Here is a 287,698-nt window from a genome sequence, read left to right on the forward strand (position 1 = left end):
GGCTGCCACTCACATGCAGGGGTTTTAACTGGATTGCTAACCTGAGGAAGGCGAACAAAGACAAGGTGCAGCAGGACACAGCAGAGAGGGCCGCAGGCTGGGTTGGGCCCTAGGACTCTTCTCCTGTCTCTGAAGCTGGGGCCATGCCAGTTGCTCCCAGCCACTTCTCACATGAAGGCTGGCCTGTTTGTTCTGTGCTCCTTCCATCTCTTGGGTCAGTGTGTCCCTGAGTCTGAGGAACTGCTGTGCCTGTCACGGGGAAAGCCGTGTGGCTAGGGTGGGGCCCAAGCAGTCTGAGATTCCTATTGCCCAGACACCCAAGTGCATACCCTCTGGTGGACGTTTTTCTGAATCTCAGAGAACATCAGCTCTCTGTCCACCTCTTTCATTATTTGAGCTCCTTTTTCTGTGGGTTTTTATTTTTAACAAATGAAAGGAATTTGATTTTGAGAACCTCCTGAAGAATCTTTTAATGATCACTGATGTCTCTTGTGCATTGTAAAACCAGAACTGAAACCCTCAAAGCAGAGGAAATTCCATTCTGAATTAAATACCATAGAGATTCTCTCAATCCACCCCTGAGAGTTCATCCTGTTCTGCTTCTTAGCTGGAAGGAGGGAAGAGGGCAGCTGCAAAGAGAGCTCCCTGCAAGAAGGACTTCTAGATGTAGTCGTGTGAGATGAAGAAAGGGGAAGGACAGTCTGCATTTGGTTCAGAGTTAAGGCAGGAAAGAGGGCAGAGGCTGAGGCTCCTTCCTGGACCCTCATCTTCAGCAACAGCCTGTAATTCCTCACCTCCAGCTTTAATAGAAATCTTGATCCCAGGAAGCTCCGCGGATTTGTCCATTAACTCCCCGTGCAGCTCAGCCCTGTGCTGATAACATCAAGTCAGAGGTGTTTGGGGCACGTACCTTCCTTCTCCAAAGCGTGTAGCTCACGCAGGCCAGCACGGCCCATCCACCAGGCCCACATGAGCACTAGCTCGAGATGTGGATTTCTAGGGCCTAATGCTCTGCAGACTGTGGGAACGATTTTGAAAACAAAACCACTCTATCCATTGTATCCGTTTAGTCAGTCTGGTTGAGAATATCAATTTATTAGGGGAGGAGGGAGAAAAGTGAGAGGGTTTGTGGGCACTTTTTGTAGATGCCGACTCAATTATTATTATTTTTTTTTTTGGTAAATTCTGATTGAAATTTAAATAGGAAAAGGACTAGGACCCTAGCCATAGTCAGAAAAGCCTCTGCCCTCTAGTGGAGAAAGGCTCAAACAAATATTTGTGTTGACTATTTCATTCAGTGTTTGGGCTTGGAACCCTGAACTGGTACCACCCAAGTCGGTGCTCTCTGGGGACATCAGGCGAACCCTTGGCCTTAATTCCTGGGGCCCTGTTCCCAGGGGGTTAAGTGTTCACAGGGCCCCAGAGGCCTCACTTACTTGGGAGCCTGCTCAGCAGAGAAGGAGAGACCAAAAGTACGTCCTGTTCTGGGGGAGACACAGAGCCTGGATGAGACTCAGGTTCCCTCACCCGACCCCGTATGCTGACAACCCGGCCCCAGGGGCCACTGGGGAAGGAGCCTGAGCTGGTGACGTCATCTCCCGGCCAGCACGTCTTCTCCAGCTGCAGCCAATTCTCTCACACCACCTGAAATCACTCATCTTATTCCACCCTGGAGCCCATTAATTAGTTCCCGCCTACCCCCACACCCCCCCCCTCAGCTCTCCACCCTCTGTTCCCAAACATCTCCAGGCTAAGCAGACATCGGCAAGACTTCAGAGGCTTTTGGCTGAAATGAAGTTACCAGGTGCTGTAGGAACAGAGACTCCAAATAGGCCACCTGAGCCTGACCAGCCACAGCTGCCTTGTACAGCATTTGGTGCCAGTTGGGACCCAACACTGTCCTCTGGGGAGACTCAGTTCATAGGCAACTGCCAGGTGGGTTTCCAAAGCCAAACCAGAGTGATCAATATCCAGGGACTCTGGTGCACGTGGTGTTTATTTCAAAGAGCAGAGTGAGGGGAAAAGGCCCCAGAACTGAAGTCTGTGCTCTGAATGGACTCAGGCCAGGAATGAGGAGGGCGGAGGGTAGGAAGAGGTGAGTGAGATCAAGGGAGCATCTTGGGAATTTCTCACTCCTGTCAAACTGTGAAGTTAATGATAAATGAAGAGGTTGGTGACACAGCAGACGGTCTGTGGGCGAGAGGGTACCATAGGTGTTTAGACATAGCACAAGCATTGACATATGACTGTCTTGTTTGTTACCTTCTTGGGGATTCTTCCCCGACTTCCCATTTCTTCACACAGATCTCTAAAGAATTTGAAATGATTTCCCAAATATCTCATTATCCACTAGAAAAAAACCAACCTGCTTCAATAATCTCTTACCCCCAAATTCCCAGAACACTCTTCTTACTGTCTAATTTAAGTCCCTTCTGCAATATGTCTGTTCCTTTTTATTACATCTTGAAATGGCAATTAATTTCTGCAGCCACTTCCTATGGCTTCATTTCCACCTCCTTCCTTTTCACATAATCCAAAGATTTGAAAAGATGAGAAAAGCAAATTAACATGAAAATTAATACATGGAGGAGAAATCACAGAACTTAAGAGAGGAAGAGGCTGTTTCAAGTCACCCAAGCGCATCATATTTACACACAAGGAGAAGACTCTTAAGAGTCCCTTGGACTGCAAGGAGATCCTACCAGTCCATCCCAAAGGAAATCAGTCCTGAATATTCATTGGAAGGACTGATGCTAAAGCTGAAATTCCAATACTTTGGCCACCTGATGTGAAGAATTGACTCATTGGAAAAGACTCTGATGCTGGGAAAGATTGAAGGCAGTCGGAGAAGGGGATGACAGAGGATGAGATGGTTGGATGGCATCACCGACTCAATGGAGATGAGTTTGAGTAAACTCTGGGAGTTGGTGATGGACAGGGAAGCCTGGCATGCTGCAGTCCATGGGGTCTCAAAGAGTTGGACATGACTGAGTGACTGAACTGAAACCCACATCATCAGGCTTACCTGGTGGCCCAGTGGTAAAGAATCTGCCTGCAGAGCAGGAGCCACAGGAGGTGCAGGTTCCATCCCTGGGTCAGGAAAGTCCCCTGGAGTAAGAAATGGCAACCCCCTCCAGTATTCTAGCCTGGAAAATTCCATGGGCAGAGGAGCCTGGCAGGCTACAGTCTGTGGGGCCTCGAAGAGTCAGACACAACTGAGCGACCGAGCCACCAGCCCCCACCTTCACAACTGGATTCTTTTATATTGCTAAGTGGGTGGGTGGGTTGGTTAGTGGGTGTAGGTATGTGTGAGTGCTAGTAAATTATAAGCTCCTTGAGGACAAGGTCATGGCCTCTTACTTTCATAGCACACTGGCGTCAATAAAAGGGATTGGCTTCAGGCAGCCATCCCTTGGCATGCTTATTATAAACTATGCTTAACATTCCTTTTCCTGGAGGAGGAAGTGGCAACCCACTCCAGTATTCCTGCCTGGAAAATTCCATGGACAGAGGAGTCTGGTGGGCTACAGTCCATAGAGTCACAAAGAGTAGGACACGACTGAGCGCCCCCACACACATGCACCGTCCTTTTTTGGCACTAAAGCCAGCTCTTAAGGATTCTAGCTCTGGTTTTCTTACATACTGAAAGGTACTAACCCTGATATTTTTTGACAATATGGTATTTCAGTCCCCCTCTTCATTCAGTCCCCCTCCTCCATCCCAAGTGGTCTGCATTTTCAAGGTTTGACCAGTGTCCTCCAATCATGGAGGCTGAAGGATTCAGATTTACCTTTTGCAGTCTCTCTGAGGGTGGAGCAGAGGGAGAAAGGAAGATGGTTTCATTCTTGACATGTAGAAGACCCTCTGGAGTTTTATGCTCCCTAGTCAGGGAATCCTTTACAGCCCAGTGAGTGAGTGAGAGTCACTCAGTCATGTCCAACTCTTTGCGACCCCATGGACTATAGCCTGCCAGGCTCCTCTGTCCATGGAATTTTCCAGGCTAGAATACTGGAATGGATTGCCATTTAGCCTAAGAGGAAACAAAACAAACTTCAAACCCTGAAAAGTCCTTCCTGATCTTCTCTGCCTGTCGAAACTGGCAGTTTCCTTGGGGCAACTTGGGGCAAAGATTGGTAAGCTGTGCAGATGGTATTGGGGCACCACTTGGAAGACAGTGAGAGAGAACAGAGTGAGATTCCGAAGTCAGCCCATCTGAGCAGGTCCCAGACGACTCTACTGGTGTCACTGAGTGGGGTCCCTCTTACCCACTGCTGCTGCTGCTAAGTCGCTTCAGTCGTGTCCAACTCTGTGCGACCCCATAGACGGCAACCCACCAGGCTCCCCCGTCCCTGGGATCCTCCAGGCAAGAACACTGGAGTGGGTTGCCATTTCCTTCTCCAATGCATGAAAGTGAAAAGTGAAGTCGCTCAGTCGTGTCTGACTCTTAGCGACCCCATGGACTGCAGCCCACCAGTCTCCTCTGTCCATGGGATTTTCCTTACCCACTACTAAGGCATGAACCTAGAGTAAAGATACTAGACGCCAAGATCTAGAAAGGTGCTAAGATTTAAATCAGAATAATGAGCCCCAATCCAGTTCTAGATTCTATACAAGGCAGAGCCAGAAGGAATTATTGAAACAGATCATGAGCCCAGGAGACGGGGAGATGCAGAGCAGCTGAGTAGTACAATTAGGAAGTAGCCTCAAATATTTTGTGAAGCCTGAGCTGAAATAATCCCAGACTATTTCACATGCCTTGAAGGTTGTGTTTAGTCGCTAAGTTGTGTCTGACTCTTTGAGACCCCATGGACTGCTAGGCTCCTCTGTCCTCCACTATCTCCAGGAGTTTGCTCAAATTCATGTTCATTGAGTTGGTGATGCTATCTAACCATGTTATCCTCTGCCATCTTCTTCTCCTTTTGCCTTCAATCTTTCCCAGCATCAGAGTCTTTTCCAATTAATTGGCTCTTTACATCAGGTGGTCAAAGTATTTGAAGGTACCAGCGTGATAATGAGCCAGTTTTTTTCTAAAAGGATTGGGTAAGTCAGAGAAGGAAAGGGAAAAAGTCAGAGAAAATATAAAAAGCAGATCCTAGAACTAAAAATCCCAATTGTCCTTACCCAGTAAGTACCAAAGCAAATGCCTCGACATACCTTAATCTCTGAGAGACCCCGGTACACAGTATGATAGCTAATCTTCATAATGTCACCTATGTCATTAAGAAAATAATAATTGGCTTTTAAAGAAAATAACGAATGGCTATAAATATTTGAAAGATAGTTGGGAAGATTTCCAAGAAAATGTTTAAGGTTCAAAATATTTTTACATTTTCCAAGGAAAGAGAAAATTTGTACCTTCTGAAAACTGGTTTATGAAGAATATCTCATTCTCCAGCAAGGATAGAGAAAGGAGGCTTTGTGTCCTTAGCAATGCATGGCTTGTAAAACTGACACGTCCTAGGATTCAGTCTTCATAGTCTTGTGGGCTCTGTTGAACCACAGTGAAATGGGCTCACATCTGTCCAACTTCCTTCAAAATAAAATAAGATTTTAAGTCAGTGCTAAAATCCACGAAGTGGGCGTGGGTGTCTATAATGGAGCTGATGTTTGTACATCATCCATGTGAATTTCCACGTGTCTTTCAGAGAGCCTGCTAGGTGGTATGTCCTGGCTGCCAGATGGGAGTGAGCATGGTTTAGATAAGGGACCAGTTCTGGAGGCAGTTGTGAGCCCAGCTCAAGAGGAAAGGTGCCTTTCTGTTTTTCAGGAGTTAGTCTAAGCAGGGCTGTACGTCTGCACAAGGCTCTAAGGGCTGAGTGGGAGACCTGCGGCAAGCATAAGCGGAGCAGCAGAAATCGGATCCCAAAGAGGCCTGCTCGAGCCTGAGGCGCGTCTTGCTGGCCAGAGCCACTCTTAAGGGGCTGTCTGCACTCCCGCTACCAGAGGGGCACCTCGCTCACCCCTACTCCTTGGCCTGCTTTCTACTTCAGCTATAGATCTTCATTCAGGGGTAACCTACTTGCAAGGCCTTCCCTGAGCCTGAGGAATTTATTAGGGAGGAATAGGCAGAGAGCCAGGGCTTCAAAACAGCAGAATTACATAATGAGGTTTGCAGACTGTCTCCATCACCCTGTCTGCTGTCTGATTGTTAGACTAGAGGGGTCTGCATGGAGACTATTGAAAACAATGCAGAATCTGGCCATCAGCCTGACTCCCCCCTCTCCTTACCCCTCATTTGGTCAGGAACCAAGTTCTGTTGATTCTATACTCTAAATATTTCTCAAAGACTTCTGCAGTTCTTTGATGTTCTTTGCAATGCATGTTATCTCCCCCATACCACCAATTCTCCAGTATCAGCCGGGTATCCTCCAATTCAATTCTGATACCACCTACCTGGAGGTAGGGTCAAGTCCCATAGGTTCAGGTCTCAGGCCCACAGGACTGTTCCCACTTCAGAGGCCAGGCACAAGTCCAGGTTGTCATGTCACCTGTGCTTCTGACCACCTGGCTATCAATCAGTGGTTCCCACAGTCACCTCCTTGAGTTTGCTTAATTTTCTGGAGCAGCTCACAGAACTCAGAGAAACATTTTACTAGATGACGAGTGTTTTTAAAAAGGATGTAACTCAGGAGCAGTCAGACGGAAGCGATGCAGGGTGCAAGGCATGGGGAAAGGACGTGGCCCTTCCCTGCTCTCTGGGATCAGCCTCTCCTCAATCTCCACATGTTCACCAGCTGGGAAGCTCTCTGAACTCTTTCTCCTTTTAGGATTTCCTGGAGGCCTCATTACAAAGACATGGTTGATTAAATCATTGGCCGTTGGTTGTTATTTTTCAGTGGCTCAGTGTGTGTGAGTCTTCGTGACCCCATGGACTGCAGCACCCCAGGCTTCCCTGTCCTTCACCATCTCCCAGAGCTTGCTCAGACTTATGTCCATTGAGTTGGCGGTGCCATTGGTGACTAATGTCAACTTCCAGCCCCTCTTTCCTCTCCCAGATAAGGGGATGGAAGTGAAAGTTTCAACTCTTTAATCACAAGATTGGCTCCACCGACAACCAGCCCCCATTCTTAGGTGATTTCCAAAGCTACCTCATACATAACAAAAGACCCTTCCATTGCTCTCATTTAAAAAAAAAAAAAAAAAAAAAACCCTCCAAGGATTTTAGGATCTCTGAACCAGGAACAGTGAAGGAAGACCGAATATATGTATTTCTTATCATCAGTCACAATACCACAACATCCATTTGTCTCTCACTCCACTGACACTGCTTTCATTCTGGCCCTCATGATCTCTCCATGAGCCGCTGCAGCCTCCCCATCTCCCACCTTGAATCCAGTCTTGCTGCTTTCACCTAGCCTCCAGAGAGGTCTCTCTGAAATACAGATCTATTTGTATAGCCCACTTCCTTGAAACTCTAATTGTTCTCTCATTCTTCTTCCCATAGCATCTAAAACACCTGGTGTGTATGTCTTACAAACGTGGCAAAGTCTGGCCTCTGCTTATCCTACTGAAGTGGTTTCTATGGCATATTGCTCAAACCTACCCTTCAGGATAAGGACACTCATTCTCTGAGTTGTGTGAGTGTTGCCACTAACAGCTCACAGCTGAGTCCTTCTGCAGGCCTTGTCCTCAGCCAGAGGAAGCTGCTGCACTTGAGGCTGTATATGCTTCCTTCCCAGGAAGAACCCTCACCACTGAGTGCTCAGTGTGGGGCTGCCAAGGCATTGGCCCCTGGCCTCCATGCAGGACACATCTGAAGGACCGGCTAGGGCCAGAACTCCTGGTGGGATCGGCTGGGGCCTGTGCTGCAGCTGCACTGCAGTTTAACTTCTCTCTTTGCCCACTCATGCTCCATTCATCCTCCCTACAGGTATTGCTCTGGAGAATACAGCCCCAGAAATGTCTTGCATCTGTAGGGGAGCAAAATTTGCCACCCTAAACGCTCTTTGGCATTTGGATTATTTCAAGTTAAAAGCAATCAAGGCCCAAGACTCAAGAAGAACCTTTGACCTTGCCCCTAACTACCTCAAAGGATGTACAAAGAGGACCTCTTCCCTTATCAATTAACTTATTGAGAGCATCCTGCAGACCCCCACTGCAATCTCTCTCCTTTCTGTCCTCATATTGCTTCCTCTGCAACTCAATGCATGCTCATTAATTTGCTGGGGCTGCCGTAACAAAGTACCACAAACTGGGGAGCTTAACAAACAGGAAATTACTTCTCACAGTTCCGGGACCAGAAGTTCAGGTTCAAAGCGTCAAGAGGTTTGGTCTCCTCCAAGGAGCCTCTCCTTGGCTTGCAGGTGGCCTCCTTCTTACTGTGTCTTCACAGGGTGTTTCCTTTGGTGTCTCTTTTTAGGTTCAAGTTTCCTCTTTTCATCAGGACACTGTGAGATCAGATTAGGGTCCACCCTAGTGACCTCGGTTCAACCTCATTACCCTCTTAGAGGCTCTGTCTCCCAGTGCAGTCACATTCTCAGGCACTAATCAGTTAGGACTTTACCGTCTGGATGTCACAGGGGGACACAGTTCAGCCCATGACACACCTATGTTTCTTTTCCTCTTCCTTCCTCCCTGCCACCCCAGGGGCAGCCAGCCCACATCTCCCCATCAGGGAACCCATGACCAAATGAACCTTCCTCTCAAACTGCCAAGATTCAGATTTCAACATGCCCCTGGAAACAGATAAATGAGGAGGTTATTCTGCCTGGGGTGGAGGTGAGGAGGTGGTAGGAAAACTAGAAGTCTTAAATTTCATAGAGAATGTCGGGGAAATTAGATGTGGCAATTGTAGAGGTTTAATGTGGGGGATGATAAGAGCTAAATAAGAGGGTATAGAGGAGCAGAATTTGCTGCCCCAAATTGTGTCTCTTTGGCAAGAGGATTAATTTAGGCTGATTGTTTTGATTTTCAGGCTGAACTGCCCAAACTTAGTTCCTTGACTAGGGATGAAACCCATGCCCCTGGCAGTAGAAGCGTGGAGTATTGACCACTGGACCACCAGTGACGTTCCACTTAAGCTGATTGTTTTTAAGGCCCCTAAAGACTCAGAAAGACCATTTCAGCCTCAGTTCAGTCACTCAGTCATGTCCAACTTTTTGTGACCCCATGGACTGCAGCACACCAGGCCTCCCTGTCCATCACCAACTCCTGGAATTTCCTCAAACTCATCTTCATTGAGTCCGTGGTGCCATCCAACCATCTCATCCTTTGTCATTCCCTTCTCCTCCCACCTTCAACCTTTCCCAGCATCAGGTTCTTTTCCAATGACTCAGTTCTTCGCATCAGGTGGCCAGAGTATTCAAGTTTCAGCTTCAGCATCAGTCCTTCCAATGAATATTCTGGACTGATTTCCTTTAGGATGGACTGGTTGGATCTCCTTGCAGTCCAAGGGACTCTCAAGAGTCTTCTCCAACACCACAGTTCAAAAGCATCAATTCTTCGGTGCTCAGCTTTCTTTGTAGTCCAACTCTCACATCCATACATGACTACTGGAAAAACCATAGCTTTGACTAGACGGACCTTTGCTGGTGAAGTAATATCTCTGCCTTTTTATGGAGAAGGAAATGGCAACCCACTCCAGTACTCTTGCCTGGAGAATCCCTTGGATATAGGAGCCTGGTGGGCTATAGTCCATGCAGTCTCAGAGTCGGACACGACTGAGCGACTGACACACAAAATTGAGGAGATACTTGACGGCACAAGGGTACGCTTTATCTGCTCTCCCATCTCCTGCGTGAAGCAGGATAGGGCAGGCAGCACCTGGAAGGCAGGATGGCTCCCCAAACCCCCATCCCTTCTGGAAGTCTTGGGGCCTCAGTGCCTGCAACAGCTGGCCTTGGGCAAATAAAAGACTAAGTTGTTTACTGGCAAAATAAATAAATAAAAAGTAATATCTCTGCTTTTTAATACACTGTCTAGGCTGCTCATAACTTTTCTTCCAAGGAGCAGGCATCTTTTAATTTCATGGCTGCAGTCGCCATCTACAGTGATTTTGGAGCCCCCCCAAAATAAAGTCTGACACTGTTTTCACTGTTCCCCATCTATTTGCCATGGAGGGATGGGACCGGATGCCATGTTCTTAGTTTTCTGAATGCTGAGTTTTAAGACAACTTTCTCACTCTCCTTTCACTTTCATCAAGAGGCTCCTTAGTTCTTCTTCGCTTTCTGCCGTAAGGATGGTGTCATCTGTATATCTGAGGTTATTGATATTTCTTCCACCAGTCTTGATTCCAGCTTGTGCTTCATCCAGCCCAGCGTTTCTCATGATGTGCTGCTGCTGCTGCTAAGTCGCTCAGTCATGTCTGACTCTGTGCAACCCCAGAGACAGCAGCCCACCAGGCTCCCCCATCCCTGGGATTCTCCAGGCAAGAACACTGGAGTGGGTAGTCATTTCCTTCTCCAATGCATGAAAGTGAAAAGTGAAAGTGAAGTCACTCAGTTGTGTCCGACTCTTAGCGACCCCATGGACTGCAGCCTACCATGCTCCTCCGTCCATGGGATTTTCCAGGCAAGAGTACTGGAGTGGGTTGCCATTGCCTTCTCCATCTCATGATGTACTCTGCATATAAGTTAAATAAGCAGGGTGACAATATACAGCCTTGGCGTATGCCTTTTCCTATTTGGAACCAGTCTGTTGTTCCATGTCCAGTTCTAACTGTTGCTTCTTGACCTACATACAGATTTCACAGGATGAAGGTAAGGTGGTCTGGTATTCCCATCTCTTTGAGAATTTTTCAGTTTGTTGTAGTCCACACAGTCAAAGGTTTTGGCATAGTCAAGAAAGCAGAAATAGATGTTTTTCTGGAACTCTCTTGCTTTTTCGATGATCCAGTGGATGTTGACAATTTGATCTCTGGTTCCTCTGCCTTTTCTAAAACCAACTTGAACGTCTGGAAGTTCACAGTTCATGTACTGTTGAAGCCTGCCTTGGAGAATTTTGAGCATTACTTTATTAGCATGTGAGATGAGTGCAATTGTGCAGTAGTTTGAGCATTTTTGGCATTGTCTTTCTTTGGGATTGGAATGAAAACTGACCTTTTCCAGTCCTGTGGCCACTGCTGAATTTTCCAAATTTGCTGGCATATTGAGTGCAGCACTTTCACAGCATCATCTTTTAGGATTTGAAACAGCTCAACTGGAATTCCATCACCTCCACTAGCTTTGTTTGTGTGATGCTTCCTAACACCCACTTGTCTTCACATTTTAGGATGTCTGGCCCTAGGTGAGGGATCGCACCATCATGATTATCTGGGTCATGAAGATCTTTTTTGTATAGTTCTTCTGTGTATTCTTGCCACCTCTTCTTAATATCTTCTGCTTCTGTTAGGTCCATACATTTCTGTCCTTTATTGTGTCCATCTTTGCATGAAATGTTCCCTTGGTATCTCTAATTTTCTTGAAGAGATCTCTAGTCTTTCCCATTCTATTGTTTTCCTCTATTTCTTTGCATTGATCCCTGAGGAAGGCGTTCTTATCTCTCCTTGTTATTCTTTGGAACCCTGCATTCAGATGGGTATGTCTTTCCTTTTCTCCTTTACCTTTCCCTTCTCTTCTTTTCTCAGCTATTTGTAAGGCCTCCTCAGACAACTGTTTTGCCTTTTTGCATTTCATTTTCTTGGGGATGGTCTTGATCCCTGCCTCCTGTACAACGTCACAAACCTCCGTCCATAGTTCTTCAGACACTCTATCAGATCTAATCCCTTGGATCTATTTGTCACTTGCACTGTATAATCATAAGGGATTTGAGGGGTTCCCTGGTGGCTCAGATGGTAAAGCGTCTGCCCGCGATGCAGGAGACCCAGGTTCGATCCCTTGGTCAGGAAGATCCCCTAGAGAAGAAAATGGCAACCCACTCCAGTACTCTTGCCTAGAAAATTCCATGGATGGAGGAGCCTGGTGGGCTACCGTCCATGGGGTCACAAAGAGTCGAACACGACTGAGTGACTTCACTCACTCACATACCTGAATGGTATAGTGGGTTTTCCTACTTTCTTCCATTTAAGTCTGAATTTTGCAGTAAGAAGTTCATGATCCGAGCCCCAGTCAGCTCCTGGTCCTGTTTTTGCTGACTGTAGAGAGCTTCTCCATCTTTGGCTGCAAAGAATGTAATCAGTCTGATTTTGGTGTTGACCATCTGGTGATGTCCATGTGTAGAGTCTACTCTTGTGTTTTTGGAAGAGGGTGTTTACTATGACCAGTGCGTTCTCTTGGCAAAACTATTAGCCTTTGCTCTGCTTCATTCTGTACTCCAAGGCCAAATTTGTCTGTTACTTACTTTTGCACTCCAGTCCCCTATAACAAAAATGACAACTTTTTTGGGTGTTAGTTCTAGAAGGTCTTGTAGGTCTTCATAGAACCATTCAACTTCATCTTCTTTACATTACTGGTTGGAACATAGACTTGGATTACTGCGATATTGAAAAATCATTTGACTTGTCCTAATTGCCTAAATGCATGTAGATAGAGGACCTCTTCCAGGAAGGGAGCTATGGCCATAGATAAGGAAGTATGAATTAGGTGTGTAGATAGGAAGCAATCTAGGAAAATTTGTTAAAATTCCTCTGTGTGGCCCAGTGTCTCTACAAAGCCCAGAAACATTTGTTTACCAAACACTCGCTTGCTCATCTCTATGTAAATTGCCTTCCTCCCTTTTGAAGTCCTAAATCACTACACAACCACTTTTGTCTTTAGCTGAGGATGGTATTTAAGCTGAGAGCTTCAGTCATTTTGGTGAGTTACTCTGTTTTCCTGGGTTTTTCTCCCATATACACATATGTACATATATTTTTAAATTTTTTGTTTGATTTTCTCCTGTTAATCTGTCTCATGTCAATTTAATTCTTAGAACCAGCCAGAGGAACCTAGAAGGATAGAGAAAAATTTCTTCCTCCCCACAAGGGGTTGGCTGAGGTCACATTTTCAAGCACTTTCCTCTTCGTATAAAAGCAGCCAATGTTTTATCTAAAGAGACATAGGTAATTAGAGACCACTCCTCTCACTCAAGCAGGAAACAATGCAGTTAGTTGTAAAAGGCTGGAAGGTTATCTCAATTTACATAGAGATGAACAAGCAAGTGTTTGGTAAACAAATGTTTCTGGGCTTTGTAGAGACACTGGGCCACACAGAGGAAGGAGGATGATTTTAAGGCAAAGAGCTATTAGGGGTGGGGGAACAGGAGTGGTGAATAAAAGATAAAGGGGAAAACCAGGGGTAAAAAGAGAAGAGAGACTTCCTGTTCAGAGCCAAATGATGAATTCTAGTATCCCAGATGGGGTTCTGTTGAATTGGCCTAAGAATACAAGTTCTCCTCCATACAGACTTTCCCAGAGTCAGCCAGCACCTCTCAATAAAGTGGAGAGTGCAGGGAGTAGAGAAAGCTCTAGAAATCAGTAGGGTCAGTTAATATGGAGGCACCAAGCAAAAGGACCACCAGTGATGAAGATGGCAAGGAATTCCAAGAGGACTGGGAAGCTGAGTGAGATCAGCCTCAGTGGGCTGGTTAGGCTGGGCATTGATGTGTCCAGTTCTGACTTGTCACTTAAGGAAAAATAGCAACTCAGGGCTGGGCTTACAGATCAAGGACTAGGGACTCAGATCCAGGCACACTGGAGAGGGACATGGTTGTAGTTGTCAAGGGCTTAAGTTTCCTCTCTCAGGATACCAGGGCAGGAGAGCAGAAGGACCACAAGTGTCACAAACACGAGTGTTAGTCGCTCAGTCCTGCCCGACTTTTGGCGACCCCATGGACTGCAGCCCACCAGGCTCCTCCGTCCATGGGATTTTCCAGGCAAGGATGCTGGAGTGGGTTGCCATTTCCTTCTCCAGGGGATCTTCAGTTGCAAAGGAGGAAAGGGAGACACTGTGCTTGGTCACTGTCATCCTTAAGGAGATTATAGCAGTGGTCAAGGCCAGAGATTAAACGCAAGGGAGGCAGAAGAGCCAAGTGAATGATTTTATCCCAACAGCAGGCTGAGGGCACCAGGCCATCTTTTCTTTCCATTGAGTTAAGGTCTGCTCTGAATAAGAAAGGCCACGGTTGGCCACTGTATATCAGTCAAAGCTGTGACTATCTCCGAAGGAGTTTAATTTTCCTTTGTGAGATTTCTGGTCTTAAGAACATGAGGGTTTCCACTCTGGTTCTGCCTCATGGCTCATCAATCCTAATGGGTTAGGGGATCCAGCTGCAGACTTTACTGCCTTGGGAATCACGAGAGTAAAGGTCACCAAGCAAGACCAGGTGTGGCCAGGCGTGTCTCTATGAAGCAGATGAATGAGGAGAGAGCCTGTAGAGCAGAGTGGGAGTGTCTGCCAGGACTGAACTGAGGGCCTCTGACCAAGCTCTTTGGAGCCCCTTTCAGAGGCATGTGGAGAAGGGCAGCCCTGGAAGTAGCCCAAGGACACATAATACAATAAGGCCTCTTGCTTCGTTCTCACTGAGTCTCCAGTAATCCTCCACGTGCCATTAGTATTTAATGTATGTGTATGCATCCATGCTCAGTTCAGTTCAGTCAGTTCAGTCACTCAGTCGTGTTCGACTCTTTGCGACCTCATGAATCGCAGCACACCAGGCCTCCCTGTCCATCACCAACTCCCAGAGTTCACTCAGACTCACGTCCATCGAGTCAGTGATGCCATCCAGCCATCTCATCCTCTGTTGTCCCCTTCTCCTCCTGCCCCCAATCCCTCCCAGCATCAGAGTCTTTTCCAAGGAGTCAACTCTTTGCATGAGGTGGCCAAAGTACTGGAGTTTCACCTTCAGCATCATTCCTTCCAAAGAAATCCCAGGGCTGATCTCCTTCAGAATGGACTGATTGGATCTCCTTGCAGTCCAAGGGACTCTCAAGAGTCTTCTCCAACACCACAGTTCAAAAGCATCAATTCTTCAGTGCCTAGCTTTCTTCACAGTCCAACTCTCACATCCATACATGACCACTGGAAAAACCATAGCCTTGACTAGACAGACCTTTGTTGGCAAAGTAATGTCTCTGCTTTTCAATATGCTGTCTAGGTTGGTCATAACTTTCCTTCCAAGGAGTAAGTGTCTTTTAATTTCATGGCTGCAATCACCATCCGCAGTGATTTTGGAGCCCAGAAAAATTAAGTCAGCCTCTGTTTCCACTGTTTCCCTATTTGCCGTGAAGTGATGGGACCAGATGCCACGATCTTAGTTTTCTGGATGTTGAGGTTTAAGCCAACTTTTTCACTCTCCTCTTTCACTTTCATCAAGAGGCTTTTTAGTTCCTCTTCACTTTCTGCCATAAGGATGGTGTCATCTGCATATCTGAGGTTATTGATACTTTGCCCAGCAATCTTGATTCCAGCTTGTGTTTCTTCCAGTCCAGCGTTTCTCATGATGTACTCTGCATAGAAGTTAAATAAGCAGGGTAACAATATACAGCCTTGACGTACTCCTTTTCCTAGTTGGAACCAGTCTGTTGTTCCATGTCTAGTTCTAAATGTTACTTCCTGACCTGCATATAGGTTTCTCAAGAGGCAGGTCAGGTGGTCTGGTATTCCCATCTCTTTCAGAATTTTCCACAGTTTGTTGTGATCCACACAGTCAAAGGCTTTGGCATAGTCAATAAAGCAGAAATAGATGTTTTTCTGGAACTCTCTTGCTTTTTCCATGATCCAGCGGATGTTGGCAATTTGATCTCTGGTTCCTCTGCCTTTTCCAAAACCAACTTGAACATCTGGAAGTTCACAGTTCATGTATTGCTGAAGCCTGGCTTGGAGAATTTTGAGCATTACTTTACTAGCTTGTGAGATGAGTGCAATTGTGTGGTAGTTTGAGCATTCTTTTGCATTGCCTGTCTTTGGGATTGGAATGAAAACTAACATTTTCCAGTCCTGTGGTCACTGCTGAATTTTCCAAAGTTGCTGGCATATTGAGTGTAGCCCTTTCACAGCATTGTCTTTCAGGATTTGAAATAGCTCAACTGGAATTCCATCACCTCTACTAGCTTTGTTCATAGTGATGCTTTCTAAGGCCCACTTGACTTCACATTCCAGGATGTCTGGCTCTAGGTGAGTGATCACACCATCATGATTATCTTGGTTGTGAAGTTCTTTTTTGTATAGTTCTTCTGTATTCTTGCCACCTCTTCTTAATATCTTCTGCTTCTGTTAGGTCCATACCATTTCTGTCTTTTATCGAGCCCATCTTTGCATGAAATGTTCCCTTCGTATCTCTAATTTTCTTGAAGAGATCTCTAGTCTTTCCCATTCTGTTCTTTTCTTCTATTTTTTTGCATTGATCGCTGAAGAAGGCTTTCTTATCTCTTCTTGCTATTCTTTGGAACTCTGCATTCAGATGCTGATATCTTTCCTTTTCTCCTTTGCTTTTCACTTCTCTTCTTTTCACAGCTATTTGTAAGGCCTCCTCAGACAGCCATTTTGCTTTTTTGCATTTCTTTTCCATGGGGATGGTCTTGATCCCTGTCTCCTGTACAATGTCACGAACCTCTGTCCATAGTTCATCAGGCACTCTATCTATCAGATCTAGTCCCTTAAATCTATTTCTCACTTCCACTGTATAATCATAAGGGATTTTATTGAGGTCATACCTAAATGGTCTAGTAGTTTTCCCTACTTTCTTCAATTTAAGTGTGAATTTGGCAATAAGGAATTCATGATCTGAGCCACAGTCAGCTCCTGGTCTTGTTTTTGTTGACTGTATAGAGCTTCTCCATCTTTGGCTGCAAAGAATATAATCTATCTGATTCCGGTGTTGACCATCTGGTGATGTCCATGTGTAGAGTCTTCTCTTATGTTGTTGGAAGAGGGTGTTTGCTATGACCAGTGCATTTGATCTCTGTTTGTTTCCAAGGCAAACCATTCAATATCACAGTTATCCAAGTCTATGCCCAAACCAGTAACGCTGAAGAAGCTGAAGTTGAACGGTTCTATGAAGACCTACAAGACCTTTTAGAACTAACACCCAAAAAAGATATCCTTTTCATTATAGCGGACTGGAATGCAAAAGTAGGAAGTCAAGAAACACCTGGAGTAAAAGGTAAATTTGGCCTTGGAATATGGAATGAAGCAGGGCAAAGACTAATAGAGTTTTGCCAAGAAAATGCACTGGTCATAGCGAACACCCTCTTCCATGCTCAGTCTTGTCTAACTCTTTATGGCCCCATGGACTGTAGCCCATCAGGCTCCTCTGTCCATAGAATTTCCCAGGCAAAATTACTGGAGTGAGCTGCCATTTTCTACTCCAGGGGGTCCTCCCAACCAGGGATCAAACCCACATCTCTTTCATTTCCTGCATTGGCAGGCAGATTCTTTACCACTGTGCCATCTGGAAAGCCCCTAGTATTGAATGTATGAAAGTGAAGTTGCTTAGTCGTGTCCGACTCTTTGCGACCCTGTGGACTGTAGCCTACCAGGCTTTTCCGTCCATGGGATTCTCTAGGCAAGAATACTGGAGTAGGTTACCATTTCCTTCTCCAGTTGAATGTATACTTCATGATAAAAATAATGTAACCATGCTATAGAAAACCAAGAAAAAGTGTATCCCAAGAAAATGCCACTTCCTAAAAATTGTGTTTCACCTCCACTGGATCTTATCCATTTTAGTTCACTATCTCCCAGTTAGGAGTTGAGGCATTCATCAAGAAAATCAACCAGAGCACTGTTGGCATAAAACTTTATTTTAAAAAGGCAGGCATGAGAGTTTTCCAAAAGAGCCTTCTTACTTGGGGAAGGAGGCTGAGCCAGCAGTATTTTTATGAGAATTTAAGAGGAAGGGTCAGCAGAGTTTCACCTATTTCAGAGAATTTCTTTGCCTCTTGATGTCCACAGAGAATTTGTTCTAGGACCAGCCCATTCCCCGCCCTGCATCCCAAAGACACCAAAATCCCACAGTACTCACATCCTTTATATGACGTGACTTAGTACCCTTACATCCGCAGTCACAGGGGCCTGAACATCGTCAAAGATAATTCTTAGAAATAGGGATTGTCCTTAAGGATGAGGAACCGTTGTCTGCGATGATACCAAGAGGGTGAGGAGGGACAGTTAGGCGCTAAAGTCACTTGAAGGAGAGGTAGAGGAACAACCAATGGGAACAAGGACATGCAGGGGCCACGCAGGAAAATTCTTTAAGTGTCACTTGCAGGGATCAAATACAAACCCAGGTCTTCTGACTCCTGGTCAGAGTTCTTTTCACTTCTCATAGATGCCCAACCTTCTCCACTTTGGTTGGTGATTGAGAAAGAACCATGAGTATCCTGGACCCAACCACAGAAGGAGAGGTTAAAATAAGTAGGCCTCAACAGAAAAGGCAAAAAATCGGAAGATTTTACTGCTTGGTACTAAGAATGCGAGTTGAATCCTTTGTATGGCTGGCTTGTTCCTTCCGGTGAAGGGAATTCTGCTACTGGAGAGAGAAAAAACTCAAGGACCTCCTCACTAAGGAGTTCCATTCCTGATGGTTTGGCTCTGAAAGTGCCCCTGTATCAGTAACTGTTTGGTTCTTAATGAAAATCTTCTGAGCTTGAGTTTCAGGTTCCTCAGCTATCTCCCTGGGTGCCTAGGCCTGTGGCCCATTGGAGCTCTCTTCCCCAAGGGGTAATGGGGCCTGTGCCCTGTCTGCTTGAAGACAGACGTGTAAGAGAGCTTTCTTTTTTTTCCCTTGCTGTGCCTTTAAGAGCTGCAGGAATGCAAAGAGAGTCTGGAGGCGGGGTGGGGTCTCCCAACAGGATTTCTGGGAAAAGGATCTCGGGAATTTTGGCCAGAAACTAAAATGAGAGTCCAGCTCTGAGAAGTTGGGGGTGGTGTGTATGGGGTCAGGGCTGTGATTGGACTGCACAGTTCTCTAGGGAGGAGGAAAGCAAAAGTAAAAAGAAAAGAGCAGGGGAGAGGGGAGAAATCCTCCCGGCCCCCTCCCCACCCCATGCACACTCACCCATGCCTGAAGAGGGGGCAGCCACTATCTGCAGAGGGTCCCCATGTGTCAAAGGTGATGGCAGCAGATGCTGGACCCAGGGAACCCTCTACCCCGAGTTGGCCTGCAAGGCCTCCGGGGACGGACTTGCCAACAGCTGGACTTGATCACCAGTTTGCAAAGTGAGATCACGCATCAGAGGGAGTAACCAGCAGAGTTTGCTGTCCGCCTGTTTTTGGAGGATTTTCTTAGCAGCGGCTAAAAAGCAGGAGACCACCACCGGGACCCTTGAGTCTCCTTCGGGAAGCAGCAGCAGGGATTCCCACCCTGGGTGGTTTGCAGGATGATGCTGGCTCTTAGGCGAGCTTGCATTTTCAGGGCTGTGGTCTTCATGGCCTTCCTGCCCCCGCCGCCACGCGCCCAGGACCCGGCCATGGTGCACTATATCTATCAGCGCTTTCAAGTCTTAGAGGTAGGTGGCATCCATGCCCCTGACCCAGGGAACCTGCCTCCCAGAAGTCACTTTATCTTACCCACACTTCCCTACCTACTGGGATGTGTTTCTCCAGATAGTGAATGATAAGATTGCTAAGGGTACACTGAATATTTTTCATTGTCTAGTGGTTTCTTGAACAGGGCTTTCCTCTGTTGCCTGATTTGGCAGTTTCTCTCATTTGTAAAATGGGGCCATTAATAGAATTTACCTCTTACTAATATTCAGAAGATTTAATGGATTAATTCCTACTTAGAACCTTGCCTGGCATGATGGTAAATGTCTAAAATGTTATTATTCAATTGCTCAGTTTTTAAATAGGAAAATTAAACATTTTGGTCACTTTTTCTTCATGTTTTACTATATCAGGAGGATAGCACATTTTCGTTTTCTTTGTGTCTTTTAATGGTGAGACTTTAGGTCACTGTAAATAGTCATGATATTGGCTTACTGAGAAGCTTGTGCTTCTTTTGCTGAACTAGATTTGATTTTAGAAATGAGCAGGATTCAGCAGTGTTCAACAGAGAGGAAGTTCCGGGGCCTTTTTCCCAAGCGTTGTAGCTGCCACTTCATTAAAATTTGCAAAACCCAACATTTTTGCAGCAGGGACAGACTCCCTGGGGCAAATGTAACCCACTGTCCTAACCTTTAACACACACGGGCATTGACATCAGCTATTTCTTATGTCCCGCCTTGCTTTTGTACAAGTTACATTTTGATAAATGATTTTCCTTCTCTGAAAGGTATTTAGTTTCTATATTCCTGAAAACTCTTTAAGTCCAAACTATTTGGTTGCAGTCAGGGTAGAACACTTCCTCAGAGCAGGCTGCACTGGGTTTCTGAGGTCCGGTGAGCCGAGGCCTGGGAGCCACAGATGGAATGTTCCCAGGCCAATGGCCTCTTGCTGCTGCCTCACTGGTTCTCTCCTCAGAGACCTTCCCGATCTCACTTTCTCCCGTGTGCGAGAATTATGCTCACCTGTGGTCCCTCTTCATTTACCACAGACCCGCCTTGGGATTCAGGGCGAGTCTCATCCCTGCAAGCTTTCCACAAGACTTGAGTCTGCCTGCAGACGAGGGTATTGAGTACAGATGGATACTTTCATAGCTATGAAGGTGGAGTGAAAAGAAGAGGGTATGATTTATGTAGGTCTTCCCACCCTGACTGTGGTGACCTTAGGAGGAAGCCAAGGCCCAGGTGGCTCCACTGTTGGCCAGGCAAACACGTGCAAAGTGATGCGATCCCACATCCAGGGGTTTGTGTGGGGTGGGGGTGGGGTAAGAATAAAAGAGGATAGATGTAGACAATTTCTCTCTCCTCTCTCTCTTTCCCTCTCATCCTCTCTGTTTCTGTCTCTGTTTCTCTCTCTCTCCCTCTCACACACCTCTCTCTCTCTCAATCTCTCTTTCATTCTTCAGTGAACAGTCTTACATCCTGCTGTTTAAAGTACATATTTTTACAGCTTTTGTGGAGAGCATTTTGGTAAACCACCAAATGGTCTTTAAGTATACATCCTGACCCAGAAACCCATCCCATTTCCATCCTTCATTCACTTATTCCTTTTTTTAAATATATTTTTTAAGTTAATTCTTTTTGGCTGCTGGATCTTTGTTGCTTTGCACGGCTTTTCTCTAGTTGCAGCAAGTGGGGACCACTCTTCATTGCCATGCTCAGGCTTCTCATTGTGGTGGCTTCTCTTGTAGAGCCAGGCTCAAAGAGAGCAGCCCTCAGTACTTGCAGCATGTGGCTCGGTAGTTGCGGCTCCAGGGCCCTGGCGAGCAGGCTCAATAGTTGTGGCACACGGGCGAGGTTGCTCCACGGCATGTGGAATCTTCCTGGATCAAGGATTGAACCTGTGTCCCTGCAATGGCAGGCAGACTCCTAACCACTGGACCACCAGGGAAGGCCCCTTAACTTATTCTTTTATTCAGTAAGTTCATATTAAGTGTGACTATGTGCCAGGTGCTGAGCAGGTGCTGAGGGTGGAGCTCACATCTGGAAATGTATCCTAAGAAAATAATCAGAGAAGCACAAATACGTAAAGACAAAGATTTTCTTCACCATGTTTGAGTGGCGGATCATTGAAAACTATGTAAATGTTCATTATGTTTATGTGTATGTCAGTCGCCCAGTCACGTCTGACTCTGCGACCCCATGGACTGTAGCTCACCAGGCTCCTCTGTCCATGGGATCCTCCAGGCAAGAATACTAGAGTGGGTTGCCATTTCCTTCTCTAGGGGATCTTCCCATCCCAGGGATCAAACCCGGGTCTCCCATATTGCAGGCAGATTCTTTACCATATAAGCCACCAGGGAAGCCCAAAAGTTCATTAGAAAGAGTCTAATGAAATAGATAATGGGATATCAATTAAATGGAATTGTGTTATTAAAATTATGGTATGCTGCTGCTGCTAAGTCGCTTCAGTCTTGGCCGACTCTGTGCGACCCCAGAGACGGCAGCCCACCAGGCTCCCCCATCCCTGGGATTCTCCAGGCAAGAACACTGGAGTGGGTTGCCATTTCCTTCTCCAGTGCATGAAAGTGAAAAGTGAAAGTGAAGTCGCTCAGTCGTGTCCGACTCCTAGTGACCTAAATATATATTAATTGGTTTTGAAATATGTTCACAATATATCAGCAAATTTAAAATGTTATACAACACACATGTAGCAAAATCACATTAACATATGTTTATATGTGTATGACTAAATGCATAGGAAAACCTAAAGATTTGTACACTAAAGTGTCAATAGTTCTTTGAGTTAAGGAATTATGGGTGATTTTTTTTTTAATTTCACCCCCTTTTAACTGTTTGTATTTTATAAGTCTATTTCTATGAATAAGAGCTATTGACATTACTTGGGCAATTTAAATAACTGGAAATAATTTGAGAATTTATTTTCTGACTGAAGCAAGGACTGCAGAAATGTACCCAAGCAACAAGAGCGTACATTCAAGATTTCCAAGAGTTCTCGAAAAACATATCCGTTATGTTGGGACGATGTCACACCTACACAAGTGAGTACAAGAGTGCAGTACACAACCTGGCGCTGAGAGTGGAGCGCGCCCAGCGGGAGCTCGACTACCTGGAGTACCTGCGGGAGGCCGACGTGTGTGCAGAGTCAGAGGACAAGGCGCTGGCAGAGAAGCTGGTCCAAGAAGCCGAGGAAGAGCAGAGGGTCCGGACGCTACTAAACGCAAGTAAGAGAACTCCATCTTTACCACCCCTTCTGGGGACTTTCAGAACACAGACCTCACACAGGTAGGGAGACTGACCAAGTAAGAACTGGGTGTGTGCTCTTGTGGGCACGTGCTGGGAGAGAAATCTTATCAAGGAACAGGTATCCAAAGGAAAATGTATTCTCAGAAAGCAGCTTTCCCGTTTCCAGAGAGTTCCTAAAACCTCCATAGAAGCTCAGGGCGATGGTGTCAGAAGTCAACCCAGGGAAGGGCTTAGTTTGGTAGAGGTGTGTGGTCCCATCCTTCCATGGAGAGTGGCAGGTTGGTGGATTCTCTCAGGGCCCTGGGAGCTGGGAGAGTGTGCCAAGAAGCAAAATAAAATTGGAAATGGCAACAGCCAATCCTCAGGGCCAAGGACTACAGTGAATTATTATTGTTTGTGCTGTTGGGATGCTGATATATTCAAGATATTTGTCTCCAATCTTAGGATCCATCAGAATCACTTCCAGACCATTAAGAATAAGGATTAGGAGCTCAAATGATAATAAAAAGTATCAAGCAACAAAAACATAAATGAGAAGGAAAATTTCCTGTGCATGAGTCCATCTCATTAAAAACAATGAGGGAGACAAGTCCGTGCCTCAGAGGCTGTTTTCTGAGATGTTTTCAATGAAAATAGGAAAACTTTATGTGCTAACTATGCCTGCCCCAAATAGAACATTCCATCAGGTAAACAAGATATAAGCAGCTGAATGCCATCTTTAGGCCAAGCGTTTCATGTATCTTTTCCATGTAATCCTTGTAAAAGCTTCTTTGGTCATTTATAAGAAAGATCTTCCAAAATGAGGTGACTTCTGATCTGAGTTTTGAACACAGTAGTTAGAGAAAGATGAGCAGAGGCCGCGTCAAGCAAGAGTGGCAACAGATCAAAAGCAAGTAGCACTTCCACACATAGATCTGCAGGGACGGCTGAGTGGAAGCTGTGTGGGGCAGGAGAGTGCCGGGGAGCAAGGCTGAAGGGTCAGTAGCACCCAGATAGTGAAAGGCCTTGCTTGCTAAGTCCAGACGGTTGAACGTGACTAAAGAAACTATTGAGAACCATTGAACAATTTTTGAGGGCTGTTTAAGATTTTCTTTTCTTTTTCTAAAAAATTTTATTATTGGAGTTCAATTGCTTTACAATGTTGTCTTGGTTTCTAGTGTACAACATGAAAGAATCAGCTATATGTTCTGTTCAGTTCATTTCAGTCGTGTCCGACTCTTTGAGACCCCATGGACTGAAGCACTCCAGGCCTCCCTGTCCATCACCAACTCCTGGAGTTTACTCAAACTCATCTCCATTGAGTCAGTGATGCCATCCAACCACCTCATCCTCTGTCGTCCCCTTCTCCTCCCAGGTGGAGACTCTTTCCCAGCATCAGAGTCTTTTCAAATGAATCAATTGCATCAGTCCTTCCAATGAATATTCTGGACTGATTTCCTTTAGGATGGACTGGTTGGATCTCCTTTCAGTCCAAGGGACTCTCAAGAGTCTTCTCCAAAACCACAGTTCAAAAGCGTCAATTCTTCGGTGCACAGCTTTCTTTATAGTCCAGCTCTCTCATCCATACATGACCACTGGAAAAACTATAGCCTTGACTAGACGGACCTTTGTTGGCAAAGAAATGTCCCTGCTTTTCAATATGCTATCTAGGTTCGTCATAACTTTCCTTCCAAGGAGTAAGCATCTTTTAATTTCATGGCTGCAGTCACCATCTGCAGTGATTTTGGAACCCTCCCCCCCAAAAAAAATCTGTCACTGTTTCCACTGTTTCCCCATCTATTGCCCATGAAGTGATGGGACCAGATGCCATGATCTTAGTTTTCTGAATGTTGAGCTTTAAGCCAACTTTTTCCACTCTCCACTTTCACACTCATAAAGAGGCTTTTTAGTTCTTTGCTTTCTGCCATAAGGATGGCCATCTGCATATCTGAAGTTATTGGTATTTCTTCCAGCAATCTTGATTCCAGCTTGTGCTTCATCCAGCCTAGTGTTTCTCATGATGTACTCTGCATATAAGTTAAATAAGCAGGGTGACAATATACAGCCTTAATGTGCTCTTTTCCCAATTTGGAACCAGTCTGTTGTTCCATGTCCAGTTCTAACTGTTGCTTCCTGACCTGCACACAGATTTCTCAAGAGGCAGGTCAGGTGGTCTGGTATTCCCATCTCTTTCAGAATTTTCCACAGTTTATTGTGATCCACACAGTCAAAGGCTTTGGCATAGTCAATAAGGCAGAAGTAGATGTTTTTCTGGGACTCTTGGTTTTTCAGTAATCCAATGGATGTTGGCAATTTGATCTCTGGTTCCTCTGCCTTTCCTAAAACCAGCTTGAACATCTCAAAGTTCAAGGTTCACATATTGCTGAAGCCTGGCTTGGAGAATTTTGAGCATTACTATACTAGCGTGTGAGATGAGTGCAATTGTGCGGTAGTTTGAGCATTCTTTGGCATTGTCTTTCTTTGGGATTGGAATGAAAACTGACCTTTTCCAGTCCTGTGGGCACTGCTGAGTTTTCCAAATTTGCTGGCATATTGAGTGCAGCACTTTCACAGCGTCATCTTTCAGGATTTGAAATAGCTCAACTGGTATTCCATCACCTCCACTAGCTTTGTTCGTAGTGATGCTTCCTAAGGCCCACTTGACTTCACATTCCAAGATGTCTGGCTCTAGGTGTGAGTGGTCATACCATCATGATTATCTGGGTCCTGAAGATCTTTTTTGTACAGTTCTTCTGTGTATTCTTGCCACCTCTTCTTAATATCTTCTGCTTCTGCTATGTCCATACCATTTCTGTCCTATATGTATGTGTATGTATTTGTGTATATACATATGTGTTTATATATATATATATACATATACATATATATACCCTCCCTCTTAAGCCTCCCTCCACTATTGAGCAATTGTAAGCAGAGCCATGAGAGGCAGGAACAGGGCAAGACTAGAGAGAGGACACTAATCTGGGCAATGCTGCAGCAAATGGACAACAAGTGATCGTCTCTGCATGAAGTGTCAGTGGGGTGGAGAAGGACAGATGGGTTGGAGCGTCATTGAATGTTGGCATATGCATGGCTTTGTGACTGATAATTGAATGTGAAAAATAAGTGAGAAGGGTAAGTCCAAGATGCTTCCTAGGTTTGGAGCTTAGGCCATTGGGTGGTTGGTCTGAAATATGTTGAGACAGGAAACCCAGGAGACATTTTGGAGCACTTACTACTTCACTCTTTTTTGGGTTTTTTTCCTGGAGCACTTTTTACTCTGAGGTCTTTTGGTTCATTTATTTGCTTGCTGTTCATTTTATGCCTCCCCATCTCATATAAGAGCCTGGATCCTGTGTTTCACGTTCAGTGTTGAGTCCCAGAGCCTAGGGTAGTGTCTATGTTCAACAAATATTTGTCAGTAACGAAGTGAACAAATGAATGAATGGGCAGAGGGACTGTTCGCACGGGCAGAGGAGTTATTAGGTTTTGATAGAAAAAAGAACATCTTATCTGAGAGTCAGAAGACAGAGAGGAGACTGCCTCATCTACAAGAAGAAGCACTTGGTCAAGCTGGTCAAGTGAGTGTCCTTTTCAGCCTTGTCTCGAGATGAACCTCCTCCTTCTGAGAGGAAGCGTGCGTGCATGCTAAGTCACTTCAGTCAGGTCCACTTCTGTGACTCTATGGACTATAGTCCTCCAGGCTCCTCTGTCCATGGGATTCTCCAGGCAAGAATACTGGGGTGGGTTGCCATTTCCTCCTCCAGGGGATCTTCCCAGCTCAGGGATCAAACCTGCGTCTCTTAAATCTCCTGCATTGGCACACAGGTTCTAGCACCATCTGGGAATACTCTGAAAGGGAACAGTTGAGGGTAAACATGGGTTGAGGGATTAGGCGAAAGGGTAAGGATGAGCCAGTGGAAAATGAACAGCTCCCAGAAAGCTGACCAGGAGGGAAGAGTGGCTGCTAATGTAGCCTGAGCTAGAATGTGCCTGAACTTTCATGCCGAGGGTCAGGGAGGACCCCAAGCTGAATCATGGTGCTGGATTGGATCCCTGAGACACTCTAAACCCCTCAGACCTTGAGGTGGCCCCTTTCTACTCCACCTAGAGCTCAACAGAGGTCCTGAGTCTGGACTTTCTGTTTTTATAATCCTTGTCCTTTGCCTCATCCCTCACACCCTGGATGCCTAAAATATCCCCTCTCTCAGCTCCATGGTGAGTGAAAACTCTTTCAACTTTTTAGGAATTGCTGCAGCCATGCCCATTGCCTTGGGAGCCCTCTTTTAATGATCTGTCTGTTTATGATTCAATAAGCACTTTTTGCCCCTACTCTTGGGTGGGCCCTGTGCTCATAGCAGGGACAAAGGAGCAAGCGGAAACACACCCGTGTCCTGCTCTGGCTTTCTCACTGCGTCTCTTGCCTCTGGTCTTACCTCCTGCTGCCGTCTGCTGTTACGTGCATCTTCCCAAAACACACACATGCTCTCACTCCTTGGTGTAGACTGTTTTTGTTGTTTGTTATCAATTATCATCGGCAACAAAAAATCCCCTCAAATGGCAGCATTTTAGATGGGGAAGGCCCATCACAAAGTGGCCTGAGCTGATGCCCCTCTTCTTCCCCATAACTCACCCACATGCAGTAGCAATTTTTGTACATATATATATATAGGGTTGGAGAAGGCAATGGCACCCCACTCCAGTACTCTTGGCTGGAAAATCCCATGGATGGAGGAGCCCGGTAGGCTGCAGTCCATGGGATCGCGAAGAGTCAGACATGACTGAGCAACTTCACTTTGACTTTTCACTTTCATATATAGGATAGCCATTCCCTTCTCAAGGGGATTTCCTCAACCCAGGGATTGAACCTGGGTCTCCTGCAGTGCTGGCAGATTCTTTACTGTCTGAGCCCCCAGGGGAACCCTGGTGGGGAAGCCACTCTAATATATATAATAATTATATATATATATTATACATATAATATATATATAATTTTTTCTGCCCACCCTTCATGACTCAAAATTGCTGTGGATTCTCCAAGAACATTTCTGGGGCCCCCACCAGACGGGTTGGCCCCTAGTGCTCCTAGAGCAGGTCGTTCAGTCTTCTGAGGCAGCACTAACACTCAGCTACACACACCTGTGTGTATTTGACACCTCAACCAGACTGTGCACATACCTGACGTCTTCATTGCTGTACTCACAGATCCAGGGTCAGGACCTGCCAAGGAGCAGTCTGTAAACATTGTCTGTAGAAGAGATGCTGATGGCGGTGCCCCTCAGAGCTTGGTTTAGGGAAAGATGTAAACAATCCCAACTGTGTGGTTAGTGCTCTGGCCTACTGTTTGCAGAGGCTCTGTGCCCAGGGATGGACTTTGGGGTGCCAGCGTATTCCCCTCCCATGCACTGTTTGTGTTTTACATGTTGTCCCCTCCCCCATTGCTTGGGCCGTTTCTCTTAGTAGCTTTGCCTATGTTAGTTATGCTAATACTGTGCAACAAATTACCACGACTTTAGCAGTTTTAAATAGTATACGTTTATTGTCTTCGAGTTTCTGTGGATTCAGGAGTCCAGGTACAGCTTATCTGGACATTTCATTCAACGGTCTCTCGAGGGTACAGTCAAGGTGTTACCTGGCCTACATTCTCACCTTGAGCTCGGGTCCCTCTTCCAAGCTCACTGATGTTGACAGAATTGCCCTTCCTGTAGGATGGAGGCCCTCAGCTTCTAGAAGCCACGCCTCTCCACAGGCAGCGCGCCATGTGGTTATTGCTCCTTCAAGGCCGGGAGGAGAGTGCTTCTCTTTGGGAAGTGCTCAGCCCCTGTTTTTTATCTGCTTTAGGTCAAGCCCACCTATAATCATCTTCCTTTTGATTAACTTGAAGTCAACTGATTTAGGACCTTTAATATTTTTTGGCTGCACTGAGTCTTCGCTGTGGCACTGGGGCTTTTGCTCCAGTTGCAGCGCGTAGGCTTCTGATGTGGGACATGGGCTCTAGAGCATGTGGGCTCAGGAGTCGCGGTGCCTGGGCTCTGCAGTTTGTGGCACACGGGTTCTCTAGTTGCAGCATGCAGGCATGGTTGCCCTGAGACATGTGGGATTTTAGTTCTCTGACCAGGAATCAAATCTACATCCCCTGCAGTGAAAGGCAGATTCTTAACCACAGCACCACCAGGGAAGCCCCTGGGACCTTAATTACATCTACAGAATTTCCTTAGTTTTGTCTAGTCAAGCAGAACTATCATATTCACAGATGCTGCCCTCACTCAAGGGGAGGAAGTTTGTAGGGCATGACCGTGGAGGTGGGAACCTTAGAATTCTGTGAATCCCAGCTGGTGCTGTTTCCTCTACCCACCTTCTTCCCAAAAGGCTCCTATCTTCCTGTCTTCTAACGTTGGCCACTGGAACTGTGCCAACTCTGGAACTTCCACAGGAATTCTTAAGACTCAAGTCAGAACCCTTGTGTAGCCAAATACGGGATTATGGGCTAGGGAGGGTCACTAGAGGTCACATTAAGAGTTTCATTCATACATACGTGCCGTCTCAGAGAGTGTCTTTGAAAACCTTAGAAAGATAGGATATCATAACTTTCTTGGAAAGTTCAACACTGTATCTTAGGAGATTTCCTAAGAAATTTCAACCAACAGTCTAAATGGGATGCTAGGGATAGTAAACAAGGTAGAGTTGCTCTGTAATTAAGCCATTTTTTTTCTAGAGGTGTCCTCCAGTCTTTAGCCTTTATTTAGAAGTAATCCTCAAATGATGTTCATGTGAGGCCCACAATTCCAGGGATGTTTGGGGATAAGGTAAAATTCTTAGAATCTTAACTCTAACCCATATAGACTCTCTTCTTTCTCTTTCTTTTTTTCCTCCTCTTCTTTTCTGTCTAACACACAATTTAGAATGCAGTGAGTGAAAGTTACCTGAATACAATTTAACTTATAAAGTCACTCCAAGTCTTTGGTATTAGAATTGCTATCAGTAAAAAAAGAAATTTTGCTACACTTGGCAACTTATGGCAAAGCACCAGTGGCTCAGATGCCCAGATTAAGAATTTAACTAACAGTCTTTGGCAGATTCCACAGGCTGCATTCTTGTGTGAATCAGAATAATATTAACCTCTTTTTAACTTGTAAACAGCTTATAAAGAAAAATTCTTGAGGCAGTCAAAACAAGTCATTATAGCATTATTTTATTTCCTGTTTTAGTCCAGCTCCTTTATTTGCAAGGGTGCTTGCAAATAACCTCCAATAACTCTCTCCCTACTTAAGTAAATAACTCATATCTTTTGTTAGATCATGTTTCAGAGAAAAAAGTGTATTGCTGCAAATTCACATGCCTCTGGGATCCACTCAGGTAGTATACCTTTGAGTGCCTCCCATTCAAAACTGTTAAAAATCAAACAAAATAAAACAAACAAGCAAAAATCCCACTGGAAGCCAAATAAAACGTATTTGTGAGCCAAATCCCCAGGTCCATTAGTTTGTGATGAGTGGAACAAAACATTAAGAGATGTATAGCTCTTAAATTGTAACAGAGAAGAATATCTCCCACAAAGCTGTATACACAGGTGTAAGCGCAAGAGAGTATGAGAGTACTTGTGTTTGTGTGTATGTGTATGTGCACACATATACACACACAGAGAAGCTGCATTCACAAACCCTGGGCAGCAATACCAAATACCAGCAATGCTCAGTACCTGGGCAGTGTACATCCAGCTTATTCTGTGCTGCCTGCTGGAGAGTCCCATAGGTCACTGTGCTGCGTTCAAAAAGGCCAGTGTATTTCTTGTGTATCCAACTGGAAGGCCTGTGATCTGTGAGGATACCATTAGGACCATCACACAGGTATTAAAAGAAGGTCCCAAAATTGTTTTTTTTTTTTAATACTTACTTATTATTTATTTGGCTGTGCCAGGTCTTAGCTATAGGACACAGCATCTTCAGTCTTCGTTGGGACATGCAGGTTTCTTAGTTTTGCCATGAAAACTCTTAGTTGCAGCACATGGGATCTTAGTTCCCTGACTAGGGGTCAAACCTGGATTTGATCTCACACATGGGATCTTAGCTCCCTGACTAGGAGTTGAACCTGGATTTGATCTCACATTGGAATCACAGAGTCTTGGCCACTAGACCACCTGGGAATCCTTAAGTTGTCTCAGCTGATGGCTTTTGGCTCCAGGTAGAGTGAACCTACCATTCATTCTCTCTATGACTCATTCATTTATTCATTCACTCAACAGAAGTCTAACTGAATTTGAGGAATATGTTGGTATTATGCCAGGCATTTGAGATGGAACTTTGCCTAGGATAACATTCTTGTCCTCAAGAGGCTTGGACCCTAGTAGGGAAACCACCTAAACAAACCCAGAATAAAAGATGGGGTGATGGCTGCTCTGATGGAGGGTGTCACAGAAGCATAGGGCAGGCATTAGTGTGTAGACCCAGCAGTCCCAAGGCAAGGGCTTAGTTGCTCTGCGGCATGTGGGATCTTAATTCCTTGACCAGGGATTGAACTTGCATCCCCTGCATTGCAAGGCAGATTCTTAACCACTGGACCACCAGGGAAGTCTCAAGCTGAGTTTTAATGTTGGAAAAGAACTAATTAAATGGAGAAGAGAGTAGAGGGCACTTCAAGCAAATGACCAGCATATGGAGGTACATAGGCCTAATCGGGCTTAGTGTTCTGCAGACGTCTGGTGTAGGGGGAAGTCATAGAGAAGAGATGAAAGAAACAGACAAAAGCTAAACTCCTTTGTACTGAGCCTCTTCACCTTCTAGCTGTGGAGAATGGAAATACAATGAATAATAGTAGTTAATAGTTATTGAGTGCTTATGATGTACCTTGTAATCTTTAAGTATTTAAAGGAGTCTTATTGGATTACATCAGGTAATTCTCACAACAAACCTATGTGATAAGTATGAGAATTAGTCTTCATTTTATAGATATGGAAATCAGGGCACTGCATAACTAAATCATGTGAACTGTGAGGAGCTAATCCCAGAGGAGGATTCAAACAAAGACAGGCTGACTCCTACACATACTAACCGTTCCCACCGTGCTGTTTTGCTTACTCCTATGTAAGCGTGGGAGTGTCCCGGTTCAGGTAGGTGTTTTTGGAAGATCATTCTGGCCCCAGTGTTCAGAATGGTCTGGCAGTAGGGGAGTTTGGGTGCTTATTAGAGGGAGAGACTGGAGCCAGACAGGCCATCTCCAGGGCTGTCACAGAGGTCCTCAAGTAGAAGCCCTCTGCTCTGAGTCTAAATGCCTTTATTTAGGGGCATTATTAGGGGCATTAACAAGGGGCCTTATTATTGTGGGACATGCATGAACACCAAGTCACACCTCTTGGTCATTATTTGATGATTCCTACTCATAAACAATGGCAATCCACTCCAGTACTCTTGCCTGGAAAATCCCATGGATGGACAATCCTGGTAGGCTACAGTCCATGGGGTCGCAAAGAGTCAGACACGACTGAGCGACTTCACTTCACTCATAAACAAATTGCTTTAAATCATTCTTTCAAATCCTGGCCAAGAAGGGTCAATTTCCCGCTCCCTCTAACCCTTGGTTTTTAATTCCCTGCCTTTCCTTCACTTATTTTTAACCAATAAAATTCCTTTGCTTTCCCCAGTGTTTGCTCAGTTAACAGAAGAGCCCCACCACACACTCCTGTGGTGGAAATCTCAGGTGCATTCCTTTGGGCCTCATCTGATAAGTCACCGTATCCAATAGATTCTTCCTTCTGAATATCCCTCAACTTTATTCTTTACCTCTACCCTGCTCTCTCATCGTCTCTAGTCCTGATTATTGTACAAGACTCCTAACTGATCTTCCTGTTCCAGGATTTCATCTTGTATTGCTACCAGGGTTATCATTGCTTTATCATCGTTCAAGGCAACTACAACCTACAGGGTAAGGCAAACCCCATAAAATAACATTAAGTCCTTTACAACTTACCCCAATCTAACTTTCTTTAAATAATTTGTTTTGTTATTCTCTCTGAAAGTGATATCTGCTGATTAAATAAAAACTACGGACATAGTATATACTGTATCTATCGTATTTACTGGTTTATAAAAGTAGATAACAAGCCAACAATTGAACACAGCACCTTTTTTATTCGTTTTTTTAAAATTATTTTTTTATTGACATATAGGTGATTCACAGTGTTTCAGCAAAGTGATTCAGTTTTATGCATATAAAAATTTGGTTATATGTATATATTCTTTTTCAGATTATTTTTCATTATCGGTTATTACAAGATATAGAATATAGTTCCCTGTGCTATAGAGTAAGTCCTTGTTTTTTATTTAATACATATATTACTGTCATATCTATTAATCCCAAATTCCTAATTCGTCTCACCCTCCCTTCCCCCTTTGGTAACCATAAGTTTTGAACACAGCAGCTTTGAACATTTTCAGCTTAGTCTTGTCCCAGTACTGTCTATCTCCATCTACCTGATTCTCTATGCTATGTTGAACCTGCTATTCTGAAAGCTTACTTTCATATAGTATACTAAAGTATACTCCATGCATCTCTACACTGTTCATGCTCTTTCCCCAAGTCTAACACAGTACCTGGCACAGAGTAGGGTTCAGTATTTTCTGAATAAACTGAGGAGCAGTTTATTGGAAAGTGGAAGCAACTATTTACCAGGGATCCCATGAAGCCTCTTTTGTCTGGTATGTTGTCCCATACCTATGACAACTCAGCTAGGTAGATACTATTATGACTTCTATTCAGATGATGAAACTGTGACTCAGAGTTTCTTGCTATGTTGAAGACTAAGCACCACCCCCTAGATTCATCTCAGTTTCCCTGTCTGCTCACAGTTCCCTTACCCTGGCCCCGCACCAGGTATCTGCCACCACAGTGCTATATGACAAACCACTTTGAAACTTAGTGGATTAAAACAATCATTGATTATTTCCCAGGAGTCCACAGGGTGGCTGGGCAGTTCTGTCAGCCTGGGCCAGTCTTAGCTGTTCTCAGCAGACTCCCTCGTGCATCCACAGTTAGTGGCATGTTCCCCAGGCGGTGACCAGCTAAGGACAGCCTCAGCTGCTGTGGCTTGGCTCTTCTCCATGTGGCATCTGATCTTTTGGAGACGAACCTGGCCTTGTTCTCATGGTTGAGGAAGATGTCTGAGGGAGAGGGCACATGCATACCAAGATCTGGTTGCTTTCACCAAGTTTTTTTTTTGCCAAAGCAAGTTCAAGTCTGGCTCTGGAGCCCATCCTTCCAATAGAACCTCTAATAACATCCGTATGAGACTTTAGGTCTTACTGTTTTGGAAAGAGGCAGTCATCAAGATGAGTTTTTAAGTATGCAAATATCTATATGAAGGCAATGGACGGAGCATTAGTGTGACTGAGAGGAGGCTGAAGAACCTGTCAGAGGGCTGCTGCAAAGTTTAGGATGAGGTCAGCAAGTGCTACACCAGCCTACTTTGAGAAAGGAGAGAACAGCATCAGTATGACTGATTGCATAGGAGGAATTCATGGCAAAATGTCAAAATGATTCTGTTTTCTAGCTAGATAAATGGGAGGATGGCAGTATCACACCTTGACATTGAGAACATTTTCATCCTTTTCAGTTTAAGTAAGAATATTAAAGGGAAAAAAATAAATAACCCACTATGCAGAAACCAAAACTCAGCTTAGTCTTTAAATAAAAATTAAATAAAAGCAAAAAGTTCATAATTATAAACTTGAAATGCTTAAGATGTTGCAACAGTTAGATAACTAATGCAAAACAGAGGCTGTTTGATCAGAAATTCCTTGGAGGACTGCCCAGTTCCGTGCTTCACTTGTGCATGAGTGTTGACCAGCCTGGATCCTCTAGGACAACAGTTCTCAAACTTTTGTCTCAGAAAGTCATTACATTAAAAAAAAAAATTACTCAGGACCCTAGAGAGTTTTTGTTGATCTATGTTAACATCTCTTGATATTTAACATATTCACAGTTAAAATAGAGGAATTGTAGTAAGTGCCAGATGCTAATCTAGGACAGGATATCTAGCAGTAAACACAGCACATTAGGCAAAAAGCCCTGCCCTCACAGAACTAACATTCTATGCCGCTAAGTCACTTCAGTCGTGTCCGACTCTTGCGATCCCATAGACGGCAGCCCACCAGGCTCCCCCGCCTCTGGGATTCTCCAGGCAAGAACACTGGAGTGGGTTGCCATTTCCTTCTCCAACGCATGAAAATGAAAAGTGAAAGTGAAGTCACTCAGTTGTATCCAACTCTTAGCGACCCCATGGACTACAGCCTACCAGGCTCCTCAGTCCATGGGATATTCCAGGCAAGAGTACTGGATTAGGGTGCCATTGCCTTCTCCGTAACATTCTATAAGGGGGGTCAAATGACAAATATGTTAGCATGAAAATTTACCATATGTCAGGTAGAAGTTAAATACTACAGAAGAAAACCAGCTAAGGTAAGGAGGTTATGGAAAGCTGGCCTCTTCTGAAAGGACACACGTGAAGGAGGTTGGCTGTGTTGAACTCCAGCTATAGAGACTCACAGTCGAAGCTGTGCACTCACTCCTATTCACAGGTCTTCCCAGCCTCCTCACACTCCATTCTGTTGAGCAGCACATAGCCATACAAACCAACAGCCAGGCATCCTCTGTTTTCTTTCTCAGACTCAATGGCTAATCACCAATAAAAGGAAGCTGGCAGGGCTCTGTACTGGGTGCCATGAAATACTTTTAGAGTTGGGAACCTAGATAAACCTTTGATGTGGTTTTGTTGGGCTTCCCAGGTGGCGCTAGAAGTTAAGAACCTACCTGCCAATGCACAAGACAGGTTCAATCCTTGGGACAGGAAGATTCCCTAGACAAAGAAATGGCAACCCATTCCAGTATTCTTGCCCGAAAAATCCCGTGGACAGAGGAGCCCGGCGGGCTACAATCCACAGGGTCGCAAACGTAAGACACAACTGAAGGGACTTAGCATATGGTTTTGCTAAAGAGTTCTGTGAAACTCATCAAAATACATAGAGCATGTATTGTACGCCAGGCTCTGTTTAAGCACTCACCCTGGACTCACAGCCCTTCTGCAGAGCCAGATCTTCCCATGGCTCACTGAGTACCATTCCATATAAGCTGGTCCTCCTGCCCTCCTGCCTTCCATCTAATCAGGCTTTCTAGACAGTGAAATAGCACTTGCTATTGTCCACGTGTACCTCTTGTTATCTGAATCTACTTGATTTCTAGCATGCATTGGGGTAGCAACTGACTAATACTACATTATCTGAATCTAACTGATTCCTGAGTTTGGACAGTAAGCAATAAAAATTTCAATAGCGAATGGAGCTTCCCTGGTGGCTCAGAGGTTAAAACGTCTGCCTGCAGTGCAGGAGACCTGGGTTCGATCCCTGGGTCGGGAAGATCCCCTGGAGAAGGAAATGGCAACCCACTCCAATATTCTTGCCTGGAGAATCCCATGGACAGAGGAGCCTGGTGGGCTACAGTCCACGGGGTCGCAAAGAGTCGGACACAACTGAGCGACTTCACTTTCACTTTCACTTTCCCAGGCCCTGTGGATAAAAAGACAAATAAAGCATAGCTTCTGTCTGAAATGCTTGCAAGGAAACAGTGAGTAGGCAATTTCAATTCAGCCCAAGAGTTGCCCTGGAAGAGGGCTGCACAGAAAGCTCTGGACACACAAGAAACAGCAAGTAGCTGCTCTGCAAGAGTCAGAGATTTTGTTTTAAAGGACAAGAAGATGTATCCCAAGTTAGCGAAGATGAGCTAAGGAAAAGTAGAGGCGAAGTCTCAAACTTGTGAGAGGCCATAGCAAGCTTGGTGATTACTAATTAGTCCAGCGTGGTGGGGAAGTGACAAAAGAGGTCAGCTGAAGGACCCTGGGTCCTATGCTGACATATCAGAAATGTATTCTGTGGGAAACAGACTCACAGAGAATGACCTTATGGTTGCTGGGGGAATGGACGCGGGGAAGGGATAGTTAGGGAGTTTGGGATGAACATGTACACACTGCTATATTTAAAATGGTTAACCAACAAGGACCTACTCTATAGCACAGGGAACTCTCCTTAGTGTTATGTGGCTTCCTGGATGGTAGGGGAGTTTCAAGGGGAATGAATAAATCTATAAGTATAGGTGAGTCCCTTCACTGTTTACCTGAAACTATCACAACATTAACATTGTTAATCAGCTATACCCCAATACAAAATAAAACGTAAAAGATATATATATATATAGGGAAAAAGCATAACTGCCGCTAATTTCCAGGACACACCAAATAGCTCGAAGTTTTATAATTGACTACTCATCTGAAAGCTGTCATTTTTGACATCCCCACGTAACTGTCACTTGCTAGGTACTGACAAATGTTTATTACCATGAGCACAATTCAGGTGGTTGAAGGAGTCCAAATCTATTTGCTTTTGGTTGCACTAGGTCCTCCTTGCTGTGTGAGGGCTTTCTCTAGTTGCGGTGAGCGGGGACCTCTCTTCGTTGTGCTGCGTGGATTTTTCATTGCAGCAGCTTCTCTTGTTGCAAACCCTAGGCTCTGAGCACATGGGCTTCAGTAGCTGGAGCACACAGGCTCAGTACTTGTGACTCGTGGGCTTCAGAGAGCAGGCTTTGCAGTATGTGGCATCTCCCCAGACTAGGCACCGAGCCCTTGTTGCCCACACTGGCAGGCAAATTCTTAACCGCTGGACTGCCAGAGAAGCCCCAGGAAGTCAAAATGTTCCCTTTTGTTGGTTGACCTCAGCCCTGTCATGGCACAGGTGGGAGTGCCATTTAGCTTGCTGATGTATTATAAGGAGGGTCAAGGCCTAGTGGATGTCAAATCTTACACCATATGGGGCTGGTCAGCTCTGATCAGTTTTTGTCATGTCCTCACTGTCATTCTTTTAAAGGTTGTGCTCTGTCCCCTTCCCTCCTGTCTCACAAACCTGAGTCTGGCTTATCACTCAGTTCCCACAAACTCATCAGTTACCTGACCTCTCTTTTTCTGTTTCTTGAATCTGTGCCCATTTTTTCACTCCCATCACTATTTAGATTTTTCTCATCTGGATTATGCTTTCAAACTCTCCACCTGTCTCTCTGTATCCCCTCTCCTCCACCTCTACCCCCAGTTAATTCTCTACTAATAACCAGCAGTTTTTATTTTTAAATACTTATTTGGCTGTGCCAGGTCTTTGTTGCAGCATGTAGGATCTTTAGTTATAGCGTGTAGGATCTAGTTCCCTGACCAGGGATCAAACCCCGGCCCCCTGTATTAGGAGTACCAAGTCTTAGCTACTGGACCACCAGAAAGTCCCATATCACTGTTTTTAAAATATAACTCTGATTGAGTCACTCCTTATGGAGGGAAAAGTCTCACCAAGTCTGGAGAGTATTACTATTAAATAAGGGGAAAAATATTAAGAATTTTCAAATAAGTGATATTTATAAATGAATTCACTCTGAGGCCTTGGGCCAAATTCTACCCTAATTGCTTGTCTACAATTCTGCCTGAGGGGTAAATCACAGATTTTCATTCTCTGGTTTGCAAAATGTCAGTATCTCTGTTAAATAATTTGCATCTTGGCTGGACTCAAAGGTTTTCAATTTATTTCGTATCCTTCCTCAACCTTTTACTCCCGCTAATTATCTCTTCTAAGAGAGGCACAGCAGGGAGTTTTAACTTTCCCTGTTACTCAAACATTGGAAGTATATTCTCCCCAAATGCCGAAAGAAGAGAAATTGATGAAAAAAATTATAGAATATTCACCTGAATAAACTGTACAACATCCAGGTTAAACCTCTCATTTGGAAAAGCTAAGGCTAGACTGACCAAGGGACTTTTAGGGAGTCACATAGAGAACCAAATGGAGTTCAGACCACTGAGATCTCTGACCCCCAGTCCCAGGTTCCAGCTACAAGGGACAGGAGAAAGCTGAAGGGAGCACACAGAGGAAAATTCTGTGCTTTCTTCCCCAGAACTGTGTTTCCATGATCAAAACCATCTAGCACTCTCTTGTTTTGCTCTTTCTTCAAAGAGGAGTAGAAGGAGGAAGAAGAATATTTGTGTTAATTACTGCTGTATTATATCATTTTAAAAAATATTCATTATTTGGCTGTGCCAGGTCTTAGTTGTGGGACGCAGGTTTAGCTGGGCATGTGGGATCTAGTTCCCTGATCAGGGATCGAACCCTGGCCCCCTGCATAGAGTGTGGAGCTTAACCAGTGGACCACCAGGAAAGTCCCATTTCTGCTGTATTTTATATGAATATTTTATCACTGATGAGACATGGATTGTGTCTTGTTCTTAGCCATAGTCCCTCATAGCTGGCTGCAAGTCCAAGAGGAATGGGCAGGCTGGGAGCTCCCTCGTCAGGACAGATATCTTATCACCCTGCTAATAGGCCCCAGGGAGTCCATTGCCTTCATCTCTCCCTCTCTAGGCATACTCAGGCTCACTCATTCTCCACCCCTTCCCACCATGTCCACAAGCCCATCCACCATGTCCCTTGAGCTGGCGGGGGGCGGTCCTGGCTAGTGGTGTCCTGGCTGGCCCTGCCTTCCAGCTCAGATTGAGCTCAGAGGCTCCCTTAATTGGGTGATCTATCAGATTACTTATCCAAACCTTTGCTTTTTTAATTTGGAAGATAGAGATTAAAATATCTACCACTTAGAGGAACTGTAAGATCTAGATAAGCAAAGAAGTACCTAATCACAGTACCAAGCATATTACATGTATTTGTAGGTATTTATCAATTTTATTAATTTATTAATTTTGTACTTGTTCCACAATAGGGAACAGCTTCTGAGCTTCTCTCATGGCCCATGGGACCACCCCTTTCTCATTAAATGTATCTGTGATCACGTATAGTCCTAAATCCCTGTTTGTTCATCATCTGTCATCACAGAGCTTGTGGGAAGAGGAGAGCATTCACATGAGACAGATTCAGCTGGTGAAACTGAGAAAAGGTATACTTTGCTCCGGCAGAGATAGGTTCTGGTAAACAGGACAGCCCACCCTTCTCTCTTCCACATCACAGCTCATAGCCCTCAGAGTTCAGCATGGAGGGGGATCCTTCTGTTAGCTGCTCCTGCAATGCAGACAAAGGACCCTGAGTGCCATGTTGAGATATTTGAAACTTATTCTAAGGTTCCCAGCTGTCCCAGGCGTCTCTACCTTTTCTAGGGATTTGGTCTCTATAACCTAGGCCAACCAGGATGAAGCTGACCCAGAGGCCATAGGGAAACAATCCCCTAGTCTGGTAAAGCAGGTCAGTAATGCCACATGGTGGAAACTGTTGGCTGAGAGACTTCCATAATGATGCTGAAAAGTCAGCCTCTGTGTACCAGTGTAGAATTGAATCTCAGAGACAGAGTTTTGGGTAGAGTAGAAAAGAATAGCTTTATTGGTTTGCCAGGCAAAGGGGACACAACTGACTGGTCCCCTGAAAACCTGTAGTCCTAACCTGGGAGGATTTGGTGGTTCTTGGGTGGTAGCTGATAAGGATCAAGGTATGTGCAGGACCTGCCCTCCTTTAATACGGCCTCAGGTGGTTTCTTGATGAGCTTCTCAAGGTTATCAAACTGTGACCTTCTCTTGAATGGAGAATGCTAACATCTTCCAACCTGACCAAGCTAAACAGCATGTTAAAAAGCAGAGACATTACTTTGCCAACAAAGGTCCATCTAGTCCAAGCTATGGTTTTTCCAGTAGTCATGTATGGATGTGAGAGTTGGACTATAAAGAAAGCTGAGCACTGAAGAATTGATGCTTTTGAACTGTGGTGTTGGGGAAGACTCTTGAGAGTCCCCTGGACTGCAAGAAGATCCAACCAGTCCATCCTAAATGAAATCAGTCCTGAATAATCATTGGAAGGACTGATGTTGAAGGTGAAACTCCAATACTTTGGCCACCTGATGCAAAGAGCTGACTTATTTGAAAAGACTCTGATGCTGGGAAAGATTGAAGGCAGGAGGAGAAGGGGACGACAGAGGATGAGATGGCTGGATGGCATCACGAACTCGATGGACATGAGTTTGAGTGAACTCTGGGAGTTGGTGATGGACAGGGAGGCCTGGCATGCTGCGGTCCATGGGGTTGCAAAGAGTCTGGACACAACTGAGCGATTGAACTGAACTGAACTGAGTGTCTTCCATTTGCTAGGGATTTTAGTTTTTCAGAAGAGCTCAAAGATACTATTATCTGTATCTCTTGAAGTCAACCAAGACCCTGCCCCAAGGCTGCACTACTGTTTCTTGACTTTGCCTCCCTCTTCCCTGATTACTGTTCCAATCTGCCCTTTGAAACTCAGGGAAGGTCATGGAAGCTGGAGTCTATTCTCTAGAAACAGGGGACACAGAAAGTCTTCTGAGCCTAGGAGCTCCACAGGGTTCTATTCAGTTTCAATAGCTTGCCCCAAAATTTGGTCCTGGCCATGCTGTGAGCCGCGCAAGTCCTCTGGGAGCAGCCACAGATGGCATGACTGTTGGAAGGACTGACTCTCTAGGACTTGGTTCTCCCTAACCATACCCCTGCCATATGCTGCCTTGGTGACAATATTGTGTCACATTTTTAGATAAAATAATGCATTTGAAAGTATTGTAAAAACCGTAAAGTATTTTACAAGTTGTTATTACTTATGACAGATCTGCAGTCAGAACTCTGGGTGTGCAGCACTATTTAAACCCAAGAAAAACATCTGCTTGAATGAACCTACCTTCCTTACTAATTCAATAGATGTTTATTGAACCCACAGAGCTCTCAGGCAGTAGAGTACAATAGTAAACATGAACACAAAGGCCTTGCTTTTGTGGATCTTATAGTCTAGTGGAGGAGAAGGACAGTGCACCAGTAAATAAAACAGATAACATAATTACAAAACTCAATAAATGATCTCAAGGAAATAAGAGAGATGCTACAGTAGATCATTTTAAATTTAGATACAGCAGTCACAGGAAGCCTCTTAAGGAGATGAAATTGAAACAGGTTTGAAGGATGAGTAGGAGCAGACTGTGGAGGATCAAAGTAAAGAACACTCCCGGCAGAGAGAATTTCAAGTGCAAGAGCCCTGAGGCAGAAACAAACTTAACAGCTCCCAGAATAGCCGGAAAGCCGCTATAATCTTCACACAGTGAGGCAAGTTGGGAGTATAAGGAGGAAGTGGAGGATCAAGCCCCAGAGACAGGGAGAAACCAAATCAGACAGATGTTTTAGGCCAAGTTGGGGGGCTCCAGTACTCTTGCCTGGCAAATCCCATGGATGGAGGAGCCTGGTGGGCTGCAGTCCATGGGGTCGCTAGGAGTCGGACACGACTGAGCAACTTCACTTTCATTTTCACTTTCCACTTTCTACTTTCATGCACTGGAGAAGGAAATGGCAACCCACTCCAATGTTCTTGCCTGGAGAATCCCAGGGATGGGGGAGCCTGATGGGCTGCCATCTATGGGGTCAGACAGAGTTAGACACGACTGAAGCGACTTAGCAGGATTTTACTCCAAGAGTGGTAGGGAAAAGTGTTTAGCAAGTCAGTCACATAATTCATGTTTTTATACAGATCACTCCTCCTGCTTTGTGGAGAACATTCTGTAGATAAGCAAATGTAAACTCAGACAAATTAGTGGTAGTGGTCCAGGCAAAAGGTGAGGATTCACAGAGTGCGGGGGAGAGCAGGGGGTGCAAAGAGGAGAATATAGAAATATAGTGAGCATTTTAATTTAAGTATAACATCATAATTTAAAGTATAACATCATAATCTTGCCAGTCTGGAGAGATGGAAAGAAAGGAATCAAAGATGACTTCTGGACAGGTAATTTGATAAATGATTTTTGCTTGAAATGGGAGAGGAAGAGAGTTTGGGGAATAAAAGCAAGAGTTCTGCTTTGTACAGAGGAAGTTTGAAGGTAGCCAAAGTAGGAACATTAAGTAGGCAGTTGGATGAAAAAGTTTGGGGCTAAGTAGACATCTAGATAAGATGTCATTCCAGATAGAAATTTTGATTTATTCATTATTCAGAATTTACAGTGCTATTCAGAGCCATGGGAAAGAATGAAGTTACTTGGAAAGTTATCGTAAATAGAGAAAAGAAAAAGTCTGAGGACAAAACACTCCAAGGTCGATGATAAGGGACCAGCCATGAATGCCAAGAAAAAAAAAATCCAGAAAGATGGGAGCACAAAGAAAAGCAAAGGTGTTCTATAATCAAGAAAGGAAAGAGTTTCAGGGAGAAGTAGCAATCAGGTAATCAAAGTTTACTGAGAAGTTGATTAGGATGAAGACTGGGAATTGACCCTTAGATTTTGTAACACGGAGGTTGTTGGTGACCTTGAGAAAAGCTGATCCAGTGGAGCAGGCAGGGGAATTTAGACTGTGGAGACCTGGAGCTGATCTGAGTAGCTTAGGGCATAAGTGGAGGTGAGGAACCTCCTCTTTTAAGGAGTTTTATTATAAAGTGGAGCAGAGAAATGAGGTCACACTAGAAAGCTTCTAGGATGATCTGACAGCCTGCTTGCTTACAGAGGGGGAGGAAGAGACTGTTGGGCAGGAGAACGGAGGTAATTTCAGGTGCTAAGTCCTTGTGTTGGTGAGAGGAACAAGATTCGCTGCAACAGTAAAGAGAGCAGGAGGGAAGGCAAATAGTATGGGTTCGTGTGCAATTGATTAATAGATTGGTTAGTTGGAAAACTCATTCATCCAGCAAACACTGGCTTCCTATGTGCCAGTTGCTATCCCAGGGGCCAGATACACAGCAGGGAGTGAAACAGAGAAGACAATGCTCATGCCCTCAACGAGTTTATACTCTGTTGAGGGGAGCTGAACAATAAATATGTTAACAGATGAATTTATAATACATCAGATGGAAGATGACAAGCACTGTGGAGAACGATGAGCTAGGGTAAGGGGGTTATGCAGAGCTGGAGAAGGGGGCTGCCATTTTTAATAGGGTGATGAGAGGAGACCTTGATAATGAGGGAACTTTTGTGAGCAGACCTAAATGGAGCGAGGGAGGAAGGCATGTAGTTATCTTCAGGAAGAGGGCTCCAACCAGAGGGAACAAAATGTGCCAATTTCCTGAGGCAGGAGTGTGCTTGGCACAGTCTGAGGCACAGCAGGGAGGCCAGTGTAGCTGAACAAAATGCTCAAAGTAGGGGAGTTTGCAGAAATCAAGGCAGAGAGGCAGTGGGCAGACAGCCCTGGATGGCCGGGAAGGTAGACCTGAGCTTTACTCTGAGTCAGATGGGAAGTCACTGGTGAGTTTTAAGCAGACAGGGAAATGATCTGACTTACATTTTTCAAAGATACCTTCGGCAGCTGTGGAGAATGGCCTCTAAGGTCAAGGATGGAAGTGTGGCCACTAGGTAGGAGGCTATTGCAGTAATTCATGCCAGAGATGATATTGTTCTCTGCATCTGTTTTCTTAGTGAAATCAGAGGTGGGATCTTCCTAGGAGAGTGAGGAGGCTATGATGGAGTCTTGAGGAAAGAAGAGAAGGTACGGTCATTGTGGGTGATGAATTGATTAAAGAACTATGGTAGGGTTCCTCACTTGCAATTATGCCCTAAGCTACTCAGATCAGCTCCAGGTCTCCACAGGTCTAAATTCCCCTGCCTGCTCCACTGGATCAGCTTTTCTCAAGGTCACCAACAATCTCCACGTTGCAAAATCTAAGAGTCAATTCTTGGTCTTCATCCTAATCAACTTCTCAGTAAACTTTGATTACCTGATTGCTACTTCTCCCTGAAACTCTTTCTTCTCTTGATGTAGAACACCTTTGCTTTTCTTTGTCCTCCCATCTTTCTGGGTTTTTTTCTCTTGGCATTCATGACTGCTTCCCAAATAGCTGGCAGTACACGCAGTTTGCTAAATGCTTGCTCACCTCCCCCTCTGGGACTTCTCTGGCCATACATCTTTCCTCCTTATGTCCACTCTCTTTCCTTTCACTGTATTTCTTTTCTTCTGACTCCAGTTGGCCTCTAGTTGGCCTGGAGAACCTATGTATTTATTAAGAACAAAATGACAAGCCACTGGTACATCCAGTTTCTTATACTGAAGCTTTTGGAAGGATTTGCGGAGGCCCTTGGAATGTTCAGTTCTCTTCAAGAGACTGTTATACATTCGACCGTCTCCCCACCGCCTCACCCTATAGCAGGCAGTGAGGGAGACCCAGAGACTTCCTGTGCTTTCCTTAAGACTTTCCTCTCCTGCCTATGATATAGACCTCGGCAGGATTTGAGGGAGGTGTACAGGATTTCTCATGCTTTTAGTTAGGCCACCACACCCTGCCTCTGTGACACTGCTCACCTCACAACAGACTGTCTAAACAGGGCAGTCCCAGCAACAAGCTCATGACTGGAACTGATGACCCACTTTTCCAAAAATGACGAGTGGCATTCATCTAATCTTGATCCACATCTCTCTCTAACTTGTTCACCATGAGAATCCCAAGACCCTGAGGTCTTCTTGAAGATAACATATTTAAGGGCCAGGTGGAAAGGGCTTACACCACTTCTGTCCACATCCCACTGGACAGGACATAGATCAATGGGTGCCGCTTATGTACAAAGGAGGCTGTGAACGCGTACCTGGAGAAGAGGAAACTGAAATGGCCCCTGATGAACACAGACATGTGTCTCTGTGCTGACACAGAGATCAAGGGAGGGCTTCTCTGGCGGTTCAGTGGTAAAAATCTGCCTGGTGTGCAGGAAACAGGGGCTCGATCTCTGATCCAGGAAGATCCCACATGCCAGAAAGCAACTAGGCTTGTTCACCACAGCTATTGAGCCCGTGCTCTGGAGCCCAGGAGCCACAACTGCTGAGCTAATGCGCCACAACGACTGAAGCCTGTGTGCCCCAGAGCTCACACACTGCAACTAGAGAGTAGCCCCGACTTGCTGCCTCTGGAGAAAAGCCCGCACAGCAACAAAGGTCCAGCTCAGCCAAAAAATATACTAGAAATAAGTAGAAAAAAAAAAATATATATATATATTTAAAAGATTGAGGGAGGAAAAAATCTTCAAGAAGGAGGAACTAATCCATATTGCCTTTCTACAGAAAGGTCAGCTAAGATACAGACATAAAAGGTTTAAGTTTTCAGTTAGGAAATCCCTGGTCGTGTTATAAAGGGTCATTTTTGTGAAGTTATAGTGAAGTGAAAGAATGGGAGGTGAAGAAATGGGTGCAGAGAGTACAAACTATAGGAAAATCTAGTTCTATAAAATGGTAGAGTGAAGTAAGTTGGAAAAGGTGTCTAATTGTGAGAGAATTGATATTTACAAGCTAAAGAACTAGTAGGGAAGGAGAAATCTGAGATAGAAAGGGGAATCATTCATGGAGGAAATCTAGAAGACAGGAGCGCAGGTAAACTAATCAGTCTTCACAGGAGGAATGACATGGCCGCGTCTAAGATATGTGGGAGGGGAGCAAGGTTAGGCAGAGAAGACGATGGCACCCCACTCCGGTACTCTTGCCTGGAAAATCCCATAGATGGAGGAGCCTGGTAGGCTGCAGTCCATGGGGTTGTGAAGAGTCGGACATGACTGAGCAACTTCACTTTCACTTTTCACTTTCCTGCATTGGAGAAGGAAATGGCAACCCACTCCAGTGTTCTTACCTGGAGAATCCCAAGGACGGGGGAGCCTGGTGGGCTGCCATCTATGGGGTCATACAGAGTTGGACATGACTGAAGTGACTTTGCAGCAGCAGCAAGGTTAGGAGTTGAAGAAAAAGTCTATAAGTGAGGAGCAGGAAGTCGAGGAAGTTCATGTCTAGCAGTATTTATGTTTGTAAAGCCGTTATTATGAAGCATCAATGGGCTAGTTGTGGGGCAAAGGGAGGGCTTTAAGATAGTTGCCATGTGGAAGATGGGCTGAGCATGGAGAGCAGTATAGTATTTAGGCCTCAGTTGACGTTGGAGACCCCTTAGTGTAATGATACCAGCAGGCACCAATGTGAGATTTTCTTCACCAACACACAGCTCTCAAGGGCAGAGGCGGATCTTTGAACTGATCTAGGATCAAAGAAGGAAGGCTTTTTTGAGAGAGTAATAGTCTGAGTGCCAGTGAGGAGCTAGAGAAATATAGGCCCCCTCATCTTCCTCCACCTAGTTTAGACCCTTTCATCCTGTTTGGATTACAGAAATACCTTCTGCTTGGTTTCCCTCATTTTAGTCTCTTTCCCATGTATCTATTGTACACGTGACTACCAGCTTAGTTAGTCTTGTAGAACAGCTTGGCCATGTTTCATTCTTATTCAAAAGCTTCAGTAGGTCCCTACCTTCCTGGAGAATTAAATCCATATTCCTTAGCTCCACCCTCAAGGTTCTAGGCACAGAGCAGGTTTCAACTAGTTTGTTTTATGCATCTAGTTTTATACACAAAGGATTTAGCTTTTACTGGATGAAACTCCGTACTACTTCACTAAGTTTGAAGGACTTTCCCAAATGCAATTTTGTTAACTTTGGGAAAGTTTCTCCTACCCCGTTCAGAATGTCCTTCAAGGTATCTTTCAAGGGATAACTCAAAGGCAGGTTCTCCCCTGTATCAAATGATATATCTCTTCTCTGTCCTCTTTTTTGAAAAAATTTCATTTTAAGCTTTATATCTAGAGTCATGCACCTATTAAGCAAGAACTGTGCCTAATTTATCATTGTACCCCAGCCCATTGTACCTCCAGCTCATAACACCTAGCTTAGTATCTAGCTTTTTGTTGGTATCTAGAGTCGGCTGTTTAAAGACATGCATGCATTCAAGAGTAAATGAGTAATGACTCAATGGACATGAATTTGAGCAAACTCAAATTTAGGGAGGTAGTGAAGGACAGGGAAGTCTGGCATGCTGCAGTCCGTGGGGTCACAACTGAGCAACTGAACAATAACAACAATGTTCTAGTAGGGTTAAGAACTGGAATCCTTCCTGGAAGGTCATCTTCTCAAGTTGTAGGGTTGATATTATAATTGTTATCCTTACTATTTAGCACTGTTCTAAGACAGTGCTGTAAGCTAAGTATACAGTAGAAACCTAGTAAAATCTTGGCAAACACAATTGAATTAGGTGGTTCCATACTCAGTGGGTCACCTGAAGTACTCTGGAGAGTGAGCAGAGCCTAGAACACAGCAAATAGTTGTTTATATCTTGATTTGATTAACTTAACTAATGAATACTCTTATAACTGGACAGAAACTCCCTTCACAGACTCAGTTATTCTTTAAAATCTTTGATTCATTGAATCCTACAGTCATTGACTGATCTTTGTGTGATAATTTAATATTAGATACTGAAGGAAAAAAAAAAAGCAATCTGTGAGAAAAGCAGACATCTCATATGTTCATAAAGTAACCTCTCCTTTTCCTCCTTTGTGGCCAGGCTGTGACAATATGCTGATGGGCATAAAGTCTCTGAAAATAGTGAAGAAGACGATGGACACAGATGGCTCTTGGATGAAAGATGCTGTCAGTGACTCTCCAAAGGTTTATGTCTTCATTGGGTCCAGAAACAACACTGTCTGGGAATTTGCCAATATACGGGCCTTCATGGAAGATAGCACCAAGCCAGCCCCCCGGAAGCTGATTCTAACACATTCCTGGCAGGGAACAGGCCAAGTGATCTACAAAGGTTTCCTATTTTTTCACAGCCAAGGGACTCCCAATGAGATCATCAAATATAATCTGCAAAAGAGGATTGTAGAAGACCGGATGCTTCTCTTTGGAGGAGCAGGCAGAGCCCTGGCCTACCAGCACTCCCCTTCGACTTACATTGACCTGGCTGTGGATGAGCACGGGCTCTGGGCCATCCACTCAGGGCCAGGCATCCGCAGCCATTTGGTTCTCACGAAAATTGAGCCTGACACTCTGGGAGTAGAACACTCATGGGACACTCCATGCAGAAGCCAGGACGCTGAAGCCTCGTTCCTCTTGTGTGGGGTCCTCTACGTGGTCTACAGTTCTGGAGGCCATGGCCCACATCGCATCACCTGTGTCTATGATCCTCTTGGCACCATCATTGAAGAGAATCTGCCCAACTTGTTCTTTCCCAGGCGGCCGAGAAGTCACTCCATGATCCATTACAACCCCAGAGATAAGCAGCTCTATGCCTGGAATGATGGAAATCAGATCATTTACAAACTCCAGACCAGGAGAAAGCAGCCTCTCCAGTGATACATTACAGTGGGGAGGGAGATGGCCAGGGATGCTGTGCTCCAGGATGGGGGCCAGGGCCCCTCTGCAATATACTGTAGTATTAATATATTAATAGCATCCCACTAATGACACACAGGGAGATGAGGGGCTGCAAGTGGGGATGCACACACATCCTTTTCTAGATGGTACTGCCTTTGGTATCTTCTAAGAGCTTAGATGACAGTCTGTCATTCAGGAATTTTCAGGAACTTCCATTACCCATCCCAATGCCTTGGTGCTCAAGGCCTTCCACATCCTGATCCAGCTTACTTCCAACCTTTTCTTTTTAGTAAAGTATTGTAGCATGTACTTTAATAACTCTCCCCACTCTCACCTTCTCAGCCATTAGAAACGCAGGCCACACCCTCATACTCCTGGCTTTTCTCCCCTCTGGCCTTTGCCCAGGCTCTTTCCTCTTTTATAGTTGCCTGTTGCTATTCTTCTATTATTCACTGCCCAACTGAAGTACTATTTTTTGGATTAATTTTTATTCGAGTATACTTGCTTTCAATGTTGTGTTAGTTTCTACTGTACGGCAAAATGAATCAGCCCTGCATACACACGTATCCCCTCCCTTTTGGGCTTCCTTCCCATTCAGGTCACCGCAGAGCATTAAGCAGAATTCCCTGTACTGCTACACAGTAGGTTCTCATTAGTTATCTATTCTATACATAGTATCAATAGTGTAAAGTAATATTTCTAGTTGATGTTTGATTTTGATTTCCCCTGGTACTGTCCCTACACCAAGCAAGGCGGTCGTAATAAGAAAGTGAAAACATTCCTATTTGCATACCACTTTCCAGTTATAAAGTGTCTGCGCCTGTGTTAGAACTCCTCTCACCCTTATGAGATAAATGGGACAAGCCTTTATAGACAGAGGGTTTCGGTGAGTCATTCAAAGTACCAAAGCTCCAAAAGGAAAGAGCTAGAAAATACCGCAAAGCCCATAATCTTGTCATTGTCCAAGAAAGCATCAAATATATGTTTGTTCACCCAACCTTTTCTCAGAAATTTGTTAATCATTTCAGCCTAAAAATAATAGCCTGCCCCTTTAGCTAGTTTCATGCCTGCACAAGACCCTCCTTTAGGCCTTTGAAAAGCTACTTCCTCCAGAAAACCAGCCTAAGGCTGAGGACCCTTCTGTAGACTCATCTTGCCTTACCTTTCCCTGCTTCTTTCTTCTTGCCTGAAACACAATAAAAGTAACACTAAGCAAATAAACCTCATCAGGTTGTATTTGCCTACATGCCCTCAGCATAAAAGTTTCAGGGAGTGCTGCCTGTGCTGGATGTACTGTGAACAATCCCCAACTCACTGAGGCCTTCAGGAAGTATTCTGGAATCTGGATGGATGCCAGATAGCAGGCGACGGACTCCCTGCCACAGCAGGCGTGCCACGTGGCACAGGGGACAGAGACCACCTGGGCCTGTCTGGAGGGGCTTCTTCAAACTCTTTCCCACACATTTGTTCACTGCAGGCTGGTTCGGGTCACAAGTGCAGGCTGTGGTGCCAGTCTGTGTCATGTGCTGGGGCCTCTGTCTTCCCAGGTTGGTCACATGAGAGGGTTTGCTCTGTGTGTTTGCAGCTGTTTTTGAACTCTGCCAAGCCCAGGCTGGGACCATAGGCAGTGAAGAGAGGGGTGGTTGTTTTTTTCTTTTTCTTTCCCATAGCATTTGAGTAGCTGTTTGGCAGAATGGAATTGCTAACCCCATGGACATAGCACAGTTACCCACAGTTCTAACAGAGTGATACAGAGAGCTGAAATCCATTGTGGAATGAGGCAGGTATGAATAAATAAATGTGGTGATATTACCCATTTCATGGATTGGGGGCCATTTGCTGCCTCATGGGTAAAATAACATTACCTGTTTCACAGGGAAAAGGAATGTGCCTCACAGATGAGGGTAGCAGGGGCATTAATCAGAGTGGGATTACTCATAAATCCTGCATACACGGTTCCTTTGGAGGCGCAGAGAGGCTGCCTGTGATGTGCTGTCTACCATTCATGTGTGATATGCTTTGCTTTGACAGTTATGCAGGGCACACCTGCCACTAACAACCCACTCTCATGCCTTAAATTTCTGTAGCTAGAATCACTTTTTTAGGTTAACACATTTTCTCCTGGAAGCCCCCGTTAACAGGGCACTTTGTTTCCTGGGAGCCAGGGGTAAACATGTAGGTCTGTGGACACTTCTTGGGCTTCTTTCAGATGAGCTTTTCAGTTCTGGTCTCTTGGATTTTACTGAGGATTGAAGCTCCTAAGATCTAGACCAGTGGTTCTTAAACCTGACTGCACCTAAGAATTACCTGAGGAGCTTTTAAAAATCCTGATGCCAAGCCATACCCCCAGATCATTCAATCAGAGCCTCTGGAGGGGGGACCAGACAGTGCTGTAATTTTTAAGTTCCCTCCCCTAAAATGGTTCCAAAGTGTAAGCAGGAAAGTCAATGATTTACACCATTTTTTAAAAATTAAAGTATAATTGATATACAATGTTGTATTAGTTTCAGGTGTACAGCAAAGTGATGCAGTATATTCTTTTTCACATTCTTTTTATTATAGGTTATTACAAAATATTGAATATAGTCCCCTGTGCTATACAGTAAATCCTTGTTTATTATATAAATTAGTGTGTACCTGTGTGTGAAGTTGCTCAGTCATGTCCGACTCTTTGCGACCCCGTGGACTGAAGCCCACCAGGCTCCTCCGTCCATAGGACTCTCCAGGGAAGAATACTGGAGTGGGTTGCTGTTTCCTTCTCCAGGGGATCTTCCCGACCCAGGGATCGAACCCAGGTCTCCTGCATTGCAGGCAGATGCTTTAAACTCTGAGCTACCAGGGAAGCTGCTAATCCCAAACTCCTAGTTTATTCATCACTCCCCTTTCCCTTTCGGTAACCAGAATTTATTTTCAATGTCTGTAACTTACACCATTTTTAAAGATGATTTTTAAAAAGTAATGTATAGTTCTAAAGAACAGACTAACATTTTCTGAGGACTGCGGGTCCACTAGGGCAATAACATGTGGGATCTGGAAACACCCATGAACTCGTGTGAACCATGGCAGCCGCCTCTATAAAAGCCTCTGAGCTGCTATTTTAAGGAAGTGAAAGAGAACTGAAGAGTGTCCTGTTGTAACACAACTCTTGCGGGCCCCAGCCTTCCTCTGCTGGCCCCAGTCTTCCTCTGCTGGCTTTGCCCTTGGCCTGCCTCTGGCCAGGTTCCTGCAGTGACCAGAGTCTCATGTTTGCCAGGGTGGCTTAAGTTTTGTTTGCATGTACAAGTCTGGGCACACTGGTAATTTCAGACCATCAGGATAATATAAAAAATAATGTGTCTTGTGGAGTTGATCAACAACCCAGCCTGTAGAAATGTAGATAAAAACTGAGGTTAGGGAGGTAGTGACTCCTGCCAGAGCTGGGGACTATGCCAGAGTCCTTGGTGTTGATGCCATCTGAGGCCCACAGGGATTTTAATCCGCTGAACTGAGCAACCAAGTCTTGGGCCCAGACAGGGCAACAATCTAGCAGTACCACCAAAGGGGATTCATGCCCTACACCGGGAGAAGGCCTTGGACTAGGTCCCCAAAGGCCCAGTCCTGCCCCGATCCTACAGTCCATTCCTGTGCTCAGCAAAGCTTTTGTTGTGCCTGTGGAACCCCCGCCTAAATGCTGGGCACAGGACAGGACTACTTGTCCCCAGCTGTTCACAAGAACGGGTGCCGGCGCCGTTGACTGACGCTGACCGCTAGAGGGACCTCCACTCCAGGTCGCGGGGTTCGAGAGCGGCCAGATCCTAGGGTGACTCAGTCTCCGAATTGGGGGCGCTCAGAGACAAGAAATGAGACTGCCTTCAGGCCAACCTCAATTTGAACTAGATCGCTTGGGCCCAGAAGTCCGCACACCCAACGGTTGCTGCTCTGGGACTGCTTCTAAAACATTATTTCTATGACAACTCTTTTTGCAATTCTCGACCCAAGTTCCCTTTCTGCTTTTCGCTTTTATTCCCTATGGCCAAGGAACGGTGCTCAAGGTCTGGAGAAGCCCAGGGAACGGGGAGCCGAGGACCGCCAGGCGTCACCCGGGGCTGGAAGGGTGCTGGAGAGGGAGGTGACAAGAGCAGGGGCGGGGCTCCTAGGGGCGTGGCCGCCGGAGAGAGGCGGGGCTTAGGGGAACGGTAAAGTCGGCTTAGGAGGCGGTGCTGGAGCTGGGGCTGGGCGGGGCTGGGGCTGGACCGGCGAGGGCTGAGCAGGTCCGAAGGGGCGGGGTTGACGAGGCAGGTCGCTAAGGAACTAGAACTCGTGGCGGTTGGGTCCCTGCGGGCTGCCACGGAGCCTAGAGGGAGGGGGCGTGGCGGAGGGGCGGTCCCGGGGGAAGGGGGGCGGTCTGGGAGCCGGCGCTCCTGGACTAGCCTCCCGAGTCTCCAGTGGGTCCCCGCCCCCGTCACGTGGGCTCCGGACGCGGCCGCTGCCGGTCGGTCCGCTGGTTGGTCGGTTAGTTGGTCGGTGGGTCAGTGGCCTGCTGTTCGTTTCTCGGCTCTCATGTTTGGAGGTGGGGGGGACAAGTGAAAGGCCCGCACACCTGAGCTGTCCGGAGAGGAGCCCCGCACTCAGGTCAGTGGGTTCTCCCCACGCCCCCCGGGCCCACTGCGCAGGCTGAACTGGGAGCCCCCGCAGGGGAATTGGCTTAGGAACTGAGATCCCCGAGTGTATCCCAGACGCGAGGGCGGGGACCCTCCTCCCCTTCTTTTGCCAGATTGGGAGGAGAATATAACTCCTGGGGATTTGCTTCGCGTCTCCTCCCAGTCCTGTCTGGAGTCTACGGACTGTCCGCGCCCCTACAGGTGCCGGGATGGCCCTGGAGATGCGCAGGGTGACCAGTCATCATAGTTGTGTGTAGTGTGTCAGAGCTCTGCTCAGTCGGTTGGAGCAGCGGCGTAGTCTAGAGAGATAGCCCAAGGTGGTCGGGAAGCTTAAGGTCCGTTTTGCCCAAGCAAGTCGATGTTCCACAGACCGTGCGTCCAGCTACAACGCCTTAGCTGAAATCCACTCTGTATTGTAATTGGAAAAATGCAACAGGCTTTTCCAAACCTCAAGCCACAGCGTCCCAACAGACGGCAAGACGGGGATGGTTCTGTTTGAAAGAGGGTTCCTCTCCTTCATGACATCCTAACTCCAGACCTTCAGTTGTTACTCAGATGAAAATAAGATTATATATTTAAAGACCAGGGCTTCCAAAGTGCGCATAAGATCAAAACAGGCACTCTAGCCAGCATTTAGTAAGTCCTCTTAAAAGACAAATCCAGAGCATTTTTACTTTTAGAGCAGCTGGGTGTTTGTCTCCCTTTGTATATTTTCGTTCACTTCCTGTCTCATATCTTTCTCCCAGTTCTTTAATCAATTATACTACAAATCTGCAATGTTACCAAATTTTATGTTGCATTCTATGAAGTTTAATGCCCAACAAAGGCAGTTGGCTGTACACAGAATTGATCTTCTGTTTGTTCAGTCTTTGTTGTTTGTACTACATGAAAAAATACTTGATTTAGAGGTTTTCTCTTTTACTTGAGGCTTAGGTAGTCTGTATGTAATCTGCTTATATTCATATTTAGATGATTTTGAAGTGGGAGATGAGGGGGAATGGTGAACTTTTACTGCACTCATTCATAATTTTTACTTAATAATACATTATTGTTAGTATTACTTGAGATTCAGTGATGTGCCAGTTATTAGCATATTGCTACTACAGAGATAAACAGCATTATGGTCTCTTTACTGGGTCAGCTATGTGCTACAGGTGCCTGACAAGTAGAATGAAATAAATGGTATGAAGGAGGTAAGAGCAAAGTGTTGTAGGAATTTATCTTTCATCTGACTGTGTAAAACCTGGGATAATTTCAGGAAGGGGGTGACACGTGCATGGTGGACCTTGAAGGATTTCTCTAGGCAGAGGTAGGTAGAGTGTGACCTGCCCTGTGAGAGGCAGGCAAGCACTTCATAGCCTGAGAAGTAGCAAGTGGCTCAGCTTGGCTCCAGTGGCAAGTGAGAGACAATAAAGCTGGTGATGAGGAAGAAACCTGTTCCCAGCGGGCCATGAAGGCCAGGTGGAGAAGTCTGGGCTTTGAAATCATGAGCCTCAATAATGGCTTTTAAGCAGGAGGTTGATTGATGGTTGTCTGAATTTAAAGTCTGGGACCTTGGCCCTTGACCCTTTCAGCCTCCCAAACCTCTAGCCCAGTGGAGAAAATCTAGTAAATATTTGTGGAATGAATGATCTGGCAACACTTAGTAGCAGTGCTTTTCAACCTTTAACAAGCTTAAGAGTCACCTGGGGATCTCATTCAAATGCAAATTCTGATTCCTAGGTCGGGGTGGAATCTGACATTCTGCATTTCTCGGAAGTTCTCAGCAGTATAGCACCTTCACTTATGTATAGCAAGGATTAAAAAAAAAAACAAAAACAGTTTGCAAACCTGGCTGAGACTCAGAATTGCCTAGGGAGCTTTTAAAATTACTCAGATTAAGTAGGTCTGGCATGTTTTTACCAAATTCCTCTGTGATTCTGATGAAGGCCAAGTGGAAACTGCTGGGTAAGAGACCCTCAGGTTGGAGAAGCCCAGTGGAAGATCAATTAAGATAGAAGTGACTAGGGCCTGTGCTGGATCCCAGAGAGGATACAGGTAGGAGAGACTAGAGAGACAGAATCTATGGGCTAGGGGGCCAGATGGAGAAGTGAGGAGGGAGGAACAGTCCTGAAAGAATTGCGCTTTCAACAAGGAATGGCGTACGTAGCCTTAGGCTGTCACATTTGCGGTAATTTTTGGAAGCTGTTTTTCACTTGGCTATCAAAAACATTTCCTTCCTGATACATAGATTTGTTCATGACACTTCTGCTTGAAATCTTCTGGTGGATCCCCTTTTGCAAAACATGGGAAGGAATAGCTAATATGAACAGCGCCGTTGAGGCATTTAAATGTTGAGGCAATAAACTTAAAAGGTTTATTAAGTTCCCAGACTGAGCACCCTCATTCAAGAAGTAATCACTCAAGGAAAAAAAAAAAAAGATGTCACACTGTCATCACTTGGTGTGGGCACAACTAGGCTGACACTCTTGGCAGCTTTGTGTCTTCCTGAGTCGCTATTTTTCCTGCTTCCTCCTTCCTCAGAGCAGTTCCACTTGTTTTCCTAGCATCGTTCTTTGGTTTCAACACTTGATGACACCTGTGTGTCTCAGTTTTTGCAGAATCCAGTGCTGGTCCCAGAAGGGCGGGCTGTATCCTTTATAGACTCTGAAAGCCAGGACTTGCAGATCTTCATGAGGGCCATTCTTATCTCTCATGCAGTGAATGCTCTGCTAGGAGATGCTGTCTTAGAGCATCTGTTTACCTTTAGACCTAGATCTCCTCAAGGCTTTGAGAGCTCCAGGGTGCTGCTCACTCTCAGCTTTATCTTCGGGAAATTTATGATTTCTATTAGTGCTTCTAGGTAGTCCTTACTATGGTGCTTCCTTGTAATTCTTACTTTGATTTCCTCTTTCAGTCACAAACACATTTATGCACACGAGAACCCAGCTTTCACTATGCACAGTGCTTTTAGTCATCATGTTCCATGTTGTATAGTAATCTTGGCTTCTGTAACACATTTGTAGATGGAAGGTATAGACAAGATGGAATAGGCTTGCCTCTGAAAGGGATAAAGTATACCATCCTTATTTGGCATTCAGAGTTCCACAGAGGCTGGCAATAATTTGACTCACTAGCTGCATCTCCACTGTTCCCCAAACCAAGTAGCTTAACAATTTCTACATTTTGTGCCTCTCTGCCTTTACATACACTATTTTCTCTTCCTGGGAAGTCCTTTTGTCCCTGCTCTGCAAGATTCATGCACTCTTGCTAATCCTTCAGGAGGCAGATCAAAGTCTTGAAACACCTCTCCCTCCCCAACCCCCAAGTCATTTTTGCTGTAGCATCCGGTTCGGATCTCTGCTATGGTACTTAATGCACATCATTTGCATGTCTCTCTGTCCACACCCTCTCTAAACTCTGAGCTGCCCTGGGGCTGCGTCAGCCCTTATGTTCCACCCAGCACTCAGCAGATGTTGAGGAAGAGTTTGTGGCAGAGGAGGACCTTGAGCTAGCTGGTGTTACAGTGTTGCCTTCAGTAAAAGAGGGTAAAGGCAGATGGTTTTGTGCTGGAGATAAGGCAAGGAACAAGAGCAGAACCTGAAAGACTAGGACAAGCCTGATGAGTGGCCTGCAGGGCTGGAGTCATAGGGTGGGCTGGGGAGAGGACTCTGGGAGAAGTGAGGCTGGAGTCTTAGGCTGGGGAGAGATCCTGGAAGGTCTTGAAAGCTGAAGTTAAAGAATTTAAATGTAATGTCGATGACCTTGAGACTAGGTGGAGGCTGTGCTTTCAGGAGGATTCCAGGCTAAGAAGGGCAGGTTGGAGAGATAGGGAGGGGTTAATGAGAATGTGCTATTGGAATAACCCATTGCAGTAGATTAGGACCTAAATCAAGTCAATGGGTGGAGAGGAGTGAACAGAGGTGAATGAGCTTGCCAAGAAATCCTGCAGGATTTGGTGACTGATTAGATTTGAGGGAGAGAGAAAAGAGTCAAACTGGACACTGACATTTTGTGCTAGTTTGCTGGGAGAAGAATGAAGCAATTGTTAGCAGCATGAGAGTATGGAGGAGCTCCTTGGAAGGGGGAAGGGAGATGAGGGTGGTTGACTGCCTTTGGAGTCAGGAGGGAGCCTTGGGTAGTTTCTCGCATGCTCCCTATATTTTTACCCATGAGGATGATGACATCCACAGACACCTACCCAGGGTCACCCAGCTGCTGGTGGCAGAAATCAGGCCTTCTGGCCCTGGGTTCTGTCCTATGTAGCTCAGTGGGTTTGAACAGATGAGTGTTGTTGGAAAGTCCAGATGGAGACTCCATTAGGCAATGAAAAATGAGAAAGAGACCAGGTTTGGGGCAAATTCAGCCTGCAGAACAGCTAAGACTGGAGACTTAAAGGTCAAAGACTCAGAGGGAAGTGTCTGTAGCAGCCAAAGCCACTGGCGGTGTGAAGGCTCATGAGATCTTTCTGTTTTGTGGTGATGGGAAGTAGGGAGTGCTTTATGGTATCAGCACTCTTATAGTTGTTAGTGCTTAGTGCAAGTACATGGGTATTAAATGGTTTTTCTGGGAATGCAAGCATCAATCCGTCAGTTCCACAGAAAGATGTATTCTAAGGACCCAAATATCCCCCACCCTGCCCTCTTCTTACCATCAGCAAGTTTTAGGGACACATCCAAAGAGTTTTGAGAAGTTGCCTGTGTAGTATTGGAGTGAGGGTGGTGGGGATGCCTATCTGGGGAAGGCAGTCAACCTTGAGAACCTTTTCTAGGCAAAGACCTGTGTGTAGGGCCAGGGTCAGGGATTTAGATGGTTGAGTGAGGGACAGAGCTGTCCAAAAAGGAGGGAAGGCCTTTTCTAGAATCTACACTGCTGCCAAGAGACTCAGTGGCCCTGAGGTTGGATTTCCTCCCCTCCTTACCTTTCCCTTCCACAACTCTGTACCTGGCCAGGCTCCCCAGCCTTTCAGGATGAGTCCTACCTTTGTCATGACACAGTGGTTACCTCGGTTTGCAGGCAGAGCTGGGTTAACATGTGTGAAGCCTTTAGATGATTGCCTGGCATATGATAATTGCCCAGTAAAAACAAAGACACAAGAAATGCTGGGATTCAACTTTGAGTCAAACTTGCAAGCCTCTTGGTTCTTTTGAGTTATGTAGCTGGGTCTGACAAGTTTCTATTTCATCTTGTTTTGAGTGTGTGTGTATTCTACTGAGACCAAAGTGTGTGCATGAGCCTGCTGACCCATGCTAAAGTATCAGCGACAGCCCTAGATTGCAGACTGGATACTTGAGTTGTCCCTGTCTCTGAAACAGCTTATTCAGAGTCAAGTGGGTGGCAGGCCTACTAACAAACCTCCAGGAAGACGTTGTCAACCCAGGTGAGGCCATGGGGAACTGATCCTGTCACAGCTGCTCCCTCACCTCTCAGGGCTGTGCTCTTGAGCACCTCTGTTTCCTCCCAGGATGAGGACAGGTGTAGGCAAGGAAGTAACCCAAATCCCAGGATTGCTCTGCTGGCTCAGGGACGCCGCCAGTGTCTGCTGGTCGCCAGGCATTTTTGGTGGGCACAGTCAGAGCCATGCCCAGACCCCCAGCTAAAGACATAAATCCACAGTGCCTTGTGAGCATGGTTGGAATGGCCCACTCAGCTGTGGCTGGGCAGGGAGCACTCTGACCAGGAGGACCATTCCTATGACTGCACTGGGGTGTCCTGAGAGGTCTGAGCAAACGTCTCCAAACTGCTCCTGATAGAAAGGTGCAGAGAGCCCACCAGAAGGAACTCCTTGTGTTGACAGTATGTGTGTGTATGTGAGAGAGAGAGTTGTGTAGGAGCCAGGGGATCTGCCACAGGGACCAAGGGAGCAGAGAAGGGCAGAGCCACAGCTCAGGTTCGGAAGACCAAGAACAGGTTGCTCTTGTTCCTTGCATGCACGCGTGACAACTCCTCTCTTCAGGGCAACGGTTTCCTTCCCGCAACAGGCTCTGTTTCCCTAATTCAGAGGTTTCTGCATGAACTGCAGAGGTTTCTAGCTTGACACTGAACTGCTTCCTGGATGAAACAGTTGTATGTAGACTGACCTGGGAAAGCTGCCTCCAGAGGGAAGGCAGAGAGGAACTTCTGGCTTTGGTGGGTTTTACAAAGGGCTAGTCTCCTGAGGTGGGCAGTGTTATTCCCATTTATGCGAGGGGAGCAGGTGCCAGGGAAGGAAAGTGTGTGTGTGTAAGTTTCTAGAATAGTCAATTTAATTTATTGTCCAAACTGGGACACTTCTGAGAGCGAAAGGAGGCAAATGCTGAGCTGGACGGGATCCTGGGATGACTGGACTGTCTCAGGCATCCTGGGATGTGTGGTCTCAAACTGCAAATTCAGTAAATAACTGGGAGAGGGGCTGGGGGAATAAGGGTTAGTGTAGGGCCGGGGGGGGGGGGGGGGGGCGGGGCAGGAAGAAGTTAGAACTCAAATTCGGTTGAGAAAGGATTCTTTTAATTCGACATTTTACCGCAGCACAGGAATAGTTCTTGGCTCTGACACCTGACCTCTGCTGCTTGTCATGAGAAAGTTTTATTACATAAGCTCTTCCTGCAACCAGCCAAGACATCTGGTTCTTTGATGCAATGCCGCTCTCCCGGTAACAGGCACCACTGCCCTGCGTGGCCAGCTAGGTTTTCACTGCGTGGCTCACTGGAGCTGCACAAAGCCTCTGACAGAGGTGTTCCCCTGCTGCTGGAGATGAGAAAACTGACTCCTCACCCACCCCCTTGACAAGGGTATGGCGGGCGGCGGGTGTCTGCCACCCTGGGGACTTTGCTTATCTCGTCTCTGAGGGCTCTGCCAGCTCAGACAGTCCTTCATTTAAATCCTGGCTCTCCTCAGACCTTCTGTTGTTCCTTTGAGCCAGTCTCCCTCTCTGAGCTTGAGATTCCTCACCTGTCATATGGGAACAATGATGGGTCGATTTCATTTGGATGTTGTGGGATGACGACGCGTTATTAAATGTTGGCTGTAGCGTTTGGCTCATCATAAGTACTAAGTGGCATTATTAGCCTCCTTGGCTCAGGAAGCCTGGCAAATAGACTTCGTCAAGAGGAGTGGGGTCCATCACCCAGAGGGTTTATAATGAAATTTCAGGGGGCAAGTAGTATCGTCTGGGCCTCCAGGTGTAACCCCTACAGTGGAAGTGAGCAGGAGGTCCAGGAGGCAAGAGTCCATGGCAGGGTGAGGGGACAGGCTGACTGCTGATGGCCAGTCACCAGCGTGCGGGACAAGGACAACAAACAGAGCTCAGAGCTCGAACCAGCTCGATGGGACGTGGCGGGGTAAAGGCAAAGTCCTGCCCTTAGGCTCCCAAAATCAATTCGTACCTTTTCCACCCAGCCTCGTAGAAAAGCCCACAGAACTTGGCTTTAGCTTGCCTACGTTAATAGAAGTCCTGGCTTTAGACCTTGCTGGGGAGGGGGTTGTCCTATTTTTCCCTGAAGTGGCCAAGGCAGGCCACACCTGAAGGTGGTACCCTGGGCACCACACTTCGGGAGCAGTAGAGGAGAGCCCCTTACTGCATCAAAACTGGAATCCCTGTCTTGTAAGCCTTTTAAGGTCCTGGGACAGATAGCAAATACAATGGTTGTGACTGTGCATTTCAGCTGCCATATTCTGTGTTGCTCAGAGAGCAGGACTGAGGAGTCACGGTGGTGATGGTAGAGAGGATTACAGAAGAGGTAGGTTTCAGTTTGACATGATGTAGGAAATTCCAAATAACTCAAGCTTCTCTCTAGGGCCAGGTGACTGTTTTAGAGCATGTATTGGAATCTACCTGTAGAGGGTATTGTCCAGCCAGCATTGACTAGAGAGGAATTTGTAAAATAACAGAGAAGGCAGACTTTGCTGAAAGGTTGGAGGTCTTACTAAAAGTGCTGTAGGATCTGGAGGGATGAATGGTGTCTTCTGAGCAGAGAAGCAGTGACTTGCAGCTGATGTAGGTGGTGGGGAACCAGGGTGGCAGGCTGGGGAAGGGTGGCAGTGAAGCTGTGAAGAAGCTTCTCCATCCTAGGTCATAGGATGAAGTCCCACCCAGTGCAGGAGTTGGGAGACTGGAAGGGCTCTGAGGATGTGCCTTTGTGGGATGAACTTTTGAGGCCATGATCCCAATGTGATTGCACTACGTGTATTCCCTGCTGATGCCTTGCCCTGACCACCTGACTGGGGCACAAAGGCTCTTACAGGCTCGTGGGCCCTTCCTTGAAGGTTTTACAAACACGGAGTCCTGGTACCTGGAGGACCAGGGCCACGTGGTCTGAGACACTGAGCTCGTTGCATCCTAGAGGGAACGGTGGGTGTAGAAGGGAAAGGTCCAGGAGGGCGGTGGGCACAACACCAGGAATTCTGATCTACTGTCTGCAGCCTGGGACACAGAGCCAGCTCCCAGCCCCGAGAGGAGGCAGGGAAGGGCTGTGGGGAGCAGGGCCTTCTTCATGTAGGCTGAGGTTTTGGGTGGGACATGCGGTGGGATGATAGAGAGTGCTGTGGTTAAGCAACGTGGATGCCTGACGAGCACACAGTCCCAGCCAGGGTGGCAGGGAGGGGAGCCTGGTAAGGCTGGTAGGAGGCCAAGGAAGCCCCCAAATGAGCATTGTCCCACTGGATCTAGGAAAACTCTTTTAGCTGCAGAGATGGAACATAATTCCTAAGTATCCTAGAGTCAGTAGACTTGTTACCTCATTTATCATTTCAGTCATTTTTATGATTTTTTTTTTTTTTTAATCATCTTCCATGTAGAGAACTGTTACGGTGGGAACACAAGATGAGTAAGAACATGTCCCCTGCCTGGATGGAATTTAAGGAATGTACCCCCCACTCCAAGTAGACAGTAATAACCACAGAGAAAGCGCAATGGATGCTCAAGAGGAAAGAGGGGTTGGGGCACCTGGCTTGCCAAGGAGAGGGCATTTGAGGTGTGTCTTGAAGGAAGGTTGGACCAGAGACACCCCTTTCTATGGAGGTAAAGGAGGGCATTTCTAGCAGAGGGAAAGGCGATGTACAAAGCAAGGCATGGATGGTGAGTTAAGGGGCATGTGTGGAAAACAGCCAGTGGTTTGTTTTGGCTAGAGCTGGAGGAGTGAGGGAGGTTAGCGAGGGATCCGGGGACTGGAGACTGTCATTTACTAAGCATGCAGTGTGCATCAGATGTGCTCACTTACATCTCACAGGAGCCTGTCAGGGCTCTAGCTGAGGAGGACCCTGACTCAGGATAAGTGACTTTCCCACGGTTCCCTGGCTGACGAGTGGCCGAAATAAGACTGATGCCCAATCTACCTGATCCTCAAACCCGTGATTTTTCCACTGTATTGTGCCACCGCATTGAGAGTTCAGATTATTCAGAGTCTTTGGTTTATCAGGAAGATCAGCTCTTCATGTTGAGGCAGGAAGGTGGTCAGACGGCATTAGCCTGTTAGAAGCACTTGGCGGACAGGGCCAGGTTGCCGTGATGTATACTGGCCCCAACATAATATATGCACACGCTTGCATGCACACACACATTTATAAATTAAATCTCTAAAACAGGAGGTTGCACAGTTGTACATGGTGTCACAGAAACTCATGTTTCCTAAGTGCTATTGGCACTTGCTGATTTCCTGGCTGAATTCCTCTATTTTCCCTCCCACTCAAAATATAACCCAAGATAAGCCAGAATCATTTCTAATTTATACAAAAAGATTCTTGACTTTAGCTGCCTTATCGTTAGCAACAAGTTCCTTATACCCCACCTGTTAGGACCCCTATGGTGTCAGCTGTCAAGGGGTGTTAAGCAAGATGGTGGGTTGGAAGAGTGGGGTGAGGGTGAGAGAGAAACCTGGGTGGTAGCCTAGGTGGAGGTGTGGAGGTGGAGGGGAGAGGCCGACTATTCTGGAAGCGTTTGCTGGGAGCCTGCCCGTGCAGGGGTGTGGAGTGGGCACTGGGATACCTGCGTGAAAGGAGAGCATTGTTCTCATTGTTCCCAGTGTCGTGTTCAGGGTCTGAGCAGGTGGGTGCTGCTGGTGGCTGCCTGCTGCAGTTGGGAGCTCTTTCTTATCCTGTGTCCTGTGGAGTCTGCCCCTTACCGCTGATCAATCAGGCTTACACGGGGCGCTGCTGTTCAGTTCGGCCTTCCTCCTGGAGCTTAGAACCCAGACCCAGCCCTGGCAGCCACACCCAGCTTTTGTCCTCAGGGCAGTCCTGGAGTCCTTCAGGCTTCTAATTGGAAGGTTTCCCTCAGCCCGGGAGGAAGCCAGAGAAGACTACCTAAGAAGGCTGATGTGCTAAGAAGGCTGATGTGCTAAGGAGGGTGTATGTGGGCTGCAGTGTCTTGGGATCTCACGTTAACAGGGCACTTAAGGGGCGGAGAGCGCTCTACCTTCATGTCCTGTCTGCTCATCCTGAGCACTTGGGAAACTGTTAGGGGCTGCTCCAGGGTCAGAAATCCAGGCCTCATATGTCATGATTACTTACATTTCAAAGAAAAGTTTACTTTTAATTTTTTTGGCCATACCGTGCAGTTTGCAGGGTCTCAGTTCTCAGACCAGGGATTGAACCTGGGTCCCAGCAGTGAAAGCCTGGAATCCTAACCACTAGGCCACCAGGGAACTCTTGAAAGAGAATTTCAAATAAGCCTGGTTACAATCAAGCGAGGAATGACATTCACAGGAGGATTCTACAGGCCATATGAAGCATGCGTCTCATTGCATCCCAGTTACACACGTGTATGGAAACTGTTCCTTAGTGACTTGGGAGTGTTGCCTGTTTGATTCTAGGTGTCTATGAGAGTGCGATGTCCACTGGGAGCAATCGTGGGCCTCTCTGGGACACCAGTACACGTTGGCGGTCTCCTTGCAAGGCCATCTCTGAGTTACTAAGGGCTTGCCTGACATCAGTGCCTGGGGCTGGGGACCTCCAGCTCCATGGATATGGTCAGGATTTGGTCTTTCCTCTCCTCAACCCCTGGAATTTAGCCTCCATGTTTGGGATCCCCCAGGTCCATCTCCCCAGCTGTGACTTCTCTGACAGGTGCCTGCCTCCAGATGGCCCTTGAGCATCATAAACTCTGCCTCTCTCCCTCCCTAAGCTGAGTGCTGGGTGGGACTGGCAGAATGGCTGAGGAAGGCGCATGTCATCAATAGGAACCTTACCTTCTGAAGGCCCTGCAATTAATTAGGGGGACCCTGGGGTCCTCCTAATTAATTGCAGGCTGGCCTCAGGAGATTTGGCAGTTTCTTAAAGAGAGTCAGTGTTGGATATTCAGCATTTAGGCCCTGCTAAGGAGTCTTGGCTAACAGTGCAGTGGGGACACAGTCCCCAAGAGGGGCCAGGCTCTGAGCCAGCTGGTTGACTGCGCCCCCTCCTAACCCTCTGACCAGCCCTGTGTGAGACAGATGGTAATACCTCCAGTACACAGTGACCTAGAGGTTAATCTGTGTTACCCAAGGTCAGAAACTAGCCCAGCTCTAAGTAGTGGAGCCAGGATTTAACCCCAGGTCAGTCTGAGTCCAAAGCCTGGACTCTGTTGTACTGTGCTCTGCTCCTTCAGGTGAAGGAGGAAGGAGCCGCAGAGACCTGGAGCCCGTATTGGGCTGGGCGCTGGGCCTCTGGTGTCAGGACTGCCTTCCCCTTCTGTGGCCACTTTACAACACACGGGCTTCCACACCTTCCACTTTGAGACAGAGGAACTTTTCGGGTGTCTCCCATGGGGAAGTAATGGCCCTGCTTGATGGAAAAGAACGGTTGAGAAAGGTGGAAGAGAGGCCCCCCGGAGCTCTTACAGGTGCTCCCACTCCCCTGCCATCACACTGACAGACTTCCAGGAGCCAGACATCATGGATGCCCAGGGAGGCGACACCTTGTGCAGGGCAGTCCCCAGCCAGCTGGCCTGTGAGTGTGTGTGCAAATGGGGGATTCCTGGATCGCTTTTCTTAGGAAAGTCCCTGAGCCACTCCGGCCTAAGTGCCCTTAAGGGAGGGAAATGATCTGACTGGCAAGTGTCTTGTGACTGGTGAGCTGAGGTTAAGGGGACTGGCTTAGCCCCTCCCTTCACCCATCAAACGCTGGATTGTTGAATTGCCTTGAAGAGAAGAGGGCTGGGCTCAGGGTTCGTGACTCCTTGAATGCAGCTTGACAGCTGGTCAAGCTGTGAGGTCTTTGGGTTTCCTACCTACAACATACCAATGGTCTCACTGAATGGTCTTCGTCCCCAGGCAGGACTTGACTCAGAGCTGATTTACAAAGAAAAGAGAAAGGACTGCTAGAAACTGTCCTTACCTGGATGTTGTTTACGGTCTGGAGATACAAAGCCATCTCTTAGACTGAGAGGGAAGAGAAAACCAGTGGATGAGAACAGATACCCATGTCTCTGGAGAGGAGACTGCCTTCTTCCTGTAGCTTTGCCCAGCATGCTTCCCAGATCAGATGGGGGAGTGTGTCAGTCTGTTAGGGCGGCCTTAACAGAATAACCACAGACTAGGTGGGTTAAGCAAGAGAGCTTTTTCTTCTCATGATTCTGGACGCTAGGAGTCTAAGATCAAGGAGTCGGCAAGATTGGTCTCTTCTGAGGCCCCACTCTTTGGCTTGTGAATAGACATCTCCTCCGTGTGTCTTCACGAGCTCTTCCCTCCGTACCCGTCTGCGTCCTTATAAGGACACCAGTCAGATTGGATTAGGGCTCACCCTAATCATGTCATTTTAACTTAATTACCCCTTTAGAGATCTTATTTCTAAATACAGTCACATTCTGAGATCCTAGGGGTTAGGACTTGAACATCTGAGTTTGGGAGAGGGGGGCACAATCCAGGGTGTCCCCAGTAACAGGGTGTTTCCCAGATTCTCAGTGAACAAGGCCAGGTGTCATGATGAGGGTTGGAGAGGCATCACTGCCAGTCCTGCCAAGGGACCAGGAGAGGCAGGTAGACTCGGCCCAGCTAGTGGAGGAAGTGGGATTGGCTTCGTCCAAAGGCTCAGCCCAGAACAGTCCAGGCCAAACCATTCCCTATATTCTCTCTGGCAGCAGTGGGTTCTGCATGGTGGCTTCACCCAATTTCCATGTCCCCTCAGACCTCCAGGGAAGACAGAGTTGCTAATCTTCCACTAACACTCTCTAGCTGGGCCTATAGAGAGCCCCCTTCTCCGCTGATGGAGGCAGGAGCCAGGCTGTTGCTGGTGCACACATCCTGTCTTTAACTTTAGTTATCTCCTATTGGTTTAAACTTTTTTATATACAAAAGGAAAGCTATTGCATTGTTTCAAAACTAAACTCTTTAACACATGTTGAAATGAATGTTCAAAATACAGAATAAATGTTGATTAATTCAATTAGTATTTACCAGGAGCCTGCCAAAATTCTGGGGCCTGTGCTCCTCCCCAGGCAGCTTGGGAGGCTCGTAGGAGGTAGCTGGCTGAAGGCAAAAGTTATGCATGAGGCCCCGAAACTCTAGATGATAGAGAAAACTTGCCAGTTCAGATCTGTTTATTTCCTTGTTGCTTAGCACTCTCAAATAATAGAATCAAGAGAAATGCCTGGTTTTATCATCCATTAAGGGAAGTTACATCTTCTTCTCCCATTGGTGCTTTGTGACTATAATTGCATCATCAGTTAGCTCACGCCAACACCAACCGTGGCCAGGTTCCTCTTCTGGCAGAGCTGCTTTTGCCTCTGAGTATCAGACCACAAAGAGAGGGGCTTCAGGTGTGGTGAAAGTAAGGAAGTGGATACTGGTTGTGGTTCTCTGAGGAGACAAGTGAATAACACATCCTCCTTGCTCTCAAGCATCTTAATTTGGAAGGGGAGCCAGATATATTGAGAAATCATATAAATAGAGCTGGAAGGGAGATGATAAAGGGGAATGCAAGTGTGTCAGGAGCAGAGTGGAGGCAGTTAGCACCTTGGGGCCCCAAGGGAGGGGTGTCAAGAAAGGCTTCTTCAGGTTGGTGCATTTGTATAAAGACTTAGAATGGGTGAGTTTTGAAAGTACAGATGTAGAAAAGCATCCCAAACAGAGGAAATAGAGAAACAGGAAAACCTTTCTGTATTGAGGGAGTAGGCAGTGACTGAGAGGTGGCTCAGTGGTAAAGAATCCTCCTGCCAATGCAGGAGATGCAGGTTTGATCCCTGGGTCTGGGAGGATCCCCTGGAGAAGGAAATGGCAACCCACTCCAGTATTCTGGTCAGGAAAATCCAATGGACAGAGGAGCTGGTTGGACGGACCACAGTCCATGGGGCCACAAAAGAGCTGGACATGATTGAGTGACTAAACAACAGCAAGTGATGGAGAGCACAGTGAGAAGTGCAGCTGGGGAGGTGGCTCTTTCCGGAGAACTTTGATGGCAGAGCTACAGCATGCAGCTTTGCTCTGAAACAGTGGAGAGCCATGAGGGGCTGAGAGCAGAGGAGGGATGTCAGGAGCTTCGGGAAACTTACCCTGCCTTCTCTGGGAAAGATGAGTTGAAGAAGGGTGAACTAGAAGCAGGAAGTTGAGGGAAACAGCTTTGGAAATCCAGACGAGAAACAGTGAGGGTCTGGACAGAGGTGGTGAGAGTTTGCTCAGATGTGAGGACTTTTAGGGAGGCTGAACGGCCCTGCAGAAGGAACACCGTCTGCATTGTCAGGAACTTAGGTTCATATCTCAGTTCTGTTGGCTCCGAATCTGGTGTCACTCTCTGGAAAAGTCTAGATCCCTAAGTGGTGGATTAAAGAAATAAGCAAACTTGTGTTATTTTTTAAAAAGCCTCAAACATTCATACAAGTGGAAGGAATAGTTTAATGAATCTGCCCACCCAAAACCCAGCTTCAACACTAACTTCTCACTGGTTCTGTTTTTTTATGGGGTGATCTTTGAGATAAGGCTTTTGAAAGTATTCAAGCTGGGGCTGCATTGCAGCATGTCTCTGAATCTGTCTACTATCAGGTCCAGGTGGTGAAATGACTTGATGTCCATTTGTTCTTCCCAGGGCCTAAAGTTGTGTGCACGTGTGTGAGTGTGTGTCCATTTTCTCTGCCATGAGAGGAACCGAGAGGGTAGCTGCCTTTGAAGGGTGTGTGCTGGCCTGAGGAACCCCACCCCCCCTCCCAGAGGCTCCTGTCAGTGAGATAGAGTTCTGTCTGCCCCAGGGACAGGTGGGTGTGGACCGAGGGAGAGGACAGAGGTGAGGATGATGTGCAGGTCCGTGGGCTGGGTCAGACACCCTCATCTTCCATCCGTCGGAGGCTCCTTGTGGCCTGGGGTCTGATTCATGCTGACCAGACTGACAGGCCTGGACTATAAACCAGACACCAACAGACTTATTTGCTTTGGCCGATGTCATCCAGCGGCTACTACGAATGCCTGTTTTCCCACCTTCCTGGCATGACCACAGCTGGGAAAGTGAATTATAAGGCCATCCACAGGTGGCTGGGGAGCCAGGCTCCCAGAGAGAAGGCACCCTGTGGATGGGGGCATGTCACCCCAGGCTGCCATGAGGCTGCCTTGTAGTGATCACTGCTCGTACCCGCAGAGATGGTATATCTGTGCCGCAGACCAACCCTGACCAGTGCTTCTGTTGGTACTGTTGCTTCATCCTTCACTGAAAGTGACCCTGGTTGTCAGGGGGGAGGGGTGTGTGGTAAGTGTACCACTTAAATGCCCTCTGAGTTTGGCATTAATTGAAAAATAAGACCAAGAGTCAGACAAGTGGAGACCAAGATATCAGTTCCAGGGCTAATAAAGGTGTTTAGAGAATGTGGCTAATAGTACTCTCAGTGTATCCTTTTGTTTTTTAATGTAAGTTTATTCATCTGTTAATTTTTGGCTGTGCTGGGTCTTTGTTGCTGTGTGGTGGCAGTGTGGGAGCGACTCTTCATTGCGAAGTGCAGGCTCTAGGGCACATGGGTTTCAGTAGTTGTGGCACACGGGCTTAGTAGCTCCACAGCATGTGGACCACTTCCCTCTGGCAAGGCGGCCCCGGAAACAGAGGGAAGGATAAGGCTGGGCTGCATGGCTCAGTTCCCTCTCGCATTCCCACCAACCAGATGCTCAGTTGCCCTCAGTGAAAATGATCAGGAAAGATAGACTGGCACGGTCCTCCCACTGGCTGTCCCCATGGCAACACGAAATGGAAACTGAATGAAAGTGTGAGCATGTGCTCTGGGTCTCAGCAGAAGTTCTCTTGCACAGGTAGTGGTGGGAATGCTATCTTAGAGGAAGGAGAATCATCTGGACCTTATAAAATTAGTCCTGTTGGACAGACGGGAGAAAGGACCTTTAGCTTGAGGGAACAACATGAAAGGGCATGGCAAAATGAGAGTGCTCTCCTGGGGCTGGAGTGTCAGGAATTCAGAAAGATGTGGTTGGAAGTGACCAGGCTGGAGAGGAAGTGCTGCAGAATGATTAAGAGCATGACCTTGGAGGGAACTCTGGCAGTCCAGTGATAGGACTCTGCGCTTCCACTGCAGGGGGTGCGGGTTCAATCCCTGGCTGGGGAACTGAGATCCTGCATGCCACAGGTCACGGCCAAAAATAAAAAGGAAAATGACCCTGGGACCAGACTGCCTGGGTTCACAGCCCATCTCATCTACTCCTTGGTTGTGTGATTCTACCATGGGTGGTCAGTGTCTCCAAGCTTCAGTTTCCTTGTCTATAAAAATTGGATCATAACAGTTCTGACTATTGAGATAAGAAATAACATATACTTGCTTAAGTCAAAGCAGGGTGAGTGCTCAACAAATGGCAGCCATTATTATTACTGTCCTATGTCTAGGATAATTTGGGATCAGGCTTGGATGCCAGACTTCTGAGCTTGCACTGCCATGGGAGAGGCCATGTACTGCTCAGGTGAGAGGAATCCCTTCAGTGTCTAGTTCTGAATACCTGAACCCCAGCTGGGCCAGCTGGAGTGGAAAGTTTGAGATGGAGAAGCGCACCCTTCAGTGAGCAAGGCCCAGGGATGTGGCCTCTGTTTGAAGGCACGGGAGGTGGAGGGGAGAACCCCAAGAAGTTCGGGGTATGCAGTCCAGGAGGCTTGGAGCTCTCAAATAGGGGCAGGATCATGTTGAGCGTTTCTGATCATGCTGAATCTCAGGGGCTGCTAAGATGTAGCCAGAAAGCTGGTGAGTCTTTGGGTATTTGAGTCTGGAGCTTATAGGAACATTCTAGTGTTATATGAGTTATAACAATGGAGATGGAATATGGTCTGTCCAGGGGGAAGCCATAGAAAGAAACAAGAATCAGCCCTCTCACCCGGGCAGTGAGAGTAGCTGAAGAGCAGGGCATTCAGTGAAGGAAGGACCCCGAGAACACTTGTCCCCAAATGCCAGAGGAGGAGCGTCCCTGGGGTTTGCCAAGGAAGGCGAACCCAGCTGATGCTGACTGATCACTGGTCTCATTTAACCTTCACAACCACCTTTGAGAAAGTACTTTTATTATTCTCATCTTCTGTATGAGGAAGCGGAGGTCCAGAGAGCAGGCGTCCTAGCCTAGGACTTGTGCATAGCCATGAGGGTAGGGAGCCGGTATTCTGACCCAGGCAGTCTGGTTCTCCAGCTTGTGCTTTAACCTCACCCTGCACGTGCTGCCCCTCAGGGAAATAAGAACTGAAAAAGCTCTGATGAGAGAGCCCCTCAGGCGTGAAAGTGGAAATCTCATCAAGGAGGGAGTGGGAGGTGAGCTCTTCGGCAGTGAAGCAGAGGAGGAGGATGAAATGGTAGCTGTGGGATGCGGGCCCGAGGAAGTGTTTTAGGGTGGCAGAGGCTTTGATGTCTGTAGGGTTTAGGAGGAAAGAGCAGAAGTGGGGTAGAGATGAGGATTCAGCCCAGAGAAGGAATAATTAAGAGGTTGGGCCTCAGGGGTGACAGATTAGGGGAGGTTTGAGGTGGAAAGGGACTTGAGGGACCCCGTTTCTAAAGATGCATGGGCATTTGCTCAAGAGGAGTCTGAGAGGAAGGAAGTTTGAGGTTAAAGATTGGGTGCAAGAGTGTCTGATGGAGCTATATGCGTGGTTTCATGTCAGTGAGCGGGAGGAAGGGGAGACACCTGCTCTCCAGCTCACTCTGCCTTTCTGACCATGACTTGTCCTGACTGCCCCACCTCCTCATGTCTGGGAGGCAGAGTGAACAGTGGAGCAGGTTTGGTGCAGCTGGGGGTGTGGGAGGAGAGAGGCAGGCAGAGATTTAGGGGATGGTCCTGTATGCTGACTGCAAACGGCCCGCAGTAAGAGGTCTCCATCCTCACTGTCCAGAATGAGGGTGTGGTGAGAGGGGAAGGCGAGTCAGAGAAGTTGGGGAGAGTGTTGGAGGTGGGGAAGGGGAGGGAACAGGCTGCCATAGGCTGGTTTACTCCAGGTGGAGGCTTTCATGGAGCCCTGAGAGCTTCTCTGAGAAGGATTCTTCCCCCAGGTCCTTGCTTTCGTTGCTGTTGTTCAGTCACTCAGTTGTGTCCGACTCTTTGTTGCTGGGGTCCAGCCCTGGTGGATCCAGGGTAATTTGAAGCAGGGACGGCATGGGCGAGGAAAAACTTATTTATTTATTTAATTAGAAATACAAGATTAGATTAGGAAGAAGTGGTATAGTAGGAAAATTTAGTGGAGAAAAGAGGCTGAATAACTTGGTTTACGTGGAAAGCCAATAAAGTTCCAGACAAGGAGCTTGCACCATCTACGTTAGGCCACTGGCGTCCTCTTGAATAGTTGGGGGTGCCCCACCTTGGGCTCCCTCTCGCGTGGATCTTAGAAGCCAGGGCAAGTAAGTAGACATGGCGAGCCTCCACGCCCCAGATGGGGATTCAGCCAGAAAATAGAGTAAAGAGGAGACACGGGGGAAACCAGTCCAGTGACTGGCCCGGCCTCTATTGTCTAGAAAGGCCTTTTATACCTTTTTGATTGTACATAGAGATCAATGGGTAATACAAAATTATGCAGCATCAGCAGCTCTGACTCATCAAAACCAGGCTTTCTCTCTGCATACCTAATTGTGTACACAGGTCTTAGGTGATTTACATCATCTTCTAGCCAGAGGGCCAATTAACATTTTACAGCCCTTTTCTGATAAGGGTTTGTCAGCCAGAAGACTTATTTGTGTTGTTCTTCCCAAAGTCTGGTGCCACTCTCAGAAAGCACTAAATAAAGTTACATTCTTACATAGCAAAGGTACCACAATTTGTAACAAGTAAAAGGAGTACAGTGATTTATAACAAAGAAAAGTAATTAACTCAAAAGTCTAGTGTTGCTAACATCAGAACTACTACATTCCTATTTCTATATCCCTATTACATTGATTAATATCCTTCAGATGTCTAAAAGATAAAGAATATGGAGGCCTGGCAGCAGTCATTGAGTCAACAGTGAAAACCCATCACCAATATGATTTTTAGCTCTTAGAAAAGGCTCTGTATTTTAAGATGCTTTAAGCTTTGTGCCTCTTGTGGTTGAGGGGCTGTAAACAATCCACACATTGTAAAAGTCTCTAACTGTCAGGCAAGTTATAGAGCCATCAGAGGGGTGTGAGCTGAGACACTCCTTTTGCAGGAGACTGTTAACTACAGCCCCGAGTTAACTCTTTCCAGAGAGTAGTGGTGGTGTGCAGGCAGACTCTGGTTTTTTGGGGGTAGATATTCAGGATAACTCAGGGGGAACCCCTGAAGCTAGATCACGCCTTTGCGTTTTGTCTGGCTTCCTTCCTCATGACCATTGCCTCGGGCGGGATTCCTCACGCTGGCTCCCTGGACTTTGTGACCCCATGGACTGCAGCACACCAGGCTTCCCTGTCCTTCACTATCTCCCGGGGCTTGCTCAAGTTCATATCCATTAAGTCGGTAATGCCATCCAACCATCTCATCCTCTGTCATTTGCTTCTCCTCCTGCCCTCAATCTTTCCCAGCATTAGGGTCTTTTCCAATGAGTTGGCCCTTTGTATCAGGTGGTCAAAGTACTGGAGCTTCAGCTTCAGCGTCAGTCCTTCCAGTGAATATTCAGGGTTGATTTCCTTTAGGATTGACTGCTTTGATGATCTCCTTGCTGCCCAAGGGACTTTCAAGAGTCTTTTCCAGCACCATAATTCGAAAGCATCAGTTCTTCAGTGCTAAGTCTGCTTTATGGTCCAACTCTTACAGCCGTACATGACTACTGGAAAAACCAGAGCTTTGACTACACTCACCTTTGTCAGCAAAATGATTGTCTCTGCTTTTTAATACACTCTCTAGGTTTGTCATAGCTTTTCTCCCAAGGAGCAAGTGTCTTTTAATTTCACGGCTGCAGTTACCATCTGCAGTGATTTTGGAGCCCAAGAAAATAAAATCTGTCACTGTTTCAATTGTTTCCCCATCTATTTGCCATGAAGCGATGGGACCATATGCCATGATCTTCGTTTTTTTAATGTTGAGTTTTAAGCTAGCTTTTTCACTTTCATCAAGAGGCTCTTTAGTTCCTCTTCGCTTTCTGCCGTGTAGGGTGGTGTCATCTGCATATCTGAGGTTATTGATATTTCTCCCAGCATTCTTGATTCCTGCTTGTGCTTCATCCGGCCTGGCATTTTGCATGATGTACTCTGCATATGAGTTAAATAAGCAGGATTGCAATATACAGTCTTGGTGTACTCCTTTCCTTGCTTGCTTCTGCGTTATTGCTGGAGAAGAACAGGCAGCTTCTAGGTAGCTCCCGTCAGTGGTTCCCCGTGTCTGATGGATAAAGGCCAAGTTCTAAGGGTGAGATCCTGTGAGAGGCCCTTCACAGGCTAGTCCTGGGCTCACTTGCTGCCACTCTTTCCCAGTTGTTCTCTGGCCACACGGAGCTCTCTGTATACCCACCCCTCCCCATACCTTGAGGGTATGCTTTTTAGTCTTGCAATGTATTTGCACCAATGCCTGCAGTCCACTTGGAGAAATCTCGCTTCCTCCATGAAGCCTTCTAGGATTTTTCCATGAAGCCTTCTAGGATTTCCCACCTGCACTGGTCCTCCCTTCCTCCTGCTGCTGCCCTGCTCTGAGTCTGCTGAACTTCCCTCTCCCAGGAGCACACCTCCTGCTGTGTTGTTGCTTTGTGTGTGTGTGTGTGTGTGTCTGTCTGTCTGTCTGTCTTTCTCCCTGGAAATCCTCAGGTTCTCCATGGTGCCAGGCACCTAGGAGGTTCCCCTGGGATGTTGATCAGCTTGAGTGAATGGATGAAAAGGTGAACCTCATTGTCCATAAGATGCTCAGGAAATGGCTGATTTTTGCATTTCCACTTGTCTGAAACTAATACAAACTTGCTTGTTGAGCTAGTGACATCGGAGAATTGACATTTCACAGTTAATTGCCATCTGAACTTAATTTTAGAGAGGATGGGAATTTCAGGGAAATGATGTTTTTCTTCTCACAAAAGCATACCATGGCTGCTTTAAAATTAGACCATTAATTTATGAATTTCTGAAGTCTAAGTTGGCAAAAGACAAAATTTGTTAGCTTTGGCTCACAGATCCCAGATAGAGGCCAAATTCTACACGAAGCCTTCATAGTCTAATTGACATGGATGAGAGATGAAAGATTCTTGGTCTGGGGGAGATAAATCACAGAGTCTTAAATTCACTTTTTTTTTTTTTCCTCTCATAGCATCTACCACAGTGTTTCACTGATGAAAGTGGGGGAACTAGTATTCGTTAAATAGATAATCCAAAAGAATATGTTGATTGGGGGGGGGTTCGTACATTTTTATGAGAACTGTTTTCTGTGTGTCTTTTCTCAGGTAAGATACTGAATTGTAACAGAGTTGGAGGGGGGCAGCGGGCAGAGTTCCCGTGAAGAATCTCAGAGCAGTGATTAGTCTCATGTCTGTAGGTGGTTTGAGCTCTTTTCGTTTGGACATGGACACCAACTTTGCCATCTTCCAGCTCTTTACTGCACTGAGCAAATCAGGATAGGGCAGTGTGGCTGGGAGAGCAGGTGCAGACTTAGGTGAGAAACAGGACCTTGTGGGTGAACTTCAGCCGTGTGGCCTTGGCACTATTTTAATATCTTTGTATCTCAGGTGCCTCTTTTGTTCATGGGGCTGATAACTGCACTACATCCCTCACAGGATTCTATATTATTACCACGAAGATTAAATGAGATAATGATGACAAAGTCTATTTACAGGGGCTGTTGCCACTGTAAGAGGGAGGAAGGAAACCCTCTGTGAACTTCCAGACAGGTGGCTTTTACAGCTAGATGGAGACTGCACGAGCGTGGTGGGAACTGCCATCATTTGATGGATGGTGGCTGGCCAGCCGTGGGGCTCACCACGGTTTCAGTTACATCTTCCTGTTGGGGAGATGTTTGTTGTCTGGGCAGGTCCTTCACATCCTAGCCTTGAAGGGGACACCCTCAGACAGGCTCTTCTGAGACTCTCGGCAGGAAGGAGAAGAACCTCCCATCCCGACTTCTCTGGGTGGCTGTAGTGAGGATACGGATGTACTTGTCATAAGCACAGTGTTGAGGAGCAAACTGATGAGGGGGCTTGGTGATGCTCTGCCCCCTGGACAGAGCTCCCCATCCCACTCCTCCCAAAAGCTCAGATTCCTGCCTCATCACCTGGTCTCCCAATCCCTCTCCTTGATGGAGCACCTGTATCCTTTGTCCTTTGAGATCTGCCCAAGCCATTCATTGGCAGGCTCACTTTAAGGCCCATGGCCTTGATCCCTGAGATTGTTGTGACCTCTTTTACACAATAATAAATCTTTGACTTGGGGGAAAAGACCAGCTTGGGGGCGGAAGGTCAAGAGCAGAACATGGTAAGTGAGGACAGTCAGGCAGGTAAAACGAAGCACTGAGGGAAACTCAGTGTCGGCTCTCCCTCCCCTTAGCCCGGACGGTCTGCTGTGCTGTCTGGGTGTGAGCCTGACACCCTCGCGTGTCTCACACCCATTTCCCAGCCAGGCCCTGGCTCCTCCTTGTGGGAGGGGCTTGTGGTGTCTCATGCTCCTGTCTTTGGGGCGGCGCTTCTCTGAAGAAGCCTGCCATTCCAAGGAAGAGAAGCATGCCAGTCCTGCGTCTGGGGAACAGCTAAGCCAAGGGGAGTCAGACCCTGGCGTCTGGAGGTGAGGTTCAGTCCCCGGCGCTGTTCACTCCTTTCTTCAGAGAATAGTGTTTAGCTTTGGGACTGAACCCCTATGGCACACTGGTGGAAGAGCTGTTTGGGATCATGCAACCCTATTTAAAGGGCTGTGGTTTGGTGAGAAGGGTGAGTGCTTTTTGGGTAAATGCTAAGTGGAAGCATCTGGGTCCAGACATGCCAAAGGAGGCTGCTGGAGGAGCAGTGACGTGTGACAGGAGCTGGGCAGGGCTTTAAATGGAAGGGCCAGAAAGCAAAGGGACTCCTTTCTGTGGGTTCAGCAGAGCTGGGCTCCAGTGCAGATATTCTTAGGGATCTTTTGGAACTCACCCAACAGGGAGTGGCTGGGAATGCCCAGTGCACATAACTCACTAACCTGGTACAGCAGGAAAAAGACACCAGGCAAGAAATGTTGCATCCGTCCACTGCTGTCAGCTGGCACCTCCAGCCTGTACCTAGGTTTAGGACCCTTCGGTGAGTCTGATGGATCTTGGCATCCACTGGGCTCAGCTTAACTGTCTCACTAATCCGAAAAGTCTGATCTGGGATGTTTAGGTGGGAATGAGAAGCCTTGTGTGTGAAAAACATTTCTGAAGCCAAAAGCTTTAAACAAATGCTTGTTATTAGAGTGACTGATACCATGATTAGACAAGGACAAGTTAAACGTGCTTGTTCACCTTAAGTGGCATTCTTTTATTTTCTCCTGTGCAGTTTTTCTTAGGCTGTTTAAGCTTCTATTCATTGACAAAGGAAATCAAGGCTCTGCCTCTTCGCTTTTATTAGACTCAAAGGCAGTCACCAATTCTGATGGTAGCTTTTTCAGTATCCTGGTCCCTCTACCCTGCTCTAACTCCCCTGGAGTGTCCTGACAGGATGTCTCTCTGTGTCTGGCTCCTCTGTCCTGGTGGAAAAATAATGGCCGTGGCCTTGTCCTTGGGTCCTGATACTGCGTGGGTGTCTGTGGGCCCTGGCATGGTCCTGCAGCCAGGTGTGATGCTTTCTGCACCATCAGGCCCGTCCCCTTGGGGACAAAGACCTCAAGGCTGGACAGGACCTCAGCCAGCCTCAGGGTCCCGTATGCAGGCTTGCCATCCCTGTAGCCTCTCAGCTTCCAGTCAAGACTGCTGCTGCTGCTGCTGCTAAGTTGCTTCAGTCATGTTCTACTCTTTGTGATCCCATAGGCGGCAGCCCACCAAGCTCCCCCATCCCTGGGATTCTCCAGGCAAGAACACTGGAGTGGGTTGTCATTTCCTTCTCCAATGCATGAAAGTGAAAAGTGAAAATGAAGTTGCTCAGTAGTGTCTGACTCCTAGCGACCCCATGGACTGCAGCCTACCAGGCTCCTCCAACCATGGGATTTTCCAGGCAGGAGTACTGGAGTGAGTTGCCATTGCTTTCTCAGCCAGTCAAAACTAGTGACCTTTATTTTTTCCATTTTCTCCCTTCTGGAATGGGAATGTCTATCCTGTCCCTGTCCAGCTGTATTTTGGAAGGAGACAACTTGTTTCACTGATACACAGACAGAAAGGAATTTTTCTGCTGGTCAGCCTCCAGCTGCCTTCCTCAGACACATGTGTGGTTCTCTTCATCCATCCAACAAGTGTAGCTGACTGGCTGCTATGGGCCAGGTGCTGGGCCCCTCTGGGCCCAGAGACACAGCTCTGCCCACTAGGAGCTGCTGCTCAGACAAAGGACCCCACATGGCTAGTGCTCTAGAGGGTTCTATGAGGGAGTCTGGCATGAGCATGGAGAGAGGGACCGAGCCTGGGCAGTCACTTCTATCTGGGGGAAGGAGAGGATCCTGGAATCAGTGATGCTGGAATTGGGCCTTGAAAGAGGAGAGGGAATGGAGCAGGTGGGAAGGGGATCTTGGCCAAAAACATTGCATCCTGAGCAGGCCTTAGAGTAAAAGCAGTGGGGGCAAAACTAGTTTGGCTGTTGTACCTAAGGAATTTTGCCTGCTGTGGTTGTACACTCTCACTCAGTTATATGCAGAGGGCTTCCACATGCATGGTCTCATGGAATGTCCACAGTCCTACCACATGTATGTTTCCACCTACCTTTTATAATAGGGAAATAAGCTCAGCATGTTAGGAACTTGTCCAGGGTCTGGCCCGTGATGGGAAAAAGTGGCTTCAAATGGAAGCCTGGCTACAGAGCACACACTCTTGACTATCTCCTGGGTCCTTAACTTCCTCTCTGGATGGTTTCCTGGGTGACAGGAAGCAGGTGAATTATTGTACAAGAGCTGAGGTACTATGGTTATATTTGTGCAAGACCCAGTGTGGAGGATGAGTGGGGCGTGGGTTTTCCTGCAGGCAGGAAAAGCAGCCAGGAAGCCAGTGCAGCCATTCTGATGGGAGATGATGTGGCCTGAGGCCAGACAGGTGAGGATGAGAGGACAGACCAGAGAGTGGGTGAGGAAGGAGACTTTGCTGGACATGGTGACCAACCGGATGTGGGTGAGGGGCAGGAAGGCTAGGGATGACCCCCAGGTTTGTGGCTTGGAGACTGTGGTGGCATGACTGAGGCGGTTTGGGGAAGACCCTATGTATTGGGGCCTGCTGAGTGTGAGGCCAAGAAGGGGGGAGGTGGGTGTCAGTGTGGGGAAAGGGGTGGGCCACCTGCTGCCACTCCTCCTCCAAGCCCCCACAACTCCCAGGCTTTAGTTTCCCTCTGTTTTATGTTTGTTGTTCAGTTGCTAAGTTGTGTCCGACTCTTTGCAACCCCATGGACTATAGTCCTCCAGGCTCAGCTGTCCATGGGATTTCCCAGGCCAGGAGGGGGGATGCTCTCAGGGGCCCAGTCACATGTAAGGCTTGTGGGGAGATGGCTGCGCACAGCTGCTCTCAGCCTTTTCCTGCAAGATCAAAGATGGGGTGATCACATTTAGGTGAGCAGGTTAAACATGGTGCATTTTGTAAGCCTCTAAGGCCTGTGCTTGCCCAGCTTCAAGACCGAAGAGCGAGCCCAGAGTCGTCAACAGAGATACAAACATGCGTAGTTTAATGGAGTGGCTTACATGTCTGAAGCAAGGTCCTGGAGCAACTCCCTACCCTGTATAGCAGACAGCAGGCAGGACATGGTGGCAGTATTTGCTCCCCGGAGAAAGAGAGATTACTAATTATAGGAGGAATTGATGTCAGGTGGGCTCATCAGTTACCGGGAAACCACTAGAGGGACACGCCCCTCACCATCCCTTTGATAAGCTGGGGCCTGGGGCAAGTATGCAGGAAGGTCAGTCATGTACTTAAGATAAGGGTGAAGCAGGCACTGGTTGGGCAGAGGATGTACAGAGAGCAAGAGAACAGCCATCTCAAGTGACCTGACTGTACACAGGGTTTTCTGGAAGAGTTGGCTCAAAGAGAAGATGGAAAGTTAGCCAGCATGGGCATAAAAGCTGGAAAGCTCCTGGATTCAGACAGTTAATGCTTAGAATCTGCCTGCTGATAGTAAGACATTGGTTGGGATGGGGTTGAGGTTTGCCATGGTGTAAGATGGACATGGGCTTCCCTGGTGGCTTAGAGGTTAAAGCGTCTGCCTCCAATGTGGGAGACCCGGGTTCAGTCCCTGGGTCGGGAAGATCCCCTGGAGAAGGAAACGGTAACCCACTCCAGTATTCTTGCCTGGAGAATCCCATGGACGGAGAAGCCTGGTAGGCTACAGTCCATTGGGTCGCAAAGAGTCGGACACAACTGAGGGACACGTAGAGTTGCAGCTGATGTAGGTTGAATCAACTTGGTAAGAAGCATAATTCTACCCTGGCTGGTGGTGGGCCCCTGAAACTCTCCACAAGCAGTTGAGTGCCCGGTTGGGAACTGTGTTTGCATTGCATCAACTTTGGTCAGTCTCAGGATCACCTGAGCCTCTTGCCCCATTAACTCTCTAGGTGCTTCTAACAAACACGAAGGTTGGAGGAGCGTTGAGTCAGTGAGCCTTCAGTGCAGGGCGAGTGGAGAGGCTGTCTAGGGGCAGGGCAGTCAGTCAGGCTCTTGCCGTCCAGGGTGCGTGCGGTAAGGCCGGGGCAGGTGAGGTTGTGGAGCAGGTGAGGTCACCCCCAGCGAGTCTCTGGAGAGAAGATGGCCTCTGGGCTGACTCAGCAACATGTGGCACCCCTGGTTTTGTCCTCCACTGGAAACGTTTCACGTGGTTTATAGTGCACCCCTGTCTCAGTTCTCCTGGCTGTTCCTCCTCCGTCCCTTTCACTGATTCTCCTCCCTGACTGCGCATTTGGAGTGTTTCAAAGAGTCCTGGAGCCTCTTTTTTTTTTTTTTTTTTTGTCTTACACTACTTTTTAAGTTACTTCCTGTGGTTGTTTAAATACTGCCTTTATGCAAACGGTTCCCAGAATATCTCCAGTCCAGATTTCTCCAAATATCTTGAATTTCCAAATGGCTACTATACTCAGCATCTCTCTCTAGGTGTCCCTGGGCATCTTAAACTGAATATTTCCAAAACCAACCTCCTAATTTCACACCCTTCCCACCCCACCCTCTCCAGCATTGTTGTTCCCACAGTTCTCCCCACTCTCCCAGAAGCTCAGGGCAAAAGCCTGGGGTTTCACTTTCTCCTGCCCACACCCAGCCTATCAGTAGAGCTTACAAGCTTTGTCCTCAACATGTATTAAGGATCAGAACATCTACCACAAGCATTCTGGTCCAAGCTACCTTTATCTCTTGCCTGGTTTTCTTGTGTTCACTGCTGCACCCCTCCCCACCCCTTCACCCCCCTACCCCCAGTTCAAGTAGCAGCCAAAATAATCCTTTTGAAAGGTAAGTTAGACCCTCCTGTGCTCAAAGCCCTCTACTAGGTGGGTTCCTGCCTCAAAGGAAAAGTTTAAAGAAGGGAGGAAAAACAGGGCGAATCCTCAAGCACTTTGCTTTATCTGTCTGTAAAGGGGGAGAATAATTCCTAAGTGGCACGTGGGGATTAAGTGAGAGAGTGTTGGATAAACACTTAGCAGGCAGCTACTGACACTTGCCTGATATACAGTAGCTACAAGGAGAAATAAGTACCCAGTAATCAAGTCTCGACTCTGCCAGGCACACCACACACATTATCTCTTTTAATTCTTCTGATTTTTTTTAATCACTACTATATATATGCACAATGTGAAGGCTCAAATAATCGTATACGATTTGTTAAAGTGGCTGTCTCCCCATCTACACACCCCTATTGCTCTTTCTGAGATGGAGCCACTTCAGACTCAGTATTTTTATCCATGTTACTAGAAAAAATGCTTGTTCTGCTACTTTATTCTTTTTTCAGTCGTCATTATCTAGTGACTTCTGAATTCCCACCCTGGAAGATGAATCAGCTGTCTCCAACCTTGTTCCCATCACTCACGAGCACTTTTCCATCCCCACATCCTGTCAGTGCCGCTTCTGTTAAATCCGCATGTATGCGGTGTTTTGTTGCAAGGACTAAGATTATTTTTACTTTTTGGTTTTCTTGGAGTTCTTTTGTCATTGCTTGGTTCTCATTTTCTTATCATGGAACTAAATTCTTCAACTTTATAAATTTCTTAAGCTGTTTGGATGCATTAGATATCCCTTTAATTTCATATTACTGAAGAAATCTTTCAGAGCTTTTGGAAGCCCTCCCACGTGGACCAACTGCCCTTCCCTGCTTGCTGCACAGCTATTGCCCTGGCATCTCCCTTGTGTCTCTTATCACATTCTCCATGTCCTTGTGGGCTTATGTCTTTCAAAATAAATTCCTCTACTATTGTTTCAGTGGTAGCTAAATTAGATGTTTGACTTCAATCTCCTATATTTTTCTGAGCTCTGTCTCTTGTTTACTTTTGCCCATAACAATGGTGTCGGTTTTATACTGATTTTATGCATGAGACAGTTGAGGCTCAGAGAAGTAATCTGCCTAAAGGCCCTGTCGACTTGCAGCAGAGCCCAGGTTTTAACTCAAGACTGTCAGGCTATAAACCCTACGTTCTTTCTTATTTGTCCTTTAAAAAGAACGTTAATCTTGGTTGATATGGGATGTGATAGAGAATGTAGGCACTGCCATCAACTGTCTTTGTATATCATCCTCCATCTTTATCGTTATTTTTTCATGCTAAAAATGGCTTCTTGCTCTATTATCCCAAAGATAGAAGTTTCCCATATACTTTTAAGAAGCCGTTTCCTCAGTTTAGGAATAAAAACAGATATTCCTTTAAATGACCATTTGAAGAGCCAGCCACTGTGGTTTATGGATGACCAGTAAATTGTGGGGAAAGTCTCCAGTTTGTGGCGATAAACCACAAAGTATGTGGTGATGCTTCTTTACCACCTGTTGGCCACTGAGGGCTAGAGAGGTCTGAGATGAATCTGAGTTCAGTAGTGGTGGATTCTTGGCTGAGGGTTCCTCCCCGGATCTTTCTTTGTACAGGGATGCTGGGGCGCGTCTGGCTGCCGCTGTGAGGAGTTAGCAGACCCTGGAGAGACCAGGACCTATTCCTGATTCCTCCGTCCGGGACACTCTGAGCCTGCCCAAAACACTTGGCATCTCTAACCACCTTTACTGAGAGAAAAGTGGCTTACTAAATAGAATGGCAGCTTGCATTTCAGCCTGGATGGAGACAAGTTAAGATTTACTTGCTCAAGCCTTACCTTAGTCAGCTGTTCCTGCCTACTTCTGATCCTCCTTTGCTCAACACAAAGGTAGTTAATACCATATCTAAGTAACTGCCTTAGAGGCCACCAGGCATTGGGTGGCTAATTGTGGCTCACCTAACCCTGCCCCTTATTCAAGTTCACAGTGCCACAGGCATCTGTGTGGTGCAGATCACTTGACTCTGGCACCTGTCACAGCTGGACTGACAGCTGCATGGTGGTTTCCTCCCTGGCTGGTAGCAGAGGGGAGGGTCTGTTGAGGGGAGCCCAGCGTTGGGCACCATGACAGGTAAGAGGATGACAGCATCTAGAGAGGCCTGTGGGGGAAGAGAAGGATGCATGAGCAATGGACCACACCTTTCCTTAAACAACATTCCTTACCTTATCTCTGCAGCTCGGTGTGAGCCAGTTTCTTGGTGTGAGAAGACCGCCTGCTCATCAGGGTCAAATGCAGGGCTCTGTTAATAGTCCACGTGTCCAGAGAGAAGAAAACTGCTTTTGGCCGATTTAACTACTGTCACTAGACAGTAGACTGTGTTAAGAGCACCGTGTCCTCCTCTGCCTGCACCTCTCTCTCTTGGGCTTGTGGGGTTGCCTTCGAGTCCTCAGGGCACACCATCAGTTCCTCTGCTGTCCAGCCTCCAACACCTGCTTGGGGGCTGTCCTGGATCCTGCTCTCTTTCCCAGCCCTGGGGTTGCTGCCTCTTCCCGGTACGCCCTCTTCACCTTGCTTCTCTGCGGAGTCCTCCTCGCAGGCAGATGCTGATGCCCTGTGCACTTAACCCCCACATCCCCGACGAACCCAGGTTCCTGGGGAGGCGCTGTGTCACTGTGGGGATGAACAGACACACTGAGTTCAGCTGGATGACACGTTTGCTTCTGAGACCCCCAATTCCGTGAGAGCAGGGACTGTCCCAGGGTGCGTTATTGATGGGGAGCTCCAAACTGGTGAGGGGAGAAAATGGCTGAGGCTGCTAGAGTGGGAATGGTTGGCAAACGGAACCATGGCTTCCCTGTTCAGTCAGAGTGTCCGTGCTCACAGAAGGGCCTGGAGACATCACTCCTGTGGTGTGTTTGGCCCTTCAGCGATTCCCCCAGTACCCAACACCACTGACTTCTCACAGGGGCTGGCAGAGCCTGTTCTCCCTGCATCCTGCCATCACCTTAGACCCAGAACTGAGCTCATCAGTCGCCCAAAGCAGGTTCCGGCTCCTGAGCACTCCCAGTCTTACTGGCCCAGGTTCTGGACCGTAAAGATGATACATCTTTGACTCATGTTTCACATCTTGCCAGCTCCCACGGGTCCACCCAACTTGCCATTTGCCAAGTACAAACATCCTTAGGCAGAGGGCCTGTGAGTTGTTTTTATGGCCTTTCTGTTGCAGGTGTCCTAAAGGGCTCGGCACTTTCTAACTGACCTCTCACCTTGCACCCCAGGACTAAGACCCCCAGTGGAGCCAGTCTGCTGAAATACAAGGTCCTTCTCTTAAAAAATCTCCATCAAGTTTACATCTGAGGCCACTTGAGCTGCCCAGCGTGCACCCAGATCCCTGATGCTGTGGGTGTGATTCCCAAGCTCCTCTTATTGAACTGCCTTAGTCACGCTTACGTAAATCCTGTGGAGGGCTTTGATTCATAGTGAGCAGCTGGGTGCTCCTGTATAATCTCGCCAACCGTTTTGGCATTTGCCACCTACATCTTGTCTTTACACGCTTCCTTCCCTTTCACACTTCCCTGGTGGCTCTGTCTACAATGCGAGAGACCTGGGTTCGATCCCTGGGTTGGAAAGATTCCCTGGAGAAGGAAGTGGCAACCCACTCCAGTACTCTTGCCCTGAAAATCCCGTGGACGGAGGAGCTTGTTGCAGGCTACTGTCCATGGGGTCGCAAAGAGTCGGGCACGACTGAGCGACTTCACTTTCCCTTTCACACACTGCCCCCCTCTGCCTGGAATCACCCTTCTCTGCTGAGAAAGTTCCTCCTCAGCCCTTATGGACCAGGGAAACTGCATACCAGCCTCTATCAGCATACCTCACATTGCATCCTAATTATTCGTAATTCTGTCTTCTCCGCTACACTGCATGGTCTGAGGGAATAGGGTTGAGTTCTGATTCATCAATATCCCCTCCACCCCCAGTGCCCAGCACAGCAGGATTTAGGCAGTGTTGGCCATACGGATCTATCATTTATTCACAACTATTTACTCTTAAGTTTCCTTGGGCCAGTCACTCTGCTGGGCACACAGGGGTGAGCAAAGCAGACAGGCTCGCCAGCTTCCAGGCAGAGGGTTTGCAAGGCCAGTCAGCGAGGAAGCATAGATGGACAAGATACTTTGGAACCGCTGTGCTGCCAAGGGGCTGCTTTAGATGCAGGTGTGCAAGGAAGGCGTCTCTTGAGGCCTGAAGCATGAGGCTGGATCAGCCGTGCAGAGATCCGGGAAGGTGATTTCAGGGCAGAGGAATGGTAGGTGCAGTTTCAGGGGAGGCAGAGGGGCTCAGAGTGCTGGGGGAGTGGACAGTGCCTGAGGCTGCCAAAGCAGGGAGGTCAGGGGGGTGGGCCTTGTGGGGTTGTCCCGGCTGGATCCTGCCAAGCTGCTTCCGCAGGTCACGGTATGGACTTTGGATTTCTTCCTGGGAGCGGCTGGGGAGGCCTTGGAGGGTAGGATGGATTTCACACTTGTACTGTCTGTATGGCTAAGCAGGTGAAGGTGCTGAAACCGGCCCTCTTCTCTCCTCCCCTTTTCCTGCTGCCTCTTCTCCAACCCCCACCTCCCAGCCTCACTTCCACTCAGACCCTGAGACCTACACCCGCGTGTGCTCTGAGCCACCTGGCTGCTCCTTGCTGCAGCCTGCCTGGCGCCTGCCACGGCCCCGAGGTGCCAGGGAGGCTCCCCACCCCTCCACGAGCCCCCATTCTCACTCCCCTGAGCTGACTGCACCCTGGTTCTTACAGTTTCTGACTCTTTTTGGCCTTTGCCCCTGTGACTCAGAGCCCTCCCCCCTCTCTCCTCCCCCCCTCCAACTTGCTTACCTTGCTTTGCTGTGCCTACCTCCCCCACAGGGTCAGCCTCTTGGACATACCTAGGTTCCCCCTCCCTAAACCTGACCCACTTTAAAGTCCCTCATCCTGTGTACTATCCTGGCACAAATACGTCCTGTAAAAATGGCTAATGTTTATTGGAGCTTCCCTGGTGGCTCAGTGTTTACTGAGCCCTTACTACATGCAAGGCCTGCATTTTTAATGAAGTGTTAATTACTCATTTAACTGTGACATCAACCCTGTGAGTTTGGTACTGTCATCCTCCCCACTTTACAGAAGAAGATACTGAGGTTCAGAGATCACAGAGGAAATGGCAGAGCCAGCTTTGAACCCAGGGTATTGAACTGTTCCTGCCTGATAGTGCTGTTCAGCGTGGTTCTTTGTGGTCTTGACATCCTTATCCACACCCTCTCCAAACCACTTTCCTGTGGTTGCTCACGTTCCTCTCTTCACTCTGAAGATATAACTCTGTGGGGGAAAGGAGCAACAGATCTCCTGTTGCCTGACCTGCTCTATCCACCCTCGGATCTGGGAGCCCTGCCTCTCTTCTCTGCAGCACTTATGCCCATTGGGCACACATGTGGACTCTGCTGAATGAGCAGACAAACAATAGCACCTGCCACCAGTTTACAGATGCAAGTTAAGTCTAAGGATTACAACTGCTCCTCTAAGTCTCTGTCTGACACCCAGGGAGAGGGTGGGAAGTGAGAAAAATGAGACGAGGCTGCAGGAAGACAGTTTCGCTTAAAGACCTTGCTGAGTGGCAGAGTTGTCTGGAGATGGAACCAATTGCCACCTCTCTCATTAGAAGGGAGGCTCAGCATCAGAGAAATGGCTAGACAGTGTATTTTTGGAGACATTCTTCCATGCTGAGAAGATGGGATTCTGCGCCTTGAATGGTCCTGGGTGGAGTAGGAAGGACTAAAATGAGAGACTGTGCTCTCCCCGCAACAGTGTGCCTGAAACCTTCCTAGACGGGGCCCACTGGCCCCCATGAGAAGCGAAAGTGGCAGCTGAGGCCTCTCAGGCTGGATCATACCTGCCCTAGGAGAGCACCGCAGGAGTGGGACAGATGCAGGTAGAAGACCGCAAATGCCTGCTGTGGCCCAGGGCTGCAGGGCATGCCCGATGGAGTCCTCGCTGTGTGCCTTCTCGAGCCTTCCCCAGGGTGGCTGCAGCTTCTGGAGCTGGGACTGTGATGATGGTGGTAGTGGCAATCGCTGCCTTGCTGCCACAGGTGACCCTGGAGAGCCCCAGTGGCTTTTCATGACAGAAACAAGTGGGATCACCTGCTAAAGATTCATGGAGTACTTGTGCTGGGACGTGGCAGAAACCCACTGTGGGCCACTCAGATTCCTATGAGAGTGCGGTTACCATGGTGGAATGAGAGGGCTCAGTGGTCTTGGTATGTAACATGAAATACTCTAATTTTTCCTTTGTGCTGTGTTTGAATCTTCAGTAGGAGGAGACGAAGGAGAGAAAAGGACTCATGGCTTCAGAGGCCAGTCATGTGCTAGAAGCTGCCCTGGAGCAGATGGACGGAATCATCGCAGGTATGCTCAGGGGTCCTGGGGACCTCCGCACTGAGAAACCATTTTCCTCTCATTGGACTTCTCCTTTGGGTGCAGAGACAAGGCCCCTGTTGGATTTCTTTTATTTTACTGTGTGTGCACTCTTTTTCAACAGTGTAAACTCAGACTCCGATAGCTGGTCAGGGTCTAGGTCTCTGCTGAGACTGCGGCTGCACCATGTATTAGCACGTGAATAACTGTCCCACCTTGGATCCTGGCTGCAACAGGTGCAGTGGCACTGATTTTATCATGAAGTTTTCAGAGTACAGCATGGTTTCAGTCAAGCTGAAACTTGCAATATTGCGGACTTTGCCCTCTAACACCGGTCTCATTTCCATTCCCTGGCTGGTCTCCAGTATGTCTGTCAGGAAGTGGTTTTGTATTGATTCACTTAATCACCTGAAGAATGTTCTTTATGCCATATTATTGCAACTGTTTGGCTTCATGTTTGTATGAACCAGTTAGGAACATTCTTTTGAAAAGATCCAGCAAAGCTGTTTAATTGGAAAGTCGCCGTGGGCTGTCTGGGCTGATTAACTCCTTGATGGGGGACAACTGAAGCCTGTACTGATTGGAACAAGCTTGTCATTGGAGATTTTTCTCTGCAGGCCGCAGGCCTTACCTGATACAAGTCAGTGACCTTATTTGCCGACTGGGCATTTCTTTGGGACTTTACTCCTCGTTGTGTGGAGCTATAGCTGCAGGAGGCATGTTTGGGTTGAGTGTGACTAGAACCCAGGGCGTGCACAGGGCACCTGACTTTGCCCGGTGTCTGTCCTTCCATCCTGCAGAGAGACACCCGAGGCACTGAGGTTCTGGGTGTTTGCGCCTGGGGCAGAGGAGGTAGGTGTTCCGTGTCTTGAAACTTCTGTGTGTTGTGGTGCACAGATGACATGTTCCAGCTGTCATCTGTCAGGCTCTTCATTTTTCAGTGAACAGAAAGGGTCCTCAGGAGGTCGACCAACGTCCAGGTTTTCAGAGAATCCGAGATTGGGATGTTTTGCTCCGGGTGAGGGTCCCAGAAGCCCTACTGAGAGGAGATGATCAACAGTGTGGGTTTCCTGGCAGTCTTTTCAGAGAGTCTCCCCTAGAAGTTTCCAGGGCCTCCTGTGCATTGAGATCAGAGTCAGGCTCTGAGACTAGCTCAGGTGGTCAGCACTGCCGAGCCCCCAGCCCAGGGGCAAGAAGGAGACTGTGAGAGCCCCTGGAGCAGGCGGAGCTCTTAGACAGCTGGGACAGGTGAGTGGGATACCTCCTTAAAGAGGCAGCCAGTGTGGGGTCACTTCCTCCTGCTGCCTCTGAAGTTCCCCACGCAGACACCCCTGAAATGACAAAGCGCCTGGCATGGTCCCTCTGTCTGTGAGCGAGGATTATGGGTCTGAATACTTGGGGCCTTGGCTTGGCTGGGGACCTGCGGTGGGTGTGGTTCCTGGAGCAGAACCAGGGACTCCCATCCTGTTCCCTTCCAGCATTGCGTGCTCCCCCTTCTCCTGTTTCCTTAGGCCTCCACCCTGGCAGACTCCTTTTGGAAGGGCCCTGGGTGTTTCTGGAACAGATACAAGAGTTGTGCTGAGAAGTGGTCTAAAACATTCCAAGGAGTTCTTTGGTTGGAGGAACACCTGTAGCCAGACTGCTTGTTTCAAATCCTAGCTCTGCATCAAGTTACCTGCATGATATGTGCTTCAGCTTCCTCATATTTAAAATGGGTGTAATAATATAACCCACCTAAGAAGACTGCTGTGCTTATACATGTAGGGGCTTAACACAGAGCCTGCCATATACTACGCACTATAAAGTGTCAGCTCTTGATAAGTTGAGTTCTCGTTTATTCAGGTCCTTGTTTCACCCATTTGTGTGCTGTGGTTTTCATTGTCTAGCTAAGGCTTGTTCATGCCTCTTAGGCTCGCCTGGGGTCTATAAGATTAATGCAGAGTCTCTGAGTGGGCTCTGCTCTGCTCTTGCCCCCTTGTAGACTGTCTTCCACAGAGCAGCGGAGGAATCAGATCACACCACTCTCCCGACAACTCTTCAATGCCTTCGCATTTCAGGATAAACATCTAAAGTCCCCATTATAGGCAGCAATGCTGTATGCGATTTGGCCTGTGGCTGCCTGTGTGGCTGCACCTCCCATACCTTCCATCTGGCGTGTCTTGCTTTAGCATAGGCTGTCTCAGGGCCTGTGTACTTGCTGTCCCTCTGCTGGAATGTTCTCCAAGTACACTGAGGTCAGATCTCTGCTGAAATGTCACCATGTAGAGGCCTTCCCTGACGCTCTCTCATGTAGCATCCTACATCCCCTCCTCCCATCCTCGCATCCCGTTTTTATTTCTTTATAGCACTTACTACCATTTGACCCATTAGGTTCATATTCATCTGTTTATTATCTGCCTCCTGCACCAGGATGTAAGCTCTGTGACAGCAGAGGCTTTGCTGCTGCATCTCCAGTGCAGCACAGAATACTTGTTTAATAGATGTTTGGGTCCCATGTGTATTTGACTGACTTCTGTGAATAAGCTCCCCTTTTCATTTATTAGGTGGCAGTTACTGGTTTCTGTACCTATCCCCTGTCTGTCTGCATGCTGAACTTCATTGATTATTTTCTCTCTTGTGTCTTTGGCTCATTCTTGTGCAATAATAAATCACTAATTTTTTTTTTTTTTTTTAAGACTCTGTGGTTAGCATGTCCTGTGAGCCATCTCTTAAGCAGTAATTGGCTCACCCAGACATTTGACAGGAGCTATTTGGCAGATAATTCAACACTGAGGTTGTTAGCGAGTGTCTGGAGGGCATATGTTCTATGCCATTTGCGATGAAAAGAATAATAATTATTGAATGCTTTTGTGTGGGATACTTTTCCTCAAGATTATTAAAGCCACCCTCATTTTCAAGCTGACTGGGCCAAAGAGCTTAGGGATTTTTGTGGTTATTAATGTAAACTGCAGTTAGACTGTTGGAGTTCGAATCCCAGCTCAGCCACTTGTTACTGGCTGTGGAATCTTTGGGCAAATTGCTTGATCCCCTTGAGCCTCAGTTTCCTCATAGTGTATAGACAGTGGTAATAACAGTGCCATCTCATGTTATTGGGGAGATTAAGGTAAAGAAGGCACTTAGAATAGTGCCTGTTACCTAATAAGTGCTCACTGGCTCTAAATTACCTTGGTTTTGTTGATATTACTATTGACATTATTTTTGCCACTCGAGCTATAGTGCCGGTAAATGACAGAACTAAGATTCGAGTCCCGGCTAGCTGAGATCCAGATGTCTTCCTGGCTCGTTTCACTCCTGGGCTCATCTCATGGTGATGTGCAGCACAGCCCCTGGGGTTGTGCAGGGCTGTCTAGGGAGTTCACTGGGAGGAGGGTCCAGTCCTGTCCTTGTCCCCAGCATGTGGGTCATAGTGGCTTTGCTCTCTTCCCTTCTACATTCAGCTTCCAAGTAAGAGCTCGTTTGCTTGAGCATAGAACAGCTAGAAGGAAGTTGAAGACTGTGGCACCAACATCATGAATCAGATTCTGTGGAGATTACGTCTTTGTGTGAACAGTTATATTGTCCTTTCTTTGTTTCTATTCTCTCACTAATTTGAAGTTGAAGGGTGTCAAGTACTACTTCCTGCTGGTAAAGGACTCAAACCACTACATGCTCTCACTTTACGAAAACACAGTTATGCTTATCTTAGTGAAGAAGTTTTTATGGGCTTCCTACATGCCCCAAATAGCAAGCATTTATGTAGAAACAAATGGATTCCTACTCAAATGGACACAGTTTCCTTCAGTAATGATTATTAATGATTATAACACTGTATAACCAGAACTTTCCCTTATTAATTACTCTACAGTATGACAGGCTACTCTTCACTTTCCAAAACTCTTTCCAAAAGAGTTTCCAGAAGAGCATACTTAGGGCATGTGATATCAATGTGTATATAATTAAGCCTTTAATGCAAAAAAAAGTGCCCTCTTCTTCTGATCAATGTAAACAGTACAGATGGTGCAAGAGATGATCATTCACAGAAGCAACCAGGCCAGGAAAACTCAGAGGACATCCTGATACACAAGTGCCAAATATGCTCCTGCCGAGGCAAGCATGGTGACCCTCATCATCGGCAGGCATTCATCTGCTCTGGAGACATGAGATAAATGCCTTCTAAGCAGAAGTAGGAAATGAAGCAGAAACACGAAGTGAAACTCCTTGTAAAGCTGAATTCTTGAAATCTGAATGGGTGTATCCCAAGTGTGATTGTATTTAAATAGGACCCGAGAATTTCATACCAGAAAGTTAGGACAAGGTGACTTAGAAAACCCAGAGCCTTTGTCCAAATGAGTTGTTTCTAATACAAAAGACCAGTATTATAACTTCCAGTAAGATGTTAACCTTTGATCTGATCTTCCTCTTGATTAGTCCCTGTGATTCAGCCTACAAATAATACCATAATTGAATTACACTGTTGATGATTGAAATTGAACACTATGCTGCTTAATTGCATCCCTGTGGATGACCCTGAGCAATGACCACATACACTAATTTTGCGTAGGGCTTCATCTGTGGGCAAATGGGGTCAGCGGCTGCTCCAGGAAGCTGTGTGTGTGTGTTGTGTGTGTGTATGACCAGAGAACCCCTGGTCAGGACACAGAGGGCCACTTATTTCTCTTCACTGTGCGGGAGGTTACTCATAGGGTTATCTACAAGCTATACCCACTGCTGGAGAACAGTTAAAAGGAATCTGTTTAATGACGGTTGAACAAAGAGGTTGCTCTGTCTGGGCCTTTTTTCCAACTCTTTTTTTATTTTTTAAAGATTTTTTTTTTGATGTGGACCTTTTTATTTTTTTTTAAGTATTATTGAATTTGTGACAATATTGCTTCTGTTTTGGGTTTTGGATTTTTGGCTTCGAGGCATGTGAGGTCTCAGCTCCCCAGGACTGGAAACTGTATCCCTTGCATCGAAAGAAGTCTTAACCACTGGACCAGCGAAATCCCTCTGCCAACCCTAATTAGTGTCCATTTTTTGTTTTTTTTTTGTTTGTTTGCTTTCAAGATTGTGTGAGGGCAGAGAAAGTTCTGATCAAGACTGGAATTACTCCTGTGGGCCCATGAATGATTTCAGCTGTGGCATTCAAGGCACACTCTGAACAGTTAGTTGGCCTTATCTCCAGCCTCTCCAAGGCCAATCAGTGTGGAGCGGTCATCAGTCACAAAGCCACCTGTTTCCCAGTCAGGACTCAGGTTGAGAGTCCTCTACTTTGACACTGACCCAAGGAGAGTTGGCGGAATTTTGGAGGTGTCTAGTGGGCTGAGATGTTAAAGGCTGCCCTTTGTGTAAAGAGGTTGAGATGGCCCACAGTGGGGCTGGGAGCCCTGTTGAACAGCTGCATTCTGATTTTTACCCTTGCTGGCAGAGTCCATATCTCCAACCTCATTTTCTATTCTCTGAAAGTGTGTAGGTAAATTAGGAATTATCATTTGTTCATTAAATATTTGCTTATAGTTAAAATTATAGGAACTGACCTGCAAACCCATCTGGATTTTGTATTTTCTCATGTCTTTTCTTAATGGTTAGGGGTAGTCAGGGTTTAATTTTTCCTCTATTGAGTTCTGGCATGCTGTATTTTTCTAGATATTTGTGTATTTTACCAGTATTTTCCATTTTGTTAGCGTATGCTTGCTTATTATGTTTTATCTTTTTAAGGTTTGCTACACTTGTTATCTCTGTTTTTATTCCTAGTATTGCTTATTTGTTTGCCTTTTCTTTATTTTTTGATCAGTCTTGACAAAGACTATTTTTTAATGACTGTTTTCAAAGAATTATTTTTGCTGATCAGTCCCCATAGTAGGAGTGTATATTATTTATTCTATAATTAGATAAATGTGTGTATGTATTAGCTCAGGTTCTTCAGAGAAACAGAACCAATAGGGTGTGTGTGTGTTTGTATATATGTATGTGGAGAGAGACAGAGAGAAAGAGACATTTATTTTAAGGAATTGGCTCATATGAATGTGGAAGTTGGCAAGTTCAAAATCTGCAGGGTAAGCCAGCAGCCTGGAGGGCCAAGGAAGAGCCAGTTTTGCAGTTCAAATCCAAAGACCATCTGCTGGCAAACCTCCACTTCTTTCAGAGAAGTCAGTTTTTTTTTTTTTTCCTATTAAGATCTTCCACTGATTGGGTAAGGCCCACCCATGTTATGGAGGATAGTCTGCTTTGTCAAAGTCTACTGATTTAAATATTAATTTTATTGAAAAACATATCTTCACAGAAACATCTAGAATAATATTTGACTAAATATCTGAGTATTGTGACCTAGCCAAATAGACACAAACAACTAACCATCCATATATATATATACACATATATACATATACACACACACACATTATGTATTTATGCTTTATATATCTGCCTCTTGAGAAACCTATATGCAGGTCAGGAAGCAACAGTTAGAACTAGGCATGGAACAACAGACTGGTTCCAAATAGGAAAAGGAGTACGTCAAGGCTGTATATTGTCACCCTGCTTATTTAACTTCTATGCAGAGTACATCATGAGAAACGCTGGGCTGGAAGAAGCACAAGCTGGAATCGAGATTGGGAGAAATATCAATAACCTCAGGTATGCAGATGACACCACCCTTATGGCAGAAAGTGAAGAACTAAAAAGCTTCTTGATGAAAGAGGAGAGTGAAAAAGTTGGCCTAAAGCTCAACATTCAGAAAATGAAGATCATGGCATCTGATCCCATCACTTCATGGGAAATAGATGGGGAAACAGTGGAAACAGTGTCAGACTTTATATTTTTGGGCTCCAAAATCACTGCAGATGGTGACTGCAGCCATGAAATTAAAAGACGCTTACTCCTTGGAAGGAAAGTTATGACCAACCTAGATAGCATATTGAAAAGCAGAGACATTTCTTTGCCAACAAAGGTCCGTCTAGTCAAGGCTATGGTTTTTCCAGTAGTCATGTATGGATGTGAGAGCTGGACTGTGAAGAAAGCTGAGTACCGATGAATTGATGTTTTTGAACTGTGGTGAAGACTCTTGAGAGTCCCTTGGACTGCAAGGAGATCCAGCCAATCCATTCTGAAGGAGATCAGTCCTGCGTGTTCATTGGAAGGACTGATGCTAAAGCTGAAACTCCAGTACTTTGGCCACCTCATGCGAAGAGTTGACTGATTGGAAAAGACTCTGATGATGGAAGGGATTGGGGGCAGGAGGAGAAGGGGACAACAGAGGATGAGATGGCTGGATGGCATCACTGATTCGATGGACATGAGTTTGAGTGAACTCCGGGAGTTGGTGATGGACAGGGAGGCCTGGTGTGCTGAAATTCATGGGGTTGCAAAGAGCCTGACTGAGTGACTGAACTGAACCGATGTACATATTTAACTTCTTTGGTTATATATTCTTTATCATTTTCTGTTCTATTTACTTGAATCTATCTGTTCAGCTTAACAAATCAATAATATATAATATTATGTATTTAAAATTGACTAACTTAATTGTAGTGGTTAAAGAGGTTTCTGATCCTTTTTGGAATTTATTGATTCTTGCTTTGTCACTTTGACTAGAACATTGTCTGTTTCTGTTTTGTAAATAAGTTTATTTGTATCATTATTTTAGATTCCACATTTAAGTGCTATCATATGGTTTTTGTCTTTCTCCTTCTGACTTACTTCACTTAGTATGATAATCTTTAAGTTCATCCATGTTGCGGTAAATGGCGTTATTTCATTCTTTTCTGTGACTGAGTGATATTCCATTCTGTGTGTGTGGGTGTAGAAAATCTTTATCCATTCTTTCATCTGATGATGGACACTTAGGTTCCTTCCACGTCTTAGCTATTGCAGATAGTGCTGCTGTGAACATTGGGGTGCCTGTATCTTTTCAAGTTACACTTTTCATCCTTTCCAGATATATGCCCAATAGTGGGATTGCTGGATCATGTGGTAACTCTAATTTTAGTTTCTCCATTCTGTTCTCCATAAGGGCCCCACCAATTTACATTCCTACCAACAGCATAGCAGAATTCTTTTTTCTCCACACCCTCTCCAGAATTTGTATTTGTTGACTTTTGGATGATGGCCATTCTGACAGTTGTGAGATGATATCTCAAGTAGTTTTGATTTGCATTTCTCTAATAATTAGTGATGATATTGAGCATTTTTCATATGCCTGTTGGCCGTCTGTGTGTCTTATGGATAAAAGGCTAGGTCCTTTGCCCTTTTTGAGATGGGTTGTTGCTTTTTTGTTGTTGAGTTGCGTAAGCTGTTTGTATATTTTGAAAATTAATCCATTTCAGCAGTGTCATGTGCAAATATATTCTCCTGTTCCTTAGGTTGTCTTTTTGTTGATGGTTTCCTCTGTTGTGTGAAAGCTTATGTTGACTAGGTCTCATTTGTTTATCAACTTTTTATTTTTTGATTTCTGCACTTATCTTTATTCACTTCTCCTACCCTTCTTTTAATGTTTGAAAACATAGAATTGTTTATGTGTGTTCATATTCCAGCATCAAGGCCAAGTTCAGTGGGTGATTTTTTTCTAGTGACAGGCTGAGGGTATTGCCCTTTGTTTCCTGGCCTTATGCAGAGGTCTTCCATTTGACCTCTTCCTTTGCTCTGGCCTTGAACTTTGTCTCCTGTCCTCAAGCGGCCCATTCAAGCCCAGGTGTGCCAGGAACATGAGCTCAAATGCTCTTTTTCTCCTGAGCTCTGAAATTTCCTTCAGTTCAGTTGCTTTAAAAAGTATATGTATTTGTGTTTTTTAATTTTAGGGTGTCCTTTGGGATTTTTCTGAGTACACCTAGTCTGTCATGACGTGCCCTATTGCAGCTGTAATACCGTCACCTTCCTTGGTTCACAACCCCTTCCTCCATCTTCAAAGCCAGCAGTGGCAGGGCGAGTCCTCATGTCATATCTCTCTGACCCATTCTTCTGCCTCCCTTTTCTAAGAGCTCATGTGATTAAAAATCCAGGATAATATCTCCATCTCATGATTCTTAATCATGTCTGTAGAGTCCCTCCTGCTATATTAGGTAACAAACACACCCGTACTTTCCAGGGGTGGGATGTGGACATCTTTGGGAGGGTCATTATTCTACCACAAAGGTAATAACTGACATCCCTTACAATGTTGTAAATCAACTATACTTAAATAAAAAATTTAAAAAGAATGGCATCCATTTATTCCCCTGCTTATTTGGTTCCGCGGATCAAGATTACCGGGAGAAATATCAATAATCTCAGATATGCAGATGACACCACCCTTATGGCAGAAAGTGAAGAGGAACTAAGAAGCCTCTTGATGAAAGTGAAAGGGGAGAGTGTAAAAGTTGGCTTAAAGCTCAACATTCAGAAAACTAAGATCATGGCATCTGGTCCCATCACTTCATGGGAAATAGATGGGGAAACAGTGGAAACAGTGTCAGACTTTATTTTTTGGGGCTCCAAAATAAAATCACTGCAGATGGTGACTGCAGCCATGAAATTAAAAGACGCTTACTCCTTGGAAGGAAAGTTATGACCAACTTAGATAGCATATTGAAAAGCAGAGACATTACTTTGCCAACAAAGGTCCATCTATTCAAGGCTATGGTTTTTCCAGTGGTCATGTATGGACTTGAGAGTTGGACTGTGAAGAAAGCTGAGCACCGAAGAATTGATGCTTTTGAAGTGGTGTTGGAGAAGACTCCTGAGAGTCCCTTGAACTGCAAGGAGATCCAGCCAGTCCATTCTAAAGGAGATTACCCCTGGGTGTTCTTTGGAGGGAGTGATGCTAAAGCTGAAACTCCAGTACTTTGGCCACCTCATGTGAAGAGTTGACTCATTGGAAAAGACTCTGATGCTGGGAGGGATTGGGGGCAGGAGGAGAAGGGGACGACCGAGGATGAGATGGCTGGATGGCATCACTGACTTGATGAACGTGAGTCTGAGTGAACTCTGGGAGTTGGTGATGGACAGGGAGGCCTGGCGTGCTGTGATTCATGGGGTCGCAAAGAGTCAGACACAGCTGAGCAACTTAACTGAACTGAAGGAACAGACAAAGGAGTCAGATAGAAAGATCAAAGTATCAGCTTTATCATTAGTTTAATTGACTAGGAACCTTAACTGGACCTGAAGCCACAGTCAGGATCTTGAATCCACTCATCCTACACACTTCCTTGAATTGAATGTACTCCCAAACTTCTAGACTTCCATCTTGCTGGGGGTGGAGCTGGTCTCAGAAAGCTTCCTTGGAAGATAATGCCTGCATATGGGGACAGGCATCTCTAGGGAGAATTCCATCTTTTAGTTCTGTCATCAGGGGTATTCCTCTGTTGAGGAAGAGCTGTGTGAGGGGAGATAGGTGGAAACCATTCTCTCCTCCCACAGAAATATGGAGACTGGAATAGTACCCATAATAGCAATTCTTGATTTTTGCTAAGAATTTCTGTATGGCCTAGTCTATGGTCATTTTTGAAAAAAGGCTTTATATGTGCTTGAACACCATGTACTGTCTCTAGTGTTTAGCACATCATTGTTTATATGTCTTTTGGTATATCACCACTGAAGTTTTTATTTTGGGGCCTGCTTGATCTGTCATTTCCCAAGGGAGAGGGTCTTTTTTATACACTGTGTGATTTGGTTTGTAAATTTATATTTATGGTTTGATATATAGGGCTTCCCTGGTGGCTCAGACAGTGAAAAATCTGCCTGCTATGTGGGAGATGCAAGGGAGAGGGTTGTTTTTATACACTATGAGAATTAGTCTGTACATTTCTGTTTAGGATTTGATATGTAAGTTCATCAGTGAGAAGGCTTGTAATTTGCCTTTGTAGTACTCAGAACTGCTAAATTGTTCAGTTACAGGGGTCACCATTCACAGTCTGGTCTATAAGTTGTATTGGCAGCTATCCTTATTGAAGCAGTTTGGAACAATCCTTCTTTTTCTATACTGAACACAAGAGTTAGATGAGACTCATTCACTTCATGAACATTGACTAGAGCTAACTTGTAAAAGTATGTGGCCTGGTATTTTCGGTGTTGAAAAATATCAAATTATGATTCAACTTTTTATAGGTTTGTTCAAATGTTTTTTTAAATCATTTTATGCAGTGATTATGTGTATATGTGATTAGTCTTAATTTTTTTTTGATCAAAATACTTACATCAACGCACTCTCCTCTTTCACCACCATCAAGAGGCTCTTCAGTTCCTCTTCATTTTCTGTCATTAGAGTCTGATCATCTGCATATCGAGGTTGTTGATATTTCTCCTGGCAATCTTGATTCCAACTGGTGATTTATCCAGCTCAGCATTTCACATGATGTATGTATATAAGTTAAATAAGCAGGGTGACAATATAAAGCCTTATCATACTCTTTCCCAATTTTGAACCAGTCTATTGTTCCATATCCAGTTCTAACAGTTGCTTCCTGACTCACATACAGGTTTCTCAGGAGACATGAACGTGGTCTGGTACTCCCATCTCATTAAGAATTTTCATGATTTGAGAGAATAGCATTGAAACATATACATTACCATGTGTAAAACATTACCGTATGTACAACAGTGGGAGTTCATTGTAAGATGCAGGGAACCCAAAGCTGGTGCTTTGTGATAACCTAGAGGGGTGGGATGGGGAGGGAGGTCGGAAGTAGGTTCGAGAGGAAGGGGATATTTGTATACCTATGGCCAATTCATGTTGATGACACAAATGACATGAATGTGATGGTATGACAAAAACCATCATAATATTGTTAAGGCCATTCAGTTCAGTCACTCAGTTGTGTCCAACTCTTTGCAACCCCATGGACTGCAGTATGCCAGGCTTTCCTGTCCATCACCAACTCCTGGAGCCTACTCAAACTCATGTCCATCGCATCGGTGATGCCATCCAACCATCTCATCCTCTGTCGTCCACTTCTCCTCCTGCCTTCAATCTTTCCCAGCATTAGGGTCTTTTCCAATGAGTCAGTTCTTCACATCAGGTGGCCAAAGTATTGGAGTTTCAGCTTCAGCATTAGTCCTTCCAATGAGTATTCAGGACTGATCTCCTTTAGGATTGACTGGTTGGATCTCCTTGCAGTCCAAGGGACTCTCAAGAGTCTTTTCCAACACCAAGTTCAAATGCATTGATTCTTTGGCACTTAGCCTTCTTCATAGCTCAACTCTCACATCCATACATGACTAATGGAAAAACCATAGCTTTGACTAGATAGACCTTCGTTGGTAAAGTAATGTCTCTGCTTTTTAATATGCTATCTAGGTGAGTCATAGCTTTTCTTCCAAGGAGCAAGTGTCTTTTAATTTCATGGCTGCAGTCACCATCTGCAGTGATTTTGGAGCCCCCCAAAATAAAGTCTGTTTGCATTGTCATGTCATGTCACTGCATTAGTCTGCCCATCACTTTGCCATGAAGTGATGGGACCAGATGCCATGATCCTAGTCTTCTGAATGTTGAGTTTTAAGCCAACTTTTTTACTGTCCTCTTTCACTTTCATCAAGAGGCCCCTTAGGTCTTCTTTGCTTTCTGCCATAAGGGTGGTGTCATCTGCATATCTGAGGTTATTGATATGTCTCCCATCAATCTTGATTCCAGCTTGTGCTTCATCAAGCCCAGCATTTTGCATGATGTACTCTGCATAGAAGTTAAATAAACGGAGTGGCAATATACAGCCTTGATGTACTCCTTTCCCGCTTTGGAACCAGTCTGTTGTTTCATGTCCAGTTCTAACTGTTGCTTCTTGACCTGCATACAGATTTCTCAGGAGGCAGGTCAGGTAGTCTAGTATTCCCATCTCTTGAAGAATTTTCCACAGTATGTTGTGATCTACACAATCAAAGGCCTTGGTGTAGTGAATAAAGCAAAAGTAGACTTTTTTTGGAGTTCTATTGCTTTTTCGATAATCCAGCGGATGTTGGCAGTTTGATCTGTTTCTCTGCCTTTTCTAAATCCAACTTGAACATTTGCAAGTTCACGGTTCACATACTGTTGAAGCCTGGCTTGGAGAATTTTGAACATTACTTTGCTAGTGTGTGAGATGAGTGCAATTGTGCGGTAGAATTGAACATTCTTTGGCATTGCCTTTCTTTGGGATTGGAACGAAAACTGACCTTTTCCAATCCTGTGGCCACTGCTGAGTTTTCCAGATTTGCTGGCATATTGAGTACAACGCTTTCACAGCATCATCTTTTAGGATTTTAAATATTTGAGCTGGAATTCTCTCACCTTCACTAGCTTTGTTCATATTAATATTTCCTAAGGCCCACTTTACACTTCAAGATGTCCAGCTCTAGGTGACTGACCATACCATTATGGTAATCAGGGTCATTAAGGCCCTTTTTCTTTCCCTTATCTTCTTTCTTCAGGTGTTTCTAAACCTTCTCAGACAACCACTCTGCCATCTTGAATTTCTTCTTTGGGCTGGTTTTAGTTACTGCCTCCTGTACAATGTTATAAACCTCCATCCATAGTTCTTCAGGCCCTCTGTCTACCAGATCTAACCCCTTGAATCTATTTGTTACTTCCACTGTATAATGATAATGAATTTGATTTGGGTCATACCTGAATGGCCTAGTGGATTTCACTATTGTGTTCAATTTAATCCTGAATTTTTCAATAAGGAGCTCATGGTCTGAGCCAATCAGTTCCAAGTCTTGTTTTTGCTGACTATATCAGCAAAAGATGAGATTCTCCATCTTTGGTTGCAAATTATATAATCAATCTGATTTTGGTGTTGACCATTTGGTGATATGATCATGGTATCTGGTCCCGTCACTTCATGGCAAATAGATGGGGAAACAGTGGAAATAGTGACATACTTTATTTTCTTGGGCTCTAAAATCACTGCAGATGGTGACTGCAGCCATGAAATTAAAAGACACTTGCTCCTTGGAAGAAAAGCTATGACTCACCTATACAGCATATGAAAAAGCAAAGACATTACTTTGCCAACAAAGGTTCATCTAGTCAAAGCTATGGTTTTTCCAGTAGTCCTGTGTGGATGTGAGGGTTGGACCATAAAGAAAGCTGAGTGCTGAAGAACTGATGCTTTTGAACTGTGGTGTTGGAGAAGACTCTTGAGAGTCCCTTGGACTGCAAGGAGATCCAGTTTGTCAGTCCTACAGGATATCAGTCCTGAATACTCATTGTAAGGAGTGATGATGAAGCTAAAGCTCCAATACTTTGGCCACCTGATGTGAAGGACTGACTCACTGGAAAAGACCCTAATGCTGGGAAAGATTTGAAGGTAGGAGGAGAAGGGAATGACAGAGGATGAGATGGTTGGATGGCATCACTGACTAGATGGACATGAGTTTGAGCAAGCTCCACGAGCTGCTGATAGACAGGGAAGCCTGGTTTGCTGCAGTCTAGGTGGTCACAAAGAGTTGGACATGACTGAGTGACTTAACTGAATTGAACTGATTTGGTGATATCCACGTGTAGAGTCATCTCTTGTGTTGTTAGAAGAGGGTGTTTGCTATGACCAGTGTATTCTGTTGACAAAACTCTGTTAGCTTTTGCCCTGTTTTATTTTGTATTCCAAGGCCAAACTTACCTGTTATTCCAGGTATCTCTTGACTTCCTACTTTTGCATTCCAATCCCCTATGACAAAATGGTCATCTTTTTCTTTTTTGGTATTACTTCTAGAAGGTCTTGTAGGTCTTCATACAACCAGTCAGTTTCAGCTTCTTGGGCATCAGTGGTTGGGGCATAGACTTGGATTACTGTGATGTTGGATGGTATACCTTGAAAATGAACCAAGATCATTCTGTTGTTTTTGAGGTTGCATCCAAGTACTGAATTTCAGACTCTTGTTGACTATGAGGGCTATTCCATTTCTTCTAAGGGATTCATATCCACAGTAGTAGATATAATGGTCATCTCAATTAAATTCACCCATTCCTGTCTATTTTAATTCACTGATTCCTAAGATGTTGATGTTCAATGTTGCCATCTCCTGTTTGACCACATCCAATTTACCTTGATTCATGGACCTGACTTTTCAGGTTCCTAAGCAATATTGTCCTTTACAACATTACTTTACTTTCAACATTGTACTCTACTTTCACCTCTAGACATATCCACAGCTGAGCATCGTTTCCACTTTGGCCCAGTGGTTTCATTCTTTCTGGAGCTATTAATAATTGCCCTCCAGTCTTCCCCAGTGTTAACTCTTTGCAACCCCATGGATTATAGCTCGCCAGGCTCCTCTTTCCATGGAATTCTCCAGGCAGGAATACTGGAGTGGATAGCCATTCCCTTCTCCAGGCAATCTTCTTGACTCAAGTATTGAACCTGGGTCTCCTCCATTGCAGGTGGATTCTTTACCATCTGAGCCACCAGGGAATACACTGGACACCTACCAATCTAGGGGATTCATCTCCTGGTGTCATATCTCTTTTCCTTTTCATACTGTCCATGAGATTCTCTAGGCAAGAACACTGGGATGGGTTGCCGTTCCCTCCTCCAGGGGACCATGTTTTGTCAGAACTCTTCACTATGACCCGTCTCTCTTGGGTGGCTGCAAGCATGCTTGTAGCTTCATTCAGTTATCCAAGCCCCTTTGCCATGACAAGACTGTGATCCTTGAAGGGGAGTATATAGATAGGTATGTGCTTATTTCTCCATTTTAGGTTTTTGTTTCTTTTTAACTTTTTTTTTTTTAACTTGTTTTTGGTTTTGCCTTGCTGGCCTCTGTTGTATTGATCAAGTTGTTTTTATATCTCTGTTAGGAAGTCAAACATCTATTTCTGTATTTTTAATGCTCATCCTTACATTTTTAGTATGAATCCTTACCACAAAGGTGAAATACAAATATCTTTATAGAATAATTCTGTCTTCCTCTTCAGTAGTACATGAGTCTTAGAATGCTTTAATTCCCATCAGTGCCCCGTCTTCCATAGTTTTGTATTCTGGTATCATCTTTATTTATAGTCCCCCGAGTATTGTGCTATTTATTATTATTCATTGAACATTTATTTTTTATCAGATATCATAAAGCATTACTTGACCTCATCTTTATGAAAATTGTGAAAGATAAACAGTGTTGCTATCCCTTTTTTACAGACAGAAAATTGAGGCATAGAAAGATTAACTGGAAAGCATAATTAGGAAAAAATACTAAATCCAGTGAATCTCAAAATCCAAGATTTTTTTTATCATCCCGTATTTCATAAACTAGTCTTAGCTCTCAAAGAAAAATGTTGAAATAAAGACCTTAGGTCTAAGTAGTTGTCAGAGAATGTACAGGACATGTGGTCCAGTGGTCTCCATTCTGGGTCTTCAGTGGAGGTGTCTGATGGTGCCCAAGGGGCTGCAGATCTGTGTCTTGAGGGTGAAGCTGCAGCTCCTCTCTATTTCAAAGGCTCCGCCTGAGTAACAGCTGTCTATAAATACTCCTGTCATGTGCATTTTGTCATACTGTATACCACTGAAGAGCATCAAGAAGAAATGGAAAATAGTTCTGGAGGCCGAAAAATCTGAGATCAAGGTGCCAACAGGGTTGATTTCTGGTAAGACCTCTCTAACTGCTTGTGGACTATTTTTTTCTCACTGTGTTCTCACATGGTCTTTCTTCTGCTTGTCTTGGAAGAGAGACAGGGGGTGGCTGCAGCTGGCCCTGGGGAAACAGACCCTGGGTTCAACCACTCTTCAGAGCTGCCCCTCTCCCCTGCCATGTGGGTTTTTTAAACTGACAGTATTTATTTTGTTTAGTGAACAATTTAAACAACTTCTCTGACAGAATTGATTGTTCTATCCCCCTCCTTTTTAGCTGGTGCAGTTTTTCCTGCTTCATGAAGCAGATCTTTTAAAATCCCTTCAGAAATACTCTGCCAGTAATGAATTGCACGCATCACTTATGTGAAAAATGTCCTAATTTTATTCTTAAATCTTGAGTGGTAGTTTATCTTGTACAGATTATAGGTTGGTCGCTACCTGAAGATATTTTGTGGTCATCGGGACTTATTGCTGATGAGAAGTCTTTGACAGTCTAATTGTAGAATATCTTTTATCTCTGGTTGCTTTTAAATTTCTTTTATCTTTGTCTTCAGTTTCACTGTGTTGTTGCTAGGATTTGTTTTAATGTATCCCTTTGGGGACTCAATGTGTGTCTTTAAACTGAGAAGACTGAAGATTTTTTAAAAATTTTATTTATTTATTTTTGGCTGTTCTGGGCCTTTGTTGCAGCGAGGGCTTGTCTCTAGTTATGTTGCACGGGCTTCTCATTGTGGTGGCTTCTCTTGTTGCAGACCACAGGCTCTAGGGCGCTTCAATAATTGCAGCATGTGGGCTCAGCAGTTGTGGCTCCCAGGCTCTCGAGCGCAGGCTCAGTGTTTGTGGCTTAGCTGCTCTGCAGCATGTGGGGTCTTCTGGGATCAGGGATGGAACCTGTGTCTCCTGCTTTCGCAGGCACATTCACTGCCACCGAGCCACCAGGGAAGCCCGAATGAAGATTTTATCGGTGATAAATCCATAACCATTTTCTGTTTCGCCTCTGCTTCAATAGCTTCTTCCACCTTCCATTCCAGTAATTCTCTCATCTGTCTAACCTATGCACTTAATTTTCTAACCTGAGTAACTGTGTTCTTTGTGTTTTGGTTTCCAGTTGGTTCTTTTCCAAATTTCTGTTCTTTTCTCATGCTTTCTTGTCCTTTCATTAAAGTTTCTACATCTTCCTTTTTTACTTCCCTTTAGGTAAAACATATGTCCAAATATATTCCCAAATAGACAAGTACTCATAATATTTAGTCACATGTGTATTTACAGGCACTAATTTGCAGAAAATTACGAATTTTTTGTCTCACCAGCACATTTTAAATAATACTTTTATTCAAGCATTTTACCTTTATCCGAACATACTATTTCTGTCATTATAAGAGCTAGTTTCTGAATAAAAATATAGCATCCCAGAGCAGTTGAAGAGCATTTGGGGATGTCGATAAATGTAGAGGTGGGGCCTGAGAGTCTGCATTTGCACCACACTCCCAGGTAGTGCTGGAGCTACCAACATGTATCACGCTTTTGATGTGCAGAGTTTTAGAGTCCATATTTTAAATTTTAAGTCGTTGTAAACACAGCACTTTGAAAATTCACATACAAGGCTGTCATCAATTATTTCATCTCATGTCGAAGAACCTCATTTGTTTGATAAAGATCATTTTTAAAAAGTTTACCTTGTTTGTATGTATGTATCTCTGAATTGTATAACATATATCATGTAAATGAAGACAGGCTAAGTCGTCACGCTGCAGTAACAAACAGTCCCACAGTATCAGTTGCCTTGAAACAGCTTATACCACAAGTTCCCCCACTGCCCCAGGTCTGCTTAGGGCTCTGGTCTGTGTCATCATCTCTTTGGAACATGGGTCGATTCAGTTCCCACCATTGCCAGAGGCCAGAGCAAGTGAAAGAGATAAAAGGAATTGTGTTCTTGTTCCTAAAGACCTTCTTCTAGAAGTGACAATGTCACTTTTCATGTTTATTGGTCAGAGGAAGTCATGTGGCTGTGAGTAGCTTCAAGGGGCAGAAGGTTGTCCCAGTATAAGCTTAAGTGGAGGAGATCCAAAACATTTCTGAATAATCCTAATAACTGCTACACATACTTAGTTGCTTTTGAACATGACCATTGAAAGGCTTTCGATAAAATCCTATACTTGCATTTTGGGTTGTTTCATCTCCCCCTAACAATTACTGAATCTGTATTAAATTTTGGTTTTAATGTGCTTCAGATAAAAATTCTCAGGAGTGTCCTCTCTAAACCTCAAAACTTGGCATTGATTAATTTGATTTGCTGCTGCTGCTGCTAAGTCGCTTCAGTCGTGTACGACTCTGTGCGACCCCATAGACGGCAGCCTACCAGGCTCCCCTGTCCCTGGGATTCTCCAGGCAAGAACACTGGAGTGGGTTGCCATTTCCTTCTCCAATGCAGGAAAGTGAAAAGTGAAAGTGAAGTCGCTCAGTCCTGTCCGACTCTTAGCGACCCCATGGACTGCAGCCTACCAGGCTCCTCCGTCCATGGGATTTTCAGGCAAGAGTACTGGAGTGGGGTGCCATTGCCCTCTCCGTTTCATTTGCTAGTCAATGGTTTCCACTTAAACTGCACACTGGAATCACCTGGGGAGCTTTTCGTTATCCCAGATCAGCCTCAGACCAATCAAACTAGAACCCTGGAGGCGGGACTCTGGCATCTGTAGAGGATTTCAGTATGTATATAAAACTGAAGCCCTTTGTGTTAATCTGTCTTCTCCAAAGAATGCTTTATTGTTCAAGATAAAGTAATTGAGAGATTGCCCCCAAAGAGAAACCTTATTAGGGCTTGAACAGGAGGTGAGCTGCTGTTTTCTGAGAGGCATTTTAGGGGTCAACATCTTGCCTTCTGTTACTGTCACTTCTGTATTGTTTTGTTAAACCCAGGTATGAGGGTATGCAGTTGCTTAATTGTTGCATCTGATAGTCCTGTTTCCGTGTGTTTCCCTCTGTGACAGTAGTTTTTCCGAAGCAGTCCGTTGGCTGTAGAGAAACTGTGTGGCATGTGGAATTGGGTCTTCTGGGTAATTGTTACCTTTGCTAGTGGTAGGCCTAAGGAGTTTCACCATTTTTGGACCATTTTCTGAGCCTATATATTGATGTAAATTGTAAAGAAATAAAAATTAAAGCCTTTTATGTATGTACACATTACATGCAAAAATGGACACAGATACACACGCACTCATACACCTTTACACACATATACAATAGTTGAATAGTAAGAAAAAAATCCCAAGGCTTTGGGGGCAGGGAGTGGCCCGCAGAATGGAAGGGACTCGTCCAAGGCCTCACTGATAGAAAGTGAATGAAAATCAGTCTTCCCACATACTTCTGGCCTGACTTATCCTACATTTGTAAATGCGTGTGTGTGTGTGTGTAGGAGTGTGTTCAGGATGGAGAGGCATGACTTAGCATTTGTTTAGAGACTGGTGGTCTTGCTCCACTTCTGTCCGTTTTCTTTCCTGAAGTTTTTGACTGTGACCTTTCCTAGGCAACTCTTAATTGGATTTGTAGAAGCCAGAAAGTGGTGAGCACACATCAGAGTTGGGGTAACGGGGCCATCTCCTAGCTCCCCAGAGCCACGGACTTGTTTGTGGATTGTGATCCACAATTCCCTCTAACCTGCACTTTCAGAAAGCAAACCAGCAATCTAAAAGTAATTGTTTCCTTCTGTGTGGATTTCTCATTCCAAAGACTGCCATGGCAAGTAGGAAGTTGGCTTTGAAAAGAGTAGAGGAACCTGGAATTAGACGACAGGCCTGCAGTGTAACCGTGGATGTGGTGGCTCTACAGCCCACATTTTCCAGCAAGAGTCCTGATTTCAAATATTTTATTCTGTTGGCTTTATAAACAATTCAAATGCCCTAGGAATTCCACCATGAACCATATTTTCTAAAATGTTTCTTAACTGATGAAAGAAGCACAGAAATCCTTTGTTAGACTCTGTTGCCCCAGTTTTGGTTTAGAAAATATATCACCATCTATGCAAAGAAGAGGTTTTTTTCTTCTTCTGTTTTAATGGTGGGGTTTAGAAAGGCAAACACAGTCCTATTTGGGACATACCAATTTAGAAAAAGCTGACCCAGTATCCCAGATCTCTGTGGAAATCCAGGCATTCTTGCTCTTAGCTATTCATCCAAGCATATATACAGACATTCAGCCAGTTCCCCTCACAGTCTACTGGGCAGGGGGCATGATAACTGTGTCAGCCAATGATAACAGGGGCTCTGCCCTCAGAGACTTCACAATCCATGAAGGGAGATGAAATATGGATACACACAGTGTTAAATACAAGTCAAAGGTGTGAGTGTATCAGAGGATATAGAATCACCCAACTGGGAAGATCTAGAAAGATTTTGATTGACTCCTCCTCACCAGATCCCACACAGCATCACTTCCTCTGCATCCTGTTGGTCAGAGCAAGTCACTAGACCAGCCCAGAGTGAGGATCCACCTTGGGGTGAGGGGGGTGGAATGGGCATACAAGGATGTGCGGCTCTCTGTGCATACAGTTTACCGCTTTAAGTTCAAAGACATATTTATTCATCTCACAGCTGGGGACTGGCGTCTCACTGTTTTAGCACACAAGTACTTAGTCACAGGTAAGGTCTGGCTGTGCCCTCCCGCTTCTCTGAGCATGTGAGGTTCCCCCAGCCAGTCACAATGGGCGCAGTCATCTCCTCTCTCGTGCCCAACCCAGGATGAAAGATGATTTCTGCAAAGTTCACTTTGTGAGTGATTCTGCGAGATGGAAGTGGCCATCTAGTCTTCTGATCCGTCCCTCTCCCCTCCCTTTTCACCAACTTTGCTCTTTACCAGTTCCTTGCCCATGGCATCCACCATTCTTACCCGGATTCCCACCTCTCTCTTGTTCCAGGAACTAAAACAGGGGCAGATATTAGCGATGGTACCTGTGAGCCTGGACCGGCCTCCCCAGCCTCCTACATGAACCCCTTCCCGGTGCTCCATCTCGTCGAGGACTTGAGGCTGGCCTTGGAGATGCTGGAGCATCCTCAGGAGAGGGCAGCCCTCCTGAGCCAGATCCCGGGCCCCACAGCTGCCTACATAAAGGAGTGGTTCAAGGAGAGCTCGGTGAGTAGGCCCACGGCCTGGGTGGGGGAGCACAGTCATGGGGCCCGTGGAATGCCATCAGGTTTATCCGAGGTGCCCTAGCTCCTCCTCTTCAGGACTCCGTCGATAGTCTCATCCCCATGCCTTCCTCTGAACACTGATGAATTCTTTATCATGTTCATGATATGTGTTGTTCAATATTTTCGTTACGTAGGCTGTCAACCTAGGGTTCTGTAACATGCCCATGCCAGGGTGGTAGGGAGAATAATGATCTTCTGAAGATGCTTACATCCTGATTGCCAGAACCTGTGAATAAGTTTCCATATGTGGTGGAAGGAATCAGGTGGAATTAAGGTTGCTAATCAGCTGAACTTAAAGTGGGAAGAGTGGTCTGAGTTATCCAGGTGGCGTCCTTGTAAAAGGAAGGGGAGGCAGAAGAGTCAGTGTTGGAGTGATGGGATGGGCGAAGGACTCACACCCCCACCCCCAAACCGCTGCTGGCTTTGAAGATGGAAGGGCCAACAACCAGGGGACACAGGCAGCCACCAGGAGCTGGAAAACTGGCCTCTCCTCCAGAAAGGAAAGCAGTCTTACCCACAGCTTGATTTTAGCCCAGTAAGAACCATTTTAGACTTCTGACCTCCAGAACTGTAAGATAATGAATTTGTGTCCTTGCAAGTCGCTGAGTTTGTGGTAATTAGTTACAGCAGCAACCGAGATTGCCCACAGAGGAAGGTGAAGGCTCCTGGGTGGGTCTTGGGTGGGCCTGTTACAGTTCTGGTTTGCAGACCAGCTTCTCATCCCTTCCCTGCATGAAGACGGTTCTTGGTGGTTCTCTCAGACTGATGATAGAAGCCCCCACCTGCTTCTCCACAGGCTCTTTTTATTTATTTGCTGCTTTATTTTTGGCTGTGTGCGGTCCATTGCTGCGTGTGGGCTTTCTCTAGTTGTGGTGATGGGGGCTAGGGCTACCCTCTAATTGTGTGTGGGGGCTTCTCATTGCCGTGGCTTCTCTTGTGGAGCACGGGCTCCAGAGCATGTGGGATCAATAGTTTCGTCTCGAAGGTTCTAGAGGGAGGGCTCAGTAGTTGTGGCTCATGGAATTAGTTGCCCTGCAGCATGAGGGATCTTTCCAGACCAGGGATCAAACCCATGCACTGGACTACTGGGGAAGCCCTCCACATGCTCTTTGAACTAGGTTGGAAATTGCCAGGAAATGGCTTAGGTAGGTTGGTCCTCTTTTTCCCCAGCTAGAGGATCCCCTTTGCCTCCCTAGAGAGGCATGCCCAGGCTGTTACTGTATTTGCTTTATGATGCTGGTCGTGGCTTCTGCCCTGTCCCATCTGACCATCTGCTGCTCACCTCTTTGTGCGGCTGCGACTCTCTAGCTCACTTTACTCCTGGCATGGACATCTATCCCTCCTTGCAATCCTGCTAGCACTGACTCAGGCTGCAGTGTTTACAGAAAATTTTATGAAGCCTCAAGAAAATGATACAGGTTCATAATTCATTGGCCTGAAATCCTTGGGTCTAGATGCATTTTAGAACTCAGAGCTTATTAAACTTTAGAAAGGTGAGACGGTGCACATGTATTGGATAATATGTACCATTTCTAGCCAGTGCAGGGCAGGAAACACTGAACATTTTTTCAGCAAAACTTGTGAATATCTGCATGAAGCAGGATAAAGACAGACTATCAGTACATAATTTGCAGTGACTATGTATATTTACCTTGCACAGATGTGCCTGAATTTATGTAGCCATTCCTCTAATGTTGAATTGAGATGATGTGGCATTGCTTAGAGACTGTCTTTGTCTAGAAATATTTATCTCTAAATATTTTCTTCAGATGGACTCGTGAAAGTAGAATAATAGTTAAAGCAGGCTTAACAGATAAAATGCAGAATGTTCCATTAAGTTGGAATTTTAGATAAATGATATTTTTTAATAAGTGTGTTTCATGCAGTTTGCTAAGTCTGGCAAACTCTGATCAAAGGTATTAATATCTTTAAGCCTTGTGACACATTTTTTCCAAACTGCTTTTCAGAAAGATTTTGCCCATTTATATTTTCTTTGGCAGGGTTTGAGGTACATCCTGATCAACAACAAGCACTAAGATCGAAAAAACAGCTAATTTCATAGGAAAAAGAGTTTCATTTTATCTTTCCATTTCCTTGTTTAGTAGAAAGGCTGAATTTTTAAATAAGCTTATTGATATTTATTCTTCTGTATGGTTTCCAAACTTTTGATCTCATACCCCAATATGAAAAAAGAAATTCATTCTCCAAATGTACATATTCATATATGGAGAATTGTCTTAATATATGTAAGTTATAAAACATAGTCCCAGTAGAAGATCCTTTTTAAAAGACCAGTTAAGAAAATAGTTTTAATATTTTCTTCACATACACAACCCAGCGATTATTTTGAGTCTCTTGGCTGTGCCTGCTGTAGTCTGATCTGTTAGCATCTGTATTCTTGCCTCCCTGACCCTATTTGGGTTTTAGTGCTTTTCTTATATTTAATGACTTTTTACTGGCTCTTTGCTTTGTGGTATTCCTTTTCCTCACTTTCGTTTTTAAATGTTGTTTTTGGTGGGTTTTTTTTTTTTTTATTATAAAAGAATTGTAATTTTATCAGTCTTTCCTATTTGAGCTTCTTTTCTTTCTAGAAAGGCCCTACTTGACCAATAATATTCACATGTATACTCTCCCCAGTAGGTTTATAGTTTGATTTCTATTCATCTGCAGTCTTTTTAGAAATAAGGATCTAACTTTTATAATTTACCAAAAGAGATTCTTAAAAAACTATTTTGGATCTAAAAGTAGTCGTGGTGGTGGTTGGTTTTGCAAGATCCATCCCAGAAAACAGCTTGCGTTCAGATTTGCAGATCTGTTTTGGTGCCTCTTTATAACAGTTGGGGAAATGCTTGCCTTGGGATAGATGTTTCTAAAAGTTGTTGCATTCATAAATCTTTTGGAGTAATTATGGCCATCAGCAACCTATGAGTGGTGTACTTTGGGGGGAGCGGGTCAAAAGTTCATATAAACATTCCAAGATACCAGGGCTGGTTGTTAGGGTTTTGATTCTGGATGGAGACCACCTGTGTGTATTTTCGTTTTCCCAGATTTAAAGTCATTTTACAAGCTGGTGCACACACAGTCCATAGCGGGTCTTATCTGTATGGAAATAGAATTCAAGGCAGTGAACAAACCCACAGCTCCTCTTCAGATTAATTTTAGATTGCCTTAGGTTGGTACTTTCATTTATTTATTTAAAATGTTATTTGTTTACTTTTGGCTGCACTGGGTCTTTGTTGCTGTGTGTAGGCTTTTTCTGTTTGTGGTGAGGGGGGCTACTCTCTAGTTGCCATGCGTGGTCTTCTCATTGCGGTGGCTTCTCTTTGTGGAGCCTGGGCTCAGCAGTTGTGGTGCACGAGCTTAGCTACCCCGTGGCATATGGAATCTTCCCAGTCCAGGGATCAAACCCTTGTCGCCTGCATTGGTGGGCAGATTCTTAACCACTGGACCACCAGGGAAGTCTAGTTTGATACTTTTAATTAGAAGGTATTGCTGTTCAAATTGTAGTTCATGGACCAGCAGCTTTGGCATCCCCTGATAGCTTGTCTTAAAGAAAAAAAAAAAAGCTAGACTTTGCCTCTCCCCTCCCCAATCCACTGTATCATTTCCAGGTGATTCATATTCACTTTAAAGTTTGTAAAGCACTGCCTTAAACCAGAGACTCACCCAAATTATTACCCTCCCCACCCCCACAAAAAAGACACACAAAAACACATGTGACTCAGAAGTGGAACTAATAAGATAGCTTAAAGCCAGGCTCTCATTTCTCATTCATGGTATCTTGGATATTTGCACTGTTCTCCTTCGTCATAAACGTCAGTTGTCATAATCTGGCCTAGCATGACCCAGCCCTGCCTCATGACATCTGTCAGTGGGGATTCTTTCTCAATAAAATATGAACAGTAAGGAGGTTTATATCTCACTAACATTATATGTTATGTTACTAACATATAACTAAGAATACATGTATTAGTTATATGTAACGAATAAATGTCCAGGGGATGGGTGGTCCCAGGGTTAAATCAGTGGCTCTGGGATGACATTATAGACACTGACCTTTCTTATCTTTCTCCCTCCCCATCCTCAGGGGTTGGTTTTTCTTCAGGCATGTCCCCTAACACAGGGGTCCCCAACCTCTAGGCTGCAGACCAGTACTTCCTATCAGATCAGCAGTGGCATTAGGTTAGAAATAAAGGGCACATAAAGGTAATGAGCTCGAATCATTCTGAAACCATTCACCCCACCCTCACCAATGGAAAAATTGTCTTCCATGAAATTGATCCCTGGTGCTAAAAAGGTTGAGGTACTGCTGCCCTAAGAAGTAAGGCAAGCTGCAAGAAGGCTACTTGCATCTCTGGGCAGCCTCCCTTCACACAGATAGTTGTGTCCAGAGGTAGAACATGTCCTCTTCTTATAAACTGGGGAGGAAAACCTCTATGTGAAACCTCCCAGCAGCTTCCCATATGGTCCCAGTGGTCAAGGTTTGTTTGCATGTGCGTACCCTAGCTGCAAGGGAGGCTGCCACTCTCATCACAGCGGAGGGGAACCTCTGTCAGGTAGGAACCAAGAAGTAGGGGAAACGAATGGCCCTTAGGAAGAGAGCTCACGGTGACTGCCACACATCCTTTAGGTTTGATGTTAGTCTTCTTGTTGACTGACAAGTTCATGTTTTCTGTGTATGTGTGTTAACCCCCGAAGGAGAGAATCTCATTGACCTAATTCAGAATTTTTGGACTAAGTCCTCCAAGTATATGAAGAAATATCAAATGCAAAAGAAATAGAAATTAAAGACATTCTCACTTACACTCAGCTATGGACTAGCTGCCTTTGGGTCAGGTGTCTACCCAAAGGCCAGTAATTAGCTGTGGTGAGAGGGGAGAGGATCATATGGTAGGAATCACAGTCTTCTGTTCATCAGTAGCTGCAACGGGGATCTTCAGGCTCAGATGATGGCGACTGTAGTGCACAGAAACAGGGGCTGCTGAAGGGGCCATGGTGGATGTCGGGGAGTGGTTGGTGGTTACAGCAAGCAGCAGACTCGTCCTGGGCCCCTGCCCTTACGTCTTAAGTGGTGAGGGAGCTCTGGTCCTAGTGCACTGTGGTCAGAAAGACTGTCTATGGGCAGCTGTGTTTCTTTACAGTGGGGCTGGTTCCTCCTCTGCTGGGTGCTGGCAGGGGTGGGCACAGTGGCCATCAGCAGCAAGGATCCTTGGCCTGGAAAAAGTTATAAATAGGCCAGACTTGTGGTAAAGATACAAGTGGAACAGAACTGCCCAGGATTCAGGGGTACTGGATTGTGAGCATATTTCCAGAGCTTCGGGGCCTAAAATAGGATCCTCCCTTTCTGGGCAGAAGAGTAGGCTTTAGGTCTGGAAGTGTGTGTGGCGGGGGTGGGGTGGGGGGGCTCTCTATGCTGGAGACCCTCTGGGGCTTCAGTGATAAAAGGAACGAAGGGCCTGGATTCCCTTGTTCTAGGAGCAGTGCATGCTCAGTCGTGTCTGACTTTTTGTGACCACATGGATTCCTCTGTCCATGGAATTCTCCAGGCAAGAATACTGAGGACCTTGCTGACCCAGGGACTGAACCTGTGTCTCTTGCATCTCCTGCATTGGCAGGTGAATTCCTGACCACTGAGCCACCTGGGAAAGGAACAGTACTGTTGCCCAACCAGATCTGTTTGTCTGACACACAGCAAGTCAAACACTGAGGTACCATAGTTTACAGCCAAGAAAGAGTTTATTCTCAAGGTAGCTGAGAAGACAGGAGACTCTGTCTCAGATCTGCCTCACTGAAGGTGAGGGAGCTGGAGTGTTTATGGGATGAGCAGGGTGGTCTTAGGGGAGAGGTAACTGTGAGGAAATCCGTGTTCTGTGCAGGTGTGTCTGGGCTCACGTTTCCGCATGTTGGAGGTGGAGACCCTTAGCATCATCTGAGGGTGGAGTTCTCCAATCCTCTGACGTCAAAAGGCCATTCATTCAGACATCTGCACAGACTCAGCTTTAGGCTGGTGTCAACCAGCCCCTCAGGTAATGATTCCAAGTAATTGGAAAACAGCTGGGCTGCGTGAAGCTGGAAAGATATGCTATTAAAGGGAGGAAAATAGAAGGAAAGGAATAAACCAAGTCAGCTTAATCGAGGAGGGCAGTTTATAAGCAAAAGAGTTTTAACAAGCTATTCCCTTATCTGTTGTTCTATAAGACAAATTCAGGAATTTCTATTATTAGCTTCTGTAAACTCTGTGGGGCACAGTTTCAGTACCTGTGTCTGAACTCTGGGCTTATCCTCAAAGTAGGTGGCATACCACGGAGGTTTGGACAGGGCTTTTGTACAGGAAAGGTTCCTGAAGTCCAAGATAAGCAGGCTTCCTGGAGCCTGGCCTGCAGAGTAGCATCAACGAGGCCAGCCTTTGACAGTATAAGATTGAGCCCCTCTTTCATGGCTGGCAGACCAGGCCAAGCTCAGGGTCAGGACTTTCAGGAGATGAAGCTGAGGCCCATGCCAGAAGGCTACAGCATCTCTGCTGTGACGGGAATGGAGGCGAGTTCCAAAAAGGGGCCGCCTCTTTCCCCTCTGTGCAGGTAAGCTTGTGGTGACCTAGGGGTGAAGCTCTCAGGGAGAGTGGAGCCCGTAAGGAGCTGGAAACAGCCAACTAGTGAGAAGCCAACCAGTAAGACCCTGATGCTATGAAAGATTGAAGGCAGGAGGAGAAGGGGGTGACAGAGGATGAAATGGTTGGACGGCGTCACCAACCTAATGTCCATGAGTTTGAGCAAACTCTGCGAGTTGGTGATGGACAGGGAAGCCTGTGTGCTGCAGTCCATGGGGTTGCAAAGAGTCAGATATGACTGAGCGACTGAACTGAACTGAGTGAGAAAGGGAGGGGTGATTAGACCCAGTGAGCCTGGTTCCTGGGAGATGCCCAAGCAATACCAGAGCCAGCAGAGTCTCCAGATGGAGCATTTCTGGGGGCTTCTCTAATAGCCGGGTACACACATTCTTCATCCACAAGGCACCAGACTGTCCCACTGTTTAATCACTTCAGATGTGGGTCCACGGGATTTTTTGGTGAAGACCTGAGGTTTCAGGGACTAAAGTCTGAGCAAAGACAAACCCAGAAGCAGCAGAGGGGAGGGTGGGTAAGGGGAGAGCTTGGCAGAGACCCTCCAGAGGGACTGTATTCTGTGCTACTTTCTGGAAGCGGGGTTCATGGAACAGTCCTGGCGTCCCAGGTAACCCAGGCTCTCCTTGGCCAGGCTGCAGGTGTCCTGCTCAGCGTGTTCAGGCAGGTGGAAGGGAATGGACCAGGTGAGGCAGTGTGGGAGGGAGGGATGAGCCAAAAGGCCAGCTCTATGCCACCCTCATGTGGATGTGAGTGGACTTCGTTTCCCTCCTCTGGGACTCAGTTTCCCTACCGGAAATGACAGCTGGTTTGACAATACCTCTGAAGGATCTGGCCACGCATTCCAGTTCTGCAGTTTAAGGGCTTTAGAGCAGCCCCCTGGTAGCCATCAGTCCCTGCCTTCCTCAGTCTGGACTTTTGTTAAAAATATATTTATTTGTTTAACTGTGCTGGGTCTTAGTTTCGGCATGCAGGATCTAGTTCCCTGACCAGGGATTGAACCCTGGGCCCCTGCATTGGGAGTGTGGATTCTTAGCCCCTGAACCACCAGAGAAGTCCCTCAGTCTGGACCTTTAAGTTTGCAAAGTAGAGACAGGTTAGGGAACCTCTCTTGGTATAGCTGCTCCATGTCAGGGCTCAGCCGAAGCCGCCATCTCTGGAGCGGTGAAATGGGATGCCCTGACCGGGGAGCCTGCTCAGCTGGTCCAGGGAAGTGAATCCCATCTCGGGTCTCACCTCTGTCCGTCTATATATCAGATATGCATGTGCTCTCAGTTACCTTCTTAACCAGATTCTCCAGAAATAAGGAAATAAACCAGACCCAGGAGGGCACATGGCCACCCCCCACCAGCCCCCATCCGCTCAGCCACCTTGTCACAGATGGCGGCTCCTCAAACAAAGCCCCTGCATTCCTGCCAGAGTCAGCCTGCAGTCTTTCATTCTGGCCAGAGGAGCAAATCTGTTCACCATATTGAAAAGCCAGAGTTTAGGGGGAAAAAAAAAAAGGATGGTAAGAAGCTGTTTTATAAATTATAAGCCGTCAGCTTGCCCTGCAATTCTCTGTATCTCTCTCCTCCACCTAGGGCCTGGAGTGAGAGATGGATGGATGGGGTATTTGTGTGGCAAACACGTTCATTTTGAAAAGTTACAGGCAGGAATTATATAGGAAAATGTTGGCTTTCTGGATGTTAGAAAAGGGGAAATTTGGCGATTGTTTTTCATTAAAAAAAAAAAAAAATGAAGGCTTTGTGAGTCAGTTTCCAGTGTGTGTCCCTCTATAGGTGTGAACTTGAGAGCTCAGATTTGTAGGTACTTTCTCTCCTGTCTCTCCTGATGGCTGGTGTGCGGGTTGGAGGAGGGCCTTTGTCTCTGTGCAGTACTGGAAAAAGCCACTAGGTGGGAGTCAGGGACAAATGCTGGAAAGTCTAAAGCTCAGGAACCCACTTTGTGAGAAAAATAACTGCCTGCTTCCCCTCACCCCCAGCCAGCCACGTTGAAAGAGGACATAAGCTCCTGTCATTAATGAAGTTGCTGGACAGTGTATCTGAGTCAGCTGGCAAAAAGAATTATTTTCCTTGGAAGCCAGTGGACAAAGGATAGGCCTGGGATGCCTCCACTGCTTGTGCCCCCGCCCTTCTCCTTGGGGTAGGAGACCAGAGGGATGACTGCTGGTCCTGGGAGCAGAGATGTCACCTTCCATTATCAAAGCTAAGAAGCTCTCTCCAGATACCTTTAATCCCAGTGCCTTTTACTAGCACACTATTACTTAGGATGGCTCTCCATTTCCTGACCTGTGTTTTTCAGGCTTTGTCCTAGAGAGGTTTCCTATACCTTGGGGATTTTTAAAGTATTTTTTTTTTCCTGGCATAACACCCCAAACTGGGGCCTTCAGCTGTTGCAAACTTAGCAGTTTTAATTTTCCTGAATTTGGGGTTGGTTTTTTTTTTTTTTCCCCCTCTTCCAAGTAATTGCACCTTACTAAAATTCTGGAGATCTGGATTCTTTCAGACCTGACTCGAGACTAGTTCAGCCCCTAAGAACCAATGTTTATAAATGAGCAAGAATGTGCAAACACTGGTGGGAGAGCAAATAAATCCTTCCCCGCTCAATTTCCTGCTCCGGGCCCAGGGGACGTGGTGGGCGATGTTGCCGGGTTAGCATGACCTGAGGTCTGAGCATGTAGACACCCGCCCACCCTCTGCCTGCAAAGAGGGCATGCCAGAGTCACAGCGCTGGGCGTCCTGCCCTTTCAGGCAGGTAGGAAGGCTCAGGAGGAGTCGTACTTCAGGCAAACTGCTCAGTAGCCTGTGCTCCAAGGAACTTCTGAAAATAGTTTCCTTTTACTCCTCAAATATAGTCATTAAGACTGGCAGGATGGGGAGACTGTTAGCGATGCCCAGTCTCGGGCCCAATTCCCAACCTGCTGGGCCTGAATCTGCATTTTTACAAGAGTGCCCTCTGTCCCTGGAGATTCATTATATAGAGAGACATCATCCTCACCCGGGGGTCAGCAATCTAGGGTCTGTATTTGGTCTGCTGCCTATCTGTTATTCCCTGAAAGCCAAGCGTGATTTTTTGTGATTTCCAGTGATTGATGGGAAATCACAAGAAGACTAATTTGTGATGTGAAAATGATGTAAAATTTAAATCTTACTGTTCACACACACACAGAAAGTGTCACTGGAACACAGCCACCCTCACTGGCTTCCACGTTAGCTGTGGCTGCTTTTGTGCTGTAAATGAGAGAGTCGACTGTAACAAACCATATGGCCCGCAAAGCCTGAAACGTTTGCCATCTGGCCCTCTACAGGCAGAGTGTGCCACCCTTTTGTTACCCGTTTTGGAGATGGGTCTTCATGCCTGGACACTGTGGGTACCTGGGCTATGGGGCCAGGATGCTGTTGCACAAGCAGGACCTTGCAGCCCAAAGGACCACGGTCCTCAGGCCATCCCTTCCTCTCCCAGAGGTAGGCTCACGGCGCAGCATGCCTGCTGAAGGACAGAAGCCTGTGTTTGATGTATCAGGGTGTCCCCTGGCACCTATCATCCTGGCCCAGAGGCCAAGGCTCAGCCCTGAGCTGGAGCTCAGGATGCAGGCCAGAGGTCAGCTGACTAGCTCATGACCCTTCTCTGTCCATAGTTGTGCCTGATTCCTGGCCACCAGCAGGAGGAGCAAATCTCAGAACTCCATCCACAGTCATTCCCGCATACGTGGGATTCCAGCCAGATAAGCAGCTCTCCTGAGGTCTCCCCACTGGACCCTGGGATGAATTCACTGACGGCTCCGGCCTCATAGGTGTGTTTTCACTCCCACAAATGATCAGGTGCCTGCTCTTTGCCCTCAGCTGGCTGCCTCATGTTCCAGACAGTAATGAATTGAGTCTCACTGACCTTGACTTGCTTTTGGGAAGGCTCTGAGGGCTATAGGGTTACCGTAATGAATCTTATTGGTGTATCCTGTGTGGCTCCTGAAGACTTCTCTCTTTAGTGATGGATCCAGGGAGTCCCTGAGGCTCTGCCTCGCAGGGCAGTACAGTAGAAGTGGGACCACCCCCACCATGCTTAATAAGGGCAGCCTAATCCTTTCCAAGTAACTACTTAGATGGGCTAAAACCCAGGCTCTCAATCTTTTGGGAGTCATGGATCATTTTGATGATCTGATGAAAACTATTTCAGAGAAATAGTGATTTATACATACTCGTAGTGCTTTGTATACATTTTATGGATGTAGTCAAGAGCCTGTCTGATCCCCCAAAGCTCCTCTGTGACTCACTGTGAGGAGCCCCTGGCTGGGTGGGCTTCTGAGTGAGGGGGCACAGCTATGGGTTTGATCCTACGCCTTTAGAGTGCTATTTGTGGATTGAGTTAATTACAATATAAAATTTAGGGTTTCAAAGGAAAACAAAAAAGAACTGAGGTAAGAATTACTACTTGAGGTACCATAAAAATATGTCAAGAATTTAGCTGCAGTTTATCTGGATTTCCTCCCTCCTCCTCTCTTCCCTACTCTCCTCTCTCTTCCCCTCCTGCCTCCTGTCTGTCTCCTCTCCTCCCGTTCCCTCCTCCCCTCCTGTGCTCCCCTTCTCCCTGTTCCCTCCCATGCCTCTCTTCCCCTCCCTCCCCCTGCCTTCCTCCTCCCCTCCCGCTTCTCTTTCCTCTCTCTCCCCTTTTCCTGCCCCCCAACCTCCAATTCATCACACATGAGTTGAGCTAATAGATGAAGCTGACCCTATGCCTCTTCTCTGAGTCAAGCATCTTTACCTCTGGGGAACTCATTCCCTCCAAGTAGTTTCAGGCTTATCTTGCCAGTTTCACCATTTGAGCCTCATTCTTTCATTCAAAGATCATTGAAGTTGTTACTGTGTGCTAAGAACTGTGCTAGGTGTAGAAACGAGAGATGTGAATCAGAGCTCAGACACACGTCCTCCTGTCTGAAGTGGGAACAGGTGTGATTGAGTACCACAGGGCAGGCAGTGGTGTGGGGAGGGGCATGGGTAGCAGGGAGCCAGCCCACGTGCAGTGGAAGGCAGCTACATTGCTGTCCAGTCCTCTCTTTTCTCCTCTCACACTGGAACCTTCCAAAGGATACCAGTCTTTCTCCAAGGGTGTACAGGCCTTTCTCCATACAGACCCTCAAATTGACTTTGCTTCTTCCTCCCCAGCACCCCAGAGATACCTTTATTACGTGGCACGTGGAAATTCTTCATTTGCTCAGAGCAGGAAGTTGGTTTCAGTTGCTTTGGATGCTGGGCAAATGTGTATTGACCAAAATGAAGACTTTTCCAGGCTTTTAGACAGAAAAAAAAAAAGAAAGGTCTAACTACCCCTGCAACCTTAGGGATCTTGACTAGCATATCCTGCCCTAGTCCAGGTCAGGGGACCTCGGCAAGTAGGGCTCTCACTGCACTCTGGAACTGGGCCAGAGGCCAGAAGGCTTGAGAGCTCAGGGCATGGGCAGCTGAGCCTGCTTTTTCTTTCTGGCCTCTGATCTGGGTGTGTCTCCAGGAATCTACTCCTCCCCCTCGTGCCAGCTGCTGCCCAGAGCCCTCCTCCTGCCGCCTCTGTGTCCTCTGTGGACGGGACCAGCCTGCGGGGGACTGTGTGTGTTTTCTGCTTTGTCCTCAGGCCCTGCTTCTGGGTTGTGGACAGCGAAGATACCATGATAAGCGGCATGCCTTCTCTTCAGGCTGGGAGCTCCAGGAAACTCCCTGCTGACTCCCAAGGTGTGCCGGGAAGGCCCACGCAGTCACAAGATGTGTGTCTGCAAGTCATTTATGGCAGCGGAGCTCAGAGCCCTTGCATGTAACCACAGTTCCCCTTGCACCCACATCAAAGACCGCTTTCATAACCAGTCAGAGCCAACGGCCACACGTTGCGGGCTGGGCAAGGGAGAAAAGCTGTTTTTAAGAGAGCTCTCAAAGGAGGTGGGAATGTGAAGAGGAGGGGGCCAGCATGTGGGGAGTGCTGGGGAGACCACCCTGGAAAGCCAGCATGGGACCTGCCAGTAGGAAGGCAGGCCCAGCTCCCCGTTTCTTCAGGCTGCTGCCTTCCCAGGGCTCCTACCCGGAGCGCTCCCTAGACCTCACGGACACACGTCTGGGGTGGGGACCGCCGGCGAGGCAGGCCTGGGACTCGCTCTTTCCCACCTGTCCCTGTGCAGAATGCGGCCTCAGGGAGCCCCGGAGCGACGGCTGGGAGCAGAGCTCTCCAAGGCGGCAACACTGGATGGTGTCGCCAGCGCCCAGGATGGCAAACCCCCAGCCGGGCCAAGAAGCCGAACTGGAGCTGGTTCTGAATCTGTTCTTTTTTGGAAACAATCAGCTTCCCTCAGGGCACAGCCCGACGCCGGCCTGGAAGAGAAGGGGTAGGCGTGGGCTGCTGGGTGGGGGTCAGGCTGTGTGTGGGAACCAGCAGTCCTCCAAGAGCTGCACTTATTTTTAGTCCTCTCCCCAGTCCCAGATAAACCAAGAGCAGCTGGGAGCCTGTGGGTAAATGCAGAATGGAGCAGAGACAGGAAACCGGGGTCTCTCCCTAATGAGTTCCAGCCACTCCAGAAGGGGGAAGCCAGACGAGGAATTTTCTTCAGGACTGTTTCCCTCTGGCAGCCTCTGGTATTATCACCAAAAAGAATGTTCGTGTGTGTGTGTGTGTGTGTGTGTGTGTGTGTGTGTGTGTGTTTACAACTCTTGTCCAAGTCTGTCTGTCTCCCCCACCTTTGCTAGGTTCCCTCACTCCGCCGGCTCTGCATCCCAGAGCTGGTGCCTGTGTGCGTCTGTGGGGGCGGATACGGGAGCAGCACGGTCTGGTCTGAGCTGCTGTGTCTCTGAAACCTCTCAGGGCAAGACTGAAGGACGCAGGCCAGGGACGTGGGGAAATCTGAACACGGCTTGACGTTCCTGAGGGGGAGGGGGCAGAGGCAAGAAAGAGGAGAGACTTTGGTATCTGGCCAGAAAGAGGGCTTTTTCAACCAAGGAATCTAACTGCTGACATGGGTGCCCAGCATGGATGGGGACATTGATGTTTACAAGCATTTCGCGTGGCTGAAGCGGGTAAGTGACTGACTGCTTTGTGTGGGTCTCCGTCGAGATGAGTGAGGAGAGAGACACTGTGTGTGTGTGTGCGTGTGTGCGTGTGTACGTGTGTGTGTGTGTGTGTGTGTGTGTGTGTATTGAGGGGGGAGGTGTTTGTCCAGCGAAGCCCTGCTGCCGCCAAGTTCTCCATGAGAATCTAATTATAGACACTTGCGGAGAAAACAGTCAGCTGTCTTTGTTTCTCCTCTGACATTCTAGTGAATGAGCCTCTGTGCAGAAAGGCAACAATGAAGTGAGGAAAGTTCCTTATTTTTGACTCTGGCACTTGAACAATTGGAGGGTCCAAACACCGTGACCAGAAAAAAGCATCCACTGCTTTTTGGTGTGAGGACTCAGAGAGGAAGCCGCTGCCTTTCAACCGCACAGGGTTCACAAGTTATCGGGCTTCTCCCCTGCTCGGAAGTTATCCGGCATGGAGATTAGTCAGCTGTCAGCCGAAAGAGCTGCCGCGTTTCCGGGGGAGGCCCTGGGAGTTGTGCATGTTTTCCAGAGGCCAAGGGTTTGGGTTTCAAGTTGCTCCTGTCGACTCTCTATGAGTGTGTGGAGTGAGCGACAGTGGGCGAATGTTGGGGGCTGGAGTCGCATCCACGTTCACAGAAACCATGCTCTTGCTTTTTTTGTCACCATCTCTGAACTGGCAGTGGCAGCCCACTCCAGTGTCCTTGCCTGGAGACCACATGGACAGAGGAGCCTGATGTGGGCTACAGTCCATAGGGCCGCAAAGTGTTGGGCACAACTTAGCGACTGAACAACAACTGAACTGGCAAAGATGGGTATCCATTAATTTTCACATGGAGGCAGGATGTTTCCAGAAGCAGAAAGGGCAAAAGCAGCTGACAGATAAGAGATCTGATATTGTAGAAGAACAGGAGGGACACGAAGTGCCCGGCTTGGAAGGTCCCCAACCCCCACGCCCCAACACTAGGCCTGCTGGCTTCTGTGGGCATCCTCTGCACCTCTCACTCAGCAAATACTTACCCAGTTCTGGGTCCTGGGTGTCCAGTTGTAAGCAACAAAGTAAAACCAGTCTCTGCCCTTGGGGATCTTCCATACATTGCTTGGGAGAGGGCAGTTAAACAGTCCAGAGGAAATAAGCTTGAAATTTACAAGTTGATAGATAACTGCCAAGAAGAGGAACTGTTAAATGGCCATCCCAAAGGACTGTTACTGATTGAGAAAGAGTGGTCAGGACCCTCTTTGTGGAAGTAACACTTCACTGAAAAGTGAAGGAGAAGTAGGAGTGAGTCCCGTGAAAACTGGGGTAAAGAACACATATGTGAACTCAGTGATGGAGGAGACGTGGGCGGGGTCCCGGAGCCCACAGGACAGGGAAGGCGGCGGGCAGGTTGTGCGGGTCAGGGTTTGCACAATGGGAGATGTGCTGCTTGGAAGTGGCATGAGATACATTGAGGGATATAATTTGTATTTTAAGAAAATTACTCTAGCTATGATGTGGTGTATGGTAAGCTGTGCTGCAAAAAGCAAGGCAAATGAACCAAATTAGCTCAAGGGTTTGTTGGGATCAACTAGTACGAACCCCTCATTTAAAAAAGTCCAAGAGGCTAAGAACCTCATGGCCATTAGTGGTGCAACCTGATCTTCGACCCTGTTCTCTGTCTCCCAGTCCAGTTCTCTGCCCTCATTTCTTCAACCAAATATGTAGAAAATTATGGGTTTAGAACCCAGCAGGAATCCTGTTTGTGCTCAGCCTCTGTCCAGCTTTGGAATGGGGTCATTGCAGCCACCAAAGAGTGTGCTAAGGTGACCTGACATTTTAGCAAAGATTCGCGTCATTGTCTTAAGAATTGTAAAAACCTTACTAAAGAGGTTTTGAAGGAGATAAGAGGTGCCCTTCCCATCACTTCTTCTTTATTTTCCTGTATCCAACTGAAGTTCTTTAATCAAGAGGTCTTGGGACCAGGAGCTGTGATGTGCTTGGGATCACTCAGTGTCCCAGCTGCTGGGATAGATGTACCTTGTGCAGAAGTTCTGTCTGCAGAGAAATAAATCCTGCATATGAGGCAATGTAAGAAGGCTCTTCTGTCCTGAGGCCCAGGTTGGAAGCTCTGGCTCCTGTGTAAGGAAGGGAAGCGCTAGGTGAGGAGACTTCAGACCACCCCCCGTAGGTGACTCATAGCAAAACATATTTTTCTTCTAGTTTTAAGGAGCATTAAAAAAAGTACCAAGTATTAGATATGTCATAGGCAGTATAATTGGTATCTTTCCTATTTTCTACCTTAAACACTACTGTCAGATTCTTCTTTTTAAAATCCCCTTAAAAAAAAAAAAAAATTCCCTTTCATCCTGTGACCCTGATCATAAGCCCAGGACTTGCCCTTAGTCTGAATGAGAAAGCTCAGTTTTCTGCCTGGTGGGCTTTAAAACACTTTTTAAACCTGGCCTCAACTTACCTTTCAGTTTCGCCTTTTATATCTACTCTCCTGAGCTCCCAGGCATACTTCTTGCCTTCTGTGTCCTTTGCCGACCTCATCCCTGTACTGCACCTACTGGACTCCAGCCCGAGTCACTAGTACTTTCCATTTGCCTGGCTCACCCACTGCTTCTCATGTGCTTTCTTAAGCCTCTAGTGGCTTAGAGAGCAGGTTTCTCTTAGCCCAGTTTTTTTTTTTTTCTTCCCCTATTTGGCTGCGCTGGGTCTTCATTGCTTTTTTGTTGTTGTTGCGTGGGCTTTCTCTAGTTGCAGTGAGTACGGGCTACTCCTCGTGTGGTTCTCGGGCTTCTCATTGTGGTGGCTTCCCTCGTGGAGCATAGGCTCTAGGTGTGCAGGCATCAGTAGCTGTGGCACGCAGCTTAGTTGCTTTGCAGCACGTGGAATCTTCCCAGACCAGGGATTGAACCTGCATCCCCTGCATTGGCCGGTGGATTCCTATTCCTGCGCCATCAGGGAAGTCCTTAGCCCAGGTTTTTGAAGATGGAAACACGCTCTTTCATGTTCCCATGCAGAGGGGGTGGTTGTGGCAGAATAGGTACCGGGATGAGGTGTGGCCTGGCAGGAGCGCAGGAACACTTGCTCTTGCACCAGTCCTAGAGGGTGATGCCTCGGAGCAAGACAGTCTTTGAATTTGGAAGCTGTAAGGGAGATGTTTCTGGCCAAGAATGCACTGAGATAGAGGAAAGCATTTGTGAGAAAAGAGACATTGTCTTGTGGCCTTTAGGGGACGGGATACTACATATTGTTTTAGTTAAGAACATGCAGTTTGAAGTAAAGCCTAGGTTGGGCTCTTGGCTTTGCTGTGTGATTTTAGGCAGATTACCTCAAATCTTGGATTTCCCCATCTATAAAATAAGGAAGATAAAAGTGCCTGCCACATACAGGTTTTATGAGGGTCAAGTAAGATAACGCATGTCAAATGCTTAGCAGAGTACCATGCATGAGGGAACATTCAATAAAAGTTAACTGCTACTGGCCATAACCAGGAAGGGAGATCTTGAGCGGATGGGATGTTCTCTTCTCTCCTTGGAGTGCATCTTAGGCCATCATTCCTTCCACTTAGGGCCCCTTTCCACATTTTAGGTCAAAGTCTCAAACCAAAGCCCTGTGGGATACAGCTGGGACCTGGCCCTCCGTGAGTAGCCAGAGGCCCCAGTGGCTACTGCTCTGGCCAGCTTGGCTATGGCTACTGAGAGAAGGCTGACCAGGGCTGGTCCTCCAGCTCCTTCCCTAACAGGCAGAGCCCTGGGATAAGGTAATCTGCCATGAGCATCCACAGGGCCTCCGCTTTTCAGCTGTCTGGTTCCTGACTGGCCAGACTCACAAACAGTTCACACCTGCCCCTGCTTTGAGATCCGAGTGGCTCTAACCCACATAGTCCTGAAAGAGCCTCTTAAAATAGCTAGAAGCAGGGTCTGTGGGGTTCACCCACAGCCCCCTGAGCAGGAGCTTTTTCCCAGGAACAGAAACCCCAGCACTTGTCAGCATCTTCATACTGCTGCTGGCTTCTAGAACTCTGTTGAAACTGAATTCCAAACTAAAGTCATAACCCTGTCCACCATCCCTCCCTCACCCCCCCACCAAAAAAAAAAAAAAGTCAAAAATGGAATCACCATGACTCCTCCATGCAATTGGCTTGGGTTCTGTAGTAGAATGTGGAATGAGGTCAGACTGTTAATGTAAGACTTTATTCTGTGTCATCTGGTGCTCAAATGGTTGATCCAGTAGCCTGGCCACTTGGGCCAGAAGAGCTGGGAAGACATCCTGGCCCCAGACATTGACTTGTCTTGCTCTCAAGTCAGACTGCAGTGAAGTTGAGGTTGAAGTAGGCAGCGGCTTCTGTGACAGCTGCTCCTATTGGCTAAGACCACAGATCTCTGCGTCCAACTCCTTGGGTTCATATCTCAGCTCTGTGTGACCTTGGACAGTTGATTAATCTCCCAGATAGTCAGCTCTCTTGTTTGTAAAATATAGATAAGTAATTCAATGTCTGTAAAGTGCTTAGAAAGTGCTTCATAGGTGTTACGATGATGATCACCTTGGCCACAACTGACAGCCTCTGGTTATTGCAGAGTCATGTGCCCAGGCTTGATTCTGGACAGAGGTATTTTCAGACCAGAAGGAGGGTGACTGTCAGTATGGCTACCCAAAGGTTTTTCTGTGCTGTGTTTAGTCCCTCAGTCATTTCCAACTCTTTGTGACCTCATGGACTATAGCCCTCCAGGTTCCTCTGTCCATGGGGATTCTCCAGGGAAGACTACTGGAGTGGGTTGCCATGCCCTCCTCCAGGGAAAGGCATGTCCCCTGTTCTAGCTGTCCCGTTTCTCAAGGGTACATCCCATTTTTAGCCAATGCCCCCAGTGTACCTACCCATCATATTCCCCAGTATAATTTAGGAGCTCAAATGCTGCCATCTCTGACCACCAGCACCTGTGACTCCCGTGTACCAGCTGTTTGAAGAGGGCCTCATGCCTCTTTTCCAGTAGAGTTTAACAAAGTGGCATCATACCAGGGTCATTTGCTGAGCAGCTTGCAGGTTCTCCAGAGCAGTGCAGCCACTGGTAGTTCTGTGAGCTGGCAACAGCACGTGGTGGGTGGGCTGGGCGGGGGGGTGATCACTTGACTCCTCCCTGCATTCTCTGTCTACCTCATCCCAGTATCAGCTCTTTCATACTTTTCCATTGGTCCCCAATCTTGACCCCCTCTCACTTGATGTCACCACCTACTAAGAAATTTGCCACGTATAGATGAGTATCTTATCTTCCCTTCACCACAAAATGTAACAGTGTTCACAACCATTATTTTTTAGCTTCCTTTGATTTCATGGGTCAAGAGTCCCTTCTCTCTGCCAAGGCTATCCTGGTATCCTGTCCTCCTGATCCAAAGCTGTTCTACATCCTCTTGTTCTCTGATTGTTTCTTCTATTTATTTACTCGGCCCTGCCTACTTGTCCCTTGTCCTTGGCAGAAAATTCCTCTGTAATTCTTAGAGAAAAACAAAACTCTCTCTGACTACGTTCTCTCTCTCTGCTGCCTTATAGAACTTAACGTTCCTTTCACCACCGGGAATCTTGAAATTGAAAGCAGGCTAAAAACTCACCGTCTGCACTCCTTCCTGGTTACTTACCCCCAGACCCACTTCACACTGGCTTTGTCCCTAAGAAAGCTTTCAAAGTTCTTCTGTAATGTTATCACCTCTAGTTCCCAAGTAACACTTCTCATTCATTTCCCCTAGAATTCATTCCCGTTTGGGCATCTTGTAGGGCTAATAAAATTCTTGTGACCAAAGGACCAGCCCCTTACTTTGGCTTTTACCTACTCCCATATTTTCCACCTATGGATCTTTCATGCCTGTTTGATGCTTGGATTGTCTGAACCTTCTGTCTGAAGAGCCAAGAAGCATCAGGAAGTTTGCTTCTAATGATTCCAAGTGAATCATTAAAACAGTCACAGTGCCCCTGCTATCCCCAACCCTGATACCTGATGCTGCCCGTCTCTGACAGGGGTTTTTAATAATCATGAATTAGGTTTGGAGTTGGCAAGATGAGGAAAGAGCACTACTCAAAGAGGCTCCTGTTTTTACTCTGCTCCTGGCTTTAATATAATCCCTTTGCAAGATACCAACACACTTATAAATACCACTTGTACAGTCAAGTGTTGTAGGTTCCCTACGCATCCAGCCACGTGATCAAGAGAATTGAGCAGAGACTAAGCTCATGCAAGGCTATTATTTTGGAACAAGATCTTGGTTAATCAAATGCATTCCTCTCTCTTCCTCATTCTACTTTCCAGGATGATCAATTACAAGCCTTCATGTACATCACACCAGCTCCTTGGTTGGAAAGCTTACAGACAGTCTTTAAGACATCCTTTGTTTTCTGTGTTCTTGGAGACCCAGAGTAGCTGAAAGGTGGCGATTGTCATGGTTTCACAGATAGCCTAGCTATATCAGGAAAGACTCTTTCCAAAGGTGCTGGTCTCTCTTCTTCTGGGGGAATTCCTTCATTGTTTTCAAGACAGTCTTTCAAGTGAGGACTCCACTATAAATCCACTCCACTCTCTTGAAGGTATTATTGATTCGTCCATCCCCTGTGCCACTCCTACTGGCCTATGACATCTAACTCTACAGCTACAGAGCTTTTTCAAGGCAGGGACTGCCTAGCACAGAGCGTGGCACCTCATAGGTGTTCAGGAATATTTGAGTCACTGAATAGATAAATGAATGAAACATGATTGCATAAACATTGGTTGCTATTTGTGAACTTTGCTTTGCTCTTCCCTAATGGTGAAATATTTGATAGTGATGACCCCACTGGCAACCCTCAGTCACCTCTTACAAAATTGCAACCAAGGGCATAAGGAGGTCAAAGTCAGGATAAGATCTCTCTTGTTGGAGTCCTGGTAGCTAAGGATTTGATTGTGCTCTGTTCACACTGCATTTCAAAGAAGCTCTGTGCCAAAGATAATGGATTGGCTTAGTTGTTCCTTATCTAGAAAAAGTGGCTTTATAATAACTGCCAGAAGGCCCTTAAACTCCTTAACCAAAATATTGAGGAGAGGCTTTCCTTTTTACAAGCACCCACCTGCATTCATTCCATTTGGCTTCCTTGCCTGTTACACTGGAACCATGTAATAGGAATTGTAGCTTTTATGATCTACTTTTTATTTTTAAATTTTTTGGTTTTCCCCCTTTTAATGTGTGATATTGTTAATTGTTAATTTATTTTTGGCTGCACTGGGCCTTCGTTGCTGCAGGCATGGGCTTTCTCTGGTTGAGGTGAGCGAGAGCTACTCTCCAGTTGTGGTGTGCGGGCTTCTCATTGCGGTGGCTTCTCTCATTGCAGAGCACAGGCTCTAGGGTGCCCAGGTTCAGTAGGTGTGGCACGTGGGCTCTGTAGCTGCAGCTCCCAGGCTCCAGAGCACACGTTCAGTAGTTGTGACATGTGGGTTTAGTGGCCCCGTGGCACATAGGATCTTCCCAGACCAAGGATTGAACCAACGTCCCATGCGTTGTAAGGCAGATTATTATCCACTGGACAAGGGAAGCCCTCTCACCCTTATTTTTTAAGGTCTACATTTTCCAAGTTTCTAAAAAGCTTGATATGTGAGTGGTGGTCCTAAGCTTGAAGTATAGCCTTAGTGACTTTGACATCTCCCTGGGCCTGGCAGCCACGGCTCCCTTGAGATGGGTTTTCTGGATTTGATATGATCCCCTTGACTGGGCAGCCTGGAAACATGACTGGAGCCGTCTCACTGGGGAGCTGACTGCTTTAGTCTTTTCCCGCAGTCCGTGCCCGCATACCGAATGACACCCCCACGCGGCCTCTCCTCCACCCCACTTGACTCTTTTGGAACTAGCTCTTTCCTCATATTCAGTGAGGTGCCATGCCGACAGGAGGACCTCTAGGACATGCCCCCAAAGGAATGCTGCAGAACTGCCCTCACTCAGCACCCCTGAGGACATACCAGAGCACAGGAAGAAGGCGTACCCTCCCGGCAGAGGCCAGCCAGACTCCTGGGGATTCCTCATGGCCTGCATCTGTGGCACTCACCCCCTCTAGAATTCTGCAGAGACCTAATATGTCCATCCCTTGGCCAGGCTACTCAGTACAATGGAGGGACTAGGCCAAGAGTGAGCAAGCACTGGGGAATCTGACTGGCCACTAGAGTCAGAGGGTGATGACTCTGAGGAGGCTGCCAGGGGCTTGGGTGGGGGTTCAGCTGGAAAACTCATGTTTAATTAATTGACCTGAGTTTCAGATTGGAACAGGAAAAAAATTTAAGTACTTATGATCGGCCATTATTAACTGTGGAAATTCTCTTTGTGGTGATCATAAGCATGTATGTAGCACCCAGGACTTATAGTACGGTAGTAGGATGCTCATAGAAAAGAAAGACTGTGGCCATGTAGATATGACTCCGAACGTGGGCACGTTTCAGGGACAATGGAAAGAACAGGTTCTCAGCTGTTGGCACAGGTTCTCAGCTGTTGGCACCGCAGGCATGATTCCAGAGCTCTTAGCTAACAGTGGGTTCTGTGTTGTTCCTTAGGCACTTTGTTTCTTTCCAGCCCCAAAGCATTTGGGTTATTGTTCCTGTGGGTTGTTTGTTCAGATCTTTAGATACTTCATAGGTGTCTATGGGAAATGTTGCCTTTTTTTGTTCTCTTGCGCAAAAAGAATGAGTTAATTAAAGCCGACAGTGCAAGGGATGAGCTGTGTCTAACTATGTTTTGGTCTTTTAGCTTAAACAAAGCCATTTAAATGAGTTCCATGTTTCCACGATCATTCAAAAACTGTTTATATTACACAGAGGAAGCATTAGAGCATCTTGCTCTCAAGAGCACTGTGCACATTTATTCCCACACGTCTTTGTGTTTAATGACCTAATTGACCCTCTGGGTCCCTCTGTGAGGTATGACTTCCTCTATTTAAGCTTGAGATGAGGTGGCCTACCCGAGCTGGTGCATGGTTAGTGCAGCCCCGCCTCCTGATTATTCCCAGCTGTCACTCTGGGCAGGAGGTCCTGCCTTTTGGAGGAGGAGGCTATAGGAATTCTGTACATGAATATGGAAGCCCCCTCTCAAAAATCTCCCCAGGGACCCCCCTGCCTGGAAGTCCAGATGAGCAAAGGGTGGAGCATGGAAGCTGCTGCTTTCAGACCTGGCATTTGTACAGCTATATAGAGCATGTTATTCTTTCAACATAACTTCTTAAACATGTTGTTAGGTATTTTATGTTCTTTTTTTTTTTTTGCTGTGCTGGGTCTTTGTGGTGGTGTGTGGGCTTTTCTAGATGCAGCACATGGGTTCTGCAGTGTGCAGGCTTAGTAGTTGCTCCACCGCACGTGGGATCTTAGTTTCACGACCAGGGATCGAACCCATGTCCCCTGCATTGGAAGGCTGATTCTTAACCACGGGACCACCAGGAAAGTCCCTGTTTTTGTAGCCTGTTGCCCTTCATTTATTCATTTCCCATCCACCCTGTGTCTTTTAGCCCTACTTTCAGATTCCTGTTCATTTTCGTCGTGCTTTAACCTATTTTTCTTTATTTCATCTCTCCTCCACACACATCTAGTTGATGCCCATGGGCCTAATGCATCTTGTATTATTCCCTTCTTAACCTTCTTGCTCTACTGGAGAAGTAAGAATGGAGGCAAACAGTTAGTGGACGTAAAGTCACCTGTTTCACACACGAAGGAGAATGGGTGCCTCTTTCATCCCCATGCATCCCACACAGACACACCCTGTGCCACAAAGCAGATCCCTGTTGGCCCTTGCTGATAGTCCTGGTTTTAACTATAGTTGGCTCCGAACTGACAGTTCTTTCTTAACAATTGCCAGTTCAACCAGTTCAGGAAACAGTAGGCAGAATCCCTTTGTAATTCAGTACTATAGCCAAGTAGCGGGAATACTTTCTAGTAAGTGTGTTTCCACAGGAGTAAATTTCACTTACTGGACTGATCACCATTTGAGACAAAGGCTTTAGCCAGGACTTCGGTTGCATGGAACTGAAACTTGGTTTGAGCCACTAGAGGCCAACAGGGGACCAACAGGAAGGGCAGGGTTGTATCATTGTCTTTGGACAGCAAGAACCAGGGTGAGAATGCCACCAATCTCTTTCTTGGTTTTCATTTGTGTTTCCATGAATGCTGGCTTCATAGCTGACTCATGTCACAAACCAACTTCCTCCATGTGGAAAAAGACTTGGCCACTGACAACCTCAGAACCTTCTAGCACAACTACCATTATCTGTTCCTTAGTTTAAAAATTCAGAGGAAGGATTCAACCATCCAGGCTTTGCATCAGAGGCTGGGAAAGGTGAGGAAACCTCCAAGAAGATGGCAGCCCTCACTTGTGCCAAATAGTTATAGCGAAGGTAATGATCCCAGCCTGTTGTTTTCTCTCAGCAAGAGAGCAAGAGGGAAACTGAGGAAAGAACTAATGATGAGGGTTTGAGGGGGTGGGCATCTTAAATATCCTCGACTTCCCTGGTGGCTCAGACGGTAAAGCGCCTGTCTACAACGTGGGAGACCTGGGTTCGATCCCTGGGTTGGGAAGTTCCCTGGAGAAGGAAATGGCAACCCACTCCAGTACTCTTACCTAGAAAACCCCATGGACAGAGGAGCCTGGTGTCCATGGGGTCGCAAAGAGTCAGACACAACTGAGCGACTTCACTTTCTTTCTTTCACTTTCTTAAATATCCTCTGATAACTTAAATAACTCATCCCTAATAAAAATGCAATACCCCCAAGATATGGAAAACCTGTGTTATTTCTCAAGTCTGCTAATATCCAGCTCTTGGCATGAGGAACTTAACTAATGGTAAACCCCTTATTCACTGACCCATGGAAGAGGTAGGGGGCAGGACTCAGATTAAGCTTTGTGTAGCCCCAAATCCCCTTTCTGTAGAGACTCTGTTCATGCCGGAATCTTCGTGTTCAGTCCTATAATTCCTGGGCCCATACACCTGGGCTCTCTCCACCCTCCCACTTCTCTCCTTATGACTGAAGCTAATGAGCTAGCATGCTCAACTCCATGACCCCCAACCATAGATCACCCTACATGCCTGCTTCCTCATCGTGAAGCTGCTCTCTTCCATTTAGAGATGGCTTAGAACATAACCCCACTATAGGCTGTTGACTGCTGGAGCTGTACATTAGGCCTGCCCAGTCCCAGCATCAATAGCATGTCGGGTCTTCTAGAAAGAGAGCCACAGCCTGTAGGAGTCGAGATGCTGTATTGTCTCTGTTCCTGAGGACTTACCAATATCACTCTCAAGGCCTGGGAAATACTTTTTTTTTTAAAATTGAAGTATAGTTCAATTTATACTTCATTTATAGTTCATTTATAATGTTAGTTTCTGTTATACAGCAAAGTGATTCAGTTATATAGATACAGATATTCTTTTTCAGATTCTTTTATAGTTATTACAAGATTTTGAACATAGTTCCCTGTGCTATACAGTAGGATCTTGCTGTTTATCGGTTTTATGTACACTAGTGTGTGTATGTTAATCCCCAGTTCCTAATTTATCCCTTCCCTCCCCACTTCCTCTTTGGTAACCGTAAGTTTGTTTCTATGTCTGTGAGTCTGTTTGTTGTTGTTTAGTCGCTCAGTCATGTCCAACTCTTTTCCACCCCATGAACTGTAGCCATGCCAGGCTTCCCTGTCCTTCACTGTCTCCCAGAGCTTGCCTCAAACTCATGTTCATTGAGTCAATGATGCCATCCAACCATCTCATCCTCTGTCCCCCTCTTCTCCTCCTGCCCTCAATCTTTCCCAGCATCAGAGTCTTTTCCAATGGGTTAGCTCTTCACATCAGGTGGCCAAAGTGAGTCTGTTTATGTTTTATAAATAAGTTCATTTGTATATTTTAGATCCATAAGTAAGTGATATTATGTGATATTTGTCTTTGACTTGCTTAACATGATAATCTCTATGTCCATCCATGTTGCTGCAAATGGCATAAGTTCGATCTTTTTATGGCTGAGTCAGACTCCATCATAAGAACATGTCACATCTTCTTATCTGTTCATTTGTTGATGGACACTTAGGTCATTTCTATGTCTTGGCTAGGTGTACATATATCTTTTTGAATTAAAGTTTTCTCCAGATAAATGCCCAGGAGTGGGATTTCTGGATCATGTGGTAACTCCATTTTTAATATTTTAAGGAACCTCCATACTGTTTTTCATAGTGGCTGCAGCAATTTACACTCCTATCAGCAGAATTGGCAGATTGCTTTTTCTCCACACCCTCTCCAGCATTTATTATTTGTAGACTTTTTGGGATGGTCATTCTGACCTGTGTAAGGTGGTACCTCATTGTTTTTTTCTTTTTAAATTTTATTTATTAAGTCTATGCTGGGTCTTTGTTGCTCTGCCCAGGTTTTCTCTAGTTATAGTGAGCAAGGGCTACTCTCTAGTTGCAGTGTGGACTTCTCATTGCAGCAGCTTCACTTGTGGAGGGCATGGGGACTCCGTAGTTGTGGCACACGAGCTTAGTTGCCTCATGGTATGTGGGATCTTCCCAGACCAGGAATCGAATCCATGTCCCCTGCATTGGCAGGGAGATTCTTAACCACTGAACCACTAGGGAAGTCCTCATCATAATTTTGATGTGCATTTGTCTGTTACTGATGTTGAACATCTGGGGAAGACCTTGATGTGGTATTTCTGAATTGTGTTTTTTATTTCCCTTGGAGAGATCTGAGTTTTACAGGATGGATTCCTTTATCCAAGACTTTGCCCAGCTTCTTGATAGCAAAGCTTTGATAGAAGCAAAGGTGGCTTGGCTTCAGTAGTATTGACAATATACACACAAGAACACCCGTGCTGATTCATTTCTGTGATGTGAGAGGGTATATACATCACTGTGGCATCCCTCAGTAAGAGGTGCAAGAGGAATGGCAGCAGCAATCTGTGGTCGCTACTTCACTTCCGCAGGACACACTGGCTGCTTGCCTTCACGATATCTCTTGGTCCCACAAAACAGTATATCAGGTAACTAACATGAATTGTAGTTTTAAGAATAGCTCTAATCATGGAAGGTTTGGATGAGAAGATTCAGTTTTCCCCTCTGTCACATTTGTAGAAATAACCATCAGAAGAGGAGAAAATTTGATCAAGTATATGTATATTATACCTTGCTGCTGCTAAGTCACTTCAGTCGGGTACATCAGAATTTCATTGTATAGATCCAGCCTAGGAGCTAACAATGCGTTAAACAATGACCTCTTTTAAAAAAAAATTATATTCATCAATGGGATGAGCATCCTTAATAGGGTAGAACTGTACAGAACTTTCTTTAGATCACTTGCTGTCCCAGGTGGGAAGAAATAGAAACTTAGCACTTTCTATTAGATTCCTTCAGAATTCAGTGTGACTTTCTCCTTCTCAGTGGAATGTTGACATGGTTTTCTCTCTCTGACTTCACGCATGGAGAGCTGGGCAACTACTCTACCACCGATTTACCTAATAGAGAATATGGACCAGACTTTTCAGAGACTCCCAAATCTTGGAATCACTCAGGGATCCAGTTGATGATCTCAGTATTGATCTAAACCTTCTACTGCAATGCCACTGTTATAATTAAGGAAGCAGGTGTACCCTCTGACAAAGCAAGCTCTTCTTAAAGTGAGGCAAAACAGTTGTGTCCCAAATCTGTCTTTTTAATTTAAATAATTTTCATAGCCATCTGGCTTTTTAATGCCCTGATGATACTGACATTTTATAATCCAAGAATGATGCCAACAAGTGACTGAACTTATTGCTTAATTACTGGAAGACAGAATGCATTTATTCACTAAAGCTCAAATCCACACCTTTGGCTGATGAATGTTGGCATTCAACAAGGTGATTCTAAAGTAATCTTCTTGGCCCTGTTTTCTGATGCTTTCCAGGTTCTTCAAGTAGAAGTGGTGTTTTATCCTGGTCTGTGCCTGGTTAAGGCTTGTGTGCAGTTTTTCTGAGAGCTGTCAACCTTATGTGGAAGAGAAAACACAGGACTTTGAACTTTACCAAAAGCAAAGGATGATAATACAGCAGACTTCTGTCTGGGACATTGTCTCACTGCTGCTTAATACCTTTTAAAAACTTGCTGGAGAAGAACAGTGACTTTTGCACACTGTAGGAGAGGAAGATGCCCTGTTCCTCTAGAATGGTGACTTGGGTTGAGGGAAGGACTTTTCTGCCATGAGCAGCAGTTACACGGGCAGACTGCCAGCAGAGGACATGCCCCTCAGGTCTGCTGTGTGTGTGTGTCCTCAGTCGCTTCAGTCGAGTCCAGCTCTGAGACCCTATGGACTGTAGCCTGCCAGGCTCCTCTGTCCATGGGATTCTCCAGGCAAGAATAGTGGAGTGGGTTGCCATTTCCTCCTTCAGGAGATCTTCCTGACCCAGGGATTGAACCGGTGGTTCTTAGGTCTCCTGCGTTGGCAGGTAGGTTCTTTACCACTATGCCACCGGGGAAGCCACTCAAGTCCCCTAGGGGAGGAAAAAAGCTCCTAGAACTGCTCTTGTAGTTTCTCAAACAGTGCTTCTAGGTTTTGAAATGTATTTTAATTACTTGAGTATATATATTTTTGTAAAAAGCTCAAATATTGTGGTTAAAGTAAAAACCAGTCTTGACCAAACCTCCCAGTCTCAGCTATTCATAGCCCAGAAATTTCCCCAGAAGAGAGCACTGTTAAGGGTTGTTCTGTAACCTTCCAGACACTTGATTTATTTTCATGCATATATCAATACTTATGGAACTGGATAGTATTTTTTTTTAATATTTATTTTATTTGGCTGCACCTGGTCTTAGTTGCAGCATGTGGGATCTAATTCCCTGCCCAGAGATTGAACCTGGGCCTCCTGCATTGGGAGCGCAGAGTTTCAGCCACTGGACCACCAGGGAAGTCCCTGGATAGTATTTTTTCTAGTATCACACTGTATGATTCTTTGAATCTTGCTACTTTCACTATCCAGTATGTCTTTTATTTGTAGGATGGTTTGTAAATACTTGCCTCATATGTTAAGATGCTACAAGTTGTACATAAAATGGGTGAACCGTAGTGTTTTTTTTAATCCACTTCTCTATTAAAGAATACTGAAGTTCATAGAGCATTTTAAAATGTTATACTTTAAGTGAACTTTCATACAATCCCAATGTGTGAAACAAAATTTATACTGATCTGCTCCTCAGTTAAGCTATAACAGAGAGCTTACTAATTTAATATGTAGTAATTTAGACAAATAATCCATTTGTGCCTTGTCCGTACACTTTGCATGGCAGTTTCTTTCAGTGTAAAATTAGAATAAAAATAGCACCCAGCCTGGCGGGCTGCCGTCTATGGGGTCGCACAGAGTTGGACACGACTAAAGTGACTTAGCAGCAGCGGCGGGAAGAATTAAATGAATTCGTATATGGAAAGTGGTCTCAACAGTGCCTGGCGCGTGGTGATCTCTGCCTTACTGCCTGCTTTGTGTATAGAGCACAGTGCTTGGCCCACATTGTATTAGTTTCCATGGAATTGCTTCAATCTCTGGCCCATGAATTGACTAACCTTTGACCTATTTGAGAGCATCGTAGGAGAGCAGTGAATTTTCTGCTTGGCTCTGTTTACTGTGAGGCTATCCCCATGAACACTGTTCATCCTACTACACAGAGTCTCTCTGTGAAAAGAAGGGAAGTTTCTCCCTTCCTTAGGAAGAGTTGTGCTTCTCCTAGAGTCACCTGGAGTTTCTCATACTCATCTGTGCATCTTTTAAGTCAATTGTGCTTCCATTTTCCCATTGGCTGCTAGAGTGGATTCAGATCTTTTTTTTTTTTTAATCTACTTCTATGACTCTGTGGCATGCAGTTTGTGTATTAACTGAACTTACGATGTCAACTTCCTGACCTTTTTGTTTGTCAAGTAGCTGCTGCTCTGGGTGATTGTGGGGGTAGATCTTTCACTGCATGGGCACACCGCTCCGTCTGACGGAGGCCCGGGTGGTGAGGCAGCTTACTGCAGTCTTGTGGAAGCAGCCTTCCCTTCGCCTCCTGTGGGACAAGTGGCAGCTGCCAGTGTAGGGTGGCCCTGTGCGCGTGCTGACTTGGGCACTGGGTTTGGACAGGCACAACTTCACTTGGATGCCTGGGTCCTTTCCATTTTTTCCTTCCTCTGAAAATCGCCATCATGTGAGTTCTTGGACATGGAAGCAATTGACCTGCTGTTAAGAGCTATTTTCCTCTCTTGTTAGGTTCTGAGAAAATGTTGGTTATAATTGTCTTTGGATACTAGTCAGTGTTTGACCATGGGATGACTGGAATATTGATTAATGGAATAATAATAAACTGCTATCAACACAGAGACGCCTTTGGTGCTTGTCAAGCCCCTTTGTTTATGATATGAAAGAGCGTCCATAACAATGAACAAGGTGCAGGCTGGAGAGGGGCTGGAGGAAGAGGCAGTGGAAGGGCAGGGGTGCCCTGTCTGTCTGGCCTGTGTCTGGCACAGCCGCCCTGGGAAGTGGCCCCTGGGCTCGCCCTCCCACTGCATCTTCAACAAACAGCCCATCCTTCTCTCACAAGTGACACTCCGAGGCTTGAATAAAGAATTCTTGGTCCCTGTTCCTTTTTTAGAGCCAGGCCTGGCTTTGCCATCTGCCCTCACCTAGGCTGTGCACTGGGGAAGGGGCAGGACAAGATCAGGAAGGTGATGTCTTTTCTTAATGAAAGAGGATTGGAAAGTGCATTCTGAAGGTTGGAATGTGGTTCTGATTTGGGCCTTAAATTCATTGTGGAGGAAGGGTATGTGGGAGATGCCGGTCCAGTTCAGTTCCATTAGCAGCTGCCTCCCTCCTCCCTGCCTACAACCAGGGCAGACACACCCAGAAAGTGACTGCAGCTCCTGTCTCTAGCTCAAGACATTTTATAAGATTTGCCTCTCTTCTGCTGTATCAAACCTCCTTCACCTTTGATTTCCATGGTTTCTGGCTTTGTATTTCCTGTGTTTTCCTTCTGCTTGGCCCTAGAGATCCCTCTGGCTGTCATTTGGGTTCTTCTCAAGACGTTTTATCTTGGCTTTCTCTTCTCAGCTCTAGCACTGCAACTCCAGGTGCCACCCTGGCCGGCACAGCCCTTATTGAGGGGTGGGATTGTCCATTTCTGGAAGGGAACATGTGAGTGGATGAAGAGCCTTGCAGTTGGCATCCCTCATCCTTCATGCTCTCTGCAGTGTTCAGGATGGGTCTCCACGCTGTAAGTTGTGTCTCGGCTTTGGAGAACCCTGGCAGGAGAGTCAGGAGAGGAGGTCTGTTCCGGAGTTGTTCCCATATGGTTCCTCGGTGAATGGTATCAGCTCCCTGGTCTCCTCAAAGAGGCGGACCCTTATTGCTGTTGGTGCAGCTGGCAGGCTGTGCCTCCAACCAAACCAGACCCAACACGCCCAGTCATGTCAAGCACCGCCGGGTCTGGAGTTCCATGAGAGCCTCTCTAGCCAAAGGTGAGGTCATTCAGGGGGTGGTTTTGCCAACTTTCATGGCACACCTATCGCTGGCATCTGGTCTGGTCCTTGTTGAAATGGTTTCGACATCCTGTGGTTTCCTGTTGAGGTGAGTTGTTTTGCGTAGATAATCAGTGAAACTGTCCTCACCAGTTGCATACTTCATTTGGAAGTTGGTAAGATGTTTTGTCAGCCTTTTAAGTGTGTGTGTTTTTCATTTTCCCTTTAGTCCCAGGTAAATCACCACAGTGCTGCCGGTAATGAAACGTACCAGGAACGCTTAGCACGCCTAGAAGGAGATAAGGAGTCCCTCATATTACAGGTGAGTCCTTTCTGGTGGGAATCACTTTGTTCTGTTACCTCCAACTTCCACATTGCAGTAGCTTCTTTAAGTGGGAGGGAAGTACTAAGGGTTTTCTCTGTGGGGTATCTCCTGTTCCCAGAGTGTATGTTTCTCAAAAGACTTTTCCTGAAACAAAGCAGAAAGTAACTGGGGACACAGTTTAACTCTGACCTTGGCTTTGGGAGGCTGTGAATGGATTCATTTATTTATCACGGGTGGGCTTCTGTCTATGGGGTCACACAGAGTCGGACACGACTGAAGCGACTTAGTAGCAGCAGCTGCATGAGAGTACTTGCCTCTATGCACTGGAAGCTCTATGACCAGGCTGATTAAATGGGGCCCTGTCCTTCAGGAGTCTTGCAAAGGAGAAAAGATGTGTCCCCATGGCACTAGTAAAATAAAGCCTCTTTAAAAGCCCCAGGATGGATGCTCATAGGATCAGTCTCAATTCATCTGAAGTTGGATCCAAGCTGATCACTTTGAGCCCAATCCCCCTGGAGCTGTTAACATGGGTTAATAAGCCTTTGGCGACTCTCTTACTTTGAAGAAAAGTGAAAGTGAAAGTTGCTCAGTCATGCAACTCTTTGCAACCCTATGGACTATAGTCGATGGAATTCTCCAGGCCAGAATACTGGAGTGGGTAGCCTTTCCCTTCTCCAGGGGATCTTCCCAACCCAGGGATAGAACCCAGGTCTCCCGCATTGCACGTGGATTCTTTACTTTGAAGAAAGGAACTCCAAAACTTTTCAGAAACAAAGAGTCAAAGATAGTTTTGGGTCTGAAAACTTGCTTCACTTTCTGAAAAGCTGAGTGCTGTTCACGCATCAGACACTGTGACTGATGATTCGGAGAATAATAAGACTAATATCCTAATCCCAGTTCCTAAAAAACTTGGAGGTTGGTGATTAAGACTGATAGTGGAACAGAAGGGAGGGGCAAGTGTAGGATTCTGGGCCTCTCCCTAGACTATGGGCCTCAGCTTAGAGCGCTAGAGTTGGCACTAATGTTTAGAGGCTACAGTATGTTTGGCTTTTTCACTTCTATTTTACCTTATTTCTTTATTCATTTCACTTTATTTTATGAATGGAAGTATTGATAGAACATATTATTTTAGAAACTTTGGGACATCAAAAAGAATTTAACACGGCCGTTTCTTCCAGTCTTTTTATTTCTCCTGTCCTGCCCCTATTTTAAAAAATTAAGCTCAGGGCAAATATACAACTACACAATTTTGCATCCTAGGATTTTTTTTTTCTTCACTTCATTGATTTGTTTATTAAAAAATGTTTGCATGCCCACAACTCAGTAGACACTGGTTTTAGGTGCTGGGGAGGTAGCTGTGAAGAATATAGACAAAGTCCTTGTTCTCAAGCTTCCATGCATGTGTGTGTGTATGTGTGTATGTACAATAAACTAATTCACAAAATGTTTCCGGTGATGATAAATACTATGGAAGAAAATAAAGCAGGATAAGGACTGTGTAGTCAGCGAAGACCTCCCTGATAGGAGGAGACCTAAGGCACTGGGGAGGGAGCTCCATGGAGACTGGGAGAAGCACATTCCAGGCAGAGGAGGAGGTCCATCCAGCGCACACCCTGAGGTGGGAGTGATCTTGGTGTGTGGGAAGAACAGGAAGGGCCTGTGTGGCTGGAGCTGGTGACCATGAAGAAGCCGGGGAACTGCCTTCAGAGAGGTAGCAGGGGCCAGATTATATAGAGCAGTAGAGTGCAGATGTTTTGAGGGGTGTGTAATTTTAACCTCCATCCCAGTGACATGACTAATAAAAGTGTCCAATTTAGAATTTTGCTACAAACAGTAATGAAATTGCAAGCTATTGAACCAGGAACTTTCGTAGCTGAAATAAGACATTCCTATTTAGAGGACCTGGGAAGGAAATGGTAGTCCAATTCAATATTCTTGCCTGGGAGATCCCGTGGCCAGGAGGAGCCTGGAGGGCTACAGTTCATAGGGTTACAAAAGAATCAGACATGACTTAGCAACTAAACAACCACAGCAATTTAGAGGACTGTAGTTTAGTACAGAAGTACTCTCGTTGATAGTTTTAAAATCCCAAATTCTTGAATAATCCTTATTAAAATAATTCTAGCATAGTCGGGAAGCTGCTTACAAGAAAAGTCATAAGTGGATTGTTGTTGTTCAGCCCCTAAGTCATGTCCAACTCTTTGTGACCCCATGCACTGTAGGGTGTCAGGTTCCTTCGGGCCATTGTAGTGGTTTCTATTCCTCCAGGAGCTTGTGGACAGGCTGTCAGAGTTGCTCTTACGTGCTCACCACTGTTTCTAGAGGCTCCATGGAATGGACACGACCCCCAGCATGGGAGAGCCTTGCTTAATTCACAAGGCAGCTCAGCCAGACCCAACTCATTGGAGCCCTTGGTCCAGAATGTTCTCCTGGCTTTACCTGGACAAGAACAAGGGGAATCAGGACAAAATTTATTGCCTCCAGAATTAAAAGCAAATAAAACCAAAGTCTTTTATTAATATATCTTCCTTGGAATGTAACTAGCTTAGACTGAATATTCATGTTCAGAGTATTTGTAGCCCTGTGTATCTTGAGTCACATGATTAGCTGGGGTATAAGCTATAGGGGGCCAGAGACCATGCATTATTCTTCTGGGTACTCCGGTACATGACCCCACAGTTGGGTATAGACTCTTTAGGTGTCAGTCTTCACAGTAAGATTAATCACAGCATATCCTTCCCAAACAGAAACTCTGGGACCCAAGGAGCAAAGGCCACCCCTGGAATGCTACTGTTTTGAAAGTAGAGGAAGTAGTTGGAAAGGCCCAGACTGCTGATCATGTTAGGCGGCAAGGATAAGGTGCCCATTTTGGGATTATAATCGAAATGTTAGCACACCATGCATCAGCTCCAGGAATATATTTCAATAATTCATTAATCACTTAGGAACATAAAAATGAAAGGCTTAAAGCAGCCATATTCATTAAGATTGGTTCCTCTGTAAAAGGGAGGCTTATACTTCATAAAGTTTGTCTAAACACTCAAAGGAATTCGCACTAAGGCTCATCCTCCAGCTATCTTTCCTATACAGATTGAGAAATAATTTACCATCATGGATATGTAAATAGCGATGAGTCAACCATTGGTTAAAAACAAGGCTGTAGAGGATTTCGGTTTATCATTACCAGTACTTGATTTCTTTATTTTGGCAGAGGTTTCTTATGCGCTTTCTTCCTCTTTCTGCTCTGAGTCACCTTTTAATAACAAACAAGGAAAAGGGTCCTGAGGCTGTTTGCTGATAGAGAAGGCTGTGAAAATCCTCTCAATCTGTATTTTGGGTACAGTTTAAATGACTTATTGTAAATGGATTTTTATGAACTAACAATTCCAATAGACAGTCTCACTGTTCTTCAGAAAGACAGTTTTTTTTCCTGCTACTGTCTATGCAGTGTGGCTTGTATATATTTATGACTTAGAGTCATGTTTTGGCCTGTGAAGCGCAGAAGCCTCTCTGCAGCCAAGTGTTGTCAGTGCTAATACATGCCCTTTACGTCCCACATTCCTTAATTGCTTCAGAAGCCTTGCCTGATAGGTGAGCGGTCCTCACACCCTGATGAGAGGGGGAAGGTCATTGGCTCGTCTGCACAGAAGTTTGGATTGTGCTTCCACGTGAAGTGGCAGAAGCCCTGGCCAGCCAGCCGAGGCAGCCCTGTGGAGGCACAGGGAGCTAGAGTCTAGCCTGGAGGCCACTCTTGTGGCTGCTGGGTGTTTTCCCCCTGAGTCTGTCAAGAGCTGGAAATGTGACCGACCTTGTCAGGGTGGTGGCTGAGACTTCCCGGCCAGGTAAGAAAATAACCTGGGCTTCCTTCATCTAAGACATTTCCACCACCTGCCACGTGCCAAAAAGAACGGTCATTCTTCTCGCATCCAGAGCCAGTGGTGTGTGGGGAGCCAGTCCTGATCCTCAGCCTGTGCTTTATCTCTTGGGACAGGTGAGTGTCCTCACAGACCAAGTGGAAGCCCAGGGAGAGAAGATTCGGGACCTGGAAGTGTGTCTGGAAGGGCACCAGGTGAAACTCAATGCTGCCGAAGAGATGCTTCAACAGGTACGGGCGGGTGAGGCCCAGGGCCTTGGGTCCTGCCACTGCTCCTGTGCCTGAGCCCCTTTCTGGGTCCAGGTTGAAGAGCTCCCTGCTTCCTTTCCAGTCCGGCCTGCAGGGACGGTTGGACGCCCAGCTTGCGGTGTTTACACAGCCGGTGAAACCAGAGGGGGAGGGCGGGGAAGGGCAGGCCTGAGAGGAATAACCTGTTGGGCTGGTTCCACAGATCCTCAAGGTACTTTCTCCAGGCCTGGTTTAGTGAGGAGCTCCCCCTCCTGTTACCACGCCAACCACATGGGACATGCTGGCTAACTCCTCGTGACCAAGTAGTCCTCGGTTCTGGCACGGCCCTGCTACTGCCTTTGCCCTATGAGTGGCATCTGGGGTTTTCAAAAGTCGGTTAGCTTATTTTGCGCCTCTTTCCACCCTCACTCTTCCCCTACTTGCTCTGTGTGCCTTTCTTTGATAAAATTGATCACATTATTACATAAATAATATTTTAATGTAGTTTAATATGTATCAAAATGAAAAAAAATTTGCTGCTCTTTAACCATTCAAAAACATCTCTTTAATGTCTTCTTGTTTCTCATTGGCCCTTTTTGCTGTGTGTACATACGATATACAAAACATATTTGTACCAGAGATGTGATTTTGTTCTCAGATTTTCTATGCTTAACATCATAGAGGGAGTGGGGTTTTTTTTTTTTTTTTGCCATTTTTAAATGTTGCTGTTGTTGTCTTTACTATCACTTAAAGATTTTTTTTTTTTTGTAAAAATGTTATAGTTAATTGACTTCCTGAACAATCTGACCCCATTGTAAATAATGAGCAGCAGTTTGCAGGAAGAGGTGTTGAATTTTTGTTTAGTGTTTTCAGAATCTGTTGAGATGCTAATTAGAAGTTGTATTTCATGAACTAATGTGATATATCCAGTTAATAGGTTTCCTTAACTTGCGTTATTTTTGCATTTCAGTTATTTTGAAAAATAAACCATTACTGAAGTTCATGTGAGTACACTTTGTAGCTCTTGGTATAGTACCTGGCACATAAAATGTGCTCACTAGTTATTTAAAGAATGAAAGTCCTTCTTTTAAAATGAGTGGGTTCAATTAGAAGACTGCTTATAATCCTTTCCCCCAAGTTCTAACTTTGTTTTTTTACTGGTCAGCATAAAATTCAAATTATTTCTCTACAGAATAGTAATGAACACAGGCTTTGAATATAACCTCTGGTCTCAGGATAAAGTGTCTTACTTCCCAGGTATTTTTTAGCTTTGAGTGCATTTGAGTAACTTAAAAAATCAATATTTTTATGCAAATGTCTTTGTAGAAACTAGTTCCAACAGCTCTGAAACTGTTTTTAGTTTATCCTTTCACTGCTGATTAATAACTTACCATGTTTGTGGCTTCATTTGACTTTCTGTTTAAATTGTGTGCCATTTCTCTTGCTCATGTTCCCTGGAAATCCGAATGACAATAGGAGTTCTTTTTATTTTTAAAAGTTGAATCTTCCTTTTGAAGACTCAGGAAAAAAAAAAAAAGCCTGGTGGAAAAATCTCAAATAGCAGAAAAGCATTTTCACAGGAATGCATAGGATAACCCACTAGATTATATTTTCAAGAAGGCAGAAGGTGCAGTTCTGAGACGGGCACTAGGGAGGAAGATGACGGAATGCTGTAAAAAAAAAAAAAAAAGAACTTAGACGTAGTCCAGGAAAACTTGCATGTGGAAGGGGACGTGTCAGAAAAATGGCAGAAGGTTAATGTTTCAGGAAAGTTGTGACTGGTTACTCACCAGGCACATAATCGGAGGTTAGAAAATGGTCCATTGTGGTACCTGAGCTCTCTGACCACTGCCCTTCTGCTCATCCAGGCCCCCCTACGCCCCTCTCAAGACAACGTTTCTGCTTCCTTGTTGAGTCTCTGTACCAAGGAGTTTGATGTTGGCTCCCAGCCCCACCTCAGGGAGGTTGTCTTGTCCTCCTAAGCATTATCCCATAGACTGGATTTTAGACTTAAAAAAAAAATTATTGTTTTTCATTTTTGGCGGTGCTGGGTCTTCATTGGTGCACAAGGGCTTTCTCTGGTTGCAGCGAACAGAGGCTACTCACTGGTTGCGGTGCTCAGGCTTCTCGTTGTGGTGGCTTCTCTCGTTGCACAGCACAGGCTCTAGGGTGCAGGCTTAGTAGTTTCGGCTCTCAGACTCAGTAGTTACGGCGCACGGACTTAGTTCCCCTGTGGCATGCGGAATGTTCCCAGACCAGGGATCAAACCCTTGTTCCCTGCATTAGCAGGCAGATTCTTATCCACTGGACCACAAGAGAAGTTCAGTAGACTTTTTTAAAAAGTCGTAAGCTCAGCTACCCCTTTCATCATGTTTATATTCCAAATCTTCTTTCTTGTGTGCTGTGGGTGAGGTAGCAGTCATGTGGTTTGCACGTACCATAGGTGGATGTCTTGGCTTGATAGATTTTAGAAGGTAGTAGCTCTTACTTGCTCCCTCTGGGGTTGAAAGATCTTCCTGAACTTAACCAAGTTATTTTAATGCCCATAACTTTGACCATGTTCTCTCAGTCCTTCAAGGGTAAAATGAAAGCAGTGTGCTAAGGTACTCCTCTCCTGGAGGATTCTGAGTTCAGTTCTTATGGGGCCTCTGAGGCATCGCTCCCACTTGTGTGTTTGCTGGGCTTGGTGGTGCCTGAACTGGAGATGGTTGGGTTGCCAGCTCTAAGTCCCACGTTGAATGTTCTGCACGTGCTAATGCTTCTCTGAAATCTGCTTGATGCTGTTTGAAAAGATGCTTAATTATTGCACCACAGTGCTGATGTAATGCCATCTATAGCTTGGAGTGTGTACATAAGTGTCCTCTTAATTGGGGACAGGCAGAGACTTGCCTGATGTGACTGTGATATCCTGGGCCCCGGGCTCATGGTAGAAGCAGGCATGACTCATGTCTTTGAGGCAGAAAATGGACACAAACAATTGCCTCCTTCTGCCAGCCCTCGAGACCATTCTTGCCTGAGCCAACCTGGCCTCCTGTTAAAGGCCCAGGAGCTCTGAAGGAGCATGGGGCCTGCTGACTGCACATGGACACTGCTTCCCTTGGAAGTGCATTCCTAGCCGCCCTGCCCTTTGAACAAGTCCTGTCTGAAGTGGTAGCTGACCGCCCGTGGATGCCCAGTATTGCTAGATATTCCAGTTTTCACAAGAAGCTGGGAATTCACATATAAGGATTTAAAGATTGGTCTATTTAACATCTTACTGACCAGAGACATATTAATATGTCTTTTGTTACCTGAATGTTATTGACCGGAGTGTTTCAATATTATTCACTAACATAACAAATCAGCTGCAGCAGGTATTAGTATCTGTAAAAATCCCCAATAATGTGTTAAAAAAAATAATGGCAGCCAATTTAATGGCAACCAATGGGAAAAAGAAAAAAAGTTTGAACCACACAATATTTACCATCAGGCTAAACCTGGCCCATGGACCTCTGATCTTGATTCCAGACTTGGCCCCTTGGGCCAGCTGGAAGACCACTGTTGAGGCAGGGTGGACTTATGGAAACCCATACTCAACCACGTAACCCAAACCCTGTGCATCCATGAGCTCCAAACCCCACTGTGCTGTCTCTCCCCACAGCTGTTCTCCTGACCACTGTCAGCCTCCCTCCAGGAGCCCAAGAGGGAGGAAGTTAGTTTCACACCTGACTTGTGAGCCAAGGACCCCTCAGCCTGGTTTGGCCTACCCCCTCTCCTAAGTGCTGATCTCTTTGTTGTTGTTCAGTCACTAAGTTGTGTCTAGTTCGTTATGACCCCATGAACTGCAGCACGCCAGGCTTCCCTGTCCTTTATTATCTCCCAGAGTTTCCTCAAACTCATGTCCATTGAGTCGCTGATGCCATCCAACCATCTCATCCTCTGTTATCCCCTTCTTCTCCTGCACTCAATCTTTTCTAGCGTCAGGGTCTTTTCCAATGAGTCAGCTCTTCTCATCAGGTGGCCAAAGTATTGGAGCTTCAGCATCAGTCCTTCCAGTGAATATTCAGGGTTGATTTCCTTTAAGATTGACTAGTTTGATCTCCTTGCTGTCCAGGGACTCTCTCCAGCACCACAAATTGAAAGTATCAACTTTTCAGCGCTCAACCTCCTTTATGGTCCAACTCTCACATCTGTACATGACTACTGATCTCTTAGCTCTCATCTGTTTTCTTCTACACACTTAACCATCTGGTCTCCAGAAAGGGAGAGCATGAAGACTTATAGGGATAGACAAGTGAACCAGGACCAAACCGAATCAGCACAGAGACAGGGCTACGTGAGATACACATAGATTATGGATACGTTTGAGGGCAAAATACTTCTTATCTGTAGTCTGTTGAAGAACATAGGGTGGAAACAGAGCATCCATAAATACCCCTTAGGACTGATAACACCTATTCTTGTATGGTCTCTGACTCACTGAGCATGTCTAGATTCCCCAGGGAACCTTCCCCATTAGGAAGAAACATTTCCCAGGAAATGTACAAGTGGGTCTTCAAAGGGCCACAGCCTGAGTCTATTTTCACTGGTCTGAGTATGGAGCCCACAGGGCTGAGATTTGCCCCTTGGTTCCTTAAGCAGGTCATGAAGTCCCTGGTGGCTTTTTCTAGAGTGGCCTCCGTGGGTTCTCTGGGAGGTTCCTCTGCCTCTGATTGCTGACCCTTCTCCAGAGGGTGGTGATTTCAGGGAAGAAGCCAGTGCATTCAGTGGAGATGAGCTTTCATACAGAGCTGGCAGCCAAAGGGAGTACTTTCCAGAGACTGGCCATCAGCAGATGTAATCAATGTCAAGAACAGAAGCCATGTTTAGTGCCAAGAAGAAGAAAGGATATGAAATCCGAGGTGGGAGGAGGAAAGCCTGCAAAGCTCCTTGGAAGACACAGTCCAGCTTTGGGGAAACTGGAAGGCCCCCTGGCTCTGTTTCAGTCCTCCTACCTGACCTGGAGCTCCAGGCATCAGGTAACCTCATTTGTATTGGCTGCCTTTTAGGTGAGGTGTGTGCTATGCTTAGTCACTCAGTCATGTCCTACTCTTTGCGACCCCACAGACTGTAGCCTGCCAGGCTCCCATGTCCATGAGGATTCTCCAGGCAAGAATACTGGAGTGGGTTGCCGTGCAACTAATTTAAATGAAAATTAACCCAGGGATCGAACCCATGTTTCCTGCATTGCAGGCAGATTCTCTGCCCTCTGAGCCACCAGGGAAGGTGAGAGATGGAGAATGACAAATGGAGGGGGTTTGGAATCTGCAGACATGACTTTCTGCAGATTTAACACTTGAGCTTGATCTGGATAAGTCAGTGAACCTATGTTCTTATTTATAGAGACTGAGGATGACAGTGTGGACTCTGTTCTGCCCACCTCTTAGAGCTGTAGTACAGTTCTTCCAGTTTTGTAAAAACTGGACCATCGCATAATGGCCGGGAGAGTGAGGGACCCAGGCTCAGCTCCAGCCCCTGAATTGAGTGAGGGACCAGTGTGCCCAGATGTGTGAACACAGCAAAGCGTCGTCAGCACCCAGTTCATAAATTCCTAAAGAGCACCTTGAGGGAGGTATTTCTGCCTCAGAAAGGACATTAAACAGAGCTATGCACATGCTCCTGTGGGAACACAAATCTGTCCAGGGAGACAGGGCACTTGAGTCATGAGTGAAGAAAACAGGGATTTGCGGTTGTTCCCTAAAACTCCCCGTGGGAGATTCATGAGGCAGACGACCACTTTTCTCAGGTTTATCTCATTTGCTGTTGAATCTCCAGACCACAGCGTGAAGTAGGTGCTTTACCCCTTTTCACAGATAAAGTAAAGGGACTGAGGTTCAGAGAGATGATTTAGTTAGTGGGGACTGAGTCAAATCCAGCTTGAGTACGAGCCCCTCTCCCTGAAAGAGACTTCCTGGCAAGGCCTTGGCCTCTTACCTCAAGGGGCAAAGGGACACATTTTTCCTTTCAAGTCTTTCCATGGCCCGAACTCTCATTCTGGTTTCAGGTTGCCAGTCTGGCTACAGCCCTCCATCATTGGCCAGTAAGTCCCTGGGTCAGGTTCCACGCTTAAAGATGGAGGTAATTGCTTCAAGATGTGGCCCTTTAAGGAGAGTCTAGTTGAAAGGCAAGCTCTTTTTATCAGCCCCACTCAGACTCTGAGCTTTGGAAAAAGGAAATGACCGTTTGCTCTGAGAGGGAAGCTTTTTTTTTCATCTCCAAGAAAGGAGATGTATTTGCCCTTCTGGAAGAGATTACTGGTCGTGGTGAAGTGAGGGGGGTGGGTGATAATTTTATTCATTGGTTTTCTCCCTAAAGTTTCATTATCCAGTTTCATGGCCCTTCATAGTAAGAAACACAAACCACCCTCGTCTCATACCACCCTCTGTTTATCCCCTGCCTTCTCTCATTTATACAGGCAGCCTTGAAACAATCAGGAGAGCAGACATTATGAAATCGTAGCCTCTCATCAGCCCCCTGCCTGCTCATACTGCCCCCACCCCACTCATTATAGTAGCTGTATGATTGGGATAGATCCCAGCAGAATCCCACCCTGTGGGTCTGAGTAGGTGCCAAACCTTCTGGACAAATAGGCTGGACCCAGAAATCACTCCAGTCTTGGGGATGGGCGCTCAGGATCCAAGAATGTTATTCTTAAAGGGTAACCAGGATAAAAGAAGCTAGCAAATGACAGGAAAAAGGAAAAAAGAAAGGTCAGGGAAATGGAAAGGGAAGATGGAGTTACACTGATGAGAGGATTCAGGGTGAGTCAGTGGGTAGAGAGCTGAGAAGTGAAAGTGTGGGCATTGGTCCCCGGAGCCAGGACGGCTTCTGTATTCTGCCCGCTGAAGGCCGAAGCCAAGTTGCAGGCGTGCAGACGTTTTCTTGAGAAGTAACGGGAAGATGAGGAAGAGGCAGCAAGAGTAGATTATTCTGTTCAGGGCTTGGCTGTGAGGGGAAGAAGGGAGTGGAGAGAGAAAGAGAGCCAGTGTTCGCACTCACACCGCACACAGAGTATGCCTGCCCAGTCCAAGCACTAGGGAGCTGACGGTGGTCGCTGGAGGGGAAGGAGGTCAAGAGGGAAGTTTCTTTCAAATGTCAGAAATTTGATCATGTTTATAGCCTGAGGGATGGAGGCTGATGGTGAGGGAGAGATTAAATGCCTGTCAGATCCAGATGATTAATGGCCCTACCCTAGAGTAGCCCGGACTTGGTGGGAACTTCCTCTAAAGGCAGTACAGAGGTGAGGGAGGGCCCAGGTCCCTGAGAGCAGGCTTCACTCTGCTCTACCAGCTAGAGGGAGAAACAGAACCAGGACTTAGAACAAAGCCCAATGCTACTGATTAACCAGGGAGTAACCTGAGTCTTCGTTCAAGCTGAGAGAGGATGGCGTGGAGGACTGTTCAGCCACAGGAAGGTGGGTCAACTGGGGCAATTCAGAAGAAAACCCTGGAATCTATGTGTCTTTTAACACATGCTTTTACTGTGCAACCTGGAAGCTTACTGGGCTCGGGAGCAGTTCTTTTTTTTTTTTTTTAATTTACTTATTTTTTAATTGAAAGATAATTGCTTTGCAGAATTTTGTTCTTTTCTGTGAAACTCGGGAACAGTTCTTAAGATGGTAGAGCCTCACAGAGGTTCTGATGGTTGCTGCGTTCAGTCATGTCAGGCTAGCCTCAGAAAGGAGTTGTGGGCTTGCTTTCTCTGGGACATGATTCAAGAGAGAGAAATGAGGGCTTCCAGGAAACTTTGAAACAGAAGGATGTAAGTTCAATGACTGATCAGATGATCTTTAAGAATCTTTTCAGTAAATACGAGGGGAGGTTATTTGAGGAGAAGAGGGGAATAGGGTGGGGTTTAGAGCTCAAAGAGAATGGAAAAGATTTGGAACAATCTCTGAAAGAAACCAGCCAGAGAAGAATACAAGTTTTGCCAGGCAGTGTTGGAATATCAGCTGTAATTAGATAGAGTAAATTTGTGTGGAAACAAATTGGCATCATTAAGTGACTTTTACCAGCAGTTCTCAGGCCATGGGGAGTGGAAACATAGGCAACAGTCTGAGGTTTGGCACGGACTGGGCACTGGTGAAGCAAACACTTCAGACCTAGGGGCAAGAATGAGTTGGAGGGAGAATTTTCTGGTGCAGAAATGGCACAATGGAGATGACAAGCCTTAAGGTATACGGTGGCTGTGGAGGCAAATACTGCATAAAGGAAGTTGATAAACTAGGAAAATAAGGAGTTATTAAGTAACTAGTAGCCACAGAAGTCAAAATTAAAGATGATTTGAGTAAATAAAAGCGCTAGTTGAAAGGTCAGAGTATTGTGGCTAGAGGAGAGAATTTCAGAGTTGAAGATTTTAGAAGCAAAACACATACATTCTGGATCAAGATGAGGGTCAAGTAGTAGCTTAGATGGTAAAGAATCTGCCTGCAATGCAGGAGACCCAGGTTCAGTCCCTGGGTTGGGAAGATCTCCAGGAGAAAGGAATGGATACCCACTCCACTATTCTTGCCTGGAGAATCCCATGGACAGAGGAGCCTGGCGGGCTACAGTCCATGAGGTTGCAAAGAGTCAGACATGACTGAGTGACTAAGCACACACATGATAATTAGGATAGAGGTCGTAGTACACAACAATGGCTGGAGACTGTGCTGGGCTTGGAGATGAGGAGGTGGAGCTGGGCTGGGATAAGACTGGTGAAGGCTGATTTTGAGTTCAGGGACTAGGATGGTACTTCTCAATATAAATGACAAAGACTGGGATGATGATAATGAAAGAGGGAAGCACATGCTAATAGATGCAAGCTAGGAGAGAGTAGGTAGAAGTTTTACTAACAGTAGACCATGTGAAATTAAGCAACCCCAGGTTTCTAATTAAGACTTTGGTGTGTCTAATTGAAATGTCCACTTGGAAGGTTAGTATGACCAATCAGAATACTGCCATTATCAATTGGAATGCTATTGGAACTTTAATGCAACCAATTTGAACATTATCCTTGTCAACTTTAACATTGGTATGACCAGTTACAACTTGGCATTTAAAACAGCCAGAGGGATTCTGGCAATAAAGGAAGCAGAGTAGATTCTTATCTTTAAAAGAGATGCCTTATGAAGCTTTTTTGAATCCCACTTGTCTTGGTAGGATTGGGTCAAGATATTGTATATTGGGTCAATATCTAGGTCAAGATATTGTCTTATATCTTGACCGCTAGTCAATAGACGACTGCATAAACACCATCTTAAAAGACTCAAGCACTCCACAGGAGCTGTGTTTTTAACTCTCCTGTCCCTAGGCCTTGGCATCTGATAGTTGAACAAATGATTGAAGTCTCATGGAAGAAAACTGTCTCAGTTCTCAGCACTCCAAAGCAATTGTTATTATCCTATGGATCTGGACTTCTAGAATCATCCATTTTTCCTTTTGCGCTGCTGGCTGGGAAATTCACACACATTGTACTTAATCTCTTCAGTTCATTCACCCAGTCATGTCCGACTCATTGCAACCCCATGGACTGCAGCACACCAGGTATCGCTGTCCATCACCAACTCCCAGAGTTTACTCAAACTCATGTCTTTCATGGTGATGCCATCCAACCATCTCATCCTCTGTCATCCCCCTCTCCTCCTGCCTTCAATCTTTCCCATCATCAGGGTCTTTTCCAGTGAGTCAGCTCTTCGCATCAGGTGGCCAAAGTATTGGAGTTTCAGCTTCAGCATCAGTCCTTCCAATGAATATTCAGCGCTGATTTCCTTTAGGATGGACTGATTGGATCTCCTTGCAGTCCAAGGGACTCTCAAGAGTCTTCTCCAACACCCCAGTTCAAAAGCATTAATATAGATAATATTGATCATCGATAAAGAATAGAACTTTAGGGTCTGAGTTTTATGCCAGAAGCCACTCTGGCTTCATCTTCTTTCCTTACCTGATTTAATTTTTACAGTTTATTTTTTAACTTGAATTGTCTATTTGCAAACTGCCTCAAGTAGATGAAAGGACCAATAAATCTTGGGCTCGTTTCTTCGTCTTGAAATAGGGATGGTAATGTTGACTGCCTAGTCCCTGGGTGAGGGTTTGTTGAGACAATATATGTAAAGCACCCAGCTGTGTTGAGCACAGAGGAGGTACTCAGTGAATCTGTGTCCACCCACCCCTGCTCTCAACACTGGGCTCCCTTATCTGGCTAACTCCTCATGACCAAGGGGCCCCACCTTTGCCCTGTAAGCCAGTTTCACATCTGGCTGGCTCAGGAAGAGCTGGCCTCCTCAGCCCAGTGCAAAGCTCATTTTGCTGAATTCTTTGGGTTCTCGATACTTACTCTCTCAGGTTAGCAAATGGATGGTTTGTAGCCTGGCTTTCAGTGATACTAACAGTCTTTGGCCTAGGAAATCATCTTGTCCAAGTTAAAATCTATGTCTCGTGTGGTTTGGTTTTATGAGTTGAAGACAATTCAGAATACATTTGTGGCTGTAGGGTCAGATTGTTGAGCTCACCATTCTTGTACTAGGGTTGGGTTGCTTAAGATGACACAGAAAGTTCAGACCATGGCAGGATGCCCTTTCCACCTGCTCATGTCAGTGGTTGCCTTCCTAGGGCCTCTGAGGGCCGTATCGTAGTCTCCTTGCCAGGACTTGTGTGTCCAGTGTCTGTCGGGTGGCAGGATTTGGGATCTTGTGGAACATTGCCTTTTTGCCCATGGAGAGATGTTACCCCTGGACTGTGGGAGGTCCGCCTGGCTTTTGAGACCCTTCATAATTCCTAGTAGTGCTAAGCAGGTATTTCGCCTATCACCTTTGTTTTTCATCTTATTTATGCTTATTAAGTGCATGCGTTAATGGCAGGTTGTTATCTGCTACTGTTTTAGACTTGGCAGGACTACTAGGAAAGATACATATCACAGAAGATTATACTATAACCATTCAGTAAATAATCACCGAATATCTGCTTTATGTCCTAGCTCCCTTCTAGGTTCATTGCTGCGAGGTCTTAACAGTGAGATGTGTGGAAGACTGGGCTGAATATTGAACTAAGCCCAGGAGATGATATGGAGACTTTGGTTTTGAAACATATATTATTAACATTAGCTTGTTTTTTGTTTGTTTGTTTATTTTGGTGCAGAGAATCTGCTGCCTTTGCTTTAAAAATAGACATGGAGAAATTTTGTTCTCTGAGCCAACCCATCTATTTTTCTCTAACCTGGAAATAATGAATAATTTTTCTCTAACCTGGTTTCTATGGACAAATGTGTTTTCTTGAGAAACATAGCTCACATTGACTCTCAGAGCACAGAGGATAGCATCAGGGACTGTGCAATCCCTGAGGACCCACCATCAACCCAGGCCTGTTCCAGTGTGACTCACATGTTACGGTTTCAGTGTACAATGTAGAGACTGTCTTATGTGCTATGCATGGAGTTACAGTTGTTCCTACTGCTATGGAGGTTTGTGATTTTGAGATCTGTTTTTGCCTGCAGGAGCTACTAAGTCGTACATCTCTTGAGACCCAGAAGCTCAATCTGATGACCGAAGTGTCTGAGCTGAAGCTCAAGCTGGTGGGCATGGAGAAAGAACAGAAGGAGCAGGAGGAGAAGCAGAAAAAAGCAGAGGTGAGTGCAATAAAGCACCCATACTGTCCTAAGCTCAGATCAGGGGAAGCTATCCTAATGTGGCCTCAGGCCATCTGGTCAACCCCAAGCCTGACAGCCACTGAGTGCCAGAAACATCTATGCATCAGAGACTCAAGTGATCTGTTAATACCAAGTTATCATGTTTTGCTGTGGCTGCAGATTTCAGCAGTGCCCAAACCACCCCATTTTGGCTCTAGGCTTTATCCTACCTCAGGCTGCTGGCAAGGATGGAAAGGCAGACAAGACTCAGAGGGGCATAAGAGTTCTTCTGCGAGAGATGACCATGTGCTGGGATGGCCACTGTCATTGTTCATGGAGTCTGGAGACATCCTTTAATATGCATTTCAGTGACCCAGTTGCAACCCCTAGATTTTGTGTTTCTTTTCTCCTGATGGCTCCTGTGGGTGAGCCTGTACACAGGCTTTCTCTTAGAGAATGTTTTCCTGTGACTTGTTTTGGTTTTGTTTTCTCAGGCTTCATACGCCATTGATTGGAGCATCCACCTTCTGTGTGTCTCTACCCACAAGCCTCTCTATTCGTATACTGTGCATTCTGAGAAGTGGCACTGTGAGATGTGACGAGAAGAGTAGCCTTTAGGTTTAGAAATGCTTTGGCTCAATTAACTGACCTAACTGATTAATACCTCTTTGAATTTCAGCAAGTTAACTACTTAATCTCTCTGAACTTCCATTTCTGTATCTGGAAACTGGGTAATTGTCTTATGAAATCAGAAAAAAAATAACAAAAGTTAAGTGTGTATCGTATGATCTGGCATCCTTGCTTCCATTAAGGCATATCTAAAATCTAAAGATGGACATTGTTCCTTTCAATTAAGCACAAACATCATTGTCCCCTGAAACCTGGCACATTTGTGTTTACTGGGTAAATGCTGGCGATGGAGACACTGCTAATATGTGGGGCATATTCCTTGTGTTGCTTTTGAGAACATGCTCATTAGTAAGAAGTATAGTTTCCAAAAGAAAATTTATCTCCATTAAGCTGAGGACACTATCTTCCAGGGATTAAGAGTACACGCTCTTGAATCAGATCTCTTGGCTGTAATCCAAGCTCAGCTACTCCGTAGCTCTGTGATCTTAGAAAAGTAATTGAACCCCCGCCCCCAAACCTGTGTTTCTTCTTCTGTGAAATGGAGATTAGTAATACGATTTGCTCAGTTGTTCTGAGGACGGAAGGACATCATGTGTATGCATAGTCCTTAGCACAGTGCTGGATAGCAAGCTTTTATTAGTTACTGCTGATTGTGTTGTTGAGTGCGCTACATTATTGACCTACTGCAGAGTTCACACAGACTGAAAGCCTCTCTGTGTGAAGTGTCAATTGAGTAGACTATACTTCTTCAGTGTCCAGAGAGAAGCAACTGCATTTTCTCCAGATTTAGAGTTCTTTTACCATTATTTCAAGACATGTGACCACATGTGGATATACATTCAGGCTTGGGGGCAGAAGACTTAAAATCATAGAGACCAAAACCACGGAAAGAAGGAAGGAAAAGAAACGAAAGAGAGGGGGGCTATTAAGTCATACAACTGGAACAGTCTAGGGTTTCAAAAGCTGATCACATTAGATCCAGTTGGCTTTACCATGTCGTTAGAAATCAGGTGTAATGTCTCATTTGTTCTTGGCTTCCCAGATGGCTCAGTGGTAAAGAATCCACCTGCCAATGTATAAGGTATAACAGATGCCAGTTAGATCCCCGGGTTAGGAAGATTCCCTGGAGAAGGAAATGGCAACCTGCTCCAGTATTCTTGCCTGGAAAATTCTGTGAACAGAGGAGCCTGGCGGGCTACAGTCCATGGTGTTGCAAAGAGTCGGACATGAGTGAGCATGCATGCACCAGCTTATTCTCAGGAAGGCTCTCCCACGTGTGACGAAGGTGGCCAAAGTTAGCCTTAGATCCGACTATAGTGGCCTCTGCAGAGAGAGAGTTTCTCTTTCAAAGGTTCCCCAGGATTGCATCTCACTGGGCTAGTTTCGCTCAAGTGCTTTGTTCTGAACCAGTCACTGTAGTGGATGTGGGCCTTAGAGAGTCAGTTCATGGCAACAGAATGCTGGGTTAGCACTGAGCTGGATCAGTTCAGCTCCTTTCTGGAGAAGGAAGGGGAGCCCCCACTTCTAGGCCACGTACCACTAATGCAGTCATTTTACTGTTTGCTTTATTTTTTCTTTTCTGAAGGATTATTTTTCAGTCTGAGTTTTTGTTTTTGTTTTCCATTAGGCTGTTCATATATGGGGCACCATAAGCCCTAAGCCCCTGGCCTCAGTTCTACCAGATAACAGCCCTTCCCAGCTGCTAGTACAAGCATTAGGTTTCCTTCCACGTGGAGGAATTTTTCAGGCCGTTGAGCTTGTGATATTCAGTGACCAGCCCCCTGACCTGAAACAACTTTCTCATTCTTGTAATTGAACAGGGTCTTCGCTGGTGTGTTCAGACCCAACACTACCGTCTGTAACTCTCTGGAGCGTCTGAGGCTCAGAGCCATGCAGAGGGCTGCTTAAGCTGCACTATTGTCCTGTGCATGAAGGTGTTTATTTTGTGTGAGATGTTTGGCCAGCTCAGGTCACTGAGGGCGTAGTAACATGATTAAAGGGAATGTTGCTTCTCATCCTATGCTGCTGCTGTTTTTCTAGTGAATGTACTTAGCCTAAGGCCTGATTGCTTACAGTTTGAAAGAGGCAAGCCTTTTTTTTTTTTTTTTTTTTTTTTCTTTTTTCTTTTGAGGTAGCCAGATCTGAACAAACTTTCCCTGTGCAGCTCAGGATTTATCCTAAGCCAGTATCCTGCTGCCCTATAGTCAGTATGGAAGTGATTACAAATGTTCACATATAAACCCGAGGACTTTGAGGAGTAGGTTTCCTGGTAAACGAATACAATCCTGACAGCCAGCTCACTCAGGAGTCGCTGGTGACCCTTATGAGACGGGGGTGAATACTGGGTTTCCTGTTTACTGTCCCTTTTCTTCTGAGCCTTTTGCGGTGGTTCTGGGTCATTTCAGGGGACCCATGTTTGGGTCTGTTAGGTTTATGCCTGAAAAGTAGGATGATAGGAAAAGTGACCAGTGCGAAAAGTGATAGATACCACAATTGGGAGGATGGGACATGAAAGAAAGCGATCCAGAGACAAAGGAAAACCTCTGAGTTGCGCCCCTACAGAGTTATGGCCCTTGGAGAGATCTTCCTTGGAGAAGGGCATCTGGCTTCCAGCACTGGGTATGCAGGGAGCCTGCAGCTGCATCCCCTTCTGCGTGTTGTACCAGAGCAGCCTTCCAAAAGGGGACCAGGGACCCAGCGTGTGCTGGGAAATGGAGTCACCGGATGGGTCAGGAATATCAGAGAGAGACCCAGAAACAGTCTCTAGGATTTCCTGGCAGAAAATGGAATGTCTTATAGCACAGATGCTGTTGTCATGCTCACTTTCTCTCTATGGGTGGGACTTTGGAAAGGAAGGGTTCTGATTTCTGAACTGGGGCAATCAGAATGATGGACTTGGAGTACAGAGCAAAGGCTGAGATGATTGTGTTTGCTCCGAGAGGCGCTAGCCTGACTTAGGAGAGTTTTACTATTCTTGTTTTTATTTTATGTATTTTATTTTATTCACTCATTTTTATTTGTATAGGGAATATACTCCAACAATTCATAAGGTAAGAGTTCAGAAAGGTATATGCAGCAAAATCTCTTCTTCCCCGGCCAGCAGGCAGGTGCCAGTGTTGTCGGTTTGTTTTGTATCCTTCAGAATTATCCTATACATGGATCAGCAAATTTAGGTGGATAAATTATCTTCCTCATTTTTGCACAGATACACGTTACTTTAGATTTTCTCTTTTTTAATGAGCAGTCAGAGTTTGTTTCATATCAAGCACATTAAAATTTTTCTTTCCTCATTTATATTTATATATTATTTCACTCTCTACCCCCATTTATTTAGCCATTTCTCTCTTTTTGGGAGAACATTTGTTTCCAAGTGTTTGTTCTTATAAGTAATGCTATTGTGAATAAATTTGTAAATGTGTGAAGATATTGACGTGAAATTGAAGGGTCAAAGGGTACATGCATTTGACCTTTTGACAGGTGTGGAGGTGGTATTCCCACCCTGACATGTCAGAGTGCCAGGATGGTACTAAACTGAGCATGAAGTAAGAGGGAGAAAAACAGCTAAGTAAAACTGTGAACAAGTTTAACAGGTAGGATAGGATAGGAAAGACTGATTATGGGAGCTGCCCAGTAGTCTCTCACAGAAAAGTATCATTAAAAAAAGAGAAATTTGATGGTTAGCAAAGCAGGAGGAGTAAATAAAATGAGCTGAGATTACAGAGTAGTGATTAGAACCTCATAAATGTCACCTGGACTTCATGACATGAGGCCCGAGAATGGAAACACTGCTACAAAAGGCTCCACCATATGGGAGAGAGACAGACCTGTTGAGAGAGGAAATGGGCTAGCTCTGAAAATAAAGGATTTAAAAGTACATTGAAGTGGCAGGCCTGAGGATGCACATGCTGGAGAACAGCGCTGCCACATGGATAGGAGGTTGAGAGGAGAGTGTTCCAGAATTGGCTGGGGTGTACCACGTGGTTACAGGAAGTGGAGGAGGAAAATAGGTGCACCCCTGATCCAGATCCCTAGGCCGATGGAGGCAGACAAGGGCAGGAATGGGAGGGAGCAGCAATTTGGAGAGTTCCTAAAAAGACTCCTCTAGGCTTCCCTAGTGACTCAGACAGTCAAGAATCTGCCTGCAGTGCAGGACAGCCACATTCAGTCTCTAGGATGGGAAGATTCCCTGGAGAAAGGAATGGCAGTGCACTCCAGCATTCTTGCCTGGGAAATCTCATGAACAGAGGAGCCTGGCGGGCTACAGTTCACAGGGCATCAAAGAGTTGGACATGACTGAGCGACTCACACTTTCACTTGCAAAAGATTCCTCCAGCTAAACACCTAAGTATTGAAAGGCTGCTTTTTGTTTTTGCTTCTTCCCTGCCCCTCTTGTTTTTAGTTTCTGCCCTGAATGTAGATAAACCAGGAAAACTCCCACTCTGGCTCTAATGCTAAAGCAAAGCTAGAAACTAGTTTATGAAGTAGAAGTGAAGAGTGTCTTGGGAGCGAGTAGCCATTGTTATTTTGAGACTTCATGACAGTGGAGGAGGGGAAACTCACCATAGACTGCCATGCACTGTAGACTTTGGTAAAGCTTACCTTTGAAAGTTCAGACAAAGAAGACATGACTCAAAAATATTGAACTGCTTAGAAATATAGTTATTTCTGACTGTAACCTCACAAATAATACCAATAAAAAGGAGAAGCTTAGCGATAACTTGAGAGAAACTAGTTTTCAAAGGGGCTTGTTCGAAAGGTCGAAAGGACAAATAAAAGTGCACCTGTATGAACAGTTATCAGGAAGGGCAAACCCCACTCAAAGGGACAGTGCTGAGGGCAATAGGGAGATTTCCCTTTAAAGTTCCCTGCTCAGTGAGAAGGTCAAAGAAAGAATGGGCTTGGTTCCCCTGACGCTTCTCACAGGTGCACAGGTGCTTGCTGTGAGTGAATTTTAAGGAATCTGAGAAATCTGTGAGTTGCTGAAGAACTGGAAGTAACCATTTTCTCCTCCTTCTCTTTTTTCAAAATGGCAAAGAAAGAAAATTCAGTCTGTTGAGTTTGAAGTCAACCATGTGATGGTTTGTGAGAAGCTAGAAGACAAAGTAGGGGTCAGTGTCTGTTAAGAGCAAGTCATGTCTGTTGGGCCTCACTGGTTTGGCCAGGAGTATATCTTGCAGCATTAGGCCTGGAAAATGCCCACTTTAGTGAGGCATCACACGTGGAAACACTGCTTGGGATAGTCTTGTGGATAAGATATAGGAATTTAGGATGAATGTCAAAATAGGTACCAATTCAGTTGCTCAGTTGTATCTGACTCTGTGACCCCATGGACTGCAGCACACCAGGCCTCCCTGTCCATCACCAACTCCTGGAGTTTACTCAAACTCATGTCCATTGAGTCGGTGATGCCATCCAACCATCTCATCCTCTGTCGTCCCCTTCTCCCACTTTCAATCTTTCCCAGCATCGGGGTCTTTTCAAATGAGTCAGTTCTTCACATCAGGTGGTCAGAGTATTGGAGCTTCAGCTTCAGCGTCAATCTTTCCAATGAATATTCAGGACTGATCTCCTTTAGGATGGACTGGTTGGGTGTCCTTGCTGTCCAAGGGACTCTCAAGAGTCTTCTCCAACACCACAGTTCAAAAGCATCAATTCTTCAGTGCTCAGCTTTCTTTATAGTCCAACTCTCACATCCATACATGACTATTGGAGAACCATAGCTTTGACTAGATGGACCTTTGTTGGCAAAGTAATGTTTCTGCTTTTTAATAAGCTGTCTAGGTTGGTCATAACTTTTCTTCCAAGGAGCAAGCATCTTATTGGTACCCAAATGATAATGAATAGTGCCTTAAGGTTCCTGCTAGGAAGATGTTTTTTTGTAGAGGGTCATGTCATCTGCCCTTAGTATTCCTGCCTGGTGAGCATTTTTAGTCCATTTGGATGCTGAAATAGAAGGCCTTGTAGTTGTGATGGCGGGAAGCCAAAGAAAAACTAAACAAGTCAGTTGACACTGGGATTCATGAAGACCCACAGGCTGCAGTGATGGATAAGTTGGCAGGAAAAGAGTAAAAGAGAGGCCAGAAGAACCTGAGTAGTTCAGAGTTCCTGAAGGTAAGGAGTAAAAGGAGGGAGCACGCAGCTTGAGGACAGAGAACACGTGTGTGGATCTGACCAGGAGGCGGGCACTGACCCCTTGTGTGGTGGAGACAGAGCTCCAGCTCATTTGCCTGGAGACTGGAGGTGGGGATGAGGTGACGAAAATCAGGGTCAGTGGGTCTAGACCCCTCACTTGAGAGAGGTACCAATGAAGGGAACAAGAGAAGAGTGAGGGCACCAAACTTCTTGAAACTTACGTAAGCGAGAGAAGAACAGGTCTGAAGACAGGCAGGGCCAGTGGCTAGGAGAGACTAAAGGTTCTGCAAGAGTGGCCAGTATGGGAAGCGAGCCTGGGCTTTTGTTGTCAGCGATCAATGTCACGCGGGCCTTCACTATGCCCGTGACCTTGAGATGTTTGTGATTGCTCTCCCAGTTTATCTCCGTCATTCCTACGGGTCAAGTACTTGGTGGCAAAAGAAGCACTGGGGGAAAGTGAACTCCCATTTATCGAAGGCCCCTGTGTGCCAGGCGCCATGCAAGCTGTTTACCAAAGTCAACTGAGCCCAGGGCGTCCCGCCTTCTGTCACGGATTCTGGGTGAAGACAGGGTGGGGCCCTCTCCAGGCTGGTTTAGGTGAGCTAGCTCCAGGGCAGAGTGGCCGGGAGGCCAGGGGCCCGCTCACAACAGCCACGCCTGCAGTGCAGCTTCCCAGGTTCAAGTGGAACGGCTGGTGAGCCCAAGCCCAGTGCCCTCTCAGCCCCAAGCTGCCACCTGGACACGACAAGGTTAGGGGGGAGGAGCCTTTCTTTTTAAAGAAAACGCAGTTTCTATTGGGAATGGAAACCTTGCCTGCCTAGGCAGGCACCAGGGGTTAGACCCCTCAGCACGGTACTTAGAACATCAGTGAAGGTGGGCAGAAAGGGGCCAAACACTGTGATTGGCTGCCACCCTGGCCACCCTAGGCTCTGTCTAGATCTATTGCCAGCCATCTGCTTCACTCTGCCCACAGTCTTCTCCAGCCTCTCGGGTATCTTGTTGATGTGAGCAGTACCGTCATCTACCGTATCACCCAGTTCCCGACTCCTCGTCTCCTTTACCCCCACCCAGGTGAGGGGTCAAGAATGTGCCTTCTTGACATCACTGCGACTCGTCCCATCTCTGACCTGACCCAGGCAGAATTAGTCCCTCACCACTCTCTGAAAGCCCCACTGTCTTCCTGGCATAGCACTTATAACCATTTGTGGTTTTTATTTGTGTGTTTCTCCTCACTCACCCATGAGTGCCACTGCTTACTGTGGCCTTGGGTCCCTGAAGAATGCCACTAAATGTCTGTGGAGTAGGTAAAGGAAAGCCCAGTGGAGCTGCCAGTCCAAGAGATTCAGAACTAAGTACGTATGAATTCGAAAAGTTGCAGTATTTTTCCGAAGTTGACATAAAAGGCCAAAATGTTCTTGAGGCTTCAGAGGAGTCAGGTGTGGTGTTGGGCGTGAGGGAGTGCTTAGGGTTGGGACCTCTGAACGTGTTGTGTGCTGTATGTCCCTGGTACTCAGGTGTTGGTATGTTTGGGGAGGGAGTTGGAGTGTGTAGAAGGGGTGTGTCCACATGTATGCCCATCTCTGCTGTTGCTGGACTCTGCGTCTCAGACCCGGACAGGTAGTGGCCCCCAGTGTGGCACGAAGGCATTGGCGGGGCGTTGTTCAAATTGCAGGTCAGGCCTGTGGATGGGGCAGGTGGGGGAAAACACCGTATCTTTTGATTCCTGTGAAGAAAGCAGGCGATCGTGGACAGTGTCCCCTGGGCGCCCCGCTGCACGCTTCCGTCCTTCTGTTCTGCTTCCCCAGGGAGTTCCGTGTGGGAGCGCAGACTGACCCTGAGTGCTTTTCTCTCCTGTCTCTTCCTTCCTACAGTCGGTTCTGAATGTGATCAGTGAGCTGCAGGAGCAGATGTGTAGGCTGCAGCTGGACATCCAGAGGCAGATGCAAGAGCGCCTCTCTCTCAGCAGGGACTGCCCTGAGGAGGCGGTGGCCGGCGCCGGTGCGGCCCGGCCCCAGCCCTGCGGCCAGGACTGCACCCACGGGGAGGGGTCACCCGTAGGCACCACACTTAAGTATATGGGAGCATGTGTGTGTGGGGCGTCTCGTGGCGGAGGGACCGGGGTGTCTCCTAACCAGAACCGTGTGCACTAGCTTAACATGGATCTGCAGTCATCTCTGGGGAGAGCTTGGGACTCCCCCTTGAGGGCCGTGAGCTGAACTCTGTGGCAATCCCCAGCAGGATCTGAGCGGGAGAGGCCAGCCCTCTGATGGGTGACTGCACTTATCTCCCTCAGGGCCGGGAATGAGGTGTGTCAGGTGCCCCAAATGATGGGGCATTAGTATAAAAGGAAGCTTCAGGAGTTCCCTTCCCAGGTCTGACTCAAACATCAGCTCTTCCTCCTGGGCTGGGAGATTAAATGAAGTTTCGTCTCATGTGATTTCTTTTTTTTTTTTTAATTTAAGAAAAAAATAGCATCATGAAAGAATCCTTTCAAGTTTATATTTAAAGGGATTTATCCCCAGTGAGAAAATAGAACACAAGTTTCCATATGTTTGACAACTGTCATCATCTCAGTTTCTGGGGAAAATTCTCCCACGTGATCACATTTGCGGGATCTCACCACCTCTGGGCCTGTGGAGTGTATCTGACTGGGATTCTGGACTTGACCCCTCATACTGGTGTCATCAGTGTCTTGTGATGGCAGCTGCACAGCCATGATCTGTGCCTCCAAGGCTCCCTACTGAAGAGGACCAGGAAGGTCAAGGTCACGATAGTCATGTCTGTAGGAAGTTGCCGTGATGTTATTCTCAACTATGGGACGTGTTGAAAATCTCTACTCTGACTTGGGCGTGAGGGGGCAGGGCTCGGTGGGGAACAAAATGAGAGTCAAGATGAGGTGTAGATTTGGAAAGGGGAGCTCTGCAAGGTGCTGGCCCCATGGAGAGCGGGTCACCCCAGAAAGACTTGTGAGAGAAATCAGAGTGGGCACCAGTGTTAATAGCTCATGATGGGCAACAAATAGCTGAGAAGGAAGAGGCTGGGCCCAAGAGGTCACCAAGCCTGGAGATGGCCCTGCTCGGTGTCCCCATAATGGCCGCTCCTCAGCAGTAACCTGCACACTTTGGGTTCTGCCATCAGCAGGCTTGGCGTCCCCCTCAAGCACAGCTACTCAGAAAATGATCTTGGGTCTACTACAGGTCACAACAGGCCTTAAAGCCTAATGTTGCAGATCAAGGAGGCAATAATCTTAGGTTGGAAGACATATTTTTTTTTAAGGGCAGCAACAAATGGTCACCTCAGTTATAAAAAAAATCTTAGTAAAGATTTTTAGTAAAAAAAAAAAAAATCTTAGTAAAACCTACACAGTTCAAGTGGAAGCAATGTCACTTTCTGGTGGATTGTCTCAGAATGCAAAGAGCTCCAGGCCAGTTAAAAGATGGCTTGAGTTGCATGTGTTCATTCATCAAGAAAGAATGCCTACTTGACTATGTGCCAAAGGTTAGCAAGGCTCATGAAGTTCACAGTATAGGCGGATAACCAGCCACTAGCAGTCACACCGGTAAATGTTTAAATGGAAATGATGTAAAAGATGATACAGATACCACAAGAGTATAGAAGGGAGATCTGAGGAAGTATGGTGGTTGGGATAGCTTTGCTCAAGGCAGTCTGAACGATGGGCAGGGATTAACCTGGCAGACAGCTCCAGACTGAGGGAGCTGCAGGTGCAAGGGCCCAAGTCAGATGGAACTAACAAGTACGGGTGTGGCTGGAATAGGACTGGGGAGAGCTAGTAATACAAGAGGCAGGCAGGGTGCAGCGTCAGGCCCGGCTGTGTTGGTCACGGGTTAAATTTCAGGCCCTTTGGCGAGCAGGGAAGGCCAGGATCAGACTTAGGCTTCAGTCGTATTGTTCCCCTGGATGCCATGGGGCCAATGGATTCAAGAGGGCAAGACGACAGAGAACCAGCCAGCAGGGACTGTCCAGGCTGTCAGCACTGACTGCTGGATCAGAGGAGCCACAGTAGAGCTGGAGATAAACAAGAGACTCAGGCAATTTCCGTGAAGGTAGAATTCACAAGGCTCTGTAGATTACGTATGTGGTGTGGAAAGACCAAAGAGATGCCAAGGAGGGATCCTGGGTTTCTGACACAAGATGGAGATGCCATTTAGTGAGACAGGGATATCTAAAAGGGGGAACTGAGAGTTCCACTTGGGCCATGACAGTTGGAAGAGGCCCAGATGCCATCCATGTGGAGATGTTAAGTGAAAAGTTACATGAGTTTGGAGTTCAGAAAGTCTATGGAGGTAATCACTTTTATGCTAATTTTTCTGAATGAAACCAATCAACAGGACCATTTGTCTGTTAAAAGGACCCTAGGTTTGGGACAAGGGTGCTCAGTGATGTCTTTACTGAAGGGGTACTGTAGAAAGCAGGGGCCCAGGGGTCAGAAGATAACAGGCCTGATTTCCAGCTCCACCATCAGCAAGTTGTTTTAATATCACCTTCCCACTCAGCAACCTTCAGTGGCTTCCTATAATACGATCTAAAGAATGGCTTCAGAATTCTTTATATTCTCATCCAACAGCCTTTACAGTAAGGCCCCACCTTATCTCCTGGCCTCAGTTCCCACTGAAAGCTGCCCATCCTCTGCTCCAGCCCAACAGGCTGTCTGCCCTCATGCTTCCTGTCTGCCCTCTCCCTAGACGCCTCCCCTCTTCCTCCTCTCTTCAAGCCAACTCCCTCCTCTGAACTAGAACAGCCAGGTCAGCCTTTACCTGTCACACTTTAGCATTTGTCCTTGCAGTGTTTGATTTCTATCCTGCTGGCTTGTCACTTCCTCCCTGACCCTCCCTTTAGGCTCCTCGACTCCCCAGGCGCAGAGATGCTCCCACTTAGCACGCTTCCCGTCCCTTTGTCCATAAGGAGTTGCCTTGTATTTGTTTGTTTGTTTTTTTGCATCTCTGTTTCTCTTGCTCCCAAACCCTACCTCTCCTGCCCTTTACACTTGTGTGCATGGTTTGGGTACCCCCGACAGGGAATGCAGATGCTAGAAAGGTGCAGGGGAGCAGATTCTAAAAGAAAAAACTGTCTCTTCCTTATGTCTGAAACTCCAGGCCTTTGTTTTGTAATGGGCACACAGCTCTTCCTGAAGCAAGGACCGGCCATCTTTAAAGATCGGAGCCAGCCGCAGTGCGGAGCCTGATGGTGGCTCCTGCCTTGGCATCATCCTCTGTGCATGTGCTTATGCAGGGTTGTAGATCCTGGCAACACCCTGATCTTTAACCATCAGAACTCTGTCTTGCTCACTTGTCTAGGAGTTACTGCAGGAGCTACGGCACCTTAAAATCAAGGTGGAAGAGTTGGAAAATGAACGGAATCAGTACGAATGGAAACTGAAGGCCACCAAGGTAAGAGGCAGTCCTGCTGTTCATGAAGAGGCTTTGAGCCCAGTGGGGAGGGTCTGTGTCTGAGCCTGGGGTTGCAGTAGCCTTCGCTTGAGAAATGTGAATTGACCCCACTGTATGCACAGGCAACAGTGTGCAGATTGTGTAAGCAGATGGATCTAATCCAGGAGGGCTCTTCCCCTGGAGAAAGCCCCCGAGATTCTGAGTTGCTGAAGTCACAAAGTCTCTGTGCCCCACAGCAACCCCCAGGCTGAGGTGCTATGAATGATGAGTTTTAGGGCAGATGAATGCCAACATTATCTTGGCTGCATTATTTTAAATTTAGCAGTCCCTCTAGTAATCAGTTTCTAAAAAGAGGCATGCTTTATTTTTAGCAATTCCCAAAAATATGTACTTGTCTTTTTTTTTTAACCAAACCATATTTCTATTGAATTGAAGAGCCTGCTGTTTAAAGGATACAGTGATATATTATTTTTGCAAAATAAGTGTTATTCTTCCCTGTTTTGTTTCTTCTTTCATTTTCTCTACTAATTGAAATGGATTCAGCCCACACATTTATTGTCTTGGCCAGAACATTGTATTTTAAAACTTTGAATTAGCTTGCACTTAAGCAATAGGAAATTTCACATTAAAATACAGAGTTAGATTTCCTTGAGGGCAGAGGAAGGACGATCTGGAGTTAAGGGAAGGAAACCTTAAAACCCTGAAGCAACTTTCTTGCCTGAGGAACTGGCCTGGGCTACCTAGGGTGCACACACGCCTGCCTTTCCACTAAGAGCTCTGCAGCGCCACCCACAGGCATCACCAGGTAGTCCCATAGGCATTTTCATCTTACTGCTAAGTGAAAGTCGCTCAGTCCTGTCCAACTCTTGGAGACCCCATGGGCTATGCAGTCCATGGAATTCTCCAGGCCGGAATACAGGAGTGGGTAGCCTTTCCCTTCTCCAGGGGATCTTCCCAGCCCAGGGATCGAACCCAGGTCTCCTGCACTGCTTGTGGATTCTTTACCAGCTGAGCCACAAGGGAAGTCCAAGAATACTAGAGTGGGTAGCCTATCCCTTCTCCAACAGACCTTCCCAACCCAGGGATCGAACTGGGGTCTCCTGCATTGCAGGAGGATTCTTTACCAACTGAGCTATCAGGGAAGCCCATTTTCATCTTAGAATTTTTTTTCCCAACATCTAGTTTATACTTTGTTTAATTTTTCTATAACTTTAAGTGATTATAAAAACAATAATAATCATTAGAGATAAGTTTTAAATCACAAAAATTTAAAGGAGTAAAAATCACTCGTATATCACCCAGGAGTTAACCACTATTAATATTTCCTTCCAGGCATTTCTCTTTTTTTGGAGGAGGGGGGGTCTCTCTGTTAATTTTTGGTGTTGATAATTTATTCACAATTTTATACCATATTGTTTAAAAAAAAAATCTCTGTGATGTTGATGTATATATAAGTGTAAATAATTTTCTTAACTACTTTATTGATGAGGAAACCGAGGCACAGAATAGTTAGGTAACTTTCCCCAGATCTTATAGCTATTCGGCAGCAGCACTGGACAATCTAGTCTGTCTTTATCTAAGTGTCCCTTGTATGCTCTATGCATCCCAGTCCCCAGTTCTAGGAACACTGTTTCTGTAACATCTCAGAACCTTCCATCACCATGATCCACTCAAGCAAGTCCTGTCTTGGTGAAACCTTTAAAGTTGTACACACTGCCTTCTATTATAAAACCAAGTAGCTCTTAAATCACCAAAGCGCTCTGCCTTGGCACATAGACCTTTGAGATACTATGGGTCATTTAATAACCACCAGGTCTGGAACCCCTCTTTGTGCCAGGATGTGTCAAGCCCTTTGCACACGTTTTCTCATTTGGGCCATGAAGTAACCCAGGGAGGTGTGTTGATTTATTGTCTTCATTTTTCTGCTGAGGAAACAGGCTCAGAGTGGCCACGGCGAGGTTTTGATCTGGGTCTGTGTCATTCTGTCATCCTAATTTCCTGCAATTGAAACCTGTCTTGTTTGTTAAAGTTCTTTAGTTTTCTGTGCAAAGCTTCTCGGTCCCTAAAGGAAGCAGTGCAGTGGCTATAAGGGCCTGGTCCCTGGGTTTAATTAAGGGAGGTGGAGCACCCCGTCTCTGCTTGGCACCGGTCTGCATGACTTTGTCCCAAACTTCTTGCCACACAACTCCAGTCTCAGTGGCCATGGAAGTACCATACTTTTTCTGATGGTCAGATGCAGGGCCTCTGCGCTGTTGTAAACTTCCCAGCTTTGGAACAGACACCTCTCTAAGCATAAGAGAGCACCTGTCATTTCTGGCCTATTCTGTGAAAACTGGCATACAGGAAGGGGCACTCAGCCAGTTGGTCTGTAGAGTTGTAAATAAATGACCTCACCCAGACGGAGGCCTCAGAGAGAAGAATCTGGGCTCTCCCATGATAGATAGGCCCCTGGACATCACTGGTGTCCACTGTGGGGCCTGCAGACAAGAATCAGGTATGTGGATTCCTAGCAGAAACTAGACTTCACTTTATCTGCAAAGAAGGGGAGAAATGGGTGTAGAAGGTGCAAGAAAAGTTAAGAGACTATCTTCCAAGATTAGTCTGGCCCTTATAGAAATGAGACAGTAAAGAGTCTGCCTGCAATGCAGGAGACCCCAGGTTCAAACCCTGGTTCAGGAAGACCCACTGGAGAAGGGAGAGAATGGCTACTCACTCCAGTATTCTTCCTGGAGAACTCCATGGACAGAGTAACCTGGCAGGCTATAGTCAATGGGGTCACAAAGAGTTGCACACGACTGAGCTAATACTTTCATTTTTCATTATAGAAATGAGAGGCATTTGGATCAAGTCCCAGGGCTAAGGGGTTTCCCAGGTGGTGCTTGTGATAAAGAACCCGCCTGCCAATGCAGACGACATAAGAGATGCAGGTTCAACCCCTGGGTCAGGAAGATCCTCTGGAGGTCAACCCACTTCAGTATTCTTGCCTGGAGAATCCCATGGACAGAGCAGCCTGGCGGGCTGCAGTCCATAGGATCGCACAGAGTCGGACACTACTAGAGAGACTTAGCACGCATGCACACGCTAATGTTTTCTGAAGCCACTGTCACCATTAATTATAAGCCCATGGGCTCCAAGGCCCTGAGTTAGCTGTGAGAAGCTGCCACCTGACTGCAAGTCTCCACAAACCGTTTGGCACATCTGGCCTCAGGTCTCCATACTCTGTGGGTGGAAACCAAGCAGAGGGACAGTGCTCTGTAGGGACTTCGGGTAAGGAAACCACTCCTTACCACCTCTTTGTTTTCACATGGTCCCAATTAGGGGACATTAAGATTTGTCCAGACCCTTGGAGGAAGGCTCTGGGTGCCCTAGCCCCATAAGGGCAGCCGTCATCTGTCTATTCTTAGTCGAATCCTTCACTGCTCCTGCTTTCTCCCCAGTGATGTACAGGGATAGTTCTTCATCCCTTGGTTTCCTGTGAGGGTTGGTGTAAGAAGGCAATGAGCACGGAGTCAATGGAAAGTGGATACTCCATCCATGTTTCCTGAAACTGAACACAGGAATGTTTGGTGGAAGAGCCACCAACAGGCCTGTGCTCATTTGGTTACTTGAGTTGTTCAAAGATGACCTCATGAAAGGACAACTCCATAACATAATCTTGCACAATTAAGGTGGGACACCATTGGGCTACCATGGCGGAGGGGTACTCAGAATTGAAGCTGTTGCTGTGTGTGCTGTTGTCTGGCTGGGAGTCAGTTCTCACCCCTTTCTTAGTCTGACTTGATGCTCAGAGAACTAACTAGCTACCCATAAGGGAAGGAATAGGATGAGAACAGCATAGAAGTAGCATTGATGAGGACTTACTGTCTACCAAGCATGAGGCTAAGTTGTTTGTAACCATTATCATATTTACTCCTCACTAGAGCTCATGAGCTAAATGCTATGCTCCTGGCTTTGTAGATGAACCAAGACTCAGAAAAGCTAAACCACTTACCCAGCTAGGAAATGAGAGAATCCAAGTTTGTTTGACTCCAAAGCCAGTGTATCTCTTAGGATGGGACCCATCCAGTTCTGATCTTCTCATGAGAAGGTTGTCCCTGCCTTTCATACTCATGCCTTTCACCCCATGCTCGGTTGTATTCGACTCTTTGTGACCCCATGGACTGCAGACTGCTAGGCTCCTCTGTCCATGGGATTCTCCAGGCAAGGTTATTGGAGTGGGTTGCCATGTCCCCCTCCAGGGGATCTCCTTGACCTGGGGACTGAACCCGTGTCTACCTGCATCTCCTGCATTGCAGGCAGATTCTTTACCCACTGAGCCACCTGGGAAACCCCAGGAACAACCTCACATCCTATTATGTGTGAAATTTAATCTGCTGTACTCAGTAGACATTTGGGTACTACCCAGTGCAGCTGCCTATGTGAATGTGTGTGCACACCTGTGTTGCACTCACATGCTTGATTTACACAAGTATGTCCACTCAGCATACCTGAGTGCTTGTATGTAATTACATTTGAGGAAAGGAGCATCGGTGCCTGAGGTTGGGCTGAGGCAGTGGCTGTGCATTCAGGGTGGGAGAGTTTGAGGGAGGGAACTCTCAGCTCACTCATTATCTACTCGTGGTGACCTGCTTTCCATTGTATTTCCTGTATGGGGTGGAAAAATGAAAGATGCACGTACTTGTTACAGTGGTGTATATACATGCTGTTGCAGCAGTATCTTGGGAGGAAGGAGACCGTGTCTAGAAAGAGTATTCATCTTTGGACCAAGGGCAGCCCTCGGATTACACACACTCGCACCTCCTCAGGCCTCAGTGGTGTGTGGACTGCAGGAGGCAGGGGAAGGAAAGAGTCCAATCCAGTCGGGGAGGAGGAAGCAGGAGAAAGCTAGGAAGCTAGGATGGTCAGAGCAGGGTGGGGAGGTGGAGAGGTGAGGGGAGGGCCAGTGTCCAGAATGGCCAGGAAAAGCACGTTTATTCCCCAGAGCGCCACCTTGTGGGGAGGGCAGTAAACACCTCTCACTGCTCGCCTCTTCCTGCTTTGCTCTTGCTCTGACCTGTTAACTTCCTAACGGGTCCTAGGACCCATGGGCCCTGGACTCTGACTGGAAGTGCTTTGTTATGGTCTGGTGGTCCCTCTGAGCTGGTCGGATGCCTTTTTCTCTTCCAGGCTGAGGTAGCCCAGCTGCAAGAGCAGGTGGCCCTGAAGGATGCAGAAATTGAGCGTCTGCACAGCCAGCTCTCCAGGTCAGCAGCTCTGCACAGTGACCACGCAGAAAAAGGTAACTGGCTTGGCCGTGACAGAGTGCAGTCGCCCCTTGGCCTGGGTTCTCATTCTTATAAGTGGGCTTGTGAGTCTCTGGGTGTGAACAGCTGTGTGAGGAGGCAGGCGGTGTGCACATACGTGTGTGTGTGTGTTTGTGTGTGCACACACGGGTCTGCAAAGCCCAGCTCCCTTGTTGAGCCATGGCCGTGAACTCCTCCCTGTTCGAGGCCTCACCTCTGGAGGCTTTGCTTAGATGCGCCGACACCACTGGAGCCCTCTGGGCCTCTGCCTCTGGGGCGTTTACTCCTCCCCTTCAGTGTCTTTGTGTCATCATCACAGAGGAGGCTTTAGCAATTCATTTGGTCATGCGGTAGCTCCCTGCCTGATACACACTCAAGGGCCTGAGTGACGAAACAAATCCGTCATTTCTCATCCTGTGGATCTCAACTTAAGTGTTACCTCTTTGAAAGACCCAACCTGGCCATCCTACCTCACTTAGGTGCCCCTACTTTTCTCAGAATCATCATTCCTGTTGTTTCTTTCAGAGCATTTACTATAACTGGTGCTGTGTTTTTTAAAGTCCCTTTGAATAGACTGTCGTCCTTCCTTGGTGGCAGAGACTGTGACTGCCTTACCTGAGAGCATATCCACAGAGCCTCACACAACATCCAGTCCATAGCTGCCAAGGAATATTTTTTGAATAAATGAAAGGATAGTGAATGGTCCCTAGGGAGTTCAAGTCTTGCTGATTAAAAAGAGAGGCTAAATCCTCAAATATTCTTATTAATATGTATTTAATATTTGCAGCTATTTGCCTTGCATACAAAATGATCACACACCTTCCAGCTTCTCCTCTTGCCCTCAGGCTGCAGAGGGTTGCTGGAGGAGGTCATGTGGCCCTGTGAACTGGCTCCACTACTGAGTCTCCTCCGGGCCTCAACATCACTTAGCTTGGATCACTGGCTGGGGTGGGGAGGCTGGAGAAGGAAATAGTGACACATATGCTCATCCCTCCACCAGCCTTTCTCAGTGTCTTCACCAGCCATTGAGTGTGTCATCTATCTCCCATGGTCTAATGTGGAGGGTGCAGACCCCTAAGATACTCTAGACTGTCTATGATGCTAAATTTGGATAGAAAACTCCCCAGGCCATGATTTCAGGTCAGGCAGGCTTCCCCCTGCACCCTATGCCTCCCCACAGACCATACTTTCCAGGCCCTGCCTCGGGTACCTCTTGGAGCTGATCTTTAGGGCCTTGTTCTGGTTAGGCCCTGCCCAAAGCATCAAGATTTGCAGTCTTCATCTGGAGCTTACCACCCTTCACTCCACAAACCACCAAGAGCCTAAGACACAAAGCAGCACTCTACACCTTCCTCTGAAAAATGTATCCCTACGTCTATTTACACAAAGTCTGTCAACCCATTCTTCCTGCTCTTGTTGGCTATAGCAAGCATCCAGAGGAGATGGGGTGCCCATTCGTACTTTTGTCCCCTTGTCTCCTGAACTTTACTTACGTTGACATACCTATTCTCTGTAGGATCCAGTTTGGGATGGGTATGGGGCTTTGTTTTGGAAAAACTATGTGCTAATTGCTCAGTTCGGTTCAGTCGCTCAGTCATGTCTGACTCTTAGTGACCCCATGAATTGCAGCATGCCAGGCCTCCCTGTCCATCAGCAACTCCCGGAGTTTACTCAAACTCATGTCCATCGAGTCGGTGATACCATCCAGCCATCTCATCCTGTGTCGTCCCCTTCTCCTCCTGCCCCCAATCCCTCCCAGCATCAGAGTCTTTTCCAATCAGTCAGCTCTTCACATGAGGTGGCCAAAGTACTGGAGTTTCAGCTTTAACATCAGTCCTTCCAATGAACACCCAGGACTGATCTCCTTTAGAATGGACTGGTTGGATCTCCTTGCAGTCCAAGGGACTCTCAAGAGTCTTCTCCAACACCACAGTTCAAAAGCATCAATTCTTTGGTGCTCAGCTTTCTTCACAGTCCAACTCTCACATCCATACATGACCACTGGAAAAACCATAGCCTTGACTAGATAGACCTTTGTTGGCAAAGTAATGTCTCTGCTTTTGAATATGCTATCTAGGTTGGTCATAACTTTTCTTCCAAGGAGTAAACGTCTTTTAATTTCATGGCTGCAGTCACCATCTGCAGTGATTTTGGAGCCCCCCAAAATAAAAGTCTGACACTGTTTCCACTGTTTCCCCATCTATTTCCCATGAAGTGATGGGACCAGATGCCATGATCTTCGTTTTCTGAATGTTGAGCTTTAAGCCAACTTTTTCCCTCTCCTCTTTCACTTTCATCAAGAGGCTTTTTAGTTCCTCTTCACTTTCTGCCATAAGGGTGGTGTCATCTGCATATCTGAGGTTATTAATATTTCTCCCAGCAATCTTGATTCCAGCTTGTGCTTCTTCCAGCCCAGCGTTTCTCATGATGTACTCTGCATAGAAGTTAAATAAGCAGCGTGACAATATACAGCCTTGGCATATTCCTTTTCCTATTTGGAACCAGTCTGTTGTTCCGTGTCCAGTTCTGACTGTTGCTTCCTGACCTGCAGATATGTTTCTCAAGAGGCAAGTCAGGTGGTCTGGTATTCCATCTCTCTCAGAATTTTCCACAGTTTATTGTGATCCACACAATCAAAGGCTTTAGCGTAGTCAATAAAGCAGAAATAGGTGTTTTTCTGGAACTCTCTTGCTTTTTCCATGATCCAGCAGATGTTGGCAATTTGATCTCTGGTTCCTCTGACTGTTCTAAATCCAGCTTGAACATCTGGCAGTTCACGGTTCATGTATTGCTGAAGCCTGGCTTGGAGAATTTTGAGCATTACTATTCTAGCATGTGAGATGAGTGCAATTGTGCGGTAGTTTGAGCATTCTTTGGGATTGGAATGAAAACTGACCTTTTCCAGTCCTGTGGCCACTGCTGAGTTTTCCAAATTTGCTGGCATATCGAGTGCAGCACTTTCACAGCATCATCTTTCAGGATTTGAAATAGCTAATTCCTAGACCTCCACCTATTTGGCGGAATGACTCCCAGCCCATTTAGGCTTTGTCCTTTGACCTGTCTCTCCAGACTAGTTTGTGAAGAATTTCAGAGTCTCTGTTGGGTCCAGAGTGGGAGAAGGCCAACTGTCATCTACCACAGACTGACAAAGACCCCTGGGCGCATAGGGAAATTCTGCAGGTTTATGATGAACTAAGATTGTTTTCCTTGACTGTAGAGTTGTTTCAATATATTTATAGATCCAATTAAACATTGTTAGTCAATTCTGACTATGCCTTTCCTAATTAAGTCAAGTACCTGGCTCTTTTTACATAATCATTCTTTTCCTGTCTCTGTTTGGCTGGAGACTCTCTTCCCATTTTAAATTCTCCTCTGGTATAATCCATGGGACTGTGTGATTCTTGATTCTCTCTGATACTAGTTAGCAGCCCTAGTACCTGCCTACTCAAGTTATAAAGGATAAATGTCAAATTTCTTCTGGGATATCAATTGTAGAAAGTTTGGGAGTTCTTCTACGACATCCTTGAGTAAATGACATTTTGTTTCCCCCCCAAAAAATGTCTATAAAGAGAAGACAAAATACCAGTTTAATTTGTTGAATTATCCAACAAATATTTAATGAGACTGACTGTGTGCCAGACACCATCCTGGGCTCTTTGAAGAAGTAAGGAGTGATGTGTAATTTATTCACACAGAAAGTTATAGCATCTTAGCAGGTAGAACTAGCTGTCTGCATTTTATGTAAATAATTCTTCCTACACTTAAATTCTTTTAGACCAAGAAATTCAACGTCTGAAAATGGGGATGGAAACTTTGCTTGTTGCCAATGAAGACAAGGTAAGATGGCCATTGAGCCGCCCTGTCCTTTCCCTGCTGACCTTCCTGGTTCTGTTTGGTCCCTTCTGGTCTCTGATACTTTGGGCAGGGCTGAGCCCATCAGGACACTGACTCAGGGAAGTGTCAGGAGATCCGCCTCTGCTTCCTGGAGACTCGGCTCAGTTACCTGCTTTTGACTTCGATGCCTGGGAGTTTTGCCTAAATGGAATCTCTCAAAGGCAGAATGAAGCCATATCTGTTCAGGCTGGTTTTGGGGACAAAATACACTGTGGTTACTGCCTATGTCATAGCTGTTGCTCAGACTCCTAACAAAACTTGAGAGCCATCCACCAGTCCCCCATGTTCATGATCTGGTGATAGGCCCTTCATAAAACTGGCGAGAGACCCATCAGCCTTATTTGTTCTTCACGTTGAATCCCTGCACAATCATAACATAGCCATCTCCATAGTACAGAGCACCTATCTGGCACAAAGGTCAGCTCTAAGGATCACAGCCCTGCATTTTACAGACCAGGAAACCGAGACTCAAAGTGCTTGAGTAGTGTTGCCCAAGGTCAGGTAACAGCAGATAGCAGAGCCAGGGTCATACCCACGTTTATCTAACTCTGAAATTTGTGTGTCATCCCAAGTCCCCAGCCTTTGCTGGGGAAGAATTGATCCCCTCCGGGAATTTCCTCTGTTATGTAAGGAATCTCAGACTCGTAAGGTATTGAGATAAATACGACAGCTTTATTTTAGTGGTTTTTTGTTGTTGTTTTTTTTTTGGCATGTAGCTTCAGAGGACAATGGGCTTCCCATGTGGCTCAGTGGTAAAGAATGTCACCTGCCAAGCAGGAGACACAGGTTCAGTCCCTGAATGGGAAGGAAATGGCAACCCATCTCTAGTATTCTTGCCTGGGAAATCCCATGGACCGAAGGAGCCTGGCAGGGCTACAGTCCACTGGGTCGCAAAGAGTCGGACATTACTGAGCGACTAAACAAGGACAACTAGAGGACAGTGCTTGGACCAGGAGGCGGGTTTCAGTGGCTGCATCAGGAGGGTAGGGAAACCGTTTCCTGCCCAGCAAACGTGTGAGCCATTCGAAGGCTGTGTCAAACAGGGGTTGTTTTCTAAGTAGAGATTGGACTCATAGCCTTCAGGGAGAGCCAGGAGTGTTTACGGCAGCCGAGGAGGCCGACCACTGAGAACCCCAGAGCTTGGGCACTCTGTCTCCCTTTGAAGTGTTCTAGAGGTTCCACACAGCTTTTCCTTTCTGTGTGCCCAGAACATAGCCTGGGCCCCAAATGAAATCACCTCAGGCGCCAGTGTTGTTGTTTACATGGAAATCTGTCTTGCTCTGTGACAGGACCGTCGGATAGAGGAGCTTACTGGGCTGTTAAACCAGTACCGAAGGGTGAATGAGATCGTGATGGCAACCCAAGGTAAGAGCAGCAGGGAGCTTACCATCTTCTCCCCAAGGTATTCCATCTCTACTGTGTTAAATGCTGGGCAGTCCTGCCAGAAGAGTCTTCATTTTTATTTGGGAAAATGTCCTGCAGGAAGATGGAGCTGGTTAGACTGCCCTGGATGGTAGGAAACTGGCAGCTCTTGATTTCCAGAAATTTCATCAAATGGCAGACAGTTCAGTACTTCCAGGGACTAAACTATCCAGATCATCAAGAAAGGAAAGCCTTCAACTTGACCCATTGGGAAACCCCACCCTCAGGAGGGCTATGCATCTCCCTGTCATACTTCTTAGAGGCAGTGAGTGCAGTCAAACCTGGATCCAAAGGCAGTTTAGTACCTTCACTGGGAATTAGAGCCTATCCACCTCCTGTAGAATCTAAAAGCATCCCTAGCAGTTGCCAGGACACTTGGGGAGCCTTCTTTGAGTTCCTGGGTGCTTGGGTTCCCATAGGAAGTCACGGGGCAGGGAGAGCTGTTTGTGTTTCATACTTGCTGCCCAGACTGAATGCAGCACTCGGGCAGCATCCGTGTTGTGTGGGCACCCTGGGGCAGATGCCCGATCGCCTGCCTTGTTGGTCACGCTGTTGACCCAGGCTCCCATTACAGATCCCGAGGAAGCAGCTGTTTCACAGGAGAGGGCTGCTATGGGGGTGCTCAGGAACCTCTCATTCAGGCTGAGCTGCTGCTGCCTCTTGGGGAAAAGCCAACCTCTAGTTCGGGTTGTGGCTGACTGGCTGTCACCCAGGGCCGCTGCCAGCCCTGCACACATGTCACAGGCTAATTTCCTCTAATCATTTTGGATCTTGGGTTAGATGAGGGCCTGAATGCCTGTGGCCAAGGAATGAGAAGATTGGAGAGGAATAATTGCGGGCTGGGGACTTCTCTTGTTTCCCCCAGCATGAGCTCTGACCTTGAAACGGCCTCCTGGAAGCCTGTGCTCAAATGCTCCAATGAATATTCTGAATCACACTTTTAATGTCCGTTAATGTTTTTCTTTGTCCCTCTTAATGAAGGAGAGACGGTGTTAGAATTTTGTGGTACAATTACAGGTTTCTAAACAAGCCATGTGGTGGTAATGATCTGCATTAATGCTTCCAGGGCCTTCAGAAAGAACTCTCTCCATCAATGAGGAAGAACTGGAGGGAGGCTTCAGGAACTGGAACACTGCAAATAAAGGCCCCGAAGACCTATTTAAATCAGAGGTACTGTGTTTCCATTAACGATGTGGGGTTTCTGCAGGCCCCGGGAGCTTGCCCTGAACCTGGGGGAGGATCTAATTGGGAACCTGCCAGGTATAAATCTTGACAGGTAGAAAAATTAAAGCAGTGGAGTCACCCCAGAGGCTCTGGGGAGACACTGAGGGTGGAAGGAGCCAGGGCACAGGCCTGTGTTCCTGCTGGGGAGAACAGCAGAGTGGCCACTAGACTTCTGAGGATAGGAATTTCCTGTTCTATTTTCTAGACTTTGTTTTGGCCGTGCGGGGTCTTCGCTGCAGTGAGGGCTCTTCTCTAGTTGCAGCCCGTGTGGGCGGCTCTCCGGCTCTGGTGTGCGGGCTTCCCTCATCGCGGAGCACAGGCTCTAGAGCGCGTGGGCTCAGTAGTTGCGGCATGCGGGCTCAGTCGTTGCGGTTCCCGGGCTCCAGAGCACGGGCTCAGTACTTGTGAAGCACAGGCTTCGTTGCTCCGTGGCGTGTGCAGTCTTCCCAGACCACGGATAGAACCCGTGTCTCCTGCATTGGCAGGCAGATTCTTCACCACTGAGCCACCAGGGAGGCCCCAACTTTTCTTTTTCAATTGGTTTCCTTGTTTATTTTTGCCTTTACTCTCTGGAATATGAGCATAGACCAAAGGGATATTTTTATTTACCACTGCCTCTCCAGGATCTGCAGTGATGCCCAATACCCAGTTAAATTCAACAAATATTTCTTTAATGAATGAATGCATCTTGCCCATTTGGAGGGATAATGAACTTTTGAAGTGATACATTCCTGTTTCACAGACAACCTCTCTTCCCTGTAGCCAGCATACAGATTTCCTTTTCTCTTGTTTAAAATCTGGTCCAGTTCTAAGGCTGTCTCTGGACTTGGTCTAGATACACTGGGCAAATAAACTTGTAGTTACAGATCTCAGAAGAAGAGGGACTTCAGTCCAGAATTTAAAAGGTTCTTAAAACTCCAGAACAGTCACGCTGAGGAGGGTCTTAGTCCAGCTAAACCCTTTTAATTAAGGGAGGGGCAAATGTGTCATCTAGTGGCCCAGTTAGTCAGAGCAACCACCCCAGACTGCTGGCAATAGTGGCAGTAACTGATATCCCGTACCCATGTGATTAGCATTGTACATGACTCACCTCATTTATGCCTCATGACACCCCACCGGGGATTCTTCTTTTATTGTGCTGCAGCTGAGGCTCAGAGAGGGTAAGTACTCTGCTCTAGGTCACACAGCAAGTAGGTAGCAGAACTTGGACTTGAGCCCAAAAGCCCAGGCTTTTAACAACACTACGTACTATAATGCCAGGGTTCTTTCTAAGTAGACCAGGAAGATACCAGGCTCTAAAGAAAGACAGCCCTTAGAGTCAGTGAAGACATTAAATTGCGTCCTTCTTTACCACCATTAGCTTGCGTTCATTCCACCTGTGAGACCCTTGCTTTTCAACCTTGCTAAGCCCATTCTCATCTCTCAAGATTCAGCTTAAGTGTCTCCCTTCTGAAGCCTCCCTGACCTTCCCACCAATGAGAAGGGTCCCTTCCATTCCCATTCTATTAATATATTATAGGACATGTTGCATTGATCTTTCATCCTAATTAACTTACCCACCTCCCTGATGGCCTGTCAGGCAGTGGATGCTGCTCCTGTTTGTTGATTGACTGTATGAATTACAGTGTTGTTCATTGCAAGCAGAAGTCCACTCTGGCTAAGTTACAACAAGGAATGCTTTTGAAAGGGTGCGCAGTGGCTTACTGAATGAAAGGAAAAGCTCAGAACCAAGCTCAGAAAGGACAGGGTGCAGGGATTCGGGTGTCAGGACTAACTTGTCGCTGCAAGGATGTGAGCTTGGGGCCTAGAAGGAGAGGCAAGTTGGCCATGGCTTTCAATATATCTTGCTTGTTGGCATCTTAAAAAAGCAAGGCACCAGTGTTGTTGTAGCCCCTGTGGCTATACCCAGGGTGGGAGATGTACCTCCCCAGGAGGAATTGTCCAAATAAGGGGAAAGGATGGTGGCCGGTCTCCAGGCAGTGACTGTTCTTTCCAGTGACTCTTCTGGTTCCCATGCAGGTGTCTCCAAGAGGCAGCTCTCCCACGGCGGGGCCACCCCCACTACCACAGAAATCACTGGAAACCAGGTAGGAGGCCCAAGCGTTTCTGTGGAGCTGCTGTGCTCTCAGGCCCCTCTCAGGGCTCCAGACGAGGCAGTGATCACAGCCACCCTGTCCTGGTCCCGCCTGCCCTCCCATAGTCAGGGCAGCACTCCAGGCCCCAGCAGCGGCCCCAGCAGCGGCCACATCAGGGCCAAAATGGTGGTGCAGTCATGAACCATGCCCACCTCCCCTGGCTGCAGAAGGGCTTCCCTACCCACAGGCCGAGGGGCCAGGTTCTTGTCACTGAGAGGAGATCTGGCCAGGGTTTGGGGCCTCGGGGAGGGGCTGCACCTTCTCTGTGCCCCCAGGGGCTCCTCAGAGCAGAGAGCGCCCTGCGCCATGAACCTGTCATTGCCACCAGCCCCTCTGGCAAGGCCTTCCTGCTCTCAGAGGGAGGCCAGCCCTGTGACAACACTCCACTCTCTCTCCAGGGAGGGCCTTTTCTTCTCATAGGGAGGTTGGTCCATTTGCTTTGAGGAAGCTTCAGATAGCAATGAGCTTACTGTGGGCTCGCCTATGTGGTCACCAACTGCCTCCTGACTGATACCCTCGAAAATCAACCTACTTCTAGTTACAAATGTCAGCTCTTTAGAACACATTTCCAAGGAACCGGGATCTGGAGCTCCACTGCCAAGGGCAGGCTGTCTTTCAGCCAAGTGACAGGAGTTTCCCCAGAAGGGCGCTGAATCTCCACAGCCTAGGCACTCAGAACCCCCCGTTTTCCATAAAGCCATTGTTACTGAGCTTTTAGCCCCAGAGGAAAGCAGTCATGCCAGGGATGGCGACTGGCCAATTTATAGTTTTGCAGAATAAGAAATTTGGTTGATGAGTTCGCTCAGAATGAAGTCAACATGGAGTGACTCACACTGACTAGACTCCTAAGAGACTAGTGTAGCAACAGATGCTGATTTATTCATTTGAACTGAGAAACATCACTGCCAAGGAGCCTTGTCACAGGTAACCCTCGTGACCATGGGTGGTGGTGCCGCTTCTCTATCCAGTTGGTTCCCTCCTCTGCAAAACAGTGCCCGAGAAAGCTGATTGCTCTGAGCAGACTGCTCCGGGCTCACAGGGTTGGAGCAGAGGGACAGGGGACCCCAGCAGGCGGTGCTTTGGAGCTGTGGCCGACGTGCCCATCTGCGCTCTCAGGCCCCGCCCCCTCCCTGGGTTACTCTCACACGCACAGACCAGGCAGTATTGGCCCCCTTTCCTCTTTTTCGACTCCACAGACATTGGCTTTCTCTTATGACCGCACAACAGCCAGCGCCCACTGATGCCACTGAATTGTGTATTCTTGGTCTTTGAGGACTGTTAAGGACTTTTGATTTGGATTTCAGTGATGCTCTCATGCATTACCAACACATGGTCAGACCAGACCATCCCCAGAGTGGGCCAGACTCATCTTACATGTAACAGTTAAATGATGAGAGGGTGTTGAGTTTTCTCCTGACCTTGACTCTGAGCCCAAGATAGAATACCAGTTAAACACTGAAATATCCTCTGCATGAATGATACTAAGTTCCTCCTTCTCCAGTAACTGTTTCCCTTTTTGTTTTCTCTTGTGTTTTTCCAGGGCTCAGAAAAAACTCTCCTGTAGTCTCGAAGACTTGAGAAGTGAATCTGTGGATAAGGTCAGTCCATCAGTCTATACATAAAGATGACTGAGTTATTTCTTTGAGGTCAGCACAGTGCCCGGACCCGCAGGCCAGGTGCTGTCCCTACCTCATGGAGGCTTTTATCAAGTTGCTGGGGAGGCAGGGATTTTATGAACATTTTGAGAAAACTGGTCAGCTATGGCTCAAGGCATCCTAGGGGCAGGGTGAGTCAGAACACGCTGCCTGGAGTTGATTAGAAAAGATGTTGAGGTGGGCATGGATAGGTTTGGGGAAATGGTTTGGGGAGCAGGAGGTGGTAAGGTCAGAGGCGGGAGTCAGATGGAGCCAGAGTTCTTAAATCCTGGCCCTATTTCCCCAGGGCACTTGGAATGTTGCAGAGGTTTTGAATGAGGATGAAAGTGAAGTCGCTCAGTCGTGTCCGACTCTGCGACTCCATGGACTGTAGCCCACCAGGCTCCTCCGTCCATGGGATTCTCCAGGCAAGAATACTGGAGTGGGTTTCCATTTCCTTCTCCAGGGGATCTTTCCAACCCAGGGATCGAACCCAGGTCTCCCGCATTGCAGGCAGATGCTTTAACCTATGTGGATAAAGATGCCCCTGGGAGTGGGTTATGGAATAAAGTAGAAGATTGGAGAGGAAGCTTCTTAAAGAGTCTAAAAAGACATGAGGAGGGCTTTGTGGCTCCTTATATGGGGCTAGCCCTTGACCACGTGGGTGCCCCTGTGCTGGAGAGGAGGGTCACAGATTCTTGGGCAGCGAGGTCATTGGACACACAGGGGTGCTTCCCTGTAGCACTCCAGTGACCTTGCTGTGTAGACCCCTTGGGGTCCAGCAGTAGGCCAGGCTCCCTGGTGATACAGTGGAAAACCAGGAAGGCAGGAGCCCGCAGTGGCTTTGTTCCCATCACGTGCCTGAGGCTCCCTCCGGTCTGTCCATGCAGCTGGACAGTGACCTGTGTTCCCTCCACCGGCTGTGTTGATCTGACAGGGATGGGGAGGGAGCGAGGGGCGAGCCTTGCAGATCCAGGCCGGCGGGCGGCCCTGAGTTGCTGCCGTGACTAACGCGGGTCTCTTTCTCTCCACATAACTGAAATGCTCCTTGCCACCCCACAGTGTGTCGGTGGGAACCAGCCCTCCCCCGTGGTAGAACCCAAGGTAGTATACATTAACCGCATGTCCCTGTTGTCGGTATGAGGCTGCGCTGTTTGCTAGTCTTTTCATTTAGCAAGTTACAGCTTTAGAAACCTTAAAATATGTTACCTGTAAGGGGTGAAAGGAAAGATGAAACCTCCTCTCCCGCTTTCTTCTTCCGTGCCCTCAGCTGGATCTGTGCTTTCACCTCCCTTATCTGTGCAATAGGACTTCTTCTTATCTCCCCCATCTCACAGGCTCTGAGAAATCCACTTTTAAGGCAGAGTTGTTCTGATCTCTGGGGAGGGAGATGTTATGATCTCAGCCCTCGTCCTTTCTGTAGTGATAAGTCATGGTTAAAACACCCGGGGGCACACTCAGCGCAGGCGCACGGATCCTTCTGCAGTGTCCCCACACATGGATGTCTGGCCTTTGCTTTCTATGACTAAGAACTCTTGACACTGTAAGACACCCTCTGTATTCTTCTCCAGCCCTGTTAGATGCATGTCTGGACTTTCCTAGAATGTGCCTCCACTGATGGGCTCTCCCTGTGGAGTCCACGCAATGAGTCAGTCTCCCCTGCTCCTGACAGCTTTGGAATTGGAGTCCCTCAGGCCCTGTCTCAGTTATCATCTCCTGTGCACAGGTCACAGACCCTGAAAGGTCCTATTCCATATCCTTGGAGCGAGCAGTGAGTCCTCCCTGTTGTGCTGGGACCACTTGAGCCTGATGTAGATGGGGTCTGCCCCCTGCTCTCCTCGCTCCAGGGACTGATCTTGTCGTTGACTGCTGTCGCTGTAGACCTCGGGCGTGTGATATTCTGTGCCTCTGTGTCCTCGTGTGCTGGGCCAGGGGCAGAAATTGTTGTCCTCTGTTCAGAAACAATAAAATGGAGGTTCTGAGGGGCTAAAGAGAAAGAACTTGGCCCGAGTTGGTCTGACTCCCAGCCTAGGCTCTCCTGCTCAGGTGCGCTGCCTCTGTGCTCTTTCAGGGCAGCGGGGTCTTCAGCCGTCTGTTTGGGATTTCCAGCCTTGCCTGGGATTTCCATCCCCTTAACCAGGGTCATTCTTCTCAGAGCCTGCAATGCGGGACTGGCTTCGGGCGCTTCCGTTTCCCCTGTGTTGTGTCCTGATGTTGCATCGCCTTCTCCAGCAATGAGTCCCTCCTTCCCAGCATCTCTTCTTGGCTGAGCAGAGCTGAGAGCCCTTTCCAGTGCCCTTGGTTCTTTCACTGTCTCTTTCACGTGCCTGAGCTGCCTTTGAAGCCATCTTCCACAAGGCTCTGCCCTCTGTAAGTCTCAGCCCTTCAGCGAGCTCCTGGGGCAGTCCTCATGGGTGTAGCCTTGGCTGTCTCTGCCCTGTCTTAGAGGAGTGTTTATGATGATACGGCAGGATGTCTGTTTCTGAACCCTTCCCCACTCCCATATTTCCTGTATAAAATGGAACTTGGAGCCATGCCCTTCAGCTCTCGAAAATTTGTGAATGCTGCCTTCCCCACAGTCAGCAGTTCCCGGGTCTGACTGTACGTCAGAGCAATCTGAGACGTGTGTTAAAAATACAGACTCCCAGGGTGCACTCCCACAGGGGCTGATTCATGGGTGCGGCGCGACCTGGGTTTTTATATTTACAAGTGTCCCAGGTGATTATAAACCAGCCCGTGTCGGGGCTGGTGTTTGGAAACTGTTGCTGTTGACTATAAGTTTTAACAGGTCCAATCTGTCCCTCATGGGTCATCATGAACTTAAAAACTGTGTGGTGTCCATCTCTTCAAGTTCAGTTATTCCTCCTTTACCAGCCAGTTCCTTCAGAATCCCTTGAAAATTTAGCCCACTATTCTCATCTCTGTTCTTTCTGAGCTGATTTATATAGGATTAGTATTCAGTTTTCAATGACTAAATTGAATTTCAAACAATTTCTAAGGCATGCCTTTATAAGGAAACTGAATTCAGAAATTTATTGGGCACTTGGCTTTTAACTAAATGAAAGATATCACAGTCACTGAAGTCTCCCACTAGTCTTCTGACTTGTTCATTTTGAAATTGGTTTCATCTTTCTACTTTTCGACTTCTGCATCTGTTCAAGTGATCCACAGTTGATTCCCTTGGTAACATTGCTTTAATTTCTCTTTTCTTTTCACTCAAATGAATTTACTTCTGTGTTTCCCTTAGATTTGTGGGTTTAGGGCCCATTAAATCCTTCTTGACCAAATAAGTGCAGTTCTTTTTTTTTTTTTTTAATGCAATTCTTCTTCATCTCGAAATCAACTTTTCTTTTTGGAACCCTTTCCATGGCCAGAGTCTGAGCACAGGGCACACCGCCCTGGGCTGAACCTCATGCAGACTGTGATCCCAAGTTCCCAGGAAACTTCATGCTGGGAGGTGGCCCTCTGACCCGCTTCCTGTTGACATCTCCTCTGACTGTGTTCTTACCTTCTCGCTTCACCTTAACCTGCTGTCTTTCAAAATAACTATTATTGTGATTTATAAATACGATCAATAGATACTATTATCTACTACGGTAAAGCAATAGGTATAACATTTGTTGGAATTCTGGTTTGTATGCTCAAAGAGCTTGAAAGGTAATTCTTGGCTGTTGATCCCTTAACCTCTGAGCACAAGGCCAGACAGCAAAGGCTTCGCCTTCTGTTCAGACATGGCTTCTGTCAGCCCTCGATTCGAGCTCGACTCTGTCCCCATCTCGCTATGCAGCTTTGGGCAAGTTTCTTTCTTTCTCGGAGCTCTGGTCCTATTGCCTGGCCTAGACTAATTGGCCTTTGAGGAGCTTCAAGTTGGCCTCAGTTTACAAATGGTTCTTGGAGAACAGGGAGTTGTTCCTGCATCCAGAGATTTCCTAATTGGGTTTGAGGTGGAAAGTGATAGCTAATTCAACATCTCCCTCCCTCTCCTTCCCTTAGGATGGCCCTTTCCTGGCGGAGCACAAGTACCCCACGTTACCTGGGAAGCTTCCGGGAGCCACGCCCAATGGAGAGCCTGCCAAGTCTCCACCCGCCGCCGCCTCCCCAGTGGACCCCGCAGGGAGCAGCCCGCTGAGGCTGAGTGAGTGTCCAGACCCCAGGCTGGTGGCTTTTGGTGCCTCGGCCTTGGCACTTCCATTGTTGCACGAGGTCCCTGCACCCTCCCCACCACAGCCCAGATCTGGAGAGCAGTGGGGGTGGGTGGACGGGGCAAGTCGTACCTCAGGGTGATCCCATGTCCAGAGACGATGGCTGTCTTTCTGGGCTCACCGTTCCCTTCCAGAGCCCAGGAATCAGGGTGTGTGCCCACCTTCTTTCCACCTGTGATTATTCTACCCCCTTTTTCTCTTCTCCTCTGTTCCTCCTCTCTCGACTCCTTCCTGACCTTCCTGTTTTCCCTCTTTCCCTCCCTGCTAGACACCACACTCCACCCTCCCTGGCCCTCCCCATTCCTCCTCTGTCCTCCTGATCTCTTTCCTGTCTCTGCCTTCCTCTCTGCAGCCTCCCTCTTACCAGTAGGGTGATATTATGTGCTCTTCCAAGGAAGAGCATTTCCTTAGAGAAGTGGAGTCAGTGGGCAAGGGTGCCAGTCCACCAGTAGCCTTTTGGTGCTTAGGATCTGATGGAGGTCTTTGCACAATAGTCTGTATTTCTCCAATAGCAGCAGCGGATCAGTGGCGGGGGGCGGGGGTGCTAGAAGGGAGCATTCTGGTCCTGATCGAGCTTTCCCCACCCCTGACTCCTCATCTCTGGCTGTTTCCGAGCCAGCCAGTGTACAGGCTTCTGCCCTTGGCTAGTACTGCCTTTGGCTGCAGAAACTCCAGAGAAGCCCCTGAATGAATGTGTCCTAGCGACACTCAGACTGTGGACTTTCCTGCAGCTTCAGATCACTGTAGTCTGATCTGAGTGAGCTCTGACAGGTGCACAAGAGCAGTGGGGAGCCTGGCATATTCAGCCCTCACAGCCACCCCCCTCACTCCATGTGTGTGGATGCCTTACCTGCGAGGAAGTGGCACCAGGAGCATTTGGTCCCCTCACTGCATGACCCTGCAGGTCAGGCTCAGTCACCCTTCACCCCACCCTTCCTTGTGAGATTATTTTTCTTTCTGTTTGAGTTTTTCCCTCTTGCTCGATGACTCTTGTTTATTTCTTTGCTTCCCTATAACTCTGTTGGGCTGGACTTTGGCCTCTCTTGCTTCTTCATGTGGCTTCTCTGCTTCTTGGTTGGCTGGAGACCGTGGCCGGAGTGTCAGTGCCCCCGTATTAGGTACTGTACCCTTCCAGGTGAGGTGGACAGTGAGACGCCCTTGCTTGCCTCCCGGGACACCCTCCCTTTTCCAAACATTCAGCCAGGTCTCCCTGCTGCCTGCACTCCCACGTCTCCCTGGGGGGAGAGAGGAAGCTCCTTGCTGGAGTTATCCTGAAAGTAGTGGGCCCCCATATGAAGACATTTGCTCACCCAGATTTGAAGCCTTAAGCTCACTAACTCCCCAGAGAGAAAACCTGGGGTACGCCTGAGCCCCTACTGGTCTCCGAGATCTTGCTGTAAAGTTCTGCCCTGAAAACAGGGCTGGGCAGACTATTCTCGACTCCTACTGAGGGAATGGCCCAGGCTTGGGGAGAAGGTTTGCAGAGGTCAGGTTCCTTCTTGTCATTCACATGTCATTTCATTTTTTCAATCTCAGGAGACACAGAAAGTGGCTGGGACGACACTGCCGTGGCCAATGACTCATCCATGTCATCGGGCACCGAGTCCAGCCCCCAGTCTCCCCTGACACCAGATGGTAAACGGAGCCCCAAAGGCATCAAGAAGTTCTGGGGAAAGTAAGTTGGTGGTGATGATCATTAATTACATTGTTCAGAATTAATATTCTTGGCTGAGCAAAGTGTCTCCATAACCCCCCTGTTTAATTAGATGTTGGAATAGCAGGAAGCACAGAGTGGTTACATGTAGAGAGAAGACTTTGGCCCAGAGAAGGAGAACTATGAAAGGCACTCCTTAAGTAGAGCCAGTTGCCATACATGTCATTCATTTTAGGCATCAGTCCATCCCACAGACCCTGAGAGCATCCTCTGCGGCTATGCCTCACGTGCTTTGGAGAGACGCATGGGTGAGACCAGTTTCTTCCTCCTCAGGGCTCAGTCTGTGTCTCAAGCGATCTTTGAAGATAGAGTGCTGAGTCTTTGCTGGCCTTGCTGACCCAGTCTGCAAAATAAGGCAGAAACTGGGGCCTCCTCCCAGGCAGCACTTTGACCCCCCAGGGAGAGGGGCCTCATCCCAGAGGCACGGTTAGAGTTGAGGCTGGGCCTTGATGCTGGCCCTCAGGGGAGGCACTGGGAAGCAGGGCCATCCCGAGCCCTGGGTGTGGCTTGTGAGGCCCTATGTAGGGGGAGTACACTGACCTCGGGCTTCCAGCCTGCCCTCTGACGGTCTCCATGGATTCCTGTCTACACAGGATCCGAAGGACTCAGTCAGGAAACTTCAACACTGATGCCCCAGGGGTGGCCGAGTTTCGACGAGGTGGGCTCCGGGCAACTGCAGGGCCAAGACTGTCCAGGACCAGAGACCCCAAGGCTCAGAAAAGGTAAGCCTCCCTCCAATCCATCTGCAAAGAATCGTAAAATCCTGCCCAGGATGAGTGGGGATGGGGGCTGGATGCCCCAGAGCCTCCAGAGATGGAAGGCAGGAGCCCCTAGCCCTCAGCTTCTCGGCCTATCCCTTTGACACATGTGGACATTGCTCATGCTTATATCTAGGTGCACTGAGGCAGAGGCAGGGGCTGCCTACAGCCAGGATGTGGGGTAGGAGGTGGCGCTCCAGCCCCACAAGTAAACCTCAGTTTCCTTATCTATGAAGTGTGGGGTCAAAAACAGGTGCTTGTGAAAGTTCTTATGAGGCTCACGTGAGCTCCTACACATTTAACCCTGGCGTCAGCTGGCCACATTCAAGGGTCCCCTTCCCCCAGGAGACTGGTGGAAAGAGAGCATGGCCTGCTTCTGGGGAAGCCCCTCCTTTCACACAGACCTGCAAAAGGGTGCGGGGGCAGCAGGCAGATCTGCCCTGATCCCTCATGACACACGGGACCAAACCCTCCTGCAGCGGCAGCCTGGAAGGGCTTATAAAGGGATCAGAATGGGAGATTCTTATATGACTGTTCCCCTCACACCCTAATAAAAAAAGCATTAAAAGAAACTTTTCCAGAGATCGCCCTGGTGGACACCCTCTCGCCACCAGCTTCATCCCCCTGCTTTCCCCACATCTCCCTACTCGGAGAAGAGCCTCTCCCTTCCGACCTGCCCAGGTGAGCCTTTAGTCCTGTCTTAGGGAAACCCTTTTCCATAACCTCTGCTCCCATCAGATGATCTCCGCAGTCTATCATCTTGAGCGGAATATCTCCTACTGAAGTCCGAGTTTCTCAGACATGAACAGGCTCCAGGGGGCCTTTCTCGAGGTTGGACTGTGACATTCTAAATTTAGCCAAACAGTAGGAAGTAAGGATGTTTTGTTTCGGCTGTGCTGGGCCTTCACTGCTGTGCATGGGCTCTCTCGCTGCGGTGAGGGCGGGCCTGCTCTTCGTCGCAGCGCTCAAGCTTCTCGCGGTGGCCTCTCCTGCTGAGCACAGGCTCTAGGTGCACCGGCTTCCGTAGCTGCAGCACAGGGACTCAGGAGTTGCGGCATGTGGGCTTTAGGGTACACAGGCTTCAGTAGTTGTGGTGCATGAACACAGTTGCTCCACGGCCTGTGGGATCTTCCCAGACTAGGGATCAAACCTGTGTTCCCAGCATTGGCAGGTGGATTCTCATCCTCTGTACCATCAGGGAATTCCAAAATGTAAGGTTTAGCCCTCTTAATTTTCACCCTCCTGAGACTGCCAGACACCAGGGGCAGGTGCACGTTAAGACTAAGATGTGCACAACTTGCAGACTAATTCCAAGTCCAGACCTTAGTGAAGGGGGAGTGATGTTTCCCTGGTGTGGCATGCTGTTCACAGACCTGCACCCCTGCGGAAGGGAGCATGTGTGGACATACCCTGCTTCCCCACCCAGCCCCCTCCGGTTCCCAGGCCTTGCCAGGCTCTCCCATGAATACTCTCAGGACCTTCGGTGAGTGTCCCCAGACCCATCCTCCAAGTGTCTTGCAGAGAAAACCCGAGGATGCATCGTCCTCCTGGTCCTGCTCTGCGAGGCTCATGGATCCACGTTTACATTCTAGTCAGACATGTAAATGCTCAGCAAATGTTAGTTTTTAGAGGCTAGAGAATCTAAGGATATGGTCTGAGAAGGCAGAGACCAGTTCAGAGCCATTAGAAAATAAGCTGCAGGAAGCTTTTCCATATATTCCATGAGTATTCTAATCTACTTGGCAGTCTTCTGACTTTAGACATTAATGGTTCTGGGATGAAAAAATAAAGCCACCATAAGCTTGAATGATGAAATTTTGTTCCACTTCTGGCTTTCCTTTGGATTTATTCTTGAAGAGGGGATCATTGGTTGGGTGTAAGAACTTCTCTAAGACCCTTAGGCGTTTTTCCTTAGAGCAGGACTGCATGGTTAAGGGGCCCCATTCACTGTCTGCCAAGTCACTTGGGTGTGGGGTGGCCAGTGTGGGGAACTTTCTCTGCCAAAGGCAGAACTGCAGTTCCAACCACAGAGTTGCTTTGTTTGGATGTCTTTGTGCTTTGTTAACAATAACAATGGATGACAAGGAGAATGGGAATGAAGGCCTGATAAGACTGTATGTTTATCACAGCTGTGCTTGTGGTAACAAAAATGAGCTTGCTGGTGGGAAAGAAAGGCCTTTATTACTCTTTAGCAGAAATGTGATATAATTATATGCTAATACTCTCTGGTATTTATAGTTTATAGATATTTAGGTGTAGTCTTTAAAAAATATTGTCACCAGTATTCCTATAGGAAAAGTTCATTGTTATTGAAAGTCTCCAGCCCTAATCTTTTCCTTTTTTTCCAGTGGAACAGTTGTTTGCTAATATAATATTTGATAATGACATTTTATAGGAACTCTCAGGTTATAGAAGAATCCATGTTTAAAATTTTTCCTGTTTTGCTGATTTACGTTCCAATGGACAGAGGAGCCTGACTGGCCACAGTCCGTGGGATCGCCGAGTCAGACATGACTGAGTGACTCACACACACACACACACACACACACACACAGACACACACACACACACAGACACACACACACACACACAGCACTTCTGTACGGTGAGTGCTTATTGCACCTATAACCTTCTCAGCATTAACTATTTGCAGCTTTTCTTTGTTTAAACTTCTAGTTTTATAGGCCTCCCCAAATTACATTCTTACTGTTAATTTTGCTTACATGTTTATTTCTTTTGTGAATTGTGAGCATTTTTGCCCATTTTATTTAGTTATGAATATCTTTTAATTAGTTATTTAATTTCTATTTGTTCTCTATACAGTATATTAAGATATTAAGCCACATCTAAAAATTGTGATAGGTCATGTTTCAGGTTTGTTGCAGACTTTACTTTGATATATGAAATTTTTAGGTTTGTGTACAATATGTTACCAACTTTTCCTTTGTGATATCTTTCATTATTTTGTTTTAAAATTTTTCAATGATTTTTTTAAAAACTGGTTTTAAACAATGAATTTTTTAAAAGTAATTTTTAAAAACTTCAAAAGCCATCTATTTAGAGATTTATTTTGGTGTGCAGTGACAGAGTTTTTTTTCCCCAAGAAAAAGTAGAATGTAAATGTTTAAGTCAGCCAGACTTTAAAGCCACATATCTGGCCCCCATCTCTGGAGGGGTTTTCTGAGTTCGTCTACAGAGTGTATTGCCTTAGTGACTCTAGCTTATGAGTCGTCTCTGATCAGAGTGCTTCCCTGCCTCCCTTCCCTGCCCCATTTCACTGCCTTTGTCCCAAGGTCATTTACTTGTCTGGGCCCCTTCCACAGTCCAGAGAGGGTTCACCCAATGTACTGACAAAGCCCTGTGTTTGGAAATTTTTTCATAAGTAAGACATTTCAAATACAAACAGTTTTGAGACTGCTGACTCTTTACTCCAACTTTCCCTTGGTCTATGCTTAGACTAATGTCAGATGACACTGGAATAGCCACGGGCATTGGGTTTGGTGGAATTACGTTTATGTGGTTTGGAGTCACTTCGTGTTTAGTTTACTAAGGTTTCATTAATTAGCTGTCCTACTATGAAAATGGCTTCCAATGTGCCAGTGTGCCCAGCACTCTGACGCAGAGATTCAAAGTCAGAGATCTTGTTCCAAAACGAACTTGTCCTCTGGCATTTGGTTTCAGAATTATGGGGTAGTGGGAAAAGAAAGAGCATTTGAAATACACAAAACCAGAAGCTAGTCTGTGGAAAGTCTTTCCAGTCATCAGATTTGCATAATCCTAAACAGGAGATTTGGTTCTCTTGGTCTTTTTCAAAACAGAAGTCCTCTCTTTTCAGAAACGGACTAATGAAATACATGCAATGATAAGGGCACCCTGTGTTCTCCGTCTGCCATGGGAATGGTCTGTTTGATAAATCACACTTAGATCATTTTAACTGCAATTTGGAAAGATGTTTTGGAGCATGTTAGTAAAACAAGTGGTTTGGCTGTATATGAAAGGTACTTTCTCTGTCATCTCTAAATCACTTAACACCATGTTCAGCCCCGGACAAGAGTATGGGAGACCCTGGCACTGACAGAATTCCAGGAGGTGGGAAGGCTGGGTTTGCTACTGTGGGAATACCACAAGCTTAGGAGAGCAGAGACCATTCACAAAGCAAGAAATGGGAATATGATTAAGGGTAGAGGAGCATGTCAAAGCTCTAGGATGTTTTGAAAAGGTCTACAGGACAGAGGCATTCAAATTACAGTCTCAAAAACACTTATTTCACCTCAGAACTAAAATGTCTCTCTGATATGTAGAACATTTATTTCTTCCCAATTCCCAGAAACTTAGAAACTGAAATTAAAAGGTAATAGAAGTGATAAAGTGAGCACTGACATTAAAAGAAACTATTCTGATATTAAGAAAAATATATACACAAAAAATCCCAGATCAAACCAAATGCAATAATTCACCACGAGCAACAGATAAATTCCAAACAAAATAGTGAATTTTGTGGTTGTTGTTCAGTTGCTAAGTCATGTCTGACTCTGCGACCCCATGAACTGCAGTACGCCAGGCTTCCCTGTCCTTCACTGTCTCCCTGAGTTTGCTCAAACTCATGTCCATTGAGTCAGTGACGCCATCCAACCATTTCATCCTCCGTCACCCCCTTCTCTTGCTTTCAATCTTTCTCAGCATCAGGGTCTTTTCCAGTGAGTCAGCTCTTTGCCTCAGGTGGCCCAAGTATTGGAGCTTCAGCATAAGTCCTTCCAATGAATATTCAGGGTTGATTTCCTTTAGGATTGACTGCTGTCTAAGGAACTCCCAAGAGTCTTCTCCAGCACCACAGTTTGAAAGAATCAGTTCTTTGGCGCTCAGCCTTCTTTATGGTCTAACTCTCACATCCGTACGTGATCACTGGAAAAACCATAGCTTTGACTAGACGGACCTTTGTTGGCAAAGGGATGTCTCTGCTTTTTAATACGCTGTCTAGATTTGTCAGCTTTTCTTCCAAGGAGCAAGTGTCTTTTAATTTCATGGCTGCAGTCATTGTCGGCAGTGATTTTGGAGACCAAGAAAATAAAGTCTGTCGCTGTTTCCATTGTTTCCCCATCTGTTTGCCATGAAGTGATGGGACCAGATGCCGTGATTTGCGGTTTTTTGGTGTTGAGTTTGAAGCCAGCGTTTTCACTTTCCTCTTTCACTTTCATCAAGAGGCTCTTTAGCTCCTCTTCGCTTTCTTCCATTAGTGTGGTATCATCTGCCTATCTGAAGTTGTTGATATTTCTCCCAGCAATCTTGATTCCAGCTTGTGCTTTATCCAGCCCCACATTTTGCATGATATACTCAAAATAGTGAGTAGGTCCCTTGATTGTTGTTCAATAAAGTGAATCATATATATGAACACAATGGCAAAAGATGAAAATTTCTTGATTTTACATGATACACTAACTTTGACCAAGATGATGTTGCCTAATATGCAACAGCCACAGGGACATTAAATAAATGTCAACTCAAAAAATATTTAATAAACACCAGAAAGCTTGAATGCTGTGGAATTTTACAGCTCATATCTAAAGGACACTTTATAGTTTTCCTAAATTTAATGATTCTAAAATTGTATTTAACAATACCATTTTTAAATTGTGAAGCTGAAAGGTTTTTTAAAAATACTATCAAAATAACAAATATTGGTCTATTGTGCTAGAAGGAAGGCGGAATTAAGCTTCTCACAGAAAATACAGCCCTGCCCCACCCACAGATTCAAATAACCACATATCAGATTTTTAGTGGTTGAATCCATGGATGCAGAACTCACAAATACAGAGGGCTGAGTGAACTATGCCATTTTATCTAGAGGGCTTGAGCATCCCTGGATTTTGGTGTCTTTGGGGTCCTGGAACCAATCCCCTAGCAGATATAGAGGGACAGCTATGTTATTGAGTTGTTGACATATGAAGCAAGCAGAGACTACCAAATATGAAGGTAAAGCCCTATAGAAGTGTATTTGGAATTAATGAAAACATTATTTTTCTGGATTCCATGATATTTTTCCATTTTAGCTAGATTTGTAACTTTTGTGATTTTTTTTTTATTCTAAATACACATTTTGTTCCTAATTTTGTATTCAAATCGTGCATTCACATATTCCATCTGCATTCAATTCTTAAAGAGGTCCCCCGCCCCAGATTTTATAAGTTCCAGGTCTCAAAAAACCTAGATCTGCACGTATTCATGATTCATTAGAAACCTAGGCTCTAGGCTGGGTGACCAGCACCTGCTCTAAGGCACACACCATCTCCTGCACCTGCTCTAACATGGTGCTTCCTGGTCATCCTGGCTCTTTAGGAAATCCTCTCACTTTCAAGGAATTTTTTAACGCCTCATTCAGGCATTAAAAATTTTCTTATTTTAACCAGCATTTTAGAAGTACGTCCTTAGAAGCAATCTTTTGGAATAGCCAGTCTTCTATATTCCGTGAATCCGCCTTTATTTAAAAAAAAAAAAAGGATATAAAATTGCTTTGTCAACCTCCCCCCACCCCCCACAACTCAACTGGGATTTGCGTGTGCCATTGTATTCAGACTGTAAATGAAAAATTGATGTCTGTAAGAATTGATGGCTTTGTAAAACCCAGGCCTCCTGTCGAGGAACATGATCTAGCTCTTCATTTATTCATATCCTTTTTATGCTGCTCAGCTGAGTGTCATAGTTACCACCTCCCCCATCCCCACACACAAGGACCCACTCAATTCTTGTTAAGGCAGCGCTTAGACATTTTATAATTTTGGTTGCTATCAGTGGGATTTAAAATTATTTTAACAAAAATAGTAGTGTCTGTGCATTGGTATATAGAAAATCATGTATGTCATGTAAATATTAGGAGTATGTGTATTTTATATCTGGCCACCTCACTGAGTTCTCTTGGGTTTTCTAGGTAGACAGTCATGTCATTCTGAAAAGAGTGGCTTTATTTCTACCTTTCTAATAGCTATATTTTTGCTTTTTATTTTTTTCTCTTCTTATACTACTGCAACTCTGACCAGTGTTACTAGTGTGATAAAAAAGTCTTTTTTATTGATTTTAATTTGAATGCTCCTAGTATTTCATTAGTAAATAGGATTTTAACTACTGATAATTGGAGGTTTTTTTTTTTTAATGTTTGAGTAGTGATACTTTCTCTAGCTTTCTAAGCATTTTGGTAAAAATGATATTAAACACTGTAAAACATGATTCAGGTGTGGATCTAAATCCTACTGGGGCTGTGACTCTGGGCTTTGGTTCAGGTGTGTATGTATGTGGACTGCGTGTTCATGTGAGCACAGCTCCCTGTGTATGTGTGTGTTAAGTCCCTCAGTCATGTCTGACTCTTTGCGACACCATGGACTGTAGCCCTCCAGGCTCCTCTGTCCATGGGATTTTCCAGGTAAGAATACTGGAATGGGTTGTCATTTCCTATTCCAGGGGATCTTACCAACATCAAACCCATATCTCCTGTGTCCCCTGCATTGGCAGGCAGATTCTTTACCACTGCGCCATCAGTGAAGCTCTTGAGCACAGCTTCCTGAGGCTTGTGTAACTGCCCCAAGCTCTCAGCAGCTGCAGATCTGAGATTCCCACCAGGTGTTATCCCAGGACACTCAAGAGTCTATCTTGAATGAGTATGTTGTGGTTCAACTCGATCGCATTATGGGAGTTGTTGGTTTAAACCTAGCCCCTTTTTGTGAGGCACTATTATGTTCAGATGGAGCCCAGGCTCTCATGCTAACAGGGTCATTTCCTGCTTCCAGTGACGCCAACGCCCCCTTTGCCCAATGGAGCACGGAGCGTGTATGCACGTGGCTGGAGGACTTCGGCCTGGCTCAGTATGTGATCTTTGCGAGGCAATGGGTGACTTCTGGCCACACTTTACTGACAGCTACCCCTCAGGACATGGAAAAGGTACGGGCTGAGCCCTGGGCGAGGAGGCTCCTACTTCTCCCCAAACCAATGCATGGGAAGATGAATTCCCCCCCATTCCTTCCCACCCACCACCCCGACAACATGCCCACACGTAGGAAGATGGGCAAAGGAGGCCAAGATTCTGTTGCTGCAGGTTGATCCCAGGGCGGTGGGCAGAGGTCTGCTGTTATGCTCCACCCAGTGCAGGATCTCCACCCAGACACAGGAGCCTCTGAGAGCTGGGTTGCCTGCCGAAATTTCACAGCTGTCTCCATCTTTCACTTGCAGGAGCTGGGAATTAAGCACCCTCTTCACAGGAAAAAGCTGGTTTTAGCAGTGAAAGCCATCAACACTAAGCAGGAGGAGAAGTCTGCACTGCTGGACCACATTTGGGTAACACGTAAGGACAGGCAGATGGGTGTATGTTTCTGGCAGCTCCCTGCGAATGTGTGCCTCAAAGGCAGCTGTCTCCTTGGGATAGGCAGACAGATTACTAAACTTTAGGGGAAACACAGCTGGAGCTTGAATGATAATTTGCTGCTGCTTTCTTTTTATGTTTTTTTTGCATCCACAGTCTCCGATTTTCACAAGTCTCACTTGCCCATTTCTATAGGTTGGCTTGATGACATTGGCTTACCCCAGTACAAAGACCAGTTTCATGAATCCAGAGTTGATGGGCGAATGCTGCAGTACCTGACGGTGGTGAGGACCCTCCCTCCAGTGTTTCAGTCGTCCCTGTGAGCACCCAGCTCAACACAGGCGTCCCCATGGAGGTTATTTTACACTTGATCCCACCACCTCTAGCATATCCTTAAGGTCTTAAAACAGTGTCATTTGTCACATAAGATGCCCCAAGTAGCAAAGTACAAACTATTGTGCCGAGGGAACTGTTGCCGTGTCCATGTTGTATTGAATGGTCTGGAAAGGATCCTCATGGGGTGTCTGTCACTTCAGAAGCTCTGGTTCATGCACCAAAACGTTGTTCTTCCAGAATGATCTCCTCTTCCTAAAAGTCACCAGCCAGCTACATCATCTCAGCATCAAATGTGCCATTCACGTGCTGCACGTCAACAAGTTCAACCCTCACTGCCTGCACCGGCGGCCGGCTGACGAGGTGAGGGCAGGGCGCGCCCTGTCCAGGTTGCCCTGAGCCAGGACACACAAGATAGGGCGTTAGAAAGCCAGGACATGATCGCCACTCACTAAGTGGCTGCATTTGGGACCATGGTGCTGTGGATTCTTCCCTTTGCTAGGGCTTCATGATGCCCCACCATGCCTGTGGCCTGAACTCTGTGTCCATCGCAGCCACTATACCTCCAACGTCCATCTCCCTGGGGGAGATACATGCTATGGGCCGGAGGGCAGTGGCAGCAAGTCTTTTAAAGACGTTATTACGATTAAAGGGGACAAGGGAGTGGAGCAAAGGGGAGAGAGAGGGGTGAGACAAAATGGAAAGATGGTGTCAACGTATGCAGAGGAGTGGAAAAGAGCCTGTGAGGAAACCAGGTATTTCAGAATCTCTGGGTAGGTAGAACATTAACTGACCTCCAGCTCCAGATTCACAGGGAATCCATGAGCAGGTTTTGCTAGAGAAGAAATAGTAGAGTTAACTCAGTGACCCACAGCCTGGGGAATTCCCTGATAATCTTCCGTGAACCTCAGAGGTCTTCTACAAGGTTGTCGGTAACACCCTGCCTCCTGTGTTCTGGGAACTAAGTCTAACCCTGCTTTAAGAGTACTACTCAGCTTCCCAGGGGATTGAAAACTCCTAGCCGTACTCTCTATCCCCTCTTTTCTCCCTGTTCAACAAAGCACGTTTTGAATGCCTTTATATGTCAGGCACAGTGCTGGGTATTTTGAAGACCCAGATGCCACTTGAGGGCACTTAGGTGTAAGTATCTTAATGTGTATTCTCTGAAAACATTTGGCCACGCCAGTGAGATCGTTATTCTATAAAACGCTCAGCTCATCATTGGTAGTCCTCTTTTAAAGTGCTTCTGGATCACTGAATGAGTAACTCCATGCCTTCATGTGTTAGTCTCAAAGTAATCAGAGTCAGGGAGTAACAGGATTCTGCAATTAGATATCTCAGAGTAGGAAGATCCTGCAGGTTGAGTGAGAGCTTAACTTCTTGGGAACGAGGCAGGCTCTCAGGCAGCTGGCATGGAGGTCTGTGTCAGTAGGCATAAGGTAGGCCTGAGTGAGGCTTCTAGGGCTGACTGACTCCCAGGGGCTGGCTCCACAGAGGAGCCTGGTAGGACCTGTAGGCCTAACTTCTCCACTCTCCTTCTCCCCTCTCACAGAGTAACCTCTCTCCTTCAGAAGTTGTGCAGTGGTCCAACCACAGGGTGATGGAGTGGTTGCGGTCCGTGGACCTGGCAGAATACGCGCCCAACCTTCGTGGGAGTGGCGTCCACGGAGGGCTCATTGTGAGTGGCTCTTTGAGCTGGTTCACTTGCCTCAGTGTTCCTGGGGTATTCAGGAACTAATGTCTAAGGGCTAGACATGCATCCCAGTAAGAAAGTTGATACTTCATTGGAACTCCTTGCATAAATTGCAATCTCAAAACAGAATTTGATCTGTTGTGGCTGAGATTTAATAGGCTTCATGGAAATAAGATGGGCTCTGGGAACACTTGCCCAGCTATACTCCCAGAGGAGTCCAGGATCCAGGACAAGGGGTCTGCATGAAAACTGCCTATTAACCAGGCAGCTCCACCTGCTGCTAGAGGAACACGGGGCTGGGCAGGGAGAGGGCACCTAGGTGTCACCTCCTGCTTGTCAGGGGACGATCCGTCTCAGCACTCAGCATTATCAAGAGGCAAAGCTGGCAGAGAAATGAGGAAGGGGTGATGACAGGGATGAGAAGCGAGACAGCCTTGGCTAAGAGGGCACAGCTCTCCACTGGTCAATCACAGAGTCGGCCCGGGCCAGGAAGCAAGCAGGGTGGGGACACAGGACAAGTGCCCTGGAGGCATCGACCTGGGGGCCTGTTTCTCAGTGTCATCACCTGGAACCACTGGTGGTCATCACTGGCTGACTTGTCTGGTTTCTTCTTAGATCCTAGAGCCACGCTTCACAGGGGACACCCTGGCCATGCTTCTCAATATCCCGCCACAAAAGACGCTCCTCAGACGTCACCTGACCACCAAATTCAACGCCTTGATTGGCCCTGAGGCTGAGCAGGAGAAGCGAGAGAAAATGACCTCACCTGCTTACACACCACTGACCACTACAGCCAAAGTCCGGGTGAGTTGCCAGACCCTTTCTGGGGTGGCCACAGGGACCTACTTTCTGGCCCTTAACTTGGGCAGCAGATAAGCCCGGACCTGGTGCCAAACCCAAGTGGGCTGCCTGGACGAGGAGGCTCTCGTGACTTCTGCTTTGGCTTCTACCTTTGGTTTGATTTTATGTTACTCTTTGTTAGGCCAGTTCCCAGGGACTCTTGAGTCCAAGGGTGTGCAGGTTTCTTTACACAGAAATGATGTGCAGGCAGCACCCAGTCCTCTTTCCTGATGCTACCTTGACTCGTTTTGCAAAGCAGACAAGTTCCCAAGTGTGGGTGCCCTGTGCCAATTAGAGCCGTCTTACCAACTCAGTGAGTGGCCCTGTGGGCAGCCAGCCCTGGAGGCGGCCAGCACACAGCTAGCAGAGGTCCTGAGGTCATCTAAGCCCAGCACAACTCAGAGGGGCTCTGAATCTCACACATCCCCGCTGCCTGAGCTGTCCTGCCAACTCAGCACAGCTCCGGTGCTGGAGCAGGCAGGAAGGGCTATCCATGTGGCTGCCCTAGGTGCTGTGCTCCCCTTGTGGTTGCAAGTCCTGTGAAATTGGCCTCTGAACAGACTGCAGCATCTTCAGGGAGTCCCGAGTCCTCCCAGGGAATGTCAACATCACAGGGCAAGAGTTTTGGGCATGGAGCCTTGGAGGAGCAGCTCTGCTTGCTCAGGACAGTTGATCTGTTGGCCTCTCCCCAGCAGGCCAGTTGCTTCCAGGAGTGCAATTTTGTGAAGAGAGTTTTTCTAGAAGCAGTTTGCCTTATTCCTTCCCTCACAGGCCTGCTCTAAAATGTATTGTCAGGTGAGCTCCATACCAGCTCAGTCATCTCTTTCTCATCGTTTTGCACCTGCTGTGTTTTAGCCAAGGAAGCTGGGATTTTCACATTTTGGAAACATAAGAAAAAAGAAGTTTGATGAGTCGACGGACTACATTTGCCCAATGGAGCCTGGCAACAGTGTCGGTGATGGTCACAGGGCCTACAGTGGCGCCCAGGGCCTCAGCACCCTCGATGCCCCTGAACTGGACGGGTTGGAGCAGGTGGGACCGATCAGCTGATGCCTCTGTCACCCGCACTGCCTGTGCGTCCTGCAAGCTCACAGTAACTCCGCGTGTGTCACCACATAACTCACCTCACCCCCGCGTGTGCGCATGACCCACAGAGAACATTCCAGCCATTGCGCACCCCTGGGCATCTTTCTCCGAACCCTGCGGGTGGTGTGGAGAAAGGTATGGAGGTACCTTTCTCCATGGAGAAAGGAGCTGCATCCTTGCTAAGGGGCCAGACTTGGGGACTCAGGAGGAAGGACACTTTAGGATGCTTGCACATTTTCGGTAAGTCTGAATGTCCAGGTATAGCACTGGTGGCCACACCTGAGCTTGGACACAGGTCCCAAGACCACAGACAACCCCGAAGGGCTCAGCTCTCAGGCCCCTCAGCTGCTCCCCCATGGAGGGCAGTCCCAAGTTCCTTGGGCCTGTGGCCAGAGTTTTGGCTGCAGGGACAGAGCAGGGCCTTCTGCTGCGGGGACAGTGGAACTATCGTGACTTCATTCAGCAGTGGTCTCTTCTTTCAGTAATAAAACCCGTATTTATGTAGAAAGCGAGCAGCACAGCCTATCTCTAAGCGTGTCCAGGGGAGTGAGGTGGGCACATTGACAGCTGGAGTGCTGCTCAAGAGCCCACACTGCTGAGCTGGGCTGTGATTTGCGGGTGTCCTGAGCAAGGGGGATGAGGCAAGGAGGCACCCCCTCCCAGCCTTTGGAGGAGCCTGTGGCCTCACTTCAGGGTACACGGCCCAGTGGGAAGCCCAGAGGCACTTTGCACCTCATATTCTGCTGCTGTGCAGACCCCGAAGCTGGTCTCCATTCTGGCGAGGGGAAACCAGCCTGCCTTGCTGGCAGGCCTCTCGTCTTGCGTGTGTTGTGCAGGCTCCGCTGTGACTGCCCTCCCTGGGCCTGTGTAGGGGTTGCTCTGCCTTGGTGGAGCTGGAAGAGACCTGGCTTCCTGATTTAGAGGCTGACTGACTGAAAGTGGGTCTTCTAGCTGGGCCTGGTCTGGCCAAGGACAGGGGAGGGATGCACCCGCCAGTCTGGGCTCCTGCTCATGAAATCCCAGTTGGGCCCAGTGCAGCTTTTGGCTCCACTGGGTCTCCTGGGCCTTGTCTGCAGAATCCGGACAGCAGCCTCATAACTGGTGGCCGCAGCAGGGCCTCACAAGCCCAGTTTGAACTCTGGTTTTGTTCCAGATGGAGGTGATGCAAAGTACCAGCAGCCTCAGGCCATGGCCTCCCCGCCTCCTTTGAAGTCCAGTTAGCAAGGAATGTGGGCACTGGCTTGCAAGTTGTTAGCACAGCTGCTGTTTGATCCCAGGGCCGGGACTACTGATGAGAGGTGCTCCCCGGGGCTGAGAGCTGGGCACAGCGGTTTGGAGCTGTAGTCAGGGCAGGCTTTACCCCTTGTTCCTCTCTCATCATGTGCTGGTGGGAGACTCTCCGCATGTGCCTGCTTTCAAACCCTGCATGGGACTGCGATGTCACTAACTCTGTGCGGCCTCAAGGAAGTCCTATATCTCTTGGTGGGGCCCAGTTTTCCCACCTGTAAAATGATGGGTTATATGCAATGCCCTCAAAGGGCAAATTTACAATGTCCACAAAGGTTTTGGGGAGGAGGAGTGGACCGGCATTGCCTGAGCAGGTGGGACCGGAGGTTCCTGGCAGTGAGGATACCTGGCTATGCCTACACTGGGGCATCAGTGTCTGAGGTCCTGCTGGTCCTTTCTGAGGTTGGCATCAGAAAGGCCTTCATCCCACTCTCCGTGCTCCTGTGTCCCCTCAGAGCTGGCACTGAAGTGGGACCGCGGCAGTGTAAGTGACGGTGTGGGACAGTGGAAGCTCTGCCTTTCCCCAGGGATGAGCAGTGCGTGCTTCTCCCCTGTGTCGCTCCTCAGGGCCTGGCCCACTCCTTGCCCACTCTCCCGGGGAGCAGGCCCAGGCAGGATAGGACTTGCAAACCACCTCTGCGAATCCCGAGCTCAGTCCACGAGCACTGACCAGGCCACTGCCCGTTTTACAGATGGCACCTTCGGAAGGCACCGTGACGCAGATAGGGCTCCTCTCCCAAGACATTCACCGCCTCACGGTAGGACTCTGGCCCTCTCGCTATAGTAGGACCCGTGCTGGGGAGGCCCCGGGAGTTTGGTGTGGGGCTGGCTTAGCCCCGCTGCCTAATCCAGAGCCTGTAGCGCCAGCGCCCCTGCTGGGGGAGAGCAGACGGGACTGAGGGCTGGTGCTGGAGATGAGCCAGCCCTGAGGCAGATAGAGGCCCAGAGGCCTTCTCCACTGGCCTGCTGCTGCTCTTGAGCCAAAACCAGCTGAAGTGTTCTAGGTCGCAGGCCCTCTGTCCAGGCCTGGCTGGTGAGGAGACCAAGATACTCAGCAGTTCTGGGTCACCTGCCTTGTCAGCCCAAAGCCCAGGCCTCACCCCTGCCTGATGGACAGGGCTCTGCCCTCTCCGCCCATGAGACACACATTTCCTGTCACGCCTCTGACTTTACAGACATCACAGGCACGAGTCCATCCTGGCATGTCCAGTTGGGACAAACTGTACCATGTGAAGCAGCTCAGACCCAGGGGGAGGAGCCACTCTGGAGGGAGACTGACTGTCCCTGTCTGCAACCTTGGGCAAGTCACTGTCTGTCAAGCAGGGCTGATAATATCCTTGCCAGGCTGGCAGGCAGACCAGAGCTGGCAGAAAAAGGCCAGAGAACAGAATCACATTGGTGAGGCCCGGTGCCTCCCAGGGCCTGTCAGTTCTGGACTGCCCCAGCATGAGCCCACTGGCCACAGCGTCCACCTCGCTGAGGCCTTTGCTGGTTTATTGAGCAGCTTATAAAGGCCGAACCCAAGGCAAGACAAGACTGGGGGACTCTCCCTGAGTCCAAAGAGGATCACTTTTGTCAACTTGTTTTTTCTTGGCTCGCACACTGAAATGAACCCCCCCAGCCTTGTCCTTCTCACTTCTGACAGACCTTTGGTGGCCATGAGCTGGCACCTTTAAAGGTCGGAGCAATCTCCTGTTGACAGTGTTGGTGTCCCTGGGACACCGTGGACTTACAGGGCGCTGGTGTCAGGGCCAACCCAGGACCCTGCTGCTCCCCAAGGAGCAGCCGCAGGGCAGCCTGGACCTGTTGAATGCTGTTGAGCAGGGCCTTCGGCTGTGTCCTTTCAGACGATGCTGAGCCAGGACCAGCTGCTGACCGACTCCCGCCTGGCCACTCCCAGATCTGAGGACTGGAGATGACTCTCTTCATGGCTGGCAGCCCAGAGAGGCACGTGTGTGGGTCCCGAGTCCGCTTCGATGGGAAGCTGGCCCACGGCCACCCACAGAGCCCAGACTGGGCCCCAGGGCATCTCTAACGTGGGTGCTGACAGGACAATGCGAGGCTGTGGAACAGATGTCCACAAGGTGGCCCACAGGTTTTCAGCTGTGCTGTGCTCTCCACCACAGCTTTTGTACTTTTTATACTTTTATAAGTGGACTGTAGAGCACTTTTGCAGGGAGGGCAGTGAGATGCCCACACACACTCAATGACTCACGCCATCCCTAGCAACAGCCGGGGGCACTTACACCAAAGGGGAAGGGCTGTGAGTCACAAAAGCTTTGCTGGAAAAAAAAAGTTCTGAATGTTCTGAGCTGACTGAAGGGATAGGAAGCCCCCTCCGGGGCTACTTCCGTATGAAAGCTTGTAGTGTATTTCCGTTCCCAGGAACCTGGCTGGAGTGACAGCAGGGAAGGAGGAATGAGCTCCCTTGACAAGGCTGCCCTTTTCTGCAGTGGTGACTCAGGTTCTCAGGGCTGCGGGGCCTCCCAGCACCTGAGCAGACATCTCTGCGGCCTTTCCCTTGTCAGCCTCAGAGGCAATTTATCTGATCAAACAGCTCCCTCGAGTGGAAGGCCCTTCCCATTGCAAGACATCTCAGGTATGTCCTACCTCAGGGAGAGGCGCCTGCTCAGCGGCCACACCTCACCCTCCCAACCAGCCTTCCCCCCTGAGCAACGGCCCTAACTCCTCCCTGTGGCGGCGCTAGCTCTGGCCTCATCTCTGTAACTTCCTCGGGGGCGGGGTCTCCCACTTGGTCCCCTCTGGGTGTTCTCTGTACCATCCCTGGAGGTGCCTCCCCAAAGCACTGTTTTCATCCTGCTAAGAACTCAGTGCCGCAACCACCACAGTTAGCCTTCAAAAGCCTCGGCACCCAAGACGCCTCTGAAGCCCGTGCTCCAGCTTTGGCTGCTGCCTTTCCCTCACCGGAATGTAGTTTTCTCCTCCTCCCTGTCACGAGGCTGAATCCTGTCTGCTGAGGTGCAGATCAGCCCAGCCTCTTTCAGGAGGCTTTCACTGAGGGTTGGAGGTCCCCACCCCAGGGTGCTGTCTGACCTGAGCACCTCCTGGCTCTCCTTGAGGTGGTGTGGCACCTGTCTGCACCCGTGCACAGCACAAGCTCACCTGAGCACCGGCTACAGACAGGCCCCTGCAGACAAGAGTAAGGCCCTTCCCCATCGTCTCATTCCCTCACATGTGCGTGTTAAATACCTTCCATTCTGGGCCAAGGAGCACTGGGGATACAGGGGTGAATGCCAAGGTCTTTGCCTGAGGGTGTGGATGGTCCAGGGTGGGAGTACAGGTCTGTTTCAGACAAGAGCGTGTGCTGAGCATTACAGAGGCTCCAGTAGAAGTGTCTACAGCCTCAAAGAGCAAATTGTCATTTTTAACGGAGGGCTGGGGAGGGGGACTGAAAAGCCTCCAAGGAAGAGGTGATACTTGAATTTTGAAAGATGAGTCAGGGCCAAGTATGCCAGAGGGGAAAGGCACTCCAGGCGGATAGACCTGAACTATCCCAGCACGCCCAAGGAAGTACCTGAAGTTGGTATGACAAGAGCGGAGCTTCTTGGCCCCTGCATTGCTGTCTTTTGGGGCTGGTACATCACTGTGCTGGGGCCATCCTCATGCTGCTAGGATGGTTAGCAGCATCCTTGGTCTCTCCCTCTAGATGTCAGTAGCTCCCCTCTAGTTGAGGACCACTGAGCCAGAGAAGAGGCCCAAGGAAGGAAGGATCTGGTGAGGTCAGCTGGAGCCCTGATCAAGAAAGGCCAGCCTCCTGGAATTGACCTTGGAGACACACAGTGTCCAGGGAGGGACTACTGGAAGCAGTGAGAGGTTTAAAGCAGGGGACAGGCATGGTATGATTTGTGTTTAAAAGAAACACCTGAAGGGAGGACCTACCTTACTCACCGTGCAGTGCCCGGCACTGTCTTTCTCTGAGTAGGGACCTCACTGAGGGTGAGCTCAATAGGCTAAGCTGCCACCATCTCCCACAGCCCCCACTGGCCCTCTGGGAGACTGACCTGTGTCACGCCACCACTGTACTTCAGAGAATTCTCTCGAGCTGTCTTCCTCTCTGTCTCTCCTGTGTCCCTTCACTCTGCCCCGCTACCCACATGTACACGTGCGTAAGAAATCCAGTGACACCAGGTTCAAACAATACTGCTACTACGCCAGTTTTTGCAAAAAGTGAACCACTTGGAGTTAAACTCAAGTTTGAAGCCCAGCTCTGCCACCTACTGGCTGAACGACCTAGGGACAAGAGCTTCACGTCTAAGTTTCCACGTCTGTAAGTTGGAGAACAAAATCCGCACGGGATTTCTGGCTCAGCAGAGGGGAGAGCAGCCAAGAGTAACGAGACCCAGAGCGCACCTGCTCTCACGGGCACACCAAAATCACAACTGTCTGCAGAACAACCATCGATAAAAAAAGACTGTAGAGATCCTCTACAGTTAACGACATGAAGAAGGAACCACGACAAAAGAGGTAGGAAGGATGGACTTTCAGTACAGTCAAATCCCATACCACGTCCCCAGGGCGGACCCAGACTAGGGAGATTCTCCCACAAGAGCAAGAGTTCTGAGCCTCATGTCAGGCCTCCAAGCCCAGGGCTCTGGTCAGATCTCTCCAGAGCAGCTGTTTCTGAAGCCAGTGGGGCTGCAGAAGCCATACCCCGAAGCATTCAGGAGCTTGAACATGGTTGATGGTGGTAGCTCAAGGACCACACCCTGCCCAGTGGCCTACAGGCAACAGTAGTGAGCCACCTCAGGCCAAAGAACTGGGTGGGAACACAGTCTCACCTATCAGCAGACAGACTTTCTAAAGACTGAAGAGCCCACAACTGCCTCTGGGTTCACCCCTCAACATAGCCCAACTCACCAGGCTAAGACCTGGCATGTAAAGCAAGAAAACTACAATTCCCCAATGCAGGCCAGACTGTACCCTGGGACCAGGTGGGCCCTGAGCACTAATAGACCAACACAGCCTTTCAGGACACCCCAGGTCCCAAGCCCAACTGTGTTAGGAACCGATGACCTCAAGCGCTAGGGTCCTTGGCCCAACAGTCAGACTTCAGGACCTAGCTCTGCCTGCCAGTAGTCTGGCCCTAACCCCAGGAACTGGTTTCATCTGTCAGTAGGTGGGCAACAGCCCCAGGGTCTTTGTGACCCTGATTCTGCCCACCAGTGAGCCAGCACTAGCCCTGGGGCCTCCTTGCATTACCACACCCAACCAGACCAGGGGGCCATCCAAGCCCAATGCGCCACAACATAAAGACCCACGCTGCCCTCTTAGGGGGAACCCTAGAACATATAGCTTGCGTAAGGAGAGGAATACACTGCAAGGATGCTTCCTACACAAGGCCACTTCTCCAAGGTCAAGAAATGTAACTAACCTACCACTTACATACAAATAGTAATTCAGACAGAATGAGATGGCAGAGGAAACTACCACTGCTGAAAAGAAAAAAAGGGAAAAGAATGAAATGAGGTGAGTTTAAGAGAACTCTGGGACAACATCAAGCACACTAATATTTGCATTACTGGGGTCCTGAAGAGGGAAAGGGCTCGAGAAAATATTTGAAGAGAGAATAGCTGAAAATCTCCCTAACCTGGGAAGAGTCACCCAAGTCCAGGAAATGCAGAGCCCCCCAAAGAGAAACATAGCAAGACACGTTGTCAAAATGACAAAGATTAAAGCTAAAGAGAGAATACTAAAAGCAGCAAATAACATTAAAAGGGAACTCCCATAAAACTATTAGCTAATTTTTTAGCAGAAACTCTGCAGGTCAGAAGGGAGTGGCATGATACATTTAAAGAGTGAAAGGGAAAACGCAACCAAGAATACTCTACCCACCGAGGCTGTCATTCAGATTTGAAGAAGTCAAAAACTTTAAAGACAAGCAAAAGCTAAAAGAATTCATCACCAAACTAGCTCTATAAGAAATATTAAAGGAACGTGTCTAGTGGAAAAAGAAAAGGCTGCCAGCGTAAATAAGAAAATTATGGAATGAAAAACTCACCAGTAAAGGCAAACATACAGTAAAGGTATGAAATCAGCCTCCCACAAAGCTAGTAGGGAGGATAACAAAAGTAGTAAAGTCATCTCTATCCACAATAAGCAATTACGGGATAAAGCAAACAACTAGATGTAAAATAGCAAGAGTAATTGTAAGGGTGGGGAAAGTACAAATGCAGGGTATTTAAAATGCAGTTGAAAGAGATCAGCAGCTTAATCATATATACATAGAGGCTGCTGTACAAAACTCTCAAGGTAACTGCAAACCAAAATTCTATAATATAAATACACACTGCTACTGCTGCTGCTAAGTCGCTTCAGTCGTGTCCGGCTCTGTGCGACCCCATAGACGGCAGCCCACTAGGCTCCTCTGTCTCTGGGATTCTCCAGGCAAGAATACTGGAGTGGGCTGCCATTTCCTTCTCCAATAAATACACACAAAGGACTCCAAATATAACACTTAAGATAGTCATCAAGTCACAAGAGAACAAAAGAAGGGGGAAAGAAAAGACTTTCAAAAACAAACCCAAAACAACACAATGGCAGTAAGAAAATATATGTTGATAATTACTTTAAGTGCAAATGGTCTAAAGAAAAGACACAGACTGGCTGAATGGACACAAAAAGATGATTCTTGTGTTTGCTGCCTGCAAGAGGTTCCTTTCAAATCTAGGGTCACTCACAGACTGAAAGCGAGAGGAGAAAAGACACACCATGCAAGTGGAAATCAAAAGAAAGCTGGAGTAGCAATACTTACAGATGAAATAGACTTAGAGACTATTAAAAGAGACGACCAATGGATCACTGAAGAAATCAAAAGGAAATAAACACCTAGACACAAATATGAAAGCACAATGTTCCAAACCCCGCGATGCAGCAAAAGCAGTTTTAAGAGGGAAGTTTATAGTGATACAAGCTTATCTCAGGGAACAAAAGTTCTCAAACAACCTAACCTTACACCTAAAGCAACTAAAGAAAGAAGAATGAACAAAACACAAAGTTAGCAGAAGGAAAGAAATCATAAAGATGAGAGCAGGAGTAAATGAAATGGAGGCTACAAAACAATAGGAAATATCAGTGAAACTGAAAGCTGGTTCTTTGAAGAGATACACAAAAATTGCTAAACCTTTACCAAGACTCATCAAGAAAAAACAGAGGCCTAAATCAGTAAAGTCAGAAATGAAAGTTAACAACTGACACCATGGAAATGCGAAGGATTGCAAGAGGCTATTTCAAGCAACTGTGAGCCAACAAAAAGGACAATCTGGAAGGAATGAACAAAGTTAGAAAGGTATGATCTCTCAAGACTGAACCAGGAAGAAAGAAAATATGAACAGACCAATTACCAGTACTGAAATTTGAATCAGTAACTTTAAATTTCCCCCAACAAACAAAAGTCACACATGAATTCTATCAAACATTAGAGAAGAGATAACACTTACCCTTCTGAAACTATTCCAAAAAATTGGAGAGAAAGGAACACATCTGAACTCATTCTATGAGGCAACTGTTATCCTGATAATGAAAATCAGACAAAATTATCACAAAAAAAGAAAATTAAAAACACTTATCACTGATGAGCATAGCTGCAAAAGTTCTCAGCAAAATACTAGCAAACCTACCCCCAACAATACATTAAAAGGATTGTACACCATGATGAAGTGGGAACTATCCAAGGGCTGCAGAGATTTTTTTCAATATCTACAAATCAATCAGTGTGATATACCACATTCACAAACTGAAGAATAAAAACCACAGGATCATCTCAATAGATGCACAAAAAGCTTTTGATAAAACTGAACATCCATTTGATAAAAATTCTCCAGAAAGTGGGCATAGAAGAAACATACATAAACATAATAAAGGCTATACATAGCTTTTCATGGCTAGGTATAGCTAACATCATAGTCAACAGTGAAAAGCTGACAGCATTCCCTCTAAGATCAGGAACAAAACGAAGATATCCATTCTCACCTCTTTTATCCAAGTGTTTTGGAAGTCCCAGCTGCAGCAATCAAAGAAAAAGGAAATAAAAGGAATCCAAACTGAAAAAGAACTTAAAATGTCACTGTTGCAGATGACTGTATATAGAAAGTACTAAAGGCAGGACCACGTTACTGGAGGTCATCAGTGAATTCGGTAAAGTTGCAGGATGCAAAGTTAATATATACGTGTTTGTAATAACCACCCCTAACCCACCCACCACTCCAGAATAGGACTTGGCATTTAGAGAATGCTAACAAAGACGCACCTCTTACCTCCATTTGTTGTGCCAAGTACAAGGAACCCAGGATTCCTGGGGCCCACCTTGACTACTGCCCTGATGTGTATTTTAAACACCATTCACATTTCAAGGGTCTCCTACAAGAGAAGGGAGCGTGCATGCGGAGGGTGCCTGAGCACTCTAATAGGTCTGGCCTTAAAAACCGCACTCTAGGAAGAATGGGGTCAAGAGAAATTATCACAAGTTGACGTGACCCCACGTGGATTCTCCTGGAGTTCTGCCCCAGCATTTTTTGACAGTTCTGACCTCCCAAGGACACAAGATGCCAGTTCACATGTGGAGCAAGCCAAGGCCTTCTACCTGTCCAGTGGGTCACCCTCAGACCCACACTCATGGGCTATCTGCCTTGCACTGAATTTTATCTCACTGAACTATGGGAAAAGATACTGAAAGGGAGTTCCTTCAAACCTCACCAGGCAAGGAGGCCCCAGAAGCCCCTTTATCTCCTGCCTCTCGAACGTTTTTCTTAGGCCCACACCAAAAGAGAGGAGTACCAGCGTACCCAAGGGTACATGACAAGGGTCTTTGGATACTTCCCAGGTTAATGTGGTGAAGCTGAGCTCACCGTGAACCATGAACAGGACCAGGCAAATCAGGAAAGAGCAAGAGAGGCTTTAGTAGGTGAAAATCATGTCCTTGGTATAACCCAGTTTCTTCAGGTTAGGGTGCGCAGCTGTCTGGATCAGGGGTGGTGGGCCACACACCAGGATGAGCGTGGACTCCCCAGGAGGAGGGAGGTGCTCCTTGATCATGTCCTTGGTAATGAAGCCTGAGCTGTACTTCCAGTCTGAGGTTTAAGCATAAAATAGCTGTTGGCGGAGCCAGTTTGCATCCTTGACCCCAGGCCTCCTCCCCTCCCTCCCTTAAGCCTGGGAGCTTTGTTGGCCAAAGCTTAGGTATCTGTGCTGCTGTTTTCTGCAGAAACTTGAGAGTAGAGGATGTGGGTGGGTCCAGGCAGCCCTCTTAAGTATTTACCCCAGATCCCAGGCTCACTGCTGGGATTCTGAGTCCCTGGCTGGTGTCTGCCGGCTGTAAGCACTGACGAGGGTGAACAGCACAGTGAGACAGATGCACCCACGTGTAGTGTGAATCCTGGCAGAGGGAGGGAACTGTGGTGTTTGGGGGCCGGCTCAGTTGCATGGCGCCCTCTGCTGGCCAGAGAGCTCTATGACAAGGCAGGCATAAGTGCTGTGTGGGAGAGGCAGCCTGCCAGCACTGTGAGGGCTCTGCAGGGTGCGGTGTACACTGCGGCTGCTGGGTGCTGGCTGGGGCTGCAGCCGCTGTCTGCGGTTCAACTTGCAAGGACTGCTGTCCTAGGTGAGGTGAATGGTGCCAGGTGAAGGGGTAAGTCTCCATATTGGATGCAGTGAGTGATGACTCTGGGATGCTGTGTGGAGTGGATGCTCAGCGTAACCCAGGGATCCCTCTGATGTCATGGGGCAGTGTGTGGAGTGCCCCTGAGATGCTGGACACCTACCCTCTCCAGCCCTTACAAACAGGTCAGCCCAAATCGTCTCTCCCTCAAATTCCTGCATTTCCCAGTAGGGACATAGCCCAAGGCCTCAGCCATGAAGCTCACAACCAATCAACCGACCCAGGGACTGGTTGGGTCCAAGGTTGGAGCTGACCCATGGTGGGGACAAAAGGGGACCATACCAACAGGAGGCCTGTCCAGTGTGTACCACAGGTTGAACTGCGTTGGATGAGTTCTGGCAACTTCTTCAAGCTCATTTCTCATCAAGATATCCTCCTCTGTCTAGCAAAAAAAAAAAAAGGCAGCATGAGCCGAGCTCCTCCAGGGCATCCTACTTGTTCCCCACACTAAGCACGTGGGTCCGCACAATCCTGTGCCAGTCATCCAGTACTAGCTTGAGTGCTACCTGCAGACTCTGGGGCAACAAGTTCTGCTGAGGCTCCGGCACAACAAACACTCTCTGGTGGAGGGAAGTGGTGGGTGACTGCCCTCCACCTGGAAGGCTGTGTCTGAGCACTGGGCATCCCGGCCCAGCTCCTGCGTCCACCTTGAGTGCCAGGCAAGGCAAAGCCAGGAGAGCTACCGCAGAGGAAGGCAGAGGCTGTAGCCTCCACTAGGGAAAGTGAGCAAAGCCAAAAGATCTGTTGCAGGCTCAGAGATTTGCTGCACACGAGTCCTGGACCTTAAAACTCGTCACAATCCTTGTCCTAACAATTTCACATCTAGGATTCTGTTTAAGAAAATAATCTAAGTGTGATCGAGCCTAGGCACAGTTACTCATCACTGTATCATTTATAACCATGAAAACTGAGAGTAGCCTGGAAAAGGAAATTTAGTAAATGATGGTACAACTTGATATAGACTGATAAAAGTATTTACAAAGTAATAATCAGAAGAAAATGCCTGTGAGGTAACACTGAGTGGAAAAAAATGAAAAACTATAATTGTGACTATACCTCACGTATAGGACAAAGACAAAAATATGAAGTAAATTATTTATATGCTTCTGTATTTCCTGAAATTTCCACTAAAGGCATCTATGATTTTATATTGGGGAAAAGCACAGAACTATGTATTAAAGAAGGAAAGCTTAGTGCTTATGGTTGGTTGGGGAGACAGTTAAAAAAAAAACAAACACATAAACAAATGGAAAAACAGGCCTAGACTCAGTTTCTCTGGCTGCCAGCGGCCCTGCTTGAGCCCAGAAGCCCTTCCACAGCCACAGGCACAGATTAGCATGAGCTCAGTGAGCAGGGAGGGGCCGCAAACAGTGGAACATTATTTCCCTGTTCAGGCCTGCTCAGCAGAACTGACCTGGTTGGCGAAGACGAGGGACATCACGGTCTTGTCACTGGGCCTCCTGGTGACGCAGCGGATGAGCTGCAGCATGGGTGTGATCCCTGGAACACAGTGAGCACGCAGGCCGGCTTCCCCTCCCCCTCTGATGCCCGCCGTCCCTGCTCAGCAGCAGCTTCACAGGTTCCCTTGATCTCGATTACTTTTCTCACTTCTGTGCCCAGAACTCAACGTGCAGAACTGCCCTTCATCTTGGTTTCTCTTCTAACCCAACAGTCCATCAAAAGCCCTTCTCACTTTCACACAGCAGCATCGGCTTTGAAACTGGACTGCATTTTACGTCCCGCTCCCTCACTGTCTGAGCTTTTTAGTGTCCTCATTTGTAAAACAGAACCAATATCAAGTAAATGTGATTGTTTTTTTTAATGCCCATTATGGTGCCTGGCGCATAGTAGTTCACATTACATGATTGTTCTCATCTGTCAGGCATTCATTTTCAAGGGATAGGGAGTGTCAGGCTTGAATAGGATCCAGGAGCCCTTGGGAGCCCATGTGTGGGCCAGCCCAGCCTGCCCCCCAGACTCACCTTAGAAGCTCCAGGGGCTCCTGGTGTAGCCCCCATGTTGGTTAAGGGGAGCAGGGCATCCAAGGTCAGAGTCAAGAACTGCCATTGACTTTGCATCCCCATTCCAAACAGCCAGGGAAAGAATCTCTTACATCGCCTCTTCCAGGACCATGACTCCAAAGTGAGAAAGGTCTCAGGGTTCACCCTGTGGATGAAGCCCCCAGTAGCCCCTTACCTGTGCCCCCAGCAATCATTCCCAGCTGATGCACCAGTTTAGTTTCAGGCTCACTCGTTTTGTATGGTTTGAATACAAACTTCCCTGAAATCACAAGAGGGTACTTCTCATGTCTACAACTTGCACGAACATCATCTTGGGCCTCCTCAGCCAGCCCTGGTCCACCAGGGCCCAAAGCGGGAATAGAGCTGGGGCATTCTTGGGGAGTAACTATCTTTTCTCCTGAGGAAGGAGGAAGGCATGCTGAAGATAACATGGAGCCTCACAGAGCACTCTCACCCAAGCTAGTGAATGAGTAAGTGATGAGTGTGTGAGTAAATGGATGAGTGTGTATTCCTTCCACCCATCAACGCTTTATCCACTTTTCAGCAACAGCCAAGTACCTTTTGTGTATCAGGCATTGTGCAGGAGAAACAGTGATGAGGAAATACCAAATCACCTCTTTACCTTCATGAACCTTACAATCTCATAAAGTGGGTATGTGAATGAACGTATGAAGACTTCAAGGACAAGAGCATGTGACTCAAATCTTAGGCGTTTTCTAGAATGATGCAACAAGAGCGGGGATATTCCTCCCAGCTGGAGGCCTAGTGTGAAGCTCCCAGTACCTGACCCATGATAGAACAGGCTCCCAGATGGCCCTTGAAAAAGGATGGTGTCCCCAATTTTCATGTTCTCCAAGTACTGAGTCATCTTCCCCCCTTCTGGGTGATTAGGATGCACATTTTTGAAGTAGATCTGAAAAATAAAGCAGCACAGTTTTCACACCTTTAGACCCGAGACTGCAGCCACATACAACTCAGGAATATATTTGCTACCAGAAACTGTCAGGAGCAAATCCACTGTGCTCACGGTTGCTCTGAGCAACCCCTGAAGACTTCACTAGGGCGACAGCTTCACTGTTAAATGCCACCGCCAGGAAGCCCTGTCCAGCGCATGCACCCCTTCTCCACCCACTGCCCTGAACAGGCTTGCGACAGTGAGGCAGCTGGATGTGGCAGGCATCCTTTACCTTGATGACTAAGTCCACAAAGCCTAGGTCGTCATCACTGGACACAGGCGTGTAAGCCCTGACCACCAGAACACCGTCAATTTCGGCCAAGAGATGAACATAGTTACCTACAGAAAAGACACCACATGTTAAGACTGAGCAGGGCCAGCCTAAACAGGACCCAGGGTTTCTCTAAAGCAGCGGTCCCCAACCTGTTTGGCACCAGGGACTGGTTTTGTGGAAGACAAATTTTCCACAGACCAGGGCAGAAGAGTGGTCTGGGGATGATTCAAGCTCATTGCATTTATTGTGCACTTTATTTCCATTTTGTGGCAATCTCAGGATATTCCACCGTGACTTTAGGGCTAGGATTTGGGTTCCTATGGGAATCTAATGCCGCTGCTGATCTGACAGGAGGCGGAGCTCAGGCAATAACGTGAGCAATGGGGAGCGGCTGTAAATAGACAAAGCTCCACTCGCTGGCCTACCGCTCACCTCCTGCTGTGCAGCCCGGGTCCTAACAGGCCACAGACCAGTACCTGATCATGGCTGGGGAGTCCTGCTCTAAAGGGTTGAGCTTACAGGGGTGAGGGGGTGCACAGTGTGGCAGGGTGCATGGGAGGAGGGCCAAGAAGGGAAGGAGTCCAAGCCCAGGATGCCTGGATCCTAGGCCTGCCCTTATTACCACATGTGCAACCCTGAACAAGTCACTTCACCCCATACACCTGCCCTGACTCTGTCATTGTGCTTACTGTGTCCAAGTACTCTGTGGAGCAGGAGGAGCTAACTAAAGTTGGAGGCTGAGTATTAAAAATTATAGAAAAGTGTTTCGTTTTTAAAGCAAAACATGCTGCCTTCATAAAGTCATTTCTTCCTAGATTGGATGTATCCCTGGGGTCTATGAATCACAGCCCTCATCTGTATCCTGCTGCCTGGGATGGAGCAGGCCTGGGCTCACAGGTATGTGGAGCCTCAGGATTTAGAGATCCATAGACCATGAGTTCCAGCAGAAGCACTGTCTCCCTGGCCCATGGCTCTGCTGAAGGGCAGAGTGAAGTTTTGAACCACATAATTCTGCCTCTCCGAGGTAGACATGAGCAGACCACGGTGGCCAGAGTCCTATGGATTCAGCAACACATGATGAGCTGGGCCACTCAGGTTTCTGTTGGATCCAACCTGGGAGACTTAAGTGACTAAGGCAATAGTGGTGAGGTCAAAAGCTGCAATCAAGAGATGGCAAGAGGCAAGGGCAAGAGGAAGTTATGTGCCAGAGTATCTGAGGGAGGAGAAGCCGTGTGTGCACAGGACAACGGAGAATATGCAGACAGAAGCAGAGATCCAGGGGGAAGGAGGAGAAGGATGGAGGGGGCATAAACCAACGGCTTTGAGGGGCCCTAAAGCCTGACTATGGGTTATGAAAGAACAGGCTTAGGATGGATAGACAACAAGGACTTACTGTATAGCACAGCAAACTATACTTAATATCCTGTGATAAGCCATCATGCGAAAGAATATGAAGAAGAAGATATAAAACTGTCACTTTGAAATTAACAGAACATTGTAAATCAACTTTACTTCAATAAAATTTTAAAAAGGACTAGCTCAATGTCTCTGGCTATGGCCTGGTTGGTCACCAGGGATACCCAGGAATAAACACCTGCAGCAGCTTCTTGCTGAGAACTCATTTGATGCTAGAAACCTCAGACAGGCTCTTTCAGATGCAGACAACCTGGGCCTGGCATGGCAGCAACCTCAAAGAAAATGGGTCCACAACTGGTCCCCATCTCTGACCAGCTTCATTTCAGCGGAGCTGGGATGCATGAGCACTCCCTGAGTCTTTGTAGCCAACTCTCCCAGAAGCCTCTAAACTACGTTTCCCACTAACTGTGCACTGCCCACACCAGGACTGAGGAGAGTGGGTCATGGCAGTTTCTAAGAAATTCTACTTCTCAAAGGTTTTCATTCTTTAGCTTTCTTGCCAATAGGACTGGCCTCAGAGGCCAGGCAGAGGGCTGGAAAGCAAGCTGACACTCAGCTCTTAGGGCTGAAGAAGAGAGGAAGAAGCAAGGAGGCTCAGGGGCCAGGCTGACTGCCTGGTGGGTCATTTCCTCACTTGAAGAGGTGACGTCAAGGTTCTGTCCCCTGCGCACAGGACAAGCAGGCTCTGGATGAGGATCTCCACCAGGAAGGCAAACAGCACTAGCAGTTTGTACAAAGTTTCAGGCTCTGGGCCTGGCAGACACTAAGACGGACTCAGCCAGCTGGTGGTGGTACAGATTGGCGTTGCTGTGCTCAGTTGCTCGGTCATGTCCGATTCTGTGTGACCCTATGGACTGTAGCCTGCCAAGCTCTTCTGTCCATGGGATTTTCCAGGCAAGAATACTGGAGTGGGTTGCCATTTCCTACTCCAAGGGATCTTCCTGACCCAGGGATCAAACCTGCATCTCCTGCATTGGCAGGCGGCTTCTTTACCACTGTGCCCCCTGGGAAGCCTGGTGGTACAGATTAGAAACCGTATTAACTCGGAACCCTAGGACTGTTCAGGCTCGTACCCACAATGGGTACCTCTGTGTGTGCATGGGTCTGAAGCCCCTGCTGAGAATCCATGTAGTGGGGTGGGGGGAGGACACCAATTTCCTCCTGCCTCTCCAAACATTCAGGGCCTTTCTCCCTACAGTAGGGGAACATCAATTCCTCTCATCCCTCCCAAGTGCACAGCACTTTACAGTTTGAATTTCACATCCATCCATCACTTCTCACAATACCACCAGTGGCAGACAGGCCTGGGAAGCCCCATTTTATAGACAGAGGCTCAGAGAGGTGAGGGACTTGCCTACACTTGCCCAGCAAGGAGCTGACAATGGGATCTTAGACATTCTGACTCTAGAGTCGCTTCTTTTCAATGCTCATCACAGTATCAGTGCTATGTCAGCCCACATGGAACAATGAGAAGGGGAATGGACTGTCCCCAAGCCCATCTCCCCAGCTCTCTGAGCTTATGTGGCTCAAGCAAGGTAGCAGGGTAACCTCTGCACCTCAGCCGAGTTTCTGATGGGAGCAGAGTGCCTGCAACACCCAGGTCCCGGTGGTGACAAAACCCCACTCACCTACAGGAAGCCCTAAGGCATGGTCCAGGGAAGGCAGTCCAAAGCGAAACCTCCGAGTGTTGTGGCTAATTTGCTGATAAAGTAGAGACAGGCTCTGTCAGCTTTCTGGAAGTCTTGCTGGGCAGCTCAGATGCCTGGGAAAGGAGCTCTCCACACACATACACAGACATGTGTATGCTCTGGAGAGCAAACCAGGGGCCACGAATGCCCACCCCACTGCCCTGGCCTCCCCAGCCACCACATGCCCCACACCTTGTCTTCCTCTCACATCACCCCATCCCCATCCCTGACAGCAGAGGGGGAGGGCTGCCCCATCACCTCTTTCTCAATCAAAGGCAGTGGGTACTTGGTATCAGAGTTCTGTAAGGTGATGTGACGACTCTTCATCACGTTCTTGCTCTTCAGGGCAAGCAGGAGCACAGTGATCCCAATAACAGTGACAGCAAAGAGCAGGGACGGGTCCTACCGGACACAATGTGAGCAGGCCCCTCAGGTCCGGCCTGCCTTGGGCAGGACAGCCCTCAGGCTCGGCGGAACCCTCTCCACACCAAAGGCATGTGTGAAGCTGGACTGTGCCTGAAACTAGGCAGAAGTAAAGGTGCCAGAATGGAAGGCGGGCTGAGCCTCCGGCGGACCTGAGTGTGGGGAGGGGCCAGCTGCAGATCAGACTAGCTGGGAGGTGTTAAACTCCCAGCCAGATGGCCCAGGAGTGCTAATGTCACCAGAACTTTCAAGCCCATCTATCTCTATTTTGTCTACAGTCTAGGGTGCAAGCCCTGGAAGTCTCTCCCTTGAGGTGGAGGGGGACTTCTAATACACAATTCGGAATGAAGGCCTCAATCCTCAGGGACAGAGCTAAAGAGGGGGGATTAGCTGTTGATATCTAAGAGGTATAGGTCTCCCCTCCCCTATTCCCTCCTTCCAGGTCCAGCTAAGGCAGAGGTAGGGGTGGGGTTAGTACCCCCGGTGCCAGAGCTGCTCCAGGTCTTTGCTCAGAATCCACCAACTCCCACCCTTAGCAAGAGTGTCCTTGCTCACAACCTGCCAACTCCCACCCTACCCACCCTTAGCAGAAGTGGACATAAATCTTTAAGTTGAAGGGTTCAGAGATAAAGGAAGTTATATGCACACACAAAAGGAAAAAAAGAAAAAAACAGATGGAACCAGTTGAGACCACAATGGCAATGAATCTGACCTCCAGCAGACCCTGAGTCCTCATTTTGCTATATGAGCATATTAAATGACACACCTATTAGTAGCTGGGCTTCCCTGGTAGCTCAGCTGGTAAAGAATCCACCTGCAAAGCAGGAGATCACTGTTTGATTCCTGGGTCAGGAAGATCCCCTGGAGAAGGGATAGGCTGCCCACTCCAGTATTCTTGGGCTTCCCTTGTGGCTCAAAGAGTAAAGAATCTGCCTGCAATGCGAGAGCCTGGATTTGATCCCTGGGATGGGAAGTTCCCCTGGAGGAGTGCATGGCAACCCACTCCAGTATTCTTGTCTGGAGAATCCCCACGGACAGAGGAGCCTAGTGGGCTCACAAAGAGTAGGACATGACTGAGCGACTAAGCACAGCACAGCACTGGTAGCCAGGACCAGACATTAAGGACCAAAAATGGAGAAAAAGGGGGTAGCACCCCACTCCCTCATAAAAAGCCCTGCCCCTTTCCCATAGACTAATGCATTTTATCCTTGTTACCCTTTAAATACACACTGCCAGGTGGGCAAGGAGTTGATCTGTGAACTTAGTTCCCTCTTCTCCATTCTTTGGCCACTGAATCAAGCTTGTGCCTTATACTCGCCTACGCAAACCCGAGTGGAAAAGGCACTCCCTGCCACCAAGTGAGGGCCCCAACTGAATTCCCTAACAGCTGATTTGGGATACTCCTTTACCTTAGCACCCAGGATACACCCACACCCTTCGAGGCAAGCCAGTGAGGCCTTGGCACTCACCTGCCAGGGACTCCGCGGGGCTCCCGCATCCGTCCCCCACCCTGCCACCCCTCCAGCGAGAGTCCCGCCGGCAGGTGGATTTGGGAAAGGTCCTCCCGGCCCTCTTCTCGCGCTGGGAGATCCCCGCCCCGCACCGGGCCTTCTCAGGCTCCGCCCCGCCCAGTGCCGGCCCCTCCTGGGCCCGGCCAGGGTGACAGCGTCTCCGGGCTCCTCAAGGCCTGCGGGGTCCGGGGGACTCTGCCCGGCTCCCGCCCTGGCTTCTCTGGCCGCTTCCCGCCAGGCCCCCTGATGCTGGGAACCCACCCGGAACCAACCGCTGAACATGTCGGAGGGGCGCTGTCTGGGAGGCGGGAGGACTCCGGGGACAGGAGCTAGGCCTGGAAACGGGCACCCAGGACGGGCGGTGGGGCCCTCTGTCGTCCCCACCCTGAGGGCCAGTGTTCCGAAGCTTCCTTCTCGCGGGATTCCGGCTCTGCTCCAGCCCTGTCCCCAGGACCCCAATCCAGGGGCTTCCAGGGCGGAGCTGAGGCCCCGCCCTGGGAGCGGGGCCTGCCTCGCTCCTCGTTTAACATCCCTTGTTTATTACGTGGCTGCCTCTGCATCCTGGTCCTCTGCCGGACACGCTGAGCAGCTCTGGTGGAGAACTTCCTCTACTTGCTTGTTTATACAAGGCAAGGCTGGAGGAAGGCTCTGCTGGTCTAAGAAATGGGAATCCACTCCAATTCAGAAAGCACAGAAATACATACAGCAGACATCCATAATGAGCTCCTACTCTGAGCCTTGTCCTTGACCAGCTGTTTGGAGGGGGCAGGCGGTGATTGAGTTAAAGAGGACAAAGCATTCATTCATTCTTTGTTGGGAGAGATGATTGGTACCCAACGCAAGCCCAAAGAGGGTACAGAATGGCAGGCGTAGATAGCTTTAGGGGGACTTCACAGCAAATTTCAGAACCTTGGTGGTCCTCTCCCCCCATCAATTCTCCCATCACCAGTGGCAAGGGTGAATCCTTGCCTCCAGGGCCTGAGTAAGACAGAGAAGCCAAGAAATGGACTCCACTCCCAGCCCCACACACCACCACAGGCACATGCATAATGGAAGCCTCCCCACCCCAACACCTGCAGGTGCCAGCATTTCACTGTCAGACACTTTAATTTTTGGCAGTCTATTAGACAAGAGCCCAGTTTTGGGCCCTGGAAGGGGTCCGCCTTCCTGCAACAAATGGCGACTCTGATGGGATTCTTCTTCGCTGAGACTGACATCCTGACCACTCGGGGTACTCAGGGGCCAGCTTGCCTGCCAATGGACCAGACCCAGCGGCCTCAACTGAGACCCTTTTGTCCCTGGTCTCCTCCTGATGCGGACAACTGGCCAGAGTGCCCTGACCGGAAGGAACAAGAGACTTTATTGACCTCTCTCCCCTTCCCTCTCTCTTTCCTCTCCTTAACCCTTCCTATCCTTCCCTGTTTTTCTAGTCCCCCAGTCCTGGATGCAGGAATCTGGTTGAACGGCCCTCAGCCTGAGCTGAGGACTGGAGACAGATCACCTCCTCTTGGCAGAGAACTCGAATTCTGGTTCTGGTCTGTTCTGATTTCTGGTAGGGCCGAGTTCCAGTCCTCCCTTCCCTGGAGGCCCAGGGAAAAGTCCCATAACGCCTGGGTATCTGTAGGTGGGAGGAGACATCTATAAGGCCACCCCTTTCGCGCCCCCCCACCCCGGCCTCCTCCCCTTTCTTCTTTCAACATGGCTTCCTTTCCTCCCTTGAAACCTTTGATGTTAGTACTTGGATCTGAAGTTCTGTGTCTCTATAGGAGGTTTTCTGAGAGACTATATTCTTGTATTTAAGGGCTTCCCTGGTGATGCAGAGGTTAAAGCGTCTGCCTGCAATGTGGGAGACCTGGGTTTGATCCCTGGATCGGGAAGATCCCCTGGAGAAGGAAATGGCAACCCACTCCAGTACTCTTGCCTGGAGAATCCCATGGATGGAGGAGCTTGGTGGGCTACAGTCCATTTGTCGCAAAGAGTCGGACACAACTGAGTGACTTCACTTTCACTTATTAATTGCAAAATGATGGCTTGTGAACTAGTTTCATTACCTAATTACTAAGGAGGTTGAACATCTTACTTTTTTTTCTCATGGAGTTTCTTTCTTTGAAAAAAAAAATGATGCCTGCTTATGACTTTTGCCCATCTTTGTATTGAGTTGTCTTTTTCTCGCTGATTTTTAGGAGTCATATATATTTTAGAGATTGCTTCTTTGCCAATTATATCAGTTACAAATATTTCCTCCTGGTCGGCAGCTACTCTTCCTTCTTTTCTTCCATAGTGCTTTTTCTTTCTCCCTCCATCTTTGGATATAGAAGTTTGTAATTGTACTGTGGTCAAATGTATCAAGCTTCAATCTTTTTCCCTTTATGGTTAGTGCTTTTTGTGACTTATCTATTGCTACCCAAGGTCAAGATATTCTATATTTTCTCTGGCAAGACTTAAAGTTTTTTCCTTTTAAGTTTTTCAATCACCCAGAATTGATTTCTGTGAAATTAAACGATGTGAAGTAGGGATCCAGTTTAATTTTTTCTATATGGATTATGCATTGTCTTGGTAACATTTATTGTATTGCTTGTACCTGATCACTAACCTGCAATGCCACCGCTGTCAAATATCAGTTGTTACATATTTATGAGTCCAGTTCTGGCCTCCCTGTTCTCTTACATTAATCTAGTTGCCCATCTCCTGTGACAATGCCATAGTTCTCTAATTTCAATAGTTTATAACAACTGTTTATATCTTTTACTCTTATTTGGGTTTCAGTTCAAATATTACTTCCTTAGAGATGCCTGTTCCAATGCCCCAATTTAAGGATATGTACATATTACATTCTATTCATAGCTGTTACTCTGGTTTGTAGCTGCTATTTCTGAGTATTTGTTAAATGTCTGACTCACATTAGTCTGGAAATCCCACTATGGCAGAAATTTTGTGTCCCCAGGGCTTAGTACAGTGACTGTCACGCAGATAACATTTAATAAACATTTAACAAAGGAGTGAATGCATCCATCTCTGCCCTGTAGCATTTAGCACACTGCCTGACACAGAGTAGATACTTATAAATACAATGCACAGTAGATGCTCCAGAAATACTGGAGAAAGAACCAATCCTTTCCAAAAGTACTCTGTATGCCTTGCTTGCTTAATTTGTCTCTGTAAGATGTATCACCAGGTGATAAACTACATATCTTACCTACTAGCCTACTGTCTTTCTCTTCCTGCCAGGATATAAGCTCCATGAGGACAGGATTTACTTTGCTTTAACTCCTAGAACAGTGCCTAGGATTTATTGCATGAATGAATGAATGAACTTCATTTTTTCCTTTGATTCAATTAAAAGTCTTTATTGGCTTTGGAATCTAAAGATGCCTCGCTTTGTTTTATGGCTTTCTTAGTGTTTTGCCTTTACCCTCTAGTCTCTCTTCTCATGTTCCCTGCATAGCATGGTCTCTCTGTGTGACCAGAGGGGAAGATGGCACATCTTGCTTTCCTTAATCTTGGGGCAGGATGAACGTGAAAGTGTTAGTCACTCAGTCGTGTCTGACTCTTTGCAACTCTATGGACTACAGCCCACCAAGCTCCTCTCCAGGCAAGAATACTTGAGTTGGTAGCTATTCCCTTCTCCAGGGGATCTTCCAGACCCAGGGATCGAACCCGGGTCTCCTCCATTGCAGGCAAATTCTTTATTGTCTGAGCCACAAAGGCAGGCATTTATCTGGGCTCCCAGTAATTTCAAGAGGGTGATGATTCCGCTATCTCCTCAGCTCTTCTACATGCTTTTTATGGGTCCCTCAGATGCTCATGTGCAGCCAGATTTTGGTTCATCTTCTACTCATTTCCTGAAATGGACCATGAGCACATGTCTCACTCCCTACATCCCCAGCTTGGTAAGAGAGCCCAGCAAAGAGAAGCCCCTCAGCAAGTGTTAGCTGGAAAAAAAAAGAAAGAATGAACATCCGTTGTCACTATTTGAGCCTGTGTAACAGTACCGAGCCTCTCACATTGCTGAGAATTCCCTGGGGTAAACCGGTGCTCTGACTAAGTTGACGTTTGGAGTATGTGCTTCTTAAATCACCAGCTTGTTGTGGGGTTTTCATTAGCTTTTAACTTTGAAAATGATTTATTTCTATTTTATCCTTTGAACAAATGAACAACTCTGGCCATTTTAAGCTTAAACTGTGGTAGGCTCAGTAAGAGTCACCCAAATGTACCACATCCCAATCCTGCCTAATGCTGCCTTATAGCTGCAGTGAAGTTAAAGATTTTGGGTTAAGACTTTCCTGGACTGTCTCATGGGCCCACACAATCATGATATTCTTTATAAGAAGGACACAGGAGGGAATTCCCTGGTGGTTCAGTGGCTAAGACTCCATGCTTCCAATGCAGGTCTGGGTTTGATCCCTGGTGAGGGAATTAGGTCCCACATCCTGCAACCAGGGTCCTGCATGTCACAACTAAAAGATCTCGTATGTCACAATTAAGACCCAGCACAGCCAAATAAATAAATAAATATATATATATATTTTAAATAGAAGGACATAGGAAGGGACAGATAAGAAGGTGATGTGATGCCAGAAGCTGCAACTGAAGTGACCTATTTTGAAGATGGAGGAATGGGCCAGAAATCAAAGAACACAGGCACCACTAGAAGATGAAAAGGGAAAGGATTTTCCCCTTGAGCCCTTTGAAGGAAGTATCTCTACTGATATCTTGACTTTAGCCCAGTGAAACTGATTTTATAACTCTGGCTTCTAGAACTGTAAGGGAGGGACTTCCCTGGTAGCAGAGTGGTTAAGAATCTGCCTTTTAACACAGGGGACACTGTTAAGATCCTACATGCCATGGGGCAAACCTGAGCACTGCAGCTAGAGAGGTCACGTGCTCAAGAGCCCACATGCCACAATGATCGAGCCCACACACTGCAACCACTGAGCCCGCAGGCCTCAGTGAAGGCCCTGTGTGCTGCAGCTAAGACCCAGTGCGGCCAAATGAATATTAAAAAAAAAAGAACTGTAGGAGGATAAACTTGTGCCGCTTAAAGCCAGTAGATTTGTGGTAATTTGTTACAGCAGCAATGGGAAACTAATACACTGAATGAACTATGGTTTTGTCTCTTGTTATTCAGGTGCCAAGTTGTGTTCAACTCTGCAACTTCACAGTACTGCAGCATTCCAGGCTTCCCTGTCACTCACCATCACCCAAAGTTTGCCCAAGTTTGCATCCATTGAATCAGTGATGCCATCCAACCATCTCATCCTCTGTCCCCCTCTTCTCCTTCTGTCTTCAATCTTTCCTAGCATTAGGGTCTTTTCCAATGAATCAGCTGGCCAAAGCTTCAGCTTCAGTCCTTCCAAAGAGTATTCAGGGTTGATTTCTTTTAAGATTAACTGGTTTGATCTCCTTGCTTTCCAAGCACTCTGAAGAGTCTTCTCCAGCACCACAGTTCAAAAGCATCAATTCTTCAGTGCTCTGCCTTCTTAATTGTGCAGCTCTCATCTTTGTACATGAGTACCAGAAAGACCATAGCCTTGACTATATGGACATTTGTCAACAAGTCTCTTAGGACTTGTTCATTTATACTTAGATTTACTTAAAAATATACTTCCTGTAATTTGGATAAGAGAAGGCAGGAGGTGGCACTCCCTTCTGATCCTGATGTTCTCCTTGCTCTAATTATGGGTATTTTTTTTTAATCTTAGCAGCCTCCTGCTGCCTGGCCAAAACTTCAACTTGTTGTCTCTGCCAGGCCACGTGAGCAGCTCACCCATTCCACCACTTCTTCTGCACCCTGGCCCTCTCCTGTCCTCTGTGCATTGTCCAAGTGTCATCCTGAACAAAGGACCTTGGCAGGCAAATTTAGTTGACTAGGGTGAACTTTATAAGTGAACACAGATGGAGAACTCAAGCACTCAACCATGACCTAGGCAGAATATTACTTGAATTGGAGTTTCTTTGGTTTTCCTCTTCAAGGATTTTAAACTAAAGTATATTGATCCTGGGCTTCCCTGGTGGAGCTCTGGTAAAGAATCCACCTGCCAAGCGGGAGGCCTGGGTTCGATCACTGGGTGGGGAAGATCACCTGGCGAAGGAAATGGCAACCCACTCAGTATTCTTGCCTGGGAAATCCCCTGGACAGAGGAGTCTGGTGGGCTATAGTCCATGGAGTCGCCAAAGAGTTGGCTATGACTGAACAACCAAATAGCAACAATATTTATGCTACCTGATCAGAATCCAACACCAGCCCTGCAAATGGACATAAAGCAATGGTAACGCTTTGCTTTCTGGAATGTTTCAACCTAGACTTGTAGAACAGGAATGTGGCACGAAAAACTTGGCAAACTCCTGGCAATTTGGGGCTGACACAGGCCTGATGGGATAAGATTTTATAAAGACAAAAGGCTTAAGACCTTGGGAGTGACCAGAATTTGCCAAAAACACTATCTTTGGGAGGAATCAAAAGAATAGCTTGAGACAGTGTCATGAAATAAATCATGGACACAGAGAACAGATATGTGGTTGCCAAGTGGGAGGGGGTTGGGGGTAGGATGGAGTGGAAGGTTGGGGTTAGCAGATGTAAGCGTTTATACGTAAAATGGATGAACAACAAGGTCTTACTATATAGCACAGAAATCTATATTCAATATCCTATGATAAACCAAAATTGGAAAAGAATATAAAAAAGAATGTATGCATAAAACCAAATCACTTTGCTGTATAGCAGAGATTAGCACAACATTGTATATCAACTATATACTTCAGTTAAATATATATATATATAGAGAGAGAGAGAGAAAATGAAAACATTTCAAAAAAGGAGACTAGCTTGAGGAGTCCTTTTCTTGTTGTTCCTCCCACACCCAGAAGAATCCTCCCTGAGCAGCTTTGTGGGCAGAGCTTCACCAATGATGCTAGTCAACCCCCCAATGTTTATAACAGTTGCTTCAACTCTTCCCAAACAGCATCTGTTGTGGTGGGGCTGGGGTAGAGCCTCCAGAAGGTAGTGTGTGATTGTGAGTTCACAGCTTGGGCTGTGGAGACAATAGGGAGTAACTAGGACAGCAAATGAAGCTTCCAGGGGTGGAGTTCCACCTACACAGACAGGTGTGGCTGCCTGCCCAGGCTGGGAGCCTCAGACCTGTATTAGGAGAAAGGCTGGTCTCCAGCAAAGGAGAAGGGGAAAATGTCCCAAAGAAAGATATGGAAGACGGCATTCCCGTCTCCTAGTTGAATACAATCAGCAATTTCTGTGTTTTTTTTTTTCTTTTTTTGAAAGCAATAACAAGTGAAGATGGAATAAACCAGGCTAAAGCTTCCATTCTGAGAATCATGATAGCACATTCTTTCTCATGGAACTGTAGGGTTTACAAAGCACTTCCCAGAGTGGAAGATATCCCTCTGAAATTATTGTGGTCCTTTTATGACCACTTTAGTTTGGAAAAAAGAACCTCCAAGAGATTCCATGTCTTGTGTAAGGTCACAAAGCTAAGACACAGGCCACGTTCCTGAATGTAGGTCTTTCCCCTATACCACGGCAACCCATGATACAGTCAATGCACAAAAAGCATTTTGTTCATGAGCCATACAAACTTAAACTCAATTCCTGACTTCAAATTTAAAGAAACCTTCCCTTTTTCAGCTGCCAAACTGAAGCCCAGAAATGTCAAATGATGCTTTAGGAGAAAGGACTATAATTGGGTCATTAGTACTGAGATTTCAGTCTTTCCGAGCCTGCAGTTTGATTAAGAGCAAGTGTAAGTTTATTCCATTGAGGAAGAGAACTCAGATGGTACAGAAGTGTAGAAAGGCATCTTTTTTCTCTGCCTTCCCTCCTGTTACCATGTGTCACCTGCCATGTTCCCATCTAAGTTCTCTTCCCCTCTGATCTGCTAAGGAACATTGCCCAGCAATTCTTCCATCTTTTCCTTTCAATATCAGTTCCTTCTCTCTGCTTGACAATTCCTGGCAGAGTACATGTGTTCTGAAATTTTTCTCATGTTAAAAAAACTGGTGGCCCAGTGGTTGAGAATCTACCTGCTAATGCAGGGGACACACCTCTAGAGCCCTCAAGCTACAACTACTGTGTTCACATGCTGCAATTGCTGAAGCCCGTGCCCAACAACAAGAGAAGCCACTCAATGAGAACCCTGTGCACCTCAATAGAGAGTAGCTCCCACTCTCTGAAACTAGAGAAAACCCATAGGCATCAATGAAGACCCAACATAGCCAAAAATAAATAAATCAATTTTTTAAAAAGTGATAAAACCTTCTCTTGACTTCCATACCTACATTGAGATGCTGTTCCACTTCTGAGTTTCCAGTTACAATAAAATTTCTTGAAGGAGTTACCTGTACACGTCATCTTCAAATCTGTGTATCCAATTCTCTCTTGAGTCTACTCCAAAAAAGCTTTCACTCTCACCACCATTGTTGAAATTTCAATATGCCAGTGGTCCGAAACCTAATGATCAGTTCTCCATCAATTCCTTCTCATTTCTACCCCCTGTAAACATCGAAGTGCTCCAGAACTCAAATCTCAGCTTCCTTGGCGATCTTGTCCTTTGACAGTTTAAATGTCAACAATATGCTTATTCTACATACACAGCCTGGATCTTTCCCCCTGAACTCCATGTTCATATATTCAGCTGTCCACTTGATATTTCCTCTTGAATGGCAATAGGCAATTCAGACTTAATGTGATCAGATATAAAGTCACAATTCTCCCCCACAATCCTGTGCCTTATAGCCATCTAAGGAAGTTATCTCAGGAGGAGAATACCCGAGATCAAAATAGTCATATGTAAATAGTTTAGATGCTTTCTTTGCCATGTTGGTTAGTGTACATTGTTCAAAACATCTCGTTTCAGGAAATGGCAGCATTGTACTTCAGTTGCTCAGGCCAAAACCACTGGGGTCATTTTTTACTTCTCCTTTTATACCTTAATTCTATTTCTCTGGAAGTCGTGTTGGCTCTTAGTTCAATGTCTGTCTACTTCTCACCATGTCCACTGCTTCTACTCAGATGTCAGTTTTTTACACTGGTTATTGCAATAGTCTCCCAACTGATCTCCTTGCTTTGTCCCGTGCCTTCTCCCAGGGGTCTAGTTTCAACATAGGAGCAAGAGTGAACTTGTTTAAATGGGTTGAGGCCCTGCTTCTCCAGTCGATGTCTTTTCACTTGGAGAAAAACTATAAAACCCAATGTCTTTTCACTTGGAGGAAAACCCAATGTCTTTCCGCTAGCCCATAAGGTCCCACACAAGCTGCCTTCCCTCCAGCGTCTCTGATCTCCCTGGGTTCATGCCTCTCCTGGCTACTGACCTTCTGGTGGGTTTCGGTATGTCTCAGACATGCTCCCACCTCAGGTCTTTAGCACTTGCCATTCTCAGTGGCTAGAATGCTTTAGTCTCCAGATATCTACCTAGCCTTCACCCTTACCACCTTCAGATCTTTTCTCAGATGTGTCCTTATCAGTTTTCCCTGGACCATAGATTTTTTAAAATTGCAAACATTCTTCTATTTTGCATTCACTATCGCTCATCCCTGATTTATTTCACTCTATCATTTATTACCAACTGCTATATATTTTTTACTTCTTTATTATCTGCCTCCCCATCTCCACTAGACTTTTGTCCATTTTGCTCACTGAAGTATCCCTTGTGACTAGATACCTGATGCAGATAGAGCCACTTACAAATGTTTGTTGATTAAATGAAGAGATAAACCTAAGAAGAGCCTAAAGAGCACCCGTATCCCATCAAAAAGAAAAGCCCTACTAGCCCCTTGCAATACATCATGTTAGAGTTCTTATTCTGGATATTTAAATTATGAGCTGGGCAGGAATTAGTGGCATAAAAGCAAGTCAACTTCCTCCACCCCTTAAGTTAGGGAAAAAAAGACCTAAACTTTTTCAAGATGTGAAAAGATATATAAAATACTCCAGAGTATATTAAAGTTATTGATAAACAGCAGTGGTTCAAAATACTTATTTTTGAGAAAACATGATTTCAGCCACATTGTCATGTTCATAATCTTGTTTCAAGTCAATCTGATTTCATTCAAAGCAATTTGGAACCACAGTCTTGTTGGAATAGGTTTTCAGGATACAAACACCTGAGAACAATGCAGTCGTGTAACAGTAGTTCAAATCTTCCCTGTTCCACATTTGTTAATGTATATTGTTCAAAGCAAATATTATTCTAAGAAAACTAGAATGCCTACTAAGTGAGTTGATTGTCTACAGGGGCAAATTCATGTGGCCCTAGAACTCCCAAGGATGACCTGAATTGACGCATAATGAGCGAGGCTAGCTTGCCTGGAAAATCCCATGGACGGAGGAACCTGGTGGGCTGCAGTCCATGGGGTCGCTAGGAGTCGGACATGACTGAGCAAATTCACTTTCACTTTTCACTTTCATGTACTGGAGAAGGAAATGGCAACCCAGTCCAGTGTTCTTGCCTGGAGAATCCCAGGGATGGGGGAGCCTGGTGGGCTGCCATCTGTGGGGTCGCACAGAGTTGGACACAACTGAAGCGATTTAGCAGCAGTAGCAGCAGCTTTCTATAACAGGTGGCACATTGTTAACCATCATTGAATGTCTACTATATGCAGGCACTGGGCTAGTCTCATTACAGTCTAGGACATTGTTTATAAATAGATGATTGTGGATACTAGCGAATACCTGAATCGGATCACATTGTTTAGGGTGCAGTATACTGTGTGTAGCACCACTATGGTTAAGAAATCTATGCTCTTGAGTCATTGTATTACAGCCTATCCTGAAGACAGACTGTTAACATGAGATGGGTATTCATGGGGCCTGAGAGAAGGGAAGTCAGAGAGCAGGGCTCAGCTCCGGTATTTACTACCCTGCTTGGCATCAGAGCATTCTGCTTCCTGGAAGGGTGACAGGGCTGCCCCTGAGGGTGATGCCCGGTCTCTGTTGTCCTTCAGAAAAGTTTGGCAGCAGAAGTTGGGAAGAGTGGATGTACATATCCCATATCACATATTCCATTCACTAGAAGTGAACTGCCCCAGCCCTGCATTAAAACACTCACCTTTGTGTTTATATATCCTTCCGCTGATCCTGGGACTCGTTTCCACGAGCCTCCTCACTAAGAAAATCTTGACACAGTTGAGTTTCCGGTCTGACAGGGCTGAGGACCTGGACTCATTGGACACCTCCAGGACTTCATTTGAGGAGCCAGACACCCTCCCTGAAACAGAAACATTTCTTTCATTGGCTCTTAAATCAAGCTTCAACAAGCATTAAGAGCTTATTTCTTGCTTCTTTCTTCTTTTTGATCTTGTGCCCAGAATCTTATGTGTAACATAGAAATTAACCCCAATAATTATGGTGTATGGAGTATCTATAGGACTTAGTTAATTTTCTTATGTAGGAATGGGTTTCAGCTTGAGTCCAAGTGGTTTCAGATTCTTCCAGGGATGTTTGAACAGGGATGGGATGGAATTAGCAGACGTCTATTTGCTTAGGGCTGAAGAGATTCCTGAGAAAGAATTTATAGTGAGGGAGAATGATCCAGGTATAAAAACTCTGAGGAGATGACAAAGACTTAATCATTTTAAGGGGTCAACTCTGAGAAGATCATGGTGTCTTCTGTTCTTTTCTCCCAGTTAAAAAAATGTAGTAAAATACACAACATAAAACTTACCATCTTAACCATTTCGAGTGTGTAGTTCAGTGGTATTAAATACATTATTACTGTGCAACCAATATCACCATCCTTCTCCATAACGTTTTTTCATCTTGCAAAACTGAAACTATCTAATTTTTAAACGATGACTCCCCACCCCTCCCTCCCTGCTCCCAGCTCCAGTAAGCTGACCCAGGGATAGAACCTGCATCTCTTGCGTCTCCTGCATTGGAAGGTGGATTCTTTTACCACTGCACCACCTGGGAAACCTCAATTATTAACACACAAAATTTACATATGTTAACAATAAGTCTTGTGAGAATTGAGGAGGAATAATGAATACATGATTTATTGACTATAGTCTACCTGTCCAAATAGGATGAAATAGATCTTTTGAAGCCATAGAGTTGCCTGCCCTACTCTATGCTGCAATCAGTAGTGATCTGATTCTGGAAGCAAGGAGAAAGGAAACTGAACCCTGAAAATATAAAAGGAAGATCCTTTTCTTTATTTCCTATCTGGAGTGGGATGCTTCTGAAAATCCAAAATAAGTGCTTTTATAAAGGACTATTCCATTCTCAAAAGAAGTTCCTTAAAACTGTCTACAGAGTGTCCCTGAGCATCCTGGAGACTCTAACCTCCCATTGTTCCAGCAGCTCCACTGGAGGCCCCCTTACCAAGCCACCAGGTGACAACTAGAATCTTTCCCACAGGCTGCTAACTCCCCAGTCTCCCATGAGCATTGTGAGAGAGGAGAGAGACGGTGGGTGGCGAGCCTATCAGCAGGAATCCATGCCTCCTGAGAAGGGAAGCCACAGCGCTGTCTACAGCATCCATGGAGAGAGGGACGCACAAACACCTGGAGGCTTCAGAGGCAAGGATGATGATGCTGAGCTGCAGTAACTTGTTGGCCTTCTCTCCACCTTGAAGGCAAGAAATCTCTTTGTTAAGGTCAATTAATGTCTAGAAAAAAGAATGGCAGAATATATTTTTAAGGGGATATTTGGGCATTTTATTTTTAAAGACAAAGGGAAAGAGGATTCTACTGTGTGAATTAAAATGTGTGTGATGTTTCTTGGCAAGCTGTCAAAGAAAATTATATTACCCGAAACATTTATAAGAGTGATGGCTGTGAGAATAAGAAAGAGGGGCTACTACATGATTTTAATACAGTGCCTTCAAAGACTAAGGCTGAGAAATAAGTGGCTATCAGGATCATGCTAGTGTTTTAGTCTACATCCATGAATCCTGAAGCCAGGTGCATCAGCAGCCCGGAGACTAGCCACTGTACTTCGAGACCATTCTTCAGAGAGGGAAGTCTATCTCTCTGTGGCTTCTTTGTCAGCTCCTGTTTATTCTCCTTCTTGAGCCATCACACCACGGAATCTTGACTTACTGAGATTACCCACAAGCTGCCAATGGCCAAATCAAAAGACCTCTTTCCCCATTCTTACAGGACTGGATTTTGTCCAGCATTTTGCATTATTGGCCATCCTTCTTTTTGAAACCTAAGCTCTCTCCCCGCCTTCCATGCTCTGTCCTTCTCCCCCTCCCCTTCTGCTCACTCCTTCAGCCTCTCCTCAGCTTCTCCTCTCTCCCTTTCTCCTTTTCCTCTGAAAATGGCCTTTTCCAAGGCTGCAACCCTCAGCCTCACCCATATCTGCCACCTCTCGAATCATATCACCCATGGCTGTTTTCCCAGTCCCTATACATCTGTAGCTGGACATCCCACAAGTATCAGCCTTAACTCACCTGTACCCCTCACACCCTCCCCACATCTGCTTCTGCTATGATATCTCTTTTTTGGGCCAAGAGTACATGCAGAGGCAGTATAGTACAGTGGTTAGGAGCACCAAGTTCTGATTTCAGACAGTCCTGGCTTGGAATCCCTATTAGGCCACTTACTGGAGCAAAGAAATTGATCACTGAGCTTCAGTTTCTTCATCTGTAAAATTAGGGTTAAGAATAGTACCAGTTTCTCAGGTTTACTGAGAGGATTCTATGCACATAATGGGTTTGGCCCAGAGTAAGGAATAAATGTCAACTATTGTACGAACAGGGATCAGCTGTGTGCTGGGAAGGGTGGCACGGCACCAGAGCAGCGTGGAATTAGCCCCAAAGCGGGGCTGTGCAAGGATGGCTGGGCTTAAGCTGAGTCTAGTGCAGGCTCTGTCTGTGCAGTTGTCTGACTCTCACCACAGCTTTATGAGCCTCAGTTTCTTTTCATGAACACAGGGTAAGGGCCCTCACCTGTTCACACGTCAGGGGCAGTGTGAGAGACGCTGAGGGCAGGTGTGCAAGTCAGGAGTCTGTGAAGGGCTGTGGTGATGGAAGGTTCCCGGGACGCTCGTGTGAGGCCGATTGCAGACGTGGATGGGGCCCCCACCCTGTGGCTGTGCCCCACGCTGGAAGCAGCTGCCCATCGCCTCTCACAGGCACTCGGGCTGGAAGAAGGTGGTGATGCAAGTGAAGCAAGGCTGCCGGCTGCGGTGGTGCCAAGTCGTAGTCCGCAGGGGTGCTGCAGGAGGCAGGGTAGCTTGCGAGGTAGGTGACGGACCTTTTCTAATAAGACAGAAGGAGTGTTAAATAAGCCCATGGAAGAAGGAAGGCTCATGGAGCCTGAGTGCTTGAACTCCCCCTGAAGGGGAAACAGCATGAAGTGAGGGTAGCTGGTCACCATGTGGGATGCTGTCAGACTGCCCCTTGTAAGTGCCCGCACGGCTCTAGGCAGACAAGGGCTCCAGGGAGGGGTCCCTAAATGATTAGCTTGTTCTGCAGTCTTGCGGGGCGGGAAACAAGGGAAAGTGGCCTGTGGGCAGTAGAGGGTTCCCAGGAGAGGAGGAGGCCTCGACTGTGAAGCTAGACACAACCGACAAACCTGGAACTGGCTCTTAAATCCTGTTTCTCTCTTTATAAAAAGAAGGGAGACTCCGTCCAAATCCGGTACTCTGGGCCAGAAACATCTATGAACAAGAACCTCTGGTCAATGCTGGGGGAGGCCCACGGTCTGTGGGGCTGCGGCAGTTGCGGTGATGCTGGTGGCCAGGCAGGCTGGAGAGAGGGAGGCGCCGAGGTCTCTTACCTGAGGGGAGCCGTTGGCCAAGTCACGGATGCTTACTTTCACCACCCAGGTAACTAGAAAGTGAGAAGGAAAGAAATCACAGATATGGTGCTTGCTTCGGCAGCACATATACTAAAACTGGAACGAAACAGAGATCAGCACGGCTTCTGTGCAAGGCTGACACACAAATGTGTGAAGCGTTCCATATGTTTGTGTAAAATAGATGACCAGTGCAAGTTGGATACATGAAGCAGGGCACCCAAAGCCAGAGGGATAGGGTGGAGAGGGAGGTGGGAGAAGGTTCAGAATGGGGGGGCACAAGTATACCCGTGGCTGACTCATGTTGATGTAAGGCAAACACCATCACAATATTGTAAAGTAATTATCCTACAATTAAAATAATAATAAAAAATTACAGATATGGGCTCATTAAGAAAATATGGGGTTAGGGGACTTCCCTGGTGGTTCAGTGGCTCAGAAACCATGCTCCCAATGCAGGGGGCCCGGGTTTACTCCCTGGTCAAGGAACTAGATCTCATGTGCCACAACTGAGTTCATGTGCCACAATTAAGACCCAGCACAGCAAAATAAATATATACATATTTAAAAAATCTGAGGTTAGGAGGTGGCTCTCCAAGGAGCCCTAGAATCAAACGGAAAGCAAAGCCATCATCTTGACCACTGCAAAAAAGGCAGCAGCCAGTCCTTCCAGAAGCCCAGTGAGGCTCTAGAGACTGCTCTCTTTTCTAAGTATATAGATGATCCTAGGGCTCAGGAACATGAAGCAGTCTGTTTGACATCATCGGATGAGTTAAGAGCTCTAACAGGAGCACAGTCAAGACTTGCAGCTGCATTCTAATGGTTATAGCTATGCATGTTCATCATCTGCAGGAAATAACTCAGAGCCACGGTCTCAAGGCCCTGGTTAGCCTGCCTGTCTGGGTTAGCTGGAGAGACTCAAGAGGGTGCAGCCAGAGGAAATAGGTTCATTACCAAACTAACAGTTTTCTGAAATAATAATAAAATTTCTATTAAATGACAAGATACTAGGCTAGTCTAATTTTTTAAAATAGATTTTGAAAATATCCAAAATTGGGAAAGTAGAAAATATCACAAGGTATTATGGGGAAATATTTTGTACAACACAGAGCAATTAGTAGGAAAATCTGAGTGTTATAGCTGTTTATTAGGAGCTGATAAATGATCAAAATTGAGTGAAGATGAAAATTTTAAGCCTAAAAACTAGCAATCAGGAAAGAAACAGAAAGTTATTGTTAACATCTTCAAGGAGTAGATGGCTAGTATATTTAATCACATGACATCATTATTTATTATTCTCCAGTTGTAAGTTTATGCAAAGCATAGAGCAAGAAGGAAAGCTCTAAGAGAAAGTTGCTAAAAGAATAGATCTTAAAAGTTATCATCACAAGGAAAAACAACTGTAACTATGTGGGGTGGTAGAAATTGACTACACTTACTGCAGAGATCATTTTGCAAAAATACAAATATCAAATTATATTGTACACCTAAAACTAATATGTTACATGTCAATTATACCTCAGTTAAAGGAGTGTTGTCAGTTCTTTTCACGAAGAATGGTGATACCAAAGTCTGACAAAGGCAGATGATAGAAAACCATAGCCAGTGGTTCTCAAAACTTTTGGTCTCAAGTCACCTTTACACTTTGAAAAATATCACTGAAAATCCTAAAGAGCTTTTGTTTATGGAAGTAATATTTATCAATAGTTAACATGCTAGAAATTAAAGTAGAAATTGTTTAGATTATGCATTTTTAAGATAACCACAGTAGAACTATAAGGTATTAACAAATAACATGTATTCAAATAACCAAATCTTCTAAAATAAAAAAAAATTACATTTAACTGGCATTGTTTCCTATTTCTTCAAAACCGTTTAATGTCTGGCTAAACGGAAGATAGATGGAATTTCCTATCTGCTTTTTACATGCAGTCTGTTGAGATCACACGTTATATAGTCTCTGGAAAACTCTATGATACATCCCTGAGAGAATGGGAGTGAAAGAGGATAATGTCTGTTAGTATTACTATAAAAGTGTTAGTCCCTCAGTCATGTCTGACTATTTGTGAAGCCATGGACTGTAGCCTGCCAGGCTCCTCTGTCCATGGAATTCTCCAGGCAAAAATACTGGAGTGGGTAGCCATTCCCTTCTCCAGGGGATCTTCCCAACCCAGGGACTGAACACAGGTCTCCCGCATTGCAGGCAGGTTATTTACCATCTGAGCCCCCAGGGAATGCTGGGAAACATTGAGGGCAGGAGAAGAAGGTGACAGAGGATGAGATGGTTGGATGGTATTACCCACTCAGTGGACATAAGTTTGAGCAAACTCCAGGAGACAGTGAATTACAGGGAAGCCCGGCATGCTGCAACTCATAGGGTGGCAAAGTGTTGGACACGACTTAGCAACTGAACAGCAATTACTATGAAAAGCATTTTGACCTTGCAGACCCCCTAAAAGGATCTTGGAGATCCCCATCGGTCTCCAGACCACATTTTGAGAACCTCCACTGCAAGTCAATTTCAATGATGAATGTTGATGCAAAAATCTGAATGAAACATTAGTAACAGAGCCCAGCAGTACATTGAAAGATGAATGTCCAAGTGGGATTCAGAACTATAGGAACATTAAGTCTGCCAGGATTCTCTGTCCATGGGATTCTCCAGGCAAGAATACTGGAGTGGATTGCCATTTCATTTCCAGGAGAACGTCCCAATCCAGAGATCAAACCCAAGTCTCCTGCTTTGCAGGCCAGCTCTTTACCATAAGAGCCACCAGGGAAGCCCTTAGGAAATCTATTAACATAGATTTAATGTACTCATAAGTCAAAGGAGAGAATCAGTCATTATAATAGATGCTAAAAATATTTCAAAAAATTCAATATTCATTTCTGATTCAAAGATCTTAGGAAGAGAGATGTAATAAAATATATCTCTGTCCAACAACCAGCCTCCTGCTTAATTAAAATATACTAGAAGCATATTTTAGTGTGAAATAGTATGAAGGGGCAGAAATTTCCCAAGCACTTGGGAACTCAAGTTCTGCTGGGGAAGCAGATTGCCTGTGATGAATGGGGAAGCAGCAGAAGACCTTAGTGGATGACAGAGATGGTAGTTGAAAAATTAATGATCAATCAAGTTAAACCACGAGCTTCCACCATGCTCTATTCTCCAGGTGTACTTACGTATTGGTGAAGCAACGAGCAAGGGTGACTACCTGGTCTTCCTAGCAATGCTTGGTAGCAATCTGCACACTGACCTGCTATGGCCAAGAACTGACATGGCCTCCTGCCTCCCACAGTCTGGCTGGGAAGGGACCTGGAAAGGGGGAGAGAGTGTGCCGCTGCAAAGCCCACCTGGAAGGGGGCCAATGGGACATAACTTAGCTACCCATGAAACCTCACCATCAAGTCCAGCTCTGAGCATCTCCCTGAGCAACTCTAATGATACCTGGAAATAATGAGAAATGCTTATTGAATTCTAGAAATTATACACACACACACACACACACACACATATAACTTATATATAACTAGAAATGATGTTTTACCCAAGAATAAAATATCAAGCTCACTCTTGACTTTTTTTTTTTTGGTACCACGTATCAAGTCTCCAAACACTTTAGATCCTATATTCACAATATATCTTGAATCCATCTTTTGTCTTTGGGCTTGGATCTTCAACATTGCTCACCTGGACTACTCTCCCTGGGGTTAATCTTTCCCTGTCCTCTCACTCTCAAATGAACCATCGAAGAGGGCTTGCTTTGATTACATCACTCCCCTGATTACAACCATCCAAGGGTTCTGCACAGTGTATGGAATAAAGTTGACATCCCATTTTTCTTCATCAAACAGCCCCAAACAGCAGTGTCCTAATCACCTCAGAAGTTATTTCTTGTATTTTCTGGTATTCAGGATTTTCTTGTATTGTGGTTTTTGGGGCACATTTCCCCATTTGTTGTCAACTTTATGGCATCCCACTCCAATACTCTTGCCTGGAAAATCCCATAGACGGAGGAGCCGGGTAGGCTACAGTCCATGGGGTCGCAAAGAGTCGGACACGACTGAGCGACTTCACTTTCTTTCACTTTGTCAACTTTATTAAAGTAACATCTATACAGAAATATACTCAAATAATAAAACACTTTAAATGAATTTCTAAGAAGTACAACTGGAACCCAGATCAAGATTTAGACTATTAGAATCTCTAAAGATGCTTCAGGAGTCCAGTCCAGTCACTATGCCTCCAAAGCATAACTGCTATCCTGACATCTAACACCATCTATTAGTTTTGAATGCTTTTAGTTTTACACAAGTCTACTGTATTCTGTGGCGTAGGAAATGGCAACCCACTCCACTGTGCTTGCTGGAAAATTCCATGGACAGAGGAGCCTGGTGGACTACAATCCATGGGGTTGCAAAGAGTAGGCTATGAGTGAGCACATACGCACTCTCTCTCTGTACATGTGACTTTCATTATTAGGATATAAATCCCTTTAAGATATCTATGTAGTACCTATGTAGTTCTCTGTACCCATCTCCCCCATGCCCTGGGCTCTGGTACAGAGATTCATCCAAAGAGGACACCAAATCAGGGCACCGTATCAAGACAACATGACAGGATGTCAACAGTTGAGGAATATATATAGGAGTTCATGTATTATTTTTCCATCTGTTGTGTAGATTTGAAAATTTTCAAAATAAAAGTGAAAGACAAAATAGCTTATTGGATGACTTATGCAATCCAGTTTAGGTGTGCTATTTAAAACAGGACACATGTAAACTCTTTATCTTATCCTCTGTAAGTTTTTGTGTATTTGTATAAGGGAAGAAACCCCCCAAAGTAGGTGGGAGTTCAGTGAGAGAGAACCAGGAAAGCCTCCCTTACTGGAGCTATTTGTGGATTATTTACTTTCACTCACCAAATATTTATTTGGCATTTCCTGTGTCCTGGGCATTGTGATAGGCACTGGGAATAAAATGATGAATAAAATCTAGCCGAGAGTAGTAATGAGACTCCTTGGCAGATAACCTGTGTAGTTCAGGCTAAGACTTTGTTGACTATATCTCCCCCTGGTGGCCAAGAGCAGGAACCACTGCACACACACCGCAAAGAGGTTCCACCCGGGGTTTCTATGACTCATGCCGTCCAAGAAGCTAAAAAATAAAACCCAGAAAATTCAGACTGCTTCTATACTTCCTCATTAAAAGGAATACTCACCCAGCACATTCTGTTTTTCTGTGCTCCATGTGTCAGATAATTTATAAAATTTAAGAAATTTTAGTTAAAAATAAGGTGATTTTTCTTTTGACGAAATACCAAAATGGCAATCTGAAAGTTCCCTTACCCTCAGCCTCTACTGCCCCCTCATCACGTTTCCCACAGGAACTTGGATGTCACACGTGGATGTCAGTGATGTTACAGAGGAAACAAGGAAAAGAGAAAGCCCAGCTTCTCAGTGCTTGCCTGCATACAGACATAGCAGTTCACTCTCTGTTTGCAGCGGATGGATCTTGTAAGTCAGATCAGATCTGGCAAACCACCCAACCCTACTGCATGAATCACTTGAACTGGGAATTTGATTCTGTGACTGAAAGTATTTCAGTGCTGCTTTGAGCAAAGGGACAGTGACCACATCCCATCCAGCTCTATGTGATGGCTTTTTTGATATGGCAACTTGGCCAGGCTACAGCCTCCAGTTATTCAATAAAACATTAGTCTAGATGTTGCTATGAAGGGATTTTGCAGATGTAATTAAAGTCCCTAATCAGTTGACTTTAGGTAAGGAAGACAGTCTTGGATTGTCTGAGTGGGCCTGACATCATTAGTTGGAAAGGCTTTAACACAGAAGGCTCCCCAGAAGAGAAAAGAAGAGAGTTTGTGGAGAATGGCCTCAGCCCACATCTGTGAAATTCCAGAGTCCTGTGATCTTCCCTTCCTGCCTGCCTGCCTTATAAATAGACTTGCTTAGTCAGCCTCCAAATCCTGTAAGCCAGTTCCTGGCGACTTAGCTTGCTAGATCTACCATAATAAAATATCATAGACAGGGTGACTTAGACAAAAATTTATTGCATCACAGTTCTGGAGCTTAGAGGTCTGAGATGAAGGTGTTGGGAAGGTTGAGTCCTTCTGAGGATGAAGATGATAATGATGGACAGCCTGCTCCAGGCCTCTCCTCTAGCTTCTGGTGTTTTGCTGGCCATCTTCAGCATCCTTTGGTTCATAAAAGACCCATCACTCCAGTCTCTGCCTTCATGTCCATGTGGTTTTCTCCATATGCGCATGTCTCTCTCTCCAAATTTTCCCTTTTATAAGGACATCAGTCATATTGGATTAGGGCCCATACTAATGATATCATTTTAACTTGATTGCCTCTGTAAACACACTGTCTCCAAATAAGATCACAAAACGTGTCCTTAGATACTGGACATTAGAATTCCAATATTATCTTTTGAGGGTTCTTGGTTGAACCCTGGACTAATACACTGCATGTGCTTCTCATGGTCACGTTCTCCAAAACAGCTTACCAGAATCTGGATTCTTCAGGTGGTACATTTCATGTCTCCAGAAACACGGATTCATTCTCTAATCCAGAGATGTTAAAATCTGGGTATAAGCATAATACAATTGCTCAGATCATGCAAACAAGGTCAGTGTTTAGGATTTATCAGAAAATAATTATTGTTAGAATTCTGGGGCATCCTGTCAGTTGGATTTTATGGGTATTTGAACTGGAAAGTGGAGTGTTTTAACTATAACCTGGGTTTGCCATAAGCAGCTCTTTATCACTTAAAAAAAATGAACATCTTGAGAAGCCAGTAACTAGCTTTCTAGGATTTTGACAGAGTGCTCATGGGTGAGAGAGCTTGGAAGGAAGCTGAATCTTCTGGTGTCCAGGGACCAGGGGATGGTGACAATGCTTCATGTCTCTGAGCCTCCCTCGTGTGTCACACACCCTGGCTCCTGGCCAACCATATCTTGTCTGATTCAATCCTTACTACATTCTTACCGTGTGTTTATTCCTCTCCCATAATAAGACTGAGGAGGATGAATCTTAGAGGACTCTTAGGTCACACATCTAGTTAGGAAAGGCCAACATGCAGACATACAGTTGATCTTCATTCTTTGTGGATTCTGAACTTTCAAATTCACCTACTTGCTAACATTGATTTGTTAATTCAAAGCCAGTCCTCCTGGTACTTTCACAGTCATTCATGGACATGTGCAGAGCATGAAAATTTTGAGTTACTTGAAGCACGTGTCCTGGCTGAGGTCTCAGCCACACTCTTGTCTTGTTTCAGCTCTCACACTGTAAACAAGTGTCCTTTAATGGGTCTGCTAGCACCACTTTCTGTTTTGTCTTGCTTTTTGTACTTTCGTACTTTTATTTTTTCATTTTCAGGCATGCTGTTTTTTATCACCTTAATTATTTTCTTTTTAAAAATGTTTTAGTTCTTTTTAAGTGAACTTTTATTGCATTATAGTTGCTTTACAATGTTGTACTAGTTTCTGCTGTACAGCAAAGTGAATCAGCTATCTATATCTATCTGTAATATATATACATACACATATATATGAGAGTTGGACTATGAAGAAAGCTGAGCACCGAAGAATTGATGCTTTTGAACTGCGGTGTTGGAGAAGACTCTTGAGAGTCTCTTGGACAGCAAGGAGATCCAACCAGACCATCCTAAAGATCAGTCCTAAATATGCATTGGAAGGACTGATGTTGAAGGTGAAATTCCAGTACTTTGGCCACCCGATGTGAAGAGCCGACTCATTGGAAAAGACCCTGATGCTGGGAAAGATTGAAGTCAGGAGGAGAAAGGGATGACAGAGGATGAGATGGTTGGATGGCATCACCGACTCAATGGACATGAGTTTGAGTACAAACTCCAGGAGTTGGTGATGGACAAGGAGGCCTGGCGTGCTGCAGTTCATGGGGTCACAAAGAGTCAGACACGACTGAGCGACTGAACTGAACTGAACACATATATGTTTCTTCTTTTTTGGATTTCCTTTCCGTTTAGGTCATCACAGAGCATTGAGTAGAGTTCCCTGTGCTACACAGTAGGCTCTCAATTAGTTATCTAGTTTACACATAGTATCAATGGCGTGTATATGTCAATCCCAATCTCCCAATTCATCCCACCCAATCCCCCTTTCCCTCTTGGTATTCATACATTTGTTTTCTCCGTCTATGTAGCTATTTCTGCATTGCAAATAAGATTATCTGTACCATTCTCTAGAGTCCCCTTTTATGCATTAATATATGATATTTGTTTTTCTCTTTCTGACTTGCTTCACTCTGTGATAGTCGCTAGTAAGTGTCTCTGCATTTTTGTGCTTTTTTGGGTGGTTGAAATGGCCTGAAACATAGTGCTCCAGTGCCATCTAGTGTGGCTAAGTGCAAAAAGGCTGGGTCGTGCCTTGCAGAGAAAATACATGTGACGGATAAGCTTTGTTCAGGCACAAGTTACAATGGTATTGGCTGTGAGTGAGTTCAGTGTTAATGAATCAGCAATGTATATTAAATAAGGTGACCTGAAACAGAAATACAAATAAAACCAGAGGCTGATAGGAACCTACCTTCTCCGCATTACCCCAGGAGCAGTGGTTCAGGGTTCACAGATTCAGTGAATAAAGAGTTGACTGTACCCATGCCGAGCTCTAAAGGTTGCTCTATTAACCACATCAGGAGGGTGAGACTCAGAGTTGGTACCTCAGTCCTCTTACCTGTTTCATGAATGAAGGAAACTGTAGCCTGGAAACCTCTGAAGGTCGCGTTTTCATTGGACTGGAAGCTGATGGACATTACCCTGGTGATGCTCACCACAGGGGTGGGGACAAGAAAGCCACACAGCCGAGCTGGTTCAAGCCCAGCCCAGGCACAACAGGATCAAGGGCCCAGCAAATAGACATGGCAGTGGATAGAAGAAAAAAGATTGTCCTTCAGGTAACTGTTAAGAAATAAACTTTTCCGGTGGATGTCACCATTCATTTTCAAAATGGAAAAGGCAGACTGCTTCTTAGTACTACATATTTAACCCTGCTAACATTTCAGTTCTATCTCCCAGATACTCCCATCGGGAATGCCACTAAGAGAACTGACTCCAGCCACAGGGCTTATTTCAATGGCACTTTCCCCTCTGATCCCTAGACTACGTGGGCCTTCCATTCAAATGGTTCTTCGATTTTCCCTAAGCTCTCCCCACCCTCGCTCCATGCCTCCCTCCACATCTGGGGAGAAGGAGAGGTGATGAGAGCACAGGGAAGGATGGAGATGATGCAGGGAAAGGAACACTGAGCCACATCCCATTTATTCCCTAAAAGGATTTCCAAAAAGGACCAGATCCAGATGCAGACTAGGGAAGCTGAGGCTCCCAGGGAACACAAACCTATTTCTTTGTTGTTTTTAAAAATTTATTTATTTTTTAATTGAAGGATAATTGCTTTATAGAATTTTGTTGTTTTATGTCGAACCTCAACATGAATCAGCCACAGGTATGCATATATCCCCTCCCTTTTGAACCTGCCTCCCATCCCTTCCCCACCCCACCCCTCTAGATTGATACAGAGCCCCTGCACACACCTATTTCTTTCTTCCTTTCTACATCCCTGTGCACGCTCACATAGTCGGAAGTGCAGTCTCCATTTTCTTCTATTTTTAGGTCCTGAAATGAAAGCTGAGAAGGCTCCACATTACATTCAGAGTCGACAATATGAATACATTAACCGATTTTGATCAAGCAGAAGAATTTCAATTGTTCAGCTTGCCCTGGAGCAAGACGAGAAAGGAAACGGGCATTTCTGAATGAGTTATATTACTTAGGAAAAGATGCTAAACCACAGGCTCCCAAACCTCTCTGTAAGCACCCGATTATGGGCCAAATGTAAGGGTGGGAAAACGCGCAATTATTTGAGCTCCCCAGCTGCCTCCTTAGAGGAGCAAAGGAACTTCAAAGAACAATGTTCAAGCAATCTGATATCCCTAACCAATTGAGTTTAAAGAGAGGAGCAGTGGGAGATAGAAATGATGAGGTAGCAGTCTAGATTTTATACACGCATGTGACGGGGATTCAGTGGATCCTAAACTCGGCAAAAGACACAGAGGCCTGTATGTCTGGGACAAGAAATGGAGCCAAGTGATGATTCATGGTAACAAGAGATGGGGTCAAGGAGACATGTCAGAAATAGGATTCATTCAAATATTTCTTAAATCCTTCCTGGAATACTTTCTGGAAACAGATACTTTCAGTTACTCTGACCATTCTGTCTTATTGAAAGAGGTTTTAAAAAAAGGAGGAAAATTACATAAATCTGTTTTAAACCAGAAATTTCCCACACAGGGGAATCTATAATCCCTATAATAAACAACTTAAAGAAAGTTCAAAATATTTCTAAAAGTGAGGGGGTTGCAGAGGCTGAGATGGTTAGATAGCATCACTGACTCAGTGAACACGAGTCTGAGCAAACTTCAGGAGATAGTAAAGGACAGAGAAGACTGCTGTGCTGCAGTCCATGGGGCTGCAAAAAGTTGGACCTGACTTAGTGACTAAACAATAACAACAAACTTATTTTGTTTAATAACAATAATATTTAAAACAGAATTTAAAATGTTCAAAGTTGGTGAACAGAACATGCAAAGCAATAAAACTTATGATGAATAATAAAAACAGACTCTCTTCTCTTTGAGTCAGATGGTATGCACATAGTCATGACCTGTCGTACCAACTTACAAATGACTGTCTCAAATGGGTCCTGCAGGGCGATGCTGCTGCTGGCCGGATGTGAGTGCATCTTTTCACTGATGCACAGCACTCATGTACTTGGTCGCACAGGTGTTTTTGAATCACTTCTAGCTCTAACACTTGTATGTTTAGACTTTCAACTAAATTTTGCCTTCTTCCTCTTTTTGGAAATATGCTCATACTTAATCTTTTCTCTTCTGTCACTATAAGGTGGTAGTGGTTTAGTCACTAAGTTGTGTCTGACTCTTGCGACCCCATGGACTGTAGCCTGCCAGGCTCCTCTGTCCATGGGATTCTCCAGGCAAGAATACTGGAGTGGGTTGCCATGCCCTTCTCCAGGGGATCTTCCCAACCCAGGGATCGAACCTGGGTTTCCTCCTGCATTGTAGGCAGATTCTTTACCAACTGAGCTATGAGCAAAGCCCTGTCACTACATAGCTTCCCTTAATCCCACTGCTTTTTGAACTGTCTGCCTGACTCTGCTCGGGTTTCAGGAACTTTTAGGAAGACAACAGCTACATTTGCCTTACTTCCTCTGTGTCTTCTCACATTTAAAACCTGTGTGATCTTGTTCTACTACTGACATCTGACCTCACCTGACCTTTCAGCTGCCACCACCTCCACCTCCTTTCAATAGTCCATCTCAATTATTCTACCTTCGTTATGAGGGGTTGAGGTGGGGACTAGCAGATGTTCAGTCCTCTTTACGTTTTAAAAAAGTTCTGTCTTTTTACTTTGTTAACATTTAAAAGCATGTTTGAGAAGAACAAAAGGTTTCAGAGCTGTACAATGGTTTCTCTGTGGAAGGGGGAGAGAAAAGAGGGGAGGAGATCAAGATCTATCAAGAGAAGAGGTGGTGGAGGAGGGGAGGGAGAAGAAGGCGAGCCAAAGAAGGGGGGAGTCCTGCTTCTCTTTAAATTCTAACTTTGCGTGGGAAATTCAAGCTACTGGCCATACTTCTTTGTTTGTTTTGGTTTTTGTTTTAAAAGCTCTCTTCTCTAGACTGTCATAACATTGCACCAATTTGGTTCTTCCTGGGTCAGATCTTTTATTTTTTTGGCCTCAAATATACAAGAACTTTGAGGTCTTGTTCATCCTTACTCCTTCCCCATTGTTTTATAATCTACTTTCTCTCCTTAATATACTTTCTTGCTTTCAATAATTAAAGAGAAAATGTTCTAAGTAAATGCTTAATTCCAACCTTACCCTGACTGCAGTACCATCTACCTGAAGGCACGTCTGCAGACAGCACGCTAGTGTTAAGTGAACAAGCATACAAACAGATGTCCAAAACACCGCAGTCGAAGGCTGATATATTCTGTATCCTGACACTTCAAGCCCTCCCTACTTTGATCCCAGCCTCGCCTTCTATCACCCCTCCTGCTACACATTATGCTAGTCCCTGAAACTGTTCTGCACTGCACTTTTGTTATCTACGTCCCACAACGTGTTTTGGTAACAGTTTAATTAATAAGGAAGAAATGCTTATTTCTTGAAAGGACTAGATATTGATGGAACAAATTAACCTGGTACAAAGGTAAAGACAACTTTTCAACAAAAAGTAAAGTGCACAGTTGCCTCTGCAACTTGAAAATGACAAAAAGTAAAGTGCACAGTTGGACAAAATGGCAAAAAGTAAAGAACGCAGTTGCCTCTGATCTCAAAAATGAAAGAATGATCTCTGTTCGTTTCCAAGGCAAACATTCAATATCACAGTAATTCAAGTCTATGCCCCAACCAGTAATGCTGAAGAAGGTGAAGTTGAATGGTTCTATGAAGACCTATAAGACCTTTTAGAGCTAACACCCAAAAAAGATGTCCTTCTCATTACAGGGGACTGGAATGCAAAAGTAGGAAGTCAAGAGATACCTGGGGTAACAGGCAAATTTGGCCTTGGAGTACAAAATGAACCAGGGAAAAGGCTAACAGGGTTTTGCCAAGAGAACACACTGGTCATGGCAAACACCCTCTTCCAAAAATGCAAGAGAAGACTCTACACATGGACATCACCAGATGGCCAACACCAAAATCAGATTGATTGTATTCTTTGCAGCCAAAGATGGAGACGCTTTAGACAGGCAGCAAAAACAAGACTAGGAGCTGACTGTGGCTCAGATTGTGAACTCCTTATTGCAAAATTCAGATTTAAATTGAAGAAAGTGGGGAAAACCGTTAGACCATTCAGGTATGACCTAAATCAAATCCCTTATGATTTTACAGTGGAAGTGACAAATAGATTCAAGGGATTAGATATGATAGAGTGCCTGAAGAACTATGGACAGAGGTTTGTGACACTGTACAGCAGACAGGGATCAAGGCCATCCCCAAGAAAAAGAAAAGAAAAAGGCAAAATTGCTGTCTGAGGAGGCCTTACAAATAGCTGTGAAAAGAAGAGAAGTGAAAGGCAAAGGAGAAAAGGAAAAAAAATACCCATTTGAATGCAGAATTCCAAAGAATAGCAAGGAGAGATAAGAAAGCCTTCCTCAGTGATCAGTGCAAAGAAATAGAGGAAAACAATAGAACGGGAAAGACTAGAGATCTTTTCAAGAAAATTAGAGATACCAAGGGAACATTTCATGCAAAGATGGGCACAATAAAGGACAAAAATGGTATGGACCTAACAGAAGCAGAAGATATTAAGAAGAGGTGGCAAGAATACATAGAAGAACTATACAAAAAAGATCTTTATGACCCAGATAACCACGATGGTGTGATCACTCATCTAGAGCCAGACATCCTGGAATGTGAAGTCAAGTGGGCCTTAGAAAGCACCACTATGAACAGAGCTAGTGAAGATGATGGAATTCCAGTTGTATTTCAAATCTAAAAGATGATGCTGTGAAAGTGCTGCACTCAATAAACCAAGGAAATTTGGAAAACTCACCAGTGGCCACAGGACTGGAAAAGGTCAGTTTTCATTCCAATCCCAAAGAAAAGCAATGCCAAAGAATGCTCAAACTACCACACAATGGCACTCATCTCACATGCTAGCAAAGTAATGCTCAAAATTCTCCAAGCCAGGCTTCAACAGTACATGAACCATGAACTTCCAGATGTTCAAGCTGGTTTTAGAAAAGGCAGAGGAACCAGAGATCAAATTGCCAACATCCGCTGGATCATGGAAAAAGCAAGAGAGTTCCAGAAAAATATCTATTTCTGCTTTATTGACTATGCCAAAGCCTTTGACTGTGTGGATCACAACAAACTGGAAATTCCTTGAAGAGATGGCAATACCAGACCACTTGACCTGCCTCCTGAGAAATCTGTATGCAGATTAAGAAGCAACAGTTAGAACTGGAAATGGAACACCAAGCTGGTTTCAAATCAGGAAAGGAGTCCGTCAAGTCTGTATATTGTCACCCTGCTTATTTAACTTTTTTGCAAATTACATCATGGGAAATGCTGAGCTGCATGAAGCACAAGCTGGAATCAAGATTGCCACAAGAAATATCAGTAACCTCAGATATGCAGATGATACCATGCTTATGGAAGAAAGTGAAGAACTAAAGAGCCTCTTGATGAAAGTGAAAGAGGAGAGTGAAAAAGTTGTCTTAAAGCTCTACATTCAGAAAACAAAGATCATGGCATCCGGTCCTATTGCTTCATGGCAAATAGATGGGGAAACAGTGGAAACAGTGAGAAACTATTTTTGGGGGTTCCAAAATCACTGCAAGTGGTGACCGCAGCCATGAAATTGAAAGACGTTGCTCCTTGGAAGAAAAGCTATGACCAACCTAGATAGCATATTAAAAAGGGGAGACATTACTTTGCCAACAAAGGTCCGTTTAGTCAAACTATGGTTTTTCCAGTAGTCATGTATGGATGTGAGAGTTGGACTATAAAGAAAGTTGAGCGCCAAAGAATTGATGCTTTTGAACTGTGGTGTTGGAGAAGACTCTTGAGAGTCCCTTGGACTGCATGGAGATCCAACAAGTCAATCCTAACGGAAATCAGTCCTGAATATTCTTTGGAAGGACTGATGCTGAAGCTGAAACTTCAATACTCTGGTCACCTGATGTGAAGAACTGACTCATTTGAAAAGACCCTGATGATGGGAAAGATTGAAGGCAAGAGGAGAAGGGGGTGACAGAGGACAAGATGATTGGATGGCATCACCGACTGTCTGGACACAAGTCTGAGTCAGCTACGGGAGTTGGTGATGGACAGGGAAGCAGCTGTGCTGCAGTTTATGAGGTCGCAAGGAGTCGGACACGACTGAGCGACTGAACTGAACTGAAAGCGCACAGCTGCCATCTAGTGGCAAGTGTGGATATTTGCAGGACAGAATACATCGGTCTGATATCAAGTATTTATCGAGATTTGTGTGCCAGGTGCTAGGTTCTAGGTACAAGGGATACAGCAGTAAACGCATCAGATAAAAACCTCTACCCTCATGGTGTTCATGTAAGCGATTCTGTGGAGATCCACAGCCAAGTAAGGGTACCTTAACTAGGTAATGTTTGGGGGCTTGAAAGACCCAATTGCAGATGGCCATGTCGGTGTAGTCTTCAGGATAGTGAGGACTCTGTATGAGGCCTTCTTCAAACAGGATCGTTAAGGAGTCGCAGCCAGAATCTGCAACACAAAGGAGAAGGTCTAAGCTGTGGCATCACCATGGACAGAGGGGACCTCTTTGTTCTCACCCTTGTGCCCCTCACGAAAGATGCCTGAACTAACTCTTCAGGCAGAGCCATTAAGAAAGAGGAGGTCTGTGCACTGGTTCTGGAGAAGTCATCAAGCTCTTTTGGCTCATGTGGGTGGGCAACAAGCATGCATTTTCAAGACTTCACGAAGAGCCCCTGTACCCCGTGTCTCACTGACCTTGGGCTCTTCTTTGCTGTGGAGCTCAGTGGGCCTTGGGTGGTTTCCCTACCCATCATCTAATTCCTATGGGGCCTCAACTTCTGCAGAAGGTCAGCATAGTGTATGATAAGAGTAAACAGTTTTACCAGGAAGATAGTTTGGTTTTACAGCTTTATAGGTGAGATTGAACCCAACGGCATAATCTGAGTTATCAGAGATGAAGCTCAGCCTTATAGCGCTGGAGCCAACAAGAACTGATGAAGCCAGTCTCTCTCCACAGAATTTCGCTGCAACATAAGAAAGAAGAGTCTTTGTTCAGAGCCTAGAAAACAGCACCCATTAAAAGACTTACAGGGACCTGAACATTCATGATAGTGCAGGCTTGTCTGAATCAGGGCTTCTCAACTTTGGTACTGCTGATGTTCTGAACTGGAATGTTCTGTGTGTTCAGGCCATTTTGCACATTGTAGGATGTTTCACAGCATCCTGGCTGCAAAATTGTTTTGCAACACTCCCTCTAGTTGTGACAGCCAAAAATTGCTCCTGAGACGTTGTTAAAGGTCTCCTGGGGGAAAGTAGGGACAGGCCATATTATCTCCAGTTTAGAACCATAGGAATGCGCCTCCATTTCTGTTTCTTACATAAGTAACTTTTGTCTCCTACTTGTGGTTATCTGTTGCTGTCTTCCTTCTGAGCTGGATGAGGCAGGTAAAGGTTATTTTTATGCTCAGGAGAGCAGCATTCTGCCCAAGAGGCCCTGAGAGGCACAGATGTAGACCTGCATTTTACTCCCGATGGGCTCCACGTCTGGCAAATGAGTCTAGGAAGCCTGGTTCCATGGGAAGCAAAGGCAGTAAGTGAAATGCACTGTGGCCTTCCAGCCCTCACACAGGCTCAGATTTCGTTCCTTTCCACCATCATTTCTAAGTCTCAACAGTGGAGACAGGAAATGTGCTGTTTATAAATGCCTTGGGGCTAGACATATTATAACCAGGCCCCGCTAAATCTTCCTGGAATAGTGTCCCTGTGACAATGTGCAAATCCACTCACCAATAAGTGTGTCTTCTAAAGAATATATCGACAGGTAATTATGGTCACAAGACTCTGCATCAAAGTGGGAAAAACTGAGGAGCACATGCATTCCCTCTGGTACCAACAGGGTCCAGGCACAGTGTCTGCAGGTAGACACATTGAGAGGGTGTTATTTTCAGATAGAAAGTGGCTGTCACAGTCCAATGAGTGGGGCAGAGTCAAACTGGAGGTGGGACAAAGGAATGGATAAAGAAGATACGGTACATATTTATGATGGAATATTTCTCAGCCATGGAAAAGAATGAAATAATGCCATTTGCAGCAACATGGATGGACCCAGAGATTGTCATACTGAGTGAAGTCAGAGAAGAAGAATATTGTATGACATCCCTTATATGTGGAATCTAAAAAGAAATGATACAAATGAACTTATTTACAAAACAGATTCACAGACTTAGAGAACAAACTTATGGTTACTGGGTGGTGGGGGGAGAATGGAGGAGAGGGATAGTTAGGGAGTTTGGGATGGACTTGTACACACTGAGATGTTTAAAATGAATAACCAACAAGGTCTTACTATATAAGCACAGGGAACTCTGCTCAATATTATGTGGCAGCCTAGATGAGAAGGGAGTTGGGGGAGAATGGATACATGTATACATATGGCTGAGTCCCTTTGCTGTCCACCTGAAGTGATCACAGCATTAGTCATCGGATCTATGCCGATATAAAACAAGTTAAAAAAAATGGAGGTGGGAGTTGGGGCAGGGGTGGCAGTGGGGGCTACTCACTGCTTGCTCTCATAATATAGGAAGGGGCTTTCTGGGAAGTGCAGCTCCCCCTCCGATGCTCTGACCACGCGATCCTGCTCACTGCACGTGGCTGGGAGGGAAAGCCATGAAAATTAGGACTAACAGCGATGGCTAGCCACAGCAGCCCTCTCCCTCCAGAATACACGCAGACACTGGCACCTCTTGACTCTTCTTCATGCTCCCTTCCTTTCTCCATGAAATCTTTTCCTGTCTTGGCTTCTGTGATGCTTTATTCTTTTTGGTTCCTTGTAGATCTTGCTTAACTTTGAGATTCTATGATTTCTTCTCCTTTACTCTTCTTTCTCTGACCCCATAGATCCACTCTACGGATGCAGATATTTACTAGGTTTTGTTCTGAGTTTTCATTTCTCTCTACGTGAGCCTTCTGACCTAGTTCATTCACACTCTGTTTTAATTATATCTCTACCTAAACTTCTGATTTTTCAGCCCCCTCCTAGGTCTCTTCCCCTTAAACTTAACATGCTACAAATACAATTCCTTTTCTGCAAAACTGCTTCCGCTTCTGATTTGAATACTTTTTGTGTTCTTAGCTCTTCATGCTCAGAGATTTGGTGTCATCCTCCACTCCTTTTTTCTCACCACCCTTAACTTTAGTGACTATCCAGTCCCAGTTCATCCTATTTCTATGCCCTCCTTTTCATTCTCTGGCCATTGCCCTAAATCAAGCCTTATTTTCTTATCTCTTGAACTAATGCATGATCTCATAATTCTACTATGCATTGTTTCTCCTCCAGTTTATTCCCTAGGTACAGTTCTTACAGCACTTCAGTATAGCTCTAATCTGTTTATCTAGTTAGTCAACTCCTATTACTCAATAAAGTCTAAATTTTTTTTGACTGGTGTTCAAAGTTTCCATAATTTGGTCTCAAGTTATATGTTTAATCTTCTTTCTCATAAAACCCCTCACATATCCTACACTTTAGCTGCTTTGACTTACTGGGTCTCTATTACACCCTAAATTTTCCTATCTTCATCTTTTAGTATCCATCTTCTCATAAGCATGATTCCTTGAGCTGGAATATTTTTCTTTACCTGTATCCCATCCCCACCTGACAAAATTCTATTCATCCTTTATTCTCTAAGGTTCAGGTTAAAAGATGTCTGTGCTCCAAAGCCTCCCTTGTCTTTTTGTCTTTTTTTTTTTTTTTTCCCAGCTAGAAACAGCCATTCTCTCCACTGAGCTCTCAGGGTACTCTTTCCCCACTTTGCTCTTTGGAGTTAGTTCCACAGACTCACAGAACTGCTGAGCTAAAGATGCCTTTGAGACCATCTGGTCCAAACTGCTTCCTTTTTGGATAAGGAGACTCAGGTTCAGAGGTAGAAAGGAGCTTGCCCCCAGTCACAGAGTGAATTCACTGAAGACTTGCAATGTAACCCTGGGGTGGGTTCCCTGTGCTTTCTGAACAAGCTGAGCTCAGAAACCTGACCACTATCTACTTCACCTCCTCCCTCATGTCTGAGATGCAAGTTGAGAATTTGACAACTGTTTGTTGAATTGAGCTGGAGCTCTGGATTGACAAGAAGTGAACTGGGAGGGACTGTGGGGCTCCTGCTGGTGAGGGTGGGCCCTCACTGGCTGGGGATGAATGGCTGAGTGCTCCAAGTGATGTTTTTACACATAGTGAGTATGGAGAACCCTTGCAGAGGAAGACTTGTGATTATAAAGGGAACCGATCTTCAGAAATAGTAGAGATTAATTCATGCTCCCAGAAGAGCAGGCGATGAAAAATACCCACCTCTGGAGCTCTTTCTCTGCTTCCCTGGGAAAGAAAAAGAAAGATGGGATTCAAGGTTTGTGGTATCTTGAGCAATATTTCAAGAAGGTAGCATCTCCCTGGCAAAAGTGCAGAGGTTTTTAAGTCAGTTTGCAACTAATGAAAATATAATCTGTGGAAAGAACAGAAGGGATACATTGACAAAGCAGCAGAGGGGCCTTTGTGTTTTAAGAAAATGATTCACTCTCTTTATTAAGTGGGTTCATTGGCTTGGGGATTACGCAAAGCAAGAAGAGGTCATCTGGGGTACTCTTCTAATTTTTCATGACAAGAGAGGGTAGAGATGGAAATAATGTACCCACAATCACAAAAGAGTTGCTGAGATAGCTATGACCTGAACTGAGGACTCAAATACCTGCCAGTGTTCCATATACTTGAACACAATCACAAGTTTTTCCTGATCTAGTTTGAATTAACCCCTTTAGGAAGAAATAGACGTCCTAGTGAGGTTGGAAGCCACCAGTTAAGTTGGATTTGGAGGCAAAAAATGAAGTTTCAATTAACTAATTGGTCAGTCTAGTAGAAGGATGTATATAGACCTTGGCCTTTTCAGATTTATAATACCTGGCTCTATGTCAGGCCTTCTCAGCCACAGCATTATTAACATCTGGGGCTGAATCCTTCTTTGCTGGGTGGGAGTGGGGGTGCTGTCCTGTGCACTATGGGGTGCTTAGCAGCATCCATGGCCCCCTACCCACTAGATGCCAGTGGTTCCTCTCTCTCCTGTTGTGACAACCAAAAATGTCTCCAGTCACCGTTACCCGAAGGGGCAAAACTCCCCCTGGTTGATAACCACTGACCCATGCTATAGCTTGCTGAATCTTGCTAGCACAGTTAGTGAGAAGTAAGTGGTGGAAACATACCACCAGCTGAGACAGTTTCAATTAAATGCAAATTTGACAAAGTCTAGGATGGATGTATTCATGTTTCATTGAGTAGTTGTATGCTGTGCGAATCATCATTTGTCCTTTTTTTAGCCTCAGTGAATACCACAATCCTTATGTGAGACACTAAGAATGAAAGCAGAGTCTGTCTGCTCAATGGTCTTGACTTGCCTAGACTCTGCCGATGTTCTCTTTTTCCCTAGCTTCTTGACCTTATGTTTTGGCTTGATTACCAATTCGGATGTGTTTGTGGATCCATGAAAGCACTTTAGTAAGATCTGTGAAGATCCCAGGGGATCCTTGATCATTTTTCTGCAGATTGTCTTTCCAGCCTCGACCACAGCCCAAACCCCAGGAAGTCACACCAGCCATAGTCCAAGTCCCTTTCTTATTCCGGCACATGAGGGAACCTCCTGAGTCTCCCTGTAGGGAGAAAAGATCTCTGTTACCATCGTTGCCAGTGTCTGTGCCCCACAAAGATGCTAGACAAGGATCAGTCAATTGATCAATGAATTTCTTCACTTCTAATGCTTTGGACTCAAGGACCTGAGAGAACAGGCAAGCACAATTCCCATTCGCTCCAGAAATACCACTGGAGTCCACCAAATCCACCTCCTTCTTCCCCATCTGGGGCTTTCATCAGACATCACATTGTTTCCTTCTCCCGTCTCATCCTACAGACTCAGAGAAGTTTTGCCCAGTAGTCATATTGACCTTAGTTCCTGGTCAGCAGGAGGGATGGAGAGAAAGAAAAGCTCCCATTATACACAAACCGGAAATCTCTCAATTAGGAAGGAGCCACCTGTCCTTCAGGCTGGGGAACTCTGAGTTCATTATTGGCATCATCTTCAGTGTTTGGTCTTTTGGAAAGACCTCCTCTGAAATCAGTCCTTGCTATAAACAGGTTGTTTAAACTGTCCCTTTAATTTTTTTTGTCTTTTCAAATCAGTTCAGTTCAGTTCAGTTCAGTCACTCAGTCGTGTCCAACTCTTTGCGACCCCATCAATCGCAGCTATTTATTGGTAATAAATAACCAAGAGATATCACTGACAGTCATCAAAAAGTTTAGAAACTAGGTATTTGATAACATATACACATTGGAAATATCATTATGATGTCACTAATAATTATGAATACTTTTGATATTTTAAACAGATTTATAATCTTTCTGGAGCCCGAGGCTTTTTCTTTTTTTGAACTTTTTATCTTGTATTGAGGTATGAAAGTGAAAGTCACTCAGTCGTGTCTGTCTCTTTGGACCCCATGGACTATACAGTCCATGGAATTCTCCAGGCTAGAGTACTGGAGTGGGTAGACTTTCCCTTCTCCAAGGGATCTTCCCAACCCAGGGATCAAACCCAGGTCACTGATTAAACATGCTATGATAATTTCAGGTGAACAGTGAAGGAAACTGTCCCTTTATTTTGACTTGACCTCCCTTCTCACTCCTGAATCTTCTTCCCAGAGTCTACTCTTTCCTATAGCCTTATTTCAGCCTCTCATCTGATGACAAAGCTGAGGGAAGTGCTGTCTGGGACCTGTCAGCCCGACCACTCCCACCTACCTGACATGCATCTCTTCCGCCATCTGGGAAGCCTGTGCAGAGAAAGGTCCGCCCACTGATGGGTTTCTCTAGGGTCAACAGAGCTGTAATACACTCATCCTGGGTCAAAATGGGCAGGTTCACTTCCTGCAAGACTTGTGGAGAGATGCCATCTAGAAAACACAAAACCCCGGCAAGGTACTCTTTCACCTCCCTGCATTGAAGATGCCTCATTCAGGCTTGTGTCTTTTGGAAAGATTTGAATTTTTAAGTACAATGTGGCATTCTCTATTTTTTAAAATGTTTACACACGGTCTTTTACAAATAGATTAAAAATTCTATTTTCTGATTACCTACCAGAAAGTTCTGATATCAGATTAAGAGCAGAACATGGAAGTTCTTACTTTCATTCAAGCGGCCCCAGCCTGCTGTTGTACAAATAAATCCAGGCTTAAATCGTTCCCCTGGCTCTGGAAGACACATGGGCCCCACAAAATGATCTGAAAAAAAAAGAGCAAGGCAGGGTTTGTTTCATTCATGTAGGAGAGACACCACAAGCTGCTCACCAATGGGCATTTAGGTGGATCCCCCAAGGCCTTGCGATGTCTCTGGTACCTCCAGGGGTCTCTTATCAAAGAAAGACAGACCTTTTCTTGATTCCAGTTAATTGTATCTCTAAAGTCACAAGCAAAATGAGTTTCAGGTAGGGGAACCCCACCTCAATTTTCTGTCTCAAAGTCCATGATCCAGAGATCTTGGGCGCAAGGTACATAATTTATACTTTAGGAACTGTGCTATGGAACAGAAGTTCTGGAGAACATGGGATGGACAATTCAGAGAAAACTTCAAATGTTTACCAAAATGGAAAGCTCCAGCCATCTTCAAAAGAGCGATATCATAATCCATTGGTTTCTTGGTAGAGAAGTGTGGGTGTATGATGATGGTTTCAATGGCGAGGGTTTGCTCTCCTGGCTCCACATGTCTCAAGTCATATTCACCAGCAGTAACGTTGAAAGTTGATACAGTATTTCTATGAGGAGGAAAGAGTAAAAGGGATGGATTTCACTGAAGCTGAGTACAGTTGTAATGGTTGACAAACTGACCTCTTCAAAATGAGATGGATGGAGAATGCACGTGTACAGCTACTGAACAGAAAAAGTAAGAATGATTCCAAATGTAGAGGTTCCCAGTGTGAATGGGGGACTAGTGAAAGTGGCCTCATGTGGAGCTAATAATAAGATAAACTGAATACTTTGCAATGTTATTTGTTAAGTGTCCAAGGGTTTGTGTAAACACTGTAATTCAGAGATCTAAAGCTACCCCAGATGGTTAATTTGGTCTCTTTTTTAAATATAAATTTATTCATTTCAATTGGAGGCTAATTATATTACAATATTGTAGTGGTTTTGCCAAACATTGACATGACTCCGCCACAGGTATACATGTGTTCCCCATCCTGAACTCCCCTCCCACCTCCCTCCCCATACCATCGCTCTGGGTCATCCCAGTGCACCAGCCCTGAGCACCCTGTCTTATGCATTGAACCTGGACTGGTGATTCATTTCACATATGATAATATACATGTTTCAATGCCATTCTCCCAAACCATCCCACCCTTGCCCTCTCCCACAGAGTCCAAAAGACTGTTCTATACATCTGTGTCTCTTTTGTTGTCTCGCATACAGGGTATCACTGATATCCTTTGGGAGTATTTGGTGATTCTTATGAAGACAGCCTGCTTTAATGTCAGAGATCTAATACCTAACGCATACCATGAAAGACACAATAGCATCCTAACTCTGATATCCCAGAGAGTATGCACACTCAGAACTTTGGGACTGATTACCATACTGGGAAGAGGGCATCTTTCCTTACTTCCTTCGTGTTTTTTTTTAAATATAAACTTATTTATTTTAATTGGAGGGTAATTACTTTACAATATTGTATTGGTTTTGCCATACATCAACATGAATCCACCACAGGTATACACGTGTTCCCCTTCCTGAACCTCCCTCCCTCCTCCCTCCCAGTACCATCCCTCTGGGTCATCTCAGTGCACCAGCCCTAAGCATCCAGTATCATGCATTGAACCTGGACTGGCGACTCATTTCATATATGATATTGTACATGTTTCAATGCCATTCTCCCAAATCATCCCATCTTCTCCCTCTCCCACAGAGTCCAAAAGACTGTTTTATACATCTGTGTCTCTTTTGCTGTCTCTCATACAGGGTTATTGTTACCATCTTTCTAAATTCCATATATATGCATTAGTATATTGTATTGGTTGTATTTTAGAGATCTAACATGGGGAAGACTGAAGACCTATATTACTTCTACCTGCTGCAAAGTTATCTGAAAGGAACTTGATAGCAGGCATTGAGGTGGATTAAGACCTTAGGGATCTAGAAGGGGATCTCTGGGGATCCAGAAGAGATGATTTAATACAACATTGGGAAAGGCATCATTTTCTCTTGGCATACTTCCCTAGCATCTCTCTAGCCTAACCACATGCCACACTACAGTGAAATTATCAGTTGACTCTTCTTTAAACTATCAGCTCTCGGAGGGCAGGGTTCACCTCTGAGTCATCTTTGTATCTTTGACAGCTATTAGTGTACAGCTTTAAGGAAATACCCAGGAGATGTTTGCAGACATGAAATGAAAGAGGGAAAACAGGGGGACATGATCTTGACTGCTGCTTTATGCGTATCAAGAACACTGGCAACAATAGAACATTTGGAGCACACAAGAGAATGGATAAAAGATGGAAATTGTTAAAGTTCAGAGAGCCAGGATCAATAGGAAGGAAGACACAGAAGCCTTCTTCATGTTTTATTGGCCTTCTTTTGTTTTCTTTTATTCATTTATTAAGATGCATAATGAGTTGGATGATTTTTTTCACTGAAATTTAAGAAAACTAGGGGAGAACTTTCACAAATCTATCTTTGTGATGCTTTTTTTTCTCACTTGGATATTATTCTTTATTAATCCAATCATTTTAAATATCAAAGTATTCACTCCTATAAGGAATGCATGTTTTCTATCAAGTTTAGAGCCCTTGACAATGTCTTTGAGCCATATTTATTTTATGCAACCAGCATGTCTTCCCCTAAAGCATACATTGCACCATCCCATATTTTAATAGAGTTATTGCTGCTGATTCCCAGGAAGAAGAAATGTAATCTGACCTTTATCAATCGGCTGGACTTTCCTTACCTGTTGGCAACGCAGTGAGCAGCCGTGATCACCCACTGTGGGGAGATGATGGTCCCACCACAGACATGCTTCTGCCTTCGTTTCAGAGACACCTGAGTTGCAAAGACCTTAAATGGGAGCAAGTTAATGCCCTGGGATCCCCCCAGACCTGGAGACTGAGCATCTTCTGAAAAAGAGACCCAGATATCTTACTCATAAATATCAGAAATCATGAACTGTGAAGTGGTAGACCAATCACACTATAGTTCAGAAAGAAGGGCAAAGCTGGACTCAGAATATTCCCACCCCTGGTCCACAAGAGAGGTAGTTAACTTGAGGCTTTAGCAAGTTGGTAGCAAAAACTGTGGGTACTTAATTATATGATAATGCTCAGCCAGTCTGTTACTCTAACAATATGAATGATATCTGTGAATGGGGAGAGGGAGAGAGAGGGAGAGAGACGTAAGATACAGCATAGACCAGATGAAAAAGTCTGGGATAAAGACAAGGTGAGGGCTAAGGGAGTCTTCCAAAGTCTGTTCCAATTCCTCTAGGCATCCCAGAGAAATAGTTTGGATTTACTGCTTTCTTAACAGTCTTTAACTATTTAACCTTTACAATTTCTTCAATCTTATTTTTAGATCTATTTCTAAATAGATGTCCGATCCTGTCCCATGTCCTATCCTGCTCATGATACTTGGCTTGACTCCAACATGACTTAGAGGGTACAATAAATACTTTTACTTCTATTGTTGGAATTAGAAAAAAGCAATTTTTTAGAATTGTCTCCTTTTTGATCAAAAATTTTTCTATGCGCAAATAAAAAAATAATACAGAGAAAAGGCTAAGAATAGAATAAAGTACAAGTAAGTAATAGTCAGTGAATCATCCCTGACTATGATTTAAATGTGAACTTCTGAATTGACTGGCCAACTAATTGACCAAGCAAGAAACTGATAAACCAACTCTTCAACCAAATAATTAATTCATCAGTTAATCAAATAACAATGATTCAGCCATTCCATCAACCCACTGAACAAAAATTCAATCAACAAATCGTTGCTAAATAGCCACTGATCTAAAAGTTAATATGACTGACTCAAGAGAAGTGAAAACAAAAAACTATCACTCTACTTACAAAATGAAGAGACAAGATGGGTCCCAGGGTAAAGAAAATTGGGAGACTTTCAAAGACGATAAATGAGAAAACCATAGTCTAGGGGCAGAAGCACAAACTCGTTTCTATAGGCACAGAAGGACCAGGAAATTACATTGACACAGAATTCTTAGGACACCAACTGTATACTAAGGAGACTAACTATATACTATAAACTCTTGATTGTTCCCTGAAGGGCCCTATGAAATAGGTATGAACCTTACATCCCAAATATAAAGTAGACCCATGGATATGACACCTTTGACTTCCCTCATCATCTTTAACTATAACAAGATAGGTCTATTTTAAATATGTTTATTGAATCAGAGAATTCTTTTTTAACTTATAAATTTGAAGTGGGATTTTTGTCTTAGGGACTGAAAATGTGGGATGGCATTTCTAAATTTTGGAGTGAGCCAACAGCGCTTGTAACTATTCTGAACACATCTTTTCTAGAAGTCAACTAATGAAAATCAGGAGGCTCTTGGATCCTTGTACACACTCATGAGATCTCTGCTGATGAACTAAGCAGAATGGAGCATACTGATGAGTAGCATGGGATGCTGAGAGATCCAATTTTGAGGCAGCTCATAATCCCACCAGAGAAGGTTTCCTGAGACTCACCTGCCAAGGGTAGGAACCCTTTGCCACTTGCCTTCCCCCAACGATGCGACTGAAAATGTTCAGGTAATTCAAAGACTGTGACTTCACTGGACTCTGCCCACAAGTGGGAACTGGGGAGGGGAAAGACAAAACTTTGGAGATTAGATAGTTCTTAGTTCTGAGGTATACAGGAAACTCTTCAGAGCAAGAAATACTGTAAGACGTAGAGCATGTAGAAATAGTACAAAATGGCTTTAAATTAATTGTGGGATTTACTGTGATTTGCAGTATAAGCAATTGTTCAGCTTTTTCACATGGAACCTGCATATCGTGAAGATCTACTTTTCTGACATGAAGATTTAGGGCCTCAGAGGTAGATCTCCACTGGGTTAGCACGAATACAGTCCCCTTTTGATTCTAAGCCATCTGGCCCCTTCTAGGCTCCTCAGAGTGCTCTGTGCTTCTGTGTCATTTATTACATTCCACTGTGGTTATTCTTTCAAACCCACTAGACTGATGCCCAGATGTTGCTCAATTAATTGATTGAATGGGTAATACTATAATTTGCCTTAAACTTTTAAAAAAAGTAATGTTACTTATCTATTTACATATTTCTTTGGCTGTGCTGGGTCTTTGTTGCCCTGTGGGCTTTTCTCTAGTTGTGACAAGCGAGGGCACTGTGTCTCTGGTTGCAGTGCACAGACTTCTCACTGCTGTGCTTCTCTTGTTGTGGAGCACGGGCTCTAGGCCATGCAGGCCTCAGTAGTTGGGGCACACAGGCTTAGTGGTTGTGTCGTCCAGACTCTAGAGCAGGGGCTCAGCGGCTGTGGCACACGGGCTTAGTTGCTCCGTGGCGCATGGGATCTTCCTGGATCAGGGACCAGATCCGTGTCTCCTGTACTGGCAGGCAGATTCTTTACCACTGAGCCACCAGGGAAGCCCCTGTAGTCTGCCTTTGATTGCATCTGTGTCAGCATCTTGTCCTCTGCTTGACCCAGGAGATGATGGTCAGCAGTGCCCAGCACAGTCAAATATTAGATTTAATGCTCTCTAAGAGTGGAAAGTAACAGATTGTTTAATGATAGTGGACTGGAAAGGAGACTGTCCTAATTCACACACCAGAATGGTGTTAGGGTAGAAGGGTTGCTAGGTAATGGGAAAAAGAACCCTTTCCTTTTTATGGAAAAGAATTTTATCCTTGAAAAGCTGCATTTACTTAGTTACTCTCAATGTTTGTTCTGCCTTTTTTTTTTTTTTTTTAAATTTTGGACTCCTCAGCTAAGAGATGGGCTAGCTTAAGATGCTTAAAATGCACTGTTAATTTTTAGTTTGTTTAATTATTGGTGATGTCAAATTTTTCAAATGTATTTGCTAGTAACTAGTGTTTATTTTTCCATGTATTGAAGTTTTGTTTCCTTTGCTCATATTTCTACTTGGTTTATGCTTTTACCTTTTTGTAATGGAAAACTTAAAATTTCTCCAAGGTAGAGAGAACAGTATAAATGAACCTCCATATACTTATCATTCTGCTTGGTAATCAGGGAAGATCCACCTTCTGTCCCTACTTCAGGTCATTCTTTTCTACATGTTCTCTCGGAAGGCCTAGAATGCCCTGCCTCATATTTGCCCCACTTCTTTACCTAGTTGAATCCTCTAATCCCTATTCTTCAGCTTGGAGATCACTTCAATTGAGACGTCTTCCTTGATTTCCTCAAACTGTGTTAAGTGTCTCTCCTGTGTAAAACCCTTTCCTCTCCCTTTTTATAGTTTTCACCGTGAAATAGTGGGATAGAAAATTCTTTGCCTGTATCCCTCATTTACTGTGAAAATGAAAAAAATCTGTTTTATTCATCTCTGTATTTCCAAGATTTAGCACATTCCTAGCATACACTGAACACTTAGAAAAGTTGGAAGGATGGACAAATGACTTTTCTTGAGAAAATACCCGTGAAAGCATAGCTATTTAGATCAATATGTTAAAATACACAAAACTTTTTCAAATAGCTTCTCATTTAATTTCCATTCTCTGACTATAAATCAAGCACTATTATCCCCACAGTACAGATGGGAAAATGAAGAATCAAAGAGATGCACAGTTAATTAATGACAAAGCATGGATGTAACACTGTCTTTTGATTCTGAATTCAGAGCAGGCATAACACTGAATCAAAAGCTTATTTTCTAGCTGTTTCAGTTAACTGAATCATAAATACCTTTGTATACATAAAATTTAGTATTTCCTGAACTCATTGAAGGAAAAGTAGAAAATACGATGATTCTTGAGGTACAAATCTGACTATGAAGAAGACTGCCAAGAACTGTTCTCAGCTTATGTTACTTGAAGAAAAAAACATCATTTATATACAAAATAAACTGCAGTAAACAGACTTCACATCTGCTATTTATAGCAGTATCCTGTATACAGTAAACTACAGTAAGTGAAAGTTGCTCAGTCGTGTCCGACTCTTTGCGACCCCGTGGATTATACACTCCGTGGAATTCTCCAGGCCAGAATACTGGAGTGGGTAGCCTTTCCCTTCTCCAGGGGATCTTCCCAATCCAGGGATTGAACCCAGGTCTCCTGCATTGCAGGTGGATTCTTTATCAACTGAGCCACCAGCGAAGACCAAACTACAGTAAAAAGTATAATTTTTTAAAAGATTACAAATGCTTCCCAATTTATGCTGATTTCTCAAATTTGTTCCATTAAAGGAGATGGGATTGTGGAATGTGTTCAAATAAATGAATAATTCCAGTCTTTTCCAGATCAGTGCAACTTATCCAAGTTGTATTTTGTACTCCATAAATTTTCTATTCAGTTTAATATGATGATTGCAGGAGAGAAGTCCAAATTAATTACATGAAATCTAACTAAATCTCCAGAATATATTTGCTTCTTCTGTTCTCCCAAAGGAATATGGAGTGAAACTGTGATATCCACTGCCAGCAAAGATTATTTCTTCAAAGATAGTGATAGACTTCCTAGAACTTACCTTTGGGGAGAGAGAGAGTTGCAGATTTACTCTGTTCCAAAAAGACTATTCCAAATAGTAAAATGAGCTTCTTCTTGTTTATGTGCATTTTGAAACTCAGAATTTTTCCCTGAAATTTTAGAGAGACTGAAGAGAACCAAAATAGAAAGCCTTGTGAGAGCAGAAATATACCAGCTTAAAAGAAGGTTACTTATTAACCAAAACATGAGGCATTCAACCATGTCCAAATGATGTTTCTGCATGTGGTTTCTTGCAAAGATCTCTGAAAGATGTGGGGAGTCAACCACAGAAGCATAGTCTTGATCAAGAAATAGTACATGTCCCTTTGCACCCACATCAATTCATTGCTTCCCCCAGGGTTTATCTGGCAAGCCAAGAGGTTGGTGACTTAAGGCTTCCATTTGCAAACAGTACTTGCTTCTTGGGACAGGTTACCATGTTCTACAAAAGGATTGAATATCAAAGTTGTCCTCATTTGCAATGATAGACTCTCTTACACGCTTGCAAATAACCTATCAGAATATCCTGAAGCATCTGTCTTTCTCTTGTTTTCCAAATGTAAATGGATGGTTATAGCCATGTGTTAGAAAAAAGATAATCTGGTAGCACACTCAGGAAATCAATTTAGGATCCTATTCATTGAGGTATTTGTGAACTGCATTCTTTCACCATTTTTTGTATTTGTGGAAGGCAAAATTTAATTACCTTGGTTTCTATAGCTGGTAGATGATGTGGCATGGGGAGGCAGCTCTGATTATATCTGTCTTCCTTTTCCTTGGCTGAGTTTTTGGGATGCAGTCACTATGTAAGAGGCACCTGTGGATTGGCCAATGCCCTATATGACCACATAGCAATATGAAAAACTTTCTATCAACTCTTACAAATTACCTGCCCCAAACAGCAATTTCAAACTAGAAGTCTCTTTCATGTGGCAACTTATACCCCTCTACAAAATAAGTCTATAAGAATATAACACAGACAACTAATACACATGCAAACAAAGACTTTTTAAAACCGAAAGTTTGTGAGAACTGCAAATTTAGGGAAGAGTCAAGACTTCCTTATGAAAAGAAGGACACTCGAACATCATTTGAGGCTTTATCCACAAACAGTAAGAAAATAATATTTTCAAAGAGCTGAGGAAAATGACTATTAACCTAAAGTTTTATGCCCAACTAAGTGATCCTTTAAGAATAAGAGTAAAATAAAGATATTTTTTTCGGAGAAGGCAATGGTACCCCACTCCAGTACTCTTGCCTGGAAACTCCCATGGACGGAGGAGCCTGGTAGGCTGCAGTCCATGGGGCCGCTAAGAGTCGGACACGACTGAGCGACTTCACTTTCACTTTCATGTATTGGAGAAGGAAATAGCAACCCACTCCAGTGTTCTCCCATGGACGGGGGAGCCTGGTGGGCTGCCGTTGGTGGGGTCGCACAGGGTTGGACACGACTGAAGCGACTTAGCAGCAGCAGCAAAGATATTTTTGGGAAAAAATAACACTTAAGAGAATTTAATAGCAATCATTGATAAGCGAGCCAATAAATGAAGAAAGTGCATCAGAAGAAACTAAGTTCAGAAGGAAGGAGAGAGATGTAAGAGGCCATGATGAATAAAGAAAAAAATATATAATGTATATAAAATATAAAAAATATAAAGAATATTAAAATAGAAATATATATATATAAATATAACCAAGCATAAAGTAACAATAGCAATGACTAATCTGAAATTATAGGGTGAAGTTTTCTGGTTGTATATCCTATGTATATTTACCCCTTTTTTCTTGGTAACAGACCCCTGATTTTGTTGGGTTCTTCAAAGTGCCTAATTTAAACACAAAACAAATGACATTTTCCAGCTTCCTCTGTATATGAACAGGCTTTGTTACTGAGTTCTTTTTGTTGATTTAGGGTTCAAGGAATACTCTAAAAAAGTTTAGATGGACTCAGCTGACATAAATCTTTTGGCTCTGGACTTTCCCCCTTCCTCCTTCCTGAAAAATGAACAAAATGGTCAAAGCTGGAGCAACCATTCTGTGGCCCCAAAGCAAGGTAAGGATCACTGAGTGGAAAGATAGAAGTCTAGGTACCTAATACATTGTAGAACTGATGTATCAACTTTCTCATTATGTGCAAAGATATAACCTGTACAGTAAGTCACTGTTGTTAATTTTTAGTTTGCCTAATTATTGGTAACATCAAATATTTCAGATGTATTTAGTGGTAATTAGTATTTATTTTTCCAATTATTGTAGTTTTGTATCCCTTGCTCATATTTCTACTTGGTTGTTTATCATTTTAACTTTTTATGGTGGTAAATTTAAAATCTCTTTTAAAAGAAGAGAAAATAGTGTAATAAACCTCCATATACCTATCACTCTTCCTCAACAATAACTTATATTTGGCCCATTTTATATCTTTTACAACTCTATAATCTTATATATATTTCTGAAGTATAGTTGACTCACTATATTAGTTTCAGATGTACAACACAGTGATTCAAAATTTTTATAGATTATACTCCATTTAAAAGTTACTATAAGGGGGGTTCATGTTTGGGAATGCATGTACACCCGTGGTGGATTCACGTCAATGTATGGCAAAACCAATACAGTATTGTAAAGTAAAAAAAAGTAAAAAAAAAAAAAAAGAAAAAAGTTACTATAAATACAGGTTATATTACTTGTGCTGTATATCTTTCTAGTTTATTTATTTTATACTTAGTAGCTGTACCCCTAAATTCCCTATCACATCCCTTCTATTTTCCCTTTCCCCACTAGTAACCACTAGTTTATTCTTCATATCTGTGAGTCTGTTTCTGTTTTGTTATATTCATTTATTTTTTAGATTCCACATATAAGTGATAACACACAGTATTTGTCTTTCTCTGTCTGGCTTATTTCGCTAGCATAATATCCTCTAAGTCCATTCATATTGTTGCAAACGGCAAAATCTACTTTTTTACGGCTGAGTAATATTTCATGGTGTATATATATATATACACCACTTCTTCTTTATCCATTCACCTATTGATGGACACTTAGATTGCTTCCATATCTTGGCAGTTGTAAATACTGGTGCTGTAAACACTGGGATTCATGTACCTTTGTGAGTTAGTACTTTCATTTTCTTTGGATATATACCCAGGAGTGGAATTGCTGGATCATAGAGTAGTTCTATTTTTAGTTTTTAAAGAAACCTCCAAACTGTTTCCACTGTAAATTGGCTGCACCAATTTACATTCCCTCCAACAGTGTACAAAGGCTTCCTTTCTCCACATCCTTGCCACAATTTGTAAAGTGTGGTCTTTTTTACTATATCCATTCTGACAGATGTGAGGTCTTGACTTCCATTTATCCGATGAGTAGCAAAGTTGAACATCTTTTCATGTGCCTGTAGGCAACCTATATACATTTGGAAAAATGTTTATCCAGGTCTTCTGCTCATTTTTCAGTTAGGTTTTTTTTTTTTTTGATGTTGAGCTGTATCAGCTGCTTATATATTTTGGATATTAACCCCTATCAGTCATATATTTTCCACCATTCAGTAGGTTGTCTTTTAATTTTGTTGATGGTTTCCTTTGCTGTACAAAAGCTTTTCAGTTTACTTAGGTCCCCTTTGTTTAATTTTGCTTTTGTTTCCTTTACCTTAGGAGATGGATCCAAAAAACTAATGCTATAATTTATGTCAAAGAGTGTTCTGCCTATGTTTTCTGCTATTAACTTTATGCTTTTCAGTCTTCATTTAGTTCTTTAGTCTGAGTTTATTTTTGTATATAGCGTGAGAGAATGTTTTAATTCTTTCATATGCAGCTATCCAGTTTTTCCAGCATCATTTATTGAAAAGACTATCTCTTCCTCATTGTATTGTCTTGCTTCCTTTGTTGTAGATTAAATGACCATAAGTGAGTGGGTTTGTTTCTGAACTATTTATACTGTTCTGTTAATCTGTGTGTCTGTTTTTGTGCCAATATCATACTGTTGTGATGGCAGTAGACTTGTGGTACAGTTTGAAACCAAGGAGCATTTATATCTCCACCTCAGTTCTTCTTTCTCAAAATTGTTTTCTCTGCTTGGGGTCTTTTTGTTTAAATACAAATTTTAGAATTATTTATTCTCAGTTCAGTCACTCAGTTATATCTGACTCTGCAACCCCATGGACTGCAGCTCGCCAGGCCTCCCTGTCCATTACCAACTCCTGGAGTTTACTCAAACTCATGTCCATTGAGTTGGTGATGCCATCCAACCATCTCATCCTCTGTTGTCCCCTTCTCCTCCTGCCTTCTCTCTTTCCCAGTATCAGGGTCTTTTCAAATGCCACTGGCATTTTTATAGGGATTAAATTCAATCTATATATTGCTTTGGGTAATATGATCATTTTAAAATATTAATTCTTCTAACACATGAACAAGGTATATCTTCCATATGTTTGTATTGTCTTCAGTTTTTTTGTCAGTGTACTATCATTTTCAGAGTATAGGTCTTTAAATTCCACAGAGATTTATTCCAAGTTATTTTATTCTTTTTGATGCAATGGTCAATGGGATTATTTTCTTAATTTCTCTAATAGTTCATAGTTTTCATATAGAACTGCAACAGATTTCTATATATTAATTTTGTATTGTGCAACTTTACCAAATTCATTGATGAGTGCTAGTAGCATTTTGGTGTGTCTTAAGCATTTCCATCTACAATATGAATTTGAAACAAATCCCAGGAATTATTTTATTTCATTTACAAACAATTTGGTATACACCTTATAGAAAGTGAAGTCACTCAGTCATGTCTGACTCTTTGCAACCCCATGGACTGTAGCCTACCACACTCCTCTGTCCATGGGATTTTCCAGGCAAGAGTACCAGAGTGGGTTGCCATTTCCTTCTCCAGAGGATCTTCCCAACCCAAGGATTGAACCTGCGTCTCCCACATTGTAGGCAGACACCTTACCATCTGAGCCACCAGGGAAGACTTATAAGGACCCATAAAGACATGATCACAATAGCATTGGAGGTGGTGGTTTCATTGCTCAGTTGTGTCCAGCTCTTTGTGACATCATGGACTGTAGTCTACCAGGCTCCTCTGTCCATGGAATTTTCCAGGCAAGAATACTAGAGTGAGTTGCCATTTCCACCTCCAGGAGGTCTTTCCAACCCAGGGATCAAACCCATGTCTCCTGCACTGGTGAGCAGATTCTTTACCACTGAGACCCTGGGAAATCAATATCATTAATAACCACCAAACTGATAATTCTTTAATATCAAATATCTGGTGTTTGAGGGACTTCCCTGTGGTCCAGTGGTTAAGAATCCACTGTCAATGCAGGGGACATGGGTTTGATCCCTGGTCTGGGAAGATCCCACATGTTGTAGAGCAACTAAGCCTGTGTGCAACAACTGCTGAGCCCACAGTCTAGAGCCCATGCTCCGAAAGAAGAGAAGCCAATGCAATGAGAAGACCAGGCACCGCAATGTAGTCCCTGCTTGCTGCAACTAGAGAGAAAGTCTGTGCACAGCAATGACGACCCAGTGCAGCCATAAATAAATAAGTGTTTTTCTTTTAATTTGGTGTTTGAATTTCCCCAATTGTCTTAGAGTTTTTTTTTTACAATTGTGTTATTAAAATCTAAAACGCTCTACTTGTTTCATTTAGTTGCTGTATATCATGTCTTTTAAAGCTATAACTTCCTTTTCTCTTGTTCATACAATTATTTTTGTTGAAGAAATTGGCTATTTAGTCCTCTAGAATTTTATACATTATGTGTGTCACTGATTACATAACTATTTCCTCTAATGTGTTCCTATGACCTCTGTGTGACCTGTGAACTGAAAGGAACATCCAGATAGAGTCTTAATCAGATTGAGGTTAGATTTTTTTGGCAAGAAATTTTATAGTAAGGTTGTATACTTCCTATTGCATCATATCATGAGGCACATAATGTCTGGTTGTCCTTTCTATGACTTTAAAATTAGTAAGTGGGTTCAGACTCATTCAGTATAAAGTTCCTCATATTCTTTCATTTAATGATTAAATAGCCCTTGATAATGATTGCCTAGATCCACTGTTTAATTAATGATTATAAAATGATGATGTTCTAATTTTATTATTTCTTCTGTGTTTATCAACTGTAACTATTTTATAAAGATTTTTTTTCATCAACTATCTAAGTACCTCACAGTATATTTGATATAAGAAAGTTAAGACAAATACTTGTTTCTTTTTCTTTATCAGTCATTTTGAAGAATAATGAGTCATTTTCTGGTATCCTCTAAAGATGATCAACTAATATTTTTAGTATCATTGTGAAGTACTGTAACATAGTACAATCTAAATAATCCTTGTAGCATATTATCCCACTAGATAGTCAAGAAAATCCTAATCTGGTTTTATCCATATTTTACAAATATGGAATATGATTCAAATAAACTTTCATAGCCTTTCCCAAGGTTAGACAATTAGTAAATGCTGGAGTGTTGATTTCAATTCATGCCTTTTGATTCCTGGTCCTCATACTGTAATCATACTATTATGTCAACTAAGTCCATGAAAGTTTCCTTATGTACCTTTTCTGTTTTTCTCTGGCAGACCAGGAGGATTCAATCTTCTTTCTATTTCCTTTCTTCCTCTCTCCCTCAGTCCCTTTTCTTTCTTTCTCTTTTCTTCCTTTTTCTTTTTTTGGCTTTCATTAATCACTTGTCTCAAAATTTGCATAAAATAAAGATGCATTTGCACAATTTCTCTTTAACCAGATTTCTATGGAAAAATAATATAACCTCCTTTCTTATTTTATGCTTGTGAGGATTTTTTTTTAAATTGTTCCAAACTACTCTTTCTCTGGCCTTCTCACTAACCAAAGTTTGGTGTTCAAAAACACAAGTATCTAGGAGAAAGCTTTCTGAGTTAGAAGCAGAATGCATAAAGTTTTCATCTTGAATTTTGGAGCTAGTTATGTCTCTACTTGCAAACAATCTCTGTCCAACTTCCTTTCCTCTACCTTCTTTCCAGTGTGTGAAATTTTGCTTTTCAGCCTTGCCTTGGGCAAATCCATATGCCATTTCCCCCTTTCTCCTCATACTTCTGACTTCCTCACTTTTGCCCAAGTTTGTTTCTCTGCTATACACCCCTATGTCTACTACTCCTGGGAACACACTTCCCACTCTTCCTTTCCACAATATTCCTGAAATTCCTGGACATAATTAAACCTCTCTCCTCCCTGGAATCCTCTTATTTGTATTTTAAAACTCACAGTGTGAAGAGAGGGAAGCACGTATTCCTTTTCACAGTTTCTCTCCATTAACACCTCTTATTTCCAAATCATCTCTTCCTTTTTAGATTGGATGTTTTGAAATAATAGCCTCATTGTTTTTGATTGCTCTCATTGCATTCTCTGCTTGCCCTTAATTATTTCACAATTTGTCTCACAATCTCACTTTTTCACTTGCCTTCAGGGTCAAGTGTGCTTTCTCCTGTCCAACAGGGATTAAACAAGACTTCTATAAAGACAGAGTCCATGACTCCCACCTAGAGATTAGATTAGAGTGACAACCTGAGAGCATATTGTTACTTCTTGTTCCTGATCCAAATTCATGATAAGAAATGTATATGAAATCAGTGAACTAACAGCAATTCTAGAAAACCAGAAAAGGATATTTAATGGGTCTAAATTACTAGTATTCCTAGAAAGGTAAAAAGCAGATGAAACTGAATTGAAGCAAAGGTAAAGGAGAAAATTACTGAAAAAGTTCTAGAGTGATAGAGCTTTGGAAGCAGTAGTAAAAGTGAGAAGAAGAAATCTACTGGACAATAAATAGGGTCATTTTCTGAGATATCCCAATAGAGAAATTAGGCACTTTAATCTGTTCCACTCTAACTTACTTCAAACAGGAATCTGTTTCAGTCTTTTCCCCTGGGAGGGAAATGCAAAGGATTATTTGGGTCCAAGTAGCAAAGGTAGCATTCCAAGCAGCTGGCAGCATCCAGAGAGAATAAGAATAGGAAAAAATTCAGAAGCCCAGCCCCTTGGAATTCCTATCTGACAATACATCTTGTCTCAGAGGTAGCTTTGTTAAATGTTTATGGCATCCACATAAAGACTAATAGACAATTGAAAACATAAAGTTAACCAAATAACAAGAAAGAGTTAATCATCAAGAAAAAAATAAAACAAAACCCAAAGCTATGAAAAAAAACAGTAAATGTAATCATCAGAAGATCGAATGCCTAAGGGAAGGAGTTAATAAAGTAACTAGAATGAAGACTTTAGAATAAGTATAATTAATATACTCAGAGGAAAATAAGAATATATTACATGCATAAAAATCAACTTGAGATATTGGAGAAGTTTATTGTTGAAATAAAAAAACAAACCCTCAACAGGTGAGTTAAACATCAAAATGGACAGAGGGAGAGAGGACTCTACTAGTGAGATGGAAAACAAAACTGAAGAATATGCCCAAGATGTAGCACAAAAGGTCAAAGAGGTGAAGAATAAAAGAAAAGGTAAAAGCTGTGGAAGACAGATCAAGAAGCTTCAACATTTATTCAGCGGGAGTCACAGAAGACAGAAAACGGAGAAGTGAGAGGTGAGAAGTAATGCATAATGATAATTAAAGGAAACATGTTAGTGCTGACCAGACAAGACTCTGCAGTGAGAAAGGTCTCCTTCAGTACCAAGTATGAGGAGCGACACAAAACTGCTATATTTAAAACTGTGTGATTAAACATAGAAAACACTCTAAAAGTTTCTATAAGTAGCAATGTCTATCTCCAGAAGGACAAAAATATTGATATCGCACTTTTCATCAGCAATGTAGGAGGCAAGAAGAGAGGAAGCAACTCTTAAATTATGAGGTGGGACATTCTTATCTACACAAAATTCTATATTTTAAAACTATGTGATTCAAGCAAGAGGGAATCTAGAGACATTTTCATATCATGGAGACACACCAACATTTTTATTTCTCACAATCCATATTTTTCTGGATGAAGAGAGAGAGAAACTAAGGAAGCACAAAAACACAAGAAGATGGAATGAGCAAACAAAATTATAGAAACAAAATAATTCTAGACACTGGTAGATAATGTAAACAAAGTGTTAAAATTTGAGATGTGAAAGAACAGAAATAGGATGTATACACGGACAAGTTTGATAATACCAATGATTAATTAAGGAGTGAGGGAATGAATATGCTCAGATATTTCAGATGGAAAACAAATCAACACAGATATTTTTAAAGGGTTTATAAAAACAAAAGGTGTAATTTGCATGGACTTTAGAGTACTGTTAAACATTTATATAACTGATAATACAGTGTCTAAATATTTAAAGCAAAATCTGATAAGAATATGAAACACCGAAAAATCTACAATCATAATGCAAGACTTTTAGAACTTAATAGATCAAATAAACAGCTAAAAATTTAATCTAATAGATTATTAATGTAAAACATTATTTTAAAATGATACAATTTTTTAAAAGTTTAATTTGGCAGTATCTATTAGAATTTAAATTGTATAAATCTTTTGACCTAGTAATTCTACTTCTTAGAGTACATCCAGGCAGGAGGGGCAAAATCATGTTTAGAAACAAACCCCATACCTGCCAGAGATGCTCAGAGGGCTCAAACAAACCTTGTACACACCAGGACCCATAGACTCCACAGAGACTGAGCCAGAACTGTGTTTAAGTGTCTCCTGTAGAGGTACGGGTCAGCAGTGGACCGCTGCAGGGGCAGGGGCTCTGGATGCAGTAGACCTAGGTATGGCATAAGCCCTCTTGGAGGAGGTTGCCATTAACCCCATCATAGAGCCACCAGAACTTAAACAGGACTGAGGGAACAGACTCTTGGAGGGCACAAACAAAAGCTTGTATACACTAGGACCCAGGAGAAGGGAGCAGTGACCCCACAAGAGACTGATCCAGACTTGCCCGTGAGTGTCGAGGAGCCTCTGGCACAAGAGAACACTCTACCCATGGACATCACCAGATGGTCAATACCAAAATCAGGTTGATTATTTTCTTTGCAGCCAAAGATGGAGAAGATCTGTACAGTCAGCAAAAACAAGACCAGGAGCTGACTTTGGCTCAAAACATGAACTCCTTATGGCCAAATTCAGACTTATATTGAAGAAAGTAGGGAAATCCACTGGACCATTCAGGTATGACCTAAATCAAATCCCTTATGATTATACAGTGGAAGTGAGAAATAGATTCAAGGGATTAGATCTGATAGAGTACCTTAAGAACTATGGACAGAGGTTTATGACATTGTACAGGAGGCAGGGATCAAGACCATCCCCAAGAAAAAGAAATGCAAAAAGGCAAAATTGTTATCTAAGGAGGACTTACAAATAGCTGTGAAAAAAAAGAGAAGCTAAAAGCAGAGGAGAAAAGGAAAGATATACCATCTGAATACAGAGTTCCAAAGAATAGCAAGGAGAGATAAGAAAGCCTTCCTTGGTGATCAATGGAAAGAAATTGAGGAAAACAATAGAATGGGAAAGACTAGAGATCTCCTCAAGAAAATTAGAGATACCAAGGGAACATTTCATGCAAAGATGGGCTCGATAAAGGACAGAAATGGTATGGACCTAACAGAAGCAGAAGCTATTAAGAAGAGGTGGCAAGAATACACAGAAGAACTATACAAAAAAAGATCTTTATGACCCAGATAATCACAATGGTGTGATCACTCACCTAGAGCCAGACATCCTGGAATGTGAAGCCAAGTGGGCCTTAGGAAGCATCACTATGAACAAAGCTAGTGGAGGTGATGGAATTCCAGTGGAGCTATTTCAAATCCTAAAAGATGATGCTGTGAAAGTGCTACATTCAATATGCCAGCAAATTTGGAAAACTCAGCAGTGGCCACAGGACTGGAAAAGGTCAGTTTTCATTCCAATCCCAAAGAAAGGCAATGTCAAAGAATGTTCAAACTACTACATAATTACACTCATCTCACACGCTAGTAAAGCAATGCTCAAAATTTTCCAAGCCAGGCTTCAACACTACGAGAACTGTGAACTTCCAGATGTTCAAACTGGATTTAGAAAAGGCAGAGGAACCAGAGATCAAATTGCCAACATCCATGGGATCATCGAAAAAGCAAGATAGTTCCAGAAAAACATCTACTTCTACTTTATTGACTATGCCAAAGCCTTTGACTGTGTGGATCACAACAAACTGTGGAAAATTCTGAAAGAGATGGGAATACCAGACCACCTGACCTGCCTCCTGAGAAATCTGTATGCAGGTCAAGAAGCAACAGTTAGAACTGGACGTGGAACAACAGACTGGTTCCAAATTGGGAAAGGAATATGTCAAGGCTGTATATTGTCACCTGTTTATTTAACTTATATGCAGAGTACATCGGAGAAGGCAATGGCAACCCACTCCAGTGTTCTTGCCTGGAAAATCCCATGGAAGAATGAGCCTGGTAGGCTGCAGTCCATGGGGTCACTAAGAGTCAGGCATGACTGAGTGACTTCACTTTCACTTTTCACTTTAATGCATTGGAGAAGGAGATGGCAACCCAATCCAGTGTTCTTGCCTGGAGAATCCCAGGGATGGGGGAGCCTGGTGGGCTGCCATCTATGGGGTCGCACAGAGTTGGACGCGACTGAAGCGACTCAGCAGCAGCAGAGAACATCATGAGAAATGCTGGACTGGATGAAGCACAAGCTGGAATCAAGGTTGCCACAAGAAATATCAATAACCTCAGTTGACAGAGAGTGAAGAAGAACTAAAGAGCCTCTTGAAGAAAATGAAAGAGGAGAGTGAATAAGTTGGCTTAAAACTCAACATTCAGAAAACTAAAATCATGGCATCTGGTCCCATCACTTCATGGCAAATAAATGAGGAAACAATGCAAACAGTGAGAGACTTTATTTGGCAGGGGGTGGGTGGGGGGTGGCTCCAAAATCACTGAAGATGGTGACTGCAGCCATGAAATTAAAAGACGCTTGCACTTTGGAAGAAAAACTATGACCAACCTAGGCAGCATATTAAAAAGCAGAGATATTGCTTTGCCAACAAAGGTCCATCTAGTCAAAGCTATGGTTTTTCCAGTAGTCATGCATGGGTTTGAGAACTGGACTATAAAGAAAGCTGAGCACTGAAGAACTGATGCTTTTAAATTGTGGTGTTGGTGTTCAAACAGTGGGTTGAACTGAGAGTCCCTAGGACTTCAAGGAGATCCAACCAGTCAATCCTAAAGGAAATCAGTCCTGAATATTCATTGCAAGGACTGATGCTGAAGCTGAAACTCCAATATTTTGGCCACCTGATGCAAAGAGCTGACTCATTTGAAAAGACCCTGATGCTGGGAAAGATTGAAGGCGGGAGAAGGGGACGAGAGAGGATGAGATGGTTGGATGGCATCACCGACTCAATGGATGTGAATTTGAGTAAGCTCCAGGGGTTGTTGATGGACAGGGAAGCCTGGCGTGCTTCAGTTCATAGGATCACAAAGAGTCAGACGCGACTGAACTGAGCTGAATTGAGTATATCCAAGAGGACTACTGGCACTGGTGGCTCAGATGGTAAAGAATCTTCCTGCAGTGTTGGAGTCTTGGTTTCAATCCTTGGGTCAGGAAGATGCCCTGGAGAAGGGCATGGCAACCCACGTCATTACTCTTGCCTAGAGAATCCTGAATGGTTGTTGCTCAACTACAAAAAGACGCCGGGATTCTTGGCCTCTGGAGGAGAATTCAATCTGGAGTCAGAGACGAGGCTTGATTGCTCAGACCTTTTGTGTAATAAAGTTTTATTAAAGTATAAAGGAGATAGAGAAAGCTTCTGACATAGACATCAGAAGGGGGCAGAAAGAATACTCCCCTGCTAGTTTTTAGCTGGATGTTATATAGTCACTAGCAGTCTGTTAATGAAAGAAAGGGATGTCTTAAAACTCAGATAATGGCACCAGGCCCCTCATCCATTAGATGCATTTGGGGATAATCTTGGCACCAGAAGAGTCATCCTGGGCCATAAAATGATTGACTTGAATCTCAGATTACCATACAAATAGTTTCATTTACATAGATTACGGGAAAAATGTCTGAGTATAAAATACTGGTTTGTCAAGTTGGTTCTGAGCGATTAGGCAGAACTGACTTCAAGACAGAGTCTAGGGTAAATGCATAGTATATTAACATAGCTTAAGACAAACATTTCCATAAGAAAAATGCATTGGTTAACTCAAGGTTTGAGAACGGTTAACTTCAGGTGGAACCAGGTGTCATTATGGCAACACAGTATTTTAAGAGAAACCTTTTAAATTTGTATAGAGAAGGGAAAAAAATATCTATCACTAGTTTGTTTCCTTCTGCCGCTTAAGAGAGAGATTAAAAAATGTCTGACACTTGCAGTCTATTTCCTCCATTTGGAGACCTCTGGCCTTCCTGTCTGTTACCCTCTCTGTCCCATGGACAGAGGAGCCAGACGGGCCACAGTCCATGGGGTCAGACATGACTGAGAGACTAAGATTTTCACTTTCATTTTCAGTGAAGCACTAACAGGTGCATTGTTGGAAAAAAAAAAACCAAACTCATTAGATACTCTGGAATATTGTGAATCATGACAAAGAATGAAGGCAATTAATACATACTCACAAGGAATTATCTAAAATTTTTTTTTTAGTAAAGAAAAGTAATTTCAAAGCAGTACGAACAATAACTAACAATAGGCCACATGGAAGTCAGGAACAAGGAAGAGATTCTTGGCTTATCTAGAAAAGGAAGATTGGGATGGACATAAATATGGGCAGGGAAAGAAAGAAGTATCTTTTTTTTTTTCTTAAATTGAAGTATAGTTTCTGTACCGTTAGGTAGTTAGAATAGGAAACAGGAGGCCAGAATGGTGGTGGCTAAAAGACAAGAAAGAGAAAAGCCTGAGAAAATAGAACAAAGGAAGGTCCGAGGACCGGAGTGAGGACCTCAGGTAGAACAAACAGCGCTCCTGGCTGGCATCCTCTTGGATGTACTCAATTCAGCTCAGTTCAGTCGCGTCTGACTCTTTGAGATCCTATGAACGGGAGCACGCCAGGCTTCCCTGTCCATTTACTTAGGGCAGGCCCGGGGGGAGAAAAAACCATATAAAAAGAGGTGCAGGAGCCAAAGGGCGGGGGGTCTCTCTCGGTCTCTTTCTCTCTCGCGCGGGGTCACTCTTCTCTTTGCGACTTTGGGTCAACATGCTCTCACGCCTTGAGGATGAACTTTCCTGCTATTTTCTAAATAAAATAGAGCTGTAACACAAAGCTGTAACACTGATTTGTCTAAGAGCTATAACACAGTCTGTTTGAGACCTTAGAGCTATAACACGGTCTGTCCAAGACCCGAGAGCTGACACGCCGAGGGCTTTAATGTCCATTACTCCAAACCTTTGTTGTGACGAGACAGAACCAAGGGGTATACACTCGCCTGACAGTACAATATCATATACAGGTGTATAACACAGTAATTCACATTTTTAAAGGTTATATTCCATTACAGTTATTATGAAATATTGGCTATATTCCCTGTGTTGTACAATATATCCTTGTAGCTTATTTTATACCTAATAGCTTTTACCTTTACTCCTCTACCCTTGTGTTGCCCCTCCCTGCTTCCCTCTCTCCACTGGTTATTACTAGTTTGTTCTTTATGAGTCTGCTTCCTTTTTATTATGGGATATAAGTGTCTTTGATAATTTGACATCTATCTCAAGAATTCAGGATTTGAGGAAACACTATGATAAGTGGGAAATGTCAAGTCTGAATTAAATTGTGGGTCATTTTGACACAGAGAAAAGCATCTGACTCTTCCTGCAGTTTCCCAGGTGTGCCTAAACAGGAACCATAGGACAGAGCTCAAGAAAATAGTTCTAGGTACCTAGTCATGATTGTTTCTCATAAATGTCACAGATGGTCACAGCAGAGCCTATGTTAATTATATTGGTTCAAATCAAGTTTCAAACCTAATTAGATCTTTGTAGTTATAATACGTATGTAAATAATGAAGAGAATAAATGAAGCCCTTGAGACCTTAATAAATCTCTTAGGAAGCATAATCATGTAGGAACATGAAAACACATCTAATTTTCTCAATCTCATTAGATTTTCTCCCACTGGATTTTCAATAGGATATTAACAAACTTGTGTATGTCTGATGCTGAAGCATTTATGGTCTTTCTTGTACTCTAATGTTCCTAAATCCTGCAAAAATAAGCCCTGCTATACACAAGTGATTCCTCGAGTCTGTCTCCATCATAATAGTAGACAAGGAGGTAACATTCATCCATTGTTGTTAATTTATAAATGTTCTTTTGCACTGGTAGTGGAAGCTTAGATTTGCTTACTTGATGTGATTCTCATTTATGGATTATTCATTCATTGTCATCCATTGCTAGGTGTGTTAACCTATACCATTTAACACAGTGACTATGTGAAGTAAGTATGATTATTATCTCAATTTTTAAAATACGGACATTGCATCTTAGAAAGATTTTGTAATTTTTACAAGATCACCTAGTTAGTAAGTGGCAGACCTGGATTTTATCCCTAGATCTTTTGGCTCTGAAAGCTTCTCTTTCCATTGCAGCCCTGTATGTCATGCTTTCTATATCATACTAGCATTCATATCATATTTTGAATTCATCTGAGTCTTTCATGTATATATTTTCTTATACAAATATAAGATTTATTCTAGATTTGTGTCTTTTGAGACTCTCACACAATCCTGAGACTAATGAATGAAACCAGAGGTGTAGCTTGTGTCCTTAGTCACTCAGTCATGTCCGACTCTTTGTGACCTGTCAGACTGTAGCCTGCCAGGCTCCTCTGTCCAGGCAATAATAATAGAGTGGGTTGCCTTTTCCTACTCTAGGGGATATTCCAGACTCAGGAATCAAACCTGAGTCTCCTGTGTCTCCTACATTACAGGTGGATTCTTTACCCATTGAGCCATAAGGGAAGCCCAGAGATATAGCATTCTTACATTATTATTATGAAGTTAATATAAATATTTGATTAAATGCATTGATTTTAATTATCGCTTGATGGAGTATGAAGTTTTCATAGCTGACTAAGAATCAGGTAAAAATAAAGTACTGATAGTTATTTATCTGTGTATTTAGTGAAAGATTTCAATGTTGAGGTTTTTTTAAAAGTAGGAAATGTTCCAATTGGCAGTTCAGGAATCTACACATGGTCAACTCTGTTCCTTTCAAAATTGATGACATTTCTTGTCCCTCAAGTATCAGGTTTTGATATTTGATAGCAGTGCTTCTGAAGTATTATTTGATATTTAGTACTGGTAGGCTGCAGTCCATGGCGTCGCAAAGAGTTGGGCATGACTGAGCGACTTCACTGTCACTTTTCACTTTCATGCATTGGAGAAGAAATGACAACCCACTCCAGTGTTCTTGCCTGGAGAATCCCAGGGATGGCAGAGCCTGGTGGGCTGCCATCTATGAGGTCGCACAGAGTCGGGCATGACTGAAGCAACTTAGCGGCAGCAGCAGTGGTACTTGCTGATTTTTTTCATTGTTTTGTATTTGCTTTTTCAAGTGGTCTGGCTTGTTTCTTACTGGGATGCTGGAACAACCTCAAAACTATAGGTAGCTGCAGTTTAGTTGAGCTTCTTCTCTTTTTAAAAAATTCTTATATTGGCATTGTCTTCACATTTCTCTTGACCCAACAACAAATTACTCTTTAACACATCAATTACTTCCCTAATCTGCCCACTCTTCTCATTCGTTATTACTGCCACCCAGGCCAGCATCATACTACACTTGGATTACTATTGATAAAACATTCTAGCAAGGTTTTCTGCTAATTCTCTTACTCCTCTCCAATTTAGTCCCTCTAGATTTGCTGGAATTATCTTATTATTAAGTAAATTAGAGTACGACTTTCTGTTTAAAACTTTTTATTGTTCCCATTGCATTTAGAATGTTCAAACTTCATCTTCACTTGTATCATTTATACTTTACTTGAAATGTTCCCTCTGCTGCTGCTAAGTCGCTTCAGTCGTGTCTGACTCTGTGCGACTCCATAGACGGCAGCCCACCAGGCTCCTCTGTCCCTGGGAGTCTCCAGGCAAGAATACTGGAGTGGGTTGCCATTTCCTTCTCCATAAATGTTCCCTCTGCACAGAGGTTTCTTCTGATCAATTTATTTTATTTTTATTATTTATTTACTTTTGACCACATCAGGTCTTAGTTGTGGTGTGTGGATCTTTTGTTGCAGTGTGTGGGCTCTTTGCTGTGGCACGGGGCTCTTTAGTTGGGGTGTGCGGGCTCAGTAGTTGCAGGGTTTGGGCTTAGTTGCCCTGCAACATGTAGGATCTTAGTTCCCCAACCAGAGGTGGAACTGGAGTCCCCTGAATTGGAAGGTGGATTCTCAACCACTGGACGACCTGGGAAGTCCCTTGACCAATTTAAAATCAGCCACAAATTCATTATCAAATCACCGTATTTTAATTCTCTGCATAGCACTTAGCATTGTTTAAAATTTCTTGCTTATTTACTCTTATTTTTTCCTCTTTTCAAATTGTTTGCCCTCCAAAATAGAATGTACAATGTAAGAGGGCAGTGTTCTTGTTTCTTTTAGTGAAGCTCAAGAAGCTCACAAATACCTAGATGAGTGTTTGATAAATAGAAAGCACTCAATAAATATTTTTAAATGAAAAAATAATTTGTGCCACTTTAGATATTTTCCCAGATATAATAAATCCAGTATGAATTATAATATTTGATTTTCTTGTTTGGACAATTGCATGGGAGCTAGGTGCTTTTGGCTGTAGTCAACAATTAGGGAATGGAATATAGGCTCTAGTTTTGAGCTTAGTTAACAATATATATGACAATGATAAACTTTTCAAATCTCTATAGACCACAGTTTACTCATTCTTTATGAGACATAAGGATGGAATGGAAGGTTTAAAAAATGAATTTACTAGGAAAATATAGTATATCTGGGCATCTATGCAGGTAAACTTGAAGGTTGCTGTCATAACCTAAAGTGATACTAGTCAACATATCTGTTTTTTCTCAAGACACAGTTTGATATTAGAGTATAGGTGTACCTAAGCTGAAAAGTGCTTTCAACCACAAGTTACTTTTGTTAGATGAGAATAAAGAGAAGGACAGGAAGGAAATTGAGATGTAACCATAGGAATGCTTATGATGATGATCTGTGGAATCTTAACTAGGTCAGAAGAGATGTAGAAACTGAACAGAGGGCAGAGTCTAGACTTGGAAAATACAGTTGCGTCAGTTATTGGTGCTTTCAGTGGAATTAAAAAAAAAAAATTGCATAATGGACCTAGAGTTGATACTGAAAGAATGAGATGCTTGAAATTACTATCATGGAATTGATAAAATTATTGGTAATGACAAAATCTATGGCATAATCATATGAATTGCTATGAAGAGTAGAAGTCTTTTTCCCTTTATGTCTCTTTACTCTGTTAATTATACAATTATTGTAAGTATTTCTTCTACATATTTTAAGAACCATATCAGATAGCCTTGTAAGTTTTGCTATGATCATCATAGTTTATAAAACTTAGGAGAAGGAACATGTATTCTGTTTATCCATATATTTTTACTTATCTTATTTTCTTGCTTTTTGATGTTTCACTATTCTTTCTTTTATTAGTTATTTTATGTTTAAGAAATTTCCTCTAGCTGTTCATTTAGGGTATGTCTGTTGGTAATCAGTTCTCTTAGTTTCCTTTCATCTGAGTATGTCTCAATTTTCTCTTTACTCCTGAAAAATACTTTTGCTGGATATAGAATTCATGGTTGAGAGTTTCTTTCATTAGCACTTAATTTTTTTCATTCTAACCTCTATAGTTTATGATAATAAATTGGCTATCACTTGAATTGGTTTTCTGCTATAGGTAAAGTGCCATTCCCCTCTCACTACTTTCAAATTTTTTTCTTTGTTCCTAGTTTTCAGAAATTTGATTATTATATATGCTGGTGCACATGTCCTTGGGACTATCCTCTTTATTATTTTCTCAAACTCTTCTGGAATGTATAGGTTTGAGTCTTTTGCCAAATTTGAAAAAGTTTGCCAGTATTCCTTCAAATATTTTTTCAATACCACCTTTTTTCTCCTTTATTTCTAGGACTCTGACTATATAAATGTTAGATCTTTTGTTACAGTTCCATAGCTCCTGAGTCTCTATTCATTTTTTTTTAGTCCATTCTTTCTCACTGTTAGAATGTTTTTTCTTTTGTTTTAACCACAATTTTAGTGATTCTTCACATATCCCCTCCATTCTACTGTTGAGCTCATTTATTGAGTTTATTTGGGGTGTATTTTTCAGTTCCAGATTTCCATTTGTTTCTTCCTTGTATCTTTTATTTCTTGGCTGAGACTTTCTATTAAAAAAAATTTCAACTACATTTTTGATTGTTTGTTGAAGCATTTTTATTGTGATTGCCTTAAAATCCTTGTCAGATAATTCCAAACTTCCAACATCTCTGTCATTTTGGCATTAGTGACTATTATTTGTTTTTTCTCAAGTTGGAGAAGGCAATGGCACCCCACTCCAGTATTCTTGCCTGGAGAATCCCATGGACGGAGGAGCTTGGTGGGCTACAATCCACAGGTTGCAAAGAGTCAGACACGACTGAGCGACTTCACTTTCACTTTCAAGTTGATATTTTTCTGGTCCTTGTTAGGATGAGTGACTTTTTAGTTGAATCCTTGACTTTGGGGTATTCCATTATGAGACTCTGGATCTTCCTTAAATCTTCTGTGTAGCTGGCTTTCTCCAAAACTGCTCTGTTGTGTAAAGGAGAATGGTGAGGGTGCTACCTTATTATTGTCAGATGGGGACTGGCACTGACAGAGTGGCCTTAGGGGGATTGGCAGAGATGAAAGTTTCAGTTTCCTGCTCAGACTTTCCTGACACAATCTTAGTAGAAGGCTGAGATACCTCATTATATCCTGGTGAATATGAATGTTTAGGCTCCTCATTCATCCTTTTCTGGTGGGAATGGAACTCTGTTGTGTGTATGTGATGTTTAGCTGGGATAGAACATTTATCCATGTGTGTGAGTGAGTGATGTTAGGCTGGAGTAGAACAGTTATTGTCCAAAAGTTTTCCGTTTTGCTAGGTTTTCCCCACCCCAGTCCTCCGGTTAGAAAGAACTAAACTTTGTTGGGGCTATTTTTTGGTCTTCACCTGTTGGTGTTTCTAAGTTGCTGGCTTTGCCAGCCCCAAGTTTGGGGTAAAAGAGAGAAAAAGAAAACCCTGGGAACTCACTTCCATGTCATTCTTTTGATCCTAAGGTTTCTAGAAGTTTGTATCTCATTCTCCAGTTTCAGAGTCTCTTTATGCTTGTTTCATATATGATATCCAGAGTTTGAAATTATGCTTAATAATCAGAATAGGGAAATGTACTTCTCCTCCATCCTTCTGTAAGTGGAAAATTGTCATTTATTTTTGAATTTTGATCTTGTATATCAAAACATTGCAGGCTCTTTAAACACAGTAATTAATATATACACTCTTTTGAATTTTCTTACATATCAGACTATGATGCTACCTAGGTATTATGAGAGTTTTATTTTTGTCCCCCAGGTCATGTTTGTTCAATCACTTCTAGAATATGTAGGTCTGTGTCTTATATTTTGTGGGACTCAATTTACTAATGCTTTGTTGAGTATTTTTGCATCTCTATTCTTGAGAAATATTATTCTATAGTTTTTTACTTGTGTTTGTCTAGCGATAATGCTGTCCTCATAAATGAATTAGGAAGTATTCCCTCTGATTTCATCTTCTGGAAGAGATTGTAAAGAAATGGTATAATTTCTTCCTTAAGTGCTTGATAGAACTCATCAGTGAGCCAATCTGGACATGGTGTCTTCCGTTTTGGAAGATTATTAATTTTAATTCCATATCTTCAATAGATAGATATAAGCCTATTTAGATCATCTGTTTCT

General features: G+C 45.5%; 4 protein-coding genes across 6 annotated transcripts; 2 read left to right on the forward strand and 2 right to left on the reverse strand.

The window, feature by feature from the left end:
* On the forward strand, positions 18,708-50,557 carry OLFML1 (olfactomedin like 1). The gene is made up of 3 exons (XM_005689730.3): positions 18,708-19,364; positions 22,294-22,582; positions 47,931-50,557. The coding sequence occupies exons 1-3, from the start codon at positions 19,236-19,238 to the stop codon at positions 48,719-48,721; spliced, it is 1,209 nt and encodes a 402-aa protein (XP_005689787.1). The 5' UTR covers positions 18,708-19,235; the 3' UTR covers positions 48,722-50,557.
* On the forward strand, positions 53,180-206,969 carry PPFIBP2 (PPFIA binding protein 2). Of its 2 annotated transcripts, XM_005689726.3 has the most exons (26): positions 53,180-53,353; positions 87,519-87,612; positions 109,009-109,223; positions 140,645-140,737; positions 144,732-144,845; positions 156,330-156,461; positions 168,539-168,631; positions 173,798-173,909; positions 177,689-177,750; positions 179,097-179,172; positions 180,296-180,399; positions 182,473-182,540; positions 184,129-184,186; positions 185,285-185,326; positions 188,216-188,357; positions 189,961-190,099; positions 190,732-190,860; positions 198,672-198,822; positions 199,111-199,222; positions 199,436-199,524; positions 199,814-199,936; positions 201,126-201,251; positions 201,882-202,070; positions 202,962-203,138; positions 205,172-205,237; positions 206,327-206,969. In XM_005689726.3, exons 2-26 carry the CDS (start codon positions 87,549-87,551, stop codon positions 206,396-206,398), a joined length of 2,748 nt encoding a protein of 915 aa, XP_005689783.2. In that variant the 5' UTR covers positions 53,180-53,353; positions 87,519-87,548; the 3' UTR covers positions 206,399-206,969. The 2 variants fall into 2 exon arrangements, with proteins under 2 accessions (XP_005689783.2, XP_005689784.2); XM_005689727.3 differs by lacking the exons at positions 205,172-205,237; positions 206,327-206,969 and having other exon boundaries at positions 53,183-53,353; positions 202,962-203,712.
* LOC102186611 (NADH-cytochrome b5 reductase 2) lies at positions 212,257-223,180 on the reverse strand. 2 transcript variants are annotated; one of them, XM_018059488.1, is made up of 9 exons: positions 222,702-223,180; positions 220,765-220,908; positions 220,447-220,519; positions 217,361-217,467; positions 216,957-217,086; positions 216,349-216,432; positions 215,567-215,652; positions 214,435-214,534; positions 212,257-213,565 (listed from the first exon to the last, which is right to left on the reverse strand). In XM_018059488.1, exons 1-9 carry the CDS (start codon positions 222,720-222,722, stop codon positions 213,393-213,395), a joined length of 918 nt encoding a protein of 305 aa, XP_017914977.1. In that variant the 5' UTR covers positions 222,723-223,180; the 3' UTR covers positions 212,257-213,392. The 2 variants fall into 2 exon arrangements, with proteins under 2 accessions (XP_017914977.1, XP_005689781.2); XM_005689724.3 differs by having other exon boundaries at positions 212,433-213,565; positions 222,399-222,736.
* OVCH2 (ovochymase 2) lies at positions 245,795-266,854 on the reverse strand. Its single transcript, XM_013969580.2, has 14 exons — positions 266,767-266,854; positions 263,795-263,904; positions 262,036-262,127; positions 259,674-259,846; positions 259,221-259,316; positions 258,838-258,989; positions 257,499-257,696; positions 256,351-256,366; positions 254,573-254,663; positions 253,800-253,924; positions 252,896-253,036; positions 252,391-252,521; positions 246,788-246,881; positions 245,795-246,063 (listed from the first exon to the last, which is right to left on the reverse strand). The coding sequence occupies exons 1-14, from the start codon at positions 266,852-266,854 to the stop codon at positions 245,795-245,797; spliced, it is 1,776 nt and encodes a 591-aa protein (XP_013825034.2).

The sequence above is a fragment of the Capra hircus genome, chromosome 15 (genome assembly GCF_001704415.2).
Source record: "Capra hircus breed San Clemente chromosome 15, ASM170441v1, whole genome shotgun sequence".
In the NCBI taxonomy this organism is placed as follows: domain Eukaryota; kingdom Metazoa; phylum Chordata; class Mammalia; order Artiodactyla; family Bovidae; genus Capra; species Capra hircus.

Excerpts from the sequence above, each read along its gene's own strand:
- OVCH2 (XM_013969580.2), bottom strand. The coding sequence starts at position 266,854 with ATGCACATAAACAAGAAGAAGCTCATTTTACTATTTGGAATAGTCTTT. Across the intron at positions 257,697-258,837 it reads GCGGAAGAGATGCATGTCAG|GGAGACTCAGGAGGTTCCCT; the intron begins GTAGGTGGGAGT and ends TTCTCCCTACAG. Across the intron at positions 253,037-253,799 it reads TTTAGAAGACACACTTATTG|CGAAATTCTGTGGAGAGAGA; the intron begins GTGAGTGGATTT and ends CTTATGTTGCAG.
- OLFML1 (XM_005689730.3), top strand. The coding sequence starts at position 19,236 with ATGATGCTGGCTCTTAGGCGAGCTTGCATTTTCAGGGCTGTGGTCTTC. Across the intron at positions 19,365-22,293 it reads AGCGCTTTCAAGTCTTAGAG|CAAGGACTGCAGAAATGTAC; the intron begins GTAGGTGGCATC and ends TTCTGACTGAAG. Across the intron at positions 22,583-47,930 it reads CCGGACGCTACTAAACGCAA|GCTGTGACAATATGCTGATG; the intron begins GTAAGAGAACTC and ends CTTTGTGGCCAG.
- PPFIBP2 (XM_005689726.3), top strand. The coding sequence starts at position 87,549 with ATGGCTTCAGAGGCCAGTCATGTGCTAGAAGCTGCCCTGGAGCAGATG. Across the intron at positions 140,738-144,731 it reads AGGAGTCCCTCATATTACAG|GTGAGTGTCCTCACAGACCA; the intron begins GTGAGTCCTTTC and ends CTCTTGGGACAG. Across the intron at positions 144,846-156,329 it reads CCGAAGAGATGCTTCAACAG|GAGCTACTAAGTCGTACATC; the intron begins GTACGGGCGGGT and ends TTTTGCCTGCAG.
- LOC102186611 (XM_005689724.3), bottom strand. The coding sequence starts at position 222,722 with ATGTTCAGCGGTTGGTTCCGGGTGGGTTCCCAGCATCAGGGGGCCTGG. Across the intron at positions 217,468-220,446 it reads TGCCTTAGGGCTTCCTGTAG|GTAACTATGTTCATCTCTTG; the intron begins GTGAGTGGGGTT and ends TCTTTTCTGTAG. Across the intron at positions 215,653-216,348 it reads AATGATTGCTGGGGGCACAG|GGATCACACCCATGCTGCAG; the intron begins GTAAGGGGCTAC and ends ACTGTGTTCCAG.